At 38.9% G+C, this 207,080-nt stretch overlaps 3 protein-coding genes across 5 annotated transcripts in view; 1 reads left to right on the plus strand and 2 right to left on the minus strand.

The window, feature by feature from the left end:
• Nucleotides 1-5,269: 5,269 nt before the first annotated feature.
• Nucleotides 5,270-165,237, plus strand: LOC114043682 (axin-1). Of its 2 annotated transcripts, XM_027862766.1 has the most exons (10): nt 5,270-6,238; nt 110,301-110,441; nt 127,359-127,455; nt 133,056-133,193; nt 143,939-144,486; nt 146,586-146,762; nt 152,709-152,954; nt 157,656-157,763; nt 161,192-161,359; nt 164,779-165,237. In XM_027862766.1, the coding sequence occupies exons 1-10, from the start codon at nt 5,361-5,363 to the stop codon at nt 164,903-164,905; spliced, it is 2,628 nt and encodes an 875-aa protein (XP_027718567.1). In that variant the 5' UTR covers nt 5,270-5,360; the 3' UTR covers nt 164,906-165,237. The 2 variants fall into 2 exon arrangements, with proteins under 2 accessions (XP_027718567.1, XP_027718568.1); XM_027862767.1 differs by lacking the exon at nt 157,656-157,763.
• A 4,283-nt stretch (nt 165,238-169,520) lies between these two features.
• Nucleotides 169,521-178,422, minus strand: LOC114043910 (protein disulfide-isomerase A2-like). Its single transcript, XM_027863155.1, has 11 exons — nt 178,182-178,422; nt 176,285-176,491; nt 174,025-174,158; nt 173,629-173,766; nt 173,353-173,469; nt 172,582-172,707; nt 172,285-172,479; nt 171,752-171,872; nt 171,367-171,548; nt 170,533-170,634; nt 169,521-169,654 (listed from the first exon to the last, which is right to left on the minus strand). The coding sequence occupies exons 1-11, from the start codon at nt 178,420-178,422 to the stop codon at nt 169,610-169,612; spliced, it is 1,608 nt and encodes a 535-aa protein (XP_027718956.1). The 3' UTR covers nt 169,521-169,609.
• A 471-nt stretch (nt 178,423-178,893) lies between these two features.
• LOC114043906 (rho GDP-dissociation inhibitor 3-like) overlaps nt 178,894-207,080 on the minus strand; it is a 30,450-nt gene continuing 2,263 nt past the window's right edge. Inside the window, exons 1-6 of one of the 2 annotated variants that reach the window (XM_027863152.1) lie at nt 199,069-199,150; nt 187,322-187,501; nt 180,992-181,075; nt 180,655-180,731; nt 180,253-180,316; nt 178,894-179,943 (exon numbers count right to left, since the gene is read on the minus strand). In XM_027863152.1, the coding sequence (XP_027718953.1) occupies nt 179,744-179,943; nt 180,253-180,316; nt 180,655-180,731; nt 180,992-181,075; nt 187,322-187,501; nt 199,069-199,141 (678 nt within the window). In that variant the 5' untranslated portion in view covers nt 199,142-199,150 and the 3' untranslated portion in view covers nt 178,894-179,743. Of the gene's footprint in view, nt 179,944-180,252; nt 180,317-180,654; nt 180,732-180,991; nt 181,076-187,321; nt 187,502-199,068; nt 199,151-207,080 lie in introns of those variants that run through there. The other variant, XM_027863151.1, reaches the window with a different exon arrangement.

Genomic DNA, 207,080 nt, shown 5'->3' on the forward strand with positions numbered 1-207,080 from the left:
GGGGGGCTGGGGGTGCCTGAGAGGAGGAGAGGGGAGGGGACCCCTGGGATGCTTGAGAGAAGGGAAGGGGACCCCCTGGGGTGCCTGAGAAGAGGGGAGGGGAGCTGGGGGTGCCTGACATGAGGAGAAGGGAAGGGGACCCCCGGGGGTGCCAGAGAGGAGGAGAGGGAGAGGATCTGGGGTGCCAGAGAGGGGAGCTGGGGGTGCCTGAGGGAAGAGGGGAGGGGAGTTGGGGGTGCCTGAGAGAAGGAGGAAGGAAGGGGACCCCCCTGGGGGTGCCAGAGAGATGGAGAGGGAAGTGGATCTGGGGGTGCCTGAGAGGAGAGGGGAGGGGAGCTGGGAGTGCCTGAGAGAAGAAGAGGGGAAGGGAGGGGAGCTGGGGGTACCTGAGTGGACAGGGAAAGGGGACCCCTTGGGGTGCTTGAGAGGAGGAGAGGGAAGGGAGAGCTGGGGGTGCCTGAGAGGAGGGGAAGGGAGCTGGAGGTGTCAGAGGAGAAGGAAAGGGGGACTTGGGGGTGCCTGAGAGGAGAGGGAAGGGGGAACCTGGAAGTGCCTGAGAGGAGGAGAGGAAAGTGTCTGAACAGTATCTGGAGATGCCTGAGAACAGAGTGATGAGGAGACCTGGGGATGCTTGAGGAGTGAGGATAGAAAATGGTATTTGGGAGGAGTGTCAGGGGATGCTTAGGTAGACGAGGAGCTTAGGGTAGACTTGCTTATGAGTTTATGAGATCAGGATCTCGTGAAAATGTAGGTGAGTGTAAGAAGACTGAATGATGGATCTGGAGGTTAGTATGAGAATGTAGGGTAGAAAGGGAAAGGCTTTGGGGGCCTCAGGAAGAGAATGTGGCAGAGGTCAAAGCAGTTCATGAAGTATAGCTAGTTTATATATGTAAAATAGGATAGAGGAATTTATATGTGGAGGGCTATTTGAGCAGAAGGCTCTTAATTCACCCACCGCCAACCTTGTCCTTTGACACCCCCCCAAAAAAGTTTCCAGAGTGATGAAAATCTCAAGTTGTGAAGAAGGGAGAGAGATGGTTGAATGTATCTGCATTTAAATGTAGAGAAATGTGAAGAAAAGATGGTCCAAATAAGGAGACCTGAGAATAGAGTAGGGCGGGTATCAAATTAGAGTCAGTCTCATAGGTGGACTACTGGGTGGTCGGGTTGAAGAATACTACCATGTTGGAGATTGGTTAAATCGATTGTTAGAATCCCAGATTTAGACTTAAAGGAGGGGTATTAAGAGACTAAGGCATAGAAATACCCCCAAACAGAAAGACTATTGTTTTTCTGTACAACTTGTGCTACTAGATGTGGTTTGACCTCAGAATTCAGGGGTAGCGCCTTGCTTTTATAACCTTCCAAGATGATAGGTAACAAACCTATCTTTGTGGCCAAAGACTAAGCCTCACCTAGTGGTGATTTTTTTTTTTCTTTAGAAGTCACCCCCTCTTCCCCCCAAGGAAGCTTTAGGCAGTCTCAAAACCAGTGATGCAGAGAGTTGGTAAAACTTTAACTTCTGAAGACAAAAGAGTAAATACATCAATACTTTGGTGGTTTCATTTAGCCCAACTCTAAAATATTTTTACAAAGGGTTTTTATTGTGGAGATTAGCTTTTTTTTTTTTTTTTTTTTTGGCTGCACAATAAGGTTCTATGCTTCTCCCTGCAGGAAGTGTCTCAAGTTTACTTGGATCCCCAGCCTTCTACAGGAGTTCACATATAGTCTGGTTGGGTGGGAAACTGTACCTGACCTGAAACAATGTGTAAGAATAGCTCAGTTTCAATTCTAAGAAATTCAGCTGGGGGAAAAGGTTAGGATGTCACTTAAAAGACCATATTCCTGTTTGATTTTCAGTAGCTTTTGAATTGTCCTCCCTTGGTCTGGTTTGAAATAATGTTCTTGAGCTTTTTCTGTTGGGGGGAGAATCAAGTTAGTGATCACATCACTTTTTAAAGAGTCCAGACACATGGTGCTCAGGAAGGGAGCTTATGCAATCTTTAAATTATAAAGGCATATCAGACTTTTAAAAGCACATTCCTTTCAAGGAAGAACTTTGTTGTTGGAGGTTACAGGCTCTGGGCCAGGTTGCATATCTGTGGTCACTTTATTCTAGCGTGAATTAATTTCACTGCATTTATTTATTTATTTGTTGAGTGAGTGAGTGAGTGAGTGAGTGATGGGACTTTGTATTGGTTCACTTCTGTGTCGGAGACTGAGAATCAAAGAGTAGAGTATGTTTTACCAGTCTGCATGATTTGGCGGGAGGTGTTTCCCTTTTAGTGCTTGTAGAGATAGCAGGGGTCTCCTGTCATGTGTTAATTGACAACCTTTGTAGGTGGAAAGAATCTGAAATATTTCATTTGTGTGGGAAAAGATAAGTTTAACATGATCATAGAGCAGAAAAAGAAGGGGAAGGTGATCTAGTCCGACTCCCTCTTTTGACAGATGAGGAAACTGAAGCCCCAGGAGTTAAGTGCTTTGCCCAAGGTCACACAACTCAGGAGCGGTAACACCACCTATACAGCTTAAGTCTTCTGATTCCTAGTCTAGAGTTCATTCCATTATCCCATGCTTGTTTTGGTGTATTTGATAAACACATTTGATTAGTGCATTGATGTTTTAACAGCTTCAGCTTTGTAATGAAACATTTGATGCTAAATCATTAATACAAAGGAATATCCAAAGTTAAGCATTTCAGAAATTTCACTTAAAACAAATTAGTTGACAAATATTTGGTGAATATCAACTTTGTGCAAGACCCTGCTATATTGTAAATTAATAAGATTCATTGAGGACCTGTTAAATTCAGTGTATTGTGGGGCATAAATAGTAAACAGAAATATAAAACAAGATATGCACAAATTAAATTGCAATACGAGCTTTAGAAAACAACATAGAAAAGCAATATGTATAGTAGAAAAAACATTGGATTAGAAGTTGGGAAGCTTGGGTTCTAAGCTCTTTTGCTACCTGTTTGTGTCATGTTGGGCAAGTCATTTCATTTTTTTTGGTCCTCAGTTTCCTGATTTGTAAAGTGGAGATAATAATCCTGTCACTACCTACCTCACAGGGTTGTTGTGAGGATCAAATAAGATAATAGATATAAAACCTATAACCATAAAATGCTATTTTAAATTAGCTATCAGCAGTAATGTATTGAAAAAGGTGTTGTGAGGCAGCATACAATCATCAAACATTTTAGGAAGTAATTTAGCAATTACACTTTCAAAATTATTTTTGTTCAGGCATTTCTTGAGGATTGCAGCATGTCTAATATATTCCAATTCCGGGGTGGCTAATTGCCTTGATCTTCTTTCATAATATGGCATTGTGGACAACAATACATTACATATTGATAACCCAGTGAAATCTTTTGCACACAGGTGCTCAGTAAATGTGAACTGGTTGAAAAAATTAATTTTCAATTGAAGTGGTCTCAGAGCAGCTGGATACCAAAACATAGAGAGATTTGACCTTAAGAAATTGGCTGTCCCTGCTGAGATAGAGATTATAACACAGCCAATCATTTTTTAGAAATCATTAGCAACAGAAATGCCATTTGGGTCATATAATTGTGACCTAACTCACATTTATCAGTGGCACTCACTCCTAGCCATCTGTAAGCGCCCTGTTCTCTATCTCAGGCAAACAAAATGATACCCTCATAAATATAGATTCCCATGGAGAGCCATGCAAATGGATGAAAGAAGCAGAAGAAGAGACAGCACAGTATTGTGGAAAGAGCGCTGGACTTGGTTGTAGTCTTCGCTCTTTCTAGCTTTTTGACTTTAGACAAATTTCTTTATTTCTCGAATGTCAGTTTTTTTCTTCTGTCAAATGAGAATTAATAATACTTGTAATTCCTACCTCACAGGGTTGTTGTGAGGAAAATGATTTATAAACTGTAAACTGTTATAATTTTGTACTTGTTACCTAATTTTCTTTGGGCCAACCCTGATTTTTAAAGGTTCTGGCCATGGTTCATTTGCAAAGCTGCTTGAGATCTGCTTTGTAAAGCGATGATCTCTCTTTCAGCACTTGACCCACTTTAAATGTTTAAAATATGAGGTCAAACCACATGGGAATTTTACAAGTCATCAACCCAGTATTTGGCTTAACACCAGAGTAGGTGGCACTGGTGGACTGGGACTTAACTAGATGTCTCATGTGTGGATCAGGGAAGTAAGTACTTAAATCTTTAAAGAGTTTGTTAGCCACCTGCAAATAGCTCCAACTGGGAGACTACCTGAGAGGGAGTCTTTCCTAGCATCTTGGTCTATTACAGTTAATCAGATATTTAATAACACCTTGTTGTAAATCTAGTATATGATAATTGAGTTATCAAAATCCAGAGTGGGGTTATGAGAGACACTTCCTTAGCTAGCAGCCATAGCCTGATTTCACTGTAATGATATTTTTACCCTGTTTGAATTCTTCAGATTGCTTAGGGCCCTCAGTTGCTGACAATATACTTTTCTGGTAAGAAATATATTAAAAAGTGACTACTTTCTTTTCTGTGTTTCCTGCCACTAGCAGTTTTGGGTAGATCCCAAGTTATCACACATTTTTTTTTTTATTCTGTTGTTTTGAGCTTAGTGAAACTTATTGTAATTTAGAAGCTTCGTAAGTAATTCCAAGCAAAATTTATGTGATATATAGAGAATACATGGTATGTATTTGAGGGTATTACTGGCAAAGAATATTAAGCTTTGTCTCTTAAAAAAGAAAGTAAATATTCTATGGATTAAAAAAGTTTATATAAAAAAGCCAAGTGCTATGTTAAAAACCATGTTTAGTGGAGTTGGAATGGTGAAGATGAGTTTTGATGGGGTTAGGGGCATATTTTTGTAGTTGAGGGTTTCTTCCTTTTGATAAAAGTATTCCTCCAATCTTAAAACTGGCAGGCATGACTCTACCTTAGACCAAATTTCATGGCGTGTGTGTGTGTGTGTGTGTGTGTGTGTGTGTGTGTGTGTGTGTGTCTGTGTAAAATTTAATTGCAAGAATAATTTTATAATTAAGTTACCAAATTAGTTTATATATTGAGTTAAAGAAAGCATTGTATGTTCATTGTTCCAAATAGTGGAACAAAAATGGACAAACTAAAAAATAAATATTTTGCTGAAAACCTGAGAAATACTTTATTTTCAGTCCATGTGGTGGGAGGGCAGGGTACTGTAGTCTTGCCTTGTAAAAAACCTAAATAGCTGTATTTCTACAGGACTACTTTTCCTAATCCTTGTCCTCTTAATGGTTTCAACAGGACAGATTGATTCACTTTGGAACTATAAGTACTGGTGTACTGAGATTAGGGTGCTGCAATCATTATCCCTTGACGAACACAGAGCCCCAAAATGAATGTCCAAGAACAGGGTTTCCCCTTGGACCTTGGGGGGAGCTTCACTGAAGATGCTCCCAGGCCCCCAGTTCCTGGTGAGGAAGGTGAACTGGTTTCCACAGATCCCAGGCCAGTCAGCCACAGCTTTTATTTTGGGAAAGGCGATGGGATTAAAAGTGAAACTTCCATGGCCACCCCGAGGCGATCAGATCTGGATTTGGGGTATGAGCCTGAAGGAAGTGCCTCACCTACACCCCCATATTTGAAATGGGCTGAATCATTGCATTCTTTGCTGGATGATCAAGATGGAATAAATCTATTTAGGACTTTCTTGAAGCAAGAAGACTCTGCAGATTTGCTAGACTTCTGGTTTGCCTGCAGTGGCTTTAGGAAATTGGAGCCCTGTGACTCCAATGAAGAAAAGAGGCTTAAGTTGGCAAAAGCTATTTACAGAAAATATATTCTTGATAATAATGGGATCGTTTCTCGTCAAACTAAACCAGCTACAAAGAGCTTCATAAAAGATTGCATCATGAAACAGCACATTGATCCTGCCATGTTTGACCAGGCCCAAACTGAGGTCCAATCCATGATGGAGGATAACACCTACCCCTTGTTCCTTAAATCAGATATTTATTTGGAATACACGAGGACGGGTTTGGAAAGCCCTAAAATCTTTAGTGATCAGAGCCCTGGGTCAGGGACAGGGAAAGGTATACCTGGATATTTGCCCACTTTGAATGAGGATGAGGAATGGAAGTGTGACCAAGACACAGAAGAAGATAATGGCAGAGATTCAGCTCCATCTAGCAGGCTAACTCAGAAGTTACTCATGGAAACAGCACCCCAACGGGCCTCATCAAATAGGAGATACAATGAAAGCAGAGAATTCAGGTAAGTTGTAAATGTGATTTTCATGTTTTGTGCTGATTTCTGAATTCTAGGGAACAACTTGGGGAAAACCTCTTTTAGTTGATTGGGAACTGTTGGTGAATTTCAGCTCAAACTGAATTGTAGTACATTTATTTTTTGTAGTACATTTATTTTTTTTATCCTGATACTGAATGTTGTTTTCACTTCCTCAAATCTTATTGAAATGTTAAATATCTTGTTTGTAATTAAGAATTGAGTTAAAAAGTATGACTTACTGATGACAAAGAATTTTCATGTTGATAGTCATTTTAGTTACACATCAACACTGACATTAATAAATCAGTACTCATTTGTGTAGAAGATGGTAAGTTTCTGTGGTAAAAATAGCCTTTCTAACTTAGGGCAATTGGGAATGGATATTCCAGTGTGTATATATACTTAAGATTTTACATTGTTAATTCTGGTGTTGATTTTGGAATCTGAATTTACTTACTTTACTTTTTGGTACATTAAGATTCCCTTTCTTAGGAAAAGAATAGTTCTGAGGTTTCTGTGCGATGAGTTGATGATACATAAATATGGTACATTCAGTAAAAAACCATAACAGCTCTTTGGAGAACTTTCTGTCACAAAGAGCATTTCTATGGCTTCTGTTGCAGGGTTTGGAGGCAGAGAATTCATTTCTTTACCATCAAGATGTCTAAATATTGCTAAGTACTGTTGACAGTCTAAGATTAACAATGTTTAATCTTTGGTTAAGCTATCTTTTGTTTTTAAAACCATGATCTAAAAATCTCCCCTGGCAACTTGTGCCAGTAGATAAAACTGAATGTCTGATCATCAGGTTGGTGTAACTTTGGAAAAGCATTTCATTTCTGATGTTGTCCTTTTACTTAATCTCTGGAGTGGAAAGTTATTTTTGTTTGTGGAAAATAGTCTACTGAAGATATCGGAGTACTTTCATTTTCCTACTTATTTTCCTATAGATTATGAGGAAAGATTGTTGTTGTTTATGAAACTTTGAAAACTGGGAATTCATATGATACCCTGCTGGTTTAATCAAGAGTATGAAAAACAAATTCCCAAGTCCTTGGACTTTCTTGTGGAGTTAATAAAAAACCTTGATCAGTTCTTGAAGTATAGTTTGACAGGGAAATTGACTCCTTGTTAATATACATAGGATTAGTTATATCTAAGTGTTTAAACACACTTTTATTCAAAAGATACTTGTAAGATCAGTTGAAGTATAGTTTTGGTCCTTCCCTAATAGCAAAAGCCTATTTATTTAGCAAAATGCAGCAACTCTTTTAGGTTCAGAATATCTAGGAAAATAGCCCTCCTGGTTGAATTTGTCATGCTTTAAATTTTTTGCTAATTTGAAAAGCTTGAAAACTTTCAGAATTGATCAGAAAACTTTCAGATAAAGTGTGATTAAACATGCAGCACTCAATTCAGGAGAAACATTTGGTCATTCCCTGGCTTTTAGTTGTTTTGCTGTGTTTTGTGATCCATGGTCCATCATATTTGGTACGTTTTAAAATTCTTAGTCATGAATTAATTTTGCTTCTCTCTTCGAGTTAGGTGTAAACTAGCTGTGACAGGTAGTTTTGTTGTCAAGTTAGTAATACCTTTTTCTACTTAGAAACAGAGAAGCTTAGAATTGGAATGAATTTGAGAGATAATCAAGTCCAGAATCTCCGTTTTACTTTTAAAGAAACTAGAACCTAGGGATAGGATGTGACTTGCCCAGGATCACTACCTTGAGAAGGGAGTAACTAAATTGGACTAAAATTTAGGTTCTTTCTTATGAAGAGTCAAATGATGTTTCGAAAGTAATTAACAGTGGATAGAATACCTGCCCAGGAGTCAGGAGGACTTGAGTTCAAATTTGGCCTCAGATGCTTACTAGTTGTGAGACCTGGGCAAGTCCCTTAAGCCCAAAGTAATTAAAATTGAGAAAACATTTGAGTACCTACTCAGTGCATGCTTTCTGTGTTAAGCCTTGGAAAAGAAGGTCCTGAAGATTGTGAAGATGTGTTAAGATACAATCTCTACCCTAAGGTTAGTCTAGTAATAAACTAAGTAACATAACCCAGAAATTAGTTTATGAACTAATTTTTTCCTCCTTTGGTCATAATTTGATAGTAATTTTGTATCTTTGTGGTTTCAAAGAATCTAAAATGTTAAATTTATTTAATAAGCATTCATTGAATAGATTTAATGAAGTCTTTGAGCGAATGTCCTGCAAAAAAATAAATTTCAAAGAAAGTTTAAGCTATAGTGTTCAATTTTATATGAAGGGATGTAACCTTAACAGTTATATGTGATGCCACAAATATATTAATCATTTGGTCAATTAAAAAAAGTTTTGTTGATGCATTTTTTTCATTTCTTTCTTTCTAGTTTTACTCTCCCTCTTTCACCCCTCCATAGAATCCTCAGTTGTAACAAAGAAAAATGGTTGAGTAAAACCACTCAAAACAGCGACTATCTGAGAGTATATGCAGGTATTCTACACCCATTAAATCAAAAAGAGGGTAGATCCTTTTTTTATCTGTTCACTGGAACCAAGATTGGCCATTGAATTTAGTCCTAATTCATGCTTGTTTATAGTTTGCACTCGCACTGCTGTAGTCATCGTTATTATTCTCTTGGCTCTACTTTCTTTGCCCAGTATCAGATCAACAGATATTTTAATTTTATTCTGAATTGCTCGTATTTGTTTTTCCATGTGGCACAATGATATTCTGTTACATTCAGTATACTGAATTTTTTCCCAGCCATTCCCCAGTTGATGGGAATCTTTTTTGTTTTCAGTTTTTTGTTACCACTAAAAGTGCTGCTGTGAATGAATGTATTGGTGTACGTGAGGCATTTCTTTATTTGACCTAAAGGAGGGAAATTCTGTATATCGATTCACAGATTTTAAATTAGTAATAATTAGACTAAATTTTTTACTGATGACAGTAATGATGATGATGATGATGATGATGTTTTTAGAAACTGAGATGGGTCGAAAATGGAACTTTTCTCGGTAATCTTATGTATTTGGACATTTAAAAATGCTGGATTTTAATGATTTAATTAATTAATAAGATTTTAATGATTCCAGCTTGCTGTCTTAGAAGCTGATCTTTTTAACGTATATTCTCTTGGTGATGCTAGTTGTTGGAGAATTATGGAACATCACTTTCTCAACAAAATCAGAATTGCAGGTGACCCTGAGGACAGTGAATAGGTAGACAGACACATGTTGGGTGTAAGGAGGTGTAGCATCCTTATGTGACGATGAATGATAACAAACGGACAAACCTGAGTGACGCTGGTTTTCCCAAAACAGTAAAAGAACCAGAAGGCTTCTTTAGGTACATCTTTAAGGAATATTCACTAAAAGTCATAAGAACTGCATGGCATGAGAAAGCATCAAGAGGTTGTGAACTGCATTGGTGGAGGAAATACCCACCTATAGAAGATCACAAATCCATTGAAGTATTCCTTTCAAAAGAGATGACTCCTCATTATTAAGTATAACAGTGTTGGACCAAATACCACCAATTTCCCTTTTTTTTCTTTTTCTTTTTTTTGCTGCGTGTATTCCTTCCCTTTTTCCAATATTTAAATTCTTTCTAGGCACTGGGAGGTATATAGATAAAAATAAGACATAGTCTTTCCTTGCAAAGATCTCAGTCTAACCATTGACCTTAGACTTACAACTCAAATATACTGTAGTTGTCTGTTTATTTGTTTTCCCCTTTTGAACTTTCCCACTGTGATATCATGGTTAAATCACCTTAACTTCCCTGTGTCTTAACTCTCTTGTTTTAGATGAACAAATTGAATTGTGTTGTGTGATTATTAAGATTCTTTTCAGTTCTAAGATAGTTTGCTTCAATATGCTAAGGATTTTGCAGCATATGAACTTATTAAAATATTGCCCATTATTATGTAGTCTTGAAGATGAAATCCATTTATTAGAAGTGAATGAATTTCTGGAATCATGCCAAGCATTTCAAGTGGACATCTATTGGAAAGTCAAGCATTTTTTTGTATGAGATGATGGTAAAGAGGTGTGTTCAGATTAGTTAAAAATATAACTTTATTGCTTTATGACTTGTACAGTTGTGATATAGGCAAGCTTTCAAAATAAACACTATTATCAGAAAAAAATTTAAAAAGATGAAAGAAGAAAATAATAGTTATTAAATTAAGGATTAATAGGAAAAATAAAAGCATTAGTTCACTGTTACTAGAAAGATGTTTTTGTTTGCTTTAAAAAGAAATATTAAGGTGAATAAACTGCAGAAGACTCAGCCAGTTCCATAATGATAGTGACATATATTAAATGACTGTTTTTAATGGGTTATGTGTTTTCATTCTTTTTTTTAATAAAAGAGCAATGTGGATGAAGCCTTCCCATCTTTGAAGGCCCATCTTCTTGAAGCATTACTTCATTTCTGTCAGTTTTAAACTATAAAACTTATGGTTTGTATTACATTAGCACTATATTTACTGTCTACCATGGATTGGGTCAGGTGTGTTAGTCTTATCTCTCCAACTAGGTTTTTAAATCGTTTTTTGTTTTTTTGTTTTGGGCAATGGGGTTAAGTGACTTGCCCAGGGTCACACAGCTAGTGTTATGTGTCTGAGGCTGGATTTGAACTCAGGTCCTCCTGAATCCAGGGCCAATGCTCTATCCACTGTGCCACCTAGCTGCCCCGTAGGTTTTTAAATCTTTGAAGACAGGAATAATGGTTTATTAGTACGATCCTGTAGATCCTAGCACAGTATTTTAGTACATCATTACTTATTATTTGACTAATTTAACAGTTGTTGGAAAACAGAGCTTATCCTTTGTGTCTATAGCATGAGTAGAACATGGTAAAATGTATTTCCTATTGATTAAGAACTTCAAGGCAAGACAGAGCATCCACCCAAGTCTTATACAGGTTGTAGAAGAAGGTTAAGTCTCCTTTTTCTTGCTGTCATTACAGTTTAATGTGTAAAAAAATGGCCTCCAATAAAGTTTTGCTTGGTGTGGAGATGATCTTAGGTTCTTTTTTTTTTTTTTTTTTTTTTAGTAATTTACTGATGCCTTTTATTTTTATATAAGTCATTCCTACTTATACTTCTCTTCCTCTCAAAGCCTTCCCTTGAAACAAAGAAAAAGTTAAGTAAAACCAATTGGTGTAGTGATTGTCTGGCAGTGTAAGCAGTAATCTAATGCAATATAATTTTCCAAAGCTTCATTCTTTTTATTGCAAAGATACCACATTTAATTTTGATTTATTTATTTGCTTGTTTTATTGATATGTTTTGTTACGAGCATGTCCCAAGAAATACTCAAACCTTCATAACCTCAAAAATATTTAGTCAAATAAGTTTATTTTGTTTGTTTGTTTTAGGCAGTTGGGGTTAGGTGACTTGCCCAGGGTCACACAGCTAGTAAGTGTCAAGTGTTTGGTCTGAGGCCGGATTTGAACTCAGGTCCTCCAGACTTCAGGGCCAGTACTCTATCCACTGTAACACCTAGTTGCCCCTTCAAATAAGTTTAAACTACCTAATAATGTGATTGTTATTGATAGTACCTATCACTTTCTAGTTCTATAGTTGAGAGAATAGCAGAAAGGAAGTGTGTACTTTAATCTTGGTAAAATGTTACCAATTTTTTTTGTTTGACTTGAATTTTGTTGATTTTTTTGTTTTGTCCTTACATTGTAGTAATTTTTATTATTTAGGTTTGCTTTCTTCACATTGCATAACTTCATACAAGTCTTCTTATGTTCCTCATAGTTGTCATTGCATATGGCAGTTTATATTTCATTACATTCCTGTACTACTGTTCATCCATTCCCTGATTGTTGGATAAATTTTGTTTTTAGTTTTTTAAACATTACAATGAATAATTTCATGTTTTTTCTTATTCGTTCATATAAAGCTCTAAAAAACTCTAGTATTTGCCAAGCCTAAACCCGTCATGAAGAAACTGAGGCCCAGGGAGGTCATTACCTTGCCCAAGTTTGCCCACAGCTAATCAGTAGCAGAATTGTAACTCAGGTTCCTGTGCTCATTGCACTATACCATGCTGAGTGCTAATGGAATAGGTTAGCCAAGAACCTGATTATTGGCAGAGTTATTAGGTAAAAGCTTTAGTGTTTAGGGCTGTGGGATTCTGGAGAAGATAATTAAATCTTTGTTTTCAGACATCTTGCTCATTAACTTACATTTGTACTTGCCTCAGGTCTATTCTATGAAGTATGTTCTCATCCAGAAGTTCTTGGATAATACTGATTATGAGGTAGTGTTTCCTGGCCCAGAGTGTTTATAGTAGTGATTACTGTGAAAGCTGAAAACCTATTTCCATTCTACACTTCTTTTCTCACTTCTTCATAACTTTCTCAGATGTTTTCCCTTTGGGTGGAAATTTTTCATATTTGATTTCAACCCAGAAATGAATATTTGTTTGGAAAAAGTCTAAGACAAATCTTTTCCATTACTCTTGCATTAGATGAATGGGAGAAAAGTACTTTTCTGCTTAACCAATTTTTATATATTTTGGGAACTCTTCTGACAAACGGTAAGATTTCAAATCACCCAACTTGTTATCTCCCAGTGAAAGCTATTTGCTAAATTTGGGAAGAAATAATAATCTCAGTTGTAAATGAAATAAAAAAATCCATGTGAATTTTAAAAAATTTTCTACTGACTTAGTGAAAACAAGGAGTGTACTCTACTTTGAGGAAGCATGATTTACTAAATCTGAACCTATCATATTCATATTGGGATGTCATTGCCCATCACAGTGGAAGTGTAGACATCTATTTGACACCTGAATTGATGATCATGAGTACCCGATTTCTTCTATCTTTATTCAAAAATGGCTTTTCGATTACTGAGGTTTCAGCCTCAGTCAACTTTTTTGTGGTCCTGTGGCAACTAGTCAGACACAGCTATATGACCTTCCCCAGCATCTTATATAATAAGCTGCCTCTGGGATGCAGCTGCTCTAACCCAGCAGAGGCTGAGTTAAAGAGGAGTCTTGGCACATACCGTTTTCAAAAATTAGCACTTGTGTGGAAATGAGCTTAGAGGTACAGTCCAACCTTCCCTGTTATTTTATAGATGGGGGAACTGAACTAAGTAGGGGGAAAGAAAGAGAAGAGAATAAGCATTTATATAGTGCCTGGCACATAGTAGGTGCTTAATAAAAGTTTATTGATTGATTTCTTTGATCCTCATGACAAACCTGCAAAATAGGTACTGTTATCCCCATTTTACAGTTGAGGAAACAAGCAGACAGGGTAAATGACTTGACCAGAGTCACACAGCTAGCAAGTGCCTGAGGTTGGATTTGAACTCAGGTCTTCCTGACTCCTGACCCAGCACTCTGTGCACTGTAGAGCCACCAGCTGCCTCACCTAAGGAGGTAAGATGACTTACACAAAATCAATAGATAATGTGATAGCAGAATCTGGATTCAAAATTGAATGTCTTTGACCTAGTCTTGCACTCTTTCCAATGTGCCACGCAAACAGGTATAGTTTCTTTTTTTAAAGGCTTTATGTCATCAACTGAGTGGCACGGAAGATAAAACTGACCTATGCAATGTGCCCCTTCTGTCACAGAGAAGCTTCACGCACAGTTCTTTCCATTGCACACTAAGTGACTCTTCTGCGCTTTTTTTTGCCTTTTTTTGTAGACAGGCATTCTGATGCTTGTGATCTTGTGGATATCATTTGAAGCAAAACGTTTCTGCCTCGATCTTCATTAAACCTAATAATCAATACACATTTATTAAATACTTCCTGTCTTGTGTTGTGCCTTATCTTGTGGAGCATATGATCTCTGCCTTTGACGAGCTTATAGTCTCTTTGAGGAATTAAGGCTAGCACATCAAACAGCCCAAGAACAGTAATAACATCGGCCCACATATAGGACTGTCACAAGTATATAATCTCACTTTTTCAAGCTTGAGAAAATTTAAGCAATACACACATGTAGTCTATTATATGAAGCACTATTCCTTGCCACCCCCTGCCTTAAGTTTTCATTTATTTATTTAGGTCTAATACTGATTTTCATTGATGTTGGTGAGCCAACCTTCTCTACTAATGCAAATCAGCTACTGTTGTGTGACTTCTATTCTTAAGACAGTTACCTTGGCAATGAGAAGTTAAGGAATTTGTCTAGAGTCACACAACTAGTATGTGTCCTAGGCAGGACTTCAACCTAGTTTTCCCTCTTTCTTAGGGTTCTCTCTTTCTCTCTTCCATATTGCCTCTTCTCCCTTAAGGTTTTGCCTTCTGAGGCTGGAGCTTCTGTTGTATCATTGGTTAGTACAATTATTGTTTAGTAACCACTCCTAGCCATTTAACACTTATCTTTAGATATAAAACTTTTCAGTTTGCTTTGAACAAGATTGTCTGTTTCGCTTTTTGTTACTTATGCTTTAGCACAATGCTTGTCTGTAGGAGCTTGATAAATGCTCGTTAACTGACTTTATTCAACAAACATCTAATTAAGTGCCTTCCAGATAAGCCATCTGGAAAGCTGTAGATCAAGTTTCACCTCAGGTAGATACTCACTGTGGAGCCATGGACTCATCATTTAACTTCTCAGTGCCCTTTAACTTAAACTATATAAGTTATAGGCAAGTTATTGATTTGTACCAGTGGAGGGGGCAATTTCCAGACCATTCCCTGTGCTGATGAAATCACCTAATCCCTGGACCTTTCCCTCCCCATTCTCACTCTCCACCAGAGTGAAAAGTACCTTCAAAAAGGCATTGAAAGAGATGGGAATGTAAATAAGATACCATCTCCGGAAGTTTACAGGGTATTAGAAGAGATAAAACATACGGAGTTTAAGTGTGTAAGAGAAAATTGAGTTTACACAAATGGTATATTGGAATATAGACTAGAAAAAGTCCAGTAACCAGTATTCTTGTCCCTACTCTACCACTGTTACCACTGCATACTCTGTGACTTTTGGTGAGTCATTTAAGGCAAGGTTCCTAGTCTTCTTCCTTATATGTAACATGAAAATGATATGCTAGGCTGAATATTGCTTGACCCCCTAAAATGATATTTATTTCAGAGGAAAAAAAGTTTAAATATATATTAAAATATACAAAATATATTAAAATATATTCACTATGCAAAAGACTGTTGTTTATCTTTGCCATTGTCATCATTGTCACTTTGGTTGTTGTATTACTAAAGGTATCCTTGTGCTTTAATCAGATTTTTATACAAGCCAGATTTGGGGGAAAAATTGTGGTTTGTATATAATGGTAATTCTCTATCTTTGTCCTATGGGGTTGTTAGGAAGTTCAGATGAGTGAATGCTTTTTTTTTCCCTTTAATTTTTAAAAAATTCTAAACTTTACAGATGCCAAAAGAGAACATTTCCATATACAAAGTGGAACAGAAGAGGGTTATGTAAGAGAGATTACATAAGAACTCATTATATAAGAACTCTGTAATCTCTAGTACTTATAGCTTGCTTTAAAAAAAGGATGTCTTTTGTTTTTACATTGCCTAAAATTCTCTCTGTGTCCCTCTCCCCAGCAAATTTTTTTAAAAAGAAAATAAAGAGAAAAATCAGAATTGGCCAACATATCCAAAAAACATCTGATAATACATGTAGTGTTCCATACCTGTCTAATCTGCCCCCCTCCTCCCAAAGGAGTGAGAGGACAATGTTTTAACATCTCTTCTTTGGGGTCAAGCTTGTTCTTTGTGTTAAAGCAAACAGAACACCTAAAGATTTTCACCAGTTTTCAAAAGGTTTTAAAACATTCTCCAAGCTTTTCCACTGCATTTCTTCTCCAAGTGACCCAGGTAGAGTTTGGAAGCGTGTTTTGTTATTTAATTTTCCAGGACAACATAGGAATCATTATTGATATAGTGACCACACATAGAGTCTTATGTCTGCATGTACCAAGAGAATGGAAAAAGAAGCAGTATCCTTACTCTGTATTGATGAAAATAAAGCTAATTGGATTGTGAAATTGTTTTCTTTTTAAAAAGATCCAAAGCAAAAAAAAAAAAAGTGATTCCATAATACAAACTCGTGTTATATGAATTCAGAGTAAGAAACTGCTGCCCTGAGTATTAATGAGAGGTATCATGGAGGAGCTGGGTCTTGAAAGGGGCCTTATAAAACAAAATTTTGGTAGTGATCATTCATGTTTATAAACTAAACTTTACAAAAATTTCTTGTAAACAGTGAGCTCCACTAGTACATTAAAATGATTTCATTTACAAAAATCAAGTTTATACATAACTTTTCAGGAATACATTTGAAGGTATATCCCACCTAATGTTAATTGTTTTCACAGAAGCATGAGGCATGAGAATGATGTTAGAGAACAGTTAGTTCTGTAGAAAAATATTATAAAAGGCATAACAAGTTGACTCAATAGAGTTAATATGACTGAGGGCAAAGTTCTAGCTTGACTTGTTACTGATAATCTGATTTACATCTCTGGTATTTGGTCAAAATTATAATGGGTTTTCTAATGTAAAAATGAGCTTTGTTATAATTTTTTTATATCAACATTGGTTGGGGCAATGGTAACCGAGGTATGCCTCAACTATATAAATTAATATTCTTGTACTACAAGTTAGCTGAAATACTGAACTCATAGCTAAAATGTAGAACATTTTTTTCTCTTGTACAGTCTTGTGATTTTCTTATTCAGTCTTTTTGAGAACAGTTTGTTCATTTTTAAAAAGAAAGTTAATCTTTTTCTGTGCCGTGGAAATGTTATGTGATCATAGTGTACCTTAAGTTGAAAAGCAAGGAAAATGAATGGTGGATGGTGGAGAGACAAATGGCACACGTGAACCTAAAGAAAAAAATGGCATTAATCATAGTAAAATTCTGGAAAGAGTCTGTGTGTTAGACTCAGAAATAGTAGTTGGGATCTACTTCTGACACTAGTTGTGTGGTCAGGTTTAAGTCACTTAGCTTCTCTAAGCCTCAATTTCTTCCTTTGTAAAATAGGGATAATAACTTACCTTATGGATTGTTGCAAAGATCAAATGAGATTATGTAGTGTCTTATAAACCTTAAAGTGCTATATTAATGTTGGCTGTTACTGTTGTTATGTTTATTAGACATCAAATACTCCTTCCTAGTTTAAAAAATTTGACAGTGTGTCTAGTTTTCTACAAATAGATAAATAAAACAGTCTGCCCATTAAGAGGAACTAGTGGGACTGAGGTTTTTGAGAGCTTTGCTGTGATAATTTTTGAAGCTACTTCGGCAGGGCTGAGCTGGTCATTCTGTGTGAATTCTAGGTGTGACTGTAAAGTGATGATACTGGTTTTCGTATGTGGTTTATGGAACCAGCTTCGTTGTTTTATGGTCATGTCATGTACTTGGGAACCTCTTCTGCCTCTCTCTCTTCCTTCACTCCCTGTCTCTTCTTTATGAAAGCTTGCAGGTAAGGACTGTAGTGATGGATTCAGTTAGATTTTGAAGAGAGAGTCCCATTTACACGTTGCTTTTGTGATATATAAAAATATGTATGTGCACACACACAGAGTATTAGGCTTGGCTCTGATTATTTAATGGTACGTAAGTTCATATAGATCTTCCCATGAATTCTTTTGTTTCTGATTCTCTCTTGTCCAGGCTTCCCATTGATCTATCTCTATTTTTTAACAAATGCCAGATGGTTTTGTTGACTGGTGCTTTATAATATAGTTTGAGGTCTGGAAGTGATATTTTCCCTTCATCTCTGCTTCTTTTCATCATTTCCCTTGATGTTCTAGATCTTTCATTTTTCCAAATGAATTTTGTTACATTATCAAGTTCTATAAAACTCAGTAAACATTTATTAAGGACTTGCTACGTGTAGACATTGTGCCATTTTTATTGGGTGGTCACTTTGTGCACGATTGATGAAAAGACATGGACAAGAATTAGATAGTATAAGAAGGTGTGGATGGGTTTTAGCCTGTATCTTTATGAGGAATATCTATGTCATTGAGATCACAGATTTGATTTTATCAAAGTATTAAAGTAGGGTTCAGGTTGGAAAGAAGGGGAAGGAACAAATTCTAGATTTAGGGCACAACATGAACAAAGGCCCCAAAAGTATGAGCAAGTATAAGCTTACATTTTAAAACATGTATTTCTATATACATATTTCATTGTCCTCTTGTGTTTTCTTTGTATAATTTTATAAGTCTGTGTCCCAGTCTCCTTAGCTACTAGTGGCCTCTTCTCTGAGATTACTTTTTCTATCTACCCTGTACGTATGCTGTATGTACCTAGTTATTTTCATGTTTGTTTCCTCCATTAGAATGTGAGCTACTGGAGAACAGGGACTGATTTTGCCTTTCTTTTTATCTCTAGCACTTAGCATAGTGCCTGAAACACTGTAAGCACTTAATAAATGCTAATTGATTGACTATTCATGTTCCTTTATATGAAGATTTAGAGATGAAGGATATTAGGGGCCATCTAAGCTATCTCCTCTTTCGTTTTGCAGATTAGGAAGCTCAGGCTTAGAGACAGGGAAGTATCACTGTAGGAATCATTTGTGGGAACATCTACCACGTGAGAGTTTACCAGGGACCCTGTAGGTTCTTTTGATTTACACCTGGAGAATGGTACTGTTATATTTCTTTTAGTGATGATTCCATTAAAGACAGCCCCAAATGTGCATTGCTCCTTCTGCGAGCAGTAATGGGAACTAGTTGTTGGTCTTTTTGGCAAGTCCAGAGTCTTTTGGAGGCACTAGACTCTTGAGTCTTCAGTGTTAAAGTGTTTGGTGCCTCAGTTAAATTCCAAGAAATGCTCTAATCAATCAATAAGCATTTATTAAACACCTTCTATATGCCAGGCACTGTGCTATACAGTAGATAAGTCTTGGGAAGTTGCCTGATATACACAGAAGTTAAGTAACTTGCCCCAGGTCACATAGCTGATAAGTGTCAGAGGGAGGATTTGAATGCAGATTTCTTTTTGGTACTCCTAGCTTAGCATTCTGTCTTTTATATCACACTGCCTCTAAATTAGTAGGCGTAAGATTCTTTAGATAATTTCTCTTGAAGACCTCTTACTATTTCTTGGAGCTACTATATGAATATTATAACTGAAGTCAATCTTAGCTATGTATCTTGTGAAGGGAAAAAGGAATTTCTTAACATGAACATATTGACTTACGGCTCTCTAAACTTATCTGTCGGTAGTGGAGTTTAATGGAGAGCTCTTTTCTATATAGAGTAGTATTCAGACTATTTCTAATGACAGTTGAGTTTTAAGAAGTTTAAGTTACTGTTGACAGCAGTTATGGCCTAGTTGTTGTCCTTTGCATATGGGCTAAGCACATAGTCAGGTTCAGTAGGATTCTGGGAATCATCAATGAGAATCTTTCTTTTTGATAGATATCATCCTTACTTTATCCTATAACACAGAATATAACAAACCCTGCTGGGTGGCAGAGAAAGAAGTGAGGAATCATCCTGTGACGGTGCATAGCCTTGAAGAGCATTGTCGATTTGTGGTCATGCGTCTTCATGGTACTTGGATTTGGATGGGGAAGTGAACACAATTTGTAACTGGAATATTATTATATGCTAGATGCTCCATATAAAGATAAATAAGACATGATTCCTGGCTTCAAGGAATTTATCAAATGGGATAAAATATGAACACATACTATAATACAAAGCAGAATATGATAGGTGAATAGAAGAGGAATAAGAAGTGCAAAGTAATGTATAAAAAACTGAGGAAAGAGGTTACTTACAGCTGTAATAGAGTGCCTCATTGCAGTTAGATCTTGAGAGATGTGTGTTAGATTTCAGCAGGCAGAGTTTGGGTTGGAGGTTGGCCTTATGAATTCCAAGAATGAGGGAAGGAAGGAGCTAATGCAGAGAAGCAGAAGGGTGAGTAGTATAGTTGGGTAGGATCATTAAGGTAGTAGTTAAGAGTTTATGAGGGAAAGTATTATGAAATAAGGCTGGGAAGGTTAGGAAAGATTAGTTAGAGTCAGATTGTGGAAGACTTTGAATGTTGGGCTAAGGCATTTTAACTTTATTTGGAAGGCAGTGGAAAACCATTGAAGGTTTTTCAGAAGTGACATAAACAAAGCTGTGTGTAGAGTCCTTAGCTGTGTTTCAGTGTGAAGGTTGTATTGGAGGTAGAGAGACCAATTAGAAGGTAAAATGCAATATGATCCTGAATTTATTTGAGTGGTGGGAGTAGAAAAGGAGAGAATTAATATGCAAGAGATTTCAGAGGTAGAATTGACAGGACTTGGTTGCTGATTAGATACAGAAAGTGAGAGAGAAGGAAGAATAAAAAATGGAGGAAGAATTTTTAAAAATTTGATTTTGAAACCTAGTGATTAGAAAGATAGTGCTTCCATGAACAGAAATAGGAAAATTAAGAGAAGGGGAATGTTTAGGGAGAGTAATAGTTTTGGGTTTGAACGGACCTCTATTGAAGGAACATCTATATGCTTCCTTATATAGATAGTTGGAGGTAGGGAAATGGGTTTGGAGGCCTATGAATCCTCTACATAAAGGTGAAAGTTTAATAGTGGAAATAAATCATCTTAAAGAGAGACACAGATACAAAAGTGAATTACACCTACTGCTCTTTGATTCAAAGAGCTTTACTTAATAGAAGAAGTAGGGAGGCTTGCTTAGTCTGTCAAAATGATTGAGTCTTGAAAACCTTAAAAACTGTTGTTCAGAGATACAAAAATAAATTTAAGTGTAAAGTTACTCTGTTCTTTTCTTTTCCATTGAATAATATAATTTTCATTTCTCCTTCAGCTGATATTGAAACATTTTTTGGTTTCTAGAGATACAATTTAAATAAATTCATATTCTACTTTTGTGAAAACCTTGTTACTTTTCAATGACAATTTTCTTACTTAAATCTCTGAAGTAAGCAAGTTAGCAAACTACTTCACAGATCTGAAAATTCCAAGTTTGATAATTAGCCCTTTGTGTAGGTATCTGTGTCAGATTTATCTTCCATAAGACAGTTCGGTCCTTTTGTCTTTAACCTTAGTTCTCTTTCCTACATCCTTCTCTGTTCTTTTAAATTACTTTCCTTTTTCCTGTTTTGCCTCATATATTTTCTGCATGATCTCTGGCAGCTCAAAATCTTGTTTATGTAAGCACTTTATAGCCATGCCAGGGACTGTGTTGCTTTGATTGCTCATTTAGGACTCAGCCAATGACAATACAAGCTTTTATTCCCAGTCTTTGCTTTCATCCTATGTTCCAGCATCAACCTGAACAAACCAACCAGAGCAGGGTTCTTAACCTGGTCCCGTGAACTTGTTTCCTTTTTTATGTGTATACTTTGATAACTGTATTTTAATATAATCAGTTTTCTTTGTAATCATATACATTTTGTGCATTTAGAAACATTGTGAGAAGGGGTCCATAGGCCTCACCAGATTGCCAAGGTGGTCCGTGACACAAAAAAAATAATGATCCCTCTACCTAGATGAAGGAGCAGGACTTGTGCTATAAGTCAGCTCTTTTTCAAAGAACTGTAAGTGCAGTTAGTATTTTGAATGTGTCTTTATCCATTATTGCATAAGGTTGGTGGGCTTCAGTCTGGTACTTGGAAATCTTTTTGTCATTTAGTGATTTGAGTTGGCAATATGGAACTTGATGTATATTAGGGCCTTTGTGGTAGGCACAAAGTGTTGTGCTTTTTGGCTGTGTAGCATGGCTTTTGCTTGTTAATAATTGGAGCTTAGATGGTGATTTAGTAACCTTTGGATGACATGTCAATGTTTGATGTATATTGAAGCTGAAGTATGGAATTTCAAAAATGCTTCATGTGTAATTATTTTAAATCTTTATCTAAATTTTAAAGTGTTGATTTATTTAACACTGTAGAGAAAATTTCTAAAAACACTGACATTTAATACCTACAGTGTTTATACACCTGATGAAAAGACTGCTTCAGCAGTTTGGGACTGTTGAGTGTTTAGATCCAAATCATTTCCAAGGTAAGGATTATCTCTTTTCAGGATGGCTGTCAGATTACATTGTGTTGAGCTTAACCTTAACACTGTAGTAAACTAGTTTTTCAAGGCATCATCGTCCTTCCTTGAATCTCATGCATTCTTGTCCTCCCACCATTCATGCCCTACCAGTCCTTAACCCTGGGATGCCTTCACCATCTACCTTCTACCTTTTCTACTTCTTCCAAACTGCTGAATGTTGCTGGAGGAAGTCGTGCAACTGAATGTTTCCAATTTCATGTTGTCCAACTTCACCTGGTCCCTCACCTGTTATATAACAATCTTTATTCATCACTGATTGACTCTGAATCATTTTCCTGCAGCAGCTTTCCTAAAACTTTCCCTCTCCTCAGGTTCCCAGACAGTATGGTATAGTGCTGGACTTAAGAGTCAGGAGGACCTGAGTTCAGCTCTTGCCTCAGACACTAAGTAGCTCTGTGACCCCAGGGAAATCACCCCTTCTTGGTCTAAGTTTGTCTTCAGTACAATGAGGAGGTTGGACTGGGTAGTGTCTAAGTTCCCCTTCCTTCCAACTCTGAACCTATGATTTTGTGACTTTGAATTTTTTTTCAATAGAAGATCTTATCTCATATTTTATCAAGAAAATCTAGACTCTCAATCAGGGTAGCGCAGTATAGTAGAACGAGAGCCAGGCAGCTAAGTTCTAATCCTGTGTGACAGTGAACAAATCCCTGAACCATTCTGGGCCTCAGTATCTCATTTGTACAGTGAAGATGATTTCTAAGGCACCTTCTAGCTCTAAGTTTCATTGTGATCCCATGATCAATCCCTCATCTCTGTTCAATTCCTCAGAACCTGTCCACATCCTCACTGATCCTCTCTTCTTTTGTTCTGTTCTCAGAGGATAAAATGGTCCTTTTCATTGATTTCAAGGCTTTTTTTAAAACTGTTTTCCCCTTAATCACAATCCCTTCTTGTCTTTGGGAGCTTACCTCATCTGTCATTCTATTTCTTTTTGGTGATGTGCTGTTTGTTCCTTCTTCAGTGTTTATCCATGGAGTTATTCCTCCCCTGCTCCCCTACTGCCTAAACTCTTATCCACATACTTACATTAGAAGAAACTGAAAATGGGAACTTAGACTAATAAGTTGTGATTTTTGCAATATAGTCTTTACCATTCTTCTCTCCCCCACCCAAGTCTGGCTTGTATGAAACATGAGTGAGGGTCATAATTGTATTCTGGTTGACTTTTGTCCCTAACCTTCTATGGCAAGTGGCAGAGCCTATGTGTAATTTGTATTTTAATTTCTATTAAAATTGCCATTAAGATCTTGGAGCCCCTCTCCTTAGAGGCCCCTTCCCTACTTTTCTCCCTCAACTATATTGTGTCTTCACAGAAGGCATACTTTTTTCCCCCAGTAAATCAATAAACAAATATTTATTCATTACCTATTATGTTAGGCCCTGAGAATACAAAGACAGAAATGAAACAGTTGCTACTTTTAAGGAGCTTCCATTTTAATCAGGATAGATAACATGTACACGTATAATTGTAGGCCCTGACTAAAGGTTCAGATCAGCTCTCTGGACCATCTTACTGTTACAACACCTACCCTCTTACTGGTAGATCTCGCACTAGCAGTTCTGGCTTCCTAGAGAAGCACTGTAACACTTGACTATAACTCAAGCTGTCAGGGTCCTAGCAATAACCTCTGTGTGTGTGTGTGTGAGTGATACTCCATTTGCCACTGTAGCTCATGAGCCCATATAGATGTGCTTCTCCTATACATAAAATCAATCACAGTGATATCATTAGCTCTTAAACATAAAACATTTACTAAAGGATAAGGCAGAATAAATAGTATTTGTAACTTCGCAGTTACTCGATATAAGAGTAATGAAATAATATTACATTACAGTCCATACATGTATACAAACCTAGCAGAGAGGTACATTAGTGAAGAGAACCTATGTAGTCAGGACCATTCATAACCACATTGTAGGCCTTGATGCCTGTGTTCCTTTTAGGAAAAATCTGTTCCCCACAAAGCTCCTGCTCTGTTAGCTGCTCCTCTACTTGTCCTTATCACTCTCTTGTTGAACCAATTCCCCTTTTCTACTTTGAAAATGATGAAACTGTGACTGGCTCTTTTAACTCATAATTAGGCTTAAAAGGGGGCTGAGAAAATGTTATACTATTTTTTTTTTTTTGACAAGCAGTTCCATTATGCCAAGGAATTTCACAGTTTATTAGATTGGTTCTCTGGGTAATTCAAACAAGTGCATCCAGTTCCTTAGTCAGTTGGATTTTACATTGTCCAATCAGCTATCAGCTTCTTGTTACAACAGAACAGAGCTCCCTGAAGACTCCTTAGGTTGACACTCTGGCTAATATAAACAGCTAGTTTATACTCAACAGAATGCTACATTGTTGAATCATGTTCATAGCAAAGCCCCTGTAAATCTGTCTTTTCACTTTAAACCCTTTAAGAGTGTACAGCACAAACAAAACCAATGCAGCCAAAATTAGAAGGAAAGCAGAAAGCTGGGAAACAATCTTTACAGAAAGTATCTCTGATATAGGCCTCATTTCTCAAATATATAGGGAACTGAGTCAAATTTCTGAGAATACAAGTCATTCCCCAGTTGACAAATGGGGATAATAAACGGGGATAAATGATAAATCAAAGGATGTGAACAGGCAGTTTTCAGATGAAATTAAAACTATTTATAGTCATATGAAGTCTATTGATTAGAGAAATGCAAATTAAAACAACTCTGAGGTATCACCTCACTTATCAGATTGGCTAATATGACAGAAAAGGAAAATGATAAATGTTGGAGAAAATGTGGGAAAATTGGGACACTAAAGCATCAGCGGCAGAGTTGTGAACTGATCCACCCATTGTGAAGAGCAATTTTGAACTGTGCCAAAGGGCCGTCAAACTGTGCATACCCTTTGGTCCAGCAATACCACTATTAGGTCTGTATCCCAAAGAGATCATAAAAAAGGGAAAAAAACCCTATATACAAAAATGTTTATAGCAGTTCTTTTTGTGGTGTCGAAGAAAGAAAATTAAGGAGCTGTCCATCAATTGGGAAATGGCTGAACAAGCTGTGGTATATGAATATAATGGAATACTCTTGTGCTAGAAGAAATGATGAGCAGGTGAACTTCAGAAAAACCTGTAAAGACTTGATGAACTGATGCTGAGTGAAGTGAGCAGAACCAGGAGAACATTGTACACAGTAATGTGTACATTACTGTGATGTGGTTGATTATGTGATTATCAACTATGTGATTATGTGATGATCAACTATGATATGATAGACTTAGCTCTTCTCAGTAATACAGTGATCCAAGATAATTCCAAAAGACTCATGGTGGAAAATGCTGTCTACATCCTGAGAAAGAACTATGGAGTCTGAATGCATATTGAAGCATACTATTTTCATGATTTGTTGTTTTTTTTTTTTTTTTCGTGATTGTTCCCTTTTGTTCTTTTCATTCACAGCATGACTAATGTGGAAATATGTTAACATGATAACCTATATCATGCTGTCTTGGGGTGGGGGAGGGAGAAAAATTTGGAACTCAGTCTTATAAAAAATTAATGTTGAAAACTCTCTTTACATGTAGTTGGAAAAAAATTAAATACTATTTAAAAACAAAACAAAATAAAATAAAGTGCAGCAAAGAGCAACCAGGTACTCATGAGGAGCTTCATCTCTCAAACTGTAGATGGCCTTGAAGTCTGATAGTTGAAATTGCATTAGAGTATAATATCTCCTCCAGTCAACAAGCTCCTAGCCTTACCTTTAGCCAGTCCCTAAGTGATATTTCTCTTCTAATCAGAAACTTTCCATATAAAGCAAATGAAACCTTCCTGTCACCTCTTACTGTTAATGTCTTCTTAAATCCTCTGCTCTTGCCTTCTTAACTGTTCCTGTTATCTCCTCTCCTGCTGGAGGTCTTCACTTTTAGTTCCTAATGGCTCAAATCAGAGCCTCAGTGACTCATGAGAGAAATTCATGAAATCATCTTTCTTTTAATTTTGAAATCCACGAGCTCTGATTTAGTCTTCCCATAGTCTTGAAACACTTATTTGATTTAATACTTAGTGAGTTTTAACCTCTCAAGCTCTTAAATAAGTCATGTGAGGAAGCTGATAGACCACACAATTCCTTGCAGCCTCAATCATTTCTCTGCCTTTAAATAGTCCCTTTCAAGTTTTTTTACTTCCTTTTTCAGTCAACAGGCATTTATTTTCTCTTCCTTCCGCTCTTCTCTGCCCTCTTCCCCCCTGCCCCAGGAAAAAAACAAAATTCTTGTTACAGATATGTATAGTTAAGCAAAACAGATTCCCTCATTGGCAATACCCAAAAATGTATGTCTCATTCTACTTCTTGTGAATGGCACGCTTCATCATCAGTCTTCTGGAATTGTGGTTGGTGACTGCATTGATCAGAGGTCTTAATTCTTTCATTGTTATTTATCTTCACAATTTTCTTACTGAATAAATTATTTGCTTGATTCTGTTTACATTGCTGTGTGTCAGTTCATACAAGTCTTTCTAGGTTTCTATGAAACACTATCCCTTTTATCATGTCTTAGGGCACGATAATATTCCATTATACTAATTTACCTTAATTTGTTCTGCTGTTCCCCAGTTGATGGGAAACACCCATAGTTTTCAGTTCTTTGCCACTACAAAGAAAGCTGCTACACATGGTAATTTTGTGTGCTTATGCTTTTTTCTTTTTTTCTTTACTTTTTTCTTTTTTTAAAGACATTTCATTTTAGAGATACAGTCTGTATTGTGATGTATATAATACTACTTCTAAAGAGCAAATTGTAACTCATGTTTATATAGAACCTGAAGATCTATGAAGCACTTAATTCAAAACAATTCCAGGAAGTGCAAGTGGCATCCCCATTTGACACCCAAGGTAACTGAAATTTAGAAAAGTTGTATCTTGACAGTTACACAGTTAATTGAGATAATATAAGTGAAGTGCTTTGCAAATCTTAAATCATTATATAAATGTTAACTGTTGTTATTAATAATATAAAACAAATTGTTGTTATTGTTAAGTGGAAGAGAGTCTGAACTTAAGACCACTTTGTTTGACATCAAGTGAGTATTCTTTTTCACTGTACCATGCACCCTTTTGACAGTTACAGTGATATGATTTTTATCTTGGCTAGTGTTAATTATATGCTGGAAGAAAATCACTGTGTAGTCTTGTAAACTCTGACATTCATCTCTTGTGTCCTGTCTGTTTGAGGTAGATTTTTTTTCTTGACCTTGAATATAAGCTGGATGAATCCCATTTCCATATAATGACTGTGATTCAGGCTTCTATTAAAGAGATTGAATCTGACTCAGTAAAATTCATCATTTTGAAATCAAGGAGGAAGCATTCCTATATTCTTATGCAATAGAGGCTGGAGTAGAGATAGAAAAAGATGTCATCTGTGTAAATGACTCTAAATTACCTGCAATTTGTTGGGAGTTGCCATTTCTAAATAGTTACTGCAACAGTGAATATTTGAGGAAGCATTTGATTATCTTGAGCTTGTAAAATGTAATTGTCCATTTCTTAATTGGAAACCTTTGTAAAGATTGGTTAATTATTTGAAGCAGGTAGTACTTTGTCTGCTAGTGCTGTCTTTGAGTAAGGGGATTAAAATGGAAGTCTGAACTTTACAAGATGCTTGTGCACAATGATGATAAAAAGAATCATAAAATTCAGCACTGGGAGGACCTTTAAAGATCATTTAGTCCAATCCCCTTATTTCCTAGATGAGGAAACTGAGACCAAGAGGAGTGAAGTGACCTCTACCTAGGGTCACAAGCAGTAAAGCTGAGATTTGAACCTGGGGCCTAGTACCCTTTCTCCTATATGATATACTATCTAGTCCAACCATTTGAAAATTACTTACTGTACATAGCTCATGGCTGATGTGACATCATGTGTACTTATTTTGGGGTATTTCTTAAAATCCTCCCTTATAAAATTCTTCTCCATTGTAGTTCATGGAGACGACTTAGCTTTGGATGAAATCAGGCAGTGGACATATGGAAAGTGTGAGAGTTTTTGGGCAGTGAAGAAAAAAATTACAGTCTTTGGTTTTAAGATTGTCTTTTTCTCTCCCAAAGTTTCCTTCCTGTATTATGGAGGTGTCCCCTGTACAAAGTCCAACAGTGGGTTATAAACCTGGAAAGGTTGATTGGGGGAAGTTTCCGTGGGACCTTGAATACTATTTTAAGAAATATGAACTTTAATAATATAGGGAGTAATTTTTTTAACTAGACTATTGACGTGACAAAGTTGGTGTTTTATGAAGATTGATCTGATAGCAGTGTAGGCCATAAATGAGAAGGATGAGGGACTATAGAGACTGGAGGGCCCAGTTAGGAGTGTGCTGAATAAGGGTTCAGTAAGAAATTTGCTTTTTTTCCAGCTTTTCTGCATCTGTCACATCTTTTGAATTAGATGAAGTAAAAATGAATATTTATAAGCTTTGGTCACTTGACATGTAAAGTGTAGGTATTAAGTATTTGAAATAATGAAAACACAGAAACAGTTTCAGTTATTTTCATCCATGCAGTTACAGGCAGTTCTGTAATTTAACATGAGTCTAAAAGTCACCCAGCTATGCAAAATAGAAATAAAAACCACAGGACTTATGGGGAAAATGGGATTAGGGGAACAACATTCTAACAGGATCCAAGGGGAAGCCACCTGCAGCCATTTGACAAGGGGAACTCCCGCTGTGAGATCTGGGTCACGGGTCACCACCTATAATGCCAGCTATTCTACTGCTTCATGAGAGATGTAGGTGGCATCACCCAATGACCAGGAAACAGAAGACCTTTGGCACAGCCTCTTCTGTGAGGTGTCCCCCAGGGCACACACTATCTAGACCCATTTCCACTGAGGTGGGGCTTTTCCCTGGGCAAGTGACTGGGGGCAGTGAGCGTCAGAGGGTCCCCAGGTCATTGTTACATCTCTTCTGGGGTGGATGGGAGTGTATTGGGCATCCCCTTGTCATTCCTTCCCTTCCATGCCTGTCTCTCCAGGGCCCCCTGTCTCACTACCCAGAGCGTTATACCCTGTCCCCCAGTAGCTCTCACCACATCTAACTTTTTCCCTCTGTCTAAGGGAAAAACATCTCTCCTTCCCACAAGTCCCCTGCATGCTGTCACCTCTACTCTGTGGAGGTCACCTCTCCAACTCCATGCATGCCCTGCAAATCACGTATAAACAACCTTGAAACATGTGGTATGCTCATACTGTTCCCTAATATATCAATCACGTTAAAACAAATTGGTGTTTTCAAAACAAGTGTCAGAGTAACTGGACTTTTTTGCTTATAGTAGATGCTGTGATTTACCTCATTGGACAGTGACATTCATACTTCTCTCACCTACAAACAATAAATATTTAACAGATGAGAGAATGCAGACATGAAGATAAAATGAAATTTAAACAAGTATCAGTCTCTCCTGCTCTTGCCTTGTACCTTCCTTTTTCTTCCTTCCTTTCCCTTCCTTCCTTTCTTCTTCCTTGCTTCCTTTCCCTTCCTTTCTTCTTCCTCCCTTCTCTCTTCCCTTCCTTCCTTCCTTTCTTCTTCAGTCCCTTCCCGCTTCCCTTCTTCCATCCTTCCTTCCTCATCTTTTCTCTCCTAACTAGATAATCTCTGAAGTTCCTTCTACTTCTCCTGAATCTTGAGTTCCTGTTTTAGGCTTGTGTACCTACCAGATTGTGCTTTTTTAAACATGCAGATACTGTTGCTTTAGGTTAATATGTGATTTTGTCTTTAGTAGCATTGAATATCACTCAGGTTTTTGTTGTTGGCTTTTTAAAATTTCAATTTTTTTTGTTCCATTTTAAGTTCCAAACTGACTCCTTCCCTTCCTCCTTCTCTATCCCACACTAGAGAAGTCTACATTTAACACAGATATACACACACATGCTACATACTATGCATACTTCTATTTATCAATTATTTCTCTGGAAGTGGATTACATCTTCCTTTATAGGTCTTTTGTAGTTGATTTGACTATTTATAGCACTCAGAATAACTTAGTTGTTCATATTAATTCTTTGAACAATATTGCTGTCACTGTATACAACGTTTTCTTGGTTCTGCTCATTTCACTCTTCATTATTTCATGCAAGTCTTTGCATGTTTTTTGAAAATCAGCTTGCTCATCATTTATTATAGCACAGTACATGAACATTTTTACACATAGAACAGAACGAGAGGATTATATATGAAACTACAGATTTCTGTTACATGCAGCTTGGGTTTTTAAAAAATATATCATTTTCAGCAATTCTAAACCTATCTTGCTTTTGTCTGCTTTTGAACTTCCTTCTATTCTTTTCTATGCATTTTAAAAAAATGCTCCATTTGATTCTATTTTCTTTCTTTTCTTTTTTTTCCTTTTAGATCACTGTTGGAGCTTTTCTTTTTTTCATATCCTTCCACCCTCAAATATCCCTCCCTTGTAACAAATATACATAGTCAAATGAAATAAATATACAGGTTGGCCATATCTAAAAATGTATAGTCTCATTCTGCACCTCTAAGTCTGTCCGCCTCTCTGGCAAGAAGTGAGCAGCATACTTGCTTCATCATCAGTCTTCTGGAGTCATAATTGGTTTGAAAGTTATTTTTCTTTATAAAATTTAGCCATTGTAGAAATCATTCTCTTGGTTTCTTTCACTACACTCAGCATCAATTTATGTAAGTTTTAGGATTTTCTCAAAATTTCCAATTTGTCATTTCTTATGGCACAATAATATTCCTTTGCATCCATACTATAATTATTTTGCCATGCCATAATTGATGGATACCCCCTTAGTTTCCAGTTATTTGCTCAGTGAGTCAGTCAGTAAGCATTTATTAAGTGCCTACTATGTGCCATTCACTGTACTAAGTGCTGCGAATTAAAAAAAAAAAAGCAAAAGTCCCTACTCCTAAGGACCTCACAATCTAATAGGGGATACAACATGAAAACAACTATGTAAGAACATGATACGTATAGGATAAATTGGAGATGATCAGCAGAGGAAAAAAAAACTAGCATTAAGGGGGATCAGGAAAGGCTTCTTGTTCAATAGTACTCCATTGTACTCATATAATACAGCTTGTTCAGCCATTCCCCAATTGATAGGCATCCCCTCAATTTCTCATATTTTGCCACCATGAAAAGGGCTACTATAAATATTTTTGTACATCTGGGTCCTTTTCCCTTTTTTATGATCTCTTTGGGATTCATACCTAGTAGTAGTATTGCTGGATCAAAGAATATGCACAGTTTGACTGTCCTTTGGGTATAGTTCCAAATTGCTCTCCAGAATGATTGAATCAGTTCACAACTCTACCACCAGTGCATTAGTGTCCTAATTTTCCCACCTCCTTTCCAACATTTATCATTCTCCTTTTCTGTCATATTAGCCAATCTGATAGGTGTGAGGTGGTAGCTCAGAGTTGTTTTAATTTGCATTTCTTTAATCAGAAGTGATTTAGAGCACTTCTTCATATGCCTATAGATAGCTTTGATTTCTTCCTATGAAAACTGCCTGTTCATATCCTTTCACCATTTATCAATTAGGGAATGGATTGTATTCTTAGAAATTTGACTCAGTTCTCTGTATATTTGAGAAATGAGGCTCTTATCAGAGATTCTTGCTGTAAAGATTGATTCCCAGCTTTCTGCTTTCCTTAAATCTTGGTTGCATTGGTTTTGTTTGTGCAAAAGCTTTTTAATTTAATATAATCAAAATTATCTATTTTATATGTCAGAATGCTCTCTAATCTCATTTGGCTGTGAACCTGTAACTCACTTAGCTTCTCCTTTAAGAACTGGATGTTGTACCACTTGGTGCATTATATCTAGTACTGATATTATTTCATTGTTTATGGTAACTTTTAGCAAGATGTAGTTTCCTTCCTTATCTCTTTTAATTAGGTCTATTTTTGCTTTTGCTTTGTCTGAGATCAGGATTGCTACCCTTGTTTTTCTTTTTTTTTTTTTTCACTTCAGCTGAAGAATTACATTCTTCTCTAGCCCTTTACCTTTACTCTGTGTGTGTCTCTCTCCTTCAAGTTGTGTTTCTTGTAAACACCATATTTTTGGGGGCAGCTCGGTAGCACAGTGGATAGAGCTCCAGCCTTGGAGTCAGGAGGACCTGAGTTAAAATCCGGCTTCAGACACTTGACACTTACTACCTGTGTGACCCTGGGCAAGTCACTTGACCCCGATTGCCTCATCAAAAAAAGCAAAAACAAAACAAAACAGAAACATATTTTTGATCCATTCTTCTGTCTGCTTCTGTTTTATGGGACAGTTCACCCCATTCACATTCACAGTTATGATTACTAACTATATATTTCCCTCCATCCTATTTTTCCTTCAGTTTTCCTCTCTCTCCTTTTCCCTCCATGACAGTGTTTTGCTTCTACCACTTCCCTCGGTCTGCCCTCTTTTCTGTCAGTTTGCTCCACCCCCCCCCACCCCCACTTAATCTCCTCCCTTCCTTCTTTCCTTTTAGGTAAGATAGATTTCCATATTCAACTGACTGTTTATGTTATTCCCTCTTTGAGCCAGTGTTGATGAGAGTAAAATTCAAGGGATGCTTATTGCCCACCCTCCCATCTTTCCCTCCACTGTAATAGTTTTTCATGCTTCTTCATGTGAAATAATTTATCCCATTCTTCCTCTCCCTTCCTTGTGGATCCAGTGTATTCTTCTTTCTCATCCCTTAATTATTTTCATGTCATTCCCTCAAATTCACCTTATACCTGTGCTCTGTGTCTTATGTACATTCCTTCTAGTTGTACTATTAGTGGTACAGTTTTTAAGAATTACAGGTATCATCTTCCCATGGAGGGATATAAACAGTTCAGGCCCACTGAGTCCCTTATGTTTTCTTTTCCCTTTTTATCTTTTTAGGCTTCTCTAAAGTCTTGATATTGGAGATCCAATTTTTTGTTCAGTTCTGGTCCTTTCCTTGTAAAAGCTTGAAATACTTCTATTTCATTGAATGACCATTTTTTCCCTTGAAGTATTGTGCTTAATTTCGCTGGGTAGGTGATTCTTGGTTGTAGTCCTAACGCCTTTGCCTTCTGAAATATCATGTGCCATGACCTCTAGCTCTTTAATGTTGCAGCTGCTAAGTCCTGTATAATCCTGATTATGGCTTCTGACGTTTGAATTGTTTCTTTCTGGCCACTTGCAGTATTTTTTCCTTGACCTGATAGTTCTGTAATTTGGCTGTAGTGTTCCTTGGAGTTTTTATTTTGGGATCTTCTTCCTGAGGTGATCAGTGGATTCTTTCTTTCTTTTTTTTTTTGTGAGGCAATTGGGATTAAGTGACTTGGCTACAGCTAATGAGTGTTATGTGTCTGAGGCCGGATTTGAACTCAAGTCTCCTGACTCTGACTCCAGGGCCGGTGCTCTATCCACTGCGCCACCTAGCTGCTCCCAGTGGATTCTTTCAATGCCTATTTTGTCTCCCACTCCCAAGATATCAGGGCAGTTTTCCTTGATAACTTCTTGAAAGATGCCATCCAGGTCCTCTTTTTGAATATGACTTTCAGGCAGTCTGATTCTGACATTGTCTCTCTTGGATCAATTTTCCAGGTCAGCTGTTTTTCCAATTGAAGTATTTTACATTTCCTTCTATTTTTTCATTCTTTTGAATTTGTTTGATTGATTCTTAATATCTCATCGAGTCATTAGCTTCCACTTGCCCAATTCTAACTTTTAAGGAGTTGTTTTCCCCGGTCAGCTTTTGTACTTCCTTTTCCATTTGGCCAATTGTACTTTTTAAGCAGTTGTTTTCTTTTTCCAAGTTATTGGGGCAGCTAGATGATGCAGTGGATAGAGCTCTGGCCCTGGATTCAGGGAGACCTGAGTTCAAAGCTGGCCTCAGACACTTGACACGCACTAGCTGTGTGACCCTGGGCAAGTCACTTCACCCCATTGCCTGGGGAAAAAAACAAACAAACCACTCTATCCAAGTTATTGACTCTTTTTGTTTCATAATTCGCTTGCATCACTCTCTTTTCTTTTTCTTGAAGCTTCTTTTTGAGCTCTTCCATGAGTTCTTTCTGGGCTTGAGACCACCTTCCATTTTTCTTTGGGGTTTTGTTCATATGTGTTTTGACATTGTTGTCCTCCTCTGAGTTTGTATCTTGATCTTTCCTGTCACCAGAATAACTTTCTATGATCAGTTTCTTTTTTTGTTGTTGTTGTTTTTTGTTCATCTTTTCTTTGCCTTTTTCCATTCCTTTAAATTTGAACTCTGTTCCTGGGGTGGAAGGAGCACTGTCTCAAGCTTCTTGTGCCAGGGGCTGCACGCCTTGGCTGTTTACCTGGTGCTGCACTGAATCCTGAGGGGAACCTTTGTGTCTGTACTGCTGGTGGCAGTCTGTTTGTCCAGGGCTATGCTAAAGCACTTGGTGGTTTTTGGAGCTGGAGTCCACTCATTCCCCTGGCTATCCTGAGGCATGTGGGGGCATCCTGGTATTGGCATTTGCCTGCTGCACTGCACTGGGGCTTTGGATCTCCCACTGGTTTGCTGAGGTGGGACTTGATGCTGGCTTGCTGGGACACTTCCTGTTTTGGATTCCATGCCCCTTTTACCTGAGTAAGATAGACCTTTCTTGCTGATCTGCCAAGTTTCTTGGGCTAGAAGATTGTTTCGCCCTGCTCTGTGCTGGTTCTGCTGTTCCAGGATTTGTTTTGGGGCAGTATTTTATGGTTATTTGGAGGTGAATATGAGAGAGTTACGGTGATTTACTGCTTATTCCACCATCTTGGCTCCTGGAAGTCCCTGAAAGGCTTCTTGTAGAAAGGGAAATTTTAACTTGGACTTAAAGGAGACTGGGAGGTGGAGATGAAGAGGGAGATAATTCAAAGGAAGGGAAACAGTGAAAATGCCCTGAGTTTGGAGATGGAGTGTCTTGTGCAAGAAATAGCAAAGAGGCTGGGGCAGAACCCTTGGAGACACCCTGTTTTATGAATATCTTTTGTACATATGAGTCCTTTCCCTCTTCCTTTTGTCTCTTTGGAATATATGCTTAGTAGTACTATCAGTGAGTCAAAGGCTATGTATATTTTTGTGATTTTTTTTTTAAGGGTGTGGTTCCAAATTAAATTTAAGTCTTTATTTGTCCGCTCATTGTTTTGTTCATTGACTCTTAAGACTTAGAAGGCATCTAGACCACTCCCTCATTTAACATATGAGGAAACTGAAGCCCAACAAAGTGGTCTCACAAGTAGCAAAAAGAGGTCTAAAAGGGCCTCAGATTCCTCTAACTCCTGTTCTGTTTTACACAGTTGAGGTTACAAGACTTCATTTTGAACCAATGGGCAACCTTAAATTAAATCTTTCTTTCTCTTTGCTGTGCTTTCTATAAATGTTAGTAAAAGTTAACTGCTGAAACCTATGGCCCTATCTTGGATCTTGATTATCTGGTTGCCGTTGCTGCACCCAGGAGACAAGCCAATATACTGTAGAACACACAGTCACTCTTATCTTATTGTTTAATTTTGGTCATAAAGTGTCTTTGATGTGTTGTGCAATTCAAAGTTCACTCAGAGTGGGTGGGTGGGGTGCTACAGGGTATTATAAAAATAAAGAACATGTCTGGCAGTGGTTTGAAACCACTTGGTCAATCTTCTTTGTGGCAGATAACTTGATTGTGGAACAAAAAAGATCTTGCTTAATACCTAACTGGTAATTTATTTCTCCTTAAGCCTTTCATCTCCTAGCCCACTGAGTTTATCTCTGACTTCTAATCTGATTGTTTAGAGTGTGATCAAAGAAGCTATGAATATGTTTTATTTTCCCACCGTATGAATAGAATGTTGTTTGTTCAGCATATTACATCACCTGTTACTGCTACTCCTGAATTCTATACCAAATGTTTGTGTTATAAATAGAACTCATAATAGATTTGTAAGATGGGGGTTGGGGTTTTGAAATTCATTCCTCTTATGAGGTAAGCTTTACCCTAATCACTGGTCACTGCTCACAAGCATTTGATTGGAATTGTTAAACACTGTGGTGTTTGTTGCTTATAATTAGGGTAGAAGTAAATGTTTGACTTGAGAAAGGAAAAGATTCTGGGATTTCTTTCTAGCCTTCTGAAAATGAGACTTCAACTTCTTGAGCTTTTGGGTATAAAGTGAATCTGGTTTTAGTATAGTTTTGTTAGTCTTAGTACAGTTTTGTTTTAATAACATTAGTAACATCAATAATTTAATATTAATGATTTGATATTAATTTAATAAAATTAAGCTGAAAATGCACAAAGACTTTTGGGACACTATATTGTTTTGTGTTACAAGCAATAGTATCTATGGGGAAGGACACATCAACACATACACATTTGCATAAATAATAACTCAAAGGAGGAATATTAGTTTAAAATTATTTATGTTGTACTTTTGGCTTAGTGATTTGCATTTTATTTTAAGCAGGGCTTCTTAGGGGATCCATGAGGTTGGCTGGGGGGGAAATTATCCCCTTTATTATATATATAATTGATTTGTTTTATAACCCTATGCATTTTATGCATTTAAAAACTTTTTTTTCTGAGAATGAGACTATGGGTTTCACCAGACTGCCAAATGTGTCTGTGGCACAAAGGAAATTAAGAACTCTTGCTTTTAGGAATTGAGGCAGTTGTAAGTAATTTCAGACTAGGAGATTTTAATGGTAGCTATTGTAATGATTTTGTTTCAGTTTTTTTTGTTGTTGTTGTTAGGAATTTTGATACCTTTGTGAACTATACTGTAAGGAATGACTTTTGAAGTAGATTTTTTAATGTAAGTTGTTGGTCTGCATAATTTCATTAGGTAAAGTCTATAAGAGAAGTTTAAAATAAAGCTAATTTTGCAGTTGACTCTTCAGTACTTTTTTTCTGTCAGAAATTTGGAATGTTTTTCTGAAACATGGCTTAGATATTCTTTTGATTTATGTTTTTTTCCTTCCTTTCTCCTTGGAAATGCTTTGGGCTTTTAGGAACAGATGGCTCATCAGTACCCCGGCTTGGGCTATGGGAAAGATTAACCTTTAAAAAGGGTGACTGTTTGGATTTCAGGAAAGTACCAGGTGTTAGTTTGCTTGGGTTTGCCTTTATTGTATGATCACTCGATTTTATCAGACTAATTTATTTTATTATTAGATCATTTCTTAGAATCACAGAGTTTGAGAGTTAGAAGGGACATCTGTGCCATCTACTCCAACCAGTCCAACCCAATCAACACTTCTTAAATGCCTACTATGTGCCAGGCACTGTGTTAAACACTGAGGATACAATTAATAAAAAAAAGGAATCCCCAGTAATAAATAATGTACCTAGCAAGTGGTTGTTCATCTTGAAGTCATCTCCAAGGTGGAGGGAACTAGCCTGTTCCACTTTTGGACAACTCTACTTTTCTCTCTTCGTTTGTAGGTAGTAAGATGAATAAATTTGACATATTATAACATTTCCGGCAAAGCTGTGATATGCTTTGTACAAATTGCTATTTGCAAAGATATGTTCGTGTTTGTATGCCTCATACAGTAATTTGTGAGTTTTGGCCTTCTGGTCTTACAGATGTCTAATAACCTTTAGAAAAACATTTCTTGGATGTATCTAAGATCTTATGGATGTGGGCATTCCTGGTTATAAGTTGCTCTCCATCCACACCTTGTCATCCTGCTTAATTCTTGTCCATGCCTTTACGTGAGTCTTCCATAAAGAATCTGCCCAAAATGCTGGAGACTTAATTTGGTTCTTTTTCATGGATACCAGTGCAGTTCTTGGGCTATCTGTTACGTTCTCAGTTACTTTAGTCAAGTTTCTTTTTTTTTTTCTATAGGTAGAAGACTACTAGAACTCAGCATGTTTACAGTGGAACAGAGAAAGGTTAGAGCTATGAGGTTTGTGATTATACTCGAATACTTGAAAGGTTTTCATAAGTAAGAAAGATTAGAATTCTGTGTTCTAGTAGAAGCAACACGGTAGAACTAGAATCAGTATGTGGTAGAGAGGTAAATTTTGACTCCATATATGGAAAAACTTTGTAATGATCAGAGTTTCCTCCATGGAAATGGGAACATCCTGGTTAGGTAATGCTCATTGAGTCTCAACTTAAACAGATAGAGAATTCTGTACCTCCCATGGCAGTCCATTCCATTGTTGGATGTTGTTGTTCAGTCTTGTGACCCTTGTGACTCTTTGTGACCCCCTTTGGGGTTTTCTTGGTAAAGATTCTGGAATGGTTTGCCATTTCTTTCTCCAGTTCATTTTACAGATGAGGAACTGAGGCAAACAAAACAGAGTTAAGTGACTTATCCAGGGTCACACAGCAAGTATCAGAGGCCAGATTTGAACTCTGAAAGAGAAGTCTTCCTGACTCAAGGCCCAGCACCTAGCCACTGTGCCACCTAGCTGCCCCATTATTGGACAGATTTAGTTTTTAAGAAGCGTATGTATTGAACCAAAATTTGCTTCCCTATGACCTACTTGTTCTAGTGTTGACCTTTAGGCCCAACCAAAGGTCAATTTTTTTTTTAAAGTAAGAAAACCTTTTTAGTACTAGTTTAAATGAGAGGCATCTAGGTGGCTCAGTGTATAAAGTGCTTGGCCTCGGGTCAGGAAGACCTGAGTTCAGATGTGGCCTCAGACACTTGTTAGCTGTGTGACCCTGGGAAAAAGTCACTGAACCTCTGTTTGCCTTAATCCACTGGAGAAGGAAATGGCAAAGCATTCTAGTATCTTTACCAAGAAAACCCCATAGACAGTATGGTCCATGGGTCACAAAGAGTCAGATATGACTGAATGACAAATGAGTCTAAATGAAATGATTTCTGAGATTTGTTCCAACTCTGAAATTCTAGGGGGGAAAATTGTGTGTGTGTGTGTGTGTGTGTGTGTGTGTACACGTGCATGCGTGTTCCATACTTGTGACTTCATGGCTTAGTTTAGGGAGCTTCTAATGAGAAAACTCCCTATTTTGCAATTTATAATCTTAAAAGAATTGTCTGAGCAATGAGGTTTCAGTAGTTTATCTTAGTCACATAGCCAGTATTCATCAGAGGCATCAGAGAACCATAGAAAATGAGCCCCAATCCCTGAAGTCTTCCTAACTCAGAAGCCAGTGCTCTGTCTGCCATATCACATTGCTTCTCTCTGTGACATTTCTTTTTTTTTTTCTTTTTAATTTTTTAAGCTCTATTTTGCTTTTCTAGCTAGATTTACAAGAGCAAATTATCTGCTCGGTGCCAATTTTTTCAAAACTGCCTGCTACCCATTGACAAACCACCATATGATTACCTTCTAAAGTGTTGTGTTTTAAAGATTTTTTAACAGGCTTTGAAATAAAACCCTTAGTACCCATTAGCTCTAGCCATTTACTGTCTTCTCCAGACTGGATTATGAAAGCTTCTCATTGGATTTAAACTGTCAGAAATGAAGATAAGACAGTCTTTTCATTTCATTATTTAATTTAGGTCTTAAAGTGGCTTTGTATTTAATGCTTTTCACAAAGAATTGGCAAGTAATGCTGTCTTACTAGTTACAAACTTTTATTCTTTTAATTGGCTAGTCAAATAACATTATTTTCCTATACATTTGGTTCATTTTTCCTAATTTGCCATGAAATATCAAAATATACATTAAGGTTATGGTAAAGTTGTATCTTCCAAAGAAGACAAATGATTAGGTAGAAATCAAACAACTTTCTATCTAGATTCTTCTCCTGTGGCCACCCACCAAAGTTCTGCCTTTGAGCTTAGTGGGTGGGATGTTTACAATTAGATGGCATTGCAGCTGGTTCACAGAATAGTTTTGTTTAGGTTTACTCTGGTGGCCAAGACTGTGTTCACTAAGCAGTCTATCTCTGCTGTGGGCTTAGGGCTCTTTGCCCTTGTAAATAAAAGAGTATCAAAACCAGCCAACATTCACCTTTTAGCCCTTTACCTTGGCTGCCCATTCTCAGCTTGGCATCTAGACTTAAGATAAGGACATACAGAGTAAAGAATACTGGCTTTAGGATCAGAGTAGCTGGTGTTTAAATCAGGGTACCGCCACTAAGTAGCTATGTGATGTGGAGAAAGTTTTTCATCTCTCTGGGCTCTATTTTCCTCATCTGTACGGTGAAGGGGGTTGGCCTATATGATCTTTAAAATTGTGTTCTAAACCTATGAACCTAGGATCCTTTGACCTGGTAAAAGTTGAAATATAGCCAAGTCTAACAAAACAGGAAAATCACTAAGAAACTTGGGACATGAATAATTTATTCCTTTTTGACTTCTGCTTAGGTAAGGTGTTAAGGATGTGAGAGGAAAATTATTGGATTGATCTAGTAGGTTCTGACAAGAGAAAATATTCAGGGCTAGTTAGCTTGTGGAGATGAAAGGTTTAGTGTTCCAAACCTATATCTGTGGAGTAGGGTAGGAGATCAATTAATGATGAGTAAAAAAACTGCCTTGCTGCAGTGAGGGCCCAGTTGAGATTAGTTCATATAAATTAGCATACCCAGTGAGCTATTGCTCAGCAGTAGAAGACAAAGTATTTAACTAGCATTTATTTTATATTGAGTATGCCTATATTCAGAAACCTCATTTTAATGTCTTTCACATAAAATCTTTTGCTGGAGCTAAAAGCTTACAATAAAAATGTTATTTAGTGTTTTTTAATTCTTAAATGTTATACTTGAAGTCAGGAAGAAATGGGTTTTAATCCTGCTGCCTGTCTTTTTGAAAATAAGGTGTTTATTGATGTGTTTTGTTTTTGTGGTTCTTTTCTGTTGATGTTTTCATTGTTTATGTTGTTTTCTTGGCTCTGCTTATATTACTTCAGTTACTTTAGATCAGTTCATGTGGATCTTTCCATGCTTCTCTGTATTCATTCACATTCGTCATTTCTCATATTATAGTAATTTTTATATGTTCATGTACCACATTTTGTTTATCTGTTCCCCAGTCAGTGGACATCTAATTTGTTCTCATTCTTTGCTATCACAAAAAGTGACATTTAAAACATTTTGATGTATATGAGGACTTTCTTTTTATTAATGACCTCTTTTGAAATATAAGCCTGGTAATGGGATCTGTGGGACTAAGGATATGGACATTTTAGTCTTTATTTGCAACTTCCCAACACCTTTTCAAAATGGTTGTACTGATTCACAGTTCTCCCAGTAATGCACTAGTGTGCCTATTTTCCCCTCAACCCCATCAACATTGAATATTCCTATCTTTTTTATCTTTGCCAGTATGCAGCATATGAAGTAAAACCTGAATTATGTTTTGGATATCAATTATTTTGATTTGCATTTTTTTTTCTTTTTAACATGTGTTTTTAAAACTTTGGGTTACAAATTTTCTCCCTTCCTCCCTCCCCACCCACTCTCATTGAAAAGGCAAGCATCTCAATACAGGTTATAGATGTGCAGTCATGCAAAACACTTCCATAGTAGTCATGTTATGGAAAAGCTAAGTATATTTCCCTTTATCCTATCCTACCCCCATTTATTCTATTCTCTCTTTTGACCCTGTCCCTCCTCAGAAGTGTTTGCTTTTGATTATCCCCTCCCCCAATCTACCCTCCCCTCTCTCAACCCCCTGCTCTCTTGTCCCCTTCCCCCCTTATTTTGCTGTAGGATAAGATAGATTTCCATACCCCGTTGTGTATGTTATTCCCTCCTTAAGCCAAATCCTATGAGACTAAGATTCACTCATTCCCTCTCACCTTCCCCCATTTCCCCTCTACTATAAAAGCCTTTTCTTGTCTGTTTCATGTGAGATGATTTACCCCATTCTACTTCTCCCTTTTTCCTTCTCCCAGTGGAATCCTCTCTCACCCCTTAATTTTATTTTCCAGATATCACGCCTTCATCTTCAACTCACCCTGTGCGTTCTATCTATCTATCTATACACACGTATAATTTTTTTCCCTCCCACTACCCTAATACTGACAAAGGACTCATGAGTTACAAATATCATCTTTCCCTACAGGAATGTAAACAGTTCAACCTTAATAAGTCTCTTATGATTTCTCTTTCCTGTTTACCTCTTCCACGTTTCACTTGAGTCTTATATTTGAAGGTCAAATTTTCTATTCAGCTCTGGTCTTTTCCTCAGGAATGCTTGAAAGTCCCCTATTTCATTGAATGACCATTTTTTACTCTGAAGAATTATACTCAGTTTTGCTGGGTAGGTGATTCTTGGTTGTAGTCCTATCTCCTTTGCCCTCCGGAATATCATACTCCATGACCTCCAGGGGTCCCTGGAATGTAGAAGCTGCTAAATCTTGTGTTATACTGATTGTGTTTCCATAATACTTGAATTGTTTCTTTCTGGCTGCCTGCAATATCTTCTCCTTGACCTGGGAATTCTGGAATTTGGCTATAATATTCCTAGGAGTTTTCCTTTGGGGATCTCTTTCAGGAGGTGATTGGTAGATTCTTTCAATTTCTATTTTGCCCTCTGATTCTAAAATATCAGGGCAGTTTTCCTTGATAATTTCTTGAAAGATGATGTCTAGGCTCTTTTTTTGATTATGGCTTTCAGATAGTCCAATAATTTTTAAGTCCTTTCTCCTGGATCTGTTTTCCAGGTCAGTTGTTTTTCCAATGAGATATTTCACACTCTCTTCTATTTTTTCATTCCTTTGGATTAGTATTTCAGTGCCTTGATTTCTCAAATTATCACTAGCTTCCAGTTGCTCCATTCTAATTTTTAAGGAAGTATTTTCTTCAGTCAGCTTTTGGACTTCCTTTTCCACTTGGCCAGTTTTGCTTTTTAGGGCATTCTTCTCCTCATTGGCTTTTTGGACCTCTTTTGCCATTTGGGTTAGGCTATTTTTTAAGGTGCCATTTTCTTCAGTATTTTTTTGGGTCTCCTTTAGCATCACTCTCAGTTTTTCCTCTACTTCTCTTGCTTGCTTCTCAAAATCCTTTTTGAGCTCTTCCATGGCCTGGGACCAATTCATATTTTTATTGGAGGCTTTGGATGTAGGAGCTTTGGCTTCATTGTCTTCTTCTGGTTGTATGTTTTGATCTTCTTTGTCATCAAAGTAAGATAATATAGTCTGACGTTTTTTGTGCTGCTTGCTCCTGATCTTGGCCAATTATTTGAGTTATAAACTCTTTGTTAAGGTAGGAGTCTCTTTCCAGTGTGGAGAATGTACTGTCCCAAGCTTCAGGGGTTTTGTGCAGCTGTTTTCAGAGATACTTCAAGGGACCTGTAAATTTTCAGTTCTTCCAAGGTGTTATGATCAAGGGCAAGGTATTTACTCCTTTCCTGGCCTGTGCTCTGGTCTATGAGCACTCTTTTCTGTCTTGAAACTGTGAGGAGGGTTTCCTCTCCACAGCCACTACAAGCTCCACCACGCCAGCGCTCCTCCTCACCCCAGAACAGCCATCTAGAATTGTGACCCAGATCCAAGAACGGGCAAAGCAAGAGAATCCTGCACCAGCAGAGTCATCCCTGCAATCCCCCTTTGATCAGCCACTGAATTCCCCCTCAGTCTGTGGGCCAGAAGCTCAGGAGGCAGCTGCTGCCCCCAGGGCTGAGCTTGGGGAATGGGGCTGGAATCCCACCGAGCTTCTCTCAACACCACAGAAACAGATTTTTCCCACTGACCTTCTAAGTTGTCTTTGGCGTTCATGGGTTGAGAAGTCACAGCTGCCTGTGATTTAGTCCTCTGAGGCCTGCTCCAGGTTTGATGCAACCTGTGTGCCCACGCAGAACTGTGTTCCTCTCCCAGCCCGGCATGATATGCCTTTCCGATCAACCATCCAGGTTATCTTGGGCTGGAATTTTGTTTCACTTTGTCTTTTTGTGGGTTCTGCTGCTTTAGAATTTGTTTAGAGTCATTTTTTTCTAGGTATTTGGAGGGGTTTGGGGGAGAACTCAAGCACGTCACTGCTTTTACTCCGTCATCTTGCCTCCACTCCCCCATTTTTTCTTATTATTAGTGATTTAGAATGTTCTTTCATATGGTTGTTGGTAGGTTACCAGTCTTTTGGGAACTCTTTGTTCATAGCCTATGAGCACTTTGGGGAATGGCTTTGGGGGGGTGTATGTGTATGTATGTATGATTTAAATTCTTATTTAAAAATTTCGAAGTTTCACATTTGACCTTGGTGCATTAATTTTACTAATGCAGAAACTTTTCAGTTTCATGTAATAAATGTTATCTGTTTTATCTTATGTAATTGTATCTTTTGTTTGTTTAAGAATAGGTCTCTTATCTATAGTTAATAAGAAGTACATCTCTTATTTTTTTTAATAGTATGATCACATATCCAATTCATTCCTTGTGGAATATACTTTAAGCTATTGGTCTAACTCAAATTTCTGCCATATTGCTTTCTAGTTTTCCCAACAGTTTTTATCAATTGAGTCTTTTCCTAAGTAGTTCATTTTATACTTTACCTACCCTTGGGTTATTGAGTACCTTAGTTTCTGATTCTCCCTTATCTAGTACGTTAATTGATGTCTTGTATCTTTAACCAGTTTCAGATGGTTTTGATGCTTGCTGCCTTATAATATAGTTTGAGGTCTAGAAGAGCTATTCCCCTTTTATGTCTATGTTTTTTATTATTTGTCTTAATAATTCTATATCTTTTATTTTTCTCAATGAATTTTGTCATAATTTTATCAAGTACAGTAAAGTATCCCTTTGATAGCTTGATTGATGTAACATTAAAACTATAAATTATACTGTAAAAAGTTATAAAACTATAGCAATGGTAGCATTATTATTTTTATTATATTGGCATGGCCCCACCATGAACATTAAATTCCTCTAGCTATTTAAGTTGTTCTTTATTTCTTTAAGGAGCATTTTGTAATTCCATCTGTACAAGCATTTTGTGTGCTTTGGTAGATTGATTCTTAGATGCTTTATGCATTTTGTGTTAATTTGGAATGGGATTCCCCTTTTTATCATTGCATTTCAGATTTTGTTATTATGTAGAGATGTTAGTTATTGAGGTTAAAATTTGTATCCTGAAACCAAGCCATTGTCTCCACTAGTATTTTTTACTGATTTTCTAAGTCAGCCATCCTATCATCAACAAATACAAATAGTTTTACCTATCTTTACCAATCTTTATGCCTGTAATATCTTTGCCTTGCCCTGTTTCTATTGCTAGCATTCCTAGAACTATATAAAATAATAGTAAGAGTGTGAGCATCCTTGCTTTACTCTTGTATTTATAGGGAAAGGTTCTACAGTTATCTTTTCTGCATCCCAGTCGTTAGGAACATGGCATCCCTGTGAGCTAGGAAAATCCGCTTAAAATTTTTTGGCCCCTCTTCATACCAGAGAAGTCTGATTTTTTTCTTTTTCTTTTATGGGGTGTTTAGAGTACTTTATGTAAAATGTGAGTTGATATTATACAGTACTATACATGTATTTTATGCATTTCTGAGTTTCTGTACTTTTACTGTGTCATGTTCTGTCCTGTGTGTGTTGTCTGGATTTCTGCAAAACTCCCCCTAAATTCCCATTTAATTTCTTATGTTGATCCATAATGTATCAAAACTGTGATGGAAAAAATTGAGTTGTGGAAGGGACAACTGTAGTATATCTGTATTGCATATGATGCTTGCTTTTGGGTTTTGATATATACTTTTTTATGTTTAAAAAAAATTCTTCTATACCTACACTTTGTAGAGTTTTGTTTTTTTTTTTTTTTTTAGCATAAAGTAATATTTTACTTGTCTAAGGCTTTTCCCATATCTATTGATAATCATGTGGTTTTGAATGTTTTTCTTTTCAATATGATTAATTATGTTGTTTTCCTAATATTAAATCATTCTTTCATCTCTGGTATAAATCATGATGAATGATTTCTTGGATGAATCACTTTAAAAAGACAGGATTTTATTAAAAATTTTTGAATCAATATTCAATAGTGATCTTGGGCTGCTTCCCTGGTTTAGTAGTAATACTCTATTTGTCTCATAAAACGAAAATCTGGTAGATTACTTCCTCAATTTTTGAGAGTAATTTGTGTAGTATTGGTGCTAATTGTTCTTTGAAAATTTGATAGAATTCTGTAAATCCATCAGGACCAGGATTTTTCTCCCATTTGGTATTTCCTTTGCAGGTAGTTCTGTCTCTTTTTATGAAATTAGATTATTTAAGATCTCTATTTGTTCTTCTCCTAGTATAGATATTTACATTTTTGAAATTATTCCTTTTTTGTGTTTGTTCTTGTTTTGTTAACATATAATTATGCATAGTAGGAGCTGATAATTCTTTTTATTTTTTCTGATTTTGTTGCTATTTTGTTAACTTGATTTTCTGTCCTGATCTCTCTGTTATTTTGTGGTTGTCCTTGGTTGTTCTGTTTCTTTACCTTTCTTATATTTCTCATCTTGGGTGTTTGAAGAGCATATAATTTCTTTAGAACTGATTTTTTTTCTAGGATTGCTTCAGGTGCCTTTTTAAAACAATTGAACATTTATCTTTTTTTTTTTTCATTAATGGTTAGGCTTAGGTTTGTAGGTTATGCCATTTTAGGTTACTTCTTAAGTTCCTTTGACAGAACAAATTATTCTATTCTGTAGTTTCTATTGGGTACAAAATAGTCTTTTATTGTTTGAATTTTTTTGTTTGTTTGCAGAATCTGTTGTTTGTCAGATTGTTAAATTTAGCTACTATATGTCTGTGTTTTTAGGATAAGGTTTTTTTTGGAGGCAGTCTGTGGATTCATTTGATTGGGACTTTTTTTTTTAAACATGTTTAGAAGGTCTGGACAGTTTTATTATTTCTTGCATTAGGGATGATGTTCACGTTTTTTTAACTTGTTATATTTCTCTGGGAGATGTATAGTTCTTAAATTGTCTGTACAAATCTTGTCTTTGAGATCAGTTAGTAAATATTTATTAAATGCTTACTACATGTTAGGCACTGCACTAAGATCTGGAGATACAAACAAGAAAAAGATGATGGTGTCTGCCCTTAAACAATTTAAAATCTGATGAGGAAAGACAGTATAGCAAAGGAAGCTGAAAAGTGAGGATGAGGATGAAGAAGGTACCCATGTCTGGCATGGAGATATGTTGGAATCCAGTCCAGGTAGTATAACTGTGGGACATGATGTGTTGGCTGGCCTAGGAGCCTTCTTTAAATAAAGGATTTGGGAGGAGTTCTTTGCTCCTCATTCCAGATCTCCAATCAGGAGGGCAGAGAGTGCTGTGAGTACTTGTTCTTGTTGTTGTTTCCTTTCCTTTTTGAAGAGGACCAGGATAATGTCTTGGCTTGCTTTTGAATTGGATTTAAGTGAGGCGTAGTTGTGCAAAGTGGTCAGCCTCACTCTCTTCCAGAGTTATCAAAGTACAGTGGCAAGACAAAAGTCAAGATAACTGGTGGTGGCCTGAGAGGAAATGGATGATCTTGGGGTCTTCAAAGATAGATAAATAGATGAATGGACAAATTATGACATATGAGAAAGGAAAGGAGGATCTAAGCTGAGCTACAGAAGCTAGAGAGAATGAAGCAATTCATTTGAAATAGCTTATACTAGAGTACTGATAAGGTTGCGAATATAAAATCTGATATAATCTTAAAGGATGATGAGTTTCCTGGTGATGAGGATCCTTGGGGCATGATCATGATGGAATCTAGTCCAGAGTAGAGATGGTGGGAAAAAATCACAATACGTTTGGCTCATATGAAGATCATGTTTTCTTTTATTATTAATTGCTTTTTGTTTCTCTTCTTCCAGATTGTTCTTCACTTTTGTGTATTTGCAATTCTAATCAGTTATTCTCTCTATTTTATTGCTTTGATGAGACTTGCCTCTGCAGATTCAAGTTTTTCTCTTCTGCCAAGTTTTTCTGCTGTGCAGGTCATAAATTCTGCTTTCAGAATTCTTATTTTGTCTTTTCTACCATTTAGGAATATTCTACTATAGTTCCCTATTCTGTTGGTCTCATCAAGTGTTGATTCATTTTCCTTTGTCTTACGGTATTTATTTATAGATGTCGGAACTCTTTTAGCTGATTTGGAGGCCTTCTTCCCTTCTATTAAAATCTTCCCTGTTGGTTTATCTGTTCTTCCTGACAGTTTTGGTAGTTTCTGTATTTTTTCCTTATATTCACTTATTGCTAACTTTCTAACCTCTCCTTTCATCATGGTTTCCGTAGAGACTGGATCTGGAAGCCATCCTGGTTTTCTCCCAGGCAATTTATGTTTCTGGGCAATTCATATTTCTTGGACCTCACTTTCTTCCTCAAGTGACTTCTTGGGGCAGAACTGGCCCCTGATAAATGCTGATTTCTTTCTCTCCTCATGCTTAGTGCAGTGTCATACAGCCTTATACAGGCGTGCCTCTGTTCCTCAGTTCTCTGGCTCAGCTCTGTTACAGTACAGAGTGCTGCCATACTGCTGTCCAACCAACCAAATGTTTATTGAATTAAAATAATATTCTTTGCAAACCTTAAAATGCTATATAAATACCAATTGTGATTATTTCTTTTCTTCTTATTTTTTTTTAAATTTTGGAGCTGAGCTTGAATAACAAATTAATGTCCTACAAAAGATGCTCAGCTAGATACTAGTTGTACTCTGTAGCTCAGTGCCATCACCTGTGGTGCCACTTTATTTTGGAGGACCCAGGACTTGGACTCCTAACACAGGCTTGACGCTGTGCCTTGGATGATGTACTCTCAAGAAGGTTTGGGAAGGGTTGTGTCATTTCTTGCATTTCCTGCCCATGGGAAAACTGAGAGGATCCTAATTGAATTTAAAGCCTCCTGAAGATGCCTGAAGCATTTTAGAACTCCTGACGATTACCTTGATCCAGTTTCTCCTACTTCCTGATGAAAGCTTCAGAACTGGTTCAATTGAGAAATACTTTGAACCAAACATGACTGTATTTTTTATGCCTACTAAGTTAATTTGTTATTTGAGGTTTAGGTTAACCCTCCGTAGTGCTCAGCTGTTTCAGATATATTTTTTTATGAAGATGTGGTGTGATTGCCTATGAAGTTTATAAAAACCTAAGTTATTATAAAATTATTTTTACAAAAGTTTCATTACAGAGTTCTAGCAAACAGCACTTAGTATACATAAAATGTTGATTTAATATTATGTATCTAAAGTAGGGTATAGTGAAAAAATGATCAAAAGGTAGCCAGCTGGAAAGAGGAGAGATAATAGTATCTGGTTCATTATATCTTGAATTATGAATGAATTTGACAGCATTAGTGGCATAGGCCTAGGTCAGAACACTCTCCTCAGATTTTCTCGAAGACTCAACATTAGAACTGGGAAGCGAACCTTAAGAGCATGTTATCCAGCCCCACTTCGTTTTACAGATGATCAAATGCTATCATCCTGTTTTGATTCATAGAAATATTTTGAAAGGTTGTACGGTGATTGTATAATGAAATATATCTTACTAAGATGAATAAGGGAAACAATTTATTAGTAAGATAGAACTTGACTATTGTTTCCCAGTAAAATATTAGAAGGCAAGTAAGAGTCAACTATTGAACTGGTTAGGAAGCCCTGTTACAGGAGTGTTGTTTGCACTCACATTACACTGACATCTTTGGAATTTAGGGACATTGAAAAGAATGGTGAAATATCATTTTAACTGCTTGCAAAATTAGAGCATTTCAGCGTCAGCTGTTTTTTGTTTAAAACTTGGCAAATAATTTTCCAAATCTGGGTTACATTTACTGGCACTCATCAAATAAAAAATTATATAGTTTTAACTAGAATTTTTCATTTTAAACCTAGATATCAACAGGTGTTCAGTAGATATTGATATGTTGTGTCTTTGCATTTTGTATTTTATTCAGCAGATATTTATTAAAATGTTGAACCCCAAAGATTGTGTAACCCTACTGTATGGGGAGTCTGGGAACTTGGATTCTAGTGATTCTGTATTGCAATTCTATATTGTTCTGTATTGTACTATATTGTACTGTTGTTCTATATTGTAATGTTGGGCAAGTCATTTAAGTAAGCCTAGGTCTCAGTGTTTGATCTGTGTAATGAGGAGGTGAGACATGGTGATCTTCTAAGGTCAGTCCTGGTCCAGAATATTTGGAGTCTGGGGAAAGAAAAGTTATGAAGACGTATGAAATTGGAAAGATAAAGTATGCAAAATTAAAGATCCTTTTCCAGAAACATCGTTTTTCCCCTCACTCAGGTTTGAAACTCTGGTCATTTTTGTCTCTTTTCTCTCTCCTGCTATCCCCACTTGCCCCCCCATCTGTTGCCAAGCCCTTTTGATTCTAATGCCGTAATATTATGTCTTTCAACTCCTTTTTATTATGATTGCTTACTACCCTAGGGGATGCCCTCTTTATTTTTCCCTTGAACTACTATAATTGTCTGCTAGCCATATAACATTACCAGAAAGTTACTGGTGCTTAAAAAAAAAAATAGCTGCCGCGCCCCCCCACCCCCCTTTAAATCTCAAGAAGTTGAAAGTATTGCATACTTTCTCAAATGTAATCTAGCCTGCTCTTCTTCCCATTAAATTTTGAACCCAGCTTACTATCCAGTTGGCATTGCCTGTCCACAATACACATACTAATAGTTCAGTTCACTTGGTTATTCATCTACACTTCATGGTCTGAAGAAATAGGTAGTCTTCATTCAACATTTACCAAGTGCCAGATACTGAATTAGGTTCTGAGAATACTAAGGCAAAAATTAAATAGCCTTTATCTTCATTGAATTTAAATTATTCAATAGAGAAGACATATACACATATAAATACATACAAAAGTGTATAAAAATAAATACAATCTTTTTGAGGCAAGTTAGGGGAACACTATTAAGTAGAAGGAATGACTTTATGTAGAATGTGTTACATGAGTAACACATTTGGAGGAAATTAAGGATTCTAAGAGGCAGAGTGGCGGAGAGAGTGAATTCTAAACATGGGGAACAGCCAGTGAAAAATGTAGAGATGAGAGATGGAGTACCTTGTATGAAAAGCAGGGAAAAGATTAATTTGACTGGCCCACAGTTTATATGATGGGAAATAATATAATAAAACTGGAAAGGTATTTTTGAGCCAGGATGTGAAGGACTTTTAATTTCCAAAATGTAATTTGTCCTTCATCCCCGAGGAATTAAGAAGCTAAATATCAATAAACATTCAGTAGGTATTGCTATGTTGTATCTGCATTTTGCATTTCATTCATCAAATATCTGTTAAAATGTTAACCCCAAAAGACTGTGTGACCATGCTGTACTGGGAGTCTGGGAACAAGGATTTGGTGGTTCTGTGTTTTAACATTGGGCAAGTCTAGAGTTTATTGAGCAGAGAAGTAACATGGTCAGATCATATTTTAGGAATATCATTTTGTCAGCTATATGGAGAAGAGATTGGAGGAGTAATATTTGTTATACCAACTAATCTCTTGCTGCTACTGGCAATTGCTAATCCAGACCAGAGGTGATAAAGGTCTGAAAGGATGGTGACTGTGTGAGTGGAAATAAGAAAGCAAATGTGATTGTTGGTAAAAGGGACACAGTTTCACAACTTGTTGTGTATGGGGGTTAGGGAAAGGGATGAATCAAGGATAAGTGAGGTTATGAACCTAGATGACTAGGGAAGATTTTTGAGAATTGTCAGGTTTAGGAGGAAATGATAATGAGGTGTGTTTTGTACATATTGACTTTGAGATGGCAGCAAGACATCCAGGAGATGTGCAGATATTGAGCAGGCAGATGGCAATGAGGGACTGGAGCCCAGAAGAAAAATTAGAACTGTACATATAAGTTTGGGAATCATTTGCTTAGAAATCATATTTGTGCTTACAACTTAGAATGTCAGAGCTGGGATGTTACTAACATTTGTAGGATCATAGATTCAGAACTAGAAGAGACCTTAATGTGTTAGTTAAATGTATTTTAGTCTTCTGGTTCTGAATTTTTTGCTCTGTATTATTTCATAAAAATCTTTCAACATTTCTTTGTATTCCTCATATTTGTCCATCTTAATTGCAATGTAGTATTCATTACATTACTGTACCATGATTTATTTAACCATTTTCCTTTTGATCAACATTTAATGTGCTTGTGGTTGTTTACAAGTATATACAATGCTGGTATGAAAAATCTTAGAAAATACAGCTTTTTTATTTGTTTGTTTTATATTACTATCATGATATTTTCCCAATAATGGATTTATTAGGTCAAAGAATAAGATTTTTTAAAGTTTGGTAACTTTTACCACATACTGCCAGATTGTTTTCCAAAAAGATTCTTTAAGTTTTCATTTTAACAGCAATAAATTATTATATCTATTTCTTTATAAACTCAGCAGCATTAAATTCCATTTCTTCCTTCCTTCCTTCCTTCCTTCCTTTCTTTCTTTCTTTCTTTCTTCCTTTCTTGCAAATTTGACAAGTAGGAAATTGTATCTCAAAACTGTTTTCATTTTCATTTCTTTGATCAATGAGATTGAGCATTTTTCTAAATGATTAAAATTTTGTATTTCTTCTTGTAAAGATTGTTTATGTCTTTTGATTCTTTTATTCATTGTGAACTAGGTTCACTTTTTAACTTTTTGTTAAAAGGTTAAAGGTGTTAAAAGGTTGTGACTTTTTAACAGCTTCTTAAATATTATAGGTGTCAAGTTTTTAATCTGTTATATTATCTATTTTGTAATCTATTTTTCTTGTTTTAATGATATAATTTTTTGTTATGCAGAAATATTTTAATATAGCCAAAGTATGCCTGTTTTTTGTATATAGTAGTTCTATCTATTTGTTCCCTAGATAAGTTCACCTGCCTCTTCCGTTTTCCCCCTATTTTTCCTTTCTTCTTATAAGATCATCAGTGCTTATAGGAAAACTACTTTCTGCTCCCCTGTTTTATTTGACTCTCTATATAACCCCTGATGACATTAGAGTTTTGAAGGGACACTTTTCCTAGTTTTCTATTAGAATGTAAATAGTTCATCTTTGTAAACTCCCTTCTCATTGTTCTCTTGTATTGACTTTTTTTCTCTTTCTCTTGACTTCCATGTTAGTATTTAATAGTTTCTAGTCAGTTCATAAAATGCAGTATTTATAAAAAGCACTTGATGCAGTTCCTGGCACATAGTGAAATTTAAATGCTTTTCTCCTCCCCTCTTTTCCTTTCTTCAATTCAGTTCCAATCTTTTCTCTAGGAATACTTAGAAGGTCTCTGTTATATTGTATATTATTATATTATATTGAAAGTCTATTTTTTCACTTGTAGGATTGTATTCATCTTGCTAATTAAATAGGTCATTCTTGGTTAAAAGCCTCTGACTTTTTGCCTTTTCGAATGTCATTCCATGTTCTTCACTCTTTTGTGCTGGTAGCTACTAAATCTTGTATGATCCCTGACTGTGGTTCTTTGGTATATGAACTTTTTTGTTCCAACTGATTGCAGTATTTTTCCTTGTAGTCTCTATATTTTGACTGTGATATGCTTAAGAGTTTTCATTTTGGGAGTCCTTTCGGGAGAAGATTGGTTGGTTCTGTTTTCACTTTTCCCTCTTATTTCTCATATGTCTGGGTGGTTTTCTCCCATGATTTCTTGAAATAAGATATACAGACTCTTTTTAGTTCACCACCATTTAAATCAGCTCTTTGTCAGTTTTCTAGGTCAGCTTTTTCTTTTTTTAAAAGAGATACCTTATATTTTTTATATTTTCTTCAATTTTCATTCTTTTGGCTTTGTTTTTTTAATATTCTTGTCTTTGTGAAGTTACTAATTTTTGCTTACTCCATTCTAATTTTCAAGGAGTCTGTTACTTAGATAAAATTTTGTACTTCTTGTGCTAAGTTGTTAATTCACTTTCCAAGTTTCTCATCTGTAGCTCTCATTTCTTTTCCAATTCTTTCCTCTTATACTTTCATTTCATTTATAATATAATTTTTACCTCTTTAAAAAAAATTTCTTTTAGTAGTTAATCTTGTGGGTAAGCTGTGTGTTTGTTGGAGACTTTGTATACAGTTGTTTTGGAGTTTTTCTTCTAGGTTTGTGTGTTAGCCATCCTGGGTGTTGTAATGGCTTATTGTCTTTTTTGGTTTATTCATTGGATTGGCATTTTATGTTTGGGCTAAGCTTTATACACTTAGTTAGAATTGTAGTAGCCATGTCTTATTTGGTGTCCTACTTCTGGGGTCAGAGTGACATTGTGGTGGCCCTCTTCTGCTCCAGGAGTCAGGCTCCTAGGTCCCTTTCCTGCTTTGGAATGAAAACAAACCCTCTTTCTGTCCCAGGATCTGGATATGGATTCTCCTCCATGCAACTCAAGGTGATGTGTAAAACTGACTGTTACTGAGGCTAAGTACTATGACAAAACCATAAATTATCTATTGGACAAAACAAACATTAAACAAATCAAAAACATTAAATAAAACTAATCAGGTTTGTGATACTCATGTTTAATTTTACAGAAGTATACCAGGTCTTGATGCCATTTTGCAATTCTAGTAGAATGTTTGTATTGGAAAGATGGGCCTTTTGTTATAATGGGAAGCCTGGGGCTGGTAACAGTTCTTTGCAGTTTCCTAAAAGCAATTCAGTTGTCTTTCTTCTTCCTTTTCTGCACTGCTCCCAGCTTGATGTTCTTCTGTATTGTCTGTCCTAGATACACATACTATTGAACAAGCCCAATATATAAGTATAAAAGATGTCATCAAAGACTTGTATGACACAAAAGTAGTCTGGTAATGTAGCAACAGTAAGAAATGGCAGGTAGATATACAGAGTGCTCCATGGTACCCTCATGATGTGGGGTGAAATTAAGGAAGGTCTTCAGCATGTTGGGAGCACATGAATGAGAGCTACGCAAGATGGACAGGCATGGATGGTTTGTGATTTGTGTTGTTGAAAGGGACTCTCCAAACAATGAGATTATAGAGCCACTTGAGCGTCAAGTATTTGAGTATATTTCTTCTGTGTGTGTGTGTGTGTGTGTGTGTGTGTGTGTGTGTATACACACATACATACATACTTACATGTTTATGTGTATATATGTATATATTTATTCTGTAGAGTTGAGAACTCTTATCTTTTTCTAGAACTCTCCCCTTCCAAATATCCTTTTTACTGAGGAAACTATCTCCCTTCCAGGTTCATAATAGTAATCACTGACTTCCTTCTCTCTCACCTATATCCAACCAGTTGCCAGATCTTATTGATCTAATCTTCAGAACATCTTGCATCCTTCATCCTTGTTTAGGCCATGATCTATCTCTCCTATTTTACATCTATATGTTTATGTGTATATATGTATTCCGTATATACTTTTATTTATATGATTGTGTATATGTACATATTCTGTATATACCTTTGTTATGTGTGTATTTATATATTTATTCTGTATATACTTTTATTTATATATTTTGACTTCCTATCTTTTGTCATTTTGCTTGTTTGCTAGGTGTGAGGTAAAACCTAAAGATCATTTTGATTTGCATTTTTCTTATTAGTAAGTTAGAGCATTCTTTTGCTTGTTAATAATTTGTATTCTGATTTTGAGAGCTGTTTGTTCATGTCCTTTCACATTTATCTATTGGGAAATGACTTTTGGTTTTAACCTGTCACTGTTGTCTACATAGCCTATGTATCAGACTCTTTCAGAGATATTTGATACAAAGATTCTCTCCCCTCCTTTAACTGCTTCCTTTTTTATCCTAGTGCATTCCACTTTTCAATTTTATGTAGTCAAAATTATCCGTTTTAGCTTTTGTACTTACATCTATTAAAGGAATGCAAAGATGGTCAAACAATATTAAAACAATTAACACAATCGCATTAAAACCTTGAACACCCCAAATCACATGATTATAGCAATAGTTGTAGAAAAAGCTTTTGGCAGAAAGCAAGTCATTTATAAATGCTAAAATATAGGCATAAAGGGATATTTTTTTCAGTATGACAAAAATTGTCTATTGCAAACTGATAGCTAGCATTATATATAATGGAGAAGCACTAAAAGTTAAATATAAGAATAAAGTATGACCTCTTTTCCTGTTATTTGACAGTTCTAGAATGCAAGTAATAATAATATGACAAGAGAAGGAAATTAAAGGCACAAAGATAGGCAGAGAGGAGATAGAGTTTTGCTTATTATGTGATGGTTTACTTAGAAAATGCCAGGAAATCAGAAAAAGAAACACAACTAATTGAGACAGTAGCTTTAGTAAAGTTGCAGGCTACAAAATAAACCCACAAAACCCAACAGCATTTCTATGTAACAGTAACAAAACCAGAAGGCATTACCTCTGTTCAGATAACTATACATGTATATCTAGAAGTACCAAAGCATATTCAATACCTGTATAGATACAATTAGAAAATGTTCCTTAAAGAAATAAAGAACAACTTAAATAATTGGAGTAATATGCAGTACTTATGGCTGCCCTGTGCCAATAAAATTAAAAATAATAATGCCATCAAAGTTAATTTGCAAATTTAATGCTATACCAGTTAAACCACCAAACAGTTACTAACCAGAGGTAGACAAATAATAGAATTCCTTTGGAGGAACAAATAATATAGAATATTATGAGGAATAATGAAAAAAGTAAGAATTTAGGAATAGTTCTTCCAGACCTCAAACTATATTATAAAGCTGTGATTATTAAAGCTATTTGGTACTGGCTTTTGAAAAGAAATGTAGATCAATTTAACAGAATAGACAAGGGAAAATCAGAAATAATGGAAATCAATCCAATATTTGATAAACCCCAAAGCAGAAATTGCTTAGTTGAGAATTTCCTATATTACAAGGATTTCTGGGGAAACTGGAAAGCAATTTGACAGAAATTAGGTTTAGACTAACGTATTAGACTATGTACCACATAAATTCAGATATAGATACCTGACCTGAATATGCTCTTTAGAGCATAGCATAAATATTTCAGAAGAGAAGCAGACCCTTTCACACAGATATGGTTAGGGAGTAAATTCTTAACAAAGCAAGGATAAAGGTGATTATAAAAGAAAATAGATAATTCTTTTACATGAGATTATTGTCATTGTCATATGGATACCTCTCTCATGTGAATATTGAAGTGATATCTCCAAATCATTTACAGAAACCACACAAACAACTAACCATTAGAGAATAACTATTATTCACTTTCCTCTCTTCCAGGAAAAAAAGCACATCAGTAACACATTAAAGTGTGTGGGTGTTTGGTTCAGACTGATCTAGATCCAGAATCTTTTTGGCAGAGCTTCTTTAACATGCTGGAAATTGTCCTGAAAGAACTGGACAAATATTTAGCCTGTAGATTCCTAAGAAACCATGCCTTAACTTAAGATGAGAAATATCACATTGTTCAACAAACTGAAACAACCAGATGAAAGTTGTCACTGTCCCAGTTATACTTAGAATCCTCTATCCATTTAAATTATACAGCGTATGTAACAACTCTCTTTTAGAGATAATATGAAATATTTTAAGTATTATTTCATTTCATTCATTCTATTCATTAAGTTTTATTTCATTCCGTTTTAGTGGCTAACAGTTTGCAACTGATCATCCAGGTTTGTTGGTTTTTAGAAATCTTTTGCTTAGTAAGCTTTTCTTCATTCAGTCTCTGGGTTTGTTCCCTTTAGCTCAGCTGCTAGCCTTTGGCACCTTTTTGCCATGCTTTTTAGAAAGGATATAGGACAGGGGAACTACGAAGTGTCTTAAGCTTCAAGTTACTATCTGCACCAAGCAACATGGTGAAGTATGAAGAATGCTGGATTTCTAATCAAAGAACTTTGGTCCAAGCTCAGCTCTGCCACTTTATAACTGTTGGACTTGAGGCAGTCACCTCTGTGGGCTTTGCTTTCTTTCTGAACTTTAATGAGAAGTGATTGAGCTAGGTGACTACTATGTGATCTGTTAGCCTATGAATGCATGTCTCTGGCCTACCAGCCATAGGAAGGAATGCACATAACTCATTTTGTGTGTTGTAGCAAGTAACTGTGCAATAGTCGTGATCATTTTCCTTAGAACATAACTTAGCAGATTTATCATAGTTAGCCACTTGATTAAAAAAAAAAGTTTTGCTAAAAAAGCCCATTGGTTTCATTTACAGAATAGAGTCATAGTAATAGTATCTTGACCAGAACCATTGGCTTTCCTTAAAACCAGCAACTGCAGGGAAATGACCTAAATTCCAGAGTCCCAGTTTTTTAATTGACATACAGCTTTGTTTCTCAATAAAAAAAGTGACTTTAGAGAAAAAAAGACTAGAGAATTCTCATTTTTCTTTCCCAATGTCTAACTTATTTTTCTCAGTGTTTGTCTGAGTGCCTAAGTCTGGTGCTAGGCACCACAAAAATACATAGATCATTTCACCTCCTGTGCATGTTGCCTTAATTATATTCTTAAAGAAGGGAGGGACTCTGTGGGACTCAAAATGTTCCTGTTCATCTTTGAGCTTGTTGAGCTGTAACATGTTTTGACTTCCACACCCTACTTTTGTGCCTTGGAATTGCTGTTTATTAACATCCTTATTTCCTGCGTCATCATCCAAGCAATCTGTACTGGTGACAACAGTCACAAAAAAGGTTTAACAGGTAACATTTTTCTTTGAATTCATTGCTATTCCTGGCATGGTCACTGCCTTTCAGAAAAGGGGGAAAAAAAGAAAAAGAAAAAAGTTTGCCTACCACAATAACTGTAGTTATTTAAACTAAATAAAGAGACATTTCCCTGCATGGTTTTAAACAGAACCATCTAAAATATTCTTTTAATCATAGAATGGTCTTTGAGAGTGGAATATATGACTCAGATCTATTCTTTAATGCAGCATATAGATACTGTTATTTATATTTTCATCTGCTGTAATGTATTCCAGACGAAATGACATTATAGAATTTCTTAAAGCAGACACACATCTGACTGGTGTAGTATGTAAGGGCAGAAACACTTATGGAAAAAAAAATGTAAAATGAACTATCAAAAATAGAAACTTGGAAGCAAGAAAATTTCAAGAGAGCCTGCCATTTCTTGGAGAACAAAAGGCCTGGAGAAATGGTGGAGACAGAAGAGAGATGAGGAAGGAATGTTGGTTTTGACTTGGGTTTAGCATACTCTAGCCTGAGTTCTGAGTTCTTTAAGGGGACTGATGGTTCTTTATTAACTGGATGACTTAACTGAAGATAGTGAGAGGAACTTTACTTTATTTCCACAGTGGCTAAACCAGCAGTTCTCAAAAGTGTGGACCAAAGTTCCCAAGGGGTCCTCAAGGAACTTTTAAGGAGTCTGCAAAGTTAAAGCTATTTTCATAATACTTGCCTATTAAATATTCCCTTTTCCAACCTACATCTCTGTTTAAGAACAGATTTTTATTCACATGCTTAAAATAAAACAACATATTGTAAACAGATTGAATGCAGAAGCAGATATGAGAATCCAGCTGTCTTCTATTAAGCCAGACATTAAAGAGATTCCCAAAAATATGTAATACAATGCCACTCTTCTCACTAATTTTTGTTTTGTTTTGGAAAATAGTTATTCATAAAAATGTTTGTTAACATATAATGAATTTATTGTTATTTTTAAATGAATTGATATATTTTAAATGTATAAGTTTTAATTTCTAATACAGTAAATATAGGTAGAAATAACTCACATAAGCAAAGCTCTTTTGGGTCTTCAGTAATTTTTAAGAGTATAAAAGAGTCTTGAGGCCAAAAATGTGTGAGAGCCTCTGGATTAAATATTTTTTTTTCTGTCTGTCATCCCTCCATAGAACCTAGTAACACTGAAATAATTTGTTTTTCCTTGATCAACCAGTGAAGACATCTGTTGAGCCATTTTTTATACTTTTATTTGATACATTTAAATTGATGAGTAACTTTACATATTTAATTTCTCTTTAAAATAAATTTTTATTAATATCTCTTGTTTTCATATCACCTAGATTTCTCCTTGTATTATATTCCCTTCACCTCCCAGAGAACTATCTCCTTACAACAGTTTTGTTTTTTTTAAATAAAAAGAGGAAAAGGAAAAAAGATATTCAGCATAACCAAAAAATACATTGAAAAATATCTAACATTCAGGTTTCCCATGGATGTCCCACTTCCCTAGAAAGTTGTGGGAGATAACATATCCCTTCTTTGGAACAAAACTTGTTCTTTATAATTTTGCAATATTCGTTTTCAGTTATTTTGCAGTTCTTTCCATTTATATTCTTATAGTCTTACATTATTATATTATTTTTTAGCTCTGCTTACTCCATTTTATATCAGTTCAAATAAATCTTTCTAGGCTTACCTATTTTCATAATTTCTTATAGCATTGTAATATTCCATTACCTTCATGTACTATAATCTGATTAATCATAGCCCAAGTGATAGTTGTTTTTTTCCTGTTCTGTGCTGCCAGTAAAAGTGGTTCTCTCTCTCTCTGTCTCTCTTTCTCTCTCTCTCTCTATATATACATATATATATACACACATATATATAATTAATATTTTATACATACATAATATATATTTTACTATAAATATTACTTAGAAACAAACTCCCTAGTTAATAAGAACTGTTGGGAAGTATATATGTGTAAATGGAGTCTTTCTTTTTTTGTCATCTCCTTGGTGGGTGTGTGGGGGTGTGTGTGCACGCACCTAGCAATGGAATCTCTGAGTCACAGGGTTTGAACATTTTAGCCACTTTATTTGCACAGTTCCAAATTGCTTTCCAAAATAGTTGTACTAATTCACAGTTTCACCAACAGTTCTTATTGAAGAATGGCTCTTGGTCTTGATATAGTTCTGTTAATTGCCTATATATAGCAATCTCTTACAAAAAATATTCAGTGCACATTTTCCCCCAGTCGACCATATCCCTTTTTATCCTCGATGTATGAGTTTTATTTGTGCAAAAAAAATTCAATTTTATATAATCAGAATTAATCAGTTTTATCTTTTGTAATTGCTTCTTTCCCCTTTTTGGTTAAGAATCCATCCCCCTACCATAGCTGTGAGTATACGGTTTGCTTCTGTTACAATTTTTTAGGATATGGTCTTTTAATATTCAGGTGATGTGTCCATTTTTAATCCGTTGTGCAACATGGTGCAAGAGGTTGGTCTAAGACTAATTTCTGCTGAACTCCAGTTTTCCCAGAATTTTTCATCAAAAAATTCATAAGCAATTTATGTTTTGGGATTTATCACACACTGGGTTAATAAGTTCTATTATTTCTGATTCTCTTGTCTAGTCTGTTTTATTGATCAGTTCTTCTCATTTTTAACCAGTGCTAAATGGATTCAATCATTGTTGCTTTATTAAGACAATTTGAATTCTGGCATATTTAAATTATAATGGAAAATGTTGGAAGTCTTAAGTCTGTGTAGGACCGTGGTGGAGAGTGAGGAAAAAAAAATTTTCTTGGTTTGTATGTGGAAGCAGCACAGTTTTTAAAATGGAAAGGATTTTGGTTTTTAAGCCTTGATACTATCACATGCATTGTATAATGGTTGGACCTCGTAATAATTTTTGTGTTAGCATAGGTAATTCCTAGTCAGGAAAATGCCTCCACTGGTGTAGATCTGTACTCTCTGCAAGTCATGATCTTATCAAGTTGCCAGCATGTCCTGGCTGTCAGTGTCTCTTCATCCGCTACTCCATGCTTTATATCATGTATCTTTAATTTTCTGTGGAGGATAGAAGCTATAGTTCCGTAATCGTGGGGAAAATTTAATTCTGTTTATTCTAGGATCTTACCAGACTCTTTTTGAAATAAAATTTTTGTTGTTTTTGCTGACCTGTGGAGTTTATCTACTGGAGAGAGTGCCCTTGAATTCCTTTTCTTCATCTAAGGCTTAATTTAAGTGCTATTTTCCCCATGAAACCTTCCCTGAAATACAAACTCAGTTCTGTTTGACATTTAAAACCCTTCACCATCTGGGTCCAGCTTACCTTTCCAGGCTTGTTACACATTTCTCATTTTCACACACTTTTTATTCCAGTCCAACTGGCTTCTTTGTTCCTTGTGTAGGTCAAACCATCTAATTCTGACTATTTCCATCTAATTTTTGCCCTTTTTTGTATCCCCAGTGCTTAACACACAGTTCCTGACACATAGTAGGTGCTTAAATGTTTTTTCATTGCCTGACACTTGTGTTGCCTATCTTCCTTCCTCTAAAACATACACCCTTTTAGCTTCCCTCAAAGTACATGATGCTTTTCTAGACCTTCCCCCACAACTCCCCTTACTGAAAACAACAACAATAAAAAAAAAAAAAACTACTTTAAATATAGAGGGTGAAAAATCAAATAAATAAATAAATGTAAAGGGTGTTCCAAAAGTCTTAGTACAGTTTTAAGCTCTCAGAACTTTGAGAAGTTAGAGCTTAAAACTGCACTAAGACCGAACACACTGTACATGTACCTTATTTACCTCCCCAATAGAAGGCAAGGTCCTAGAGAGTATGGACTGTTTAATTTTTTGTCTTTTTGTCGCAAGTACTTGGCATGTAAATAGGTGCTAATTGATTAATTGCTTGGTTCGTTCCCTAGACCTTCCACTCTTCTGGAATTCTGTAGAACCTAAGATCATAGGAACATTGTTTTAAAGGTGGAAAGGGACCTTAGAGGTTATGTAGTCCAACTCCCTCATTTTACTCAGGAAGAAACTGAGGCCCAGAGAGGTTTTGAATCACCCTAGGATATATAGGAGATAATTAGCAGACTCAGGATTGCAACCTTAGTTCTCTTGATTCCAAATCCTTTTTATTATTCCATGCTAAGGCATTTGGAGCCTAATCTAACAAGTCCTAATTAAGCAGTTAGCACAGTGCCTTGCACATGGTGGGTTTATGGTTAGTGTTTGTAGAATAACTTGAATGAAAACTTGCATTATAGTTATTTCTGTATAAATCTTATATGCCCCTTAAGTTGAAAACTCTCTAAGTGCAAGGAATTTGTCTTTTTAAGATTATCTCTCTTCTCTTGCACATAAATAATAGGCACTTGCTACATGTTGATTAAATTGAAATTGATTATTTTTGGATTTTATTTAATTTTTTTTCTCTTTTCAAAATATTATTTATTTTTTTAACATTCTTTTCTTTTCAGATTTTGAGTGTCAGATTCTTCCTCTCCTCTTAGGCCTCCTCCACCCACTGAGAAGGCAAATAATATGATATCAGATAAACATGTGAAATCATGCAGAACATTTCCACATTAGCCATAATGCAAAAAAAAAAAAAAAGCGAGAAGATTATACTTCAGTTTACACTCAAAGTTCAGCAGTTCTCTCTCTGGAGTTAAAAAGCATTTTTTTTGTCATGAGTCCTTTGGAAGTATCTTAGATCACTGTATTGATCAGAATAACTAAGCCTTTCAGTGTGGGTCATCATTACAACATTACTATTACTGTGCACAATAATCTCCCAGTTCTCATTGCTGGGCTTTGCATTATTAGTTCATATAGGTGTTTCTATGTTTTTTTTTTTTCCTGAAACCATCCCCTTCATCATTTCTTCTAGCACAACAGTACTCCATCACAGTCATAAACCACAACTTGTTCAGCCAATTCTCCCATTGATGAGCATCTCTTCAATATCTTATTCTTTGTCACCACAAAAAGAGCTGCTAATGAATATTTTTGTACATATAGGTCCTTTTCCTTTTTCTTTTATGTCTTTGGGGTATAAATCTGCTAGTGAGTGGTATTGCAGGATCAAAGGATATGCACAGTTTTATAGCCCTTTGGGCATAGTTCATTCAGATTGTTCTCCAGAATGGTTGCACCAGTTCACTATTCCACCAACAGCTCATTATTGTACCTCTTTTCCCTCATCTCCTCCTTTAGCATTTTTCATTTCTGATAGGTGTGAGGTGGTACCTTGGAGTTGTTTTAATTTGCTTTTCTCTAATCAGTGGTGATTTAGAATATTTTTTAATATTACTGTAGATAGCTTTGATTTCTCTTTCTGAAAATTGCCTGTTTGTGTCCTTTGACCATATATCAGTTGGGGAATGGCTTTCAGTTTTATAAATTTGACTCAGTTCCCTATGTATTTGAGAAGTGAGGCCTTTATCAGAGAAACTTGCTGTAAAATTTTTTGATATTACTTATTGTCTATGGCAGCACTTTTTTTAATAAAAGCACAGAACATATTATTAGAAAAAAATTAATGGGCTATAAATAATGGTGTGCACACCGATTATTAGACTTCAATCTGGACTTAATTTAAATATATTTATAAGACTCTGGCATAGCCATTGGCCCTAGTTGTGCCTAATGTACATTTCAAGACATCTGTAAAAAACTCATTATGGAAATGTTAAGAATGATAGAATGTATGTGACCTTTGCTTCTCTATAACTGGGAATGCTACCTAAGCAATTGGATTCTATGTGAGAAATTGATAATAATGTAATTTTGAAAAAGAAAATGTTAAATTGAATAGTTTTTATATTATGTTCATTGTAAAAACACATGCTACATTTTATATAGCTGATTTCCCTAGCTCCTGAAAACCCCAATATCCAGTTTCCCCTGGATTAGGTATTAATGTTCTTTCATATTTGAAAGTCTCTGGGACAAAATGGCAGAAATTTAACTATTCACTGTTCCCCCATGGAGTCTTGAAGACCATCAAAAACTCATTTTAGGTTTGTATAACAAAGTATATATCCATGGCAATATGTTCAATAATATCCCAGACAAGAAGGGTAGAAAATTCACAGTCTGTGCCCCTCATGGGTTCTCATTGAACTATAATTATACCCACTTAAAGGACAAATTCATTATCACAGAGCTGTGGATATTTAAAGAAACCGAAGGCAGCTATTCAGTCATGTGTAGGTATCAGCTCATACGTGGAAACTCCTACACAAGCTTTTGAACAGCTACACAGGTAGAACATGGGTCTGCTATATGGCAGCTATATGGGTCGTAACCCCCAATTTAAAAAGTGCTGAATGAGTTGTGAGTGAAAAAAGTTTAAGAAGCCCTGGTCTGTGGTACCTTTTAGCAAAATGTAGTTTCCCTGATTCTCTTCTAATTAGGTCTAATTTTGCTTTATCTTTGTCTGAAATCAAGATTGCCACTCTTGGCCTCTTCAATTCAACTGAAGTATAATAGATTTAACCCTAGCCCTTCATTGCAACTCTGTGTGTGTCTTTCAATTTTAAGTGTATCTCTCTCTCTCTTTTTTTTTTAAAAGGCAATTGGGGTTAAGTGACTTGCCCAGGGTCACACAGCTAGTAAGTGTCAAGTGCCTGAGGCTGAATTTGAACTCAGGTCCTCCTGACTCCAAGGCTGGAGCTTTATCCACTGCACCATCTAGCTGCCCCATAAGTACATCTCTTGTATGTAACATATTGTTGGATTCTGTTTCTGATCTGCTTCCATTCTAAAGTTTAGCTTATCCCTTTCACATTTGTAATTATGATCACTCACTATGCATTTCCCTCCATCCCATTTTCCTCTTTCTCTCTTTTTTTTAATCCTGTCCCTTCTCAAAAGTCTGTCTTGCTTTGGACCACCACTTCCCCCAATCTGCCCTCCTTTCTGTCAGTCCTCCAAATCACTCCCCATCTTCTTCCCCTTTTATTGTCTTCCCCTCCTGCTTCACTGGAAGGTAAGGTAAATTTCTATAACCAGCTGACTGTGTGTGTTATTCCTTCTTTGAGCCAGTTCCAGTGAGAGTAAAGTTCTTCCCCTTCACTGTAAAAGCTCTTTGGTGTCTTTTATGTGAGATAATTTATCCTTTCCCTTCACCTCTGTCCCAGTGAAGCCCTCTTTTTCTCCCCCTAATTTTATTTTTTTAGATATCATCCCCTCATAATCAATTCACACCTGTGCCCACCGACTATGTATACTGCTTCTAACTGCCTTAATAATGATAAAATTTGGGAGCCAAGATGGCAGAGTAAGAGGTGAATCTCTCTTACCCTCCCTTATTAACCCCTGAAAGCCCAGAAAATATCACCCCAGGAAAAACCCTGGAACAGCTGAAGCAGAAGAAAGATGGGGTGCAGCAGTCCAGTAGCCCAGGTAGCTTGAGAGATTAACTGGAAAGGCCCCTCTTACCTTGGGGGAAGGGGAGCAGTACAGAACGGGAGGCATCCGGCAAGCTACTGGAACACCCCACCTCAGCATACCAGGAGGAGCTCCTGAAGCCCAGGTGGTGGAGCAGGCAAACACCAACACGTGGACCCCCGAGTGCCTCATTTAGGGTGGAGGAACCAGTGGAAACCAGCTCAGAAAATCACCAGGTGCCTTGGCATTCTACAGCAACCAGCTCTCCCAATGCCTCAGCAAAACTAAGGGAAGCAGCACTCCAAGGGGCCCCAGGCAGATAAACACCCTACAACATCCATCTGAAAGGAGCTAAAGAAAGCAAAAGGAAGGAAAGGCCTGAGTAATCAGGAATCTCCAGGAACCACACTACCCAATCCTATCCCTGGAGTTCCAGTATTGCTGTTTCCAGCCCAACACTAGGTAAGCTGCCAGAATCCTACAGCCTCCAACTGCCAACATTGGAGGGCCCAGCACACAAAGCCATTGACCAGGCCCTAGATTCCCAACACAAGAAGCTTGGGTCAGTGCCCTCTGCTCCCCGGCAGGAGAGCCCAATCTCTTTAAAGGCCAGGAAATAAGCAAACACCATGAGCAAAAAGAAACGTACGATAGATTCTTATTATGGGAAGAGTGAAGATCAAGGCAGAAATTGTGAAGAGGACAACATTGTCAACAAACCCACATCAGGAACCTCAAAAGGGAATATGAACTGGTCTGAAGCCCAAAAAGCCTTCTTAAAAGAACTCAAGAAGGATTTTAAAAGTCAAATGAGAGAGGTAGAAGAAAAAATGGGAAAAGAAATGAGAGGTATACAAGAGAGAGTCAGTAGCTTGGAAAAGGAAGGACAAAAATTAACTGTAGAAGACAAGTCCTTAAAAAATACAATTGGCCAACTGGAAAAAAAAAGTACACTGAAGAAAACAAGTCCCTAAAAAATATTGACTAACTAGAAAAAAAAGTACATTGAAGTGTGAGGGACTGTCTGATGTTGGCAGCTGCCAGTCGGGTACTGTGGCATGGGTAAGGTAAGATCTGGGTATTTTGGAAGTCGAGGCAGGGACTGTGGTAGGCAGAGTCGTGTGTACTGGGATGAGCTGGATTCGGAGAAGCCATGAGGCAATTGGGCAATGCTATGAGATAAGCTGGGTGCAAGGAAGTAGCCGAGCCTGTGCTCCTGAGGCAAGGGGCGGTGCCACGTGGGAGTGGGATGGCAGAGGACTGAGTTCCCTCTGCTTAGTCCCCTCCCTATATGCAACGTCATCCCCAGATGCCTCTTGTGACCTTCCTGACTTTGTGCAGCACTGACCCAGTCCCCTCCTGAGTCTGACTTCCTAGGTCATGTACTCTTGTCTATGCGTCAATCCCAGATGCCTCCTTCCTGTATCCAATCCTGGCCTCCTACGTCACTCTCCCCCACCTTGGTGTGCTAAACTCAGACAGCCCCTTCCGGTATCTGACCCTACAATCATTGGCTAGTAGCGGGCTGGGGAGGAGGGGCTAAGTAGGTACTTAGGAACAAGCGTGGTCAGAACACACGTGCGCTCTCCCCTGGCTCCTGCCTGTTGCTCTGGCCTTGCTGCTTGGGCTTGCTATGATGGTTTGCTGTGTTGGCCTCTGAATAAAACTCTGGTGTTGGTGCCTTCCGATGGCTTGTCTCTGTGTGGTGATCCGGCTGAGTACCGAAGACCCGGGAATGGGTAAGACTCTGGCGGTGCTCTTCTCTTAGGAGAAGTGGGTACTGGCGCACGACTGGCAGAGGGTCAGCGTGCGGCCCGTATATTGAAGAAAACAAGTCCCTAAAAAATACAATTGGACAAATGGGGAAGGAGCAAGAAGTAAACAATTTGTTAAAAATTAAAATTGAGCAAGTAGAAGCCAGTGACTCTATGATAGGGCAAGAGTAAGTCAAAAACAAAAGAATAAAAAAATAGATGAAAATGTGAAATATCTCATTGGTAAAACAACTGACCTGGAAAATCGATCCAAGAGAGACAATTTAAAAATTATTGGTCTACCTGAAAATCATGATGAAAAAAAGAGCCTGGACAGTATCTTTCAGGAAATCATAAAGCAAAACTGCCCTGAGGTCCTAGAACCAGAGGGCAAAATAGCCATAGAAAGAATATACCAATCACCTCCTGAAAGAGATCCCGAATTGAAAACACAAGGAATGTAGTAGCCAAATTCCAAAATTACCAGGTCAAAGAGAAAATACTGCAAGCAACCAGAAAGAAACAATTTAAATATCATGGAATCATAGTCAGGATTACACAGGGCCTTGCAGCTTCTACATTAAAAGACTGTAGGGCTATGAAATATGATATTCCATTAGGCAAAGGAGCTTGGATTACAACCAAGGATCAACTACCCAGCGAAAATGAGCATGATCTTTCAGGGAAGGAGATAGATATTCAATGAAATAAGGGACTTCCAAACCTTCCTGATCAAAAAACCAGAGCTCAGCAGAAAATTTGATCTTCAAGTACAAGACTCAAGAGAGACATTAAAAGATAAATGAAATAGAAGGAAACAACATGTTATTAATAAGGACAAACTCTTTACATCCCTACAAGGGAAGATGACACTTGTAACTCTTAAGAACTGTATTGTTATTACACCATGTTAAAGGGATATATGTAAAGGGGGTGGGTATGAATTAACTTTGATGTAATGATGAAAAAAATCTAATCAAGTGGGTTAAATGGATCCAAGTAAGGGAATTAATCTGATCTAACTAAGAAAATGTACTGAGAGAAAAGGAAAGGAGGAGGCAGACTAGGGTAAATTACTGCTGGGTAGATGATTCTTGGTTGTAATAATAGCTCCTTTGCCCTCCAGAATATCATATTCCAAGCTTTCTGATCCTTTAATGTAGAAGCTGCTAAATCTTGTGTAAACCTGACTGTGGCTCCATGATATTTGAATGCTTTCTTTCTGGCTGCTTGCAGTATTTTCTCTTTGACCTGGAAGTTCTGAAATTTGGCTATCGTTGTTCTGGGAATTTTCATTTTGGGCTCTTTTTCAGAAAGTGATCAGTAGATTCATTCATTTTCTATTTTGCCCTCTGAATCTAAGATATTGGGTCAGTCTTCCTTTAAAATTTTTTGAAATATAATGTCTAGAATCTTTTTTTATCATACTTTTCAGGTAGTCCAAAAATTCTTAAATCATCTCTCCTAGATCTATTTTCCAAGTCAGTTGTTTTTTCCAGCGAGCTATTTCACATTTTTTTCTATTTTTTTTTTCATTATTTTGCTTTTTTTTGTTGTTGTTTCTTGAAGGCTCATGGCATCATGAACTTGTACTTGCCCAAATTTTAATTTTTAAGGAGTTTCTTCTTTTTTTTATTTTTTAAAATTAATTAATTTATTTTTAGTTTTCAACGTTCACTTCCATAAGATTTTGAGTTCCAAATTTTCCCCCATCTCTCCCCTCCCCACACCCCAAGACGGCGTGCATTCTGAATCCCTCTTCTTTGAATCTGCCCTCTCTTATATCACCTCCACCTTCTCTTATCCCTTTCCCTTCTGTTTTCCTGTAGGGCAGGACAGATTTCTATACCCCATTGCTTGTATATCTTATTTCCCAGTTGCATGTAAAAATAATTTTAACATTCATTTTTAAAATTTTAAGTTCCATATTCTCTCTTTCTTCCTCCCAATCCATCCTTATTGAGAAGGCAAGCAATTTGATATAGGTTATACATGTGTAGTCATGCAAAACACTTCCATAATAGTTATGTTATGAAAGATAAATGTAATTCCCTCCATCCTATCCTGCTTACCCATGTATTCTGTTCTCTCCTTTGACCCTGTCCCTCCTCAAAAGTGTTTGCTTCTGATCACCCCCCTCCACCAGTTTGCCCTCCCTTCTATCATCCACCCCTCTCTTATCCCCTTTCCCCCTATTTTTCTTTAGAGTAAGATAGATTTCCATACCCAATTGAGTGTGTATATTATTCCCTCCTTAAGCCAAATCTGATGATAGTAAGATTAATTTATTCTCTCTACCTCCTCCTCTTCTCCTCCACTGTAAAAGCTTTTTCTTTCCTCTTTTATGTGAGATAATTTACCCTATTCTATCTCTTCCTTCCTCCTCCCAGTACAATTCTCTCACCCCTTAATTTTATTTTTTACATATCATCCCTTCATATTCAACTCACCCTATGCCCTCTGTCTACACACACACACACACACACACACACACACACACACACACACACACTCCCTACAACTACCTTAATACTGAGAAAGGTCTCATGAGTTGCAAATACCATCTTTCCATGTAGGAATGTAAACAGTTCAACTCTAGTAAGTCTCTTAGGATTTCTCTTTCTTGTTTACCTTTTCAAGCTTCTCTTGAGTCTTGCATTTGAAAGTCAGATTTTCTATTCAGCTCTGGTCTTTTCATCAAGAATGCCTGAAAGTCCTTTATTTCATTGAATGTCTATTTTTTCCCCTGAAGGGTTATACTCAGTTTTGCTAGGTAGGTGATTCTTGGTTTTAATCCTAGCTCCTTTGACCTTCAGAATGTCATAATCCAAGCCCTCTGATCCCTTAATGTGGAAGCTGCTAAATCTTGTTTTATCCTGATTGTGTTTCCACAATACTTGAATTGTTTCTTTCTGGCTGCTTGCAATATTTTCTCCTTGACCTGGGAACTCTGGAATTTGACTATAATATTCCTAGGAGTTTTCCTTTGGGGATCTCTTTCAGGAGGTGATTGGTGGATTCTTTCCATTTCTATTTTACCCTCTGGTTCTAGGATATCAGGGCATTTTTCTTTGATAATTTCTTGAAAGATGATATCTAGGTTCTTTTTTTGATCATGGCTTTCAAATAGTCCACTACATTTTAAATTATTATTCCTGGATCTGTTTTCTAGATCAGTTGTTTTTCTAATGAGATATTTCACATTGTCTTCTATTTTTTCATTCTTTTGGTTTTGTTTTATAATTTCTTGATTTCTCAAAGAGTCATTAGCTTCCATTTGCTTCCGTTCTAATTTTTAGATTATTTTCTTCAGTGAGCTTTTGGACCTCCTTTTTCATTTGGCCAATTCTGCCTTTTAAGGCATTCTCCTCATTGGCTTTTTGGACCTCTTTTGCCATTTGGGTTAGTCTATTTTTAAGGTGTTATTTTCTTTAGTACTTTTTGGAGTCTCCTTTAGCAAGCTGTTGACTTTTTTTTCATGATTTTCTTGCATCATTCTCATTTCTCTTCCCAGTTTTTCCTCTACTTCTCTTACTTATTTTTCTTTTTTTTATTAACTTATTTTGATTTATTAACCATCACTTCCAGAAGCTTTTGAGTTTTAAATTTTTCTTCTCCTCTCTTCCCCCTTCCCTCCCCAAGACGATGCGTGATCTGATACAGGCTATACATATACATTCCTATTAAACATATTTTCATATTAGTGATGTTTCTTACTTTTTCAAAATCCTTTTTGAGCTCTTCCATGGGCTGAGACCAATTTATATTTTTCTTGGAGGTTTTGGATGTAGGAGCCTTGACTTTGTTGTCTTCTTCTGGTTATATATTTTGATCTTCTTTGTCACCGAAGTAAGATTCTATAGTCTGAGTTTTTTACTTGGCTTTTAAACAAGGACACAGGCATCTTCCCATGTTTGTGTTGGGGAAGGAGAGAGAGGAGGAAAGCAAATAGTGAAAACAACATGATGTTCTTGGTTAAGGAGTTGAAGAGATGTGGAATGGATTTAGAGTAGAGGAAAATTTGCTCATAATGAAGTAGATTTTTGAAGATATTCAAATAGTAATGGATATGGGGTTAATGGCTTAGAGTGAGGACAACAGGAATGAGAAACTTGGGTCTCATATGTGTGTATGTGAAACAGGAATGAAAGAAGGCCACTGTGATGAAAGGCAGAATGGAGGTACATGTTCAAGAAGTAAGGAAGAATGAGGTGATGGGATGCTGTTTCTCATAGAGCAAGGCAGATGGAAAAATTATTGGACCACCAGGTACATGAGAAGAATGAAGAAGACATTTCATTATTCAGATAATCTTCAAATGTACATGTTGGGATCTTGTATTTTCCACAACTTTCAGTTATTTGCTTTGTTATAAAGTTGTTGTTTTTTGTGAAATATTGCTTTTGAAAGCCTGCCAGTTCTCTTTTCATGTCCTCATTGTGTATAGATTGTTCTCATAAGGATTTTAGATAGATAGGAAAGTAGGCATATTTGGGTCAGTAATTATGTGTAGTCAAACAAAACAGATTATTTCCATGTTGACTAGGTCCAAAAAGGGTCTTATTTTGTACTCGTAGTCTTTTCCTTCTCTGTCAGCAGATGACTAACATGTTTCATCATTAGTCCCCTGGGATTGTAGTTGGTCATTAAGATGATCAGAGTTCTTGAGTCTTTCAAAGTTATTTGACTTTACGATTTTGTTCTTTTTTGTATAAATTGTTCTCCTGACTCTGCTCTCTTCCTAGGTTTTTCTGAAACCATCCCCTTCACTGTTCCTTATGGTACAATTGTATTTCATCACATTGTAAGCTATTCTCCATTTGCCACTGCAAAATAAGCTATAAATATTTCTGTGCATCCTCAGTAAGTTTGTTTTACTTAGGAATATTACTTCTTTCTTATTCTCCCCACTTTCTAATTTCCCCTTTCCCTTCTATTTCCTTGTTGAGTGAAATGTATTTCTGTACCCAACTCTGTGTGTGTGTCCATCCCTTTCTCCTTTTTTGTATAAGATTTACACTGTTATATCCCAGTTATGTGATGTAATTTTCACTAACTTTCCCTCCATCCCCCACCACTAGTGTATTTCTTTTTCTCCACTTTTCCATTCTTCTTTTAAGATCATCCAGATACAACAGAACCATTTCCAAGTTTTCTGTCAGTTATACTATGATCCCTGATGAAAATAGAGTTCAGAGGTGACACATGTATCATCTCCCCTTATTAGAATGGAAGCTGTTTATCCATGTTTTATTCCTCATGGTTGGTGCTCATTCATGTTTCCCTTTTTATATTTTTCTGACTCCTGTGTTTGGACTTAAAAGTTTTTACTCAGGTGTTGTCATCAAGAACTCTTGGAAGTCCTATATTTCATTAAGGGTCCATTTTTTTCTCCTTTATGATTATACTCAGTTTTGCTGGGTAAATTATTCTTTTCTTTTCTTTTTGGTAAGGCAATTGGGGTTAAGTGACTTGCCCAGAGTCACACAGCTAGTAAGTGTTATGTTTCTGAGGCTGGATTCGAACTCGGGTCCTCCTGACTCCAGGGCCAGTGTCCTATCCACTTCGCCACCTAGTGGCCTCCAAAGGTAAGTTATTCTTGGTTGTATGCCTATATCCTTTGCCTCTAAGATGTCAAAACTGAGGCCCATTACAGTAATTCTGGACGAGATTAAGATGTACTTGCAAAATGCTTAACAAAATGGGGTAGCCAGGTGGCGCAGTGGAAAGAGCACCAGCCTTGGAGTCATGAGGTCCTGAGTTCAAGTCCGGCCTAAGACACATAACACTTACTAGCTGTGTGACCCTGGGCAAGTCACTTAACCCCATTGCCTAGCTCCCTCCCAAAAAAAAAATACTTAACAAAATAAATAAAAATACAATACAACATCAATAATGTTAATTTGTGGTTTTCTAAGTCACTGTGCAGCTGCATGGATCTATTTGTATTTGAATTTTGTACCCGCTGTTCTAAGTTCTCTGTTTATTTTGTAGTGATGTGTGCTGCTAAATCAATGTGTGATTCTGACTATCTCCTTGGTACTTGAATTCTTTCTTTTTGGCTGTGTATTTTTTTATTTGACTGGAAAACTCTAAATTTTATCTCTAATGTTCCTGAGAGTTTTCATTTTGGAGTCTCTTTCAAGCAAAGAACAGTGGTTTCTTTCTGTTTCTCATTTGCCCTTAAGGTCTGAAAGTTCTTTACATTTTTCTTCTATGTTGTCCAGGCTCCTTTTTTTTGTACATGGATTTAAGATAATCCTTGCATTTTCTCTTTGATTTGTTCTCCAGATCAGTTTTTGCTGTGAGATAACTCAGTTTTCTTCTGTTTGTTTTTTCAATCTTTTGATTTTGTTTTAATATTTCTTACTGTCTTATAGAATCATTGACTTCTGTTGGTACATTCTAGTTTTCAGTTTGCTTTATAATTTTTTCTTTATTAGCTCTCGTTTCTTTTCCAATTTTTTTTATCTAGAGCTCTCATTTCATTGAAAAATATTTCTTAACTCTTTTTTTTTTCTTTTAACTTCAACTCTTCCAAGAAATCTAGTTAAATTGTGCTCAACCTGTGTTTTTCTTTGAGGCTGTGTAGACATTTTGGAGTCATTATTTTCTTCTGAGTTTATATCCTGTGTGTCCCTGTCACTGTAGTTGAATTGTATGGTAGGATTCTTTTTAGTTTGTTTACTCATTCTTCCATCCTACTCCTGATTTCAAAATTCATGTTGGGGCCAAGCTCTCAACAGTTTCTGGAGCAAATGTCTGGTCTGATCCTTCTTCTTTCTTGGTCCAAAGCAAAATCTGATTGCTGCCCCCTTCCTCCTCTGCTATCTTGGCTCTGCTTCTCAACAAGCATTTTTTGAGTGCTTATTTTGTATGATGATCCATGCTAAATACTGGAATACTTACCAATTTGTTGTACTTTGAAAATCAGTTGTTTGGTTTTTTGGTTTTGGGGTTTTTTTTTTTTGCTTTTATTAATTTATTTATTTTTAGTTTTCAACATTCACTTCCATAAGATTTTGAGTTTTAAATTTTCTCTCCCTTTCTCTCCTCCCTCCTCCCCAAGACAGTATGCAATCTGATATAGGCTCTATTTAAACATTCATATTAAGTATATTTTCACATTAGTCATGATGTAAAGAAGAGTTAGGACTAATGGGAGGAAACATTAGAAAGAAGAAACAAAATAAAATAAAGCAGTACAAGAAAACGAGAGCAAATAGTTTGCTTTGATCTGCATTCAGACTCCATACTTCTTTCTTTGGATGTGGATAGCATTTTCCATCATGAGTCTTTTGGAGATGTCTTAGATCCTTGCATTGCTGAGAAGAGCTAAGTCTATCAAAGTCGGCTGTTACTATGTACAATGTTCTCCTGATTCTGCTCATTTCACTCAGCATCAGTTCATATAAGTCTTTCCAGGTTTTTCTGAAGTCTACCTGCTCATCATTTCTTATAGCACAATAGTATTCCATCACATTCATATACCACAAGTTGTTCAGCCATTCCCCAGTTGATGGGCATCCTCTCAGTTTCCAATTTTTTGCCACCACAGAAAGAACTGCTATAAATATTTTTGTTCATGTGGGTTCTTTTCTCGTTTTTATGATCTCTTTGGGATATAGGCCTAGAAGTGGTATTGCTGGGTCAAAGGATATGCATATTTTTATAGTCCTTTGGGCATAGTTCCAAATTGCTCTTCAGAATGGTTGGATCACTTCACAATTCCACCAACAATGCATTAGTGTTCCAATTTTCCCACATCTTCTCCAATATTTATCATGAAAATAAGTTGTCTTGTGCCATCAAAATTTTACCATCTCCAGCGCAGGCCTCTCCTGCATATGGATAGTCCAGGTGCTTTTTACCATCCTTGTTTTTCTTTAGCACAATTTATGCCTGCTAACACATCTTGGGACTGTGATGTTATGATGAAGAGTTGCTATAAAAATCTTGTTATCTGGGCAACTAGGTGGTGCAGTGGATAGAGCACCAGTCCTGGAGTCAGGAGGACTTAAGTTCAAATTCGGTCTCAGACTGGACAATTGACACTTACTGGCTGTGTGACCCTGGGCAAGTCACTTAACCCCATTGCCTAGCCCCCCCCCAAAAAAAATCTTGTTATCTTTCCCATTTTTGTTGCCTTCCTTCCACTTTCAGCCTGAGAGAACTGTAGGTTGGGTATTAGTAACAAGCTCTCAAATTGGATTAAGGATTTTACATATAAAATTGCATTGATAATTGTAAAGAAAGTAAAATTATTTTCCCATTTTAAAGTGTCTCATAAAAGACAGAAGTGTTCATTTAACAAATCGGACTCATGAATTTTTTTTTTTAATTTTTATATCAGATACAGGGTTTAGGTCAAGTGAGAAATGAAATTTCAGGTTTAGAAAACCAAATTTAGGAGTTGCACTTGTTGTTAAGTTGTTTTTCAGTCATGTCTAACTCTTCTTGATCCCATTTGGGGTTTTCTTGGCAAAGATGCTGGAGTGGTTTGCTATTTCCTTCTCCAGCTCATTTTAAAGTTGAAGAAACTAAGGTAAACAGGGTTAAGTGACTTACCCAGGGTCATATAGCTAGTAAGTGTCTGAGGCTGGATTTGGACTCAGGAAAGGCCCAGCACTTTATCCATAGCGCTACCCAGCTTCCCTGCTAGCAGTTGTACTAAATTGTATTAGGTCTTGTTACTGGCAAATTGTAGCAGAATTATCTAAGGATTTCTGCAAATGATTTGGAACTAGAGAAACAGAACCCTCTTCAGAGTTGACCTGAAAATGAGGCCTATTCCAGAATGTTCAAGAGAAAATATTTCCAGGGACCAGATGACCACAAGAGACATCTGGGACTCAGGACAAAAATTTGATGATTAAATGGACATTAGGAATGGGTGACTAGGACACAATGGGACTTGATGTTATTTCATATTGATGGATCATCATTGTATCGCTTTGGCATTTTGTTTCATGGTGTTTGTATTTGCTGAGTATTCACAAAAGTAGTCCACTGTGAGACCTCTAAGCAGTTTAATCTGTAGCCTGACTTAATATGCTTAGACAGTCTATTTAACAAGGTTTGTATATCATCATTACTGTTCTTCAGACCTGTGTGAGCTGTTGTACTGAGCTAGGTGACAGAATGCTTCCCAGTGATCTTTTCTTCGTATGTAATGTTGATGTGAGCACAAGCACATTAAAAATCTTATAAATTTGGCTTATAAGTAAGTGATCTGTGGGAGAAGTGGGTTGATCTCTTCCCTTATGAATCAAAGTGGGGGAACTGAGACAATTAGGGAAATTATGTGAACCAAATTGACTCCATTGTGGAAAACTGACTCCATTTTGAGACCTAAGTGTAATTTTCCTGTAAATTGCACCTGCTTGCTAATGGTGGGAATTGAGTGACATCCTGCTTCACATCTGGAAAAGGCCACCTGCTCACTCTTACCCCCTCCCAACTCTTTTTTTGGCTAGGCAATGGGGTTAAGTGACTTGCCCAGGATCACATAGTTAGTATCAAGTGTCTGAGGCCGGATTTGAACTGAGGTCCTCCTGACTCTAGGTGCTCTATCCAATGCGCCACCTAGCTGCCCTCGCCCCTCCCAACTCTTGAAACTCACTTATCCCTCTCCCAATTCAGAAAGCCCCTAATCTTTCCTCCAATTAGAAATCAGATCACCCGATCTCATATCCTGGTTTATATCCCGTTAATTGTTTTCTTTTATTGCATAAAAAATCTGTCTTCCCCTATATTTGGGGTCCAATGCCAAACTGAAGAGGCCTGCTCCCAATTTGTTATGCAGTTGGCATGCATTGCTTAATAAATCAATATGCTTGGACACTTGAACCTTTGTTTCCTCAGTTATTTCAGATTTCACTCATCACAAGCCTTAAATACATTTGGAAAAACTTTATTTAGTTGGGTCTCTCACTAAGCTTTGTTTTTTTAAAAATCTATTTTAAATTTTTGTTTATTTTCTTTTTTCTCTCTTATTTTTTCCCAATTACATGTACAGTTTTTTTAAACATTCATTCTTAAAATTTTGAGCTGCAAATTCTTTCCATGCCTCCCTCCCTTTCCCCCTCTTTGAGAAGACAAGCAATTTGCTATAGATTATACATGTGCAGTCATGCAAAAATGTATTTTCATATTAGCTATGTCATCAAGGCAAACAGAACCCCCTCCCCCCAAAAAAGGGGGGGGGGAGTAAAAGTTTCAATCTTCATTCAGACTCCATCGATTCTTTCTCCGGAGGTGGGAAGTATTTTTCATCATAAGTCCATCAGAATTGTCTGAGATCATTGTGTTGCTCAGAATAGCTAAGTCATTCACAATTGATCATCATACAGTATTCTGTTCCTGTGTACAGTGTTCTGGTCTGCTCACTTCAGTTTGCATTAGTTCATGTAAGTCTTCCCAGGTTTTTCAGAAGGCATCCTACTCACCATTTTTTCTGGCACCGTAGTATTCCATCACAATCATATACCACAGCTTGTTTAGCCATTCCCCACCTGATGGAATCCCATCAATTTCCAATTCTTGGCCACCACAAAAAGAGCTGCTATAAATATTTTTGTAGGTATAGGTCCTTTTCCTTTTTCTTTGATCTATTTGGCACACACACCTAGTAGTGGTATTGTTGGGTCAAAGGGTATGCACAATTTTATAGCCCTTTGGACATAGTTTCAAATTGCTCTACACAGTAGTTGAATCGGTTTACAACTCCACCATTGATACTTTAATGTCCCACTTTTCCCACATCTTCTGCAACATTTATCATTTTCCTTTTCTGTCATATTAGCCAATCTGATAAGTATGAAGTGGTACCTCAGAGTTGTTTTAATTTGCATTTATCTAATCAATAGTGATTTAGAACTTTTTTTTTCATATAACTATAGATAGCTTTGATTTCTTCTTTTGAAAACTGCCTGTTCATATCCTTTGACTATTTATCAGTTGGGGCATGATTTGTCTTATAAATTTGACTCAATTCTCTATGTATTTGAGAATAAGGCCTTTATCAGAAAAACTGTAAATTTTTTTTTCTGTAGTTTCCTGCTTTCCTTCTAATCTTTGCAGCATTGGTTTTGTTTATGCAAAACCTTTGTAATTTAATGTAATCAAAATTATCCATTTTATGTCCCATAATGCTCTCTATATCTTGGTTTGTCAAAAATTCTTCCCTTAGGGAAGAATTAGGGGAGCAAGGAAAATTTTCCATGCTTTTTTTCCCGTGCTCCTCTAATTTACTTATGATAATCACCCTGTATGTCTAAATTATGTGCCCCTTTTGGCCATATTTTGGTATACAATGTGAAAGGTTGTTCTATACCTAGTTTCTACCAAACTGCTTTCCAGTTTTCCCAGCAGTTTTAGTCGGATAGTGAGTTATTGTCCCAAAAGCTTGAATCTTTGGATTTATCAAACATTTGATTATTATTGTCATTTAGTACTGTGTGTTATGTACTTAATCTATTCCACTGATCCATCACTCTGATTCTTAGCCAGAACAAGATTGTTTTGATGATTACTGCTTTGTAATGTAGTTTGAGATCTGGTGTTATTAGGCCACTTTCCTTGACATTTTAAAAAACTGACTCCCTGGGACAGCTCAGTGGCGCAGTGAATAGAGTTGTGGCCTTGGAGTCAAGAGTTCAAATCCGACCTCACACACTTGACATTTACTAGCTGTGTGACCCTGGGCAAGTCATTTAACCCCATTGCCTAGCAAAAAATAAAAACAAATGTAAAAAAAAAAATTGATTCCCTTGATATTCTGTCTTGACCTTTTGTTCTTCCAGATGAATTTTTTAAATTTTTATTAATTTATTTTGATTTATCAACAATCACTTCCATATGCTTTTGAGTTTAAAATTTTTCTCCCCACCACCTTCCCCATGACGGTGCACAGTCTGATATAGGCTATACATATACATCCAGATGAATTTTTACAATTATTTTTCCTAGCTCTATAAAATAATTTTTTGGTAGTTTGGCACTAAATAAGTAAATTAATTTAGATAGAATTGTCATTTTTATTATATTGGATCAGTCTACCTATGAACAGTTAATGTCTCTCCAGTTAATTAGTTGTGACTATTTGTTTGAAAAGTGTTTTGTAGTTGTGTTCATCTAGTTCCTGGGTTTGTGTTGGCAGGTAGATTTCTAAGTGTTTTTTATTGTCTGCACTTCTTTTAAATGGGATTTCTCTTTTTACTCTTCCTTCTGGACTTTGTTGGTAATATATAAAAATGCTGGTGATTTATGTGGGGTTATTTTATATCCTACAACTTTGCTAAAATTGTTAATTATTTCAACTAATTTTTTAGTTGATTCTGTAAGTGTTTTATCATATCATCTGCAAAGAGTGATACTGTGTTTCCTTATTGCATATTCTTATCCCTTCAATTTTTTTTTCTTCTCTTACTGCTCTAGCTAGCATTTCTAGTACAATAGTAAATTATAGTGGTGATAATGAGCATCCTTGCTTTACCCCGATCTTCTTAGGAAGGCTTCTAGCTTATTCCCATTACAGATAATTCTTTCTGGTGGTTTTAGATAAATACTACTTATCCTTTTGAGGAACGCTTCATTTATTCCTGTGCTTTTAGCGTTTTTAGTAAGAATGAGCTTTGTATTTTATCAAAAGCTTTTTCTTCAACTATTGAGATAATCATATGATTTTTGTTGACTAAGCTTTCTTTAAACTTGTTTTTCTCTCCTCTGACTCTTGCTGCAGGATAGTGTTCATAATCTTCTACCATTCTTCTGTAATACTAGCAAACAAATTTATGTTTTAAACCAGCATTGTCCTTGGTGCTACCATAGGTCTGTACTATACAAGGAGATTATTGGCTGACTGAGGCAATTTCTAGACTCATTTGATATCAATCTTACGGCAGTTGATTTCCATCAGAATATCAATTAAATTTCTGTTTCAAACTGTTTTGTCTTGACATCTTTTTCATTTCCTATTGTTATATCATTACCTAATTTAAGTAGGTCAGTTTAAAGTTAGCATGGTGCTTGGCACATAATAAGCAATGAATAAATTCTTATTGACTTATTTTAATTGCACACCATATTTTTAAAATTTTTTATTAAGAGACTGAACCCAAAGTAATCCTTCTTTTGGTGGCAACCTTCTGGTGACAGACATTTCCAAACTTAGCTGAGTTCTTTCTCAGACCAGTTTTTCCAGCTTCCAACTGCACCAAACCTGCTATAGCTTACATTCCATCAGCATTGCCTTTAAGAACCTAGAGCCCCTTCTAAACTGCAATGGGATGTTGATGTATGACTTGAGTGGAGTTTGATTTGAGTGAACCACGGGAAAGGTATTCTTAGTATCTTAAGTTTTACTGCACAGCCAATACCATCTTAATCAATCTCTGAATATTGACCTTTTTAATTTTCTTATGCAGCATAGGCACACCAGCTCTATCCAGGACATTGATACTTAAATTCATATTTTTTTACGTGGTTTAGCTATTAAATTTGATAGTTCAATAAATTTGATAATTAGAGATGTAAAGTCTAACCATTTTAGAAAAATTATTCTCTCTCTCTCCTGTGTGTATATATCTGTATGTATATCTATCTATCTATATTTTTTTTAACTGCCCAGTAGGCTTTTTTTAGTCTAGGAGGACTCATTCTTTAGGCCCTTCAGGATAGATGAAGTGTTAAAGAAGGGTGTTAGTGTTACGGAAGATACAAGTGAAGATTTAGGAAAAAAAAATCTCATTTCTTCTTAGGTGATTCTTTCCTCTAGCAAAATAAAGTCAGATTCCTTGAAGAAAACTTCTTCGCTAATGTAGAATGTCTTCATTATGACTCAAACATCTGGAAATACTGATCCTTCTTTCTGCATATTTAATATATTAAAGGGGACATCTTTAAAAGTCCAGTATATTTCTTAAAATAGATTTAACTTATTTACTTTCCATTATGTGTAATAGATTCTTCCAATTTGGAAATAAACTCCTTCATTGCCCGAGGGGAGTATTAGAAGGGAAAAGACTAAGTGGAAAATTAAATTATTTTTTTTTCTTTTGCCATGTAAGTAAATAGACTTTCATTTACTTTTTTCCTCCTTCAGTGATCATTCAGTATTAAAGAGTTGATTGGCTTTTAGGAGAAAGCAACATCACAGATTACTTCCCTATATGCCTTGCAAATACTGTAGCTCATATTTAGAGCAGTACTTCTTGAAAGTTTTCTTTCTGTAGCAACTTACATTTCTGTTGTGCTTTAAGATCCCTAATAACAAAGGTAAATAGTACAGGTAGTTATCCTTATTTTAGATGTAAGAAAACTGAAGTTCATAGAGTTTTGTCATTTGCTTAATCACTCAGCAACTAACAGACCCATAATTTGAAAAAAGTCTCCCAAGTCTAGCATTCTGCATTACACCTAGATAATACTTGTCAGCTTAGTTGTATTATTCTCACCGTCCTAGCCATCATTCTATCCATTCAAGCTGTCGTCATTGTCCTACTCATACTACCCATATACCAAAGCCACCTTTGTGTTATGTATCCAGTCCTAAATCTCTGACTCTTTGCTTTTAGAAAAATAATTTGGAGTATATTCTTTTGCTAGTAGATAGTAGGATCATATATTTAGGCCTGGAAGGGACTTCAGGCCAATTAGTCTAAAATCTTCTTTTTACTGATAAGGCATCCAGTACCCAAAAAGTTTAAGTTATTTGCCCAGTTACACATATAGGAAATAGCAGAGCTGTGAGTTGTAACCAGATATTCTAACTCCAGAGATACTCCATGAATTTAGGTTTATAATTTGGCCTCCAGTCCATTGCTTTTTATGTTGTTTCTTTCATTATCCTCATTTTACTATTTTTGTCAGGTTTCTCTACCTCTCTTAAATTTTGCTGTTAAATTTAGAATTGTACACCATCTAACTAAGGGATCTGAAGAATCAGACTTTTATTTTAGAAGTTAAAAAAAATTTAGTGATATTTTATTTTTATGTGACCCACATTTCCCTCTATCTCCCCCTGCCTTTCTAGAGAGCCATCCTTTATAACATAGAATAAAAGAGGAAAAAAAAATTCAACATAACTAACACATGAAAAAAAAATCTGACCTTATATTCAATATTCCACTCAAAGTCCCACACATTTCCAAAGTGGGAGAGAAGGACTTCTCATTTCCTCTTTGGGTCCAGGTTTGGTCATTATGATTTTTAATTATTTTCAATTACCAAGTATTTATTTTTCTCCCACTTCTCCCACAACGAAGAAAGAAAAAGAAAACTCTTAACAGCAAATAGATACACAACTGTGTGTTTGTGTGTTTATGACCAAGTAAGATAATTTCCTGTATTGACAATGTCCAAAAAATGTGCGTCTCTTTCTGCAAATTTAGTCTAGATTTGTTCCTTATCATTTTACAGCACTGAGTTTCAATTTTTTTATTGTTATGCTGTTCTTTCCTTTTTTCATAGAAGCAATCTTTGTGTGAGATGTTCCTGATTCTGCTTGCTGTACTTCGCATCAGTTCATGGAAGACTTACCATCCTTCTTTATATTCATAATTTTTATAATGTATTATAGTATTATTCCTTTACATTCATGTATTAAAATTTGAATCAATAAAAAGAAATGGGAAGGTAAGGGGCCTAGTAATATCAGATCTCAAACTATACTACCAACCTGTAATCATCAAAATTATTGGTACTGGATAAGAAATAAAGAGGTTGATCAGTAAAACTGTTTAGGTACACAATTTATAGAAACAAATGCGCACAGAAACTTAGTGTTTGATAAACCTAAAGATCCTAGCTATTGGGGCAAGGACAGCTTGGAAAACTAGAAAATAGCCTTACAGAAACTGGGCATTAGGGTCTCATACTATACTAAAATAAGTTCAGAAAGGGTACAGGATTTACACAAAGGGTAAAAACATATTTTTCTTTCTTTTTTTTCTTGTCCCACCCCACCTTCCCCTCAGGACAATGTCAGTGTGGAAATGTTTTGCATGACATGTGTAATGGGCATTGTATTTCTTGCCTTATAGGGGTTAGGGAGTGGTGAGGGGAGGAAGAGAATTTGGAACTGAAAATGAAATTGAATAAAAATAAATAGGAAGGAAGGAAAGAAAAAGGAAGAAACTAAAAAGCACCAGTTTTAGAGTAAGAAGACCCCTCCAGTTTTATTCCTGTCTCCACTACCTATCTTGGTGACAAACAGTGTAGGTGTCCAGTGGTTAGGGAATGGTAAAAACAAGTCCTGCCCCCCTACTTCTAACTCCGTCCCCTGAATTAGCGACATTCCTCCCCCCACCCCACCCCCCCAAAAAAAGGAAAAAGAAAAAGAGAAAAATTGCTTCAGTTTGTACTCTGATTCGATCAGTTATCTATCTGAAGGTAGAAAGCAATTGCATCAGCAGCCTTTTGGAATTTTAGTGGATTGTTATGTTGATCAGAGTTACCAGGTCTTTCGCAATTGATTATCTTTACAATATTGCTTTGCTTTGTAAATTGTTCTCCTGCTTGTGTTCACTTCATTTTGAATCAGTTCATGTAAGCCTTCCTAGGTCTTTCTGAAATAATCCCTTTCACTCTTTCTTACAGTACCAAAGTATTCCATCACATTCGTATACCATAATTTGTTCAGCCCGATGGGCGTCTCCTCAGTTTCCAGTTCTTTGCCACCACAAAAAGAGCTTCTTTAAATATTTCTGTACATATGGGTTCTTTTCTTTTTCCTTTGTTCTCTTTTTGGGGTTAAGACATAGTAGTGGTGTTGCTGAGTCTATGCATAGTTTAATAGTATTTAGGTCATAGTTCCAAATTGTTTTCCAGAATGGTTAGATTTTTCACAGCTCCACTGACAGTTCATTAGTGTATCTATTTTTCTCACACCCTCCAGCATGTCATTTTCCTTTTCTGTCATCTTAGCCAATCTGATGGATGTGAAATAGTACCTCAGGTTTTATTTCTTCCTCTGCAGATGTTCATTTATATCACTTGACTATTTATTAATTGGGGAATAGCTCTTATTCTTATAAATTTGGCTCAGTTCCCTCTATGTTTGAGAAATGAGACCTTTATCAGAGAAACTTGCTGCAGTTTTTCTACCCCAGTTTCCTGCTTTTCTTCCAATTTTGGCTGCGTTGGTGCATTTGCATTTGTGCAAAACATTTATAACTTGATATAATCAGACATCCATTTTATCTCCAGTGAACCTCTCTATCTCTAGTTTAATCATGAACTCTTCACTTATCCATAGATCAGGTAATTTCTTTCATGCTCCACTAATTTGCAAATCATATACCCTTTTTGAGCTTGTCCTGGTATACAGTGTGAGTTGCCAATGCCTAGTTTCTGTGAGGCTGTTTTCTAGTTGTCCAAGCAGTTGTTGTCAAACATTGAGTTCTTGCTAGGATCTTTAGGTTTACCAAACACTAGGTTTCTGTGCACATTTATTTCTATAAATTGCATACCTAAACTGTTCCATTGATTGACTTCTCTATTTACTCAGTGTCAAATTGTTTCGATGATTACAACTTTGTAGTATTCTTTGAGATTTGGTACTGCTAGGGCCCCTAACTTTACATTTTTTTCATTGATTCCCTTGATCTGCATGATCTTTTATTCCTCCAAATGAATTTTATTATTTTTTCTAACTCTGTAAAATAATTCTTTGGCAACTTAACTGGCACGTAACTGAATAAGTAAATTGTTAGTATTGTCATTTTTATTGTAATATCTCTCTATTTATATTTGTCTTTATTTATTTGAAGAGTGTTTTGTAATTGTGTTCATATAGTTCCTGTGTGTGCCTTGGCAGGTAGTCTCCCAAGTATTTTACACTGTCTGCAGATATTTTAAATGGAATTTCTCTTTGTATCTCTTCCTGCTGGATTTTGTTGGTAATATATAGAAATGCTCATGGGTTGTATGAGTTTATTTTATATCCTGCAACTTTGCTGAAGTTGTTAATTGTTTCACCTAGATTTTTGGTTGAAAGTAAACCATCATATCATCTTCAAAAAGTGACAGTTTTGTTTCCTCATTGCCCAAACTCATTCCTTTTTTTTTTTCTTGTCTTATTGTTACAGCTAGCACTTCTAGTATAATATTGAATAATAATGGTGATAATGCATAATTGCTTTGCCTCTAATCTTACAGGACAGGGTTCTAGTTTATTCCTGTAAGTTAATTCTTGCTCTTGGTTTTAGATAGATACTACTTATCATTTTAAGAAAAATTCCATTTATTCTGTGCCTTCTAGTGTTTTTAATAGGCATGGATATTTTATTTTGTCATAAGCCTTTCTTGCGTCTCTTAAAATAATCATGATTTTTGTTGTTTTTGTTACTGATATGTTCAGTTATGCTCATAGTTTTCCTAATATTGAACTAGCCCTGCAACTGATGCATTCTGACTACAACTCTTTGAATGTATATACCCATACCCCCCTTTTTGAATTTGTATAAGTCAATCTTTTTACCTCATAGCCTCATTGAAAAAAAGTAAAATAAAATAGTGGGTAATTTAGGAATTGTTGGTCTTAGGTGGAACTAGGTAGATTCTGAATTATAAAACATAATATTAGAGGTGGAAAAGACCTTGGAAATAAGCTACTCCAAATCTCTCTTTGTAGTAACAATTTCCATTCTGGAGCCACAGCCTTATAAATAGGGAACTTTTCTTTGTAGTCTCTGTTTTCTGAGAAGACTGCTATTATAGTTATTCTTTTTTTAATTAAATTTTTTTTTCAATTAACAAAAATCTGTCCTCTCTCCTCACCTCTCCCTCCCTGCATAAAAAAAAAGAACTTTTCTAACAAATATACACAGTAAAGCAAAACAAATTGCCACATCAGCCATGTTCAAAAAATGTCTTACTCTGCATCCTGAGTCCATCACCTCTCGGTCAACAGGTAGATACCATGTTTAGTCATTGGGCCTCTGTGATCATGGTTGGTGATTACATTATAACAGCTATTCCTAAAGCCTTCAGAAACATTTTAAGACCATGTAAAATTCCTCTTCAAACTTTAAAGAATGGTATGGTTAGAATTAGAATTATCTATGTCAAAAAAGGCTGGACTTGTTCTTTTAAGATGTAAATCTATCAGAGTCAGTGTAGGAGTTAAATATCATGGCACTCCTGTAGGAAAAGGATGCTATTATCCATGGGACATTAGGTAACTTATTTACATATCTGAAAAACCTGGATCCTGTTAAGAAGGTTCCTCTCTGTCTGGAAAACAAAGTGCTTGCTTGCCTGGTTTAGTCATTAAATGAATCTGTGGCTTGGTTAAAGCTAACAGTAATCAGGAAAAGCTGTTGAAATTCTGGGCTTAATTTTATAGTTTGGTAGTACTGGTATTTGTAAGCAAAATACCTTTTTTCTGTGGAGTGAAAGTTAACCAGGTAGAGGTCTGCTCTCCAACCCCTCATCTCTGTCCTCCTCCCAGCCTGGTACCTATTTTCACCATACTGGGCGTGAGGCAACTGGCATTTAGAATTAATTCATTTGGGGGAAAACTTACTCTTATCCTCCTTCTTCTTTCCCCCCTTCCTTTTAGTACTCTTTGCTACAAGCTGGCACAAGAAGCCTAGCTTATTTCCCTGTACAAAATCTGACAACAAGAAGTCACTTCCATCCTTATGTTTGATCTGAGTAGAGCTGTCCAATCCCAAATGACACATAAGAGTGGCAGAAGAATTTATCCATTCTATCACACCAGTCTGCTGCTGGGAGAGAGCACAATTCCATCTTGATCTTCTGCCTTTCCTGAGTTGCTTAAGTTCTGAAAGGACTCCATCCTGAGGCCAAAAACCCTATAGACATTGAAAATCTACCTAAAATCTTCCCTTTGTTATTAATAAACTTTTCTCATCCCAGTGATTCTGAACCCCATGAGTCATCATTCAGACCCATTCTCCACCTTGTTTCCCTTCCTATCCCTTATTCCCATTCCCCTCAATCCACTCCTCCCTGCAGTGTCCTACTCCAAAGCTTCCCATTTCTTCCACTGTGGTATCTGGAATTCATGTTATATAGTCAATAAACTTGCTTTCATCTTAATCCTCTCTTTCCTACTCCTTGCATCTTCTGGTTCTCACTAAGACCTGGCTCCTTCCTGATGACATTACTTGCTTATCTTCCCCCTACCCTGCTCTCTCTCCTCCCACTTAGTGGTCAAGGTAGGGGAATCAGAATATTCCTCATCCCCATTGTCTCTTTAAAGTTTTCCCTCTATCAGCTTTGCTCAGTAACCTCTCCTCCCTTGAGGTTCATTCAATCCTTATCTACCACACAGTGGAGGTCAGAAGAAGCAATACAAGAATATAATACATAAACAAAGTCTCTTTGAAGAACTTTAGAATTGATTGTGAAACATGGAAGACACTGGCACAGGACCTTCCAGCCTGGCATGGCCACATCCAAGAAAGTGGTGTGCTCTATTAGCAATTGCAGAAGCTCAAAAGAAATGTGAGATATGCAAATTTAGAAATACTTCCACTCCAAATGTTCATATGGACTATTTGTGCCCTGTCTGTGTTAGAACCTTCCAAATTTATATTGATCTGATCAGACACTGACACATTGTACCTTGACCCCAACATAGTGATCAATCAGAATTCTGGTAGCTAGTTGTTCTCTACTGACCTTCAAGACTTTTTTCTTTCCTAGTTGAATTCAGTACCTGAATTACAATCTTTCTTCCCTACCTTCTGCCCTCAAACTAGGAGACTTCCACAAAATATTGATAACTCCTCAAACAACCTAAATTCCCAGTTCCTCAAATTACACATTTTACATGACTCATTTTACACTCACTCTACCACACCTCAGCCAAACACAAAGATAGTCATACCCTTGATCTTACTTATCACCCACTGTACCACTTCCCTCTTCACAAACTCTGAAATTCCCTTATCTGATCACAGTTTATTGGCATTCCTCCTCTGCCTCTCCCTTCCTACCACAAGCTTTGTCCTTCATTCGGACATTAATCTCTAGTCCCTCCACCCCTCAGTTCTCTCCCAGGCCATCACCTCTGCACTAGCTAAACTCTCCTCCCTTCTTGACTCCTTTGTGAACTAGTTCAACTTTACACTGTCCTGATCTTTTTTACTCCTCATCATCTTGGTGGTCTTTCCCTGCCAAGCCTCAGCCTTGGATCATTCCCATTATCTACTGCCTTTGTTCCTATGCACTTGCTATTTGAGTGGAGTTGGAGAAAATTATGAAGTCATGCTAACTGGGTGGGGTCAACTAAGAGTTTGTGTTGCATAATCTCATCTGGGCCCTCAAGGCAACAAGGCAATTCATCTAAATCTTTCAAGACCTCTGTATAGCCTTTGACACTATCACACCTTGATTCTGTCTTGGTTTTCATGACATCGCTCTATCCTGGTTCTCTTCCTTTTCAGTTTGTTTAGCTGTAACTTCATCCAGATCATGACCTCACAACCAAGGGTGTCCCATTGTGCTGTATTCTGGGCCCTCTTCTCTTCCCCCCCCCCAATATGTTTAACTTAATGGTCTCATTAGCTCATGGGTTCAATTATCCCTATACTAATTATTCTCAAATCTACTTCTCTTGTCCTAACCTCTCTGCTAACCTCTAGACTCATATCTCCAATGTCCTGTCATATATCTTGAACTGTGTGTCCTATAGACCTCTCAAACTCAGCATTGCCAAAACTGAACTGATTATTTTCCTCTCAAACCTTCCCCCGTATCCAAATTTCATGATTGTGGAGGCTACCACCTAGAGTCCCAGGGCTTGAAACCCAGCAATGTCAAACTCAACCCCCTCATTCTCTCTTACCTTCATCCCTTACATTCAGTTTGTTGTCAGCACCTGTCTAGTTTACCCTTATAACTTTATAATTTACCTTTATAACAAATTTACCTTTATTTTCTGGAATACTCTTGCTTTTCTTCCTTTGATACTGCCACCATCCTGGTGCAGGCCTTCAATCACCTCATTTCTTGATTATTGCAATGGCACAAGTCCCTCCCACTCCAGTCTATCTTTCACTCAACTGTTAAAGTGATTTTCCTAAAGCATGTATCTGATTGTGTCACCCCTCACTCAATAAACTTCAGTGCCTACCTGTTCTCTCCAGGATCAAATATGAAGTCTTTTGTTTGGCATTCACAGTCCCTCATTCCCCTCCCCCACCCACCCAGTACCTTTTTCCAATCTTGTTATAGGTTACTTTTACTCTTCAGTCCATTAACACTGGCTTCCTTGCTATTCCTATTACAAAACTACTCCATCTCCTGCCCTTCCCCAACCCTTTAAGTCCACTGAACAAGTCACTAAAGTAACCACTAAAAGTTAATGCCTTTGTGAAGAAAACTCCTGTCAAACATCTGAGATTACATTATCTGCCAACTTTTGTTTGGCACAGATAGGAGTCTAGGTAGCTTAAATGGAATTGGTTTTAGACATACTAAATTTTTAATTGAGTATTGAGTGACCTATCCATACACATGGAAGTAAAGATCTCTAAACTTGAGATAGAGAGATAAAGAAAGTTGTTAAGGAAACAAAATATTAACAGATCTTATGATTTCATGTAAAATGAAGAGAGAAAAGAATACATCTGCTGACCAAAGTAAAGTAGATAGGGATGGCATGCACAGGAGTGTGTATGTATATCTATACATATGTATTTACCTGCATGTATGTGAATATGCGTCTGTATACATACATACACATAAACAGGGAGTAGTTTACTAAGGGAAATTTGTCCAGACAAGACCTAGAGGAAAAAAAGATGTGAGGCAAAAGATGCACGTCAATGTACTTTGTAGCCATCAAGTGCTATGTGAACATGGGCTGTCCTAGCACTGAGGCTTACACATAAGTGCTTAATTCTTGTAAAATTGAACATAATTAAGAAGAGGTGCTAATAAGGGTGCCCCGGTTTTGCCCTCTGCGGCCAACCAGAATAAGTCTAATGCTTTCATACAAAAACCCAACTAGATGAACTCTGAGGTTCTTTACAACTCTGAGTCTGTGAAATAAATTCTATTTGTAAATTATACTTTGCTTTTGTATATCCACCATGATCCCCTATGCTTAGTGCATGTTTCTCGAAGCTGCCCACTATCTATTCAAAAATCACCATATATTTACTCACTCTTTGAAGTATTCTTTCATGTTGTTCCCAACAGTGTTAGAAATAGCTAGCATTTATATAGCACTTTAAGGTTTACACAGCACTTTACATGTTATCTCATTTAATCCTCATAACAGTATTGTAAGTTAGTTGCTATTATTCTCTCCATTTTACAGATAAGGAAACTAAGATGAGAAGAGAAGTTATCATTTCAGCTAGTGTCTGAGACATATCCTCTAAGTCATCAGAACCCTAGTACTCACTGCCTCATGATGCATTCTTCCTAAGACTGATGTGAGAAAATATTTCATTGGGTTTTAAATATATATGAAGATAAGATATCCCTGTGATTTTATTGTTTAATCTGTGAAGCAAAATGATTTTGTATTTGAAGTTAGTATAAAGAATTGGTCAGTAATTGCTGTTTTATATTTTACCAGTCACAAGCCCTCATTCTGTAATTGGTATTGAATTATTTTTGTCTTATTAATCAGTTTGTCTACTTGCTAAGTTAACAACATGTACTAAATATTTTCTTTACCCTAACTTTGTGGGTATTACAAGAATTATCAGACCTCTTTGTAAAATAGGGAAACAGCCTTAGAGAAGAGCACAAGTGAACAAATGAGAAAGCATTTATTAAATGTTTACTTTGTATGTAGCACTGTGCTAATCAATGGAGATAAAAATAGAAAGTCAATACAATCTCTGTTCTCAAGGGGCTCACATTCTAATAGCAGAAGACAACATATAGATTTCAACTGCAAGTGAGACCTAATTGTAGATTGTAGCAATGGCAAAATAGATGGCAATGAATCTTCTTTAATGTCACCCATTGATAAAAAATCATTTATATTTCTAATATTGAACCATTTAAAAATATGAGGGGTAGTAGGGTGAGAACTTTTTTTTTTCTGGTAATTTAGTAGTTGTGCCTTCTGAGGAGGAAGGGCCTGTAGCATTTGCAGAGGAAATTAGTTGAAATATTGAATTTGCAAGGGAGTTACACTCCTGGATATTGGCTGTTGGGCCAGACTGCTAGTAGGGTAGGTGGGGATGAAAGGGAAAAGACTGCTTTTTCCTTGAGATCTTGGGTTTACCTGCCTATCAGTGGCAGTTTGCTGATGGTTAATGTTGGGGTGGCAGTCATGGCTGTGTGTGTCAGGCTAGAAGCAAGATTGTGAACTGAGAGACACAGTTATTCCTGGGCTTTTGGGCCTCCAGGTTGTCTCTACCAAGGTCCACGGTGAGTTAGTAGCAATAGTTTAACCTGCCTGGCCCATGCTGCTTTCAATCTCTCTCTTAGTATGTCTTGTTGCTTCTCCTAGCTTGGCTTCATTGCCCTGTGTGTAGCAGGGTTTTATTCATTCATTCATTCATTCATTCATCTATTTGTTTTGAGGTAGGAGACATGTGAGGAGGGAGATGGTGGGACCGCTTTTCCAAAGGGTTTCCTGCCCCTGGATGATGGCTGTGGGTGCCAGAGTTAGAAGCAAGGATAATGGTCTACAGAATGATGCTATTCCTAGGGTTTACACATTGCCCCATGGCTGGTTAATATTTTAGTTATGACTATTTGACTATTTGAGCTCAGTGGCCACAGCCCAATGGATAAGAGCTGTACCTGTAGTCAGGAAGACTCATCTTTTTTTTTGTTGTTTGTTTGTTTTTGTTTTTGTTTTTGTGAGGCAGTTGGGGTTAAGTGACTTGACCAGAGTCACATAACTAGTGTGACATATAACATAGGTTATGTGTCTAAGGCCACATTTGAACTCAGGTCCTCCTGACTCCAGGGCCGGTGCCCTATCCACTGCACCACCTAGCTGCCCCAGGAAGACTCATCTTCCTGAGCTCTTATATGGCCTCAAACACTAACTGTGTGACCCTGGGCAAGTCATTCAAGTTTCTTCAACTGTAAAATGAGCTGGAGAAGGAAATGGCAAACCGCTCCAATATCTTTGCCAAGAAAGCTCCAAATGGGTAACAAAGAGTCAAACACGACTCAAAAATGACAATAACAACAAATGGTTAGAATCCAAATCTCCAGATCCATTGCTTCATACTTACATATGATCTGAGCTGGATGTGGATGTTGAGATAGAATTTGGATAAGAATTTGGATAATTATAAAGGAGAAGGAGGAAAGTCATTACCTTCTGCATAAAATATCTATTCCTCTAGTTTTATAGATGAGAGTCTGTTTTTCATGTACTCTGTCTTCTGTTACTACCCAAGTAGATGCCTTTATGTCTTTGGTTTTTCTAATGAGGAAAAAAATACTAAAGAGTAGGCTCTACTGATTTGAGGAAGAATGACTCAAAAGCCTGTCTCCGTTTATTTACGCCTTGGTAAGAAATAGCCTAAGATCAAAGCAGAAGAGAAAAGGAGAGCCTCACTGAAGACTTCATAGCAGATGGGATTGGTTAGCATATTAATTAAGCAGACATTGGGATAAAATGACCTCTGTAGTTCCATCCAGCTTTAACATTCAGTTCAGCAAACATTGAATGCCTACTATGTGCAAATCATTGTGCTAGTTACTGGAAGTATAAAGATAAAAACAAAGCAATCCCTGACCTCAAGGGACTTACATTTTACTTTGGAGGTAGAGGGAGGTAAAACAAACAAACAAACAAACAAATATAAATACATGAAAGATAATTTATGGAAGGAGAGAATACTAACAACTTGGGCAGAATGAGGAAAGTCTTCAAGGAATAGGTAGCACTTGAACTTTGAAGGTAGGAGATTCAAAGAGGCAGAGATAGTGAGGGGGTACATTCAAGGCACCTTTGTTCATAGACCTGGGAGATGGAATGCCAAGTTTAAGGAAAAACTGGTAGGCTTTTTAGTTGAAATGGAGAGTGTTTGAGAGGGACTAATATGAAATAAATCTGGAAAGGTAAGTTGGAGCCATATTGTGGAGAATTTAAATGCCTTATTACTGAATTTCTATTTATCTTAGTGGTAACAGAAAGCTACTGAAGATTTTTCAGCAGCAAAGTGACATGTTCATACTTTGGTTTTAAGAATATTAATTTCGGGACAGCTAAGTGGCGCAGTGGGTAGAGCTCTGGCCCTGAAGTTAGGAGGACCTGAGTTCAAATCCAGCCTCAGACCAAACACTTGACACTGACTAGCTGTGTGACCCTGGGCAAGTCACTTAACCCCAATTGCCCCCCCCCCCCCAAAAAAGATTCTTTGGTTCCTCAGTGCCTGTCAAAAAAATCTAACCTCCTGATTGTGACATTCAAGGTGCCTTTGCAGCCTTATCTCATAACATTCCATTTCATGTTCTAGACAACCTAGTCTACTCCTCCTCATCCCCTTTTCTTGTTCTGGTCTCTTATCTCCTTGTCTATGTTTACACTTTCATCCAACCCTAGAATTGAACTTCCCCAACCCCATTCCCAACATCCCCCCACCAGCTTCAGGTCCTTCCTTCTTCAAAAGCTCATAGTCTCTAGGTGTCTCCTACTCCAGAAAGTCTCCTGTTCTTCCTGGTAAAAATGATCCTTACATTTTTCATAGCATTTCACATCTCTTTCTCTTCCTTGAGTCATAGTTATCTGTATATCTGTCTTTCCTCCCATTAGTCCCATAAGTCCTTGAGGGCAGGGTCTCTGTCCTATCTGTAGTATCCACCAATGCCCATCATTGTGTCTTGGGTATGGTAGGTTCTATTTAATATATGTTTGATGAAGTAATTTGAATTGGAAAATGCAACCCACAATATAAAATTTGTACAGGTTCTCAAGGAGCTTAAAATCTAGTACAATAAAGTAGAGGTATCAAACTCCCCAGTGCAGTCCCATCCAGATTAAATGTAATTGGGAAATATTTAACAAAATAAAAATACAATAGACTAGAGATGATGTTAATATGTCGTTTTTAAAGTCAATAAAGTCAAGGTATCCTTATGTAGGGTTTTGTGGTTGTTGGGTTTCGTTTTTCTTTTATTAGTTTAGTATCACCATAATAAAGGGTCATCTTCCCTGCTTTTTTTTTAATTGACTCAAAATACAGACCTTAGACAAAGATTGACAAAGGTTCTGTTAAATTTTGTTGAAATTTTAAAAGACAGGACAAACTTAGTGGAAAATATAGAATCAAAGAATAACATTACCTACTCAAGACTATAAACTCCTTTAGAGAAGGACCTAAATTTTATCAGACTTCACAGAGTCATCACTTTTAGGTACATAAAAAATTTATGTTGGTGAAAAAAAGGTTGACTATGAGTACCTTCAATAACTATATAAAATATACTCTCTAGCCAACTGTACTTTCTCTACCATTATCTACAAACTTTATTAGAATTGGTAATGATCAGTAAATTATTTCTTGGACAATGCTGCTTGAACCTTACAGGTTTACAAGTGTATAAAATGTATATTCCATTGGCTGATCTTAAGATCTAAAGAATATTCCAAATAGTTAATAATAACTATCTCAACTAAGTAGCAGCATAAAGTGGAAGATATACAACTCAAAGATGATAATACTTTCACTAGTATTGTGATTAACTATTATTATTCAAGTGTGTTGTTTAAACTCTGGTTAGACAAAGAATAAATACTTTGGTATTTACACTGCATGACTAATTTAAATTGTAATCATTCACTTCCTATTGGCAAAAGGCCTAATAGCAGGCTTTCATAAAGGCCCAGGATTCATATTAACCATAGCGGGTATACAGTTTCAGATCAGGCTTTAAAAAATTTTGCCTACCCCTTTCAAAACTCACAACCTATTAGAGTTTCCCTTTGGCTACTTTAGAATCATAGAATAACAGAATGTTAGAGTTGGAAGAAACCTTAGGGATCATCTAGTCTAAGAAACAGAGACCAGGGATGTTGAAAACAACATGGCCCATTCAGAGAAAGGTAGAACTGGGATAAGAACCCTGATTTTTGAGTGCTTTGTCCAGTGCTCTTTCAAGTATACCACACAAACTAAAAGGCTATTTCCTGCTCTTCCTCTGCCCCCTAACCTTCCCAAACCACCTGACGTTAGCATACAGCCTCCACATTAGCATGTGTTAAGTTTTGAATCTTTAGTGCAAAGTACATTCAAAAAGGCATTGAAAGAGATGGTGGGGAGTGAGAACGGGGAGGGAAAGGTCCAGGGATTAGGACTGGTGATTTCATCAGCACAGGGAATGGTCTGGAAATTGCCCCCTCCACTGGTACAAATCAATAACTTGTCTATATCTTATGTAGTTTAAGTTAAAGGGCACTGAGAAGTTAAATGATGAGTCCGTGGCTCCACAATCAGTATCTGCCTGAGGTGAAACTTGATCTTGGGCTGGGTCCAGATTAGGAACAGGGACATGCCTAATGGTGATCAAGAGCTGAGCTGTAGCATTGATGCCATGAATCTAGACAGAGGTAGTAGTAGATCCCAGCATCTCTGCTGATGATGTTGGTTGACTTGAACCAGACACTTGGCAGCCTGTTCTGGAATCTTAGCCAGGGATCAGACAAGATAATATATGTCAAGTGTTTTTTTTAATCTTACATTTTTATTGATATATTTGGTTTTTACAATTACCTTCATTTTCATAAGTATCCCTATCCCTCTTCACTCCCCAAAGAGTTATTCTTATAACAAAGAAGAAAAAAGAGGAGAAAAAAAATCATCAAAATTTGCCATGTCAACCAAGTCTGACAGCATTGCATTGTTCCATGCCTGTATTCTTCGACCTCTTCAAAGAAAGGAGGGAAGTACATTTTATTATCTCTTCTTGGGGTCCAAACTTGGTCATTGTAATTACACAACATTCATTTAATTTTTTTTCTTTCTATTTGTATTGTTGCAGTTATTGTGTATATATCACAGCTGTGGCTGAGGGAGAATTCTTAACCAAACAGTGATAACTGCAATCACAAAAAGTAAAGCAGTATTCATTTTGATTATGTGTAACTGAAAAGCTTTTGCACAAACTACATTGGTGCAGCTAAGATAAGAAAGGAAGCTGTTGATTGTGGGGGGAGATTTTTACATTAGATATCTATTAAGAAATATCCAGACTGTATCCAAAGGGCTATAAAACTATGTATACCCTTTGACCCAGTAACACCACTACTAGGTCTGTATCCCAAAGAGATTTTTTTTTAAGGGAAAAAAAAAAGGAAAAGAACCTATATGCTGAAGAATATTTATAGCAGCTCTTTTTGTGGTGGCAAAGAATCGGAGATTGAGGGGGTGCCCATCAATTGGGAAGTGGCTGAACAAGTTGTGGAATATGATTATAATGGAATACTATTGTGCTATAAGAAATGATGAACAGAATGCTTTCAGAAAAATCTGGGAAGACTTACGCGAACTAATGCAAAGTGAAACAAGTAGAACCAGAACATTGTATGCAGTAACAGCAATATTATAAGATGATCAGTTGGGAATGATTTAGCTTTTTCTGAGCAATATAGTGATCCATGACAATGCCAAAGGACTTATGAAAAATACTTTCTCCTCCAGAAAAAATTGATGGAGTCTGAATGCACATTGAGGCATACTTTTAAATTTTTCTTTATTTTTCTTGAGGTTTTTTATCTGTTTTCTTTTGCAATTTGGCTAATATGGAAATATGTTTTGCATTAGTGCACATGTATAATCTACATCAAATTGCTTACCTTCTCAAGGAGGGGGAGAAAGGGGCTTGAAATTTTAAAAAATAATTGTTTTTACATGCAATTGAAAAAATATATTAAAAAAGATACCCAAGAATTATGGGAAACTAAAATATATAAAACCAAGGTCAGTTTCCCAGTGGATAAATAGTCAAATGATACAAAGAATTTTCAAAAAAATAAATTGTGAACTATTAATAACACTATGAAAGACTTATCCAAGTAACTAATAATAAGAGAAAGGCAAATCAGAACAATTAGGAAGTTTTACTTCATACCTACCCAGGTGACAAAGATGGCAAAATTTGGAGAGGGTCAGTGTTGTAGGGCAGTGGGAGGATGGATACATTAATTAATATTCTATTGGTAGAGCTGTGAAGTTGTCCAACCATCTTGGAAAGCAGTTTGGAATTGCAGTTAAAAAAAGTGACCATTACCCATAATTATGTGCACAGTGGTCACACAACTAAGCTGTTCAGTACAGTCCTATGGGGTAGGTCGAACAGATAATATTCCCATTTTATAAATGAGGAAATTGAGGCTTAACAAGCTTCAGTGACTTGCCAAAGGTCATAGAGGTAACTAATGTTGAATCCAGGAGAAAACCTACATTTCGTTATAATCTTGGCTCTAACTTGTTCAGTAGTCAAGCATTTGTTGTCTTTTATGAGCCAGACACCATGCTACTTGCTGAGAATACAAAGAAACAAATGACTGATCCCAGTCCTCAAAGAGCTTACATTCTATATGGGGAGAACATCATTATAACATTTATACATATAAGTGTATACAAAATAAAAAGTAACTTGAAGTACCTGGTAAGATCATGTAAGCTGAGCTTGGAAGGACACTGAGGATTCAAAGTGGAGGTGAGGATGTGTTGAATTCAAGTAAGCTTGGCTGAGAGGGGGTGGGGATGGAGGGACGAACGGACAGCGCAACCTGTGAAAAGGTATGGAGATACGGTGTTGTATATAAGAAAATTTGGGGAGATGAGTCTGCCCATACCATAGAGAATGGAGATAATGTGTAGTAAGTTTAGAAAAGTAAGTTGGAGCCAGGTTGGGTAGGTCTTTAAATGACAGAAAGAGAAGTTTATATTTTACTCTAGAAGTAATACATATCTTTTGGAGTTTATTGATCAGGAATCAGTGACGCAATCAGACTTGTGTTTTGGGATTATTATTTTGGAAGCTGAGTGGAAGATGTGAGCCTGTGAGACCAATTAGGAGGCTCTGCCACTAGACCAGTTGAAAGGTGATGAGGACCTAGTGTGGATTGAGAAGAGAACAAATGTGAGAGACTGTTGATAGATGGTATTACCAAGGCTGCACAGACATCTAAAGCATTAACGGCAGAGTTGTGAACTGATCCAACCACTCTGGAGAGTGATTTGGAATTATGCTCAAAGGACTATAAAACTGTGCATACTCTTTGACCTAGCAATACCACTTCTAGGTCTGTATCCCAAAGAAATCTTAAAAATGGGAAAAGAACCAGCATGTACAAAAATATTTATAGCAGCTCTTTTTGGTGGTGATCAATAATTGGAAGTTGAGGGGATGCCCATCAATTGGGAAATGGCTAAACAAGTTGTATGGGAATATGAACTGGAAAGACTTGTATGGATTGATACTGAGTGAAATGAGCAGAACCAGGAGAACATTGTGCACAGTAACATCAACATTGTGCGATGACTAACTTTGATAGACTTAGCTCTTCTCAGCAATGCAAGGATCTGAGACTACTCCAAAAGACTCATGATGGAAAATGCTATACTCATCCAGAAAAAGAACTATCGAGTCTGAATGCAGATGAAATCATAATACTATTTGCTCTCTTTTTTTTTTTGTTGTTGTTGTTGTTTCTTCTTTCTCATGGTTCCTCTCATTGGTTCTAATTCTTCTTTACAACATGACTAATGTGAAAATATGTTTAATATGAATGTATATGTGTAGCCTGTATCAGATTGCATGCCATCTTAGGGAGGAGAGAAGGGAGGGAGGGGGAAAAATTTAGAACTGAAAATCTTAATGAAGTAACTGTTGAAAACTAAAAATAAATGAAATAGCAATGTATGAAGGGAATTAGGATTAATTAAAATCCTGTTAACATGTGGAAAGAGCCATGGATTTGAAATCAGAGTACATTGTTTTCCAATTCTGCTATTTAATATGCTGATCACCTTGGACAAGTCACTCAACCTCTCGGATTTCTCATCCCTATAATCAGGGGATTGGATTGAAGATCTCTTTCATCCCTAAATCTGTGTTCCAGTTGTCTTCTCCCTCTGTAATTTTTCTGTGTTGGGAAGCTTTGCCCTCCTCACCTCTTAGAACCCTTCATGATTCAGCTCAAGTGCCACCTCCTACCAAAGACCTTTCTTTCGTTCCCTAATTTTTTACTCTCCCCCACTATCCACCCTCAACTCTGTGACTTTTTTATATTTGGTCATCTGTGCATGTTTCCTTTAAGTAGAATGTATCTAAGTTTTTTGACAGTTAAGCCTTTTTTTTTTTAAATCTTTGTATCCCCTGTGCTTCTCATAGTAGGAATTTAATAAATGCTTGTTGAATTGAATTCAATTGCCTACCTTGTACAAAGTGCTGTGCTTGGCTGAGAATGTGAATACAAAAACAAAACAGACTGCTCTTAACCGAGCTTAGGTTCTACCAAACCTGTGAATACAAGGTACTATTAGGAGGAAAAGAGAAAAAGAGACTGATCAAGACAGGACCTCAAATGAAGGGGTTTGATTTGAGTCCAGTTTTTAAAAAGATAAAGATTTTGAAAGTCTGTTTTGTTTTTCTCTTTGTATTGCAGTGCCAAGGACACCACCTTCTACATGGTAAGCAGTTCAATTCAACAAGCATTTATTAAGCTCCTACAAGGTGTCAGGCTTTGTGAAAGTAATTAATGGGATGGAGGGCCCTTCTTCCTTGCTTCTTATAAACATGCCCATGTTTATCTCATCCTTAAAAACTCCTTAATTGGCCCCACTCAAGTTATTTCCATTTCCCTTTGAAAGCCGTAGTAAAAGCTACCTGCATTTTGCCTACAGTTCATCACCTCATTTCTCAGTGTCTTTCAGTTGAGAACCTGATGTCATCAATCAGTTTAAATTATTCCCTTCAAAATTATTAATGATCTCATAATTGCCAGCTCTCAACTTCCTTTTTAACTTCTATGGAACATTTGTTACTGTCGACTAGCCTAGCTTACCTCTCTTCTTTGGGTTTTCTCTATTTTAGTAGTTAGTATCTTTTCTTTTCTTTTTCTTTTTTTTTTAGGCAATTGGGGTTAAGTGACTTGCCCAGGGTCACGTAGCTAGTAAGTGTCAAGTGTTTGGTCTGAGGCCAGATTTGAACTCAGGTATTCCTGACTTCAGGGCCGGTGCTCTATCCAGTGTGCCACCTAGCTGCCCCAGTTGGTATCTTTTCCAGGGAAAATAAAATTCATTGCCATGAATAATTACTCCTTAATCCTGCTACTAAGAAAGAATCTTATTATTAGGTCTTTAACTTGGTGTCATAAGGAGTGTCAGTCGGTAACATTTGCTGAGTAGTAACACACATCAATATACCAGGTACTAGGCAGTTACCAAGGGAGCAGAAGAAATTTGACTTTGTCTAATATGCTTACATCTTAATGGGGGGGGGGGGGGAGAAGCTTAAAACAAAGAAAATATGAGATATAGACATGTACCTTTGTGCTTCCTCACATGAATCACTTTATCATAATACTTGGTTGATAAATCATTAATCTTAAGTCTTCTCAAAACAGATTTATTCCAGAATATTGGACATACTGATGTAACTGCCACACAAAGTACTTCTAATTTCTGGTCTTTAATGGTGATACTTTAGTGAGTACAGTATTATAAATTGATTTTTCCAGATTTAATATTAGTAGGCATTCCTGGAAAATGTTAAGATTATCTCAGTAATTTTGACATTATGTTAAATTTGGGCTTTAGCATTTATGCATGAGCTAAACTGTTCTAAAATAAATGCTTGTTAATTCCTAGTAGCTGGGCTAAATAATAACTGAAAAGATAGTGGACAATTAGAGAAGACTCCATGGAAGAGCCTTCCCTACTTTGAATAGGGAAGTAGTTAAACAGAATTTTAACAGATGACACTTTTTTTAGTGATAATCTTAGCCAAGCATCATTAACAAAACAGATTTTTTTCAAAGTTGATAAGTGTCATATTTAGGAATTATTATGGTGCCATATTCGGCATAGCATGGTAGTGCTTCTTGGGATAACACAGCCCCCAAATATGTCTGTTTTTCCACAAGGCTTTTTTTATTTCCAGAGTACTTCAAATTTTATGAGTCAGTTCTTTTTATTTATCAGCATCTAATACTGTGGAGCTTGGCAACATGAGATAACATAACTACATATTAGCAAAAAGGAAATGTGATAGCACCGTCCATAGGCGTGTAACTTGTATGTCTGAACTGGAGGGGACCTTATTGATGATCTTATCCAGCCCCTTCAGTTAGGAGGTAAGGAAGCTGAGGCATAGAGAGGTAAAAGGAGTTGCCTGAGATCATATATCTCTAGAATGTAGCAAAGCCAGGAGGTGATTTTAGGCCTTCAGAATCCAGTAAAGTTCTCTTGCCATTACACTTTCTTGTCATTTTCTGCACTTTTCATTGTGGCATAGATACCATTCTGCCCCAAAGAATACCTACCCCATAGCATAATCGTTTGGAAACCATGGTATTTGGTCTAGATCCCAGAAGCAATATTAGGGCGAAGTTCTAAAATTTTTATTACATGTTGTCATGTACACATTAGTAATACTATCAACCTTTCTACCTAGGTTGTTATTTATAAGTGAAGATCAATTTAAAGGGTGTTTTTTCCGCCTGTGCACATATTCTATATATGTTGTGCAGATTTCATTCGTGTGTATACTCTTCATTAAATTCATCACCACAAAACTATGTTTGAAGGTAAAGAGAAATTGCTGTTTTGTGCACAGTTTACATTTTCATCCTGAAACATTCAGAAGGTTCTGTTCAGAAACTTGCTGTCATTCAGGGTTACATTTCAGTGGGATTATTTACAAAGCCTAATCTACAAGGAAGGCTTGACATTTGAAGTAAGATTTTCTGAAATGCTAATGGCATTGTATTCTTATGAAAACTCTGCACTCCCATTTTCCATCTTTCCTCCTTTACTTTCCCCCAATTACACTGCAGTATTCAGAATGAAAGTAGCTATGCATCAATAGCCTGTCAGAAAATAGAGACAGCACATAAAGAGACCTTGCATGCAAAATTCTGTCATAGTCAGTGGATGAGCATAACAGCTGTCTTGGAAGGGAAAAGGATGCCTTCACTGATAGAGAGGTAAGATTGAGTATGAGCCATTTTATGTCCAACAACAGATATACTAGAACTTGGTTCGTGATTTACCATTTTATAGGAGAGAACTTCAAATGTAAAGTACTCCTTGAAATTATGTCTGTGAGTGGAATTTGAATAAAAATGAGCTGGCCAGCGCGTTATCTATGTTTAATTTGCAGTTTAGAAGAGGCAGAGTGGTGTACTGAATTTACAGTTTGGAAGACCTAGCATTTAGTTCCATTTCTAAAGTTAAACTTGTCATGTACTCTTAGCAATTCAATTAACAAAAACTCGGTTTTTGCTTCTATAAAGTAGAAATAAAAGGCTATACTACTTGCACAGCCAGCTTGACCAATTTGTGAGGAAAGTACTTTGTAAGTTAGGAAGTACTATAGAAATGTTAGTTATTTTCTGGTCCTTCGTGTAGTACTAAAGCTCTATCTCCTACAAAAGTAGTACAGGGTACTACTCCATAGCAAACATCATTTCACAGATTAAAGCTTTCTTAGAGTTACTAACGTATTTGGAGGAGAACTCTCTAAAATTATATCTAATTGCTTATGTCAATCCTATGATTGCTGGTATTGTTTATAGTTACTATAGTAAATGTACTGTTCCAGGCTATGAGACATTAAGGTCTTTGTCTCTAAACAGTATGTCCATCCATTCAGTTTAAGAAGAATTAAAAGGACTATTGAGAATTTATTTTAACAGACAGCCTTTTATCAGCTATACCTGGTATACTTTTCATTATTCTCTTTCCTCCATCATTTATTCTGTAGTTCCTCACCATTACAAGTGTTGAAGTTTGCACACAGATTAGAATTCTTTACATATTCGATTTTGCTGTAGATTGGAACCTCATTTTCTCACCACTAATCACCTCTGAGGTACATCATTTAGAAATGCAGAAACCATGTAAGGGTAATATACAAATTAAGAATGCAAACAGACAAGAAATGCAAAAATTAAAGGTTTTTGTAGCATCATTAGCTCAGATCCATTTTGTGTGACTTTTGTTACTTGATGGCTCTTCAGTTTAAACTATACTGGTGAGTAAGATGAAATACAAGTGATGCAATATTGAAATGGTTAGCTCTGAAGAAATGAACATTGTATTTTGTTTGATAGAGTTTCTGTTCATTGGATTTAGTTTTGGACAATAATTTCCTCTTCTATTTTGGTTTTAATATATCTTTTTAAATTCAGCTTTCTTTTAGTAGTCTTTTAGCATTTGAACATGACCATCATAGAATTTTAGGGCTAGACTTAATCATTCTACAACCATTTATTAATTGCCTACGTTGCAAAACAATATACTAGATAGTGAGAGTTATAGAGATGATTAACACATGATTCCTGATTTCACAGAGCTCACAGTTTGGCAGAGGGTGAACATGACCTATATACATCATGATAGCTCTCTTTTCAGGTATTTGGAAAGCTGTTATGTGCACAAGAGATTGTTTTGCCCTAGAGAACAGAACAAGGAGGAATATATGGAAGGTAGATTTCAGCTTAATATAAGGAAAAAACTTTATGATAATTAGAGCTATTCAAAAGTAGAATGGGATGGATGCCTTGGAAAGTATCAGACCCCTCTTCACAAGAAGTTTTCAAAGTCTGGTTGAGCACTTCTTGGGATGTTGTAGAGGGATTCTTATTCAGATATTGGGAAGATGGCTTCTGAGGAACCTTCCAATTCTGAGATCTGTGGAGTCTCTACTATGTAATATTATACAACAAACATACAATAAATGAATTTGGATAATTGAATGATTCTCTAAGAAAAGCTTGAGATTGTTGTTTAAGGTCCAAAGAAAGAAGATAATTTTTGACTTGGGAATGGACAAGTACATATAGACTTAAGAGAAGAGATGGTTTTTGAGCTAAGCTTTGAAGGACAGGTTGTGTTTCAAGACAGAGATGGGAGGGGGGTGAGAAGGGGGTAGAGGGCCTTAATGAATTCCAGGAATAAGCTAACCCATGGTGGTAGACTGCAGAAATGGTAACAGTTATGGTACTATATTGATAATTTAGATATTTGACAATTTAACATTGACTTTATTTTTTTTTAGCTCCATAGGTATAAATAGTATATTTTTTTAAAAAAATAAAGCATCATTGTTTTGTAACTAAAGCAGTGTTTTTGAAATTGCCACCCAGTAGTTTTCTAATCAGTATAGTTATCAGTTATTACATAGAATGGGAGCCAGCACCAATTACGTGATCCAGTAGACCAAAATTGTCAGTATTTTCGGAAAAACTATTTTGGGTAAATGTCACTTTAAATTTACATCCTGTTGGATAGACCAGAAACACAGAAATTTCCAGCTGCCAGTATGCCCAAGTGTCCTGTCTCTACATAGATGTCTCACTTGAATTTTGTGGATGCACAGTAATTGCTTCCCAAGCTTATCACTACTATCCAACAGTCCTTTCAAATCAACAATGACACTTCAGTATCATTCCCTATTGTTTTGGCTAGAGATAATCTCTGAGATTACTTACTATGAATTTATTTTAATAAAATTTGTGGTTTCATTAACGTGGATATTGCCTTTTTCAATGCAGACTGTCCCTCCAAGATGTTTCATGAGTTACTGTGGCTTAAAAAATTAGTCAGAAAGATAGATACATAAAGCAGTCATGTTATGTGCTGGGCATTGCATTATGCTAAGAGGGTTTTAAATAAAAAGCAATCAAGACAGTCCTTGCCCTCGAGTTGCTTGCTTTCCAAGGAGCAAAGATACCACCTAAAGGGGAGTTAGAAAAGGGAGGTGTGGATGCTACATGGAGTGGAGATGGTGGGGAGTGGAGATGGTGGGAAGTAGCCCAGAATTCTAGTTCTCAGCATGATGAGTAGAAAGCTCACATCTCAGAGCTGGTCATCCCAGGACAGAATCTAAAGTTCTGGTGGGGTGAGATTGGTTTGATAGCCAGAGTGAAATCAGCATAGTCAGAAGACAGAAGACTAGGAATCCTTTAGCATCTCTGAATTTAGCTGCTCTGTTGCTCATTCCATATAAAAGCTTTTTCCAGCTTGATAGAACCTGCAAAAATTTGAACTTTGCCTTTGAGAATGCACAGCTGCTTCTTTCACCATGAGGCTTGAGAGTAAAGCGGTGTTATAAACAATAGAATAAAAGAATTATGAAGCTCTCATTTAACATTTTTATGATTTGTTATCACAGAAACAGTAATACCATAGTTACTTCAAAATGTTTGTCTCATTACTACCTTCTAATATGCTTTTTGAGAGTGTACATCCAATTCACCATATATGTGTAATTTTAAGATTCTGGTTGGTAACAATCATAGCTTTCATCTTTGTATCCCCAGAACAGTGCCTTCACATACTAAGCCCATAATAAAGTATTTGTTGAATAGAATTTAATGTTCAGAATTAAAGAATACTATGGCTAGGAAGGATCTTAATAGTTATCTTGGCTAGCCTTATCACCTTATAGAAGGGGAAACTGAAATCCCAGAGAGATTCAATGATTTGTCCAAGGTAAGATAGCTAATTAGTGGTGACAGACATAGGACTTTTATTTATTGATGGTGTAGGTACTACTTCTTGCAACAGCAAGTAGTAAAAAACCACAAAAATTATGTATACTATAAACTGAGACTATATATAAATAACTGGAGCCTTTTTTAAAAAATAGATTTTTATTAAAAATTTTTGCCTTTACATTGCCAGAATTTCCCCATGTATTCTTTCTTCTCTCTCCGAGAGAGCTATCCCATAACAAAGAATGAAAAGGAAAAAAATAATTAACGTCAAAAAAGTTTGATATTATATAAAGTGTGCTGTACTTTTACTCTCCTCCTCTGAAAAGAATTGGGTTTAAGCACCTTCTCATATCTCTTCTTTTGGGCTAAGCACGACCGATATGATTCTTTCAGTTTCATTTGCTTTGTTATTTTTCTTTCCATGTACGTAATTGTAATAGTTATGTATATTTTCTTAATTCTTCTTACTTCAGTTTGCATCAATTCATTTGAATCTTCCTGTACTTCTCTGTAATGTCATATTCATTGTTTCTTATAGCACAGTAATATTCCATAATTGGAATATTTTAAAAAGTTTTCTTAACTGCACAGTATTACTTAAATGGCTTCATGTTTATGTCTCAGAGCTTTGTTTATTGTTTTTATCACTGTCACTTTCCAATGTCTTCTGTTCCCCCATACATGCCTCTCTTGTAATAAATTAAATATAATTAAAAACAACAACTATGAATTGTTCCCAAATGAAAATATTTGTCTCGTTCCACATTTATTTCAATTTATTACATATTTCATGTATATATGTATTTTAATTTATCATGGCTTAATAATTATGTCACAATTATATACCATGTATCATATGCCACAGTGTATTCAGCTATTCCCTAGCAATGGGAACCCACTTTCATTCCAGTACTTTGCAATTAAAAATATTTTTGTAAATCATATTAAAAACAAAAACATCAGGGCAGTTAGAGTTAGATAGTTAAATATGGCAGTGGATAGAGCACCAGCCCTGTATTCAGGAAGACCTGAGTTCAAATGTGGCCTCATACACTTGACACTTACTAGTTGTGTGACCATGGGTAAGTCACTTCACCCCATTGCCTCACAAAAAACAAACAAGCAAACCAAAAATAAAAACAAAAACTTCCAGAACTACATTATTATCTCAACAGGTGCAAACAAACTGTTTGACTAAGTATAATACTAATTAATGCTAAATATACTACAAAGTGTAGACAGAGGGAACTTTTTGAATGTAATAAAAAACTATTTAAAACCAAAATCAATCACCATTTGCAGAGGGGATATAATAGAAACTTTCCCAGGATAAAGTAAAGATACCTGTTCTTTCTCCTGTTCTTTGATGTAGTTCTAGAAATGCTAACTTTAGCATTAAGGCAAATAAACGAAATTAAAGGCAAATAATAATAAACACACAAAAATGAGACAAAATTATTCCTATTTGCTGATGACATAATGGTTTACTTAAAAAAAGCAGGAGATAAATGAGAAAATTTATAGTACTAACAAAATTGGAAGCTTCAAAATAAACCCTCAAAAAATATTTTTATAGAATAACAAAGTCCCAAAAGCAGTAATTAAAGGGGAAATCTTAATCAAAATAACTACAAAATGCCTAAAATATTAAAAAAAAAATACCAAACCATACAAAATGTCTGTTGATTCAATTATAGAGTGAACTTTAAAAAAATAAAGAACAACTCAGCTGGAAGAATAATGCCATTATAATAAAAATGGCACATCACCAAAGATAATTTATAATTTTCATACTGTATCAATCAGGCTGTCAAAGGGATACTGAATAGAACTTGACAAAGTAATAAAATTAACTTGGAGTGAAAGATCTGAAATGAAATATCAAGAGAAATAGTGAGAAAAAAGGAGATTAAGGGGTAGCATCAGATCTCAAAGTATATTATAGAGTGACAGTCATAAAAACCATTTGATATGGGTTAAAAAATAGAGAGATTAGTGGAACATAGTAGACAAGGGAGAATTAAAAACGAGACTCAACACCAGATTTGATAAACCTCAAAACACAAATTACATAGGAAAGAACTCCCTGTTTAAAAGAAAACTGGAAAACATTCTGGCGAAAATTAAGCTTAAAACTACATATTGCATAATAAAATTCAAAATGGACATATGACCTTAATATTAAAGATCACACCATTAAAAAAATTGAAAGGAGCAGATCATATGTGCCTTTTACAACTGAAGGTAAGAAATGGATTCTTAACCAAACAAGGGATAGAAGTGATTGATTACAAAAGGTAAAATAAACTAACTTTGATTACATGAAATTGAAAACCTTATATACAAATAAAATCAATGCATCTAGAATAAGAAGGAAAGTGGTTAAATGCGAAAAATGCCTTTGTATTAAATTTCTCTGATGAGAATTTTGTAGCCAAGATATATAAACCATTAATAGATACGTAAAACTAATAGCCTTTCCTCAATAGATAAGTGATGAGAGGATGTGAACAAACAGTTCTCAAAAGAATTTTAAGCTGTTGGGGCAGCTAGGTGGCGCAGTGGATAGAGCACCAGCCTTGGAGTCAGAGGGACCTGAGTTCAAATCTGCCCTCAGACACATAATACTTACTAGTGGTGTGACTCCAGGCAAGTCACTTAACCCCGGATTGCCTCACTCCCCCCCCCCAAAAAAGAATTATAAACTGTTAACACTTATATGAAAGAATGTTCCAGGTCACTAATAATAAGAAAAATGCAAATCAAAACAACCCTGAGGTTTTATTTCACCCTGAAAATTGGCAAAGATAACAAAAGATAGAAACAGTCAATTCTGGAGGAGCTTTGGGAGGGTAGGCATGCTAGTACATTGTTGATAGAGCTGTGAATTGGTACATTTTGGAAAGCAGCTTGCAATTATGTAAATAAAGTGATGAAAATATCCAAATCCTTCGACTCAGAGATTCTGCTACTAGGTTTATACGCTAAGGAAGTCATTAATAAAAAGAAAGTCGTCTTACATACCAAATATTTATAGTACTTCTCTTTGTGAATTAGAAACTATATAGATTCCTATCAACTGGTAAATGGCTAAACTAATTGCAGCACATTAATATAATGGAATATTACTGTATTATAATAAATGATCAATAGGATAAATACAAATAAACATGAAAAGACTTACAAGACATGATACAGAGCCAAGAAAACAATACGCACAATTACTATAGCAATATAAATGGAAAGAACACAAAATATTAAAAGTGAGTATTGCCCAAAGAAAAGATAAAAGAAGATAACCTCATCTCACTCCTTAGCAGAGGTGGTAAGTACCTGAGTACAGAATATTGCATATATTTTTAGACTTTTAATCAATTTGCTGGTTTTTTTCCCTCTTCTTCCTCTTTGTATTAAAAATATTATTTATATATGGGAAATCTGGACAGGGCAGGGTAAAAGGATACTGAGAGAAATTCTGGTGATGTTTAAAAAATATATCAATAAGATTTTTTTTTGTGTATGTGTGTATGTATATGGCACCATTCCCTGTACCTTTGACATCCTTATAGATTTCCCTCTTGGTCACTTGTAAAACTACCAATATTTGTACAAAGTGTTACTCTTTGTTGCTTATTAATTACTGGAAGATTATTGTGGCAGGTATGATTCTTGGAAAGTTCTCAAAGTTAGGATGACTAAATTTCAAATTTTTCTTTTACAGGCATGGTTCATGGAGGGAACCTGTCAACCCTTACTATGTCAATTCTGGTTATGCCCTAGCACCAGCCACCAGTGCTAATGACAGCGAACAGCAGAGTATGTCTAGCGATGCCGACACAATGTCCCTCACTGACAGCAGTGTGTAAGTCGTTTTGATTTCTTTTGGAAATGAGATAATATCAAAATCTCATTAAAGTTACCATATTTTAATAATGATATCATGTGTATATTTGTGAACATATTCTATTTGATTAATGAAGAGTCAGATTTAAATTCTTGTATTATGTATTTCATTGTTACCATTATATGATCCTTTTTAGCTACGCTTTGATCTAGTAAGTACACTTTAGTATATTTCCAACATTTGTTCTTCATTATGAAATTTCAAGGCACTTTCCTAGGTAAATCATTACATTTTATTAGAAACTACTGACATTTCAGAACATAAACCTAAAGGAATTTGTCCCAAGCTACTAAATACAGCAGTACTTATCCACCTAAGGAATTGCTTAAAATCACACTCTCTCCTACTGATCAAACTGCTTTACCAAGTTATCTTGTACCTTAAAGTCCCTTTATTTTGAAGGAAATTTATTTGGTAGTAAAAGTCTTCTCAATGAGCCTCTTAACACTCTTTTTAAAGGAAACACTTTCCTAAATAGTAGCATTCAAAAAAGTTAAAGTCTTTCCTTGAAATTTCCACATTACCAGATTCCCACGACAGATTTCTGCCAAGCACAAGGATTGCATGTAGGCCTAGAAATACCAAGGAAGCTAGGTGGCACCTTGGATTGAGCACTAGACTTGGAGTCAGGAAGACGCAGATTCAAATGGACTGCAGCATTCCCAGCTGTGTGACCATGAGCAAGTTTCTTAAACTCTGTCTGCCTCGATTTCTTCTTCTGTAAAATAAGCATAATACTCCAACTCCCAAGATTGTTGTAAGGATAAAATAAGATCATATTTGTAGGGTGCTTTGCAAATCTTAAAGAACTATATGAATGTGAAATGTGAAAAAATTATTCATATTCAAGAGAAACACTCTGTACCTTTACTTCTCATTTGGGGTTAAAGATAGTTTCGTTTAATGGGCACAGTATTTGGCCATGAGATTTAATGGGAACATGGCTGTTCCATTCAGTAGAACTATACTTTTTACATTGTCTTTTCAAGCATGGTTTCCTCATCCTCAAGGGTGTATGAAATTTTTATGTGTATAATTACCAGTGAATAATAAACATAAATAACTTGGTGACTCTAAGCCTGTTTAAGAATCTTTATTAAGTATACTTGAAAGCATTGGTTTCTTTTTACAATCCCTACTCCTTGCTAAATGCTATAGCTTTTTCCCCCATGGAAGCTGCTTTTTATGGTTCTGTTACATTGATCTTCTTATTTTCAGCAGTAGCTAAAAAAAGATCAAGCCTGTAGAATCAGTTTTGCTAAAGGGCATTCTTTGCTCATTTGACCACATAACTTTTATTATGGTTTGGCTCAAAGAAAGAAAATACTTTCTTAGACATATTAATGGTGGCTTTTTAATGCAGACTAGAAAAATCATCCAGCTGCTTATCTGGGTAAATGCAGGAGCTACCAGTCAATAATATATCCAGCCCCCAGAATCCCAGAGAATTTCCTCTTCTACTTAATAACAAGCACAAATGTAGAACAACATTCTGGGCTTTAATTAGAGTTTAAACTTTTTTAAAAGATGGCTAAATATTTTGTTCTTTTATCCCAAGTTAACATGCCAGTTCCTCAAAATGTCTGGATTTTATTTTATATTATAAAAGGACAGATGCCACATAAATACTGATACTGTGTCAGAATCATAGTCTGCCATGACCAAGTAGGAATAATGCATCAAAATAAGACACCCTTATTGGAAGGGGAAGAGAGGGGAGTTTATTCTAATAAATAATAGACAGATTCATGGGTAGTTTTTAGAATCACTGATTGTTAAGAGCAAGATAATCTAGTCCTATCTATTTGTTTTACAGGTGAGGAAACTGAGCCCCAGAGAAAGGGAAGTGACCTAAGGATCACATTGTTAGCTAATGTCAGAATTGATATTTAAGACTCAGTTCTTCTAACTCCCAATCTAGGGTTCCTTCCACTTTACCACAACTGTGTCAGCTCAATTTTTCTCTTTTTAGGTACTTGGAAATTATTGGAATAGTGACAGCAAAAGTACCTTTTTTCCTCCCTCTTTTATAGTCATATCAGACAAACTAATCTAAGTTTCAGGCATTCTGCTGAAACTAACCAGTTTAATGGTTCTTCGAAAGAGTTAACATTATTAATATTATTAAAAAGTTTCAGCTCTAATTATTTATTGATATTAATAATTGATTACATTTATAGAGGACTGATAGTTTCTACAGGAAGTAGAACTGTGTCAAAATGAGCCTGCCTTCTGACGATGATTTTTAATTCAGGAGACCCATAGGGTCTTCTGGGCAGATGTGCCTTGTTTATTGATAATAAATATATTTATAATGAAGAGTTAGCTGAGCCCATAATTGAACAGGAGGATAAAGAGATTGGGCTGACTTAAACATGATAAATTATTCAGAGCTTTCAAGATTGCAAATTTTTCACTGCCACAAGTCTAGCTTTTTAATATCAATGTTTTGCTGGTGCTATGGCAGTGAATCATAGTAATACTGTAACCTTAGAAGAATTAACCTACAACTTAACTGAAAGAACTTCAAGAAGTGACATTAAATATATTCAAGAAATATAGGTGGTTTAGCCTTCTAACAAGAAAGTGAACAACATATAATCAGTCTGAATGGAATGTTCGTACACCAGAGATACCTTTCTTTCTTCCTTTCCCTTCCGTACACTGGACATATATTTATGGGGAAACATGAACAATAATTCCACTAGATGAAAAGATATGGAAGAATTTTAGCCTGTATTGTTGGAAGGAATACACATATGCATGAAATCATGTGTGAATCCATTAAAATACAGTGAAAGGTTCATATCATTTACAAGTTAGCTTTTTATTCATTGGATCATGCGCTGGAGGACTCTTCTTCAAAAAGTCCTTTTAATCATCTTCTAATTCACCTGTTGTACAAGTCTGACGTACTTAGAGGCAGTGGATAGAACACTGCATTTGGACACTTGGTAGTTGTGTGGCCTTAGAGAAGTCTCTCAAACTCTGTTTACTTCCATTTCTTCAGCTGTAAAATAGAGATAACAATGGCACCTACCTTCCAGGTTTGTTGTGAGGATCCAGTGAGGTATATTTGTAAAATTCTCTGCAACGTTCCTGGCATATTGTAGGCACTATACAAATGCTAGCAATTATCATCATCATCGTTATTACTTTAATACTGCTTGCACAGAGGTGATAGAAAACAAGTTTATTCCATTTCTCAAGAAATTATGTGTTGCAACATGATGAATGTGGAAATATGTTTAACATGATTGTACATGTATAACCTGTATCAGATTGCTTGCTGTCTTGAGGAGGGAGGAGGGAAAGAGGAAAATTTGGAACTCAAAATCTTACAAAAATGAATATTGAAAACTATCTTTACGTGTAACTGGAAAAAAAATAAAATACCACTAAGTACAAAAAAACTACACATTGGATAGTAAGAAGCATCTTTAGTTCCACCTAGAATCTCTTCACTTTCTGGGCCTCTGGGGTTTAATTTTTGATATATTTATAAGAAGTATATGAATGATGGGGAAGCTTATCCGCAAGTGATGGACAAGAGTGACTGTGTACAATAGCACCTTTATCTCTTTCTGCACTGATTAGGAGTTGGTACTAGTAGTTTTCACATTCTTTTGTTGGAGTAGACAGAGATATGCATATTAATGATTCCTTTCTGCCTCTGCATTCAGAAGATAATTTAGTATCAAAGTGAGAACCTGTAAGAAAGAATTTTATTTATTGCAAATACTAAAAGTCATTTAGGCATAACTCCTTCTTTGCCGTCCTTAGCACTTCTTCGTTTCATCTGTGTCAGTGTGATGTAGTAGTAAAAAAGAACACTTGATTTGAAGCCAAGGGACAGGAGTTCAAGTCCTGATTCTAACACTTAATAAGCTGAGTGACCTTGGTCAAGCTGTCTAGGTTTACATTTAAATAATTATTACTTGTGTAATTGACTTCCTCAGGTTGTTAATGAGGATCACATAAACTACCTACCATATTTGACCAAATGTATGACCACACTTGAACCCTCTTGCCTTCTCCCATCCCAATTTGGATCACATAAAACCTAAACACGGACAATAACTGTTATTTTAGTATCATTAGACACAACTTAAACCTCACTGATCTTCCTGTGAACACCATAAGGAATAGCAACAATTTCCTCATTATCCCCTATGCACAGACACACTAGAAATCTCAGCCAAATGCCCTTGCTGGCATTGCAAACTTCAAATGACTGTCTTGCATTTCTACTCCAGTCTCATCAATCTCACTGGAAAGTTTTAATGTGAGAGTGGTTTTTACCCCTCATGAAAACTCCTGGGTTAAGAGACAGAAAGAGATCATTAGAATAATTTTACCACCAGTAGGAGTATGCACTTTGCTTCTTGATTTGAGATCCATTTTCCAGTTATAGATAGAAATAGATGATTGCAGAACTTCTGCTTGCAACTGCAGAGTTGGGTTCCTTGAAGTTCATTTTTAAATGTTACAACAGTTTGTGACATGATAGTGGATCCCCCAGAGTGGTTGTTGTTTTCCAAGCTTGGTAACCAAACTAGCTAAGCCACCTAAGGAATAGAATGAAAGAGGTAGGGTACTGGGAAGCAGGGCCCAAGGTAGAGTTAGCCATCCACATTAACTTCTTTCTCAACTTCCAAAAGTCTGTTTAAATTCTTGGGTTTGAATAGGCTCAGCTTCCAAAATAGAGTAGGAGTGAATGCATACACACATAGCTTAGGAATGCAGTCTATATTCAAAACAATACTATATTATTATTGAGAGGTAGTGTCTTGTAATAAAAAGAATACTAACTTGAATTTCAAAGACTTGGTTTCAAGTCCTAGATGTACTGTTTATCAGTTCTGAAGCCTGTGGACAGATTTTAACACCTGTCATTTAAATCACACACTAAATATTTCATAGAGTTGTGAAGAAAGTGTTTTGTAAGTTGTGAAATATTATAAAAGTATGGTTAGTTATTAGTATTAGCTATTCTCCGGAAGACAGTTCTTAATTTTTTTTTATTGCTTAAAAACTTAGAGATACAAACAAAAGAGAGAAAGCTAAAAGATAGCATCTGAAGAGCACTGTAAAATTGTTCAGTGGAGAGTTTTCAGTCAGCACATTTCCAAGTTTTTCAAATTTCTTGCTATTAAAGATAACTAAGAGAAAGTTACCTGAAAAGTTAGGAGAACTTTGTGTTACACTAGTTTCATTTTTTCTTTCCTGCCACCAGCTTTCTTTTCAGTGCAGTTTAGTGGGGATGAAATTAAAGTGCTTATCTTTGAATTTGCTTCCTCTGGTTGAGTTGGCATTGAGCTTTGAATGAAGGAATGTTCCAAGTTCAGAGGTGGCACTAGGGAATCTAGTTAAAGTCACATCAAAGGGAGCTCAGCAGGGCTGAACATGTGTTTTGAAGCTGGATAGATTACAGGCCATTATCAGTCTTTCACTACTGTGCTCTGAACAAAAGTCTGGTCTTTCCACCCAGACTGAAGGTACAGAGAATTTATTATTTTAAAAAAGAAATAAAGAAAAAAACTTAGCAGCACCCTACCTACCAACAAAAACTGCTTTTCCGGTGAATATGCAATTGGTCCAGATATACAAATTGCCCCCTTTGATTCACTTCCAGCCCATATATATGTTAGCAATAGTACTTTTATTTGGTAACTCTAATAAATGAAATAATTCTTTTGTGAAAATTGTAAAAATTTCATTACATTACATTTCATTGGCCATTGTTGTCATGCATTCAGTAGAGAATTATTGTTGTGATTTTATGTTGCATTAATGTTTTCTTTAAATAAAACTTTTGATAAGAAATAATGTCACTTTGGTAGCCAAAGTTGTCCTTGGTTCAGTCGTTTTTCAGTCATGTCCAACTCTTCATGACCCCGTTTGGGGTTTTCCTAGGCAAAAATACTGGAGTGGGTTGCCATTTCCTTCTTCAGCTCATTTTATAGATGAGGAAGCTGAGGCAAACAGGGGAAAGTGACTTCCCCAGGGTCACACAGCTAGTCATTGTCTGAGGCCATATTAGAGCTCAGATCTTCCTGACTGCAAGCCTGGAAGTCTATCCACTGTGCCACTTTGCTGCCCCTAAATCCTCTGACCCTTCTATTATTCTAATAACACCTTAATAATTAATAACAGCTCAAAGTTTATGTTTTGCAAAGTTCCTTCTTTACAACATGAAGTCAGTAATTCATGTTTTATCCTAATTTTACAGATTAAAAACATGAGGCTCAGAATCATAAGTACTCCTGGAATCAGTCATTTGGCTAGTAAGTGACTGAAGACAACATCCAAGCTCAGGAGCTCTTCACTCCTATTTCTGCCTCTCTCTGTCCCCTTTTTTAACACTTGTTCTTTCTCCCTCTTTGAGTTAGTACGTAGAAGTTTATTTGGCCTACATCCCACCATTTGAAAAAAGTATCCTTCAGACACCATATTAATGATATTATTATTATTATTAAGGGTCTTTTAAAATAAGGCTAATTTTGTTTTACTAGGTAGCTATTTCTGCAGCATTAATTTCTTATTATTAGTGATATTTTTTCCTAGAAGTGCATGTTTGCTCTAACATTTATTGATTTAAAACTAACCATTTGAGATTGTCTGCAGATAGAATTTCCCCTCCCTCCCCTCCCCTCCCCCCTTGGAAAGAAAAATAGCACACTGAGAAAAATATGTTCTGGCAGAATTTCGCTGGAAAGACAAAATGCACCTGAATGACACTCTAGGCATTATGCAATGATGATTTAGTAACTGCCTTAAACAGCATTCCAAATAGGGTGCTCTTTTGTTCTTCACATAGTTTTAGAAATGGTTTTCGGATTTTATTAATTCTGAGGGGGTCTTTTGATGGGCTCATGCAATTTATTTATCCATCTGTTTATTTTTTTTAAGATGTGGTATATATAGTATTGGTAAACCTTTCATTGGCAACGTGAAATCTTTTTACCATATTCTCTAAATGCTGCACCTTGAATGGTGTCATTGCTTAAGGGACAGTTTTTATTTATATTTGTGCAGAAACATATTTTGTTTAAAAAAATTCTACATTCAATGACATATACTTAATTATCTTCCTTATGATTCACAAGAAGAAAAATTTCATTCATAGAAATTTCCGTCAAATAGTTTTCAAAGGAATTTAGATGGGTTTTGGATACAATATCAAAATTCCGTCTTTTGATGTCATTTGGTTTCCTGAATTAATTTTCTATTTAAATTTATGCCTTAGTTTTCAAAATATCTTTAATGTCCCAACCATTTAAATGCCGCAATTTCTACAAATCTTTCCTTTCCTGATTTCTTTTTTTCTTTTGTCTGATAGATTTTTATCAGTATCTTTTTACATTGCCTGGACATAAAAACCCATATACCTCTCCCTCTATGATAACCATCTCTTAGATCAAAGAAGAGAGAAAGAGAGGAGGGTGATGGGGAAGGGGGAAATCAGCAAAATCAATAAATATATTAAAATAATCCAAAATATATGTGATATTCCATACTTGTGGATCCACACCTCTGCAAGGAAGCCGGAGGGGGGATCTTCTTATATCTCTTCTTTGTGGACAACCTTGTTCTTTATAATTTTGCATCATTCACCTTCATTTGTTTTGTGGTTGTTGTACCTTCGATTTACATTGTTGTAGTTATATTATCTATTATTTTCTTGATTCTGCCTACTTCACTTTGCATCAGTTCATGTTAGTTTTTCTATGCTTCTCTTTACTCTTACAAGGAATCAGTAGGAATATTATTTCTTCACTCGATTGTATTTCTTGTAGCACCTGATATTCCATAATGTTTGTGTACCATGATTTGTTTAGCCATTCCCCAGTATGTCTGTCAAGAAGCATTTTTTAAATTGCTTGCTATGTGCTTGCTGTGTCCTTAAAAGTAGGCAATCAAAAGACAAGGAAAAAGACAATCCTTGCCCTTAAGGAGTTTACATTCTAATGGGGTAAAACCATGCACAAAAGGGAGCTAAAAATACAGGAGGTAGGAAGATACAGTTGGTCATGACAGTCAGAAGCAAAGCTGAGAAAGGAATGAAGGATGGCTAGCTTAAGGCCTCCCTCCAAAATGGAGGCCCCAGGAAGAATTTACCAGTGTGAGAAAGGTACCCTAAGGGATTAAAGGATATGCCAAAGTGAAAGGCAACTAAGGCACATAGGCAAAGTCTAGAGAATCCAGTCAGTGGACAGCCATCTGCTTAGGTTCCAGTTCCTTTCTACCACAAAAGTGCTGCTATAAATATTTTGGTACAAATGGAAACTTTTGTTTTGTCAATGACTTCTAGCAACCTCAACTGATTTCTTCTTAACTTATACCCCTCATATTGCTTATTCAAACTTGTATTAACCTCTGTTACTGAACTATGAAGTCCTTAGGGGCTAGAATGGGTCTCTCTTTGTCTCTCCATAGTATACTTTGCACATATAGACATTTAATAAACTTGTGTTAAATTGAAAAAGGTATTGAAGGTGACTCAACACAGAAAATTAATCATTTTTGGGGCAGAGCCAAGATGGCGGAGTAAAAGCAGTGACTTAAAAAAAAATAAAAAAATAAAAAGCAGTGACTTGCATGAGCTTTCCCCCAAACCCTTCCAAATACCTATAAAAAATGGCTCTAAACAAATTCTAAAGCAGCAAAAACCACAAAAAGTCAGAGTGAAACAAATTTCCAGCCAAAGACAGCCTGGATGGTTGATCAGAAAGGTATATCGTGCCGGCCGGGGAGAGGAGTGCAGTTTGACATAGCTGCGTAGGCCTCAGAGGACTGAATCACAGGCAGCTGTGGTGGTTTCCAGACTTCTCAACCCATGAACGCCAAAGACAACTTAGAAGGTCAGTGGGAAAAGTCTGTTTCTGTGGTGCTGAGAGAGGACAGTGGGGTTCCAGCCCCATTCCTGGGGTGGCGGCTGCCTCCTGAGCTTCTGGCCCACAGACTGAGGGGGAATTGAGTGGCTGATCAGAGGGGGATTGCAGGGATCTCTCTGCTGGTGCAGGATTCTCTTGTTTTGCCCGTGCTTGGATCTGGGTCACAGTTCTAGATGGCTGTCCTGGGGTGAGGAGGAGCGCTGGCATGGTGGAGCTTGTAGTGGCTGTGGAGAGGAAACCCTCCTCACAGTTCCAAGACAGAAAAGAGTGCTCATAGACCAGAGCACAGGCCAGGAAAGGAGTAAATACCTTGCCTTTGATCATAGCACCTTGGAAGAACTGAAAATTTACAGGTCCCTTGAAGTATCTCTGAAAACAGCTGCACAAAACCCCTGAAGCTTGGGACAGTACATTCTCCACACTGGAAACAGACTCCTACCTTAACAAAGAGTTTATAACTCAAATAATTGGCCAAGATCAGGAGCAAGCAGCACAAAAAACATCAGACTATATTATCTTACTTTGATGACAAAGAAGATCAAAACATACAACCAGAAGGAAGACAATGAAGCCAAAGCTCCTATATCCAAAGCCTCCAATAAAAATATGAATTGGTCCCAGGCCATGGAAGAGCTCAAAAAGGATTTTGAGAAGCAAGTAAGAGAAGTAGAGGAAAAACTGAGAGTGATGCTAAAGGAGACCCAAAAAAATACTGAAGAAAATGGCACCTTAAAAAATAGCCTAACCCAAATGGCAAAAGAGGTCCAAAAAGCCAATGAGGAGAAGAATGCCCTAAAAAGCAAAACTGGCCAAGTGGAAAAGGAAGTCCAAAAGCTGACTGAAAAAAATACTTCCTTAAAAATTAGAATGGAGAAATTGGAAGCTAGTGACAATTTGAGAAATCAAGGCACTGTAACACTAATCCAAAGGAATGAAAAAATAGAAGAGAATGTGAAATATCTCATTGGAAAAAACAACTGACCTGGAAAATAGATCCAGGAGAGAGAACTTAAAAATTATTGAACTATCTGAAAGCCATGATCAGGAAAAAGAGCCTAGACATCATCTTTCAAGAAATTATCAAGGAAAACTGCCCTGATATTTTAGAACCAGAGGGCAAAATAGAAATTGAAAGAATCCACCAATCACCTCCTGAAAGAGATCCCCAAAGGAGAACTCCTAGGAATGTTGTAGCCAAATTCCAGAACTCCCAGGTCACGGAGAAGATATTGCAAGCAGCCAGAAGGAAACAATTCAAGTATTGTGGAAACACAGTCAGGATAACACAAGATTTAGCAGCTTTTACATTCCAGGGACCCCTGGAGGGCATGGAGTATGATATTCCGGAGGGCAAAGGAGATAGGACTACAACCTAGAATCACCTACCCAGCAAAACTTGAGTATAATTCTTCATGGTAAGAAATGGTCATTCAATGAAATAGGGGACTTTCAAGCATTCCTGAGGAAAAGACCAGAGCTGAACAGAAAATTTGACCTTCAAATACAAGACTCAAGTGAAACATGGAAGATGTAAACAGGAAATTTGACCTTCAAATACAAGACTCAAGTGAAACATGGAAGACGTAAACAGGAAAGAGAAATTATAAGAGACTTATTGAGGTTGAACTGTTTACATTCCTGCAGGGAAAGATGATATTTGTAACTCATGAGTCCTTTGTCAGTATTAGGGTAGTGGGAGGGAAAAAATTATATGTTTGTATAGATAGAGGACACAGGGTGAGTTGAAGATGAAGGGGTGATATCTGGAAAATAAAATTAAGGGATGAGAGAGGATTCTACTGGGAGAAGGAGAAAGGGAGAAGTAGAATGAGCTAAAATATCTCACATGAAACAGATAAGAAGAGGCTTTTACAGTGGAGGGGAAATGGGGAAAGGTGAGAGGGAATGAGTGAATCTTATTCTCATAGGAGGGAATAACATACACAATAAGGTATGGAAATCTATCTTACTCTATAGGAAAATAAGGGGGGAAGGGGACAAGAGAGCAGGGGATTGAGGGAGGGGATAATCAAAAGCAAACACTTCTGAGGAGGGACAGGGTCAAAAGAGAGAGTAGAATAAATGGGGGGGTAGGATAGGATAAAGGGAAATATACTTAGTTTTTCTACAACATGACTACTATGGAAGTGTTCTGCATGACTACACATCTATAACTTGTATCGAGATGCTTGCCTTTTCAATGAGGTTGGCTGGGGAGGGAGGAAAGGAGAAAATTTGTAACCCAAAGTTTTAAAAACACATGTTAAAAATTTTAAAAAATTTTAAAAAAGAAAGAAAATTAATCATTTTTGTAGCCATGAAGTCTGATTAACGTTTATACCTGGCCTTAATTACTCTCAGATACATGTGGTATTCCCTCTAACGATGAAAATCAAAACCCATCCACTGGCCTCCATCCTCTGCACCTCTTGTCTTTGTCCTCCTGGAAGTTTATCACAAGAAATCCATGCAGTGTGACCGGGGATGGGGAGGTAGAGAAGATTTGTCTTCCTTTTTTTTTTTATTGCATATATACATATATGTATGTATATATGTGTGTACACACACACACACACACACACACACACACACAGCACACAGTCTGTCTAGTGGTTATTATTCCTTGCTATCACCTCCTGACCAACCTATATTTTTTGCTCAGGGAGTTCTTTGATGACATCCTTTACTCTACTTCCTTGTAATTCCTTGTTTTTAATGTGTTGCAGGCTTTTCATGCCTAATACATATTTCTAAATGATAATTTTATCATTTAAAAAATTTTGATAGCTTTTGTTTTTACAGACCTGATTTCCCAATATATTCTTCCTCCTTCCCTTTAGAGCACCTTTTATATTAAAAAATAACAAAAGGGAAAAAACCCAGCAAAATAAAACTAACCTACACATCAGCCAAGTCTAACAGTCTTTTTCTTGTTCTACAACAGAAGTGGGCATCTGGCCCACTGCTTTTTTCCTAAGGCCCACAAGCTGTGAATGATTTTTATGTTTGTGAGTTAAGTTTTATTGTATTTAAAAATGTGAAAAACATTCTTAGTTTTCAGATAGTACAAAAATAGGCTGGGGTGCAGGGGAACAGTTTGCCTTCCCCTTTTTTATACTCATAGCCCTCACCTCTGCAAATAACAGAGGTTTATTCTTATATGTCCTTAGGACAGAACTTGATCATTTAAACTTCACAGTATTCAGGATCCTTTTTTTTTATTTTGTTATAGTCATTATGCATATTGTTTGCCTGGTTCTCTTTAACGTTTTGCGTCATATCATCCAAACCTTCTCGTGTCTCAGTATAGTCTTCATTTAGCTTATTTCTTATTCTGTGCTGTTATATCCATGTACCACAATTTGTTTAGCTATTCCTCATTCAGTTAGCACGTACTTTGTTTCCCCTTCTTTGTTACTTCAAAAACCTGATGCTGTAAATATTTCAGTTTATATGAGGCCATTCTTTCTATCTTCAGCGTCCCTGTAACATATGCTTAACAGTACTGTCTCTGGATCAAAGGTATGGACGTTCTAGTTACTTTCTTAGCATAATTCCTAATTGCTTTCCAGACTAATTAATAGTGTTTTGCAAGATTTTGAATTTTATTGCTTTGGACACTATATTGTTCCATGATTTGTAGCCATACAGTATCCCCAGATTATTTGTATTAAAAATTAAGGCCTTCATTTCAAAGACAATGTTGGAGTCATTTTAAAAACTGTATAATTTCCCATAGGTTATTTAGCCCACACTCCCTTTCTGGTGTTGGTTTCTGAGCCCAACTCATTTTCCATTTGCAGATTTGGCCATGGTAAGTATATGCTATTGAATGAGCTCTGTAGTTTCTCCATCCGCTTGTATATCATGGTCTAGAGAAGTATTCTTTTCACTTGTTGTTTCCTACGTGGAGAATTAGACCAAACTGTTTAGCATGATTTTGGAGCTCATTCATTAGGCTGTGTAGTATTTTAAGGTCTTATTTGATTCCACAAGCACAGTGCCATCTGCAAACAAACAGAAACTTTCTGCAAGATATCACCTATAGAGAATCTCCATGACATCTTTGGCAAGCATGTATCCCTTTGATGTTAATGATTTCAAAACAAAGCATTTTGCATAATTTTGAGTAGAGGTTCTTAAGGGTAGACCTCTTTTTGAAGGAGAGACTTGAAGACTTTTAAGGAGAGACTATTAAATCAGTTGTATTCTTCTTTTTTTGACAGTCATGAAGCAAAAAGCATAGTAGGATTTTACTTTATGTCAACTGTGTTATTCTAATGATGTCTACTGTGGAATATCTCTTGGCAAAAAACCAACTTCCCTTCTAATAATCTAATCAAGGCACGCTTTACTACCCATATAGTTTATTCTCAAAATAGTTTTGGGATACATTGTAAAGCATTCTATAAATATTACCTGATTTTATTATTTCTTAAACATATCCATATATTGATCTCTACACATTGAATTTCTGTACATCTATCATATTTTTTTAAATTTTCCTAACAAGGGCTGATACAGGAGGCATTATTGAACTTGCTGTCTATGTATAGTGAGATCACTGACTTGTCAGAGCAAAGATCAAAATTAATACAAAGCTAGAATAGTAAAAGACAAAAGGACAAAAAGAGGGCGTTCATTTTGGAGAATTCTACCCTAACGTATTTAAGCAAGGTTTTTTCTTCAAAAATTGAGAAATGGATAGAGAAAAAGACATAAACAGAAACTACAATAATTTTGCAAAGAAGTTTGACCAATATGCCACTTTTTAAGTCAGAACACCACATCAGACAGCAAACACTTAACTCAGCCAAGCAGAGACATGGCAGCCAGTAGCAACGCTGATTTTGAATACAAATTCATTTGTAAAACTTTATGGAAATAGAAGTGGAAGATTACGAACAGTGTCACTTCATAAAACTGAAGTCAAAGAAATAACCAGCTTAAAGAAAACTTAATAAGAAACCTAAAAAGTGATCCTTCGAATATTTAAGGGCAAAATTGGCACAGGAATGACAAACAGACAACAGGAAAGATCTGAAAAGAAAAAAATTTTATGACAAACTCTTTTCAATATCAAAGACTGTGGAGTCATCAGAGTCCTGAAGGTTTGAACAGAGAACATCACAGTCCCAAATGTGTATAAAGGATGTGGAAGAGGTACTGAAGAAAACAAAGATGGGAAAGGCAGCTCAACCAAATCCAGTATATACAATGAAAATGGAAAGAACAACCACAAAACAATCAAAAGTGAATGATACAAAATTGTAAAGAACAAGTATGGCCCCAAGAAGAGTTTCAAAAAGACAGTCCCACCCCAGACTTTTGCAATTGTAGGAGGTCCATGAATGTGGAATGTTGCATATATTTTTTACACTTTTTCTACGTATTGACCAGTTTTGTTGATTTTGTTTTGTTTTGTTTTGTTTTTTTAGAAAATAGTGTGTCTCAAAAGTTTAGTACAGTTTTAAGGTATTATTAAAGTTGGTACTTTTTTTAAGGTATTAGAGCTTAAAAGTACACTAAAACTTTTGTTACATCCTGTATTTTTTATATGAAAAAGTTCTCCCTGGGAGAGGGAAGAATACTGGGAGAAAACCCCAAAAAGTATAAAATATTCAAAACTACAAAGATATTTAAAAACAAAGTTTGTGCATATTGGTTAGTTTTATCAAACTGCTTTTTTCCCTTTTAAAATTTCTGATGCAGGGAATGACTCACTTGGTGAGGGTGGGAAGAATATTTTCAGAAATGATTGTCAAATAAAGATAAACTATATCAATACAAATAAGGTGGGGTTTAAAATTTTTTTTTAAAAGGAAAGTTCAGTGTTATCAGGAAAAATACCACAAGACTGGAAGTGGGCATATGTCCTAATTTTCAAAAGAGTGAAGTTAAGTCTACAAGCTTTGGAGGTTATCATCACCTATTGAGAATAGAGCAAACTAGACTAATGAACTTGACTTGAATTTCTAGCAAAATTCTGAAGCATATTATTAAAAGACTGATTATGGTGTAGTGGAAAGAGCACTGAACTTGAAACCGCAGGACTGAGGTTCAAATTCTGACTCTTCCTCTTGTTGTGTGCACTTGAACAAGTCACTTAATCTTTCTGGGCCTTGATTTCCTCATGTATATAATGAAATGGTTAGACTAGTTAATCTCTAATCCAACTTTCAGCTATAGAGGATCCCATATTCTAGAAAAGAAAGTGACAATCGCAAAGTGCCAGCATAATTTCATCAGGATCACTGATACCAAACCAACTTCATTTTCTTGTTTTACAGAGCTAATCCACTGATAGGTCAGGGGAATGTGATAGACATACTTTGCTTAGATTTTATCAAAGAGTTTGGAAAAACTCATATTATTCTTATAGACAAGATAGAAAGATGTGGGCTTATATAATAGCAGATTTCGAATTGGCTGAGTGGTTGGACCTGAAAAGTAATTGTTAATGGTTAAATATCAATTTGGAATGAAGTATCTAATGGTATGGCACAAAAATCCTTGCTTGACTGTGTATTATTTGACACCTTTATCAGTGACCTGAATAAAGATGGCATGCTAATCAGATTTTGCAGATGACATAAAACTAGGAGTGATAACTAATTCATTCAGTTGTGTGTGTGTGTGTTTATGTGGGTGGGTGGGTGGGTGGGTGGAGAGAGACAGGCAGAGACAGACACTACAGTATTGGGCCAAATCTACTGAGATAAAAATTTTAAAAATATATTTATTATATCTTTTAACATCACTTTGATTCCCCCATTTTCCTTTCCCCTCCCTAAGAACCACCCTTATAACAGAGAATTATTTAAAAAGAGGAAAAAGAGCAAGGTGGGGTAGAGATGGTTCAAAAAATCAGCTTCCCAATTACAAGATGGGAAAACATAGAGAGATGACAGCTTGATTTTAAAAGATCTTTATGGATTTTGTCAGGCTATAATGCTCAATATGAGTCAACAGTGTGATGTAATCACCAAAAAATTTAATCCTATCTTATACTGCATTAGGAGAGTTAGGGTGTCCAGGTCTGTGATAGTCCTACTGGACCATAGTAAGGCATCAAACCCACATCTGGAATATTTTGTTCAGTTATGAATACCACATTTTAGGAAGGACATTGCTAAGCTGACGGATATCTGAAGGAAGGTGATCGGAATGGTGAAGGAACTTCAAGATCTTGCCACGTAGGTTAAAAAAGCAAAGAATGTTCATAGAGAAACCAAGATTTGGGAGGGACAAGTATTTGAAGGGCTTGTGTGTGTTAAAGGGATTAGATTTGTTCTTCTTTGCCCCAGAAAACAGAACCAGAAACAATAGGTAGAAGTTTCAGAGAAGCAAATTTTAAGTTGACCTAAAGAAAAAAAATTCCTAATGATTACAGCTATCCAAAAGTGGGATGGCCTGCCTAGGTATATAGTGAGTGGGTTACAGAAGTCATCAAGAAAAGGTTGGATAACCACTTGGCAGATATGCTAGAGAGGGGATTCTTGTTTAGGTATAGGTCACAGTAGATGACCTCTGAGGTTCTTCTCAACTCTGAGATTTGTGATTGTGTAAAATTACTTTTACCTTGACAGTGAAATGTAGTATTGTATGCCTTTCACCTTCTTCTGAAATATTGACTGTGTGACCCTAGGCAAGTCATTTAACCTCTTAAGGTTCTCAGCAATTCTCCAAGACTATAAGATGCATAATTCGTGCCAGCCTTCATTAGTAGAGAGAATTTCCTCATCTGGGAGTTCCCTATGTCAATGAAATCACACACCTAGTCCTTTTCACTTTTTTTTTTATGTTCATTTAATCTAGAGGATAAAATGATTTCCCCCTGAATCGTTGCTGGAGAGATTTTAAACATCATATGTCTGTGTTGGTTGGCCATAGATCAGTATCTAGGGATCAGTTCCAGTATATATCATTTGATTTCATTTCTCATTTGAGTTAATGGATTTATGCTTCCTCCCGATAGAGATGGAGTACCACCTTATAGAACCCGAAAGCAACATCGAAGAGAGATGCAGGAAAGCGTCAAAGCCAATGGACGGGTACCACTACCTCACATTCCTGTAAGTAGCAGAACTTTTTGTGAAATGCAGTGTGGTGGGGAAATGTTTTGGATTTGGAGCCAGAGAACCTGGGTTCAAATTCTAGCTATGCCAGTTTTACTCCCTTTATAACCTTAGGCAAGTCTTAATCTCTCTCACTTTGAGTTTCTTTATAAAATGAGGAATTGGACCCTAAGTGATCTCTAAAGACCCTACCAGCTCTTAAACTTATAATCCAATTATGCTATGAAGCTAATTTCCACAGCACTGTCTCAACTCATATTCTCTCCCCACCCCTCCCCAACGATTTTCAAACCATTTAAAATCCATCATGGAGCCAGTTGTTTTCTTTGATACTTCTTACTCCGCACCACTCACCCTTATTCCTAGTAGACTGTGTTGACTTTAGCCACCATATTGATTGACTCTTTCCTTAAATGGAGAGATGTTTCCCTAGGATTCCAGTGAACTCTGCCTATCTCCAATATAAGAAATCACTGTTTCAATTTAAGCTTATGACTTGGCAGTACATCTGTGCTGTTAATCATGTTAAGTTTTCTCATTCCTGAAACCTGGAATGAAAAGTAGTACAGGTGACATTTAGAACTCAGATGAAAATAAGGAAGATTTCTTTTTCTTTGAATAGCTGAACTCTAACATAGTCAATTAAGAACTTCCATTTGCCTCCTTCAGAGAAAAGGCTATTCAGCTTTTCATTTCTTGCCTATTTATATGTAAAGTTTAAGCAGAGTCACTCTTATTTTAAGATTTTCAAAAATTTGTTTTGCCTGCTAAATTAGATTATCTTTCTTGAGATTCAAAAAGCCTTTATTGCTTTTATCATCCAATTGTGTGTAAAGCTCTGGTTATGGAAACTTGCTAGCCCTGGTTGCTCAGCCTTACTTACTCGGTTGCTTTTACTTTGTGGTTGCTGTAGAAAAGGCTGTCTGGGTGCCTTTTTATTTCTCTCAGTACCATTTTTGCTATAATCATTGCTTTGTTAGAGATGAAATTTGAAGGATTGGCCTCTTTTTGTTGCTGAACAGTGGGAGCCACCACGTAAATATTCAGTGACTTCAAAGGCTGTCAGTAGCTTCACCTCTTAGATAAAAATAATAGTAGTTTTCTATTGATCATGGTACTGACAAGCCTTCCCTGAACTATAGGTTACAAACTCTGAAATTGAAACATAAAATATGTATAGCGAGCTCTGTTTTAACTATTTTCCACCCACAAATAATTTATTCTGTTGAGTTGAATTAAGCCAGTCTTACAGTGGATACTTATAAAAGAATTAGTTTCCCTTTGTGTTATATAGTAACTTTGAGGGGGAAAGGATTCAGGGTATCATGAGGAAGAAGTCATGAGGAAGCTTGAATTCACTACTATCATTATTGCCATTAGAATAATATGCTTACAAAGCTGAAACAACTTCTGCACCAGCAAACTGGAAATTTCTCTTAGTCTTTACATATCTATTTCATAAGAATTTCTTAAATTTCTTTCCTTCCTCACTTTAATTTACAGAAAATAACTACATTTTTTATTACATATATCAGAAGTAAATTTGTTCTATCTCCTGAGACTAGAATAATCCCATGTATTTTGACACTTCATGTCAGCCCAACTATGGAGATAGATTTGACTTAAACTGTAGACTTATACCTAGTTAGCAGAAAGTAAATATTTTGCTCATCTTTGTAAAATTAGAGTAGTGAGACCTGCAATTGCTGAAAATGGATCTGCTTTTGAAATAGCTCCAGGAGGCTAACTTGCCTTCATAGCTCTCCTGGGTAGTCAATGGTGAACATTTTCTCCATATTTTTTATGTTAATAAACTTATGCCTAAAAAGGCCTGGAACTGGTGTTTCCTTGTAAATACCTTAAATCTCTTTGTAATACATTAGCTTAGTTAATCATTTTTATACTGTTGCACTACTTCAGACTTTTTTTTAAATTGTCTAAGGAGTTCATCTTATGGATACCAAAGGCTTTTCAGCATAGTGTCTTTTTTCCTTGATGTTTTTGTGTGACCTATGGATACACAGCAGCTCTCCCTTCACATCCCATATGTATGATCACAAGAAAGACCTCTGTTTATATGTTCTGCTCTTTTACTATGAGAGCAGCAGCTGTTTGCTGCACATATGCTAGGTCTAAACAGGGGCAGGGAAGCAAAAGCTGTAAAAATCCAGCTGACAAACAAAGTGGTTAAAGGGTAGTCTCGTGTAAAATGAGGTTGACCTCGTTTTTAAAAAAAAAAAAGTGCTTGCATGCTCTACCTAAAAGCAGCACATGACATGATGAAAAATCTTAGGGAAATAATTAAGGAATTTGGCTAAATTCACCAAAACATGCTGTATTCTAAGTATTAGCAGCTGCATAAAGAAGTTAAAATTTGTTTGACAAGCTTCATAGGAAAATAATTCCAGATTCAAGGGTAGAATCTCTGTAGACTGCAAATGAATATCATACCACAGTGAAATAGGGGAGTCTGGTGAATATTATTTCTTCTCTAAATATCCCTCACCTTCCTGTTCAATCCAATCGTCAAACAAGGAGAAAAGAGAGGTGATGGAGCAGAAAAAGCTTAGGACCTGAAATCAGAAAGCACTTGGCTCCATGCCTTATGTGATGACAAAGAGATGAGGGATTCTACCTCTACCTTAGCTTTTTCATTTATGAGATGGAAATAATTTCTGTCCCATCTGCCTTAGAAGGTTGTTGGAAGATCAAATAAGATAATACATGTCAAAGCACAATACAGTAGAAGTTATTTGTATAGGGGAGATAAAGTATGATCACATATATGCTGCCTTAAAGTATAAGCTTTTTAAAGGCAGAAGTCTGGTCCCAACTATCTTCTTTTGAACATTTAATCAGCATCATAGCATCTGATTCTAAAGAATTATAAATTTCAGGATAACATAGTAGTATTGGGCAAAGAGCAATACATTTGGAATCACAGAATAGCTGTTACTTAACCTTCGTGACCATAGGCAAGTCATTTAACAACTATTGGCATCGTTTTCCTTATCTATAAAAAATGAAAGGGTTAGACTTATTGGTCTCTAACATCCTCTTTAGCTCCAAATCAAATAGGACTGTGAAACAATTACTCATCCCCCTAACCCCCACCCCCAAAAAAAATTTTCAGTAAAAGAGTTGAGTGTGTGTGTGTGTGTGTGTGTGTGTGTGTGTGTGTGTGTGTGTCTGTTATTTTACACCCCTCAGGGGAGGTAAGCCACCTCTGCTAATGAATGTTTTGTACTTCTTTGCTGACTAGAAAGAATTTCAGACATCATCCTGGAGATAATGTTTAAGTATATGCAAAATATAGAAAGAATCAGTACAAAGTAGGTAAGGTAATTTGGGAGGGAAGGCACTAGCATTTGGGATGATCAGGAAAGACTTCACATAGAAGATTATTTTATAGCTACATATTGAAAGATCCTATGAGGTGGAGTAAGGAGGGAGTACGTTCTAGGCCAGGGGGATGAACAATGAAAAGGTGTAGAGAGGGGACTGTTGTGTATGAGGAACAGAGAGGAGTCTAGTTTGGTTGGATTGAAGGGATGGGGTAATGTACAACCTCATAGGTTGAAAAAGATAGGTTGCTAGATTGTGAAGTTCTTTAAAAGCTAAACAGACGAGCTTATATGTGATCTTAGAGTCAGTGGGAAGTCATTGAAGTTTATTTAGTAGGAAGAATGACCTAGTTAGTTCTGTACTTAAGGAAAATCACATTGGGAATTGTTTAGAATGTACTAGAATGGGGACATTTGAGTTGGAGAGATCAATTAGGAGGCTGTTAAAATAATATACAGAGGAAGTGATGAAGGCCTTGAACTAAGGTGTGTCTGTATGAATAGAGGAAAGGGTGAGATGTGAGACACATGAAGGGAATATGATATGGTTGGTTAGCCAGCAAAGGAGACTTAGAAGGTATAATCAAACAGGTAAGAGGAGAACCAAGGAAGAGTAGTGTCATGAAAACTCAAAGAGAGAAAGTATACAGGAAGAGAGGGTGGTAAGCATTTATTACACTATTTGGAATAAATTGAATAGAGGTGTAATTGAGTTATGGCAAGTTAAATAATGCAGTTGTCTTACTCTTCTTTTGAAGCAGACAGGAAATATGGGTCTTCATTTCTATACATTTGTTCTATGGTAGCTCTAATTGAATTTATTAAATTGGAGAGGATGGATTCACACAGGAAGGGAAAATAAAGGTAAAAAGTATCTCTTTCAAAAGCCTGCTTTGTACTAGGCACTGTGCTAAGTGCTTTACAAATATTATCTCATTTGATCCTGTAAGTGAAAAAGTAAATGTTGCTGTTGTTTGGCATCCTGTGCTCAACTTGGTGGTTCTCTAGCAAGCAGATGAACAGAAGGGGAACAAGTAGGACACATAATCCTCACTAGACTCAAGCTGTGTTAGATTTTCCCTATAAGATGGCGTAAGAAATTTAGAATCAAAATTGTCCGACTCAGAAACAGTGGGAGGAGCTTCAAGTCAAGTAACTTTCAGAGCCAGAGATCCAGAACAGCTCCTGTAGGAGAGCCACAGTTCTGCTATCCCCCTGTGAGCTTCTTCTGGTTACAGAATATTATTCTTTTACTGCCTTGGGTCAGATCCTTTTGCTTTTTCCTTGAGAAATACTAGTGAGCAACTTAGAGGTAATTTTCTCCGGAGATAATACAAACTGCATCTCTCTTAAAGAGACAGGAATACAACAAATTGAGCAATGATTAATATCCTAGGCCAGGCTACCAGAAAACTTTTTACGTGATTCAGAAGCAGATTACTCCATTTTTGTCGTAGAGTAGAGGGACCCCAAAGGTCCCTTCTAGCCTAACTGTTGACTTTTTTTTTTTTTTTTGAAGGAGCACCTGTTACAAGTGTACTCAACCTGGTTTATACCCCTAGCAAAGTAATAAGGCAAGAGTCCTTTGCAAAATGCAGCAAAATTGCTGAAAACAGGAATTAGGAGCAAAAACTTTAGCCACTTAGCTGTCTTCTTTGACCTAAAACCAAGACATCTTGCTTTTCCTGTATCACATTCATGCTGCATTGTGTTTCATATTACATGTGAAGTTTTAGTAGAAAATCTTCCTTTTGCTTTGTTCTTTGCCCACTGCAGACCATTCATAACCATAAGGTTTCATTCGTTTATATATCATGTTTACATGCTAATATCCCAGGATACCTTATTTGATAGTGCAGCAGCAGTTAATTCATCCACTGTTCATCTTTATTCACTGTTGTTCTGATGTGACACTAGCATTCTTATTGTTGCCTGTCCTTCAAACCATATCTTTTCTGAAACTGTTAATCTATTTGTCTTCCATAACCAGAGCAATTTGCTATTTTGAACTGAACATGGATTTATTACAGAAAAGAAATTTATGAGTGGCTTTATGAATGGAAGAGGAGAGTTATATAATTTTGAGGTTGAAGGGGCTTCAGAGATCATCTTCTAATTTATTTTACAAATGAGAAAACAAGCAAATTTAGCAAGAGAAAGGAAGAGTGCACCTGACATAGAGAGGTGATCAGTCAGTAAGTGGGGTGGTATATAAAACTTCAACTGTGGTTAATCCATCTTTTTACCTTCTAGCGCACTTACCGAATGCCAAAGGAAATCCGTGTTGAACCACAAAAGTTTGCAGCGGAGCTTATCAATCGCTTGGAGGCTGTCCAGCGGACGCGAGAAGCAGAGGAGAAATTAGAGGAGCGTCTAAAACGTGTCCGAGCAGTAAGTAGACTGGCATATCTCACTGAATGTGTTAGACTAACCAACCAATAAGTTGTAAAACTTTACTGTTCTGCTAATAATCAACTACCATCAGAAGTCCTATGTAGAGCCCACCCTGGGGAACTCTTACACTGTGAGTCCTGAGCACAACATAAGCTCAGGAAGCTGGTTCAGGTTATAGACATTTTTAAGTTGTGTGGAGTACAAAAGATAAACATGTCATTAGGCACATAGGTACAAGATACATAGATAGAGTCTTATTACTGAAATTAGCTTACTGTAACTAAATATGTTATTCTGACTCGTAACGATTCTAACCCAGATCCTCCACCAACCAGTTTAGTCCATTATCCCTGAACACATGGTCAGGTTTGAGAATCTTATACTATTAAGCCTCAATTTCCTTATTTGTAAAATGAAGTTAATAATTCTTCACTACCTACTTTTTCATGGTTGTTGTGAGGTAGAAAATTTTGTAAACTTAAATACTGTGTATCAGAGGATCTTAACTTTGTTTTTGTCACAGAACCCTTTGGTAGTTTGGTGAAGCCTATGGACACCTCCAAATAATGTTTTAAAAATGCATAAAATAAAATAATTAGAATTACAAAGAAAGCAAATTATAAATAAAGTTATCAAACTATTAAAACAAAAACATAAGTTCACAGCCCCCGCCCCAGGGTGAGAACCCATGCTCTGTGGACAGCTAGTTGGCACAGTGTATAGAGTAAAGAGTCATGAAGATCCGAGTTCAAATCCCATGTGACTCTGGGCAAGTTACATAACCTCTCTGTGCCTCAGATTTCTCATCTGTAAAATAGGAATAAAAATAGCACCTACCTCCTAGAATTGTTGTGGGGATCGAATGAGATAATAGGCAAAGTATTCTATAAGCCATAAAGTGCTATATAAATGTTAGATATTATAGGAATGTGTAGATGAGAAACAATAATTGTTTTTTGTTGCCATTGTCTTTTCTTACTGGACATTAGATTCAGCTTTCTGGTTCTAGATAGAAAATACTCTTTTGTAGCCCCCTTACATCATAACACAGTAGTTTTTTATCCTTCCTCTGAATTATTTCACCTATCATCTTGTTATCACATCTCCTTTCTCTAAGCCCTTTTTGTCTGCCCCAAGAAAAGTTTCTTAATAATAGCTAGCATTTATGTAGTATTTTAGGGTTTGCAGAATGCTTTGCATTTGATATCTCATTTGCTCTTCATGATAAGCCTGTGAGGTATGTGTTCTCTTGCTTTTAAAAATCTATCATTTATTTATTTATTTTGAGAATTCATTTTTTAAAAAATATTGAGTTCCCAATTCTCTGTCTTCCTCCATCCCCTCTCCTTACCCTTTGAGAGGGCAAGCAGTATGATATCAGTTGTTATACCTGTGAAGTCATACAAAGCATTTCCACATTAGCCATGTTGCCCAAAAAAATAAAGAAAGAAAGTGAAAAATTGATTCTTCAATTCTCACTCAGTTCATCAGTTCTCTCTCTGGAGGTGAATAGCATTTTTTATCATGACTCCTTCAGAATTCTCTTGGATCACTGTAGTGATCAGAGTAGCTAAGTCTTTCACAGTTTATCATTATAGTATAGCTGTGACTTTGTACAGTGTTCTCCTGGTTCTGCTTACTTCACTTTGCATCAGTTCATGTAACTTCTCAGATTTTTCTGAAACTACCCCCCTTGTCACTTCTTATAGCACAATAATAATCCACCACGATTATATACTACAACTTGTTTAGCCATTCCCCAATTGGTGGGCATTCCCTCAATTTCCAATTTTTTGCCACCGCAAAAAGAGCTGCTATTTTTGTCTATATAGATTCTGTTCCTTTTTCTTTGATCTCTTTGGGATACAGGTTTAGTAGTAGTGTTGCTGGGTCAAAGGGTATGCACAGTTTTATAGCCTTTTGCACATAGTTCCAAATTGTTCTTCAGAATGGTTAGACCAGTTCACAACTCCACCAAGAGTGCATTAGTGTTCCTATTATCCTACATCCCCTCCAGCATTTATCATTTTGCTTTTCTATCATGTTACCCAATCTTATAGGTGTGAGATGGTACCTCAGAGTTGTTTTAATTAGTGTTTCTCTAGTCAATAGTGATTTAGAGGATTTTTTCATGTAAGTATAGATAGCTTTGATTTCTTCTGAAAACTGCTTGTTCATATCTTTTGACCATTTGTCAATTGAGGAATGGCTCTGATTTTTATAGATTTGATTCTGTTCCCTATATATTTGAGAAATAAGGCCTTTATCAAAAAAACTTTATGTAAATTTTTTTTCCCAGTTTCCCTACTTTTGGCTGCATTAATTTTGTTTGTACAAAACCTTTTTAATTCAATATAATCAAAATTATTCATTGTGCTTCCTGTGATCCTCTCTCTCTTCTTTGGTCATAAACTCTTCCTTTATCCATAGATCTGACATTTTCCATGTGACCCTAATTTGCTTATGATGTGTAAGTCTTACCCATTTTGACATTATTTTGGTATACAGTGTGAGATGTTGGTCTGTGCCTAGTTTCTACCAAATTGCTTTCCAGTTTTCCCAGTAATTTTTGTCATATAATGAGTTCTTGCCCCAAAAGTTTGGATCTTTGGGTTTATCAAATACTAGATTACTATGGTCATTTATTACAGTGTATTGTGTACTTAATCTATTCTACAGATTCACTGCTCTGTTTCTTAGCCACTACTAGATTTTGATGATTATTGCTTTATTTTGTGGTTTGAAATCTGGTACTGCTAGGCCACTTTCCTTCTCATTATTTTCACTAATGCCCTTGATATTCTTGACCTTTTGTTCTTCAAATGAATTTTGTTATTTTTTCTAGAGCTATAAAATAATTCTTTGGTAGTTTGATTGGTATGGCACTAAATAAGTAAATTAGTTTAGGTAGCATTGTCATTTTTTATTATTTTAGCTCAGTCTTCCCATGAAAAACTAATATTTCTCCAGTTTTTTAGATCTGCCTTTATTTATGTGAAAAGTGTTTTGTAATTGTGTTCAGATAGTTCCTGGATTTGTCATGGCAGGTAGACTCCCAAGTATTTTATATTATCTGCAGTTATGGAAATTTTCTATCTCTTCCTTCTGTGTTTTGTAAGTTATATATAGAAATACTGATATGTGTGTTTATTTTATATTCTGCAACTTTGCTGAAGTTATTTCAACTAATTTTTCAGTTGATTCTCTGTGGTTTTTTTAGGCCTACCATTGTATCATCTGTAAAGAGAGATAGTTTTTTTTTTCTTGTTGCCTATTTTTATTCCTTCAACATCTTTTTCTTGTCTTATTGCTATAGCTTGCATTTCTAGAACAATATTGAATAATAGTGGTAATGATGGACATCCTTGCTTCACCCTTATCTTATTGGGAAGGCTTCTAGCATATTCCCATTACAGATCATGCTTACTCTTGGTTTTAAGTAGATACTACTTATCATTTTAATAAAGACTCTATTCCAGCGCTTTCTAGTGTTTTTAATAAGAATTGGAATTATATTTTGTCAAAAGCTTTTTCTGCATCTATCGGTGCATGATCATATGATTTTTGTTGGTTTTTTTTATTGATATGGTCAGTTACGCTTATCGTTTTCCTAATAGCGTACCAGCCCTACATTCCTGGTGCATATCCCACCTGGTCATAGTATATGCTCTTTGTGATATATTGCTATAATTTCCTTGCTAGTATTTTATTTAAAATTTTTGCATTAATATTCACTAGAGGAAATTGGTCTGTGGTTTTTGTTCTCTGTTTTTGCTGTCTCTGGTTTAGGTATCAAAACCATATTTGTGTCATAGAAGGAATTTGTTAGGACTCCTTCTAATTGCCCTAATCATGACAGAGTTCTTAAGAATTACTTAAATTATCTTCCCTTATAGGAATATAAGCAGTTTAACCTTATTAAGACCCTTAAGATTTCTTGTTCATGTTTACCTTTTTGTGTTTCTCTTTGAGTCTTGTGTTTGAATGTTGAATTTTCTATTCAGCTCTGGTCTTTTCATCAGGAATGCTTGAAAGCCCTGTATTTCATTAAATGTTCATTTCTCCACTGAACGATTATGATCACTTTTGCTGGATGGCTTATTCTTGGTTATAATCTTAGCTCCTTTGCCTGCTGGAATATCATATTCCAAGCCCTTTACTTCTTTAATGTGGAAGCTGCAAAATTTTGTGTGATCCTGATAATATTTTCCCCTTGACCTGGGAGCTCTAAAATTTGTCTACAGTGTTTCTGGGATTTTTCATTTTGGAATTTTTGTCAGTAGGTAGATTCTTTCTATTTCTATTTTACTTTCTGGTTCTAAGATATCAGGGCAGTGTTCCTTTATAAATTTCTTGAAAGATGATGTCTAGGTTCTTTTTTTGCTCATGATTTTCAGGTAGTCTAGTAATTCTTGAATTGTCTCCTCAATCTGGTTCCAGGTTCATTATTTTTCCAATGAGATATTTCACATTTTCTTCTATTTTTTCATTCTTTTTGACTTTGTTTTATTTCTTGCTGTCTCTTAGAGTCATTAGCTTCTATTTGCCCAATTTTAATTTTTAGGGAATCATTAAGTTAATTTTGGGGTTTCTTTTACCATTTGGGCAACTCTGTTTTTTAGAATGTTATTTTCTTCAGTATTTTTGTGCTTCTTTTACCAAGTCATTAATTCTCTTTTCATAATTTTCTTGCATAGCTGTCATTTCTTTTCTCAGTTTTTCTTCTGCCACTCTTACTTGATTCATTGATTGCAATTTTTTTAGTTCTTCCAAGAATTCTTGGATTTGTATCTAATTTGCGTTTTAAGGCTTTTCTTATAGCTGTTTTCATGTTGATGTTTTTTTGGAATTTGTGTCTTGATCTTGCCTGTCACTGTAGTAGCTTTTTATGATCAAGTTCTTTTCTGTTGTTTGCTTATTTTTCCAGCCTATTTCTTTACTTTGAACTGTATATTAAAGTTGTGCTTTTCTCACTTATGTGGGAGGGTGGGAGGCACTTTCCCAAGCTTTAGGCTTTTTCATGCTGCTGATGGTATAATCCAGGGAGAGATGTGTCTGTGCTCTTCTGGTCTACACTATGGTCTTTACCCAGGAAAGACCCTTGCTCCATTGCAGCCACAGGCACTCCTCTCTGCCCTAGAACTGTGCATGAGCAATGGAGTTGCCAACAGCACCTGGTCCTGTACCCAGTGCCAGCCAAAAGGTCCCCTGTAAAGTCTTTCTGACCAGTTGCCTGATCCCATTACCATATCTAGGTTGAGAGTTCCTGAAGCTGCTGCTGCTGCTGCTGCTGCTGCTGCTGGCTCCACCTCCAAGACTCACCCCGGTATTGCTGCTGTGTTTTCTCTAGACCAGCCTTCACACCTGTGTCACAGACCTCTTCTTCTGGCCTCCTAAGTTGTCTTAGCCTGGAAAAATGTCTTATCCTGACTTTTTCTTGTCTCTGATGCTCCAGAATTCAATTTGAAGCATTATTTTAATATATTTGTAGGGTAATGTTAGGAGAACTTGGCAGATTTGCTGCCTCTATTCTGCCTCTTGATTCTGCCCCATATGTGTACTTATTATCCCTATTTTAGAGATGGGGAAACTGGAGCTGTGAGCAGTTAAATGATTCGCCCAGAATCACGTACGGGTTTTGAACTCAATCTTCCTAACTGTAAGTCTAGCATTTTTTACACTCTGCCACCTAAATACCTTAACAACTGCTTAGTGATTTTGAGCCTTTTCAATAGCTGCCCTCAACCTTGCATCAGTCAGTTAATTGTTTTAACTTCAGTGTCTCTAAAGGGCATTCCTTTTCATTCCTGCCTCTGTTTCAAACATCTAACCCTCACAAGTGAGCTTGTCACATAATTTTCCCTTAATATAAACATTAACGTATCTGAAACACACATTTATGTTACAAGCAGAACTAGCCATGTTTTGCCAAGCTGTTGTTTCACACATTCCTGTGGTATCCTCATGAAATGATGAGCCTAGGATTTGTTAAGGTTATTTTTGGTGAGGATAGTGCGAAATGGTGGTTGGGCAAGTGGTATTATATAGAATTATTCAGTATTACATGGAGTATTCCGTCTCCCTAGTTTTTGATGTGTCTCAGACCATAGGGGATCAGTGAGAAGTGATTGAAGGCATTAGACAGAAGGGTTGCAGTGGATGTACAGAACCTAGAAGCATTTGACTCTTCAGATGTAGTCAGAGTCTTTGAGATAGCATTTAGCCACTAGCATCTGGTCTGCTGCTTTTGTCAAGAAGGGTGTATAAGTACTGAAATTCATGAAGGTTTTGTTTTTATGTCCCAAATTCCTGGGACAGGAAATATAGCTGACTAACAAACCATTTCCTAGTGTCATTGATTGTCTCCTAAATTAAGTACCTGTATCACAAGAACGAAAGTTCCTTAACCCTAGATAGTTTTATTGACATCTTAGTAAAAAAAAAAGAGAGAGAGAGAGAGAAAGGCCTTGAAAATTTTCCCTGAATACCTTTAGGGTTCAGCTTTGTTTTAATGGTATAGCCTGTCAGCTAAAAGTACATAACATCATCTTTTATCTGCTCCTCCCTGTTGTTGTATTTTCCTCTTGTTAATCTCATTTGATGGAGCAGAGGGAGCAAGTGGAATCTCACTGATACCTGTAATTTTAGATATTTCAAAATCTTTCTCCCTATCATGAATTGTCAGCTGATAAAAAGATACTTTGTCCTCATCATTATAGGTATTACATGGGTATCATTTTACCAGTTTTATTTTACTTTTATTCAAAAACTATTCTGCTTCATGCATCTAAAATATTGTTCATTCATTTCAGTCATGTCCAGCTCTTCCTGACCCCATTTGGAGGGGTTTTTTTGGCAAAGATACCGGAGTGGTTTGCCATTTCCTTCTCCAGCTTATTTTACAGATGAGGAAACTGAGGCAAACAGGCTTAACTGACTTGCCCAGGGTCACATAACTAGTCAGTGTCCGAGGCCAGATTGGAACTCTTCCTAATTCCAAGACCAGTGCGCTATCTACTGTGCCGCCTGACTGCCCACAATAGTACTTAGCTGGTGAAGTTGGACTCTTTATGCTGGGAAATTTACTCACAGAGATAGTTAGGGTTGTACATTGTAATAGCAGACTTCTCTTTGTTTTCAGCTGTATACGTATTCCATCTTTTTGGAGTTATTTTACATGTTGTCTTCTAGATTGCAGATACTGTTGCTCCTTTCTGCACTACATATAGAACTTCCTTTATTTTTATCTTGGGCACATGGTTTCCTTGTTTTCTCTTTCATGGTTTTCAGATTTCATCTTGGCATCATTCAAAAGCCATCTATCATTCTGTGTAAACATTTTATGACAAAATTTGCCACTCCCAAATATTTGATGACCTTTCTGCAAAATTCAAAAGAAAGGAGATACCTTAGCTACACTTAATTGATATCCTTTTCTGCTCCATAGAATCCTAGAAACAGAAAGGACCTTGAGTACCGTTTAGTACAGTTCCTATCTGAAGCATGATTTCTCAACAATTTTTGAGGAAAATAAGTTTTTCTTTTATATATTATATATAATCTATGAAACTAAAGCAGGTAGGAATCGTTTCTTATCTTTTTTTAAAATCTTCCATAGTGCCCAGAAGAGCACCTTGCTCATATTCAACATGTTTGTTGAATGAACTGTTCTAAAAAGTGAAATCCAAAATTCTAAATTCTCAGAAGAACTTTGATAATGTGATAATTATGCCCCACCTAGTGGCCAATGTTCAGTTCTCTATGAGAAGTTCTGTCTCCAGTTTTAGTACATTTATCATTAAATAAATGATCAAGAACATATTTTTCACCTTTGGAAAGAAAAAATAGGAACATCATTATGGAATGCAAAATTTGTATTTGACATAGTAGAATCTTAATTTTTGTCCTAAATTAAAGTCGCCTCATGAATTTTTCAAGTCAACAGATTTTCTCAAAACTTAAAATGAACACTACCATATATGCCTGTAGCACTGTGATGAATAACTAAATATGTTTTCTTGAAAATTCTTTGCAAAAGAAGCAAATAATGTGCAAAAGGTACAATAGCCTTTTCTGTGCTTCAGCAAGAAACTGGATGCATCAGATAGAGATGTCTGGAAAAATAGAGAAGCCTTCTCAAATCTCTTAAATTCTTACCTATCTCTTAAATTCTGTGATTCGAAATTCTCGTGAGGAACCATGAAGAAAAACTGTTATGAAAGAAAATTGGGTAAAAAGGACTCAGTCCAAAGATTCTGACTGTGTGTTTGAATATCCATTTATGGGACTACAAAGTTACGTAACTTATCCTTTGACTGAGCCACTTTGTTACTCTTTGGAATTGCTTCTAGTGATCAGGAAAGGATCTTAGCTAAGGGCTACTGTCCTGCCATAGTTTCCTGGGTCCTAAAACCACAGTTGGATGCCTATTGCTCCAAAGTCTAGTAGGTCCTATCAATTTGCAATAAGGTTTCAGTGATAGACTGTTGTTGTTCACGGACTGACCAGAGCTTCATCACCAGTTAGCTACATAGTAATTATTTTGTTAGCCCTAATTACTAGTCTGGAAAACCATCTACTGAGTTTAGGACAGATATGATTTAGTCCAAATTAGTACATCACATTCAAGATTAAAATGAAATGAGACTCTCACTCCTACCATATAAGTTATAGAGGAGTTACTATCTGTATTGGTAGGTGGAGTAGCCACAACATTGAGAGACAGATGATGTGGTGGATAGGGCCCTGGCTTTGGAGTCATACTAGGTTTGAATTTGTCTCAGACATGATACCCAAATGGTTGGCTTTGATTAACTCAAATATCTCTCAGCTCTGAGTTTATGATCAATTTATGAGCAAAAGAATCATAAATCTTTGTACATTTGTAGTAATATGTTTACTTAGTATCATCAGGTTTGGCATGTAAGTATAAATATTTATGAAATTGAAAAAATAGCTGTTGCTCATTTGAGGAGAAATAATATTGCTATGCCTTGTCAGAACCACAGATTCACTATTTTTGTAATTGTATGATGCTCCTTTCCACTATGACCACTAGATGGTGTTTTATTCTCCCCTTACTCCCAGTCCGACTTATGTAATTGATGATCATCAAACATTTATTGACTATCCATAGGGATAAATAGTACTTACTATATTCCTCCAGTTTCCCACCCCACTGGCCTTCATGTCTTTGCTCATATTGATCCGTAGACGATATGTTAGACAGATTTTTCTTTGAGAGTCAATGTGCCATTGTAGGTAAAGTGCTGGACTTGGAGTAAGAAAGACCTGGATTCAAGTCGTCTTTCTGATACCTACTAGCTGTGTGACCACAGAGAGGACCCTTAACCTCTCTGAGCCTCAGTTTTCTTGTTTGTAAAATGTGGATAATAATGCCTGTAGAATACCTTCTCACAGGGTTATTATGTAGCTCAAATGAAATAATATGTTTAACTCAACTTTACAAACTTTAAAGTGCTATATAAATGTCAGCTGTTATTATTCTTCTCTCCCTCTACCATGTCTATTAAAATTTTGTCCATCCTTCAAGACCCTACTTCAAATGATGCCTTCCCTGTTAAGCCTTCTTTTATTCTGCTATTGCCACCAAGATGGGACACTCACAGCACTTCATTACCTCTCTTATGTAGTTGTGTTCTGTTATGTGTTGAAACTATCTTTTTTCTGCTCTACTAGACTTTATCTTATTTTCCTTTGTATATCCCTCAACATATTACATATTTAAAATTTAATCCATGATTACCAGTCTCTGTAAACGTATAGAATAGAAAATAGATATGGTTTCTGACTGTACCATATGAGAATCTACTCGTATTTCAAGAATTTAGAGTTCTGTACTATGCAGTGTGTCCCAGAAGTCTTAGTGCAGTGTTAAGCTTTAATAGTTTAAATGAAGGGATTGACCTTGATAATCTCACAGATACCTTTCAGCTCAGAATTTATGATCGAAATTAAGCTTACACTGCTTAAAATTTCACCAAGAGTTGTGGGACATCCTGAACAATTGTCATCATATTTGTTGAAGGACAGTAATTTATGAAAAAAAATTTTACAGAGTAATATTAGGAAAATTTTAAGTGGTAATTTTTTTAAAAAGGCAAACATATTTGCCGGTATGATTTAGACAGTCTGCAGCCTGCAAAAGTTTCTTTGTTACCAGTAAAGTTACATGTGTGTATATATCTATATAGATATCTATATATCTATATATATTATATATATAGATATATATATCTTTCCTTCCTTCATTCTTCCTTTTCCCTGCTGTTCTTACTAGGCCAAGAGTACTAGTACCTGGGCATATGTGTGCTGTACCACCCTTAATACTTCTCAATCAACGTGAACTCCCTCAGATACTCAACAGCCAAGTAATAAAGGAGAGACATATCCAGAGGTTATTGACTTTCCCTGTGCACCTTGGGCACATGCTAATTTTCTTGGTAGTATGGCACTGTCTTTGAAATGTTTCCTCTTCTCCTTTCCTCATGCTGTTTTACCACCTATGCTGTGACAATTTCAGCAGGCAGCCTCAGCATTAACACATCAGAAAACACTCTGGAAACTTTGTCTGTTTTTTGTAGAAATATCTTCAGAAAAATTAAGCAATCAGTTAAGCAAGCCCTCCCCTTCCTATTTTTCATTTGGTTTGGTGTTCTAATGAAACAAAAATGAACTTGAAATAAATTGCTTAAGTTGCACTATTTTACCCTTCCTAATAGGAAGAAGAAGGTGAGGATGCAAACATCTCTTCTGGTCCTTCAGTAGTTAGTCACAAGCTGCCTTCTGCGCAGACCTTGCACCATTTCCCTCCCCGTTATGCAGAAATGGGCTGCACTGGGATCCGAGATGTCCACGAGGAAAATCCTGAGAGCATCCTTGATGAGCATGTACAGAGGGTCATGAAGACGCCAGGTTGCCAGTCCCCAGGACCTGGCCACCATTCCCCAAAGCCACGCTCCCCAGACAATGGTCATGCAGCTAAGATTCCAGGGACACTGGGTTCAGGACCTCCTGGGCATAGCAAGCACAGTACAAAATCAGGAATGAAACTAGATGCAGCTAATTTATACCATCACAAACATGTCTACCACCATATTCATCACCACAGTGTGATGAAACCAAAAGAGCAGATTGAGGCTGAAGCCACTCAGAGGGTTCAGAACAGCTTTGCTTGGAATTCAGAGTCACATAACTATGCAACCAAATCTCGAAATTATAATGAAAGCATGGGGCTAACTTCAAATCCAGTGGATGGATTGGGCTACAGGTAAGTGTCCCAGAGAATGATTGGACAACGAAAAACTGAGTTTTTGTCTTGAGTTGGCAGGTTTGAAACCATACCCCATTGTGTTAATTAGATTGGCCGTTGTCCTTCATCTCTGTCGCTGTGCCTGCTTTAGGTAGAATCAAGAAGAAAGAGTTTGGAAAGAGGGGCTTGAGACTGTCTTCCTTTGTAGAAGAGTGAGTCACATGGTGTGAAATTGTTATCTGTGGATTTTGAAAGTATTTCTAAATTGAAACTCTGCATTTTAAAAATGATATGTAATCCACAAAGAATAATCACTCTAACAGAGGATCATTATTTTAAAAAAAAAAAACAAAAAGCAAAACCAAGGATTTCACTACCGAGAGGTACTGAGTTCACAGTACCAGGGAAAGTGGATCCGACTCTAGGCCTAAACGAGCCCTGCTGACGAGAATTACACCGTCCTCTGAGAGTGACCTGGAAAATCACAGCCCGAGTGACCTTCACGTTAGACACACTGCTCCCTCTTTCTCAGTCTCAGTTCAGCCATTAAGTGCGAGGGATGGGGCAAAACTCTACAGTGGCATACAGAATGGAACAGAAATTGGAAAAGTGCTCAAAATTTTGAAAACAGGAGAGCCTAGAGCCAGAAAACCAGTGAGGATCCCATCTCTTCATTATCTAGAGAACTGACTGTTACTTCATAGGTCACTTAACATTGATTGGGCAGCCGGTGGCTTTACTTTCATGTTGCTACCCATGTTTCCTCTCCTGCCTGCTCATTCAGACCCAAATGCCTGTTCTGCCAGCAGTGAATCTGTCTACACACTTAGAGAAAATCAACAATGATATTTACAGTTGAGCATTCAGATAAAGTAGTTGTTTTTGTAACTGCTGAGCACATTATAACTTTTACCTCTCCTGAAGTGCTAGATGCCCACCAGGAATAAAAGCTGGGTTCCTGTATTTCTTTTACATACCTTGAAAGGCCACAGTTCCACTGAAGAAGGGTAAGTGTGATTGGCCATGTATCACACTTCATCAAAGCTTTCCCAGGTAGAAAGTCGTTGCTTTCCTGGCACAAGAGTTCTTAACCTTTTTGTTTCATGGGCCCTGTTAGCAGTCTAAAGCCTTTGGACCCCTTCTCAGAATTTTTTTTTGATGCATAAAATAAAAATCCACAGGATTAGAAAAGTAACAACTAATTATTGAGATATAAAATATCAAAAAAAATTTTTTTAATTCCCTCTGGTTGAAAACCTCTGGCCTAAGAAATAAGTATAAAGCAAGAGCATTGGGATAAAGGGTTCCATAGAAATTTGGCTTTTCCCTTCCCACTGTCTCCAGGAAGGTACTGTCATCAAACCCAGTTTAACAGTCATCTTCAACTACAATATAATGAAGCTGTGTCTAAACCTTTCTTTAAGTTGCGCTTCTGGAGAGCTGATATCTCCCATCTCTTTTTTCTCTGAGGATAATGGATCAAACAAACAACAGGTTACATGATCCCTATGATCAGTCATGCAAAAATTGGAAATCAGGTAGCCAAAACATCCCAATTTAACTTAAAAAAAAAACAAAAACAAAAAAAACCAGGGTTTTTTGTTTTTGGGGTTTTTTTTGTTTTTTGGTTTGTTTTTTTTTTTCATCTATCAGAGAAACATTTTTCTGGCTATACTTTTCTCTCAGGCTACTGTTTACTATGTAAATATTTCCTGAGCATTACCAAGTGAGTATGATCTCATGCAGAGATGATGGTAGAAAGCCACTGTTTACATTTTAGTTGAAGAATCTGTATCTCTAGTGATGGTGCCTTAAAGATAAAGATGAAATTAGTTATATGGAAGAGGAATCATATTTGTTCTAACTTACCTGAGAGAACAAAACCAGGAGCAGTGGATAGTCGTTATAGCATCAGATTTTGGCACATTAGGAAAATTTTCTAAAAATAGAAACTGCAAAAAAATGGAATGATTAGTCTCAGGATGCAGTGGCTGCCCCATCCACAGACATCACATGAGGAATTGGTACTTTTCTGCTATCCTAAAGAGGAGATTTCTGCCTTCCAAGTTGTGTGATTCTGTGAGGAAAAATTAACCTCTAAAATTTTGTTCTTTCAGTGGCAAAACCAGTATGCTCTCAAAAAGAATTTCAAAGAAGGCTGATTCAGGGAAAAGTGCTGGTCCCAACTATGAAATGCCTGGGTCTCCAGAAGATGTGGAAAAGAACCAGAAAATCATGCAGTGGATAATAGAAGGAGAAAAGGAAATCAGCAGGCATAAAAAAACTAACCATGGGTAAGTAACTATGGAGTGGAAAGTCTGTGAGAATATTTATTTTAACTAGTTATAAAAGTAATTCTGCCTTTATGGTAGGAAGTTAGAAAAGCGTACCCGAAGAAAGAATGGCAGTGGAGTGGAGATGGCCTCCTGCAGAGGAAGCGGGAAGTAACTGGGCTTCTGCCTTTCTCCAGGCCTCCTCCTACACGGGGGGGTCTGAAGACATGCTTTTCGATTGTTCTCCAATTTGATCACATTATGTGATGTCGTTTTAGAGAAGTTATGACCAGCATCAATGGAAAGAGTATTCACGCAGAGAAAATTACAGGCAGGACCTAGAAAAAAGTATTGAAGTTGTTAACCAGTAAACACCATCTCATTGAAAATAAAAACACTCTCTGTTATTATATTAATTCAGATACATTGTGTCAGGTCAGGCCTTCTACCAGACATAATCACCACATTTAACAAACTCCATGTGACTCAGCTGAGCCTTTAAGGTGAATGGTAAGACATCTACATTATGAAGGGCATTCTTGTTCTTTCACATCCTATGTAATAATAATTCTTCATATTTCAGTAGTGCTGTATTTAGGAATGGGGACTAAACCTGTGATTCATTGGTATACGTAGGTGAAGGTGAAGATGAAGGTGAAAACTATCGATTCACTTTGCCATCTCCTCTGCAGCTTATCAACTCATAGTTGTCTAGGGCGGTGAGAGTTTAAGGACCTTGAACCCTGCTCCTCTTGGCTTCAGGATGCTATGCTTAACTGAGTTTTCTGCTTTATTTGCAGTTTACAAAATTCTTTCCTCGTCACAACTCTATAAGGTTACCAACGATTTATCCAGAATCACACATTTAGTAAGGATAACAGCCAAAGCTGAAACCTAGGTCTTCTGACTCCCAGGCCAGCACCTGGGATTCTTGCTATTGCATCATACATACCACCTCCTGTGGTACCTTTCCTTTGTGGTTGTCATTGACATAAGTCAAAGATTTTTAAGGTACTGTGGTGGGAAGGATAAACTGCACTGAACACTTTTTTTTTTAAGAGTACTAATAATAATTAGCCTTGAGTAAATATCAGCCAAGTGCCTACCAGATTGATGCCATATCCCACCTTTAAATTAGGATTAATTCACATAATGTTGTATCCTCGGTTCAGATCCTCTTTTTCTCTCCATATCAGACAAACCCATGGAGCAGCAAACCTGGAAAGAATATGGAAAATTAATGGTGAAAAAGACCTGTTGTTAGGTCATTTCTGTTTTCCAGCAAGCACTGTGGTACTGCTCTCACATGGTTATTTCTGGGGGTGGTAATGACTTCATCTGAGAATGATCTAAGTATTTTAGGAGTTTACCACCTGATTGTCACTTAAAAGACAAAAGTGAATCAGAGTCTGACAGAAACACCCTGGATACCCTGTTTTAGCATCTGGTCATTTTCACTGCCACTACCCAAAGGGGATTAGGGAATGTTCCCTTTAATTTGCAACCTTGAAACTCACTGCTTAACCTCTGGTCTTCATTTTCCTGGTTTATAAAATATACTTCTTATAATGAGTAAATTTTAAAGTCCCTTCCAGCTTTAACGTTCTTTGGCAGTAGCTGTAGCCTAGTTCCTTTTAACTCTCTTAATCCTCTCCTGTAGTAAGTCATCATGCTGTTGGAGTGCAAAGCTATTCACTCAACTGCAGTGTGATGAAATCTCCAGGTAAAATGTATACAAGTAGGTAAATTACACATACACAGTTTGGTTATTTAGTCCAATGTTGTAACAACACATCTTATTTTTACGATTCCCTTAGGTTGTCCAGCTGATACTTAGCCCCAACCTTTGGGAGTGCTCGATCCTTTATTGCTGGACTTTAGCTCCAACCCTGGTTCCAGCTGTAACCTAAGCCAGTTATCCAGAAGCAGCTGGATGGCTCAGTGGATAGAGCTCTGGCTGCTCCTGGGGTCAGGAAGACCTGCATTCAAATGTGGCCCTAGATGCTTACTGGCTGTACAACTTGGGCAAGTCACACTCTGTTCGCCTTATTCCCCTGGAGAAGGAAATGGCAAACCCTTCTAGTATCTTTGCCAAGAAAACCTCATGGACAGTATGGTCCACGGGGTCACAAAGAGTTGGACATAACTCAACAACAACCACAAGCCAGTTGTCTGCTTCCCCGGAACAGTGCTGAGCCCTTCCTCTTTGTGGCAGGAGACGCGGTGCTAATTTACTAGGGGCTGTGGGAAAGTTAAAGAACACTAGTGATATATTGACTATGTTCTGGTTGCAGGGGGTAGGGTGGGAATGCATCTGATTTATAGTCAGGAGAAGAGCTGAAATGAATACTAGTCTCTGACTCAGAATCGAAGGCAGGAAAAGTAGTATCATTCTCTGACCAATAATTCTCATGGCTCATATCAGCATGGCAACATTTAACCAGTCCCAGTGCCAAACAAAATTGAACTTTGTGCTATCTCTGGCGCATATGTTAGGGGTTTCCACTGCTGGAGCCTCTCATTGATCAGTCATCTCTTTCTTCCACTTTCTCTCGTTCATATTTAAAAGAAATCTTTTCTAAATACGGCTACTTCCTCCCTCCCAATTTGGATCAAATAATCTTTCTAATCCTTCTTGTTTCTATTAACGCTTCCTCTACTGAGGTCCCATTTCCCACTTCATCATGTTGTCTCTTTTGTCCTGCAATAAAACTAGAATGCCCACCTTCACATTCAGCATTGTTAAAAAGCATTCAAACAAGGATATTAATCATGTGGAGGTTATTTTGTATATTGAGTGCCAAGCAGCTAATTCCAAAAGTTCCTAATACGCATTTATCTCTCTCCCATTTATCTCCTTTAGAATCCATTTAGCTTAGCCATATTGTTGGGTAAGGAATTAATTCAATAAATATTAATTAAGTTCCATACCCAAGGCACTGTTCTAGGCATTAGAGAAAAAACAGAAAAGAAAAAAAAAATAACATTGTTCCTGACCTCAAAGAATTTATACCCTAAATGGAGATAAGACATATATAATGATAAATTAAACACTAATTAGAATATGATAAATGTATATGAGTTTTTAAAAGTACTGTGAAACTAAATGGGGAGAAATCCCTGGAATGGTCTAGGGTTGAGAGGGAAGGAATAAGATGTGGAAGCATTTGAGCTGAATCTTAAAGGAAGAATAAGATGTTAGTTTCTCTCCTCACTTTGTTCTCCCCAGTGTCAAACAGATATTCTGAAGCCACCTCCCCATAACTTAGTGTGGTCTCCAAACCTATATGCTCATTCTTCCCTTCTCCTGATCCTCCACCTCCACAACTGGACCTCATTGCTGATTCTATGCCCCATTCATAGATTTATATCCTGCCAGCTCTGGCTTCTCCTCTGTGTGCTCTGGGGGAATGAGGCAACAGATTATCCATAGTTCGCTTGGCCTTGAGGAAGCCAACCATGCTATGACCACTGAGGCCAAAGGTGATAAGGAAAGGGAAAGGGCAGACTAAGCACAGACTCTTCAGAGCCTGGGACTAGAGCAGTAACTTTATTTGGTTTTCTCAGATGTTAGAGGAATAAGCAACTAAGAATAGTCTTCGTTTGTAGCCTCTCTTGGGAAAGGGTCAGCAGAGACTTCTTTTGAAAGGTTTAGTGCCTTTCAGATGTGTCAGAAACCAGAAGGAAACATGCTATCAATAGGATCAGGATCAGGTTATTCTTTAAAATAAGAGCAAGGCCCATAGGAACATGGAACAGAATTATTCTTTTTTATTCATACTGTCTTTTGAATGAAATGCGCTGAATACGTAACCCATAGAGACCAGAGACCCTATGTTCCTTGTCATGGGTTCAGCTAGGTTCACATTTGGATGATGTTGCCTCCCTATATTCCTCCTTTGGTACTTTTGCTCTTCTTACTGTAGTGAATCGCTGTATTGTATATATAAACACACACATCCCTCTGCCCAAGGAAGTGAGAAGTGTCAGTTGTTTTTCTAAAACCCAACTTTACACAGGCTTTGGGACCCTTCCAAGAGAGGTCTCAGCATGGTATGCATACTTGGTTAAATTCAAACTAATACTGTAGATTTCTAAGATATAAATCATATGCACTCACCCCCATCTTCCTTTGATCTTGGAAATTGAATTGATTCTAGTTTTTACCTTAAGTAATTTACAAATAGGGCTAAAGCACACTGGTATAAAAAGGTTACAGTTTCTTCTTGATGGGACATTACAAACATGGTAGTGACTATAGTGTAATTCTTTTTTTTAATCTTAGGTCAGTCATGTCATCTCTCTGAGCTTCAGTTTCTTAATCTCTAAAATGGAAATGATCATATTTGCACTGCCTCCCTTCAGGAATTGTGAGGAAGTGCTTTGCACACTGTAAAAGACTATGTATAAGAACTAGTGATCATTGTCTGAGTTTTACTAAATTATCAGTTATTCAGGAGAATTGTTTAAAAATACATTTGTAAGGTGCTTTAAGAAGCTAATTTTATTATAGAGCGTGTAATCTAAAAGTATCTCTGTTCCACATGGTATATCATGACTTTCCTTTACAGATCTGTCACCTGGCAATTCTAAATGTCTGTCAGACAAGCTTTTCAGTGGAGAAGGTTTTTTGAAGCTGGTCAAATAAAATTTAGGGTTCTCAAGTTTGTGTTTTCTGCCCTACTTCAGGAAATGTCACTAGTTCTCTCTCCCCTGGCTAGATCAGGAAGACCTGAGTTCAAATCCAACCTCAGACACTCTTACTAGCTGTATGACTCTGGGCAAATCACATCACCTGTGCCTGCCTCAGTTTCCTCATCTGTAAAATGGAGATAATAATAGCATTTATAATTGGTGTGAAGATCAGATGAGATATTTGTAAAGCACTTAACATGGTGCCTACGATATAGTAGGACCTTTAAAATTCCCCCTTTATTGTACTGGGAGAAGAGGAAACGGGAAGCAGAATAGGGTAAATTACATCATATGAAGAGGCACAAAGACCTGTTACAGTAGAGGGAAAGAAGGGAGGGAGGCCAGCATTGTTTGAGCCTTAATATCATTGAATTTGGCTCAAATATGGAATAACATACATATTCAATTAGGTAATCCAATCTATCTTACCCTATAGCAAAGTAGGAGGAGAAAGGGGAAAAATTCCCTCCTTTCTTTCCTTCTTGCCTTCCTTCCTGAAATTTTGTACAAAATACTGATATAGTTGTCACCCAAGAATATTCTTTGAATTAACTTGAGAAAATTGCCAACAGATTCTGCTCAGATACATTTTTGGGTTTAAAATTGAATTACAGCATACACTTCAGCATTCCATATGTCTAGTAGAGACAGCCATACCAAGTCACCAGGAATTAAAGCTGATCCATTTTATACTGTAGCCATATATAGCAAAATTATTGTTCTGTGCATCTTTTACCAGCAATTAGCTCTGTTAAGACTACTGTGTGAAGTCTTAATTTTTTTAAAGTAATTACATTTCTGTGTCTAGAATGAGTTTAAAGTAGATACTGAAAATAAAGTAGCTAAATAAATTATTTTAGATAAATTGGTGTTGACAGTGTGTCCTGTTTGGTTTTGGGAGTATGATGTAAGCTTAAGGACCTGCTTGCATGAATGTCTTCCCAATCATGAAAATCTGTGAAGTATTCTGTCACTACACAGAGTTGAGGGAAAAGAGAGTAATGACTCCTGTGTGGCTGGTGACCAAGTTTGTTTGCTCCCTTAAAGATCTGTGTTGTGGAAATGTGTTTTTCATGATTACACATGTATAACCTATGTCAAATTGCTTGCCTTCTCAATTGGGGGGGGGAGGGAGAGAATTTGGAACTCAAAATTTGAAAAAAGAATGTTAATGTTGTTCTTACATGTAATTGGCAAAAAATAAAATGTTAAATTGAAGGAAAAAAAAGATCTATGTTGACTGAGTCTTACCTTTATTTTATTTTAAAACAGGTCTTCAGGGACTAAGAAGCAGCTGGGCCATGATAGTTCCAGACCCCTTTCCATTGAGCGTCCTGGTGCTGTTCATCCGTGGGTGAGCGCTCAGCTCCGAAATGTTGTCCAACCTTCTCATCTTTTCATCCAAGACCCCACAATGCCACCTAACCCAGCCCCAAACCCCCTGACTCAGCTGGAGGAAGCCCGAAGGCGCCTGGAAGAAGAAGAGAAAAGAGCTGGAAAACTCCCTACCAAGCAGAGGTAGGGCCTGGTTTCAATTGATTGGAGTTTCAGAGAAAATTAATGTTTTAAGAATGATGAGGTAAGCGTTGATTATTATGGTATCTCACTTTGTGGAATTCCAAAATAAGTAAATTTGGTGAGCTGTGAGTTTTGAAATACCCTATTCAAGAAAATGACATAAGTATAGAGGCCTTTGGTTTTTACTTTAAATTGATGCCATCTGCTTGTGTTTCAGTCCCTCCTCACCCAATCTAATTACATTAAGTGGTATCTACTTTATCTTGGTGAGTCCTTTAAAAACATTTTCCTGAGATCCACAGCAGAGAGCCTTTGAGCATGACAGCCCAGTTTAGTTAACTACATTTATTGGTACCTCTAGGGATTAAGGCAGGAGGCTGGACCACTCCCACGAATAGTTACCCCAGCCTCCTCAATCAGAAGAGAAGGACAACACAATAAGCTCCATAGCCCTGAGTGCTCTGATAAAGGGCCAAAAGGAGTGGAAGGTGTTTGATTAAACTGCAGGGTGCTGGCTATCCTGAGTCATTCTGAAAGGAAATTAAATAGAATTATTCATCCAGTGCCTAATCAGTGTTCTGGATCACTAACAGTGGCATTGGTCACTTTGAAAAGATGTTTTAAAAGAGAGACTTGTCTTTGTCTTTTAGTGTGAGAGATGACAATGTTTCCCCAGCGTGATTCAGAATAACACAAAAAAGTAGTTTCAGGCAAAGTAGGCTTAAGTACCAAAATGAAGACTTTTCAGTGAGAGCTTTAAAAAGTTTTATTTACAGCTACATTAAGGAAATAAACCTCAAAATTGGATCAACTTTGTGTACTTCATAGGTGTAACATAAACTCTGTAGAATCTCTAATATCAAAATTCTATCTTATAGACATCTAACCCCTAGTTTTCATAAATTAGTATGCAAGACTGCCAGGAAAGTCTAAATTATACTGCAGAATTATGCATCTGTGTTGTGAGAATACTGATGTTGTATGATCAGTAATTCCATTTCTTAACTAAATTGTATTTTAATTTGTATCCTTATTGTAGGGTTAATGTAAATACTACATGTTATGATTTTATTTATTTTTCTTTTAAAAAAATAACCCTTGCTACCATATATGTACATTTGACTAAATCAGTAGATTCAATGCAAATGATATTTCACTTGTTCTATCATGCTGGAGGCATACCACCTCAGTGTTTCTGATAAATAGATTTCTGTAAGCCCTTATAACCATAAAACATTGCACACCAGTTTAATTTAACCATATAAGGTGCAGCCACAAGAATTACCCACCTACTTCTGGCTATATCTTTCATTCCGAGGCTCAAGTGCTGTCTTTGGGACATAGAGGATAGGCAGAGCTTTGCAGCAGTCATCTTATCAGCGACTCCCCAATAACAGATCACAGGATTATAGATTTAGAGTTGGAAGGAACCTAAGATGTCAAGTCCACCCCCCTCATAGAACACATGTCTGCTGGGGACCTAGGATAATATATTAAGAGGGTAAAAGGTAGAAGAAGGATACTCCAGGAACCTACTGTTAATTTCCCTGGCAAAGGAACTTTTCCCTTAAGCCACACTTTCTCTTTAATTTTGATGAAATGGAAATTTAGCACCTTTGACCTTTCCCTACAAGGACAACTTGGTCCCAAGTTGAGATACATGAAGTGTTATTATTTAAGAAGATTCCATTTTCTCACTGACAGTGCTTCCACAGAGAGTGGGTACTATAAAATGTGTTGAGTGTTAGACTGCAGCAATTTAAATTGAATTTGGCTCTTGTGTGATGGAAATCACTTGCCTTCTCAGGATGTCAGCTCCTTCACCTGACAAATAAAGACTTTAGATATCAGGGGTGAGGAACCTGCGGTCTCAAGGCCACATGTGGCCCTCTAGGTCCCCAAATGCAGCCCTTTGACTGAATCCAAACTTCACAGAACACTTCTCCTTAATAAAAGGATTTGTTCTGTAAAATTTGGACTCAGTTAAAAGGCTGCACCCAAGGACCTAGAAGAAGGCCACATGTAGCCTTGAGGCTGCAGGTTCCCACCACTGGATTAGATGATCTCTTAAGGTCCCTTCCAGCTTTTAAAACTCTCTGATTTTTTTTCAGATAAATCTTCCTGCAGGTTAACCATCTTACACCTTGATAGATAGAACTGTAGAACTGGGTTTATTTGTTTCTTTAAGCATTCAGGAAGGAGTAGGATCACAGACTAATTGATATTCTTAAAGTTATTCAGATATATAGATGTGAAAGATAATTGAGTAGAAAAATAGTTGACAACATATTGGCAGCAAGAATTTTTTAGGATTAGGCAATTAAAACTTGTGACAAAATTGTTTCCTTTCTTGATGTAGCTGAAGTGCTTTGTCCAAGTGAAGCAGGGCTTCTTATCTTCAGCTTTGCTGAAGTTTTAGAGAAGAGCAAACCACTCTTCCTTATTTCCCAATTTCCACCTTGTTCTCCCTACTCCTCCTAACTATAAACTGCTGACCACATTCACATATACAAAAGAAAAGTAATAATGACAGCTAAAGTTATAATTTTGCCTTCTCTATATAAATAACCCAGCTCTATTGTCCCACCTAATCAGATATTTTATTATATGCATGCAAAGTGGCAGCTATGTTGTGAATTAGTAGATATTTCTTAACTCCTCTTACTAGCGTTAGGACATAAAAATGATGACAATTATTTAGAACCCCAAAGACCGACTGTTGTTCCATCAACTGTTCTCATATCCCATAGCCTTCTCATTCCTAAGGCTAGCACAAGCTTAAGAGGTCATCAAGTTTTTCCTCTTGTAACCCTTCCCATCTTGTCGGAAGTAGACACATTCTCATCAGCAAGGCCCCTGACACTTAGATGGGTTTATTTCTCTGTCTGTATCCCCTGTTGAAAGATCAGTTCACAAGTCCTTCAAGTTGGAAGACCAGCAGAAGACCGCACCTGGGCAGTCAGTGTTGATGTTCAGGAGCTAGTTTCTTATCTTTACTGAGAGAGCTTACATGAGTCCCTGGTTTCCTATGTTTTTCCTATTTTTAACAGTTTCTTGGCTTATTATTGCAATAGATTTGGGGGTTTTCCCCCAAAAAAATTGTATGTCTTATCTCCACTTTCACTCAGAATCTCCTTAAAGTTAGAGCTGTATCTTAGAATTCTTTTGCAGTGTAGGTTCAGTTGTTCTGCATGAAGTGGTGCTGGAAATTAATAAAGTAAATATTAAAACTCAGTGAAAGCCATTTTCTCCATGCCCCTTTGCATCCTGCCTTCTTGCTCCCAGGTTTCCCCAAAATGAAGTTAAGCTTTTACAGATGACTCTTAAGGAAGAAGAAAAGCTATTGGCTTGAGTTTCTTGATATAGGAGTAATTTTGTTGGTTTGGTTTGGTTTTATAAGCAGCTGCTGATTTTGTAATGAAAGACCCAGGGGTTGAAGAATTGGGAAGGGGAGAGATAGTGAATTTTTTTAAAATTCAGTTTTATTACATCTTCAGTTTGAAATTATCTCCTTCCCAGCCCATTAAAAAGGCAAGAAAAACAAAACTCAAATATGTGTGGTCATGCAAAACAGATTTCCATATTAGCCATATCCTCCCCCTATAGAGAGAGAAAAAGAAGAAAATACGATTCAATCTGTACTATTTTAGTTCATTAGTTCTCTTTCTGGAGGTGGATAACATACAAATTGTTCTCCTGGTTCTACTCACTTCACTTTGCATCAGTTGACACAGATCTTCCCGGGTTTTTCTGAGACCTTCATCCCCATCATTTCTTACAGCACAACAGTATTCCATCACATTTAAATACCATAATTTTGTTCAAACATTTCCCAAGTAATGGGTATCCCCTCAGTTTCCAGTTCTTTGCCACCACAAAAGGAGTTACTATAAATATTTTTGTGCATATGGGTCCTGAGATACGGAATTATTGTCTACAATGACCCATTTTTTACGATTCTTTGCCTTGAAATATTTTCTTAGTTTTTGGCTTCTTCATATTAACAGTGTGTCGTTTATCAATAAAGAAAGTGTATTATACTGAATTGTACAGAATTATGCCCAGAAATATATACATTTCATTGATGTAGAGAAAGGGTATCATTTATAACTAATCTAGGAAGAAAAGCAGATTAATATAAATTGATAATAAGAATTTTGCTCTTTGAGATCTTCCAAAGAAAGGTGATGATGTTATTAATATTAAAGTGAAAATATATGGAAGTGTGTTCTTAAAGGCCTCTTTCCAAGCTTTTCCAGATTTTTAAAAGTGTATGTTGTCTGGAGAAAGAACTGGTGAAAGAACAATTGACTGGTAACCCTATTACACAGAAAGAGTGAGGAATGTTTATTCTCTAGGTGCTAAAGAGTAGCTTGTCTGCAGAATTCTTCCTGGCTTACAGTGCAGAGGCAAAATGGTGCCATTATGGATCAACTGACAAATTCCCATCTTCTTAAGTACAAGCCATTGTCTAAAGCTATCTATTTATTAGGCTTTGGGAAATTCAATTCATTTTTCTTGGGTTATAAGATTCATTGTATTTTCTCCGCTTTACTATCTTCCAAGAAGCTTGTAGACAATGGGTGAAGTGAACAAAGGATTTAAGGTTTTGTTCCTTGAAAGGTTAGCTTTATGACTGGTGTTGGATCATAGAAATGGGGGTAAACCTGCCACATCTAATATATAAAGATTATTCTTTAGGTATGTGCAAGAGGTTATCCAGCGGGGTCGTTCTTCTGTCAGGCCAGCTTGTATGCCAATGCTGAATGTGGTACCAGCTGTCTCCGACATGGACCTCTCCGAGTCTGAGTAGGTGCCACTACGCTTCATGTGTTCTCTATACATCTAGGAACCAAGGCCCCAGGGGCCTGCTGTTGTAGACCACAAAAATCACTAGCTATTGAATAATTTATCCATTTATTCATTCTATCCCTCACCCCACAATTAGGGAGCTCCCACACTACAGAACCAGCTTGACCTTGGAAATGGACAGGGCCTAAGAAGGTAGAGATAGAGCCAGAGCCTGTGCTTTTTTTTATGACATACAGCCTTCTGTCCGCAGTCTTTTAAAGGGAGACATTTTGATATTGGTATAGCTAGGGAAAGCATTCAGGTTTGCAGAGAGTTGTTGGCCCATACATATATTTTGAGTCCATGATCAATTAAACAGTAGAAGGTTGTTGCCATATTTTCCTAAACGGGGCCTTGGAACTATGTGTGTTTTATAGCAACCCAACTTCTATATACCTTTTTTGCTCCACCCCCCTTCCCCTTTTGTTTTTTTGGGGTTTTGTTTGTTTGTTTGTTTGTTTGTTTGTTTTGTTAGGCAGTGGGGTTAAGTGACTTCCCCCAGGGTCACACAGCTAGTAAGTGTTATGTGTCTGAGACCAGATTTGAACTCAGATCCTCCTGACTCCAAGGCCGGAGATCTATCCACTGCGCCACTTAGCTGCCCCACTGCCTTCCCCTTTTTAAAGCGTCCCATCTGAACTTTGGAATTCAGTTCTCCAAGAGTGGCTCATTTATAACCTAGTTGAAAAAAACAGATTTCTTGAAAAAAAAGCTTTGAGTTAATTAAAATTATTAATATAAAAGTATCTGTGGTGAATGTAGTATCAGTCTGCTCGTTGTGAATCTGTATGCTCAAAAAATTCTGATACTCTTAGATGAAATGACAACTATAGAAAATATTCATGTGAATGACTACTTAGTCAAGACCCTAGAAATCAGAAATGACCCCACACTTTCCAATATATCCATACCTTCTGGCCAAAATCCTTTTGAAGTAGGTGGTACAAAAGAATGAGAATGTGGTTTGTAAACAAAATAAAAATCACCATATTCTGAAGCACCTGCTGTGTTAAATATCAGAACCAATGTGTTCCCTGCAAATTGTGTGTGTTAAGGAAGGAATTGGTCCTAAAGCCGCAGCTCCTTGCTTAGACGTCATCTTAAAAGCCTTTGCCAGTTTCTCAGTTGAATTGAAAAGCTTCTCACCCAGTGGCTAAAAGAAACTATCTCTTTTTGAAAGAATTACTGAAGAATTGTTTTCTGTTTCCTTTTCCTGCTATTACCAGAGACAGTAAGAGTAAGTAAGCAAAAGTAGTCCATACCCCAGCTGATAAATAAGTTGTATTCTTTTTCCATTTTGTGGAGCCTTAACACCAAAGGAGTCCCATTTCCAGAAAGGTAGATTAGAGGAAAGAGAGCATGATCTGACCAGGCAAGCTTCCTGTGTGGCCACAAGAATACTGCCTCTGTTTGTAGATCATAATCCCAACTGAAGCTCTGTGAAAAGGCAGTGCCATGAGGACTTAGAGATTGAACTAGAGAACTTCAAAAGCTCCTTCCAACTCCTTAAGATTCTGTAGTGCATATATTGAGTGGGACGTAGATACTGAGTTCTGAATGGGAGCCCTCTTTCTAGATAGCCTCAGATATTAGGTTAGAGTTTCCCTAGCAGGAACTTCGTGATCACATGAACTCCTTGCTCCTAGGCATCCTAGCTGCTCCACTGGGGTGTGGGGGCATCTGGCATCAAAGCCTCTCTATTCTGCTCATGAATTGTGGTGCCAGAGACTAACCGACGTTGCTGGTGGTGTGCCTCAGCCTCACTCATAATCTCCCTGAGTGTATGGTGGACTGCTGTCGCTTCCAGACACTGCCTGAAGAACATTATAAAGGCTTCTGGAGAAACCATGAGCCCCAATTCAGGCAGTTGCAAACTCCATTCTGGGTAGTTGACTCCTACTAAAGTGTTGTTAGAGAACAGGAGTTTTCATTTGAAGCTCAGGGCCGTATAGCTCAAAGTAGGTGTCGTGTCAGAACAGCTTAAAGGGGTTAGCAGAACTGTGGGGCCTCAGATAGTGGTGCCATACTTATTGGGCTCCCTGAAAACCTGCCTGACACCCGCAAGATGCTTTTTATACTACTTGGTTCTGCTTTTCTAGCAGGGAGGAGGAGGAATAGAGGTAATTCATTGAACATTTAAAATCAATGTAACTCATAACTTTTAGGTGCTTTCTGATTAGGTTAGAACCCTGATAGGGCGTGTCCCAGAAGTAGATTCAGTTAAGATAAGCAATATAAGCCACCTGTCTCCTTGAACAATATAATTGTCCGCTTCTCACCAACCCCACTCCCCAAAAAAAGATTTGAAAATGTAATTCTATGGCATCCCAACTGTAGGATCTGATTTAGTGTGGGATTGAGTACAGAAATTCACTACTTACAGCCCTTTAAGAAACCCAAGCTTTGTCATAACATTCAGCTGATAAAAGGACACAGTGACCACAGACACAGGGAAAACCCTCCTGGTTGTTAACCAACCTTGTGCGAAGGATTTCCCCGAGGTCCACCAGTGGCCGTGGGGGTAATGTATCATTGTATGTGCAGGGACCCCGGTTAACAGCAGTAACAGCTGGAATTTACATAGCACTTACAAGTTTGCAAAGCACTTTACATATGTTACTTGATCCTCATGACAACTCTTCTGAGAAGGAAGTGCTATTATCCTCATTTTATAGATGAGGAAACTAAGGCTGAGAGGTATTAATTGACTTGCCCAGGGTCACACAATTAGTGTGATTAGTGACAAATATCTTGAGGGAGAATTTGAACTGAGGTCTTCCTCATTCCAGGTACAGCACACGATCCATATGAGGCCAGTTTCAGGCAGTACATACCACCAACCTATGAACTACACAAATACTGTTTAAGGCAGTTGATGAGAAAAGGAGTGCATGGGAAGAATACCAAATTTCTGCTTTTACAAACCTTAGTATTAGAATTTGTCTTTGATTGGTAACGGAACACTTCTATTTCTGTGGTGCCTCTGGGGTAAAACCTTAGGGCTGGAGATTGCTGTGAATAAACTCTTAATTGATAGAGGAGAGTAAGCAGGTTGGTAGGTCAGCGCTATGGATGTCTGCATGTTAGGGTTTTTTGATTGACTGGAGAATAGGATGCAGACCCTTTAGGCCTATTCCAGCTCTTCTTTAAGTACCAGGGCTTTAGCTGGCCTGCAGCAGTACCAGCAGTACCCACTGTGTGGGTCACAACTGAGCACTAGTCACAGCTTTTAGTGTGTGCATGTGTGTGTACATGCATGTGTACATGTATACACTGTGCACCTGTTCCACAGGATACAAACCTTTTGTGGGTTCATGTTAGGAAATGCTTTATTGTATTGCTCTTCTACAAAAAGTAACCAACTCTGTTTTGTTTTTGAATCCCAGGGCAAAGCTACAAAAGAAACTGGGGAATAGCAGTGCTCCACCATGCGATACCATTGTGGTAGCTTACTACTTCTGTGGAGAGCCAATCCCTTACAGGACCTTGGTCAAGGGGCGTGTGGTCACCCTGGGTCAATTCAAAGAGCTCCTGACCAAGAAAGGAAACTACAGGTAAGAGCAGAAATGTCTGGACTGGTAGTACTCACACAGGAAACTTAGTTACAACCTGGAGGCCTAGAGAAGCACCAGCACGAGCCTCGTTCTTCATTATAATTTCTCCGGGTCTTTGTTCTCAGAGATTTCTTACCTAGGAGTTTTGGGAGAAGTATTTCTCCTTGCCTCCACAATGTGTTTGTCAGTGATGTGCTACCAGCCTACCAAGTTTGTTTGGCATGGCCCAGGTTTCCCTCTCAGCTCTTTTCAGGTTGCCTCATGGATTGTGAAGTAGCTACAAAAGCTTAACCACCAAATGATGGCATTTTCTTTCAGCTTCTCTTTCCCTTTATACCTTTGGAAGAAGAGGCATAACAAATCAGATAGTAAACTCTGAAGATCTGTATTTTTGATGTAAATTTTTAAAGAAATAACCCAGTCACCTTCCATGAGAGGCTGTGGATCAGGTGGGTGACTAAAAGGCCTAGTTACTGCCACTAACTTTTGTAGAAGTTATATTCCGTAATAATGGAAGTAGATTTTCTTCTTTTAGTCTAATCAGTTATCTGTACTTCATACTTTAGAATTCCTATGTATATTTCATTATTTGTACTGGCAACATAAGCCCCTTTTTCATTGTATTAGAGAAACAGAAACAAACTGTGAGAAGAATGCCTAAATTAAAGGACAAGACTTTTTTTTTCTTTTTGGTGAGGCAATCCAGGTTAAGTGACTTGCCCAGGGTCACACAGCTAGTACGTGTCAGGTGTCTGAGGCCGGATTTGAACTCAGGTTCTCCTGACTTCAAGGCTAGAGCTCTCTCAACTGCGCCACCTCACTGCCCCAAAGGGCAATAGATAAAAGCTCTGAAAGGCAGCAGAGAAGGACTTGACTGTTGTCTCTTCTAGGATGGTACCAGGAAAGAGTCAGAGACCTGGATTCAAGTTCTAGTTTACTCCACTGACCAAGTCTGTGACTTTGGGCAAATCATCTACCCTCTGTGATCTCTTAAATTCACTCCATAAAGTGAAACTCAGTGATCCCTTCACTCTGATATTCAGTAATTCTATCCATTATGTCCATGTCCACTTTCACACCAAGCCAGGCTGTGTTCACATAGCATGTTCTCCAGTCCTTGCACGTGAAACTGATGGAAGAGCCCTTTCCTTCCCAGTTGTAAGTGACATGACCTTCCTCTCCATTATGCTCAGCAACAGCTCAGAAAATAGTGGAAACGTAGATCAGAGGAGAGAGGGAAGCAGATGGTCCCCACCCCTCCCTATCCCTACGTCTCATTCAGCTCAACAGTACTCTGGTGGTGGGTTTACCTTTCCCCTCATAGTGCTTCTAGGAAGGCAAGCATGCCCATGGTGCTAAGAGAGAACAGACAATGTGTCATTTGTTCCTCCTCTGCTGTCCCTGTGCGTACTTTCCACACTGTCTGTCCTCATGCTGCACAGGGGCAAAGACAGCAGAGGCCCCAGTAGAGACAGCAACAGAGGCTCGAGTGAAGCAGTTAGCCCTTGTGACAGGAAAAACAAGCACTTAGCACGCGCGCACGCATTCACGCGCACGCACACCCAGAAAGAAGCTAAGTGTGGATCTCCAACCTTGGAGGGAGGAGGAGGTGAAGGGTCATTAACGACCTCCTTTCAAAGCAGGCAGTCCCAGCCCTTGGGTCCCCCAGAAATCCTGTTCCAGGCATCTCATCTTAGATCTTTTTCCAGGGCTTCTGCTAGCGACGCTTCCCTTGTCTTATACCAGCTACTTTAGCAATTTTATCATGGAAACGTGTTAATAAAAAGTCTGGGAAAATCTTACCCTGTGAGCTCATTTTAAGGGTGTGACCTGTTGGAGAAAATCAACAGCTCTACAAGAGACCCAACTACTGCTCTGCTCTCCACATCATTCCCTTCCCCCCTACACATAGAAACACACTGTTCCCCCACTTACAATCTCTCCATTGGCCCCAGCCTAGAGGTTAAGTCTACAGCTGTTGTTCGGGGATTTAGGGTGGAGGATAAGCAGAACTGTGTTGCTTCCTCATTTATAAACATGCTCAAGTTATTTCCAGCCCGTGGGCTTCAACATGCAGCCAGCCCACAGGGTGGAAACCAGCTCTGGAGGGTCTCCCAGTAAAGGTTACAACCAATGATTCATTGTTACCGAAGTGGTTCTTCTTGGGAATTACATTTCAGGAGAGGAGAAGTCCTCTGTCCTGCCAGCCATGTCGGTAAGGCACAGCCCAGCCTAGCCTTCCTGGTTAACTTGTCCCATGTGGGCAATCAGCCAGGAGCAGGGTCCTCTCTGCTCAAACCTACAATAAGGGGTATTTGTATCAGCAAAGTTGGGGGAAGGAGTGGTTATCTCATCCAGCTCCCAGGCTCCTGGCAGAAAACTCATGAAACAGTGCCCAGCTAACATATAACAAGTGCTCATTTACATACTTGTGTAACTGAGTTGAACCATTGGAGACTGAGATAGACATCGATGTGAGTAAAGAAGTTGAGAGTGAAAGCCGAATCAATCAGTGTCCATATGAGTGTTTGTTACTGGCCTAAGGGTATCCCAGGACCCTCAGTTGCCCCCTGATACATAATCATCCCTTATTCCTGTATTCATTCAGAAGATGTTTATTGAGCAGAGCCTGTAGCTGCAGAAACCTGGAAATAGTTACAGAGCAGTGAGTATGAGCTGAGGCAGTATGGACTACAGAGGATTTAAGACAAAGGAGACCTGAGAATGGAGGGTGGTGAGTTAGAAAGGACTTCTTAGAAAAGATGAGTTTTGAACCTGATTTTGAAAGAAATGATAAATGGAGAGGCAAAAAGATTGTAGGTAGGGAGAAGAGGGCTGAATAGAGACAGGAATCCGTGAGAAACTTGTATTCTAGATATGGTGAAAAAACTGGAGCAGAGACTTTACGAGATAGGATTGAAGAGGTTGAGAGCTGGGCATGGGTCCCTTCAGTCATTGTGCAGGCATAGACTTAATGACTATGAATCCTGGGGGCTCCACTCTGTCTCCTTGCTGATGTCTCCCACACCAGTTGTAGCCCGGATTTTTTGGAGTACATGTTAACTCTAGGGAAGAATCATAATTGACCATCAGATACCATATTCCTTAGGAGGCAGCATGATGTAGAGGATAGAGCACTTGTTTTGAAATCTAGGAAGACCTGGGCTTATGTACTGCCTCAAAAACTTACTAGGTTTGTGACCTTGGAGAGGTCACTTAACTGCTCAGCCTCAGTTTCCTCATCTGTAAAACAGGGATAACAGCACCTGCCTCACAGGGATGTTGTAGTATATAAGATACTATATGGAAAGCATCATTGATCAGGGAGATTAAAATAAAGGTCTAATTGTGACTTCTTATATTATTCCAATTCCCCTTCTTGTCAACTCTCCCTTACCCAATTTCCTTCTGTCTTGCAGATACTACTTCAAGAAAGTGAGTGATGAATTTGACTGTGGGGTAGTGTTTGAGGAAGTTCGAGAAGATGATGCCATCTTGCCCATTTTTGAAGAGAAGATCATTGGGAAAGTGGAGAAAGTGGATTAATCCCCTAGACTTCCCATCTCCCACACTCTTCCAGGTTGGGCACCACTGCCGAGGGATTCAGAAACAGAGAGCAGTGCCAGACTAGCAGCATCCTGCTCAGCTCTCTATCCCAAAGGGCATCACACAGGCCCCATAGGGTTGTAACCTCCTGTGGACCCTCCCCAGTCGGCATTGTCCACCAGGGGTTGAGGATTCCCCTTTGAGAACTTGCCTACATGCAAAATATTCTATGTAATGTAGTGTTGTACAGTTGTACTAGAAAGTATATGACCTTGTTTACTAAAGCTCATATTTTTGATATATTGTAATAAAGGAAGATATTTCCAGTGTCACAGTGCTCTTATGTAAATGTCAGACATATAGGTACTTTGGAAATTGCCAAATGTGTACAGATCTAATGATCTGTCCCATCTAAATACCCTTCCCTCTACCTGCAAACCCCCAGCCCCATATCTTCTATCTGGGTGATTTTATTTCATTCTCTCACATTATCTTTGTGTATGCTTCTAGGTGGGGGGGGGGGGGGTCAGTCTTTGAAAACCTATCAGTGCAGATGCTGAGGAGGAAAGAGATCCCACCCATGAGTTAAACCCCCAGAGCAATCAATATCCTTTGAGACCCGTATACCTACACACATTCTTCTTGGGAGTCTAGCCAAGGCAGCCTTGCCTCTTTCTGTGGGAACAAGCCATTGATCACTTACTATTTAATGTTCTCTCTAACATAATTTGACCCAACCCTCCATGGAGGAAACTTGCCCAGATCAAAGAGGTCAGAGCTATAGCAGGATGCTTTGAAGGCTGAATTGCTGTCAAACAGCAGATTTCCTATGGCAGAGGTTTCAAATACGTAGCCCAGGGTCACATGTGGCCCTCAACGCTCTCCCAAGTGTGGCCTGAACCAGATTAAGATGTAATTGAGAAATATTTAACAAAATAAATGGAAAAAATAAAATGTAGATAATATTACATTTTAAAACCAAGTCAGTAGGTGGCCCACAGGAATCCTCGTGTACAGATTGGTGGTCCCTATTTCTATTGATACCACTGCCCTAGAGTATCACTGAGTTGATCTTGGCACTGAGAGAGATCAGGCCTCTCTCCCACCACTCCCACCCCTCTCTGTAACTTAAGGCCTGTCCTCAGAGGGGAACTTGCCCTCACTGCTGCTAACTACATATAATGTCCGCTGTGGTTTTCTAACTGTCCTTCCCTGATCTGTCTGAGCAAACTGTTGGTCCCTAAGCTTCTATCTCAGTCAGATCAGGATGGGACATCGACGGGTCATCTAGCCTGGGCCCACTGGAAAGGCGAGGGATCAGCCTCCTCTCCAGCAACGTCGAGAGTGACCAGGCCTCTCTCCTCACCTGTGGCTCCCCTGCTGCTCTCCCTTCAGCATGGCCCCACTCATGCCCACATCTCACTGACTGGGACCCCAGCCCTAGGTGGGCACAACAATGCCCTGGGAAGGAGGGCAGGGGCCTCCAATACTGTAGATGTCACCGAGTGCCTTGAAACGCAGTCTTGTCATTTGCCTGCCACTGTGTGAACCCCAGCAAATGAGAACTTGTCTTCATCCAGGGAACTAACTGCATTTGACTCTTCAATCTTTTTAAAGTTCTAATTGTTATCCGCTGTCCAGTGAGATGTTTTCTTGTGGCCTGACCATAGCCCTTTTTCATTTCCCTGTTTCTAAAGGGTCTCATTGTAAATATGTACATTTTCTAAGGCCAGCTTAGCTGCCCCAGACCATTTTTCATGCTCTGACTTGTACAATTATCTTTTCAAAGGTACTTGGATAATAATGAAATTAAATAAAATTTTAAAAAACACTCTACTCTGTGGTTTGCATGGAACTGAAACAGGTGGGGATGGGGTTAGGGAACAAGGGCAGGAGAGGTCTATTTCCCTAGAGAGGTTACCTTGTCTCCGCCTTTGCTTCCAGCTACTCCATTGGTAAGATCTCCAGGTTTTATTTGTTTATTTTAGAGCTCTCTCAAGCACTCCACAACCTCCTTCTTATTAGGCTGCCTGACAGCCCTAGCTATGACAGCTGACCTGAGGACATCAGGTGAAGGAACACTTCCTGGTACAGATAGACCTTGGCATTTTTCAGCTCTGCCTCTCACAGATGCTAGAGACTGCAACAACTTGTAAATGTGAATGCTTTGGCAAAGAAACAGTAACCAAAGACTGCTGTAGGCCAGTCTTTCTCAGATGTAGAAGACCAGCATGCTGCCAAACCCACCCACCCACCCACCTACCTACCCCAGAGCTATCAACTCACAGCCCTCCCTACCACCACCACCACCACCACGTGAACCTGGCTACTCTATATCACCATAACTGTCTCCAAATACCACCCATTGGCCTTCCCCACCCCTCAAAGTGGTATCTAGTGGAGGTAGAAGGAAGTGCTAGTCAAAAGAATTGGGGTCCAAGGTCTTCAGAGCTTTTTTATTAAAAGAGGAAGAGTTGAGTCTGGTGTTGGGGCTACTGAAGAGATCATTTACCTGACCTTGCCTCATGAAACAGCAGCAAAAACTAGTCTGTATCTTCTGCTAGAAGTGGAAGATGATTTCAGAACGAAAGACTTATCAAGCCTGGCATATAATGTGCTAGCCTGTGGCACAAAAGGAAGGAAGTGGTGTAAATGGACTCACTGTTTCCCTCCAGTACCGACAGAAATCCGCCATCTTGTCCATCGGGGAGACAATCCTTTAAGAGAAAGGTCATGTCTGATAAAACCTTTGGAGAGACCCAAGTGTCACATTGGATGGTTGTGATTTTTTGGAATGTTGGGGGTAATTTCTATACTCTCTCTTTAGTCAGTGGGAGGGGACTATTGATCACATGGTGGAAATAATCCTACAATAATAAAGGCTATGCCAATGCTGACAAACCCTACCACTGTAGAAAAGCCATTAAGCACAGGCTTAGAGTCACTGTGTTCCTGTCCAGCCCGTTAAATTTGGAGAAGCTCATTATAGGGTCAGTGATCAATTTTTTTGGCCACGGTCATCCCTCTCGACTTGAAGGGATTGCAATCGGTAGAGGGAATCATCAATATATGACAAGGATCTGTGATTTTATCAATCAGAGAGGCAGAGTGGTTTTCAATCTTCCTTTGCCTTTGTGTGCCATCTATGAATTTTAGAGTTTCCTGAGGCTAAGGTTAAGTGACTTGTTCAAAGCCGTACAGCTAATGTCAGAGGTAGGGATAGAAATTACCCACTTAGCCAGGCTACCTTACCAAATAAGTATCCACACTTAAATCTTTGAAGTACTGCATTTGTGGTGCACTAAAAACCTGACATGTCAAACGTTACCTAATTTTCCTCTCTATGGCACTTTATAATCCTCTGGCCAAACTGTCTTGCTTGCTATTTCCACACCGTTTCCCATTTCCATGCCTTCGTACTGGCTGTCCTTCGTGCCTCAAATGCCCTACCTCCTCACCACCCCTTATAATTTAGTGTCCTTCAAAACTCAGTTCGAATGCCACCTCTACATGAAGCCTCTGCTGATTTCCTACACCACCTTCTATGCCCTGTCTCCCAAAACTTCTTGATAGTCGTTTATATATTAATATACAGGTATATACATATGAATATGAACACCAGGGCCAGGGTGTTCTGGGACTGAACCTTTAAGCAGAATTCTGGCCTAGAGGGAATCAGAACTGGCCAAGCTTGCTCCTGGACCTTTAGCTCAGAAATAGTTTTGAAATTAAGAACAACCTAGTCTGAAATTAGCACTTCTAATTTCTTTACCCTGGTATATTATTTCTGAATTGTAAGTTCTCTTTTCCCATGTAAATAAGGCCTAGAAAACATTCAAGCATGTAGAGAGGAGACATAGAAGGGGAAGAAGTGAATGCTACCCTAGGGAATCTGGTTACAAAGAGAATGGAGTAATTTTACGAAGTAGTAAAAAGTTAAATCCACGAAGCCGAAGAAAGCCCCTCATATTGGTTCAAAATGGAGAACCTGGTTCCCACGAATTTGTTACAGTTCAGTGAGGCCTAAGGCCCAAGACTGCATCCTTTACACACAGCTCCTCCCATGAATAAAACAGTAGGAGTGTCTCCTCACAATCCCATCTCATGGGAAAATAACCTTTACAATCCTGCCAGAACTCAGCTGCACAAAGCCGTCCCAACTAAAGCGGAAGGGTCTGTGTAGATCAGAAGGGAATCAGCTAATGTCTAAATTCTCCACCTCAAGGTCTCCAGTTCCCATGGATGAAGGTCTGTCCCTTGACAAGAAGCAGAGAAAAAACAAGCCTGAGGGAACTGGACCAGAGTTGTCCTGACAACACCCGAACCAACCTCCACTGATAGGCCTCTCCTTTCCCTTCTCTCCCCACCTCCCCGCCACACCCCAAGCGTCAGGGATAATCTTGGGCTCAAAACCTTTATTATGGAAGCCCCAATGGCTTCAAATTATCTTGGTATTATCTGTTCTCCACTCGATCAGACTTCTCCCCCATTACTCACATCTCTGCCTGCTTCTCGCCCCTAGAACCCTACCCAAAATACCAAGAGGTGGGGAAGGGATCAGGATAAATGAAGAGATGTTAGGCGCCTGAGAGAATGAGGAGAGGGAAAAGCAGAATGAAGTCAAGGGCCAAAGTGATTTAATTTAAAAGTTCTGAATTCTCCAGGACCTCTGGGATGAGTGGCTGAGGATAGGGAAAGAGCCAACTACAATTCGTCTTTGTGCTCTCTGCTGTCATTGGTTCCAGCCTCCTGGTAAGAAAAAAAGTGTCAGTCAGTCAACCAGCATTTATTAATTTAATAGCACCTACTATGTGTCAGGCACTGTGCTAAATTTTGGTGATTAAATAGGCGAAAAAACAAACAGCAAAAAACCATGCCAGCTGTCCAGGAGCTCACAGTCTAATGAGTGAAACAACATGCAGACAACTATGTACAAAGAAGATATGTGTGACGACCTATAAAATAGATGTAGAATATATAAAAAATAATATGAATATAATGTAGGATAAAATAAGATATATATCACATAAATATATGTGGTAGATATAGAATTTGTATAAAGAAAAATATAGAATAAAATAAAAAGATATATAGTATAAAAATAAAGATACGTATGGTATATATATTGGAGGTAATCTTGAAGGGAAGACTGAAATTAAGGAAGACTGGGAAAGGCTCCTTGCAGAATGTGGGAATTTAGCTGAGACTGGAAGGGACCTTAGAGATCATCTGATCCTTCCCTTCCCAGTTCTATAGATGAGGAAATTCAGCCCCAAAGAAAGGAAGAGACAAGGTCACATAGGTAGTAAATTGCAGAGCTGGGATTTATACCCAAATATGCTGACTCAAAATGCAGTGTTCTTTCCATTAGGGCACAGTCTCCAAGGTCCTGTTCCTAAGGGTTTTATCCTTTTTCTGTCACCCCACCTCCAGAGCACAGAATGTCTAAGGTTAAAGATCATCTAGTTCAACCTTCTTATTTTACAGACTGAGGAAACCAAATAGAGGAAATGACTAAGGTCATTGTTCTTTGCCTGAGTCCCCTGACCCCAAGAGAGCAGACCCCAGGCATCTTGGGGAGAGGAAAGAAGAGGAAAAGGAAGGGGATATTAGGAAGGAGCACCCACCGGGACAGGGATCTCAGGTTCCTCTGGCTCCGGCAGGACACCACCATTGTCTAAGAATTTGGAGAAGGTCTCCAAGTCCCTGGCACTTTTATACTCGATCACCTGCCAGAGAGAATGAGTTGGAGGTATGAGGAGGAAACCTCCCGAGCTGAGCGTAATCCCGCAAACCACTGCCTCTCCACTTAGAGCAGAAGAGCCTGCGTTCTCCCACACATCGTGTGGAGAGACCAGATTCTCTGAGGGACTTGCCCACCAGTTAAGTCTATCCTTTCTGCCTCTGCCACCATCCCAAGACCCCAGCTTGACTGTGCTCCAAGTAAAAGAACCCTAGTTATGGCTCTAGGCACACAGGCAGCTGGACCCACTTTCAACCAGTCCTAATAATATAGTACTTTAAGGATCAAAAGGTGTTTTCCTGGGGCAGATGTTGTTGGGAGGGGGAGGAGGGATTGGAGCACAACCTGTGGAGTTAGGCATATGCATATGTGCAGCTTTCACATGCCATGTGCGCCATTTTACAGATGAGGAAAACTATGCTCAGAAGTGACTTGCCAGGTTCTTACATCAAGCCCGGCTCTCCGGACTCCACGTCTCAGGTGCTTTCCACCATGGCCTTTTGTGAGGGGAGTCGAGAAGGCTACTAAAGGGAGCTGCTAGATTTTCGAGCTCACCGGGACTCTTCTCACTGGGCAGGATGGGACGGTTGATGGAGGAAAAGGCTGGTTTCACTCTAGCCTCCCAAGCCCCAGTTTAATCAACTAAGCATTTATTAAGCACCCATTGTATACCAGGAACCAGCAGTATGCCAACCTCTGGCTCTCCCCAGAGTCTCACCTTACGGCCTGGCCCAGCTGGGAAATATTTAAGGGTGGGGAAGCCCCGGACAGTAAAGGCCTCCAGCTCATTAGCTGTGGAGTCAAGTTCAGCAATGATGATGTCCTCATGGTCCTTGTATTTCTCTGCTAGGTCCTCCCAGGTCTGGGCCATCTCCTTACAGTGTGTACACCATGGGGCATCTGAGGCAGGAAGGTGGACACGTGTAGAGAGTCCTTACCACCCAAGACATTGCCCCCCACAAGTCTGATGCCCTTACCCCCAATGGAGGACCCTACGACCAGGCTCCCAGAGCCCTAGAGGGAAAGCACACTATTGAGGTCTGAAGCTGCTGGGGTCCCTAAGACGCCCTCTACCGGCTTACCTGTCCCTCAGTGATACTCACAGAACTTCACAAACACGTTCTTCGACTCATCAAAGGCTACTTGCTCAAAGTTCTTCCCTACAAGAACCTTGACAGGTTTCTGGTCCCAGTCTGCTGGGATCTCCTGACTCCGGAGATGGGGCTGTTGGGAAGGGACAGGAAAGCAACTGTCTGTATGTACTGGGGAAGGGAAAAGGTATCTGGATTGGCTCTGGCCCCGTCTCTACCCTCCTGAGGACAGAAACAGAGTCACGGGGAATGGGAATCTACTGGACTGCTGTATTTACTCCCCAGGGATTTGTATGGTGGATCTGGGCCGGTAGAAGCTGTGGGCTGGTAGCCCTGGGATTAAGGCTACTCTGACTTCTACCCAGCCTTCCTGATGATAACACTTGAGATGGGGACCTGGTATGCTCCCATTTGTGAAACAGGTACACTAATAGGCTGAGAGCTAGAGCAGAGTACTCGGGGTTCCCTCCCCTACACGTTTTTCTCAAACCCTAGGAGGAGCAAAGAAAAACCTGACGCGATGAGGAGATTTGTGAGGGGCTGACCTTGACTTTGCCACTAAGGATGTCTTGGCAGAAGGTGGTGACAGAGGCAGCCGTGATCTCCCCGGTGGTTGGCAAATACTTCTTGGTGGTCTCAATATTGATAAAGCGCAGAGCTGGGGCATCTGTGGCATTCATGCCAAAGTACTGCAGCACATGGTCATTCTCTCCAGCCACATCTACCACAACAAACAAGACCTGGGGGACAGACCAGGCCAGGCCAGGCCATCAGTCAGTGGGAACAGGGAAAGGCCAGCCCTGTCAGCCCACATCTCCCTCATCCCTTCCTCCCCAACATACTTCTCCCCTGAAAGGACGGGCAGCCTCCTGGAAATCAGCCAGAAGCTCCTTGTGTGGGGTAAGTGTCTGGTTGATGAAGAGCAGAAGGTGATTGAGGATCTTGGCCCTAAAGATCTTGGAGGACGTCTTTGGGAGAGAGGGAAGAATGAGCCGGAGCCAAGGGTCCCCATCAACATCCCTCCCTGACGCCACCTTCACTTGCTCTCTCTCCAATGTTTCCTCTCCTCTGTATCTCTACCTCACCCACAGCACCTCACCCTATAATAAATGTCCCAAGTATATCTCCTTAAGTGTCTCTCACACAATGCTTACTTGTGTGCATTTTATTTCTGACCTCCCTCCCAACCCTCAATATAATTTAAGCTCCTTGTGATCAAGGATTCCTTTGACTTTGTAGCCAAGTTCCCAGCCCAATGCAAAGCATATAATAAATACTTACTAAACGCTTGCTGAATTAATAAACAAAAGAATGGATGGATGGATGGATATACCCCTTTTTTACCCAATTAGTTTGGGTGTGAGGGATTCTGTTGACAAAATCACTTCTTCGGGGCAGCTAAGTGGCTTAGTGAATAGAGCTCTGGCATGGAGTCAGGAGGACCTGAGTTCAAATCCAGCCTCAGACACTTAACACTTACTAGTTGTATGACTCTGGGTAAGTCACTTAACTCCTATCACCTCACCAAAAAAAAAAAAAAATCACTTCTGACCCTCACTGTCCCCCTCAATTCTTATGACCAGAGGAGTTAGGGACACGGCCTGGAGCATTACCTTACTGTTGAATTCTGTGACCAGGTGCATGCTATGTATGATAAGGAAACGGGAGAGATCTGCTTGGTCCAATCCTAGCTCCTCATCCACTGGATAATCTGCACGGCCCTCATCAAACTGGAACAGCCACACCAGGGCCAGAAAGGAACAGGGGAAAGGGAGAAATCAGGACCAGGGTGGCCTGAGGTCAGAGGCTGAGTCTCAGCCTCCAATCTCCCACTGGCATTTGAAGTCCCCTCCCTAACCCATCCTCTCCTCTTGCCTTTCCTTATTTACCTTCTTGAAGAGGACCACCGTGTCCTGGCTCAGGCCATATTTCTGGAAGAGCTCTGGTCGGTCAGTGAAGCCAAAGGTCAGATCAACAGCATCCTCTGCAGTGGCCAAAAATCCAGCCGTATCTTCATCCTGGAGGTCCTGTGTCCATGCTTAGACATGAATCCAGGGACAACACGGCCCTCTTCCCAACACCTCCCATATACCTCAGCTCTTCCATAGTTCACAGACTATAGAATGTCAGAACTGGAAGGAACCATAGATTATACAACATCAGAGTTGGTAGGGCCCTTGGAAATCATCTGGTTGGAATGCCTTCATTTTACAGATGAGAAAATTGAGTCCCCGGGGATGGAGAAGGGGGTGATTATGAGACCCATACTCAATCTCCAAGCTCACCTTGAAGAACCCAATGATAACAATGTCCTGTGAATCAATGAGTTGTGTGGTTTCAGCCTCAGTCTCCAGTTGAGTGGCAGCAGGACCTAAGCGTCGCTTTAGCCAACGAACAATGCCTTCCGCCTCCCGTGGGCCTGCAATGCAACCCCAAATGCCAAATCCCAGAGTTAGAAGAGACCTTAGGGCTATCTAATCCAACCCATTCCCGAATTAGAAGGCCCAGTCCAACATACCTGGTAAGCCATCCTCCCAAATTTGTTTGAAGACCTCAAATGAGGGGAGCCCACCACTTCCCCAAATGGGCCATTCTACTTTGGGGTAGCTCTAATTCTTAGGAAAGTCTTCCCAACATCAAGCCTAAATTTGTTTTTCTACAATTTCCACCCAACTCTCCTCTTTCTGCCCTGCAGACTTCCATATAAGCTCTTCCCTCTTCTCTTGTCATATTCCCTCCCATATATCCTCTTCCACGTAAGCTTCCTCCAAATAATTGAAGATATTTATCGTGTCATTTCCCCCCATCCCTTGCAAGTAGTCTTTTCTTCTCCAGACTAAACATTCCCATTTTTCTGCAACTGACTCTCATATGACTTAATCTCAGAACACTTCCTTCCCCAACCTGATCATTTTCCTCTGGCCTTTCTCCAGGTTTCCAGTATCCTTCCTGAAATGTGCCCAGGACCAAACACAATTCTCCAGATGCAGTCTGCCCAGGGCAGAGGACAGTGGCACCATCACCCCCTTAGTGCTGGATGGTGTACCTCTGTGAATGCCAGCGAATACTGCATTCAGCTTGTCTTTTTTGGCCACCATGTTACACTGTTGTCTCAGATAGAGATTGCAGTCCACCAAAATCTCAGATATTTTTCAAATAAACGTTTATCTGCCCAAATTTCCCTTCTCCCTTACCTTACACTCATGAAGTTGATTTTTTGAACCCAAGCATTAGATTCTACATTTATCCTTATTAGATTTCATCTTTTTTAGATTTGACCCAATGTTCTAGCAAGAACTAACTCTCTCAGCTTTATACCATCTGCAAATTTAGTTAGTATGCCATGTACAGCTTTATTTTTGTGTGTATATTTCGTTGATGCCTTTTGTCTTTATCATCTATACCTTTATCAACATCGTTGGTTAAAAAATTAAATAGGTCCACATATTTCATTTAATATTAATATTTAATTAAATTAAATAGGTCCAAAGAGAGATCTCAGGAGCACTCCACAAGAGACCTCCTTTCAAACTGACCTAGAGCTATCAGTGCTTTTGATGCAGACACTCAATCAGTGCTAAATCCACCTGATTAGGCTATTTTCCAGTCTACACATCTGCCATATCTTCAGGAATAGCAAGGGAAACTTGATCCTATCTCCTCCCCTTTGGGGTCAGGGCCCCAGCTTCCCCTTGGCCCTTGGAATAAAGCCAGGGACAGCAGAATGAGAAGTAACCCCGAGTTCCCTCCCTTCTCCCTCCTCCCCCACTGCCACCTGGGTCTCATTTCTGGGAATGGTTCAAGGCTACCAGGCAAGAATCAACAGGGCCAGAATGAGTCAGGACTTCTGGTTTTTCTGGCTCCCATATGGACTTTTTTGAAAGGATGGTTTGGGACAAGTCTTAGAATGTTAGCACCTTCAGAAGGGCCCTGAGAGGTCGTCTAGTTTAGGAGTTGTTAACCTTTTTCATGTTATAGCCCCCTTGGGCAGTCTGGTGAAGCCCCTGGACCCCTTCTCAAAATAATATTTTTTTTATTTTGGGGGGGAAGGGTGAGGCAATTGGGGTTAAGTGACTTGCCTAGGGTCATATAGCTAGTGGTATGTGTTTGAGGTCAGATTTGAACTCAGGTCCTCCTGACTCCAGTGCCGGTGCTCTATCTACTGTGTCACCTGGCTGCCCCTCAAAATAATATTTTTAAACGTATAAAATAAAGTACTTGAGATTACAAAGAAACCAATTATACTGAAATGCAGTTATCAAAATATTTTTGAAAACAGGTTCACAGCCCCCAGATAGATTCTAGACCAACCCCCTCATTTTATAGGTAAGAAAAAAAGACAGAAGGTGACCAGCCCAAGGCCATGCAATTTCGTGAGGAAGCCAGAGGTAAAACCAGGCCTTCTGACTCTCAGGCTCCTCCTACTACTCCACGCCGCCCGGATCTTGATTAAATTGTTCACTGCTCCCTGTTGACATTCCCATTTGAGAAACTTCTCTTGCCCCCACAAAAGTCCCACCCTGCCACCCTAGGCCCCTTCCCCACCTGTAAACTCCACAGGCTGGGATCTGTCCCCATCTCGAAAGAACTTGAGGGCAGGGTACCCATTCACCCCAAACTCTTCCACCAGCTTCATTTCCGCAGGGCCATCCACTTTGGCCAGCTTCAGCTCTGAGGATTCATTCTTCAACAGGGATGCTGCCTTTGCATACTCAGGGGCCAGAGACCTGCAGTGCCCACACCAGGGAGCATCTGGGTAGTGGGTGGAGAGCTCAGTGAGTAAGGCCCCACTTCCAACTTTCCAGCCTTCCTTCATCCACTATTTTTGTCTTGTCTCTCACAGAAACTTTCTTTGGCACCTTTGTTTTTAGCGGGGTTATTCAGCCCAGCCACCAAGTGCTGCCAGGCAGGTCAACACCTGAATTGTCCATTCCTGGCCAAGAATCCTCTCTTGGGAGCCTGCCTTGGTATCCTCTCATTCTCAGGGGCTGACCACCCTTTGCGAGTTTAACTGAAGTGTCTCACTGTCATCTGACTCATCAGATAGTAGGATGGAGAGTCAGAAGGGATGTCAGTGAAACTCTGGTCCAAAGCCTGCATTTTACAGATGAGAACAACAGACCCAATGAGAGAGTAGTCACTTGTATTAGATCACACAGGCAAGTAAAATAGCTGATTCAGGCTTTGAACCCTGGGCCTTTTGAAGATCCTTGTCCATCTCCTCCACAATGAAGGATCTGAGGAAGAGGGTGGACCTTCACCTGAATGGATCCTTCCTTCTCTTCCAGTCCCTGATGGCTCCCCAAGAGCTTCCTGGGGAGTATCCCAGGTGCTCTGGGATTCCTCAAACACAGTTGTGTTCCCTGGGCACCCTCTCCTATGCCAGGCCCCTTCTGTGGAAAGCATCTCTTGATGACCCACCAGGAGCTGGAAGGATGCTGGGTTTCTGTGTCTTGGAAGACCAAGGCCAGCCATCGGATCATGCAGAGGTATATGTGTGTCCATGCAGCTCATGCTGTATGTGTCCCTGCCTATCTGTGTGTGTGTGTCCATGGGTGTATTTGTATGTCAGAGGCTCTTCCTGCCTGAATGTGCCTCTGGAAGCTCACATCTCTTTGTTATATTGATTCAATGCTTCCCCATTAATTTTCTGTTCTTGGTTTCTGGGTCTCCCAACCTGACCTACAAAGGGATATAAAGGAAATAGCCAGGGAGCCCTGTGAGGGGGCCAGGCTGGACTTTACTCTCCTACCCCTGCCCAAACTCACTGGGTTGGGGGGGAAGGACAGGGTGTCCCTTTGTGTTGGGTGGGGCCTAGTGAAGAGGAGGCAAAAGGTGGCGCTGTTTTCCAGCACTTTAATGGTTAACTCTGCAGTGTGAAAAGGTACAGCTGAGCCCAGGGACTCTGGCCTCCTCTGCTCCCATCTGTTCCCCAGAGCAGAAGTGGGACAGGGCAAGAGCTGGAAAGGGTCACAGAGGTCAAAGAACCATAGAATGAATGTCTGAGCTGGAGGCCACCTTAGACGTCAGAGAGTCCAAGGGGCTCATTTTCCAAGGAGGAAAGAGAAGTCTAGAAGTGGAGGGGGGAGGTGTGTGACTTATTCAAGGTTTCTCAGGAATTCAGTTGCAGGTTGGGGACTTGAATTTAGGGCTTAGAATGTCCAGCATCTCCTAGTTGGATGAGACAAAGGTCTGGTGCAAATCATACCAGAGCAGGAAGTCCCTCTATGTCTCTCCCCAACCCACAGCACTACTGCACAAGACCTCAATCTAATTGTTCTCAGTCTAAAGCCCCACCTTTCTCAAGGCCTGCCGAATGACTCTTTGGACCTGCCTTCTCTCCTTGAGCCTCAACTCCTCATTCCCTCCCCCAAACTCAGAGTGTGTTGGGGTGGGGGGGGGGTCTCCTGGGGGCGGCCATCCCCCCATTCCCTGCACTCACAGAACTCCACCAGCAGGTAGCGGTGCTCTCGGAGAGCCCGATCAAAGTTGTGTTGGGTGAGGACCAATATGTTGTCCTCTTCCAGAAGTTCATCAGAGGGGGGTCCTGGGGTGGTCTCTTCAGGAGCCTTGGCCTCCTCCTCCTCCTGCTCCTCCTCCTCCTCCTCCCCTCCCTCCTCCCCATCCAGGGCCCAGGCCCATGCAGTAAGCAGAAGGAGCAGCAGGAATGAGTGAAGTCTCATTGTTGGGAGCAAATGACGGCTGGTGTCTGTGCCCTGGGAAGGGGGGGTGGGGGAAGATAACAAAGGGGGAGACCAAGGACCTGCTGCCACGTGGCAGCTCCTGGGCCTCTGTACCAGGTGCGGGCTGGAAAGATAAGGCAGGGCCATAGAGGAATTGGTTGGAGCTGGGGCCAGGCTCTGGGATTAAGTGGGGCTGGACAGGGGGGCAGCCAAGAGCTTTGGAACAATCTCTACTAGCTGTACCTTGTCAGCTAGGTTCTAAATAGCCTCTGACCTTAATAAAGAGGGAAGATGACTTAGCGCAGTGGGGAGGAACACTCCCTCCTTCTAGGACCTATCCAGGGTCTCTCGGCCCCAGTCCCGCCTCTCCTATACAGAGAGGCACTGAGACAACCTCTAAGGTCCTTTCCAGCTGGGGAGCTATGTACTGATGGCCCAGAGTCCAGGGTGGGGAAAAGAAACACACCTGAGTCAAGAGACAGAAATCACTGAAGTTTAATGGGAACAGTTGAGAACACAGACAGCAGGGAACTGGGGGCAAGGACAGGAACCCCACAGCCTGGGGGGTGGGGACAGGCAGGAGCACAGCCCCTCCTTCTCAGGCAGCCCAGCCCCAGCCACGCTGGGGCCACCACAGGAATGTGATGGGGTAGGGCAAGGGACACAAGGCAATTCTGATGAGCTTTGGTTACAGACACAAGCCCCTGGCAGGTGGGGAGGGATGGCTGAAGATGCTCCCCACCTGTTCCACCCCACTCTATTCCTGCCTGTCCCTGGAAGCCTCCTCCAGGAAGATGACTGTTGGACCCTGAGTGGGGAGGACCAGGGTAAGGGGATGATGAGAGTCAGGGTTTGTATAACCTGGTACAGACACAAAAGGGTCTTTTGATGGGGTTGAGGGAAAGAATTATGGAACTGCCCCTTCCTACTGAGCTTGGATGGCTAGGAGAGTTATGTAGTAGAGGAAGAGGATCAGGTCAGGTGCTTTGGAATCCCTATTGGGGGAGGGGAATTGTGCTGGGTCCCCAGGAGGGAGACCTCCAAGGAGAAGGAAGGGATTAGGCATGGGTGGGAGCTGGAGGGGGAAGAAGTTGGATGCAGCCCCTTCCCGGGCTAAGGGTGTTGCTGGAGGCCAGAGGAAGGCCCCGAAATGAGGGGGATAAAGGAAGGGGGACCCGCACCTAGTGCTCCAATTATGGGCTCTCAGCCCCACTAGCAAGGTCCCTGCCAGCCTGGCCCCAGGGTGACCCTAGACCCCAATGGAGGCTGAGGCAGGTGCAGGTGGGATAGGGATTAGAGGGGTTAGATAGGGGAGTGGGGGTCAGTCCTTCCAGTCTTTCTTTATGTTGAGGTCCCACTCCCAGGACAGATGGTCTGTTTTGTCATCATCCGTGAAGAAGGACTTGATGTGGTAGGTGCCTCGAACGAGCAGACCCTTGGGGGCTTCCTCCATGGGTGTCAGAAACTCGTACTCCTCTGTCCTTGGCCCATAACTCCCCACCATGTACACGGCCTTGTCCACTGTGGGTAAGATAAGGTCAGGAGCTGTCTATGGAGACTGCCCTGCCTCCCCGCTTCAGACTTGGGGCTCCCAGAAGGCAGGGACCATCCCCCCCATTCAGTACAAGTGCTCCCCAATGGTAGGGGCTCTCTCCTTGGACTGGCAGGATCCTGAGGTTGGGGACCATGCTTTCTCCCCTTTCTCCCTCTAGGGTCCAGTAGAGGGCTCCTCCCCCACGAAATTCTAAGGACAGCAAGGATGGTAGTAATGGATGCCAGAATCCTGAGACCCCCTCCAGCCCCCACTGCAGTGCCTGAGGCCGGCCTCACCTCGTAGCCCTTTGCGGTAGGTGTGATGCAGATACTTCAAGCCACAGACAATCTCCTTGTTGACCTGCAGGTAAGTTAGAGTGTGGTCTAAGTCAAAGAAAAGGGGTCTTTGCCCCATGTGTGTGGGACTGGAAATGGACTAGAGTTAAGATTTCCCCCTAGGACAATAGACAGGAGTACAGCCCAAGCCACTTGGAAAGTCTGAAACCAAAGAGGGTGGATATCTGGGCACTCCCCACACTAGCAACATGCCTGGAAACCAAGGACCCCCAAGGCTGGGCTTAAGGGGAAAGGACTCAGAAAGGATCAATCGCTTCTGGGGTACTGTGGCAGAGTTCGAGGGGGAACACCCATTACAACCCACATCCAGGAGTGAGGCAGGGGATCTGAGTCGGGTCTTACCTTAAAGGAAATCTTCACTTTGTAATCCACACCTTCCTTCAGCACAAACACCTGATTCTTGAGAGATTCCAGGTCCCCTGTGTAGGTGAGAGAAACAGGGTTGGGAGTCAGGCTGCCCTTTGCTGGGCCTTAGGGGACGGATGGGGGTTTCCATGGTGATAGGGGTGAGAGGACCTCACTGCCCAGGGACTAGAGGCGGGATAAGGAGGCAGAGGGTGCTCTGGGGTATTTGTTTCCTAGATTCATTGGAAGCTTCCTGGAAGGCAATTCAGGGGTCTTTTTCACTCCTATTTCTCTCCCTTATAACACCCAACACAAAATGGGAGGAAAAGATCACCTGTCAGGTCCATGGTGATGGGTCCAGGGGCTTGTTCACATACCAGCGTCAGCCGTGTCACCTGCACATTGGGGAGGCTGGGATCTGAGGAACAGAAAGAGCAGGGTAGTTGGGAACAGAGGTTATATGCGAGGGGAGAATATTATAGCCTGCAGTCCCTTAATGACCCCTTTCCTATCACCAGTCTTTTTGCTGTTCCTGAACTATTACTCCAATTCAGAATATGCTTATCCCTCCTCCTCTGGTTGTCCACATCCTTCAGGGCCCAGGTGAGGTCCCCCTATTCCAGGAAACCTCCCAATCCCCATTTGCTCTCCATCTTCTGGACCCCCTCAGCCTCCACTGTTCTGTATTAGAGTTATCTTTTTCTGTGGGTCTCTGGTCGCCCAGACCAGAAGCTCCCTGAAAGACATGGATTTTGTCTCCTACTGTGCCCAACAAAAAAGGAAGGGGTGTCAGTTGTGAACTTGGGATGGGGGGCAGGGAGGGGGAGTCAAGTGGTTCGATTTTTATTTTTTAGGTGAGGAAAAATCCTGTCTGAACAAGCAGTACTTTTAATTTTCCCTGGATAGCAGAAGGGAGCTACTACCTAATTAGCTAAGGGATAGCATCATAATATAAAGGGCAGAGCACCACCCCCAGTCATGCCATCAAGAGGATTCTGGGAATGAAAAAATAGAACAATTGTTTAAATGCAGTAAGTCTAAGTAGGTGAATTCTAAAACTGGCTTTTCAAGGGAGGTTACTGTTCTCACTAGGGACCATGAAGCAGTCAGATGGGCCGAACTTCAGATCATGACAGCTGGGCCTAGAGAAATTAAGCTAGATATGATATCAAGGGAAGTTTGGGACTAGGTAGATTTCTGTTAGTCACATGTCTAATTGCCTTCCTTTCAATTCATTTAAATTCAAATCAACAAGTATTTGTCAAATGTCAAATGTGGGGAGGAGAGATAAAAATGAACCCGTCCCTGCCCTCAAGGAACTTACATTTCACTGGAGTTTATATTCCTTAGATGTATCATTTCAGAATTTATATATTTTCTTTTCTTTGTGAAAATTTTTTGGTCTAGACCAGAGGTCAAACCCTTCAACCTGGCAGCATTACAGACCTTGACTGTATTAAAATGCAATTGGGAAATATTTAACCAAAAAAAATACAAATACAATAGAACACAGATAATGTTAATACAGGGTTTTCTAAGTCAGCATGCACATGGGAATCCTTATGTATGCTTTGCAGATCCCTTTTCTATTTGAATTTGAAATCCCTTGCCTAGACTAGGAATACCTAGAACTCTGTGATCTAGAACTGTCTCCACTAAAGAGAGGCAGAGCTACAACTTAATAGTCTTAGACCAGTTTTCACACAAATAAAGTCAGATCTAAATAATTGGAAAAATATCAGTTGCTCATGGGTAGGCTGAGCTAATATCACAAAAATGACAATTCTACCTAAGTTAATTTACTTATTCATTACCATGCCAATCAAACTACCAAAAATTATTTTATAGAGCTAGAAAAAACAACAAGATTTGGAAAAACAAGAGGTCCAGAATATCAAGGGAACTAATGAAAAGAAATGCTAGGGAAGGTGGCCTCGACATTCCAGATCTTAAATTATATTATAAGGCAGCAATAATCAAAAGTACTTGGTACTGGCTAAGAAATGGAGTGGTGGATAAGTGGAATAGGTTAGGCATGCAAGACACAGTAGTTAATAACTGTAGTACTCTACTGTTTGAAAAACCCGAAGACCCCAGCTTCTGGGATAAGAATGAATTATTTGACAAAAACTGCTGGGAAAAATGGAAAAGAGTATGGCAGAAACTAGGCATAGACCAAACCTTACACCATATCCCAAAATAAAGTCAAAATGGCTACATGATTTAGATATAAAGGCTGATACTATAAGCAAACTGGGAGAGCAAGGAATAGTTTACCTGTCAGATTTATGGAGAAGAAAAGAATTTATGACCAAACAAGACAAATGCAAAATGGATAATTTTGATTACATTAAATTGAAAAGTTTTTGCACAAACAAAGCCAATGCAACCAAGATTAGGAAGGAAGCAGAAAACTGGCACAGAATTTTTACAACTGGTGTCTCTGATAAGGGCTCATTTCTGAAGTATATAGAGAACTAAGTCAATTCTATAAGAATACAAGTCATTCCCCAATTGATAAATGATCAAAGGATATGAACAGGCAGTTCTCAGATGAAGAAATTAAAGCTATCTATAGTCATATGTAAAAATGTTCTAAATCACTATTGATTAGAGACATGCAAATCAAAACAACTCTGAGGCACCACATCATACCTATCAGATTGGCTAACATGAAAAAACAGGAAAATGATAAATGTTGGAGAAGATGTGGGGCAACTGTAACACTAGTGCATTGTTGGTGGAGTTGTGAACTGATCCAAACATTTTGAAGAGCAATTTGGAACTATGCCCACAGGGCTATAAAAATGTGCATACCCTTTACCCCAGCAATAGCACTTCTAGGGCTGTATCCCAGAGAGATCATAAAAATGGGAAATGTACGAAAATATTTAGAGCAGCTCTTTCTGTGGTGGCAAAGAATTGGAAATTCAGGCGATGCCCATCAATTGGGGAACGGCTGAGCAAGTTATGGTATATGAACGTAATGGAACATTATTGTGCTATGAGAAATGATGAGCAGGCAGACTTCAGAAAAACCTGGAAAGACTTGTATGGACTGATGCTGAGTGAAGTGAGCAGAACCAAGAGAACGTTGTACACAGTAACAGTCACACTATGTGATGACTAACTTTGATAGACTTAGCTCTTCTCAGCAATGCAAGGATCTAAGACATCTCCAAAAGTCTCATGATGAAAAATGCTATCCACACCCAGAGAAAAAACTATGGAGTTTGAATGCAGATTGAAGCATACTATTTACTCTTTTTTTCCTTCTGTTTTGTTTTGTTTCCTCTTTCTTGTGGTTCCTCCTATTGGTTCTAATTCTTCTTTACAACATGACTAATGTGAAAATATATTTAATAGGAATGGATATGTTGAGCCTATATCAGATTGCATGCATTCTTGAGAGGGAGGTGGGAATGAAGGAGGAGAAAATTTAAAACTCAAAAGCATGTGGAAGTGATTGTTGAAAACTAAAAATAAATTAATTTTTTAAAAAAGAGTCCTAGGGGGCAGCTAGGTGGCGCAGTGGATAGAGCACCGGCCCTGAAGTCAGGAGGACCTGAGTTCAAATCCGGCCTCAGACCAAACACTTGACACTTACTAGCTGTGTGACGAGTCACTTAACTCCAACTGAGTTAAAAAAAAAAAAAAAAAGAGTCTTAGACCAGGGAACCTTCATTTTTTTTGTATCCTGGATGCCCTGGGCAATCTGGTGAAGCCTAGGGACTCCTTCTCAGAATCATGGTTTTAAATTAAGAAGATAAAATAAATAGAATTACAAAGAAAATCAATTCCATTGAAATAAAGATGTACTTTTTTTTCCCATCTAAGTTTGTGGATTCCCTGAAATCTATCCACCACCCACTCAGAAGGGTCCATGAACCCTAACTTAAGAACTTCTGTCTTAGCTGCCTGAGGTCCTGAAGAAGTAAGGAAGAAAACAAATATTTATTAAGTGCCTACAATGTTCCAGGCACCTTACAAATATTATCTCAGTTGATCTTCACAATAACCCTGACAGGTAGATGCTTTTATTGACCTCATTTTACAATTGAGGAAACTGAGGCATATAGCAGTCAATTTGTCCAGGATCACACACCAAATAAGTGTCTCAGGCTGCATTTAAACTCAGATCTTCTCTACCCTGGGCCCAGCATTCTATTCACTGCTACCTAGCTGCCTCTAGCTGAGGGATTAGGTAACTCGCTTGTGGCACACAGGTAGTATATGTCAGAGTCAGGATCCGAATTCATGCCTTCCTGACTTCAAAGCCAGTCCTCTATCCACTATACCACAATGCTTCTCTTCAACTTGAAGAACTCTTCAACTAGAAAATGAGCCTAGAAAAATGACTACTATGGAGGCAGCTAGGTGGTGAAGTGCATAGAGCACTGGCCCTGAAGTCAGGAGGACCTGAGTTCAAATGTGGCCTCAGACCACTCACTAGCTGTGTGACCCTGGGCAAGTCACTTAATCCCAATTGCCTAAAAAACAAACAAACAAATGACTACTATGGTCTGGAAGGTGCTGAAACAGGAAGAAGGGAAAGGGGGGATGCTTGAAACAGATATCCAAAAAATGACAATTGCAGGGGTGTTGGGAAGGTCATTAAGGTTTGAATGGTATGACTACAACTGGTCTCTGAGAGAGATTCTGGAGAGAGAGAAGGGGACAGGCCTGGGACTGTGGTTCAGTGGTCAGGAAAATTTAGTAAGTGAAAACCCTGGTTCTGAGTACAAAAATCAGAGCAGTATGACAAATATTTAGTAAGACCCTACTGTGTGCAAAGGAACCTGGACTGGTTCCAGGACCCAGGAAACCTACACAAGGCAGTGAGGACTAAGGTCCAGGACTGGACACACTGGGTGGCTCAATCAATGTTTCCTGGCCTAGTGGACTGAATTCATCCTGATGAATCCGTTCTGTCACACTGGTCAGTCAGTCAATCAATAAACCTTAAGTGCCTACTTGATGCCAGGCCCTGTGCTAAGCTCTGAGAATACAAAAAGAGGCAGAAAACAGTTCCTGCCCTCGTGGAGCTCACAATCTAACGTTTATCCGGAGGGGCCTCTTCTCTGTCCTTTTGGTCACATCCTGGCCCCTGGCCCCTAGGGAGATAGTTTCTTCTTCTCCAAGTGCTGTTAAGAAGACAGGCTCTTCATAAAGAACTATGTATGTGTTTGGATGGGGGAGCAGAGCCCTCCACAGAAGTGTCTAAGAAAGCTGGACAGAGCTCAGGAGCTGGGGGCAGAGGCTCTAAGAGTTTGCAGCTTGTGAACCCTGAGACCCCAGAGACCCCCCCCCCAGCCCAACCTGTACCTGAGCAGGAATCCCCTCAGCAACATCTCCACCAAGTGGTCATACAGCCTTTGCCTGAAGCCCTCTAGTGATGGGGAGCTCAATACTTTGCCAAGCACCTGGTTCCATTTTTGTATTGTTTTAATTGTTGGGAATTGTTTTCTTTATATGGAGCTGAAATCTTGCCTTTCTGTTGCTTCTACCTACTGCCCCCAGTTTTGTCTTCCAGGGCCAAGTAGAGCAGATCTGATCTCTCTCTTCTATGTGATTTAATAATAATAATAATAATAATAATAATAATAATAATGACAATAACAGCTAGCAATTATATAGTGCTTTAAGGCTGGCAAAACACTTTACAAATATTTGATCTTCACAACAACCCTGGGGGGTAGGTGTTATTATTATTATCCCCATTTTACTGTGGAGGAAACTAAGACAGACAGAGGTTAAGTGATTTGCCCAAGGTCACTCTGAGGCTGGATTTGAACTCAGGTCTTCCTGAATCCAGGCCCAACACTGTGCCACCTAGTTTCCTCGACCTCCCATAAAACATCTTTTCTCTAGGCTAAATAAAGCCTCATCCTGCCCCCCACGAGTCCCCAAGTTGCCCAAGGTGAATCAAGAGGCCACCAGATTCCAGGATCAGGGTCTCATTCCTGCCTCTGGTTCGAGTCATTTCTGACCTAGGCTTGGCCAGCCTAGGTGCGTTACAGGCGAATAGAGGTGGGTCTGGACCTGGTGCCTATTTCGTTTAGGTATTAATGTACAGTATAGTGAATGAAAAACAAGTGTTGAGTCAGAAGAATTGAGTTTGAATGTGACTCTCCTATTTCCTGTGTAGCCTTGGAGAAATCATTCTCTGTGCTTCAGTTTCCTTATTTATAAAATAAAAGCACTAAGACTAAATGATATTCAAGGTTCTTCCACCTTCTAAATCCTAGGACACTATAGGTATGTTGGGGGTGGGGGAGGGGAGAGGGAAAGCCCTTCTTCATGAACTGGAGAGGGGGGGGAAGAGCTAGGGGTAAGACCAAGAAGTTGTGGTTTTAGTTACTGGGCCTGGAGGGGTTTCCCGATGCCCCATCTCCAAAATCTACCCAGCTACCTGATTTCCCACCTGCTAGCCTGATATTTGGTGCTCTGGACTCCTTTGTCCCCAACCCCTGCACTCTGCCATGCCCTGTGCCCCTGAACCTCTGGTCCCTCAGGCAGGTGTGCCCCCCCAGCCCTGGCGCCCCCCCCCAGCCCCGGCGCCCCCGAGCCTCTGGTCCCTCAGGCAGGTGGGCCCCCCCAGCCCTGGCGCCCCTGAGCCTATGGTCCCTCAGGCCGGTGGGCCCCCCCAGCCCCAGCCTCCTACCCACAGCCTCAGGAATGGGCCCCAACAGGGCCTGCTTGTACTTGGTTAGACTCTCATCGTCTTGGTCCAGCTGCTGGATCTCCTGCAGAGTCTTCTTCTCTGGAGCCTTGTAGTTCAAGTCCACCTCATCCAGGTCTTCCTCATGGGCAGCCCGGATGCCCTCCTTGTCCGCCATGAAATCTGTTTGGGAGAAGAAGAGGAAGACTGCCAGGCAGGGAGGAGAGACCCTGGGAGGACCATCAGATCTTGGCATTCAAGGCCTTCTGCATCCACAGCCCCTCCTACCTACCCAATCAACCCACAAGCATTTATCAAGTACCTACTACGTGCCAGGCACTGTGATGGGTGCAGGGGGACACAACACCAAAACTTGCTCTCAAGGAGTTTATATTCTAGCTCTCGCACATATGTAGGTATATGACAATAACTAGCACTTATGTGGTATTTCAAGGTTTGCAAAATGTTATCTCCTTTGATTCTTAAAATTTTGGGAGACAGATGCTACAATAATTCCTATTTTACAGAAGAGGAAACTGAGGCTGAGAAGTTAAGTAACTTGCCCTTTGTCATAGAGATAAGGAAATGTCTGAGGCAGCATTTGAACTCAGGACTTGTTGTCTCCAATGTCTAACACTCTAAGCACTGCCTCACTGCCTGTCTGCATGTGTGTATATGTATAAATATATATGTGTGTGTTTATATGGGTGTATATATATGTGTACATATATGTATACATACACACAAAATAATACAAGGTGATCTGGGGAGAGGGCACTAGCATCTGAGGGTGAGGGGGGAGCAGAAAGTTTTCTTGTAGAAGATGGCACCTCAAATGAGTGCCAGTGAGAGTCAACGAGGGCCTGAACCAAGGGTGGTGGAGAGAAGGGGGCAGTGGAGAGACAGAGCGATTAAATCTTCCACTGATCTCCAGCCTGATGTCACCTCAACATTCCCTGAGTTGTTTTCGCCTCCCTCGTTCTCCTGCCCTCTACTCTTTACTTCCGTCACACAGTTAACCTCTTTCAGAAAGCCTTCCCAGGTTAACACTGAGTGCCTCTCTTTCTCTAAACCAGGGGTGGGGAACCTGCAGCCTCAAGGCCAATGTGGCCCTCTAGGTCCTCAAGTGTGGCAAAGTGGGTCCCCAAGTCCTCAAAGGGATTTGTTCTGTGAAGTTCGGATTCATTCAAAGGGCCACACTTGAGGACCTAGAGGGCCACACGTGGCCTCGAGGCTGCAGGTTCCCCACCCCTGCAGTCTAAACTCCTATAAAGCCATCTCTTTTTAACCTTTCTGTAAAGTTCTCCTAAGCAGCTAGGGGGCGCAGTGGACAGAGTGCTGGTTTCCCAGTCAGGAAGACTCATCTTCCTGAGTTCAAATCTGACCTCAGACACTTACTGGCTATATGGTCCTGGGCAAGTCACTTAACCCTATTTACCTCAGTTTCCTCATCTGTAAAATGAGCTGGAGAAGGAAATGGCGAACGACTCCAGTATCTCTGCCAAGAAAACCCCAAATGGGGTCACAAAGAGTCGGACACTGAAAACAGCTGAACAACTTCTCCTCCCAAATGAACTGTGAACTCAAGGACCTTGCTGCGATGGAAAGAGCCTGGGCTAGGAAGTCAGAAGGCCTGACTGGGTGATTCTGGACAGCTCATTTCTCTTTGAGCCTGATGATTCTTATCTATAAAATGAGGAGACTGATTAGATCATATCCAAGGTCCCTCCCAGTTCTAACATTCTTTCTTTTAAGGTCCAATGTAATCGAATCTGACAGCATTTATTACCTGTCATCTTGGTGTTGTGGTTGCTGTTTGTCCCTAGTTCTCCTGAAGAGGACCATGACCTCGGGAAGGTGGTGCCCTGACATGCAAGTGAATTGGATTTAAGTGAGGGAGGGCTGTGCAAAGTCATCAGCCTCACTTTCTTTCAGGACGACTAGAGATGGCCCAGGATGCAGTGTAGAACCTTGGCCCTTTCAAGCTAAGGCCTTTAACAGCTCTCAGTTTGACTAAAGCAACCATTTAGTGATTAAGGCTCAGTAAGTAATGAGGTAGAGAATGGCCTCTTTACCTAGTAAAAAAATTTTTAAATAATAAAAATTTGATCTGGGAGGGAAAGACCATCAGGATTTCTGGCCAGAATGTAAAGATAGATCCCTGTGCTAAGTAATGAGGACATGAAGAAAAAAGGAAAAACTGTACCTGCCCTCAAGGAGCTTAAATTCTCCTGGAAGTGGTGGTAGATACAACATGTGAAAAAGTATAAAGGGCAGCTAGGTGGTGCAGAGGATAGAGCTCTGGCCTTGGAGTCAGGAGGACTTGAGTTCAAATCCGGCCTCAGACACTTGATACTTACTAGCTGTGTGACCCTGGGCAAGTCACTTAAACCCAATTGCCTCACAGCAAAAAAAAAAAAAAAAAAAAAAAAAAAAGTGATACACATACACACATGTGTGTGTGTGTGTATATATATATATATATATATATATATATATTTTTTTTTAAGACTGGGTATCCTCATCATACAGGAGCATGAGCTCAATCCCACTACTGATTGGCACAGGAATGTTGGCTTGCTCCATTTCTGACCTGGACTAGTTGGCAACCCGGTGCCCCACTCCCCTTCCTAGGAGCTCCACCATATTGATGAGCTTAGTATGGACTAAAGATCAGCATAAATCACTCTAGCTCAGAACTCCTGAGCTCAAGAGATCCTTCCTGGTAGCCAAGATTACAAGCACCTACCTATCACCATGCCTGGTCATACATGACAATTTGAGGAAGAGGGATTGAAGACCAGCTCCATCATTCTTTGTTCTAAGGTGCCTCCCAGCTGTGACATTTCATGTTGGCTGTGACTGTAGCCATTCATACAGCCAGCATTTACCCAGCTCCTCCTATGTGCCAGGGATCCCAGGAGCACAGGGCTGGGCACATGGTAAGTCCTCAAAGAGAATGATCCTCATCATCCCAGAGATGCAGCTGGCCTAATGGAGGGAGAGGAGACTAGCAAAGGCTAATCTCCCACGATATCGCCTATCAAAATAAATTCCAGGCTTCTAAGTCATTCCCTTCAGAAATTCATAGATTCAGCCCTGAAAGGGACATCAATGGTCATCTCATCCAACGTTCATTTTACGGATGAAGATACAGAGGCTTCAGGAGGTTAAATGACTTGGCAGATGTCCCATTATAAGCATCAGAAGCAGGATTTGAACCCAGGTCCTTTGACTCAAAAACCACTGCAATTGCCATTGTTCCACCCTTTCCAAGGACCAGGAAAGGGAAGACAATGCTTCTCATAGGATCATGATAAATACTTGATATGGTAAGGTCAAGAGCTAAGTGATCCAGAGGTCTGTAAAATGAAGGAAAAGATTCATTCTCAGGCAGCTGAGTGGTGTAGTGGATAGAATGCTGTACTTCCAAAGAGAAAGACCAGAGTTTAAATCCTGCCTCAGATACTAATTGTGTTACCCTGGATAAGTCACTTAATCTCTGTCAACTTCAGTCGCCTCTGAGATTATCTCCAAATTATTCGGAAGGAGCTTAATAAATGCTTGTTGACTTAATTGCAAAGTGGGGATAGTAATAGCACCTATTTCACAGGATTGTTGTGAGGATAAAATGAGATAATATATGGAAAGAGCTTTGCAAAAATTAAAGGGCTATATTAATGCTAGCTATTTTTATTATGAGCCTTAACCTCTGTCCTGAAAAAAGAGCAAGTGATTATTCTGATGTTTTGGGAGGAAGAATTCCCAGTTGTAGGGACCCTCTAGCCACCTTTCCCTCAGCCTCCAGTCTACATATCCCTTCCCCAATAACTCCCACCCTCGGCCTCGTTTGGCATCTGGCCCAGACTCTTGGGTCTCAGAAACAGAGGAAGGGCTTCCTGGGGCAAGAGAGCCCTTATCTCCTCTTTAGTACACACACACACACACACACACACACAGACACACACACACACACACACACACAGACACACACACAGACACACACACAGACACACACACACACACACACACACACACACACCCCCGACTACTTCCTCAACCTCAATCCCTCCCCAGCCTAGGCCCCAAGGAAAGCAGGACAACACAGTAAGAGAACTAGTTCTAAAGTTAGAAGACTTAGGTTCACTTTCCACCCCTGACAATTATTCTCTGTGTGACCTTGGACAAGTCCTATAACCTCCTTAGGCCTAATGTTCCTCATCCCTAAAATAAGGTGATTGTATTAATGTACTGTTAGTGGAGCTGTGAACTGATCCAGTCAATGATGGAAATCAATTTGGAGCTATGCCCAAAAAGTCATTAAACTTTGCATATCCTCTGACCCAATAATGTCACTACCAGACCTCTACCCTCCAAAGAGATCAAACAAAGAGGAAAATATACAAAAACATTGACAGCGGCCCTTTTCTTTATAGTGGCAAAGAAGTGGAACATAAAGGGGTGCCTATTAATTGGGGAATTACTGAACAAATTATGGGATATGAATATAACGGAATACTATTGTGCTGTATGAAAGGATGAAGGGGATAGTTTCAGAAAAACCTGGGAAGACGTATATGAACTGATACAGAGTGAAGTGAGCAGATCCGAGAACAACGTATACAGTAACAACAACATTGTAAAGATAAACAACTTTGAAAGACTTAACTAATAATAAGAATTAAGAATACTGATTAGTGGGGCAGCTAGATGGTGCAGTGGATAGAGCACCAGCCCTCAATTCAGGAGGACCTGAATTCAAATGCGACCTCAGACACATAACACTAGCTGTGTGACCCTGGACAAGTCACTTAACCCCATTGCCTAGCCAAAAAAAAAAAGAATACTGATTAGCATAATGACCACTCACAGTGACGAAAAATGCTATGAACCTCCTGACAGAGGCTCAAGATGCAGAATGAGGTGTACATTTTGGCTTATGGCCAATGCAGGAATTTGTTTTTCTTGACTATAGGTATTTGTTAGAAGTGTTTTGTTATTCTTTTTCCAAACATCCAGGGAATAGTGCCCCTTAGTCATCAGCTTCTTGATGCTATCCATAGTCCAATGACAGAGAAAATAAATCTTAGTTAATTGAAATATATATATACATATATATATATATATATATACACAGAATTTTTTTAAAATGTCCATGTTAGTCATATTGTGAAAGAAAACACAAACAAAAAGAATCAAGAAAAATAAAGAGAGTAAAGAAAAAGTATGCTTCAATCTACATTCAGACTTTTCTAAGTTTTTTCTCTGGAGATGGATAGCATTTTTTCATCCTAAGTCCTTCAGAATTGTCTTGGATCATTGCATTGCTGAGAATTGCTAAGTCATTCACAGTTGATCATCATACAATATTGCTGTTACTGTGTACAATGTTCTCCTGGTTCTACTCATTTCACTTTGCATCAGTTCATGTAAGTCTTTCCAGGTTTTTCTGAAAGCAACCTGCTCATTATTTCTTATAGCACAATAATATGCCATACCAATCATATACCACAACTTGTTCAACCATTCCACAATTGATGGGCATCTCCTCCATTTTCAATTCTTAGCCACCATAAAAAGAGCTGCTATAAATATTTTTTGTACACTTAAGTCCTTTTCTTTTGATCTCTTTGGGATACAGACCTAAGGGCAATATAGCTGGGTCAATGGGTATGCATGGTTTTATAGCCCTTTGAGCATAGTTCCAGGTTGTTCTCCAGAATGGTTAGGCCAGTTCATGACTTCAAAACATATATATATATATATATATTTAAAGTAAGGTGGTTGGCCCAGATGGCTTCTGAGTTTCCTTTCATCTGTAGATCAATAATCCTATGTTTTTCTCAGCCTCCCCATAAGAGGAAGGAGTATGGTAGAAAGACTGGGAGTTGACACCTCAGTTCTAGTCTTGGCTGTGCTGCAAAATCATGTGTGACCTTCAGCAAATGACTTCAAATGGGGCAGTTGGGCTAGATGGCCCTTTCCATTCTAGGATATGTAAAGATGGCATAGAATGAAGGAAGTCTTCATTTTCCCAAATATTCTTTCAATAATCCATTCATTTTATTGAGAACTTTACTAAACACCATTCAATTAGATTGTTAGTTCCCAGTGGGCAAAAACTAAAGAAGAAGCGTGATCTTGTCAGTTCCAGATTAGCCAAGAACTAGTATCAAGGCAAGCAGAAACTCCTCTGTTCCTAGCACTGGGAACAAAGTGAGAAGGGGAAGGACCCTGAAATTCACCTGTCCAAAGCAGAGAAGGACCTAGATGCAGATCTAGGGCCCTCTACAGACCCCAAGCATAACCCCAGCCTCTGTTCATAAGATGCTACTTTCTGGCATGTGACACTATCTAGGGGTTTCCCCAGATGCCAGTGAGATGTGTTTTGGAGGGAGGAAATTGTTGAGGGGAACCCTGTGCCCTTCCTCTTGGGGCTAACCAGGCCCAGACCCAACCACAGCAGAATTTTAGGGAGAGGGGACTAGGGGTGGGAAAGGGGAGACAATCCTAACGGCTGTCACGGTTGTCTTATCACTTTCTCAAATTTAAATTCAGAAACATTTATTATGTTTTTATTACCATGTCAGGCACTGCACTAGACACTGGGAACTGATACAAAGATAAAAACCAAAAACAGTACCTACCCTCAAGGAGCTTAAATTCTACTGGGTGAAAACCACATATACACAGACAATTTGAAATATATGCAAAGTAAATACAAAGTATCAGAGAAGCCGTTGTTGTTGTTTGCCCTTCGTTCTTGAAGAGGACGACGATGACCTCAGGAAGGTAATACTATGACTTGAGAATGAATTGGATTTAAGTGAGGGAGGGCTGTGCAAAATCACCAGCCTCACTTTCACCTCTGGAGCTGTCTGGGTCCAGTGGCAAGATATAGATCTGGATGACTGGAGGTGGCCACCATTAGAGGAGCCGCATTAGTAGGGCTGGGGGAGTGGTAGGGATTGGGGAAAGTCTGGCACTTGCATTGAGCCTTGAAGGATGCTAGGGATTCCTAGAGGCAGAGATGAGGAAGGTGAGCTTTCCAGGCATGGAGACAGCCTGTGCAAGGCATGGAGGTGAAAGATGAATGTCACCCACGGGATGCAGTTAGTAGGTCAGTTTGACTGGAATGTAGGGGAGTGATGCGAAATGTTTGGAAAGAGAGGTTGGAACCAGATTATGAAAAACTATTTTAAATTCATTTAGTCAGCAAGCATTTAGTAGGCATCTACTAGGTGCCAAGCACTGTGCTAAGTGATAAAATATATAAAAAGAAAGGTAAAAGACAGTCCTAGTTCTCAAGAAGGTCCTAGTCTAATGGGGAAGCAACATACAAACAGCTATGTACAAATAAGCTATATACAGGAGAAACAGGAAATCATTAACAGAAGGAAGTCACTAGAATTAAGAGGGACTGGGGAAGGTGAGATTTTTGCTGGGACTTGAAGGAAGCCAGGGAGGCCAGAACACAGAGATGATGAGGAAGAACCAGACATGGCAGACAGTGAAATGCGTCCACTGGGAATGATGACAGGGCAGCCAGTTTCACTGGATCACAAGAGTACACGGCAGGGAGGAAGACATAAGAGGGGAAAGGTAACAAGGGGCCAAGTTGTGAAGGGCTGTGAACTCCCAACAGAGACTTTTGTATTTGATTCTAGAGGTGATAGGGAGCCAGTGGAATTTACTGACTAGGAGGTGACTGATCAGACCTGACTTAAAGAAGATCCATTTGATGGTTGAATGGAGGATGGGGGGAGTGGGGAAAGACTCGAGGTAGACCAACCACAAGCTATTACAGTAGTCCAGGCATGAGGTGAGGAGGGCCCATATCTCCTCCAGATGTGAGAAGGGGCTGTATGCAAATGCCAAATATTATTTATACTACAGGAAACTTGATGCCACAGAAATTTTTTGAACAGGGGAATGATTTGGTCAGAAACAAAGGGCGTTGATCCAGTGTTGTGGCTGCAAACAATTTCAATTTTCTGAATGACATTTCCACCAGAAAAACTAAGGGGTAATGGAATTAGTAAATCATCTTCCACATGAAGCTTTTTTTGATCCACAGAGTTAGCTGCTAACTGCATCCTGCCTCCCCCCTCGGAATTATCTTGTATATAATGACATGTATATGTCGTCTCCTCCAATAAAACCTAAGGGAGGACCGTTTCCTTTTTGTCCCTATATCTTTAGGCCCTAACACACGACTAGGCACACAAGTGCTTAATAAATGCTTGTTGATTGATGGGCTTGGGCTCACTCTACACTATAGAGAACTGAATTGGGAGTCGATCTCCCTACCCTCTCTCCCCAGATCCTAAGGTGGATATCTGGAGCTGCTGATTCTGAAGTCTTGGAGTTTAGGCCAGTCAGATTCCCACACTGCCCCCATCCCCTCCATTATTCCAGACTTCTCTTTTCCCAGAAGAGGACAAATTTTGGGGTCTCACCTCTTCTCTCCCCACCCCAACCAATCCTCTCAGTCACAATGGAGCACCTGCTCTCTCTAGTAGGGGCTGCCCAGATGTGTGGCCTGGGGAAGCCCTGAACTATTTTCCCACAATGTCCTAGTGCAACAGACTGACACGTCCTCTCACAGTGGCTAGTCCTGGCACATGGCCCCCTCTTTACTTCTGTCTCTCAGCAGAAAACCCTTCTACTTTTTCAAGGGTCAGCTCAGAAGCTGTAAATTTTTCCCTGCTCCTCCCAGCTAACGCTGCTCTCTTTCCCTCTCCAAATAGTTATCTTTCCTTTTCATCCATCATCTCTTACATCACAGCAACCCACCTCCACCCCAACTCCCGCTTCTCCTTGGGATAATATAACCTCTTTGAGGGCAAACACTGGCATTGTTTTTGTATCCCCAGCCCCTGGCATGGTACCTTTCACTTGGTAGTGACTTATTAAATGACTATTAAATTGAATTGAGCCCTTTCCCACAGTGCTTTGGGGACTGTCTCTTTCCAGTCTCTGAGCTCACTTCCTGTAGTTCTGGGGCAAAGGACTGATGCGACTGTTCTGTCCTGGACTCTTCTCTTTCTCTGTCTCAGTCTCTCTTTCTGTCTTTGTCTCCTCTTTACGTCTCTGTCTCTCTCTCCCTCCCTCCCTCCCTCTCTTCCTCTCTGTCTGTCACTCTCCTCTCTGTCTGTTTCTTTCTCTCTCTCCCCATTTCCCTCTTTCTGACTCCCTCTCTGTGTCTGTCTGTCTCCGTCTCTCTAACTCATCAACTCCCAGGGGTTCAATTATCATCTCTATGTAGGTGACTCCCAGTCTATACACATACAGCCAAGCCTTAATCTCTCTCCTGAGCTCCAGTCCCAAATCACCAACTGTCTTCTGGGCATCTACACCTGGATATCCCCTTGGTATCTCCAACTAATTATGTTGAAAACTGAACTCAGATTAAATGAGGATAAAACCCCTGGCCTTATTATCTTCCCCCTTAAGACCATCCCTCCTCCAAAGTTCCCTATTTTTGTTGAGGGCCACCCTCAACATTCTTCTGCCAGCCAGGTTCATTACCTTAAGAGTTAGCTTCACTTTAACTTTTCCCTCGCCCTCATACTCAGTCGGTTGCCAAGTCTGGTTAATTCCACCTCCACAACATCTCCTGAATCTGCTTCCTCCTTTCCACTTGGCCTCTAGTCCTAAGAGGCTCTTCTCAGATCCTCGTTAATTCTCATCTAACCTATTGCAAAAGTCTCCAGAATGATCTTCCTGCTTCCAGCCTCCCTCTTCTATCCATCTTCCAAGTGGTGGTCAAATTGATACTACTATAACACAGATCTAACCATGTCACTCCCCTACTCTAGAATCTTCAGTGGCTCCCTATTGCCTCTAGGATAAAATACAAAATACTTGGCTTGACATTTACAACCTCTACTACTGGCTTCCTACTTACCTTTCCAGGGTGATTTTACTCCACCCTTTCCAACTCTTTGTTCCATACAAAGTGGTCCACAAGCTGTTCCCCATACATGTTATTCCATGCTCAGTCTTCCTTTGCACACACCCCACCCCCAAGCCTCCAATTCTTCCCCTTCTTACCTCTACCTCCTAAAATCCTGGCTTCCTTCAAGTCTCCCCTCAAGTACTACTTCCTATACAGGGCTTTCTGGATCCCTCAGTGATTAAGTGTTCTTTCCCTCCTAAAATTACTTTGTATATAACTTTATCTGTGCACATATTGCGATCCCCCCCCTCTCCTTGAAAGCTGGGAATGTTTTATTTTTGTCTTTGTACCCCCAGTGCCTAGCATAAAAGGAGGACATAATACACACGGTTATTGAGTTGCATGGAATTCCCATAGTGCTCCAGGGCCCCTTCTCATAGTGACCTAAGACCAAGGTTCTTCTTCAGTCCTATTCCTCCAATGCTCAAGGACCTTGGGTCGAGGTATCTCCACGATGGTTTAGTTCATCTTCTCTCCCAGCCCCCAGCCCCATCCCGGTGACCACAGAGTTCCAGGGAGACACCTCTGTCTTTGCTTTGCTCTTAGGCACCATGGATAGTGGGCTCTGGGTGGGTCCCTAAGAGGGAGGCTCTCACAGAGTGACAGTCCTGTTTTCCTTCCAAATACACAAATACTAACAGTCTTCCTCCTCCCTCACTAATATAGTAGACTCAAGTTTTCAATGCCGACCCAACCCCAATAGAGATCCCTTCTCTACACAGAAATAAGTACCAATACAGAAATAGAACAGCCCCTTCCCTAAACAGATCCTCCTCTCTCCTAAATGAAATTCCCCCTCCTATCATCACCACCTTGTCCCTCCTCAACCCTCACCCCAGCTCCCATCTCCCTCAAACCCTTCTGTCCTAGACAGGCCCCACTCTTGCCTTCTCCCCCACACTTCCTTTCCAAACCCCCATCTGTGGATAGCCTTGCTTCGCCTGAGCCAGAAGGCTCAGGGAGGAGGGGTTCTCTTTAGCAGTTTCTTGGTCCTTCTCTTACCCAAGGGAATGAATGCAGACAGCTCCCAGGCCAGAGGGGTTGGTGAGAGCCTCACCTGCTGCTCCCAGCTCTCCCATGGGTATTTCAAGAGGGATGGGAAAGAATGAGACCCTCTGCACTCTTCCCTCCATACCCCATCCATTGCCACAAGTCAGCCCCCATTTCAACCCAACCCTGCTTTACAAGAGAGCCTCGCCCTAGGAAGACCAGATCCCAGTGCCTGGAAGGTACTGAAGGCTGGGCTGCTGATGACTCGGGCGGGCACCTCTCCAAAGTTACCATGGGGAGGGGGAGGGCTGGCAGGGCCCCGGAGGTACTAAGCTAGACTGTGTCAGCACCTCGAGAGTCCTCACCTCACCTTTCCTACATTCTTCTTTCATGTCTCCCGGCCTGGGAATCTTCCTAGTCCCCCTCCTCAGGTGCACCCCTTCCATGTTCCCCAGCACAGGTGTTCCCCAGTGTTCATCACCCCTGGCCATGGCATTTGTCCAGATGCCACCTTCCAAGTCCTCTGGCATGGGTGTAGTCTTCCAGTGTTCCCACCCCAAGTCCCCTTGCATGGGTGTCTCCCAGTGTGAGCCCCCTTTCCATGCCCCTGCCATGGGTGTCTCCCAATGTCCTCCGCCTCCAAGCATGGGTGTCTCCCCGTGTCTTCTCCCTCTAAGATTCTTGCATGGGTGTTTCCCCATTTCCTCCCCCTCCAAACCCCTGGCATGTGTGTCTTCCCCAGTGCTCCCAGCCCTTAAAGTCCCCAGCCTTGCCCCAGCCTCGGGCCTCAGGCGCTCACCTCTGGCGCACACCGTCAGCCACAGGAGCTCAAGCACTTGCGCCCCCAGCTCGCACATATCCAAGCCCAGCATGGTGCCGGCTCCCGGGGCCCCCGCCCGCCTGCCGGCCGCTCCCTCTCCGCCGCCGCCGCCTCCTCCTCCTCCTCCTCCTCCTCAGAAGCAGCAGCAGCAGCAGGAGCGGCAGCAGGGGAGGCCCATGGACCGACCCTTGGCTCTGTCTGCCCGGCCGGCGCTGAAGCCTGAGACGCTGAGCTCTGAGCTCACAGCTCTAAGCTCGGAGGAACCGCTGCTGCTGCCGCTGCCGCCTCCGGTCCCCTCCCCGTCCCCCCCGCCCCTCCCCAGCCCCATCCTTCATTATCGGCCAGACTGCAGTGAGCTCATCACAGCGCCCCCCGCATACCAACCACAGTGGGCCTGGCGCAGCCACACACACACACACGCACACACACGCACGCACACACACACACACACACACACACACACACGCGCGCGCGCGCGCGCGCGCGCGCACATACACAGGGCGGGGTGCAGCCCGGGGATTCCCCCTCCCTCCCCAGCCCCAGCCTCCTTTCCAAGCCCTGCAGGCTCAGGGTGGGGGTGGAGGTGGGTGTTCCAAACAATTACAGGGGCGTGGGGCGTGTGTCCGTACTGATGTCCCTAGTGAATCTGTGCCAGATTGTGTTTCTTATGATTCCGGGGTTACCACTGGTGCGTCTGTGGGTGTGTCCTCATGTGTCTATCTGTGGCGGTGTCCTGGTTTGCCTGGGTCAGTGTGTATGCAATGCAGCGTACGTCGGTGACTATCACTAGTGTGTCTGTCAGAGTGTGTGTGTGTATGTGTGTGTGTGTGTGTGTGTGTCAATGTCATCAAGGTGTCTGTCATTCAGGAATGAAAGACCTGGATTCGTGCGTATGTAGGTGGGGGTGGCGAAGGATTGGAGGGGAAGGTGAAGAGCATTGTTGCTCTGGCTCTAGGTAAAGCCCAGGGGTCCCCTCAGTCTCCTGGGTGTCTGCGCCCTTCCCCAGGGCCCCCGTAGAGGCAGCCTTCAGCAGCTGGGGCCCCACACCTGTGTCCCACTCCCCTCTTCCCTGAGCTGTCCCAGGGGCCTGTACCTATTGTCTAGGTGAAGGGCCTACCCAAGGGTTGGCCTTTTTTGCAGAATCTCCCCCACATCCTTCACTGTGCTTGGAGTCTCTTCTCTTTGTGCCCCAAGCCCACTCTCCCAAGGGCGGGGTCCCCTTCAGCGGTGGCCTTCAAAGTCCAGAAACCTTTGAAGTATTTGGGTCAACAAGCCAGGGATGGGGTTCCAGAGCGCCTGGCTCAGAAAGTTAATGCTTTCCTCTTTCCCACTTTAGTCTTAGCTCAACCAGAATAATAACCACTAACTTTTATATAACAACTTAAGGTTTGCGAAGCCCTTGACATAATTACCTTATTTAATTTTCACCACAACCCTGTGAAGTAGGTACTGCTATTATCCCCCCTTTTACAGATGAGAAAACTGAGGCACAATGAAGTTAATCAACTTGCCTAAGGTCGTGCCTGAAATAGTAATCAACCCAGGGCTTTCTGACTTCAAGGCCAGTGCTTTAGCCACTCCATCTGCAAGTATTTATTAAGTACCTACTATGTGCCGGGCACTGTGTTAGGTAGGTTCTGGGGATACATTGCCAAAAATGGAAGAGTTTCTGTCCTTAATGAGCTTACATTGTGTCTACTAGTGGCCTCTTCCTCTTCTAAATGCCTATGGTACTACGTTCTTTCCTTTTTAATCCATCTTTTTCTCTCCTTCAACAAAGCAAATCAACATCCATTTACTAAACATCTGCTTTCTCTTCTCTGCTGCCCTTCCTTTCTTCTACACCTTCTCCCTTCCTTCCTTCTCCTTTCCCTGCTTCCTATTTCCCTCATGTGTTTCCTCACCTTCTTTTCCTCTCTATCAGACTTCCTGTCCTCATACTTCTTTCCCTCATTTCGGTCTCCTCAGGCTCCTCCCCCCATGCTGCACCCTTTCTATTCCTTCCTTCATTCTCTCTCTTCTCCCTTTCCCCATTATACTTTAACTCTATCATTCCTCCCTCCCTTTTCTCACTCCTGCTCCTACCTCTAAGAGGTTGGAGACCTCAGATCCAAGGCCCCCTAAGAAGGTCAACTATGGGTCCCCAAATTCTCATCCCTTGGATGGGAGCCCCCCAAAACTGAGCGAAATGTGGTATGGCACCAAAAAAGCATGAGACATGGTATTCACACCCACCTGAGTTTCAATCCCAGCTCGGCCACTGTGGGACTTGGGTCAAATAACTCCCTCTTTCAGATCTTCAATTTCCACATTAGTAAAAAGTGGGCGAGGAGAGAGCTTGTCCTTTCTAACTGTAACATGCAGTGGAATCAGAATCCCTCACCACCCCTAATCTCCACACATCCCCATAGAGCCGGAGGAGGACTTTATCCGGTGTCAACACTCCCATTCAAAAGATCAAAAAAGCAAGCTCCATCGACTGAAAGGTCCCCTTGATGGCACTGGGCCACCCAAAGCTAAGAACCACTATGCAGCTATTTTCCAGATCTCTATTTCCAGCCTGACCTCTTTCCTAAGATCCAGAACCACATCACAGACTGAATTCCGAACTGCAGGATGGTAGCCCTTCAAACTCAGCAATGCCAAACCCATCATTCTTTCCCCCTCCAACCTTCCCCTCTTCCTGACTTCCCTACCTCTCTTGAAGGCACCATCCACCCTCCTAGTCCCCCAAGACTGGAGTTTCAGAGTCACTTTTCTCCCTCCCCTCTCCCTCACCCTCTGTATCCAGTCAAAGTCCTAGTGTATGTATCTTCCCTCATCTCCACTCAAATGGCCATTCCCCTACCTCAGATCCTCAGTACCTCTGGCCTATCCCATAACAGCTATCTAGTAAAATAGCTTCCTCGTTGGCCAGCTTGTCTACTGTCTATTCCAGGGGTTGGGAACCTGCGGCCTCAAGGCCACACTTGGCTCTTTAGGTCCTCAAGTGAGGCTCTTTGATTGAATCCAAACCTCACAGACAAATCCCCTCGATGAAAAGGCCACACCCAAGCATCTAGAAGGCCACGTGTGGCCTTGAGGCTGCAGGTTCCCCACCCAATTCCTTCTCCATTTTACTATAGGATCCCAGATCTATAGCTGAAGCTGGAAAGGATCCCTGGTCCTTACACATTCCTGTCTCCCTATTACCCTAGTTTAGGATCAAATAGAAAACCCACTGTTTGGCTTTTAAAGCTCTCCATAGTTTCATCCCTTCCTATCCTTCCTCCAGTCTTCTTCCACCTTAATCCCCTCCACATCCTGTAACACTGGCCTTCTGGTCATTCCTCACATAGGGCACTCCATCTTCAGACACTGGGCATTAGCACTGGCTGTGCCCCATGTCTGGAACTCCCTCCACTTCATCTCTGCCTTCCGGCTTCCTTCAAATCTCAACTTAAATCCCACCTTCTGCAGGAAGGCTTTCCTAGTCCTCCTTAATCCTGGTGCCTTCCCTCTGAGATCACCTCTACTTTATCCTGTCTATACCTTGTTTGTATATAGGTGTTTGCCTGTTGTCTCCTCCATTAGACTGTGAGCTGCCTGAGAGCAGAAACTGTCTTTTACCTTTCTTTGTATCCCGATTGCTAAGCACAATGCCTTGGCACATAGCAGACAATAAATCCTTGGTGACTTGACCTCACGTGTGCAAAGTTATTACTAGGATTTTTTGCACCCATGGCAAGTACTACAAACCATGCCCAGAATGCAAACCACTTCATGGTGGGGATGTCAACTTGAGGCTGAGGCTCAGGAAAATAGAGATGGGGCAAGGAGAAGAGAGGCTCTCAACCTAGGCACCAACAAGTAGCTTTCTATTTTAACTAATTATCCCTGCTAACAAGGTATTGTGCTGTTTCTCTTTCAGCAAGGGTTGGCAGACCCCCCCCCACTAAATTCCAGAAGCCTTTGTCAAAGCCTCTAGTGCACACCCTAGTTATTGCTGTACATAAGGGGTGAGGGGAGAGGTAGTCTCCAGTGTGAGCCCCTGAGTCAGGGCAAGGGTAGTTCCAGGCTTTGGGTTTGAGGTCTCCAGGCTTTATAGGCTCTTTTACAGGGCTGCAGCCTTAGAGCTAAAAGGGTTCTGGAATTCAACCCCCTCTTTTTTCAGATGAGGAATGGTGATTAAGTGTCTCTTACGAGCCAATCACAGTGCTAATAGATGGGGATACAAAGAAAGGCAAAAAAAAAAATTGTGATCATCTTTTGTATAACTGGCATTTGGTAGGAAGAAGTCAAGACTTTGGATATAAACTTGGGCTGCCCTTTCCCCTTGTTTGGGCCCTGATTGGCTCAGAGTCAATGTAAATACCAATTGTTTCTGTTTTGGCCACAAACCCTAAGGGTCTTCCCTTCCCAGATTTATTTACTTTTTTTAAACTAGGTAAAGAGGCCATTCTCTGCCTCACTTCTTACCTAGCCTTAATCACTGAATGGGTGCTGCCTCAGTCAAACTGAGACTTGTTAAAGCCCTTAGCTTACAATGGGTCCTGATCTATATCTTGCCACTGGACCCAGACGGCTCCAGAGGAGGTGAGGCTGGTGACTTTGCAGAGCCCTTTCTCACTTAAATCCACACTTTCATCTCATGGCATCACCTCCCTGATGTCATGGTCCTCTTTGAGAAAGGACAGACAACAAGAATGACAACAGCCTTCCAGTTCTACCTCTTGCCTCCTTTCCCCCACTGCCTACCATCCCTTCCATCACTGCCACCATGCTGGGGCCTCTCCTCCTCTCCTTACTTTTGAGAGGTAGTTCAGCATAACGCAAAGATGACTGGCCTTGGAGGTCAGAGACCTGGGTTCTACTTCTGACTGCAATACTGAGTCATTGTATGAATTTAGACAAGGAGCTCCACTGCTAAACCTCAATTTCCTCATCTGTAAAACACGAGCGATAATATTGATATTAGCTATTTCCTATGGTATATTGTGAGGAAAACAAAACTAACTACAAGAACTTGAGTTGGAGGCCTAGACGCTGGGGCCAGGACTGGGGTATGGGTGTGGGAAGCTCAGGGCAGGGCACGGCGCCCTTGGTAGCTGCTTGGGGAAGGTGCTCTAGCCAGGGGAATCCAAGCCCAGGAGGGAGAGTCGTTAGGTCCCGTTTCCTGTATGACACAGCCCCTCCCAATGACTCAGAGGCTTTGGAATGTGTGAGGAGGGGCCAGGCTTGGAAGTGGTGGGGGAGGGAGGTGTCTCATACTTGTAGCCAGTGACCTGAGACCTGGATTGGAAGCCAGAGGCAAGGCAAGGAGAAGTGAGATCTCTCCAGGTCCCTCCCAGCCCCCAAACTTAGGCCATCCAGATCAGCAATTCACCCAATATGGGTTTTTGTGGGGTTGGATATGACGAGGTGAGGAGAAAAATGAGGTGAAGGGAGGTGGAGGAAGAGTGGGGGGGAAGAAGAGGAGAGGAGGGAGATGGGCAGAAGGAGGAGGAAAATGGAGGACGATAATTCAGCCCTACAAAGAGGCCACCAGTCACTAGACAAACCCAACTCTGAGGGGGAGGGTGTAAGACAGAGAATGCATTCAGCATCTTTATGCTCTGTTGCCTGATTTTTCCTCAGGGCTCAGCCTAATTTCTTTAATGCTCCTGTGGGTGGGTAATTCCAGTGGTTCCTGTAATCAGCCACCAAGAGGAGGAGTACCCCCAGAGAACTGTCTCTGAGTTCTTATGCATACTAGATTGCTGAGTTAGGGGTAGGGGTGGGATGGATAATAGGAAAGGGGGAGAAATAGAATAAGTAGGGAAAGGTGGACAACAAAAATCCACAGATATTCTGAAATAGTTATTTCAACTCATAGTTTCTCTGTCCTCCCCACCCAGCTTTTAACCAGAGAGAACTGGTCACAAGAAACCAAGCCCAAATTCTGGTTTTCCTCTGGAAATGGACCCCAAACATAGGAGATGAAGAGTAGGAGGTACAGTAACCATAGGTTCTGCATAACTCAGAATCTGTTTTAAGACCTGGAGGCCTGGAGGCTGCATCATGGAGGTGAGCTGGCCGCCTCAGTCCTTCCTGGTGTCACAGAATGCCTATAAATACCGCACACACTGGGACATGCTAAAGAAGTTTTAATTGTACCTGAATAAATTTAGTCTCTGCACATCAGATAAACTCAAGCACATCTAATTATAACCTAACACCACCCATGGATGATGGAGCCTAGACTGGGGAGGAGATGGGTCTGGGGTTAATATGAGAAAGAAAGACCAGCCATCACTCACCCACCAACTGATTATAATGGAACAACCCACATGGCTATGAGCTTGTTAGTTTAAGGTCTTATGAGATAGGAAAGACAAATGTTTTTATCCCCAGCTTATGGATGAAGAAACTGAGGCTCAGAGACATTAAATAACTCACCCAAGGTCACACAGCTAGTAGACCAAGTGGTAGACCAAGAACCTCAGGGATTTGAATGGAAGGTGTCTGACTCCTAGTGCATACTTTTTCTGCTCTGCCATATTAGATAAGCTGAGTCATTAGAACTCCCTCCCTCTTGCAGATATGTTCAAGCATCTACAATAATAAGGAATGGCATGGCATGCCTGTGTCATCCACCCCCATTTGGAGGGACCTTGGAGTACCTGCAAGTAAGCAGTTCCATGTACATATGTAAGTATACACACATGGGTATACAACTGAGGCATACGGATGCACGTACAGATGCAAGATGCATGGATACACTCAGACATGCACAGATCCACAGTCATGAATGTGCAATTTCGTATGTATATGTGTGTGCATGTGTATGTGTATATGTATGTCTTTCCTGTTTTTTAAATTAGGTGGGCCAGTGGATAGAGCACTGGGCCTGGAGACAGGAAGACCTGAGTTCAAATTTAGCCTCAGATGCTTACTAGTTGTATGACCTTGGGCAGGTACTTTAATCTCTGTTTGCCTCTGTTTACTTAACCGTAAAATGGGGATAATAATAACACCTACTTCTCAGGATTGTTGCACAGATCAAATGAGATAATATTTGTAAAGTGTCAGGCACAATGCCTGACACTCAGGGTTTAAAAAATTCTCATTCCTTTCCCCTCCCCCCCAACCTCTCCTTTAGTTTGAAGCTCCATTGATGAATACCTTCACTACTGTGGGCTTCAGCCTCTTCATGGGGCAAAGTAGAGGAAGGAGGATTAGATGGTCCCAAAGGGTCCTCGGGGTTCTGACATGCTATGGTCCTTTGTAAGCCTTATAATCTACATTCTAAGGTTCCTTGTAATTCTGACATCCTTTGCTCTATGCAGAGCCATCACTAGGAATTTTTTTTTTACCTGGGGCAAAAATAGTTGAGTATCAAGATGGTTGGGAAGTTGCCTACATGGAGGATAATTCAACCATAGGAGTAGTCACTCTAGAAAGGAGAGAGGGGTGCTATGGGGGTTGGGAGAGGAAGATGAGCCCAATAAAGGGGGGCCATGGTACCCTAGGAGTGGGGGTGGCTGCCTGGTGTGGGCCAGCAGAAGACTATGAGCAAGGTGCAGGGACAACAGTCATTGTGGGGAAGAAGAACCTTTTGGTTCTATGTTCTATATCCTAAGGTCACTTTCAGTTCTTAGCATTCTATGTCCTCTTTTTATCTCCAACAACAGAGTAGTCAAAGGGCATCTCAGCCATGACTTAACTGAGAAGACAGGCTGATAGATTGCTCTCAGGGCCACTGGCCTGATCTAAGCAGTAAGGAGGGATTCCTCCAAGAGCAAAGGGATAGCTTTAGATTACGGATACTTGATGTATCGGTTTAAGTACAGAACCAGAAGGCAGAAGATTTCTTCATCTAACTCAGTAACTGATCATAGGCAGGTCAATCCCATTCTTCTCTCACTTTTCTCTCTTTTTCACTCTTCTCTTCTTCTTCTTCTTCTCCTTCTTCTTCTTCTTCTTCTTCTTCTTCTTCTTCTTCTTCTTCTTCTTCTTCTTCTTCTTCTTCT

The sequence above is a fragment of the Vombatus ursinus genome, unplaced genomic scaffold (genome assembly GCF_900497805.2).
Source record: "Vombatus ursinus unplaced genomic scaffold, bare-nosed wombat genome assembly UNPS02014770.1, whole genome shotgun sequence".
NCBI classification, from domain to species: Eukaryota; Metazoa; Chordata; class Mammalia; order Diprotodontia; family Vombatidae; genus Vombatus; species Vombatus ursinus.

Coding starts and splice junctions, on each gene's coding strand:
- LOC114043682 (XM_027862766.1), top strand. CDS start 5,361: ATGAATGTCCAAGAACAGGGTTTCCCCTTGGACCTTGGGGGGAGCTTC. Junction 144,487..146,585: donor GTGGATGGATTGGGCTACAG/GTAAGTGTCCCA, acceptor TTGTTCTTTCAG/TGGCAAAACCAGTATGCTCT. Junction 157,764..161,191: donor ATGGACCTCTCCGAGTCTGA/GTAGGTGCCACT, acceptor TTTGAATCCCAG/GGCAAAGCTACAAAAGAAAC.
- LOC114043910 (XM_027863155.1), bottom strand. CDS start 178,422: ATGAGACTTCACTCATTCCTGCTGCTCCTTCTGCTTACTGCATGGGCC. Junction 172,708..173,352: donor TCACAGAATTCAACAGTAAG/GTAATGCTCCAG, acceptor TCTCTCCCAAAG/ACGTCCTCCAAGATCTTTAG. Junction 171,873..172,284: donor TCCTTAGTGGCAAAGTCAAG/GTCAGCCCCTCA, acceptor CCTTCCCAACAG/CCCCATCTCCGGAGTCAGGA.